This window comes from Rhinopithecus roxellana, chromosome 15, assembly GCF_007565055.1.
Source record: "Rhinopithecus roxellana isolate Shanxi Qingling chromosome 15, ASM756505v1, whole genome shotgun sequence".
NCBI lineage: Eukaryota > Metazoa > Chordata > Mammalia > Primates > Cercopithecidae > Rhinopithecus > Rhinopithecus roxellana.
In genome coordinates this window covers 73,801,625-74,089,982 of record NC_044563.1, presented here as the reverse complement: position 1 = coordinate 74,089,982, position 288,358 = coordinate 73,801,625, and the positions used below count along the sequence as shown (strand labels likewise).

At 43.3% G+C, this 288,358-nt stretch overlaps 4 protein-coding genes, 2 non-coding genes and 1 pseudogene across 12 annotated transcripts; 5 read left to right on the top strand and 2 right to left on the bottom strand.

Moving 5' to 3' along the window:
- Positions 1-34,619: 34,619 nt before the first annotated feature.
- On the bottom strand, positions 34,620-34,723 carry LOC115893787. The gene has a single exon (XR_004053840.1). It is a non-coding gene; the product is annotated as a small nucleolar RNA U13 (small nucleolar RNA).
- A 51,268-nt stretch (positions 34,724-85,991) lies between these two features.
- UBASH3B (ubiquitin associated and SH3 domain containing B) lies at positions 85,992-124,353 on the top strand. Its single transcript, XM_030918372.1, has 13 exons — positions 85,992-86,045; positions 86,798-86,984; positions 89,282-89,480; positions 92,834-93,003; positions 99,385-99,593; positions 105,353-105,485; positions 106,802-106,922; positions 107,556-107,678; positions 109,223-109,315; positions 111,146-111,290; positions 116,184-116,290; positions 117,853-117,962; positions 119,620-124,353. The coding sequence occupies exons 2-13, from the start codon at positions 86,982-86,984 to the stop codon at positions 119,755-119,757; spliced, it is 1,551 nt and encodes a 516-aa protein (XP_030774232.1). The 5' UTR covers positions 85,992-86,045; positions 86,798-86,981; the 3' UTR covers positions 119,758-124,353.
- Positions 124,354-140,360: 16,007 nt separating this feature from the next.
- CRTAM (cytotoxic and regulatory T cell molecule) lies at positions 140,361-176,339 on the top strand. 2 transcript variants are annotated; one of them, XM_010356460.2, is made up of 10 exons: positions 140,361-140,621; positions 152,400-152,546; positions 154,053-154,205; positions 156,334-156,477; positions 158,106-158,267; positions 165,667-165,747; positions 167,806-167,889; positions 170,674-170,820; positions 171,828-171,914; positions 174,957-176,339. In XM_010356460.2, exons 1-10 carry the CDS (start codon positions 140,576-140,578, stop codon positions 175,085-175,087), a joined length of 1,182 nt encoding a protein of 393 aa, XP_010354762.1. In that variant the 5' UTR covers positions 140,361-140,575; the 3' UTR covers positions 175,088-176,339. The 2 variants fall into 2 exon arrangements, with proteins under 2 accessions (XP_010354762.1, XP_030774802.1); XM_030918942.1 differs by lacking the exon at positions 140,361-140,621 and adding an exon at positions 140,665-140,736.
- Positions 176,340-183,126: 6,787 nt separating this feature from the next.
- On the top strand, positions 183,127-255,573 carry JHY (junctional cadherin complex regulator). 6 transcript variants are annotated; one of them, XM_010356457.2, is made up of 9 exons: positions 183,127-183,778; positions 186,576-187,004; positions 204,141-204,660; positions 225,113-225,226; positions 234,488-235,146; positions 241,066-241,357; positions 251,984-252,064; positions 253,202-253,330; positions 255,099-255,573. In XM_010356457.2, the coding sequence occupies exons 2-9, from the start codon at positions 186,664-186,666 to the stop codon at positions 255,294-255,296; spliced, it is 2,334 nt and encodes a 777-aa protein (XP_010354759.2). In that variant the 5' UTR covers positions 183,127-183,778; positions 186,576-186,663; the 3' UTR covers positions 255,297-255,573. The 6 variants fall into 6 exon arrangements, with proteins under 6 accessions (XP_010354759.2, XP_010354760.2, XP_030774664.1 ...); XM_010356458.2 differs by having other exon boundaries at positions 183,127-184,115; XM_030918802.1 differs by lacking the exon at positions 183,127-183,778 and adding an exon at positions 184,353-184,371.
- Positions 227,054-227,193, top strand: LOC115893821. The gene has a single exon (XR_004053859.1). It is a non-coding gene; the product is annotated as a U4 spliceosomal RNA (small nuclear RNA).
- Positions 255,574-256,079: 506 nt separating the features above from the next.
- Positions 256,080-257,531, top strand: LOC104656774 (annotated as a pseudogene).
- A 17,746-nt stretch (positions 257,532-275,277) lies between these two features.
- On the bottom strand, positions 275,278-279,687 carry BSX (brain specific homeobox). Its single transcript, XM_010356456.2, has 3 exons — positions 279,263-279,687; positions 276,987-277,183; positions 275,278-275,637 (listed from the first exon to the last, which is right to left on the bottom strand). Exons 1-3 carry the CDS (start codon positions 279,522-279,524, stop codon positions 275,398-275,400), a joined length of 699 nt encoding a protein of 232 aa, XP_010354758.1. The 5' UTR covers positions 279,525-279,687; the 3' UTR covers positions 275,278-275,397.
- Positions 279,688-288,358: the final 8,671 nt, after the last annotated feature.

Sequence of the window (288,358 nt, the reverse complement as noted above, 5' to 3'; positions counted from 1 at the left end):
GGAGGGAGGTCAGACAGTAAAAGCTCAGAGTCCAAGCCAGAGTGATAGTTAAGAACACGAGCTGGCCCGGCACGGTCGCTCAAGCCTGTAATCCCAGCACTTTGGGAGGCTGAGACGGGCGGATCACGAGGACTAAAAAATACAAAAAAATTAGCCGGGCGAGGTAGCGGGCGCCTGTAGTCCCAGCTACTCGGGAGGCTGAGGCAGGAGAATGGCGGGAACCCGGGAGGCGGAGCTTGCAGTGAGCTGAGATCTGGCCACAGCACTCCAGCCGGGGCGGCAGAGCGAGACTCCATCTCAAAAAACAAACAAACAAACAAACAAACAAACAAGAACACTGGAGCTTTTCAGGCCTCGTTCCATGTGCTGGCTCTGCCACTTACAGAACCTTGGACAAGTGATTTAATCTCCCTAAGCCCAGATTCCCTCACTTGGAAACTGGCATCAGTAGAAGTACCTACCTCACAAGATGGGGATAATTAAATGAGATAATGTTGACAGACTGCCTGGCAGATAGTAGGTACTCCATTTAAGTCAGCAATAAATTTAATATTTTTATGGTTATACTGACCTCAACTCCAGGGACTTTTGGGATTGCTGAGAGGAGAAAGATGAATATTTTCTTACTAAACATTAGTAAAATATTTTCTTACTAAACATTCATTCTTTTCTTCAGACAGTATTTAATATCTTTTGATTATCCACTATAAGATGCCAGCCACTCTCTAAACCTTGGGGACACAAAAACAAGAAGCTCATAATTTACTGAATTATAGCAGCCTAGAAACAAAGAATCGCACAGATGTGGGATACACCCTACAGTAAAGGTGATATTCAGGGGCTATGGTGGGAACAGAGAGGAAGGAATGCACCCTTGGCTTGGAGAATGGGTCCCGCGAAGCTTCTCAGCAGGAATGTGGAAGAGTTTGCATACTGTCGAGAGCACTCTGGTCAAAGACACAGTATGTGGGCCGGGTGTGGGGGCGCACGCCTGTAATCCCAGCACTTTGGGAGGCCGAGGTGGGCAGATCATGAGGTCAGGAGATTGAGACCATCCTGGCTAAGACGGTGAAACCCCATCTCTACTAAAAAAAAAAAAATACAAAAAATTAGCCGGGCGTGGTGGCAGGCGCCGGTAGAGGCAGGAGAATGGCGTGAACCCAGGAAGGGGAGCTTGCAGTGAGCCAAGATCACGCCACTGCACTCCAGCCTGGGTGACAGAGTGAGATCCTGTCTCAAAACAAACAAACAAACAAACAAAACACAAAGACACAGTATATGCTAAAACTCAGAGAAGAGAAAGACAGGGTTTGTCTCATACGATCAGAGAATATGGGGAAATAGCCAGAGATGCTTTCATTCCACACGTCTCTATGGAGTGTCAACTAATGCCGGGTACTGACAACGGAAATGGAAGACACATCATTCCTCCCCTCAAGGAGTTTAGAGAGTGGGAGGAAGAGAAAGGACAAGTGCATTTGTGATTATAGTGTGATACGTGTGTGGTGGGCACACGGAGAAGAATGTCTATTCTCCACCCAGAGTGGTAAGGAGAAACCATCAAGGGAAGATCATATACCCTAAGGCTTGGAGATTTTAGAGTTGACCAGTTGGAGGAAAAGTCAAGCATGCCCTGAAACGCACAGGATGGACAAAGTCACGGAGGGATGAGTGGGCATGGGTCATGGGAGGAAAAATAAGCCTATAGATGAGGCTGAAATAGAGAAATAGAGAATGATGGCCGAGCATGATGGCTCATGCCTATAATCCCAGCACTTTGGGAGGCTGAGGCGGGCAGATCACTTGAGGTCAGGAGTTCTAGACCAGCCTGCCCAACATGGTGAAACCCGTCTCTACTAAAAATACAGAAATTAGCCAGGCGTGATGGTGCATGCCTGTAATCCTGACTGCTAAGGAGGCTGAGGCAGGAGAATCACTTGAATCTGGGAGGTGGAGGTTGCAGTGAGCCAAGATCACGCCACTGCACTCCAGCCTGGGCAACACAGTGAGACTCTGTCTCAGAATAAAATAGAATAGAATAGAATAGAATAGAATAGAATAGAATAGAATAGAATAGAATAGAATAAAATAATAAAATAATAAAATGCTGGGTTCAGTGGCTCATGCCTGTAATCCCAACACTTTGGGAGGCCGAGACGGGCAGATCATGAGGTCAGGAGATCGAGACCATCCTGGCTAACCCGGTGAAACCCCATCTCTACTAAAAATACAAAAAACTAGCTGGGCGTGGTGGTGGGCGCCTGTAGTCCCAGCTACTCAGGAGCCTGAGGCAGGAGAATGGCGTGAACCCGGGAGGCGGAGCTTGCAGTGAGCCAAGATCACGCCACTGCACTCCAGCCTGGGCGACAGAGCGAGATTCCATCTCAAAAAAAAAAAAAAATAATAATAATACATAAATAAATAAATAAAAAATAAATAAAAAAGAAAGAAAGATAGAATGATGAGGCTAAGCGATGCATCCATTCATTCAGTCATTCACGCAATTGTGTTGTGTGCCTATAATTTTCCTATGTGACATTCGAAGCTCTGGGGATGCAATGATGGAGGCCCAATCGTAAGGTTGGCTAGGGAGCGCAGACGGTATCAGCTGGCCCATGCAGCCTGATTTGGGTGATATGTAGATGTGATATTAAGAAATGATGAATCACATAGTGAACAATTTTTCTTTTTACAATTCTAATTACAAACAGTGAGGGGCTCAGTTCAGAGCCTATTATCTTTAAAACCTCTCTAGTACTTGTTAATCTCTTTTTTATGAGAGCTATAGGTCTTAGGTTCAGGACACTAGCAGGGAGGGGATGTAACGAGAATTTAGTAAGATTCCTTTGTTTCCTTTTTTGTTTTGTTTTTTAATGGCAAATGGTACTAGTTTTCTGTTTATGGTAGAAATAACATTTTCTTCAAAAGGTATTTGAATAAAAGTAGATGAATTATTTTAATGAAACTTACTTAGGCCAGCATGGTGGCACATGTCTGTAGTCCCAGCTACTCAGGAAGCTGGGGTGGGAGGTTTGCTTGAGCCTGAGAGTTGTAGGCTGCAGTGTGCCATGATTGTACGTGTGAATAGGCACTGCAGTCCAGTCTGGGCAATATAGCAAGACCCTGTCTCTAAAAACACTTGGAAGGAAGGAAGGAAGGAAGGGTGGCGGGGGAGGAAGGGGTGGAAGGAGAGAAGGAAGGAAGGAAGGAAGGAAGGAAGGAAGGAAGGAAGGAAGGAAGGAAGGAAGGAAGGAAGGAAGCAAGCTACTTAAATATAGTACAGTATAGATACTGATATAGAAAAATTAATGAATTGATGATGGAAATGGCTGAAGTCTTGGAAATGCTGTCACTGATGATGGGAAGCCAGTGGAGGGAGTTTTAAATTTTAAGAGTTCTAAGCATAGGGAAGAGCTCCTAAAATAAGACTTGTTTGGACTGTGGGTTCCTTGAGTGTCAAGATTTAGTATGCCACATTGGATTTGAAAACCCTAGCTCTTCGCATAGAACATTTAGTCTGTGCTTAATTTGAAGTATGCCAGGGTATGCCATTCACCACTGATCTTTGTTTTTAATTTATTTTATTTCTTCTTTCTTTCTTTCCCTCCCTCCCTCCTTCTTTTCTTTTCTTTTCTTTCTTCTTTCTTTCTTTTTATTGAGGTGGAGTCTCCCTCTTTCCCCTAGGCTGGAGTGCAGTGGCATGATACCAGCTCACCACAACCTCTGCCTCCCTGGTTCAAGCGATTCCCCTGTCTCAGCCTCCCTAGTAGCTGGGATTACAGACACCTGCTACCATGCCTAGCTAATTTTTGCATTTTTATTAGACACAGGGTTTTACCATGTTGGTCAGGCTGGTCTTGAACTCCCTACCTCAAGTGATCCACCCGTCTTGGCCTCCCAAAGTGCTGGGGGATTACAAGCATGAGCCACCGCGCCCGGCCCACTGATCTGCTTTAAAATTCAAAACCTTGCATTTATTTCTTCTATCCACTCCTGTCATCACTCAGTCGCATGGGTGCTTGGAAGGAGCTCGAAGCTCTGGCATGATCTGATCAGAGCCTGCGGATAGGTAGGAGTTTCCAGTACTCATGCCAGCAGGCTGGTGAGCATATGCATCCGGCTCCTCCTCTGCAAACATGCTGAGTCCTCCCAACCTTGATAACGCTTCAACCCCTTCTGGGAAGGTCTCCTGGGGTGGTGAATGCTAATAAGTGTCTGATGCTGTTGCCATTTCAGTAGCTCTTAGGAGACTCTGGTTTTCTTTCCTTTTCTTTCTTTTCTTTTTTACTTTTTTCCCATTATCCATTAGCATTTATGCACATCGTGTTTTATGCATTGTGATCCTCTTAGTGCCTTGGCTATGTTGTTTGGACCTTCAGTTACACTGTGCCTCACCCCTGGAGGTTTAATGATGCTCAGGAAAGACAGAGAAAAGAACTGCCTTGCAGCATTTTTGCATCAACACATTGATTCCTGCATCCCAGCCATGCCCAGAGTGGTTTTAAAAATGAAGTTTTCATTTCGGGCTCCGAATGGCAGTTTAGAACTGTTGGGAAGTTACTAAATAGACACATTGAGCTTATGTTTCCACTCGGCCTGATAACCAAATAGTTTTTTTGTTTATTTTTTCTTTATTTTTATTTTTTGAGACAGAGTCTCACTCTCTTGCCCAGGCTGGAGTGTAGTGGTGTGATCTCAGCTCACTGCAGCTTCTGTCTCCCAGGTTCAAGCGAATCTCCTGCCTCAGCCACCTGAGTAGCTGGGATTATGGGTGCCCACCACCATGCCTGGATAATTTTTGTATTTTTAGTACAGATGGAGTTTCATAATGTTGGCCAGGCTGGTCTTGAACTCCTGACCTCAGGTGATTTGCCCACCTTGGCCTCCCAAAGCGCTGGGATTACAGGCATGAGCTACTGCACCCGGCCCCAAATAGTTTTTAGTTTCTCAGTAATAAGCTGGCAGAATTTTAACCTTAATGAGGATTTCTTCAGGGCCCTACGTTTCTTTTTCTTTTTCTTTTTGTTTGTAAGATGAAGACTCATTCTGTCACCCAGGCTGGAGTGCAATGGCGCGGTCTCAGCTCACTGCAACCTCTGCCTCCCGGGTTCAAGAGATTCTCCTGCCTCAGCCTCCCGAGTAGCTGAGATTATAGGCACACGCCACCATGCCCAGCTAATTTTTGTATTTTTAGTCGAGACAGGGTTTTACCATGTTGGCCCGGATAGTCTCAAATGCCTGACCTCTGGTGATCCATCTGCGTCGGCCTCCCAAAGTGCCAGGATTACAGGAGTGAGCCACCGCACCCAACCAGTAGTACATTTCTAAATCTATATTTTCAAAGACTTTAGCTAAAGACTAGAATGTGTTAGCTGCATGTGTGTCCGAGCTGTGCCCACCCTTTCCTGGGCCGTGTTTAGTACACAGCCACATCAGAGCAGAATTGCAGGTGGCTAATGGCCCCTGCCTTCCCATCTGTACAGAATACACAGAGAGCAGCCCACTTCTAGGGTAGGCCAGAGTCTGTTGACAGACATTTATCCTTATCTTGTTTTCACATCAGCTGCAGCCACGATTTCTGTTCAGAGCAAGCGTGGGTGGGGGTTCCTCCCGCCCTGCCCTGTGCTAGCTGTTAAAATAGGAGGGTGGTTTACCAGTGTTGTTTTTCAAGTAAAGATCAGGCCACCAGGAGTTGGTGACTCCATTGGGTCACTAGCATTATTTTTTCATAGCAAAGAAAAGTCAGCCTAGCTCTTTTGGGGATACATGGGTAATCTACATAGCAGCCATTTGATTTTGAAGATTAGGGTTTGGGGGAAGTTTGAAGTTTGTTTGACTGCTAAGAGGAATTAGATAGCTCTTAAAACATTTTTCTTTTTTTTTTTTTTTTGAGACGGAGTCTCGCTCTGTCGCCCAGGCTGGAGTGCAGTGACCGGATCTCAGCTCACTGCAAGCTCCGCCTCCCAGGTTCACGCCATTCTCCTGCCTCAGCCTCCCGAGTAGCTGGGACTACAGGCGCCCGCCACCTCTCCTGGCTAGTTTTTTGTATTTTTTAGTAGAGACGGGGTTTCACCGTGTTAGCCAGGATGGTCTTGATCTCCTGACCTCGTGATCCGCCCGTCTCGGCCTCCCAAAGTGCTGGGATTACAGGCGTGAGCCACCGCGCCTGGCCTCAAAACATTTTTCAAGCCCAAGTAATTGAACTCTCCAAACAACAGGAATGGTGGCATAACAGACCCTAACATTTCAATTGCGCTTTCCAGTCAACAAAGTACTTTTACATATGTGATTATTCCCTTTATTACAGAAGAAAAAACTGAAGCTCAGAAATCCAAAGTCATATGTCTTATATCTAGTGACTGAAGATGCTAGAATTCGAATCCAGATCCACTGCCTCCCACTTCTGGATCCTTTTTCCTCCACCATCCTCCCTCACACTTGTTTCCATCTTCTTGTCCAACTTGAATTGTTTATTTGCTGCTTCAGCATACAGCACCTCAGTGCCTTGATAGTCAAGACTTAGGGAGGGCAGGATAGCCACATTAAATAACCGCGGATTGAGTCAGTGCGTTGCACCAGAGACATAGGCTTACAGCAACTTAGAATAAAGAGGAAGCAGCTGCTGTGCTGGGAGCTTCATAGACCTGACACTGTCCAAGGGGGAATATATTTATATACCTCCTCATTTAACTCTCAAACAGCCTCCGGAAACACATTTTCTCATTTTCGCCTGACAGTTAAGAGCACTGGGGCGTGGCAATGTAAGGAAACTTGCCGAAAGTTGCATAACAAGTCATTGGTGGAGCCTGCATTTGAACCTAGATTTGCCTCATTCCAAAGCCAGCCCAGTCCAACCTGCACATTCTCTCAGTGAGGAAACCAGGGTGGTGGAATGACTGCTCTGGCAAATTAAGGGCGGAGCTGGGCTCAGCCATGTAGTCTCGGTGTTCTTGCCAGTATACCTGGCAACTCTCTTAGAGTTGGAATTGTCCTCTGTCCTATTAGATGAAAAATTGTCAGCATTGCAGATGACTTCCTCTCCCCCTACCTATACCCCCATAGTCATGCCAAATTTTTGTTGCAATTCACACCAGGCATGGATTTCTACCTTCTGTTGCTCCCTACCTTCCAAAATCTTCCATGCCCCTCATCTAGGCTCTGGCAAAAATTGTTCCCAAGTAACACTATGTGACCATGTGAATTTTACATTTTCTCCCTACCTTGCAACAAGGCAGGAGAGAATGGCTTTGGGGCTACAGAAAATAAGGATGGCATAAGGCTGAGGAAGAGCAAGAAGATGGATGCATTATGTAATGAAAACTGCACTCGCAGTATGGGAGAGCCTGGGGCATATGTTTGGTAAGGCAGGTGCCAGCTGTGAGGATACTAGAAACCAGGTGTGGGAGCACCCTGGGTGCCGTGTATGGAGGCTCACTGAGTTGCTACAATGATCAGAACCTAAAGCTAGTCCCCTAACTGCCAATGATCCCACAAGCCCCCACATTCCATCCGCCTGACACCCAGCACTCCCCAGGCCTCTGGAAATCTGTTTGCTTCAGTACGGTCATTAGTGTTCACTTTAATCTGAAGTTGTGGGTATAAATGTGTAGTGTGTGCAGAACATACACTGGGATTTTATTTATTTATTTATTTATTTATTTGTTATTTGAGACGGAGTTTCGCTCTTGTAGCCCATGCTGGAGTGCAATGGTGAGATCTCAGCTCATCGCAACCTCTGCCTACAAGTTCAAGTGATTATCGTGCCTCAGCCCCCTGAGTAGCTGGGACTGCAGGTGCCCAGCACCACGCCCAGCTAATTTTTGTATTTTTAGTAGAGATGGGGTTTCTCCATGTTGGTCAGCTGGTTTCGAACTCCTGACCTCAGGTGATCCACCTGCCACAGCCTCCCGAAGTGCTGGCTGGGATTCCAGGCATGAGCCAGCACACCCGGCCTGGGATTATTTTTTAAATCTTTTGGTCCCTGATGGAGGAGGGGCATGGGAGGGAACTGGTATCTATTAGGTGCCTGCTGTATCTAGGTTATTTTATTTAATCCTCATGGCAACACTCAATGTCTTACAGATGGAAAAATGTGACTTTTCATCTTAGAGAACTCACAACTCAGAGGAGTGTGGCACATGGAGTCACAGAACTGAGTTTGAATCTTAGGAAGCTGCTATGTGTTCTTGGCATTTCCTGCAACCTCCATGCTATCTCTTCTTCTGTGAAATACCTGTGGATAATATTATCCACCTTCCAAAATTATTGTGAGAAACACATCAGATGACTGATTTTTCTTTTTTTAATCCTTCCTTCCCCTCCCTTCCTTCCTTCCTTCCTTCCTTCCTTCCTTCCTTCCTTCCTTCCTTCCTTCCTTCCTTCCTTCCTTCCTTCCTTCCTTCCTTCCTTTCTTCCTTTTTTGAAACAGGGTCTCCCTCTGTCACCCAGGCTGTAGTGCAGTGGTGCAATCTCTGGTCACTGCAACCTCCATCTCCAGGGCTCAAGCAATCCTCCCACCTCAGCCTCCTGAGTAGTTAGGACTACAGGCAAACGCCATGACAGCCAGATAATTTTTGTATTTTTTTGTAGAGACATGATTTCGCCATGCTGCCCCGGCTGCTCTTGAACTCCTGAGCTCAAGTAATCCACCTGCCTTGGCCTCCCAAAGTGCTGGGACTACAGGCATGAGTCACCATGCCCACCCCAGATGACTGATTATTTGATGTCTTGTAGTCTATTAAGCTTTATGTAAATCTTATTGTTTAGCTTTGACAATGGTACCCAGAGCTCAGCAGTGAAACCAGCGGCAGTGTTGTTATTGGTGCTTTATTCACTTGGCCCCATTCAGTGGGTAGGTGTGCAGCATGAGGCATCATGTGTGGGTACTAGGGGAGACCCGGCGTGCTGCACATCTGAGAGGCCAAGAGAAACTGAGGTAACCATCATTCCCCCGGGAACAGCCTTGCTGCTGGAGTGAGGAAGAGGTCAGTCTCTTATGATTAGGTAGAGATCCAATTCCTCAACACTTTAAACTAGCACAAAGTCACAAAGTCCCCGGTGCTGAATGAGATGGGCTGACATCGTACGCTTTGTCTCCTCCTTTGTTTAGGCCCTGACCAGAGTTACATATGGTGAGTGCAGTTTTTAAATTCGTTTCCCAAGTTTGGGATTTGTTTAGTGGATAAAGTTAACATTTCTTTCCCAAACACCATTACATCTTTTTTCCATATTTTTCAATGTAAATGTTCATATGTTCATCTTACTCACTCTCATAGTTTACTTCTGATCTTTTTTTTTTTTTTTCAGATGGAGTCTTGCTCTGTCACCTAGTCTGGAATGCAGTGGTATGATCTTGGCTCACTGCACCCTCCACCTCCCAGGTTCAAACAATTCTCCTGCCTCAGCCTCCCGAGTAGCTGGGATTACAGGTGCCCACCACCACACCCAGCTAACTTTTGTATTTTTACTAGAGACGGGGTTTCACCATGTTGGTCAGGCTGGTCTTGAACTCCTGGCCTCAGGTGATCTACCCTCCTTGGCCTCCCAAAGCACTGGAATTAATAGGCGTGAGCCGCTGCACCTGGCCCACTTCTGATCTTGGTGTTAACAGTAGGGGATGCAATTTGTAGAGGAAGTGTGTTTCTGACAGGTGAGAGACCACTTCACGTAGGGTGAACAGGAAACTGTCCCAGACAGGGATGTGCTATGTGGACGAGCACTGGGAAGCCTGTGTTTTCTCAGAGCTCCTGAAGACACCCTGCTCCACATTAAACCAGAATCATCATGTTTCATCACAAAAAGAACATTAGTGTTATGGGATATATTTTCTGTTTCATATTAAAAATTCCCAACCCCTGGCATTCTGACCCTGTCAAGCCCATGGGCTGCTACTAATTTGCATGGTTGTGTGATTTGTGTGATTCTGCTCCATCTGCTTTGAATTTCTTGGCTTCTTTGTCCGAGACGTTAATAAACCTAGTCATTTCTTGTGAGGATTTAAAGACGCTATGGATTGATTTTGGATTACAAAGAAACAGAAAGACAGTGGGAGATGTTCTAATTGGGTCTTCTTATTGTGCACTGTAGCCTGAATCCCCCAGGCTAATTAATATGTAGTGCAAAAAGTTGAATGTTCCAGTCTAAAAGGCAGTGGGAGAAATTACATAGCATGGAAATAATAAAATTATTAATGAGAACAAGGCTCTTGCAGTGGCAGGTTCTGCTGGTCACCCAGTGGGGATGGGAGCCTTTCAAGCTTCTTTTTGGGCAATACTCACAGTTTCCAACATCTGTGTACTTTTCAGAATGAGCTTGTTCTTCCTTCTAACACTCATCTCAAAGCTCCACGGTGACGCAGAGGTCTGCTGAAGGTCACAGGGTCCTCGCTTGCAATGGCATACGGTCCTGTGGCATCACTTGCTAGTCCACTGCTGCTTGGAAGAACTAAGGGTATTCAGGGATAGAGAGCTGAAAATAGGATTAATTCTTTCCTTTGGACTCTCCCCTCAAGATGTCCTTGCTTTGGTCTGAAAACCTGTCCTGACAACTTCTTCCCAAAGCAAACCATCTGCCTTTTCTGAACTCTGAGTGAATATATTAGCGTCTTCCCCTCTGAGCCCTTGTACTGCCATGTTTGTTTGTTTCCAATAAACTGTGTCTTGCTCTGTCACCCAGACTGGCGTGTAGTGGCACAGTCATGCTCACCGCAGCCTCAAACTCCTGGGCTTACATGATCCTCCTGCCTCGGCCTCCCAAAATGCTGGGATTACAAGCAGGAACCATCATGCCCAGCTGTAATGCCACGTTTCAACCTTCATTCCCAGTGAAGATGACAGTTTCTTTGACAACAGATGCTGTGTTCTTTACTTCTCTATGTCTCCCTTAGTTTTAACGTGTGGCTTCCAAGTAATGTAGCATATGCTCAACCAAGAGGGATGGTCAGCAAACAAACAGCCCCTGAGGCAAAGTAGCATTTGTTCCCTAGGATAACCGAATTATTTGCTTTAGTAATGAATCCAAGTCCAACATAGTTACATGCAAGGAAACATTTCATCCAGAATACTAATGACATCCACATGGAGAGAGGAGTCTAAAATAAAGATCTTTTCCAAGTACTTAAAGGAGGGCAGAGAGGACCCTACCCCTACAAAGCATGGAGATCCCTTGCCTTCATCATTCAAGGTCAGATTAGAGATTTCAGAGAACCCTAGGTTGCAAGAAATGTGTTTGGGATTTCAGGGAACAGATAAAACAGTAGGCAGTAGGAAAAAAAAAAATCACAGGATTTTCTTTTTTTTTTTGTTTTTTTTTTTTTTTGAGATGGAGTTTCACTCTTGTCTCCCAGGCTGGAGTGCAATGGCGCGATCTCAGCTCACTGCAACCTTTGCCTCCCAAGTTCAAGCGATTCTCCTGCTTCAGCCTCCCAAGGAGCTGGGATTACAGGAGCATGCTACCACACCTGGCAAATTTTTGTATTTTTAGTAGAGACAGGGTTTCACCATGTTAGCCAGGCTGGTCTCTTAACTCCTGATGTCAGGTGATCCACCCACCTGGGCCTCCCAAAGTGCTGGGATTACAGGCGTGAGCCACCGTGCCTGGTCAGATATTTAACTCAGGAAAAATGTACATTCTCCTCAATCATCTTTGAATTATACTAATACCATTAAATGAAGGAGCGGAATTGCTATAAAACTTACTACTAATCGTGATTCTGCATTCACTCATCATTTGTTTTCTCATATATTCACTCATTCTATAAACAAATCGGACACTCCCTGAAATCAGTGCTGTATCTGGTTCCTTTTGGAGTGTCCTCTTTCCTCTTTCCCCCAAGCCTCGCCCACAGCAGGTACTTAGTAGATGTTTTTTGAACTGGGTTGGTTGCAGACATGCCACATACTTCCTTGAAAAATTTTTTTTTGACCAGGCACAGTGGCTCATGCCTGTAAATCCCAGCACTTTGGGAGGCCGAGGCGGGCGGATCACGAGGTCAGGAGATTGAGACCATCCTGGCTAACACCGTGAAACCCCATCTCTACTAAAAATACAAAAAATTAGCTGGGCGTGGTGGCGGGCACCTGTAGTCCCAGCTACTCTGGAGGCTGAGGCAGGAGAATGGCGTGAACCCGGGAGGCGGAGCTTGCAGTGAGCCGAGATCGCACCACTGCACTCCAGCCTGGGTGACAGAGCAAAACTCTGTCTCAAAAAAAAAAAGAAAAAAAAGAAAGAAAGAAAAGAAAAGAAAAAAAAGAAATATATTGTTTCTTGTTTCTTCCCCCCTGGCCCTTTTCAAAATAAATAGTGTCAAATGATGCTTATTCCCTTGGAAATATGGGGAAACATGCCTGCAAGTCATAGATTAGGTTTAGAAACTTAGGCAGTTTATTGATTTGAAAAAGAAGTTTAGATCACATCTGAAATAGAAACTTCTAGACATGGTGAATAAGTGGGATTGTCTGAGACTCAAGGGTTAAACACAAAGTTCTTGGCATAAATATAATGTATTGTTTTATTGTACTTAAAGCTCCTTGTTTTTTGAAGACAAGCATCTCACGTCCCATGACACAAGAAATGACTGGATTCTAAAAGCAAGAGAACATGGCGCTCTGGTGTTAGTTCAGTGGTTAGTGGAAAGAGGCATTTCTCTAGGGTAGAAGAGAGACGAGCATTTTTCTAGGGTAGAAGAGAGACTAGTGATGGCATAAGCCCAGGGATATACACTCTAGGGACCTGGAATTCTTGGAATGGGACCTGCAGGCATTGGACGGGCTGCCCTTCCCCATCTTGGTGGACAAGATCTCTTAACTTGGAGGACACTGTCTCCAATGTGCTAATAGCCAAGGCCTCAAAGATGACTCACTTGGACTCGGAAACCAACCTAACTTACTCAGGGTGCCTGCGGCTGTGGGGCTTTTGTAGACCAAAGCCAAGTGTTGCCAAAGGCAGCAAGTGCTTTGTAAGCTGAGTGGGGAACTTACAGGAACGAAAGCTGAGTGACCTTTTATTTATGGGCTGAGTCCTTCGCTTGAAACCTGCCAGTTGAACAGTCTAACTTGGTGTCATATGGAGTGTCTGAATCACAACCTCTTCGGTCTTCCTCTGAGAAGGTGGCTGAAAGAAGTTCACATTTCTCAGCATTGAAAACATGCTCTGCTCTTTCTGTTGAAGATGGCCTTACGAAAGGCTACACGGGTCAGCCGTGAGTAGGAGAGTAGTTTCCAGGGGCACCTGAGCATGGGGGAACCAAAGGGCTTCAATTGCAGAGAATTCCCTGAGTGTTGGGTTGGTGGCGTGTTAGAGAGGCCGCTTTCCTCAGAGAGGTTACAGATGGGTGTCTCTGGAAACATTTTTTTTTCTTTTTGTTTTTGAGACTGAGCCTCACTCTGTCGTCTAGGCTGGAGTGTGGTGGCCGATCTCAGCTCACTGCAACCTCCTCCTCCCAGGTTCAAGCGATTCTCCTGCCTCAGCCTCCTGAGTAGCTGGGACTATAGGCATGCACCACCACGCCTGGCTAATTTTTGTATTTTTAGTAGAGACAGGGTTTCACCACGTTGGCCAGGCCGCTCTCGAACTCCTGACCTCAAGTGATCTGCCTGCCTCGGCCTCCCAAACTGCTGGGATTACAGGCATGACCACCACGCCCCATCAACCATTTTTTTTTTTAATAGGAAACTTTATTATGGGGTTTCTTTAAGGGTTGCACTTTCTCGAAGTGGCATTGGGTGAAAATAGGCAACTGTCTTATATTTTCTTTATTTGGGGGGGTTAGAAGAAAAGAAGGTCACTCTGATAAAAAGACCTGTGGTTAAAGAAGGATTTGTTTTAAGGCTCTAAGCCTAGTTACTGTAACTGTGGGAGGGAGCAGGCAATAACCTGGCCAAAATACTGTGTTTGGGCCTTGGCTCTGCATGGAGAGAAACTATCCCCGTGGACAGTTTGCCCTCCTAGCTGCCAGCAAGACTCATGAGTCCTGGAGGGAAGTGGCTTCGAGGTTGCAGCTAAATCTAAAATCCCTGCTGGGCATGGTGACTCACGCCTGTAATCCCAGCACTTTGGGAGGCTGAGGCAGACGGATCATTTGAGGTGAGGAGTTCAAGACCAGTTTGGCCAACATGGTGAAAACCAACCATCTCTACTAAAAATGCAAAAATTAGCCAGGCGTGGTGGCACATGCCTGTAATCCCAGCTACTCAGGAGGCTGAGGCAGGAGAATCGCTTGAACCTGGGAGGCAGAGGTTGCAGTGAGTCGAGATCGCACCACTGCCCTCCAGCCTGGGCAACAGAGCCAGACTGTGTCTCAAAAAATAAAAATAAAAATGACGCCGGGCGCGGTGGCTCACTCCTGTAATCCCAGCACTTTGGGAGGCTGAGGCGGGTGGATCATGAGGTCAGGAGATCGAGACCATCCTGGCTAACACAGTGAAAACCCATCTCTATTAAAAATGCAAAAAATTAGCCGGGCGTGGCAGTGGGCATCTGTAGTCCCAGCTACTTGGGAAGCTGAGGCAGGAGAATGGCGTGAACCCAGGAGGCGGAGCTTGCAGTGAGCTGAGATCGCGCCACTGCACTCCAGCCTGGGCGACTCAGCGAGACTTGGTCTCAAAATAAATAAATAAATAAATTAATTAATTAAATAAATAAATGAAAAAAATAAAAAGAATCTAAAATCCCTCCATTACTGACAGTCAATCCAAGAGCCCACCACCCATTGCTTGAGGGCCAGCCTTCCCTTTACACACCATGACGGTGTCTCACAGAAATTGTTGAAGCAAGGCCTGGCCCCTAGCCCTAATGAAGGAGGACTATTTCCCCAGGAGCTACCGTCACAAATGTGCTTGTGGCTCCTGGGCTTCCTCACCAGGGACCTTAAATCTCACCAACTCATGGGGGCATCCATTGCCATCTACCACCTCATGTAGTTAACAGGGAGGCTGGGGGGCTTTGAGAGTAGAAAGAAAATGATTGCCAACGGATTCTTTCTGACCTCCCATCTTCGTTCAACTTTATCACAGGACTTCGTTCCACCCTTGCTCTGACTAACTCAATCTGCAGGGCCTGATGCCCTTCTTTTGTGAGGAAAGCCGTTGACCAGGCTCGACTCCTGTGATCACAGGTGTGGCGTCCACTCCACAAGTCACATGGAGGCACTGGGACACACGTGGGGGCTGCCTGGGTCCAGCTGTCAGGCCACCTCGTGCCCATTCTGAAGGGGTCAAAATGTTCATGAAGAGAGAAGCCAAAAACATTCCTTCTTTATTTGCCAAAGCTCTAATTGTTTTTTTCTTTTCTTTTTTTGAGACGGAATTTCATTCTTGAGTGCAGTGGCATGATCTCAGCTCACGGCAACCTCCGCCTCCCGGGTTCAAACAATTCTACTGCCTCAGCCTCCCAAGTAGCTGGGATTACAGGCATGTGCCACAGAACTCTAATTCTTAATGCCACCCCTGGATTCAGATCTAGGGCTTGGGACTTTAGAAAGTGTGTCTTATATGGAAGAATCCCTCTCCATTGCTATATACTTTTGCTGGCTTCTATAATCCGAGCTCTGAAAGGCCCTCAAAGGTCTTGTTTGCACATCTGGCCATCTGTGGGGAAGTTCCTCCCATAAAGGTCTGGAGAAATGGCTTTGTTACTAACAACTTGTGTTATTAAGCTAGAGAGTGTACATTCTGCATTTTACTCCAGTACGCTAGATACGAGATTCTTTTGGGAAGTTGCTGATTTTCTGAGTGTGTCTGTGGAAGGGCTCAAGGATAGCGTTTAGAATGATGAGTTTGAGGCTTGCTGATCTCCTGATGCTGGAATCTAACAAGGAGTGGACTTGTAGGCTTTTAGAGGAACTATGTAGATGGATAGTTATAGAAATCCTTGGCTGGGAGTACCAAGAAGTAACATATATGTATGCAATCACATATGGAAAAGGGAATATAAGATGGAGAATTTCAGCTGCACATTTCTGTAGATTATCATGTTTATATGGCAGAAGATTGCACCATTATAGGTAAAAGAAAAATTGTTTGTCTCTAAATCTATCTGGGTTAATGGGCTACATTCTTCTCAGTCCTGACTTTGGACCTAAATTCTGTCAATATTGTCATTAGTCCACAATGAAATGAGTCAAGTCGAAAAGAATGCCAGTGGAAATTGCTGGATGATCTTCCTTAGAAGGAAGTGTCTTTTATTCTGAGAGGGTACCCTTTCTACTTTTTTTGTATTAAAACGTCCTTACTTTTATGAACTGTTGGTGGTAATTGATGATGGGAATTTCAGATGCAGATTTTTGTTGGAGAAAATTGAACATTAAATCCACACGATCCACCCCCACCTACCTCATAGACCCCTGTTTTTCAAAGAACATTGGTCCATAAAATCCAAATATCTGGGACCAGCTGACCTACTTACTTTCTTGGAAGTCATTAGGCAAATGTCACTCTCCTGTCCCAGAAAAACAGGCTACAACCCTACTCTGCAGGCTTTTCCAGTATTTTCCTCTTGCTTCTGACGGGGAGTGGTAACCTTTTCCTAGTGTGTGCCTTCTCCACGTGGTGCCTCTTCTACTCCTTACAAGAGAACGAATTTGCCTCTCCCTCCTCTGGGCTGCCCAGGCACCTTGTTTGTACTTTGCTTAGCACTTGCCATGATAAAAGACAATTATTTGAATGAGGCTTTTTTTCTCACTAAGCTGTGAGGTTTCTGACAACTTACCTTTTTTTATTTTTTGTCATTACTAAGCACAGTGCCTGGTAAATATGTATTTGCTGAATGAATAAGCATCCTAAATGTCAGGTTAAAGGCTGTTGTCTCATTTGTCTCTTCCAGTAGCAATAAACAGCCAATCTTATGGGATTTTTTTTTTTTTTTTTTTTTTGAGACGGAGTCTTGCTCTGTTACCCAGGCTGGAGTGCAGTTGCGCAATCTCGGCTCACTGCAACCTCTGCCTCCTGGGTTCAAGCGATTCTTCTGCCACAGCCCCCTGAGTAGCCGGGATTACAGGTGCGCGCCACCACACCCGACTAATTTTTGTATTTTTGGTAGAGATGGGGTTTCACCAGATTGGCCAGGCTGGTCTCGAACTCTTGACCTCAGATGACCCATCTGCCTTGCACTCCCAAAGTGCTGGGATTGCAGGCATGAACGCACTGCACCTGGCCTCTAATGCATAATTTATGATGCCTGAATACTACGATAGAGTTCTTCTTTGGCCATCTCTTCTCCTGACATCATAATACTAGTAGAAAGACAGTGAGCCAGAAATCTGAAAACTGGGCTTTAGTTCCAAGCCACTTACTCTTTGGAGACTCAGTGTCCAAAGGAAAGGAATTAAGAGCAAGTTCTCACCATCTTGAACATCCTAGAGCAGAGAGGCTAGGAGGAATTGGTCCTCAGAGGTGAGATGCTGACTATTCTCCAAGAAGTTTTGCTAAGTCATTTTGGACTTTGTGGCCTTTTTTTTTTTTTTTTTTTTTTTTTTTTTTTTTTGAGACAGTTTCACTCTTGTCACCCAGGCTGGAGTGCAATGGTGCAGTCTTGACTCACTGCAACCTCTGCCTCCCGAGTTCAAGCGATTCTCCTGCCTCAGCCTCCCGGGTAGCTAGGATTACACGCGTGTACCACCACAGTCAGCTAATTTTTTTTTGTATTATTAGTAGAGATGGGGTTTCACCACGTTGGCCAGGCTAGTCTTGAACTCCTGACCTCAAGTGATCCGCCCACCTTGGCCTCCCAAAGTGCTGGGATTACAGGTGTGAGTCACTGTGCCCAGCCTTCTTGTTTGGACTTTTGGTGACTTATTTATTCATTCATTCTTCCAAAAAGTTTTATTGCCAAATAGCACCATTCACTTGTATCCCTCAGAAGGATTCATGCAGATTTTGGAGTCAGGCATCTCTAAGTTTGATGTTGGCATGAGTCTTGGCTCTGACTTCCAGGAGCCATGTAATATGGGGCAGGTTTCGATTTTAGGTTTCAATTTTTCTCACCAGCCAAAAGGGTATAATAATAATCCTCTGTCATAGTTATTGAGAAATGAGAACATGTATATAATGTATCTAGCCAGTGTTCAGTACATGGTCATTTCCCATCACCTCCCCTTAATGTAGAACCCAGTCAACTTAAACATGATAAACTCATTCACGGCCAGGTACGGTAGTGCATGCCTGTAGCCCTAGCACTTTGGGAGGCTGAGGCTGGCAGATGGCAGATGGCTTGAGCCCAGGAGTTTGAGACCAGCCTGGGCAACATGGTGAAACACTGTCTCTACAAAAAATGGAAAAATTAGCAGGGTGTGGTGGCACATGCCTGTGGTCCCAGCTATGCGGGAGACTGAGATGGGTGAATCACTTGAGCCTGGCAAGGCTGCAGTGAGCCATGATCACACCACTGCACTCCATCCTGGGTGACAGGGCGAGGCGAGACCCTGTCTCAAAACAAACTATGTTATTAGAGACTTAGAAGTCTTCATTTTCCCATCCCCAGCCCCACCTTCATGTCTACATTGTAAAAGAGGCTGCAGCAAGAGGGCAATACCAATATCTATTCTAGAGGAAGAATTTGGTGATGATGGGCTTTCAGGAATAAAGGTTTGGGGGAAAAGCTGAGATTTCATCACTTACAAGTGAGCCACTGTTGAAGCCAGTAAAGTGTATTGCGTGGTAAGCGAGCTTTGACTTTACTAAATCAGAAGGGGATGGGGAACATGTGTAGGTGTTGGAGTGATTAGAGATTCAGGGTGTTTGTGTCCTGCTGCTTTGATTCCCTTATTAAAGAGAATGAAAATAAACCCAGCAGCTGCTGGTTAACTCTTTCTGGGTATAGGCCTACAATCAGCAGAAATGTTCCAAGTCATCAAGCACTGCTGGCATCCTGGGTGGAATTATCTAATCTAAGGCTTTTGCAAGGGAGGAATTTGAGTCCCCACCTAGCCTTTCCTCCTAGAGATCTGGAAGAGATTATCACACAGTCTCAGAAACTAGAGCTCTAACCTGTTTTTAGTTTATGTGTGTGTTCATTTGTTAGTTCATTCATTTGCCTAGATCAAAAGAGCATTCTCGAGGCCGGGGGCTCTGGGTCACGCCTCTAATCCCAGCACTTCGGGAGGCTGAGGCAGGCAGACCACTTGAGGCCAGGGGTTCAAGACTGCCTGGCCAACATGGTGAAACCCGTCTCTACTAAAATTACAAAAATTAACCAGGCATGGTGGCGGGCACCTATAATCCTAGCTACTTGGAAGGCTGAGGCAGGAGAATTGCTTGAACCCAGGAGGCAGAGGCTGTAGTGAGCCGAGGTCACACCACTGCACTCCAGCCTGGGTGACAGAGTGAGACTCTGTCTCCAAAAAAAAAAAAAAAGCAGTTCTCAGTCATGGATTTAAGATAATCATAATAAACAACATGGTCTGGCTTCCAGGTTCTCACAGCAGAAGAAAGATAAGGCCAACAGAAGTAAAGTTAGAAGACAGAGGTAAATGCAGTTTAGGAAAAGCATTTAGGAGGAGGAGGAAGAGCAAGTCCCAGAGTGGGCTAGTGGTTGGAGAGATGGTGGGGCCACCAGTGTTGTGCACACTTATTACATGCCAGGCATTGTGCTGCCCTTTGCACACATCATCTCTGTATCATCACAACCACTCTGCAAGGCAGGTCCAGTCTCATCCCATTTTTTGAAAAGAAGGCTCAGGGACATTAAACACCAGACATGATCTCCTCCACCTGAAAAGTGGCAGAGCCAGAAGTCAAACATTCATCCATCTGGTCATGGTATCCTCAGCCTCTGCCTCCAGAAGCATGTGATCTTGTTAAATCATAGCTAATGCCAATATAGCCAAAAATGGGCACATAAAGGCATCAAAGTAGAAGGGTTTAGGGGGTGGAAGCTGCCCCAAAAGAGCCTGCTGGGGAGAATCGGGGAGGGGGACGGGGCACGTAGAATTGGTAGGCAATGGGAACACAGAAAGCCTATGCTGCATTCCACTTCCCTAGAACTTTTGCACTCTCGTTCCATAAGGTGAGGAACTCCAGGTGGGTAGGCTTTGGCCTAGAGACAGGGTGGTGGGGGTGGAGATGGTGGAGCAGTCATGGGAACATCGAGGCATATACCCTGGATTTTCAGGGATAATCATAATTTTCAAATCATCCCTTTCCATTGACAGGCCATAGATGAAACATTGGTCTTGACTCTTATTTCAGAAAATAAGGTCCCAGCAAAGTCAATGGGTGAGGAAGTATGGGTGCCCTGTTCTCTGAGGACTGTTGGAAACGAGATTCATGGAAGGAAGCCTGGGCTCTCCTGAGTTTGTGCTTCAGTGTCCAGGCAGATCGCCTCAGTTAATTCCCCAGAAGGGAGCCCCCACCCTTCCTCTTTCTACACTCTGGCAAAGGGAGCTCCCAATCTTGCAGTCCCAGGCTCCCAAAATCTCTGTAACAGATATTTTTGGGGCTCCCCCATCTCTTGTCCAACCCTTGGAATTCGTAGTCATTTTAGTGCTTAGGGAAAGAGAGGAGAGGTAATTAGATCACATCTCTTGCCTTCCATTTTTCTGTCCTCACTCTCCAGCAGGTGGGTCCCATCACAAGTCATCAAGAACAAGATGGTCACCCCTGAGGCCCAGGGAGGCTCACAAGACTCAGGCAGAGTGAAGCCGAGCACAGGGCAGGGTATGATAAGCAGGCCTGAATGGAGCCTAGGAAGGCCGGGCACTGGCAGCCTTTAAGTGCCTTGCAAGGACATGTGCCAGGAGTGCGTGTATGCCTCTGTGTCTCCTGAGCATGCCCCCGGGCACTTCAGCCTGGCCTTGGCCTCATTACTGCCTCATGCTGTGTAATGGGCACAGGTGCATGTGGAAGAAGAATCCAGGTTTTCTGATAGAACCAATTTCCTTTGCTGGAGTTTGCAAATAACCTGCTGTCCTTGGGCCTTCGTTTTTCCATCTCTAAAATGGGAATACTAATCCTGCCTTCGATGTCCCACTGACCACATATACCCCTCACAAGGATACTGTGAGGACAAGTGAGTAATAGCAAAGAATCTTAAAGCTGAAAGAACCCCAGGGTTCATTTTTTCTATCCCTTTACCTCCAGCCAAGTTCTCTACACAACAATACCCACACCAAACAAAGGAATGTGCCGGGCATAAAGACCATCTAGAAAGGACAGCCCGCAGCTTCCCCTTGGTTTGAAGCCAAGTTGGAAGTTGTCATGCCAGCTGCATTTTTTTTTTTTTTTTTAACTGCATTGCTGTTCATCATCAAGTAATTCAGGGCACTGGGGGGAAAAAACTTCTCTGAAAATGAGGGAGTGATTTGCAGCATCTGTTATTTCCTTTTTAATTGAATCTGTTCTTCTCAGATACCAGGAGCAAGTGCCAAAGTCAGCAGTAGAATTCAGCTGTGTACATTTTGAACGAGCTGGAAGATAAGTTTATGAGCACTATACGGATGCAGATTATACAGATACCAGATGGCCAGATTGTCCTCAAAGTCCTCTGGAGGGCGGTAGCTGACATGAAGCTCCAGCATGAGGAGGTGGGAGGTCTGCTGACTTTCCTAAGGAGCTGCTTGGGTAGATACATGCCCAGGGTGGACTTGGATGCTTCATTGATGGGGGACCCATGTCACATGAGAGGGGCTTTCTCAGCAGCTCAAATGGACCCAGGGGCTCTCATGCTTCCTTCCATCCAGGCCCTGAGTAATAGGCACAAGCCAGGGTCCCACTGGTACTCGCTCTTCTCCCCTCACATTCTGCATCCTTGTTGAGCACCAGGAGGGTCACCAAGGGAAGCTAGGGAATTTCTACCCCAGAAAGTACCTAACAGCCCTGACTAGCTGGGAGGCAAGAGAAGAACTCTATGGGTGTCACAGGTCCCTTCCTACCCATGGTGTTACAAAAACAAAAGGAAACACCCTGAACTATAAAGAAATTCACTACCAAGTGCACCTTCTTAGCAGCAGTTACGTTTGCCGGAGAAGTAGGGATTTTGCTCCTGGATGAGTGAGCAATAGTGGTACAGGGATATACATCTCTGAGCTGAGCCCCAGCAAGCTGACTGGACATTCATCTTTCTTCTCTGGTGTTTTTTTGTTTGTTTGTTTTTGAGATGGATCTCGCTCTGTCGCCCAGACTTCAGTGTAGTGGCACAATCTCAGCTCACTGCAACCTCAGCCCCCTGGGTTCAAGCGATTCTCCTGTCTCAGCCTCCCGAGTAGCTGGGATTATGGGCATGTGCCGCCAAGCCTGGCTAGAGATAAGGTTGCACCATGTTGGCCAGGATGGTCTCGAACTCCTGACCTTAAGGTCATCCGTCTGCCTCGGCCTCCCAAAGTGCCGAGGTATGAGCCACCGCAGCCGGCCTCATCTTTCTTCTCTGAAAGGCCTACTTTCTGAGCCTTCAGGACCACAACTTGGAGATTGACACGCCAATCTCTCAGCTTGTGTTTGTCTTTCTTATGTCCCGAGACTAGACAAAGTAACTTGGTGTTAGTGTCCTCATTTTCACACAGAGGAGTTGAGGCTCATCTGGGGTGAAGCTCTCTTTTTATATATATATATATATATATATATTTTTTTTTTTTTGAGACGGAGTCTCGCTCTGTCGCCCAGGCTGGAGTGCAGTGGCCAGATCTCAGCTCACGGCAAGCTCCGCCTCCCGGGTTTATGCCATTCTCCTGCCTCAGCCTCCCGAGTAGCTGGGACTACAGGCGCCTGCCACCACGCCCGGCTAGCTTTTTTTGTATTTTTTAGTAGAGATGGGGTTTCACCGTGTTAGCCAGGATGGTCTCGAACTCCTGACCTCGTGATCCGCCCGTCTCGGCCTCCCAAAGTGCTGGGATTACAGGCTTGAGCCACCGCGCCCGGCCAGGGGTGAAGCTCTCTTTAGGGATCATAGGAGGTACACTGTAGATCCCAGGAGCAGCTACACAATGAAGAGAGGCCTTGGTTTGGGAGGTAAAAAGCTGTGTAATCAACTGACTCTGCGGCATCAGACAAATGCACGTGAAATCATGGATCTCACCCACCAGAGGAAGGTGGGAAGTTACATCAGTTGTGATAATAGATCTGTAGATGCAAAAGCCCTTGGAAGGAATATCCTATGGAAATGGACGATATATCATAGCTTTAGCCTCTTAGGAGTGTACGTGATTTGTCCATAAAGATAAGCTTTATGTTAGCAATTATAAAGAAACTATAGGCATCTTGCATTTTTCTGAGAGCTGTGGCCAAATTCTTGGTAAGAGTTTTCTTGAAAATCATAGTATTTTATTTTGGGGGCCCTAAAGTTTATTTATCTCAGCCACTCCCAAATCTGGCCACATGTTAGTCATCTGAGGAGCTTTAAAGAATATGAATACTCAGGGTCACCCCTGAAAATTCTGATCCAGTAGGTCTTGGGGAACATGAGAATCTGTATTTTTACTGTACTGCACCAGTAATTCAGATATGCAGCTGGCTTTGTGACCTAATCCAGTCCAGCCTTCCATCGGATGTTTATATCCAGGTTAGAAACCACCTCTGGATAACTTAAGCAGGAAAGGAGTTTACGGTAGCTCGCAGAACTGATCAGGGTCCTAGATAGTCAGACTCTGGAAACAGGCAGGAGCCAAGGACACTGCTGCGGACACTTGCCATGACCCCTCCACTCTTGGTCACTTGAGGTTCCAAAGTCTTTAATGGGAGCAGTTGATTGCCTTCGTCTAAGTCATATACCTGGGCGTCATCTGTCAGGAAGCTGAGAGAACGTCTGCCCCATCACCCTCTTTAGCGGGGCTCCCCCTGAACTCATATTGGGATTTCCCTAAATAAGAAGAGTGCTTAAATACCAGGACAACCAAAACAACAATTGCTGTCTACAGTGTTGCCACAGTCATCAAGACTGTGCTTGAATTCCTCCATTCTTAGGGAGCCCACCACCTTATGAGGCCATCCAATTCTCTCTAAATCTGCCTTCCTGAAATTGCTACCTATTGGCCTTTAAGGTCTAACCTTTCCCAAAATCTCATATTTAGGGGACACTGAAGAAGAACACCTTCTGAATTTCCTCTTCTGCCTTCACTTTAAAACCTGAAGCAAGTGAGAGGAAGACCTCTTCTTCCAGGTATTTGGCCCCGAGGCAGCGGGGTAAAATGGAGAGAGTGAAGGATTGAACTCAGTCCTGGCTCTGACTCCTGGTTCTGCTGCTTAACAGTCGGGTGACTTTGGACAGATTGCTTCACAACTTGTGACCCTCAGTTTCCTCATCAGTAAAACTAAAGATACTGATGATGGTGACAATTAAGCCTGAACACTTTACCAATGTGCTTCCTCCTTCTGTCTTCGCACCGAGTGAAGCAATGTCAGCTGACGATGGGAAGGCAGGGTAGGATGGTGCTGAAGAACGGAGGTGTCTGGCAAGCCTGTGTCTGAGCCTGGGACATACTCATTATCTGCATAACCTTGTACAAAGTATTTACTTTCTCCTTTGCTCATCTGTAAAGCGAGTGTAATTATAGTACCTACATCATAGAGTTGTTCTGAAGACTAAATGAAATAAATTTGTTGTTGTTGTTGTTGTTGTTGTTGTTGTTTGAGACGGAGTCTCACTCTGTGGCCCAGGCTGGAGTGCGGTGGCGCAATCTCGGCTCGCTGCAAGCTCCACCTCCCAGGTTCACGCCATTCTCCTGCCTCAGCCTACAGGAGTAGTTGGGACTATAGGTGCCCGCCACTACACCTGGCTAATTCTTTTGTATTTTTAGTAGAGATGGGGTTTCACCGTGTTAGCCAGGATGGTCTCAATTTCCTGACCCTCGTGATCCACCCGCCTCGGCCTCCCAAAGTGCTGGGATTACAGGTGTGAGCCACCACACCTGGCCGAGATAAATGTTAAGTGCTGACACAGTGCCTAGCATTTAAATAACACTTAAGAAATGTCACGTCTTATCATTGATTGGTGGTTGAGGTGGGATTTCATGGTCTGGACAGACCTTGCATTGCTGCCGTCAAGGGGAAGTTGCCTTTTTCAAAACAGTTCTAGCACTGTGTCAGTGTCTGTTAAGAATGAAGTGGTGCATATGCTGCGGCAGAGACCATCCAGAAAGCTTCTGAATCGATAGAACCTCCATGGCTGCTGTAGCTTCGCCATAGCTATCATCTTTTAAGGCCATTTACCCGATCTGTCACCAAAGAGACACAGCAGAAACTGCTGGGGAAACACGGACCCGAAAGTCCAATAACGACGGCTCCTCTCCTCCTCTTTCCATTCTCTCCACCCATCTGTTCCCCTACTTCCTTCAAAGCACACATCGACACACACCCCTTTTTTCTCTCTCAAAACAGGGGATAATTAAAAAACCAAAATCCAAACATCCAGCAGAAGTTTATGCTTGAGTTTCAGAACACAACATATGGCTTCCCAGCCATTGCCAGGTTCTGTAAACCACAAAGAGAGAGGTCTCCAGCCTCCACTGTGGCCCCCTCGCTTTACCACTATTTGCTAAAGGAGGCAGCACCCCTCCCCCTAGGACTAGAGGGTCATGGTGTTCAACCCCTTGAATTGTAGTCAAAATTATATTTTCCTGTCATTTGAAAATGCTCCAGAAACAGAGGAGATTCAAATGCTTCCTTTCCTTCTTGTCCCCGTTTCAGCCCTCTCTTTCCAGTATTGGAGTAGAGTCTGTGGGGACTGTGGAGAGAGGACGAGGAGGTGGAATTTCCTGATCGTGATGTAGTGTCCCTCTGTGGGGGCAGAAAAACTGCATGGTAGTAGCAGCAAGCTGGGGCTGGTGAGAACCCCGAGAGGAAGGGGGATCTCAGCTGCAGAGGAGAGCTCTGAGACAGGGTCTCACTCTGTTACCCAGACTGGAGTGCAGTGGCTCATTCATGGCTCACTGCAGCCCCAGCCTCCTGAGCTCACATGGTCTTTCTGCCTCAGCCTCCCAGGTTGCTGGGACTACAGATATGTAGCACAATGCTCAGCTAATTTTTTGTGTTTTTAGTAGAGACGATGTTTCACCATGCTGCCCAGGCTGGGTTATTTTTTATTTCTATTTCCCAAGTCACATGGAGGAATTGTGTCAGATTGGAGTCGAAAGAGGATGATTCTACCTTATCCCTCCCTCCACAAAACACACACATGGGCCGTGAGTTAGCTTTTCATCTCTGCCCCTCTAATATCCTTTGTGGGGCCTCTTGCGTGGGGAATCGCTGTCCACCCAGAGGCGTGGAACATCAGGATGTCCTTTCACCTCCTGAGGAAAGGTTGCCTGTGGGAGACCTTGCTCAGAGCTTTCAGTCTGCACCACTCTGTAAGGAGGTTTGGGTTGCAGACATGTCCTCTCTCCACCTGAGGGCAGGTAATGCAACCACAATATCACCTACTTCTGTAAAACTCCTGTCTAAGGAGTCCAGTTCAGTTTTCTGAATCTTGAACACCAGACCAGGCTAAAGAGGGGAGCCCCCAGAAAGCTTTGCTGGAAGGAAGAGAGAGACAAAGTGCCTTGCCTTTCCTCCCGGTGGAAGCTGTTGGCCATGGCTCTTCTAGCCTCATAATTTGGAGATGGTAGATGGAATCATGGCGATTATAGCCTCATCTCCCCTTCTCCCATCCTGTCCAAGTAGTCACACAGATTGATGCCTTAATTTCCCATAGCACAGCTGAGGCCAAGGTGCAACAAACTGAACAAGACTTTACCAGCAGCTCAGGATCAGGACGAGGTTTAGGATCAGCCCATTCTCAGGGGGTTCCCTCAAAGCTACCACTGTATGACAGAGATCCCTGTCCTCTAGCTTCCAGAAAAGTCCTCAAGTTTTGCCAGACTCCCGGGAGTACTGTCATAAGAAAGCAAGGCCCAGAGACATGGAGATTGTCTCTTCTTATCCCACCTAAGGCCTCCCTTCCGAATCCTCATTGCCTGTCCTATGAACTACCACTTCCTGGACTAATTGATAGCGCAAGGGCCAGGTTCCCTCTCTGTCCCTGGGGAAGTGATCCTACCCCACAGTCCCAGGAGATAATCACATCAGAATACAGCAGACCTGCAGTAGTGTGAGAGATTTCCTGGCAGTAAGAAGGGGTAGGGAGGAAGGAGGGCGTCCTTGCCACACCCAGGCTGCCTGGATCCTGTGGCCTCCACCATATACATTAGGTGTGGCTGCGGCCACAGATCAGCAGAGGAAGAAACACTGCACGCGGTGTGGATACTTGTAAATGTCAGTTGCCCTCAGTGGCTATAATTAGTTTCTCTGGTACCCTGTGTTCAGCAAAGTGGGGAAACAGCCCTTAGAGAGTGTGTGTTTTCCACCGCTGTACCTCATGTGATATCACCACAGGTACCTTCTGGCGGACGCCAAGTTTCTCGTTGTTCTCCAGGAACTGCTGTGACTGTTGGTGGCAGTTCTGCAACTCTGAGAAGTCACAGGGGGCCTGGTCAACCACGAACAAATGACTTCCTCTTCCCTTCCCCTACTGTCCCCCAGCCCCCACGACACTAGGCCAGCCCTTGCCTGGTGAGAATGAATTCAACTGTATGTGGATTTCTCACCCAAGTTTTCTTTCTTTCTTTCTTTTTTCTTCCTTCCTTCCTTCCTTTCTCTTTCTTTTTTTCTTTCTTTTCTCTTTCCTTCCATTCTTTCCCCTCCCTCCCTCCCTCCCTCCCTCCCTCCCTCCTTCCTTCCTTCCTTCCTTCCCTCCCTTCCCCTGCCTCCTTCCCTCTCTCTCTCTCTCTTGCTCTCTTTCTCTCTTTCTTTCTTTCTTTCTTTAAGTCTCACTCTGTTACTAGCCTCACTCTGTCACCCAGACTGGAGTGCAGTGGTGCCATCTTGGCTCACTGTAACCTTCGCCTCCTGGGTTCATGCAATTTTCCTGCCTTAGCCTCCCAAGTAGCTGGGATTACAGGCACCCGCTACCACGTCTGGCTAATTTTTGTATTTTTAGTAGTCAGTTTCCTTCTCTAAGCTTCAGTTTCCTCATCAGATGATTGGTTTAGATACCCATGTCCACCAGTGCTCAAAATTTTACATCTGTGCTAAATTTAACCAGGAAATTTGGGGGTTATGTTAGTGATGTTTGCAATGGAAAAGAAATAGTTTAGGAAACTTAACATGGCCTGAAACTCTTTAAAAGTCTTCCTTACAATTTTTCTTGTCCCTTTCTTTTACTATTCTCTCCTTGTCTTTCCCCTTCATCCTCCTTAAAATAAGTCTCTGAGAGGGAAAAACCTGTGGTTCACACCATGAGTTCATCAGAACCAGGCATCCATGTATCCCATCACATAGGTCAATTAACCTCCCAGCAAAGGTAGTAATAATCAGCCTTGGTAGCTGGAAAGATCATTTCATCTATTTCTCTTCTTGCAAAACCTAATGTGTTAAATCAGATTCTTGAACAGGAACACTTCTCAAACAAGTTGTCTATACTGGCTGTTTCCACTTCCTGTCCTCCTTTTTTCTTTTAAACTTATTTCAATCAGACTTTTGTCATGCTGCCCACCAAAGCTGCTGTCATCAAGGTCACTAATGGCCACAGTATTGCCATATATTGTGAGCAACTCCATCCCCCATCAGCAGCATTGGATGCAGGCGATCAGTCCTCTCTCCATGCTTCCTTAAAGACTCCTGGCTTCTAGGAGTTTCTTCTCTCTTGGTCCTCCTACTGCAGTGCCTGCTTCTGCTCCATCTCCTTTGCTGGCTTCCTCATCTCCTCACCTCAGCTGTTGGAGAGCCCTCAGCTGAAAACCATGGACACCTTCTCTTCTTTGTCTAAACTCACTCCCACGGTAGTCTCCAAACTCCTGACTTTATGTACTATCCATGTGCTGACAACTGCACTTACATCCCCCGCCCAGTCTTCTTTCCCATTTTCCAGACTCCGTACTCAACATCTCCTATGGTTGTCAAATAGGCATCTCAAACATGGGTCCTCCCACAGTCTTGTCATCTGCAAGCAGGGTAACTCCTGCTTCCAGATGTTCATTCTAACCCCTTGAAGTCACCCTTAGCACCTCACTTTTTCCTTCATCCAGTCCATCAGTGAATCTGTCAGCCTCGCTGCTTCCACAGATCCAAATCCCTGGCATTCTCTCTTGCTTGTATTATTGCAACTGCTTCCAACCTGGTCTCCCTGTTTTGGCTTTTGCTTTCCTATAGTCTCTTCTCATCAGAATAGCTGGAGATCCTTTCAAAGTGTAAGGCAGATGGAATCACTCCACTGCTCAAAATGCCCCCAACGTTCTCTGTATCACAAAGTTAAATCTAAAGCCTTCATGTCTGTAGGTTGTTCCCTTGCTACCTCTCTGAATCTGTTTCCTAGCAGGCTCCTCCTTGCCCATTCAGCTGAAGCCACACGGTCTGTTCTTTGTTCCTTGAATACACTACACACTACACACACCACTGCCTCCGGCCTTTGTGCTTGCTCTTCCAGGAAGGCTCTTACACAGCGATCCACAGCGCTCTCCCTCCCTGACTCTTTCATTACCTTTATCTCATCTTTCCATGCAAAATAGGAATCCCTTCCCACCCTTCCCTGCCTTATTTTTTCCAAAACACTTACTATAAGGCCCATGTATTTACTTACTGTCTGCCCTCTACCGTAGAATATAAACTGCAGGAGGTCAAAAATCTTTGTATGTTTTTTCCTCTGCTGTCTCCCCAAGGCTAGACAAATGTCTGACACATAGTAGATGTTCACTTTATATTTGTTGAAAGAATGAATGACTCAGCCAGGTGCAGTGACTCACGCCTGTAATCCCAGCACTTTGGGAGGCTGAGGCGGGCAGATCACGAGGTCAGGAGATCGAGACCATTCTGGCTAACAGAGTGAAACTTCGTCTCTACCAAAAATACAAAAAATTAGTTGGGCATGGTGGCAGGTGCCTGTAGTCCCAGCTACTCAGAAGGCTGAGCCGGGAGAATCGCTTGAACCCGAGTGGCGGAACTTGCAGTGAGCCGAGATCGCGCCCAGACTCCAGTCTGGGCGACAGAGCAAGACTCTGTCTCAAAAAAAAAAAGAATGAGTGACTCTAGGTCAGTTTCTACAACAGATTCTGAATGACCAACCAAGCTCCTTATGGAATTCTGTTCACTTAGAGTAAGCAGATCTTCCACAATACTACGGGGGGTGGGAGTGAGAATGTGGTGGCTGGGAGGACCACTAAATCTTTTTTGCTCTATATTGCTTTTCCATATGATGATATTTACCATACCAAGATTTCAGCTCTAGCTCAAAGCTTGCTTAAGGATATTTGTCAGAGTGAGCTTGCCTGAGAGTTCAGTAATTCTCAAGACTGGTTTCCCTGAAAGAACCCTTGTTCAAACACCATCCCTTTGAAAGTCCTTAATCCAGACTGTCTGTTCTGCAGACATTCTCAGATGCATTATTTAAAGTTATTTCCAGTGGTGCGTGGGTGGGAGGTGGGAGCTACATTTGTTACTTAGTGGTTTCCAAAAGCCTTCCAGGATCTTTCCTTTTTACCCTAGTGAGGTTGCTCACTTTTAACCCTTCTTTTCCAAGTCTCCTAACATAACCTCTTAGGCTTAGTAGCTCATCGGAAAATCCGTTAATGCATTTCACTGCTATTGGGTGAAATTTAGAAACATGCTACTCTGTTCTTTGGGGATGCCTCTTAGGAGAGTGAGGCTTCTTTTTCTTGAGGAGTCAAAGAATGACATTCATAGAAGATACTGTTTATTGGATGAACCAGTTGTACGGACTTTTTAATTCTTGGGAGAATGTTCATATCTGTGGTATAATGCATTAGTCATCATACTTTCGTAGAATAAAGACATCACATGGTATTTGCCCTCTCCCAGGGCCCTGCAACCTTTTGCATCTGTTATTTTGTTTGAAGCTCACAAAGCTTCCTGCAGTAGACAAGTTGTATCACATTTTACAGATGAAGACAGAGGCACCGGGAGGGTAGTGACCAACTGAAGGCTACCCTTGATGGATGGCCCAGTGGGACCTAGAGCTCTGCCCTCACACTCTCTTGCTTCCTTGCTTTGCAAGACTTTCACTTATACATTTTGCCTCTCCTAATTCCCGATAGGTGTCCTGGTTCTCTTCTGTATTCCAGGAGCCCAAGTACTGGTCTCAAACACTTGATGATTGTCTTTTGCTGCAGGGGTCCATTTCTAACTTGCAACATCTTATTTCTGGTTCTCCTGCTTCTTCCAGCTACTGAGAGAGATGGGAAATGTCTGTGTGTCTCTGGATATTTTGAGACTGTTCTTTGTCTAGGAGAATGCTCAGTGGCAGAGGGAACCATCTAGATAATCCAAGGAGAAAACTGCCTTTCTTGAGTTCTTTGGTCTCTAAGCTCCAACTTGGTAGAGAATTGGGCTTCTTTTCTGAATATCCATAGCGAAATCACATTCCTTAGAAATTCTTCACATACAAGTCTGACAGCTCTAGGGTTACCCTTTAAGCATAATATTCAGACCTGGTATTTCTTTTACCACAGGGCTATAATATGGCCAGCCTTTGCACAGAGCTTTAGAGTTGTGGTTATGCTTCAGAAACTCCCAGAAAGTTTCAGAAAATACAGATTCCTGGGCTCCTCCTGGCGATTTTAATTCAGTAGGCTTAAGAGGATCAGAAATCTGTAATTTAAAAAAAAAAATCCTTTGGCAATTCTGACAATTAACCAGGCTTGGAAACCACTGTTTAGATTACAAAGTCCTTTTGTGTATAATATTTCATTTGTACATCACAACACATGAGGAAGCTGTTAACCTATTTTTTTGCAGATGTGACTCAAATATGGTAAATAACCTATTCTAAGCCTCTAAGTTAGTGAATGGTAGAGCCAAGTCTCCAGCCTAAAGCCTTTGTCTCCAAACCTGATTTCATTTCCACTGTGATCTCCGTTGGAGACGCATTCTACCATCTGTCCGTTGCCCCAGGGGTGTTGGTTTCTTCTCATACCCTGTTTTGCTAACCAGCAAAAGTCCAAATTCATCTGTTCTTCCCTGCTAGCAGCTCTAAGCAGATTTGGAGAAGGTGGTGGAAAGGCAGGCCCCAGGCAAGTGTCCCAAAGCATCCATCCTTGTCAGTTATCTGGGCTCATCAGACAACAGTGGCAGGCAGGCCCAAGAGACCTTTTAGCCCAGTTCCAAGAAAGAGTCCCGAAGAGCACAGGGTAGAAACCACGGGCCGCTGGCTTAGAGAGTTAGTGGTAAACCTTTCCTCTTTCCATGTGCATTGTGTTTTGGAGCTAGATCATCATGAAGACACCTCAAAAATCTCAAGTTTCGTTGTAATAGGAAAGAGGCAGGGTGGCCCTGGGGGTGACTATGGGAAGCTTTGAGTGGATTTTCTAGTGCTTCTGGGTGAGACTATGTCAGCGTGTAAAAATAACTTGAGAGCAGGGCTCTTTTGTCCTAGCTAGTTCTGTGTCATTGGGAGCTCCCAGGGTTGAAATGCTCATGTGGACTTTGGTGGGTGGTGCCCTCATCCCAGATTCCCAGTGTGGCAGCTATTCTCAGGATTTTAGAAACTGGAACCTGGAGGACCCTTTGCCTTAGGAATGGGAGTTTGATTTCTGGTTATTTCGTTCATTCATCTATTGATAGACACTATTACATAGGAGTTAAGGGCCTAAGCTCTGGAGGCAGACTTCCTGGATTCCGTATCTGGCTTTGCCACTTACTAGCTTTGTAATTGGTGTCACTGTGCCTCAGTGTACTCATCGGTAAGATCATGATGACACTGGTACCTCCTTCTGCAGGTTTTGGCGAGGAGCAGATGAATTATTAGGTGTGGAGTGCTTAGAATCAGGGTAGGCACATAGAAGTTGTGGCATAAGTGCTAGCTTCACTGTTGTTTAGCAAACATCACGTTCTGGGTCCACCACTGTGGCACAGAGGCAACCACCAGGGTCCACAGAGGCAACCACCAGGGTCCCACTTTGCAGGAGTTCACAGTTTACTGGGAGACAGGCATGGAAACAGACTACTGCCATGTACAGTTGCTGTTGACATGGGAAATGCTGTAATAGAGGAACAATCAGAGGACTGTGGGGACACAGAGGAGAGGCCAGCTGTGTGCCATGGATGGGCTGGGCCAGGCCTGAGCTGGCTTCTTAGAGGAGGTAGTAGCATTTGATCTTAAAATGTCATTAGCAATTCACCAGATGGGGGAAAGGGGAATGGCATTCCAGAGAAAGGCAACAGCACACACAGGGCCACAGAGGCATGACAACCCCAGCATGTGCAGGAAATGACAGAAAGTAGGGAATGTGCTGCATGAAAAGGAAGTGGGAGGTGAAGTGGAGAGTCCAGTGAGCGCCATCCTGAGATCCTAAGAATCATAAGCACCACGCCAAGGGATGTGGACTTTGCCCGGAGGAAAAGCACTTGAGACTCACTAGGAGTGTTTGAAGAACAGACTCAAATTTCTATTTTATTTTATTTATTTGTTTATTGATGAGACAGAGTCTCGCTCTTTCCCCCAGGCTGGAGTGCGATCTTGGCTCACTGTGACCTCCCACCATCCTCCCACCCCCACCCCCCACCCCCTCGTTCAATTGATTCTCCTGCCTCAGCCTCCCAAGTAGCTAGGATTACAGGCACCTGTCACCACACCAAGCTAATTTTTGTATTTTTAGTAGAGGCAGGGTTTCACCATGTTGGCCAGACTGGTCTCTCTGACCTCAGGTGATCCATCTACCTCAGCCTCCCAAAGTGCTGGGATTACAGGCGTGAGCCACCACACCCAGCCTCAAATTTGGATTTTAATAAAATCACTCTGGTTGCTGTGATGAGCATAGCACCATAAACAAAAAAAAAAAAAAAAGAAGAAAAGAAACAAACTCAGTGACTTGAGTACCTCACCCTTGTTAAATGTGAGTGTGAGGTATCTACCATTTCAGAGAGGGCCCAGCATCAACCATGGTCAGGAGGCAAGGGTTTGGAAACTGTGGTGCTGATTCTGCCTACGACGTTCAGGGTACCCTGGAGAAGAGCTCTTCCAGTGTCTGGTCTCCCCATTGTTCTGTAGGTACAGTAGCGATATCATGCTCCCTTGCTATAGCTCATCTTTAGACAGTGTTGGAGGAGCATGGTATACTGGATTCCCTGCAAACATAGCCTGCTCAGGAGGAAAAGTGGGGCTCCATTGCTTGTTTCATTTTTCTTTTTTTTTCTTTTTCTTTTTCTTTTTTCTTTTGAGACAGAGTCTCCCCCTGTCACCCAGGCTGGAGTGCAGTGACTCAATCTTGGCTCACTGCAACCTCCGCCTCCTGGGTTCAAGCGATTCTCCTGCCTCGGCCTCCTGAGTAGCTGGGATTATAGACGTGTGCCACCACGCCTGGCCAGTTTTTTGTATCTTTAGTAGAGGCAGGGTTTCACTACGTTGGCCAGGCTGGTTGCGAACTCCTGACCTCATGATCCGACCACCTCAGCCTCCCAAAGTGCTGAGATTACAGGCATGAGCCACTGCACCCGGCCCCTTGTTTCATTTTTCTATAGAATATATTTGTACTTAATTTTGTTATTTAATAGGAAACATGCTCATGGTTCAAATAACAAAATGATAGGAAGGTTTACACACAAGTTTGCCCTTCCCTCTGCGCTCATCCACCCTGTTGTCCCCACACCTGCCACAAGAAACCACTCTTATTTGTTTCTTGGGTATCCTTCCAGCATTTCTGTTTTCTCTTTTCATGTCAGATGGGTAATATAACGACATCGTAACAAGGTTCGAGGGTGGCACATCTCAACCACGCACGAGAACACCCAGTCATTACGCTTATGAACTATGAAAAGATCACCGTTCAGCATTTCTTTCCTTTTTTTTTTTTTTTTTTAAATACTGAGTTATTGCTGTATCGCTCAGGCTAGAGTGCAGTGGCACGATCTTGGCTCACTGCAGCCTCCAACTCCCGGATTCAAGTGATTCTCCTGCTTCAGCCTCCCGAGTAGCTGGGATTACAGGTGTCCGCTACCACGCCCGGCTGATTTTTGTAGAGATGGGGTTTCACATGTTGGCCAGGCTGGTCTCGAATTCCTGACCTCTAGTGATCTGCTCACCTCGTCCTCCGAAACTGCTGGTATTACAGGCGTGAGCCACTGTGCCCGGCACCAGCATTTCTTCATGCATCTGTGAGCAAATGAGATCATAGATTCTTACTGTTTTCCCCTTCACTTTTAGGTTGTATCAACAAGGTCTTTGAAAAATAAAAGTCATACTCGTTGAGGGATTTCTAGCTAGTCCAGTTATTCCTTCCACAGTGAAATAAAGGAAAGCAGAAGCTTTGCTGTGACTTTGTCTCCCTGCTCTGTAAGTGAGGGACAATATTGTCCACCCTGACTCCCATGTGGGAAAGTAATAAGTAATTTCACATTTATCAACCGTTTTGAGCTTTCTGGCAGAAGGGATGCTCAGAGTAGTGCTGTTTTGATGATTTCTCAGCAAAATACTTCCCTCTTGTCCACGGGTCCCAGGACTTATTTTTAAAAAAGGATTCGGATTGCTAATTGTTAACAAGTTGTTGGGTTTTTTCCTCCCCTCCAGCTCTTCCTCTCAAAACTTCTGAGCCTCAGTTGGCAGCCCCAGTCTCCGGCGGGGCCATGTGTGTCTGATTTTAAGCCGCGTCCTGCCGGGGACTCCTGCTGCACACATGTGCCTGCAAGTGCTCCCCCAGTTTCTGTTGCAGTATTCTTTCATTTTTTTTTTTTTCCCACCACATGTGCTGAGCCACACAGAAGCTTTAAGACTCCAAATCACAGCGCAGCAGTGAGCCAGTGTTGGCTGTAATTAGCTAGAATTGCAAACTCCTGGTCATAAAGACATCATGTCTTCGCTTACTGTGGTGAATTTCCTGCGTTCTCTAAGGGTCGCTGGAGAGGCTCAGAGGAAGGAAGTTGTCTATGAATTGAGGGAGGGGTGAGACTAGATGATCCCCAAGATGCCTTCATTTCTAAAATTACACAAAAATGACATCTTCTCCAGGGCCCGCCTGTCCCCACGTGGGGAGTGAACCACCAGGCCCAGCAAGGAGGAGGCCTCTGAGATGAGCACCAGGAGAGGACAGCGAGGCTATCGTCTCGAAACCACGGAACCTGCTTAGTGTTTTGAAAGGGATTTGGTTTTGTTTTGCTGGGACGCTTCCTGGAAGGCTTTTCTTGAGGCAGTGTATTTATCTGGTTTCTTAGGTAGAGCATAAGGCTGTTTTCTCTCAGATGTGGACTTGGCAATGCGGAACTCAGTTCTGGGCCGTGATTCAGAGCCTTGCCAGCTTTGTGAATTCAAGAAATCCTTGTTCCCACCCACAGACCCAAAGAGACTTTGAACAGTCATTTCACCCTCCCCGCACAGCTGGGCCAGGACAGCAACAGGGGCCCAGTCCCTGTCCTGAAGGCTCCTTACCTAGAGGAAACTCACCTCACTGGGGACCTTCTCCTGCCCTGTAGTTTTAGTCCGTCTTATTATTATTATTATTTTTTTAATTTTTATTTTTAGAGATGAGGTCTCCTGTGTTGCCCAGGCTGGTCTCAAACTACGGGGCTCAAGCAGTCTTCCTGCCTCAACTTCCCAAGGTGCTGGTATTGCAGACATGAGCTACCACACCCGGCCTTAGCCCATCTTGAGGTGAAACTATTTAGTTGTTTGGGGCGGATCTACATGCCTGTCTTCCATGAGGATGCAGAGTCATTGAGTTTACATGGGGAACATTTAGCTGTCCGTGTCGTTTCTGTGGGCTTCCCTAGGCTGACCCTGGAAAGGGCTCTGGATGCTACTTGGGAGATACTCCTCTTTGCAAATTGGTACAGACATCTTTCTGCCTTTTCTTTGTCCTAGGACCACTCTTTATGGTGTTGCTGTTGAAGCAGGTGGGGGGATTGGGAATTAAGTATAGCTGACAGGGTAGAATTTCAGGAGCAGGAAGCTCATAGATTTGGGCCATCAGCCCAATTTCTTTATCTTAGGTCTGAGCTGTTAAGACCCATAGCTACTTCTCTTATAATTATCAAACTTTTCTTCTCCATTGAACATCTCCCTATTTAAATATTAGGCTCTCCAGGGAGATCTTTGGGATCTCCAGCCTAACATGGTGTTTGGCTCACTACAGATGCTCAAGAATTGGTTGTTGGATTGGGTGCCCCATTCAGCAACATTTATTGAGTGCCCAGAATGTGCTTTGTGCCGTGCTAGAATCTGGTGATGAGAAAATCTGATAGAGCCCCTCCCTTAAGCAGTTTATCATCTAAGAAGAGAGACATCTGTATACTTCCAACATCTAGCACAGGGGCAGAAACAAAGTCATTTGGTGGCTTTTGAGCTTAGAGTCATAAAATGTCAGAGCTAGAGGGTCGTAGGGATTGTTAAGTCCCTCCCTCTTATTTTGGAAGTAAAGAAGCTGATTGGTCAGAGTCTTGCTCAAGGCCACCCGGTCAGACAGGGACAGACAGTGCTCAGCCTGCCGTCCCTGCTTTCGGCTCTTTCTATCACCCCATGCAGCTTGTCTTTGGCCTTTAACTAGAAAGATCAAATCATGAAAAGTAGAGGCAGTACCAGAGAGAGCAGGAACCCACTTTCATTGCAGGTCTACTGTGGCTCAGTGACCTAAATCCTGGGAGGACTGGGAGGCTCTGGACAGTGGCTCTCGGACTAGGACTGTGGAGTGAGTACTCTAACGCCACAGGGGCCAGCTCCCTGCAGTTCCCACTGAGACTTATTTCTCCAGAGGTCAGAAAGCCCAGAAGATGAAGGCTCGCCACTTTTGGTCTTGTGGCCCAGTTCAGCTGAGATGCCACGTGGTTCTTGTTGAGGGGAAGGCGTGTGAGAGGCCCTGGCGCCTGAGCCACACACTGGGGCTTTCCATCCTGCTGAAGTCAGGACCTTCATTGGCCCCGATTCAAACAAACTGATTGGAAAAAGACATTTTTGAGACCATCAGGGGAAAATGAATGTGAATTTGATATTAGTGATATTAAAGAATTATTATAAATGTTAGATATGATAAAGGCAACTGATTATGTTAAAGATAAAACAGTCCTTATCAGTTAGAGATGCATGTTAATGTCTAGGTTGTTTTAAAATACTCTAGGGAAAATAAATCTTTATGAGTATTTTGTAGTAAAATGATATAATATCTGGAATTTGCTTTAAAATGTTCTAGGCTGGGCATGGTGAGTCATGCCTGTAAACCTAACACTTTGGGAGGCCCAGGTGGGAGGGGATCGCTTGGGCCCAGGAGTTTGAAACCAGCCTGGCAACATAGCAAGACCCTATCTCTACCAAAAAAAAACTTAAGAAGTTACCCAGGCACTTAGCTTCGTACCTGAGGACCCAGCTTCTGGGGAGACTGAACCGGGAGGATCGGTTGGGCGTGGGAGTTCGAGGCTGCAGTGAGCCGTGATCATGCCTGCACTCCAGCCTGGGTGACAGAGTGAGAACCTATCTTTTTTTTTTTTTTTTTGAGACGGAGTCTCAGCTCTTTCTCCCGGGCTGGAGTGCAGTGGCCGGATCTCAGCTCACTGCAAGCTCCACCTCCCAGGTTCACGCCATTCTCCTGGCTCAGCCTCCCGAGTAGCTGGGACTACAGGCGCCCGCCACCTCGCCCGGCTAGTTTTTTGTATTTTTAGTAGAGACGGGGTTTCACCGTGTTAGCCAGGATGGTCTCGATCTCCTGACCTCGTCTCGGCCTCCCAAAGTGCTGGGATTACAGGCTTGAGCCACCGCGCCCGGCCGAGACCCTATCTTAAAAAAAAAAAAAAAGGCCAGGTGCGGTGGCTCACACCTATAATCCTAGCGCTTTGGAAGGCCAAGGCAGGTGGATCACTTGAAGTCAGGAGCTCAAGACCAGCCTGGCCAACATGGCAAAACCCCATGTCTACTGAAAATACAAAAATTAGCTGGGCGTGGTGGTGGGCGCCTGTAATCCCAGCCACTCGGGAGGCTGAGGCGGAAAAATCGCCTGAACCCAGGAGGCGGAGGTTGCAGTGAGCCGAGATGGCTTGGTGGCTGTGGAAGAAGTGGCTTCCACAGACATGACAGGGTGTGGGTGACATCACACAGGTCCTTGAACAATTGCACTCACTTTTCATGGACCACAGTTGACCACTGGTAACGGAACCCTTGGAAAGTGAAACCATGGATAAGGCAGGACTGCTCTACTAGTTTGTTTAAATGTTTACTCTCTTGTCGCACTCACTACTGAGGTTTTTGTGCGCAGACCTGTCCTAGCCTAGAGCACTCCATTCTGGTCTTCCCATGGCCACGTTCTTTAGTACAGAGTGAAGAGTTCTTAGTTCCAAGGAGACGCGCATACACTGGAGCTTATGTGTCTCCCACCCTGACGACACACACACACACACCATGCTCTGGATAGTCAGAACATAAATGACTAGGAACCTGCTTCTGGGGTCTCTCCCCCATCTCCAGTCTCCCAAAGGCAGACAGCTCTAGCCCTAAGGATGACAAAGCAGCTTCTGTTTGTGGGGGTGTGGACACAACTTTGACATCTTCTCGGGGTACCCATATGCATACGTATGAGGACCCTCCTGGTACCCACAGAAGCCAGGGTCTGAGCTAAAAGCAGGTGGAAGCAGACCACAGGAGAAGAGATCAGGGCCAGCTGGCTGCTGGCTCTTTCCGAGCTGCCATAGCCTGGCACACAATGACAAGAAATCTGAGCCTCTAACCAGGTTGTTATGAAGGTGTATTGGCCAAGGTAGGAGGCTAAGGCATATTTAGGAGTTGGTGGTCGCTGGATTTATTATTTGTAAACATTTAGACATTGGCGTATGTGGGCCTCTCTTTACACTCTTGCCCAGGCCCTGCACGTTGTAAGTATCTATTTCCTAATGGAGACATAGGAATTTTGCTCTGGGCTGGACTTCATCTTGCTTAAGGAAGACTTGTGTTCTTCCATGGTATTTCCTGCAACTTGTAAAATACAACTTGTAAAGTGCTATTGTAGCACTACGTATTTCCTGCATTTATAATGGAGATGAAATCATGGTTTGTCTTTCCACCACCCATCTTTCCACCCCTAACAACCCTCAATTACATAAACCAACAAGCTAATTAAAAATAGCCTTAAAGTAAGGACACTTGTGTAAACCAACAACTTTATCAGAAAAGGTTTTCCCTGGAATTTCCTGTCCTCATTCAAAGGGACAGGCAGTGTTCTGAATTCCAAACAATAGATTCTAATCAATAGCTCCTCCTGTTCAAACAGTGGCAGAATCCTACCTGCCTTCCTTCCCTCCGGTGAAATGTTGTTATCTCTCTTAATGAATCATTGAAATTCCTGGCTTGTTATGATGTACCCATCACTATACCTACATAATATCAAGCAGAAAGGTTTTGAAGGAGTTTTGGGATGGCAGAGCAAAGGTCTCCCCACCCAACTGGTCATGTAATTGGCTTTTCTCTCTTTAAAGACTCAAAGACTTTGTGCTAAACAGAAAATGCCAAAGGTCTTTGCATATGGGGAGTCGAGTGTAGAGGTGGGGTGTTGGCTTCATACACAGCAGAAAAGGTTTCCCTCCTTTGCTGTAGAAGACTAACCTTAGCAGCTTCCCACTCACTCCATCTCAAACCCAATTAAATTTTAATTCAGGTCATGACAAATACAAAGTGCTTTCTTCAATCCCCATTATTTCTGGAGTTCCTTGGTGTCCAGTTTAATAAATTCTTCAGGGAAAGATGTCTGGCAGTGATTGGATGAAGGTATTGACTTTGGAAAGAGGAGTCTTAACATCAACAAGTATGTCAACGATAAGTCACTAGAAACAAATCCCAGCCATCCAGTTTGCTTGTTTATGTGGTTCAAGCGCCTCGCGCCAAAACGTGGCCCAGATCCAAGTTTCACATCAGTAATTCCTGCCATTCAACATGTTTGGCTTTTGTTTCTTAATGGGTGTTGACAGACAAAATCTACTTCCCATAATCCTCCATTTGCAGCCGACTTCACTGACGTATTCATTCCACAAATGTGTTGAGTAGCCCTGGAGTCTTTGCCTTACAGACACCCGTGGATATGTCAACAGATTATTATTGTCATGATAAGAGTATATGATAATAGAGGTATATATAGCATTGCATGAACTCAGAAGAAATAGTGTCTTGTCTTATCAAAGAACTAGAATATCTTAGAGGATGACAGTTGACTTGTATCTTGAATGATGTACAAGATAATTCACAGGAGATTTGAGCAGTCAAAATTTAATGTCTCCTCTCTTTTTTTGTTTTGTTTTTGAGACAGAGTCTCACTCTGTCGCCCAGGCTAGAGTGCAATTGCATGATCTCAGTTCACCGTAACCTCTGCCTTCTGCGTCCAAACAATTCTCATGCCTCAGCCTTTTTAGTAGCTGAGACTACAGGTGTGCGCCACCACACCTGGATAATTTTTTGTGTTTGAAGTAGAGACGGGGTTTCGCCATGTTGGCCAGGCTGGTCTTGAACTCCTGACCTCAGGTGATCTGCCCGCTTCAGCCTCCAGAGTGCTGGGATTACAGGCTTGAGCCACCATGCTCAGCCGAAATTGAATGTCTCCTCTCTTAAGATTTATACTTCAAAAGCTTTTGGTTTTCTTGAGCACAGAAAAGGGGCTGGTAGCCTGGTGATCAACTGTGGGCCTTATCAACAGCTGCAGTGAAGAGAGAGACATTGAAAAGAGCTTGGCATGGCTGAGCCTGAGGACAGGACTTGGCCTGAGCAGATGGGGATTCCCAAGGAGAAAGGAAGAGGCTCAAGGTCTGAAGCCACTGTGCTCTGACCCCATGTCTTTGCTTGAATGGTGTTCATGATTTACTAGTTGTTGGTGGCCTCCAGTATGCCACTGGGGTGGGAACTGGCTGTCCAGAAAAGCCATCTGGGAGGGACACTTGTGAGCACACTGGCTTAGCTCAACATCCTGAAGATGTGGTGTGCTTCACAAGCAAGCCTCACTCCAACGACCGCCTTGGTTTACATCTTGAAATAAGTCCTCATCACTGGTTGAGTATTTTAAGATGCAGCTTTCATCAAGAAGGTTTCATTGAGGCAATTCCAGTAGAGTGAATAATCATTTTCCCCCTCATCAGATGTGCTTATCTTATAGAATTATGATGAGTTTAATCCTCACTTTTTAAGCTGTATCTTAAAAAAAAAGAAAAAGAAAAAACCCTTAGAGAAATGATCCTGCATCTGTGTCAAAACGTTTCCCTCTGCATTTTCAGATCCGTCTTTTCTAGGTCACCATTGCTCTTTACGGCTTTCCTTATCACAGTTTTTTCTAACTTCCTGTTTCCTAGCAAACTTTATATAAACTCATTTTATTTTTACTTAAGCCATTCAGCAGTGAACTTTTCCCCTTTTTGGAGGCCAGTACTTTTTCTGCACCTTATTATTATTGTACACATGAGGGTCAGAGTTATTTCAAATGTTTTGACAACCTTCAATTATTTGCACTTAAGAGGTTGAGTAGAGAAGAACTGCATAAATTCCGAGCAAAATGACATTAGAACAATCACATGGATAATACCCAATAGCATATATTTCTCGTTGGTTTATTTGCCCTTGGAATGTACTTAAAAGAGTATTTTTAGCACACTAAACTGCTTCATTTGCAATTCTTACACTAGATGAGCAAAGAAATTTACAGTCTCCAACATGTGGGTAACAGAAAGCTAGTGTAACAGAACTCCCTCCTAACAAGAAGAGCTTGTCATAAAGACAGGCTAAATACACACTTTTCTAGTTAAGGAAAGAAATGCAGTGCTAGATGAACAGGAAGGCCTGTTTCACCAACCCGATTCACAAAGACCTAGACCTCATTCTTTTAGTTATTAAACATTTGTTGAGCGCCTAATATGTGATAGAGGCGAGAGATTCAAAGAAGAAAAAGACATTACCCTGTCTTCTTTGGGTTCAGTAAAGGAATACACAGTGTGGGAAATGCCCAGAGAGATCTGAGAGTCCCTAGTAGCAACAGCTAATTCCACCATATTTCACAGAGAAATATTTGGTCTGGACATAGAAAAGTATGTAGAAGACATCTATCTACTTGCCGAAGTGGGGAAACCAAGTTCCAGGCAGAGGGCCCAGCACGTGCAAAGGCAAAGAAGAAAATGAGGTAGTGAGGGAGGGAGAGTTCAGAGTTGTGGGATGTAGGCGGCATGAGAGCAAAGTGACGGCTTGAGCCTAGAGAGATAGATTTGGGAACCATCATGGAGCACTTTGGACACCATCTGAAAAAGATTTTACCTGTAGGTAACAGAGAATCCCTGAAGGTTTAAGCAGAGGTAATATGGTTACATCTGAGCTCCAGAGGAACTGATAGCAATGTGGATGGTGTATAAAATGGGAGAAAAGACAGGAAACCAGAGTAGACTTGCCAGGTAAGAGACAAAGATATTCTGGCCCAAGACAGTGGAGGTTCAGAAAGGGGAAAGGAAGTGCAGTTCAGCCTCATTTAGGATGCTTTGGTACCTGACAGAGAAAGATGGAGAAGTCAAGAATGCTTCCTAGCTTCTTGTTATTTCAGCTTTATGCCAGTTCTCCAAGTGCACAGATAAAAACATCTACTGCTGGGCCAGGCGCGGTGGCTCAGGCCTATAATCCCAGCACTTTGGGAGGCTAAGGTGGGCGGATCACAAGGTCAGGAGATGGAGACCATCCTGGCTAACACAGTGAAACCCTGTCTCTACTAAAAATACAAAAAATTAGCTGGGCATGGTGGCGGGCGCCGGTAGTCCCAGCTGCTCAGGAGGCTGAGGCAGGAGAATGGCGTGAACCCGGGAGGCAGAGCTTGCAGTGAGCCAAGATCGCGCCACTGCACTCCAGCCTGGGCGACAGAGCCAGACTTCCCTACACTAATATCTCTGCCCAATTTAGATTGGCATCTTAATACATGTTCAGTAAATCTCAGCCATTATTATTCAATGGCATGAAATGAAGAAATGAAATAAGTATCAAGGAAAGCAACATAGAAGATTTAAGCTAAGACATGAGAGGTGGGCAGAGATATTAGTGTAGGGAAGGAGAAGAATGTTCCTGAAGAAAGAATGCATGCCCACTGCTCAGCTGTGACAAAATGTGGCACGTTCAAGCAACTGAAAGAAATCTAGTGTTGCTAGAAGAGGGTAGCCTAAAGTAAACCAGGGAAGGGCCAGAAAATAGAGCATGCAGGTAGGTGGCTTAGCCATGTTAAGGTTCTGGAACTTTACCCTAGAGGAAATAGGGAGCTACTGAGATGTTTTTGTCACACATCCTGTGTGAAGAGACCACCAAACAGGCTTTGTGTGAGCAACAAGGCAGTTTATTTCACCTGGGTGCAGGCGGGCTGAGTCCGAAAAGAGAGTCAGCAAAGGGTGGTGGGATTATCATTTGTTCTTACAGGTTTGGGGATAGGCGATGGAGTTAGGAGCAATGTTGCGGGCAGGGGGTGGATCTCACAAAGTACATTCTCAAGGGTGGGGAGAATTACAAAGAACCTTCTTAAGGGTGGGGGAGATTATAAAGTACATTGATCAGTTAGGGTGGTACAGAAACAAATGGTGGAATGTCATCAGTTAAGGCTATTTTCACTTCTTTTGTGGATCTTCAGTTGCTTCAGACCATCTGGATGTGCACATGCAGGTCACAGGGGCTTAGCTTGGGCTCAGAGGCCTGACAGTTTTAAGCAGAAGAGTGTATGATTATTGTTGTATATTTGGAGAATAAATTGGAAAGGGCAAAACTGGAAGCAGGAGATTTGTTAAAGCTGCTGGAGTACTCAAAGCAAGGGGTGATAAGGGCTTAGCACAGAGAGAAAACAAGGGATCAAAGAGAACCAATGTCTAAGAAATTTAGGAGGCACACATGGACAGGACTTAATGATGAATTAGATAGGAGAGGTGAGAGAAAGAGAGACGTCAAGGACGGATCTTAGGTTTCTAACTCGGGAAATTGCATGGATGCTGTGCCCTGAGCCAAGAGATTCTGGAGAGAAGCAAGACTGGAGGGGAAAAAGGCGAGTTCATTTTTTGAACACATGAGGTTTAGTGCAAGTAAGATATTCAAGTGAAGGTTTCTAGTAAGGAATAGATCAGGAAGCCAGAGGGCGGAGCAGGAGAAACTGCAGACTGGAGACTAAGGGCATCCTTAGCATGTAAAAGTCGGAGGTATAGCCCAGGGAATAGCTGAGATTACCTGGAGAGAATGAGTAGAATGTATGGAGAAAGACTGGACAGATTCTTGAGGAATACTAGCAATTAAAGTGCCTGTAGAGAAGTCAGAGTTTACAAAGGAAACCGAGAATAAGCCACTAGAGAAAAGGGTAAAAGACAAATCAAAGGGGCATAATCAGGAAAGTAAAAGTAGAGAACAAAGGGAGGGTTCGTAGTGGGAAACACCCCCACTACCGTTGAGAGGCCAAGAGACAAAAATCCCATTGAGTAGAGTGTGGTGACTCAGATTCTCACTGCTACTTACTCAGTGACCTTAGACCTGTTATTAATTTTACACTGAGCCTCATCCATAAGTTGGAACGATTGCATTGTATTTAGATTGGCATCTTAATACATGTTCAGTAAATCTCAGCCATTATTATTCAATGGCATGAATAACTATTAGGGACTTTGTTAGTGGGGAAGTGCCAAATTAGAGTGACTTTTAGCTGAAGGGGACAGTGCAATTGAGCACTTCAGAGAGGTTGTTTAAATGCAAAGAAGCAGTTCCAGGGAGGAAGAGATAGAAGATAGAGGAGAAGACAGGCTTTCAATGGGAATAAAGTAAAGCAACACAGAAGGACAGGCATGGCAAGAAGCCTGAGGCATGGGGCTACACAGCATGACAACAGATGTGGTCAAGTGCAATGGTCAAGAAGAGGCAGGAAGAGCTACTGTGGGAGTTGAGCCTGTAAAGAATGTTACATTCGTCCAGGCACAGTGGCTTACGCCTGTAATCCTAGCACTTTGGGAGGCCGAGGTGGGCGGATCACTTGCGGTCAGGAGTTTGAGACCAGCCTGACCAACATGGAGAAACCCCATCTCTACTAAAAATGCAAAATTAGCCAGGCGTGGTGGCGCATGCCTGTAATCCCAGCTACTTGGGAGGCTGAGGGAGCGGAATCGCTTGAACCCGGGAGGAGGAGGTTGCGGTGAGCCGAGATCGTACCATTGCACTCCAGCCTGGGCAACAAGAGTGAAACTCTGTCAATAAATAAATAAATAAAGCTTACATTTATGAATTGGAATGTTTGAATTTTGCTTTGTGGATATAAGGGAGCCATGGACAATTTTACAGAAGCTTACATTTATGCATTTGAATGTTTGAATTCTGCTTTGTGGATATAAGGGAGCCACGGACAATTTTACAGAAGCTTACATTTATGAATTTGAATGTTTGAATTCCGCTTTGTGGATATAAGGGAGCCACGGACAATTTTACAGAAGCTTACATTTATGAATTTGAATGTTTGAATTCTGCTTTGTGGATATAAGGGAGCCACGGACAATTTTACAGAAGCTTACATTTATGAATTTGAATGTTTGAATTCTGCTTTGTGGATATAAGGGAGCCACGGACAATTTTACAGAAGCTTACATTTATGAATTTGAATGTTTGAATTCTGCTTTGTGGATATAAGGGAGCCACGGACAATTTTACAGGAGTGGAAGGGTTTTGTTTTGTTTTGTTTCATTTTTGAGACAAGGTCCCACTCTGTTGCTCAGGCTGGAGTGTGGTGGCTTACTGCAGCCTCAAATTACAGGGCTCAACGTATCCTCCTGCCTCAGCCTCCTGAGTAGCTGAGACTACAGCACATGTCACCACACCCAGTTAATTTGTAAATTTTTTGTAGAGACAGGGTCTCACTACGATGCCCAGACTGAGGAGTGGAAGGTTTAACTCAACCTGTTTTAGAAAAAGTATTCCAACAGTAGAGAGAAGTATGGATTATAGAGGAGGAAGACTTAGATAAGAGCTGTCCACAGTGTGTGGCACGTGGAGGAATTTCAACAGAGAGCAAAAAAATCACTTGTAAGCATTTAACCTCGGCTAGGTCACTTAACCGCATCAAGACTCAGTTTCTCCACTAATAAAATGGGAATAATAAGATTTATCTCTGAGGTTCTTTTGGACATTGCATTTTCTGTCAAGTACCTACTATAGAGCTTGGCATACAGTATTATTCTCACGCTCTCTCCTCCTCCTGACAGCTCCATGCTCTCAGTGGGTGTTCATGGTCGGGTATCCGAATGTCTTGCTCTCCTCTGATTTTCAGGAGACATAAATTGGCTTCCTAACTTTGCAATACTGAAGGAAAACAACAGTCTTGTCTTCTGAAAAGTTTCCTTCCAAGTGTAGGTCTACATTTCTATCTCTGCTCACTCTCTGATTTGGCAAATTGACCTAGCTCATTTGCTATGTACCAAATTGTCTTGATGCAAGAGTTTTTGTGTTTGGGGCTGGGCAGTGGTTCAAAAGTATCACTTTCCCATTAAGCTTTAAGGGATTTACCTACAAGATGGATAACACATCCTTCGGACAGATGGCACAACCCTGAAGCCATTGCCCTAATTTCTTCTTCAGTGTTCTCCTTTTATCCTGTCTTCTATGATAGCTGATTTCCTCACATTCATGTCCACCCAGAAATAACTAGTTTCTGGAAAAGCCGTAATATGGATTGTATTTCTGTAAAGCCATATGTTCCATACATCCTGACATCCTCACAGATGCCATTTGATTCCATTTTTTCATATTCATTTAATAAATATTGAGTGTCTGCTTGGTGCCTGGCGTCTGCAGTGCAGAGAGGAATAATATTCAGTTCTGCATGCTGAAGGATACCATATTTTGTGGCAAAGCAAGATCTAAAGACATAATTTCAGTAGACTGTGGATAGGTTAATTTGGAGCTACTAACTGGCTATCATGTGGGTGGGGATTGGGAGGTCACAAGAAAGTTTCAGCAAATCTGTTATTTGAACTGCACCTTGAATTGTGAACTGGATCTTTCCAGGTGAAGAAAAGGGGATGGGCTTTCCTGACATGTTTCCTGATGAAAGAGCATGTACTTGAAAGAGAAGGGCTGGCTCTGAAAAGGGTGAACCGTGCATTGTCCCAGGATTAGGATGCCAGCAGCTGTTTACTGAAAGCACAATATGTGTTGTGTGCATGGTGCTAAGTACATAATATGTGTTGTGTGCATGGTGCTAAGTACATAATATGTGTTGTGTGCATGGTGCTAAGTACATAATATGTGTTGTGTGCATGGTGCTAAGTACGTAATATGTGTTGTGTGCATGGTGCTAAGTACGTAATATGTGTTGTGTGCATGGTGCTAAGTACGTAATATGTGTTGTGTGCATGGTGCTAAGTACGTAATATGTGTTGTGTGCATGGTGCTAAGTACGTAATATGTGTTGTGTGCATGGTGCTAAGTACGTAATATGTGTTGTGTGCATGGTGCTAAGTACGTAATATGTGTTGTGTGCATGGTGCTAAGTACGTAATATGTGTTGTGTGCATGGTGCTAAGTACGTAATATGTGTTGTGTGCATGGTGCTAAGTACGTAATATGTGTTGTGTGCATGGTGCTAAGTACGTAATATGTGTTGTGTGCATGGTGCTAAGTACGTAATATGTGTTGTGTGCATGGTGCTAAGTACGTAATATGTGTTGTGTGCATGGTGCTAAGTACGTAATATGTGTTGTGTGCATGGTGCTAAGTACGTAATATGTGTTGTGTGCATGGTGCTAAGTACATAATATGTGTTGTGTGCATGGTGCTAAGTACTTGTTTTATTTCACTTGATGCACATAGCAACCACATGAGGCAGGTCCTATTATTATTCCCATTATACATGGGATATCACTGATGCTTAGAGAGGTTGGATAACTTGCCCATAAAAGAATGACAAGGTATAATTTGAATATAAACCATCCTGTACAGTCCTGGGTCTGTACTTGCAAGCCACCCTGACTTACCAGATGTGTGCAGACCATTTGTGTGCATGTGTGTGGGGCGAGGGGCCAAGCTGAAGGCAGAAAGGTCAATGGAAGCCAGTTTTGAGATACTGAACACCAAGACAGAGGTTGTTGTGGACAAACATCTCCGCATGTTCATTTTTTATAAAAATTCACTATATTACTTTTTTTTTTTTTTTTTGAGACGGAGTCTCACTCTGTCCACCAGGCTGGAGTACAGTGGCGCGATCTCGGCTCACTGCAAGCTCCGCCTCCTGGGTTCACGCCATTCTCCTGCCTCAGCCTCCCTAGTAGCTGGGACTACAGGTGCCCGCCACCACGCCTGGCTAATTTTTTTTTTGTATTTTTAGTAGAGACGGGGTTTCACCGTGGTCTCGATCTCCTGACCTTGTGATCCGCCCGCCTCGGCCTCCCAAAGTGCTGGGATTACAGGTGTGAGCCACCACGCCCAGCCACACTATATTACTTTTTTTTTTTTTTTTTTTTTTTTGAGACGGAGTCTCGCTCTGTCGCCCAGGCTGGAGTGCAGTGGCCGGATCTCAGCTCACTGCAAGCTCCGCCTCCTGGGTTCACGCCATTCTCCTGCCTCAGCCTCCGGAGTAGCTGGGACTACAGGCGCCTGCCACCTCGCCCGGCTAGATTTTTGTATTTTTTTAGTAGAGACGGGGGTTTCACCGTGTTAGCCAGGATGGTCTCGATCTCCTGACCTCGTGATCCGCCCGTCTCGGCCTCCCAAAGTGCTGGGATTACAGGCTTGAGCCACCGCGCCCGGCCTATATTACTTTTAAAGTGAAACAGAACCCACAATTTAGACCATTTTTTAGCAAAGTCCTGCTTTAGTGGGACATAATGCTGTACATGAAATGGGGACTGAGGTTAGTAATCTAACTAAAAACAAATCGTTCTCAGGGATTTTGATTCCTTCTTACTTCAAAGTGCATATTGACATATAGATGAATTCTGTCCTCAAGGTAAGCCCCAGTTATGTGAAAGTACTTCCAGGTTATTAGCTCTTTTCACCTTAAAAATGACAAAGTTTATTTTTTTATTTAAAAATCGAGGAATTCAGAACTTAACCTCTCAGCTAGCTTGAGGACTAAAGCTGTGATGTGATTCAGATTTTATAAGGTCTTCACAGAATAAAATACTCAGTTTACTCTCAGTTCATAGAATATTTTCATGTTCGGCTCTTTTCCTTCACAATGAATTTTAAAAATTTTCAATTTGATCTTAAATGAGATGTAGCCACGTAGTGTTCAGCAGAAACAAACCCAAACCCACGAAGATGTAAATCAACAACAATAGCACTCTTTGTATTGGCTGTTTACCAATAAATGAACATTCAAGTTCATGTTAGAACTCAGTGAATAAGCAAAACCAGAGGTTGTGTTTGCTTCATTTCAAGCCCCTCCCTTTAAGATCTAAGTCAGTTCACATAGTGGTCAATGAACATCCCACTCCACAGGAACTGCGTGAGTGATCGAATACTCCAAGCCTGAAATCCTCGGGGTCTCCTGGTGGGAAGGCCAAGACATTTGCATTAGGAGGCCCCGTGATGCTTTGCTTGGGAGAGCACAGACTCTTGAGCAGCAAAGCGTCCAGCTGCTCCTCTTCCCTCCCATAAGGCCCTCACGACAGCCAGGCCCCAGAAACGTGAACTTTCTGAACTTGGGTGGCCAGAGCCTCTTCTGGAGTCAGCAACCCTCCTTTGCTGTTCCCCCTCCCTCCCATGGGTTCTGTTTCCCGGCCCCTTCTGCTGACCAAGGAAACCAGCCTTGAGCAATTCCTTAGTATTCCACTCAACCGAAGCAGTCCAACCCCCCAAGATGACTCCCCTCCCCTTTTGCCAGATCTCTTCTGGAACCTGGCTCACTCTCACTACTCATGAGATGAGATTTAGCCTCTCTGGTCTGATGGTGGAGCAGAATCCTGAGAACCCCTCCCTACCTCCCCTAGCTCAGCAGCAACGAAATCTGGAGTTGGACACGGTCCAGGATCATCTCAGGGATCCGCTTCCTCCAGGAAGATTCTTCCTCACTTGTCAGTCAGCGAGACTGCGTTGGTCGCAGTCTCTGACCTCAGGGATTATTCAAGCCTGGAAGGGGGAAGCTTTTTAGAAAAGGGTGGGACTTGGAGAAAAAGAGATTTGGACAGTACTGCAGACAGGAGAAGCAAACCGAGCCAAGAAGTGCAAGAAACCCTCCCAAGCACAGGAGTCTCTCGTTTCAGTGTTGAATATCTCCAGGAAAGGAAATTCCAGGGCTTCCCCTGAGTCTAACCCATCCTTTTTCCTGTGACCTCTGATGCTCCATTTTGTGGGTCCCAGCTGTTAAATATGTAAAACCTAAAAGGAAGAGGGCCAGGAAAAGGAGGCCATGGTCTGCCACAGAAGTGCTAGCCTGGCGGAAAAAGCCAGTCTGGACTTGTTTTGCGGTCCACTCTTGTCTCCTTTCAGCCACACGTGTGAGATCACTAGGCCTTCTCTTAGGCCAGTTTGGGAGGGCGGCCTGCCGACATCCCCACTCTCCCCCCAAGAACCCCCTTTGTCAGGAATGCAGCACAGGAATCAGCTGCCTGGCATTGAGGCCATCGTCCTCTGCGAGGTCACTACTGTGGGAAAATGTTTTAAATCACTTTTCTCAGAGAAAGGGAAAAAACTGAAGTTCTGGAGATGTCATTCACCCCCAGAAATGTCATACTATGACTTCCCCTTAATCTTTGTCTCTGTATGTTGTGGAAATCAGTTCCAAGCCACTCCAGCAATTCAAGTACGTAAATGGAGTGACCCCACCCCCTGAACACCGCCCGAGCTTGAGCCTGGCCAGCTAGAGTTTATTCGTGAGAGTGTGTGTGTGTGTGTATGTGGTGTGTGAGAGATGGGATAGAGTGAGTGCCTCCATGGCCCACCTGGCCCTGGGTGCCCCCTTCCTGTGGCAGCTCTCTCTTCCTTCTCTCTTTAGTCTTCTCTCCTTTCAGCACCCTTGTTGCCATCAGTTTTTGCTCTGGCTGTTCTGAGGTACCTTAAGAGCCAGAGTGGGAGATAGGAGTTATGACAGTCTTGAAAATGGAAAGTTGGGATCAGAAAGTCTACTTCTGGGACCCTGGAACAAATGACTTCATCTCTCTCTCTCTGTCTCTCTTTGAAGCAGGGTCTTGCTATGTTGCCCAGGCTGGAGTGCAGTGGCATGATCACAGCTCACTTCAACCTCCAACTCCTGGGCTCATGTGATCCTCCCACTCAGCCTCCCGAGTAGCTGGGACTACAGGCATGCACTACCATGCCTAGCTAATTTTTTTATTTCTTGTACAGATGGGGGTCTCGCTATGTTGCTCAAGTTAGTCTCAAACTCCTGGGCTCAAGTGGTACTCCTGTTTTGGCTTCCCAAATTTTGGGATTACAAGAATGAACCCATGCCTGGCTGACTTAATCTCTTTGCCTTCAGCTTCCGCATCTGTAAAATGGGTATACTATTGGCCTCATGAAGCTGCCTTGAGGATTGAAGGAGATGCTAATTATGAAAAAACTGTAAAACATAAAGTGCTGCAAGGATGCGAATATTCGAAAGCAGATCCCTGGTCTCTTTTACTTTGGAGTGGGGTTGGGGTAAGGCACAAAGCAGAATGTTTCCATTGCAAAGGAGCGTGATGGAGTAAGCAGCAGAAGGCCTGAGGGGCAAGGCAGCATGGCAGGCATGAGTAAGTCTGGAAGGGCTCTTGGAAGAAGCAGTTTCCAAAGGAGAGGGCCCCATATTGGCAGACAGGAAGGTGCAAGGTGCTCCCTTCTTCCTCACAGAAAACCCCTGGTGAGGAAGAGGTGTGATTTGATCAGCGTGGCTGCATCAGATGGGCGTTCAGTGCCTTCCCCGCCAGAGCTGGTGCTGCTCAGGAGCTGAGCCAAGTCAGGGCCTCCCTCGGGCAGCCCAGCTCTCCTGCCTGTGAGGGGGACCCAGGCGCCAGTGAGATGTCCCTTTTAAATCCAGCCCATGCACCTGGGCCCCTTTACAGTGGTTCTCACTTCACCAGCACCTCCCCTTCCCACGCAGGCTTCCTGTTTTGAAACCACCAATAGATGGAAAATGTGAGTACTGCCGCTTGAATGGCTCAGGCTGTGTGTCTGTCTGGGTGTATGAGGTGCTGTGTGAGTTTGTGCTGTGTGAGCCTGTGTGCGCACATAAATGTGTATGTGCAAATGTGAATTTGAGTGTGATAGTGTGAGTGTGTGAGCATGTGTTTGTGCATGTGGGTGAGCATGTGACTGAGTGGTTGAGTACATGGGCACGTGTTGTGTGCATTTGAGCATGTGTGTCTGTGTGTGGCTGTGTGAGTGCCTGTATAAGTATATGATCATGTGTGTGTTACTGTGTGTTGCCTGAGCATGTGTGTCTATCTGTGAGCTCGTGTTGTGACTGTGATCATGTCTGTGTGAGTGCCTGTGTGGGTGTGTGACCATGTGTGACTGTGTGTGAGGGTGTTTGTGTGCATGTGTTGTATAAGTGTGACCATGTGTGTGACAATGTGAGTGTATGATCAAATGTGTGTCACTGTGAGGGTGTGTTGTGGGTGTGATCAAATGTGTGTCACTGTGAGGGTGTGTTGTGGGTGTGATCACATGTGTAACTGTGTGACCTGATGTGAGTGTTTTGTATGTGGTCATGTGTGTGATTGTGTCAGTGTGTATTGTGAGTGATCACTTGTGTGTTGCATGAGTGATCATGTGTGTGACTGTGTGATTGTGTGTGATTATATATGTGTGTAACCAGGGGAGAATGTGTGTTGACTGTGATCACATGTGTGACTGTGTGTGTGTGTGCGCTCGTGCATGTGAGTGTGCCGCACAGCCCAGGGAAGGGCGACTGAGGCAGGGGACTTTTCCTTGCAGGGGACCAGTCTGGTCTGGGGAGAGGGAAGGGTGTTGAGGAGCAGTGGTCCTCCCAGGGAACCTGTCTGCCTGAGTGGCAAGAGCAAGGAGCAGGGTAACACTGGCATCTGCAAGCACGTCCTGGAAGCTGCCTGAGGCCTTCCATCCACGCTGAAAGACTCACCTCTCAGCTTGTATATTTTTTTTCCCTCAAGCTTTAAAACAAATAATTTCTTACCACTCCAAAAATGCCTTCCTGAGAAACTGGATCACGTAACAAACAGATCAGACTGTCAGCCTTCCTAGCTGGATGGGCAGGCAACACGTCTAGTCCATTTTCCTATTCCCAGTACCTAGCACAGTTCCTGGTAGCTGGCAGGGCCCGTACATTCATTCAGCAAGGATTTATGGGGTGCTTGTCACCATGTGGGAACACAGATCATAACAAAGTCTCTGATCTCAGGGAGTGTACAGCACTGGGGGGCATGATCACAGTCCCATTCATACATAGGTACATGTGACTTGTGCTGGAAATCTTGGATGAAAGAATGGATTCAGTTTCCAGCTCTTTCCATAGCTTTGTAGAAGAGACTCTTGGCCTTTTCTGGCTATTGGAAGAGGCAAGGCCATAATCAATATGCTTTTCTTCCTTTACAAAGATATTATTGACCCACAGGCTTTGAAAACAAAAATTGTCCCCTAGTGAGAAAATATACATGGATAAGCTTTGTCCCCCCTGCCATGCCCTCTCTCACTCCTGTGACCACCCTGTGGCTTCTTGGATCCCTTCCCCCGTTGCACCCGCTGTTCCGTTGCTCTTGTCTGGGTAGCAGAATTCCACTTATGTATCAAGGCCCAGCTCAAATCCTGTCCCTTCTGGGGCAGAGTTTCTTTATCTCCCACTACGTGAGCCACCTGCACGCTTTAAATGACTGGGGGAGCACGTATATCACAGCATTACGATGATTTGCTCCGTGTTTGTTTTTTGTCTCAACTGAGCTCCTTGAGGCCAGAGACTTTGTTTTGTCTATCACTGAAGTTCCCAGAGCCTGGCACGGGACCTCGTCCTTCTTAGATGTTCAACATGTGTGGGATGGATGAATGGATGGGTGCGTGGGCGGACGGATGGTTAGATGAAGGCTCAGTCGCCCGCCCTACAAAGATGGCAGCCCAGCACTGAGCTAAGGCCCAGGAACCATGTAAGGGATAGTGTTTCAACAGTGGCTGGCATTGAGTCAGGGCAGCTTTTACATTTTTATAAATAATCTGAAAAAGGAAGTTCAGACTGAAACTCACATGTCTATGGGTGACACAGAGCTCTTTCGGTAGGGAGGTTCCATGCCAAAAGGGTAGAGGAGGGGAGGATCCCCTAAGATATGAGTGGGCGGACAAGTGGAAGGTTGCTTCAGTGTGAACAAACTCAAACCATTGCATTGACGCGGAAGTTATCTGAGGTATAAGATGGTGCTTCTGGGTGATTAAGTTTGACAAGAAAGAGTCACTTCTTTCAATCAATAAATTAAATACCTACTATGTGCTGGGCTTTGTGTTCAGGCCTGTACTACCTCCTACCCCTGAAGATCTCAGAGTCTAATGGAGAAGAATGCTTCCAACGTAGTGGGAAAAATAGACATAGAAAGAAATAATTAGAGATAAGACTGGAAGGGCTAATAGAAGAGTGATAGAGAGTGCTATGAGACTTCTGAAGAGAGCTGCTTGGCTCTCCGTGGTGGGGAATTCGGGACGGTTTATTGATTCTGTACTTATTTCATGAATATTTCAGGGCATTTACTATGTCCTGAATTTTGAAGGCACAAAGTTAAGCAGATATGGAGTCTTATCTCCAAAGAGCTTACAGTCCATTGGGAGTGATGGATAGGTAAAGTGTGGGAGGGGCCGTGAGGGGGGATTTGTGATTCAGAAAGGATTTAGCTGAATGGTGAAATCTTGGCCTAAAGTCATCCTTTAAGAAAAGGGGGAATGTGGACAATCCCAGCAGATAAAGCAAAGTGGGCAAAGGTTCCACAGAGAGAACACCAGGTTGTGTTTTGGAAACTGCCGAGGCTCCCAGCTGAAGCAGAGGCTGTGGGGTGGGGGTGGCCACAGGAGAGGCAGCCGGGCTGACAGGGGCCAGCACAGGCATGGCCGAGGATATGGGGAGCCTCTGCAGGATATTAAGCACCAGAGTGATCTAGATTAGTATTTAAGAAAGATTATTCTAGTCTTGGTGGAGGTGGACTATAAATTGGAGAATGAAAGGGAGAGTGAAACCAGCAGCCAACAGGACCCCTAAAATCATCCTAGCAAGAGCTTATGCACTAAGAGAATGAATGAATAGACCCAGAACCGGTGGAGTGGAATTGTCCTGATGACACCAGCCAGTGAGTTTGGGGAAATGTCATTCTCTCACTGTGCATGTAAGGCACCCGGGGCGGCGAGGGGACAGTGGGGCGGTGGGGGCAGTGGTGAGCTTAGAACCTAGAGGCAGCATCAGATAGGAGGGAAGAAAAATACACCAGAGTCCTGGGGAGTCTGGGCTGGGCCACGGCTCTGTGTCCTTAGAGAGTTGTCAGACTTGTCTGAGCCCCCGTTGGGACTGCTGCGAGAATGAAGCGGGATAACATATTGTAAACAATAGCACCTGCAGCTGGAGTGATGTTGGGTGGTTTGGGTTCCTGCACATTTGGAGACAGAGTCAAGGCTAGGGAAGGTCTTTAAGCTTCTGAAAGCTTTCTTTATAGAGCCGCAATGAAAATTTTAGAGCTGTTCAATCTGGAAAGTACAAAGGGAGGATGCCAAAGTTTAGGTAAGCTATGAAGCACAGGCATGGAGAGGAACTCTAGTCAAACTGCCTGGGTTCAAATCCTGCCTCTACGACCTAAGATCCATATATTCCCTTGAGTAAGATATTTAACCTTTCGAAGCCTCTGTTTCCTCATTTGTGTAACAGGGATAATTATGAGCTGACAGTTGTAAGGGTTAAATGATACAATGCAGGCAAAGAGCAGAGTACATACACATGACACGTGATAAGCTCATAAGTAGCAGCAGCTATGAAATCATTAACTGGGACACTCAGTCCCCCAATCCTGCAAAAGGAGAGCAAGAACACCTCCCTTGTGCTGGAAGAAACACATTGTGGCAAACAAGAAGAGGTGGAGCGACTTCACATAGTGGTTTAAAACTGATGAAATCCACCATTTCAAAAAAATCAGTGTGGACAACTCCAAACCTTCATTCTGCCCTTCAGCTGTGGGTGGGAGTTGAGTAGCAGCTGCCGCCTTTCTTTCATTGTTTTAACTTTGTGGAAATTATCAAACATTCACAAAAGCAGAGAGGATGGTGGAATGAACCCCCATGTATCTTCATCCAGATTCAGTAACGATCAACATACCTCCAGTCTGGTTTCATCCCAGCTGCCCCATAGATGGGCGCGCACCATCCCAGCCCCCTGTGCAGTCAGAGAATTCTCTTCCTCACTTGCTTTTCCCTCAGTGCAAATGGAAAACAGCCAAATCTCAGTTTAACTTCCTTTACTTTGGGCTAAATAATTTACGTTTATGCAATTTATTATCACAAAACATTTCTTGACATTTTTATCTTCTCCTTGATTCTTTGAATACTTCCATTTCCTCCCTGCCCGCAGTAGACTGTGAACCCAGAACAAGACACCAGAGCTCTGTGAGGGTCCATCCAAGGGTTGCAGTGACGTGAGGCTAAATGCAAGGCCTGCTTCCCACCCAACTCGAAGTGCCTACCAGCCCCAAACTGTGGCACAGTCCCCGGGTCTCTTGCACACGTTTGTGCTTAATACTGATTTGCCACTTAAGTCCCTTGGATGTCAGCAAAAGAGTGAATACACAGAAGGAAAGAGAGCCGTTGTTTTTTTTTCTTTTTTTTTTTTTTTTTTAATTTTTGTTTTTTTTTTTTTTTTTTTTTTTTTTTTTTTTTTTTTTTTTGAGGCGGAGTCTCGCTCTGTCGCCCGGACTGGAGTGCAGTGGCCGGATCTCAGCTCACTGCAAGCTCCGCCTCCCGGGTTCACGCCATTCTCCTGCCTCAGCCTCCCGAGTAGCTGGGACTACAGGCGCCCGCCACCTCGCCCGGCTAGTTTTTGTATTTTTAGTAGAGACGGGGTTTCACTGTGTTAGCCAGGATGGTCTCGATCTCCTGACCTCGTGATCCGCCCGTCTCGGCCTCCCAAAGTGCTGGGATTACAGGCTTGAGCCACCGCGCCCGGCCTTAATTTTTGTTTTTTAAAGAACACATCACCTCTGCGAGAACCCTCAACTTTGGCTATGCCTACGTGGAGAATGTTTTCATGGCCAACACAGTCCCTGACGGCTGTATGTTCTCCTGGACCTGGAGAGGTCCCAGTACATTGTGCGCCTCATACTACACATGGCAGTATGTGCATCATCACTGCGAGAGGAAGAGCCTTCTGCTGACACATCAAAAGTACTCAGATCGGATCCCTTGTGGCTTTAGCTGTCATCAGAAGCCCTCCCCTGAGTTACAGCTGAATCATGTACTGCATGTCTTTAGTTGGTGTCTAATTTGTGGGGCTGGCAGCCTGGAATGTAGTTATTGCAAATGATACTAATCTCTGAGCTGCATTCCAGAGCGAAAGAAACTGCTTCTATGGATGCTATAATTAGCACAGACTTTATTATGCATTTACTGTATGCAAAGCACTTCATGTATTAGCAACACTTGCCAAAAGCCTAGAAAATAATCACAATTGTTTGCATTTGCATTGTGCTTTGCATCTTACATCTGTAATATGAACAAAGAAGGTTTGTTGGGTGCCAACTGTGCACCAGGCATTGAGTCGGTAAAAACCTCCAAACAACCCTCTCTGTATTGTTACCATTCTCTATTGTCAGATGAGAAGCTGAGGATTAGCTCTATTTAGTGAATTGCCCAAGGGCCTCACAACTAGTGAGCAATAGAACGTAATTCAAATCCAGGACTGTGCATCTCTTAAGTGCATGGGTCTGACCACTGCACCACACTGTCTTCTAACTCTAACAAAGTAATCGCTATTTGAGAGGTAATCCTTCTTTAGTTTAGTTTAGTTTAGTTTAGTTTAGTTTAAAGACGGAGTTTCGCTGTGTCTCCCAGGCTGGAATGCAGTGGTGCTTTCTCGGCTAATTGCAACCTCCGCCTTCTGGGCTCAAGCTATTCTCATGCCTCAGCTTCCCGAGTAGCTGGGACTACAGGCACGTGTCACCACGCCTGGCTAATTTTTGTATTTTTAGTAGAGATGGGCTTTTGCCATGTTGACCAGGCTGGTCTCGAACTCCTGGCCTCAAGTGATATGCCGGCTTCAGCCCCCCACAGTGCTGGGATTACAGGTGTGAACCACAGCTCCTGGCCAAGGTAATCATTCTTAAACCACTTTTATAGATGAAATACCAATGCCCAAAGAGATTTTCTTCAAATCCCACTAATAAATAGCAGAACCAAGGCTCAAAGTCAGATCCTGTGACCCCATATTCAGTGTTTATGAGGGCAACGCCTGTTCCTCAGGCCTATGCTGCTTGGGCCAGGGGAACAGCTCATCACCACTGGCCTCCCACTGTTGAGATGGGGCTCAGTGGCAGGGCCCCCACCTTTCTTCTTTACTTCTGGCATATTGCTCAGGCTGGTTGGGAGAGACAAGTTTAAAGAACACATTGGCGGGGCAGGACCGGGAGGGGCACACTCACAGTTACAATGTACCCTAAGTTACCGCCACAGAATGTTGTGATTTTGACCTAAACCCCCAAAGCTACAACAACTTCAACTTAACTTACTGGCACACTAGTATTATGTGTGTTGAGGGCAAGTGACTAATTACTGTATTCTCCATGAGGTAAGGAACCAAATCCCATCCATCCTGAAGAGAAAGGGAGAAAAAACTCTTTCCAAAGGATCCTTGTGAAATGAATCTGGAGAAACGAAGACTCCAGATGCTGCCTGCCTTGCACCTGATAGTGATTAATAGCCATTTTGCATCTCCAGAGTCCATTTTTCACAATGCATTGAAGGCTAACCTAGTAAGCTCAGAGTGACAATCCTGATTGCTTGCGTTTTAAGATCCTAGTCCAAGCTCTACTTCTGTCATGATAGGGAAGCTGGGGACAAGTCACTTGAACATAGAGCCCCCTCCTTCTCCACCAGGGAGACTCAAATGCTTGTCCCTCTTGTCAACTCTTAGGAAGGCTGGAGAAACAGGCAACCGTGTGAACATGCCTTGAGCTCCTTGACGGAAGGATACAGAAACTCCTTTTACTATCATTATCCCAAGAAAGGTGCATTGAACACTGATAGTGTGATCATTGAGATAGAGTTGAGCGAACATCAGCATTTCAGTGCCTGACAAGAGGGATTTACACCTGCAGGTAGGCAGAAAGAACCGTACCACGCGCCTGGGTTTTGGGCCATGTTGTTTACAATGCTTCCCGACCTCTCATGGTTTGGGAAAGTGCATAATATATTGCAGTGCTTTGGCCAACAACAAGGAGCTTTTAAGTTACACCTGGCAGCATTTGTCTTATCATAATGGAAAAATTAGATATTGTTTCACTATGTGGATGAGACAGTCGGGTCCCTAAAATGTGAAATTCCAATTCTCTTGCACTGAGGAATGTCTTCCCAGAAGCCTCTGGAATACTCCTTGGGAGAATACGGTCCACGCCCTAGGAGCTAAAGAAGCAGTGAGGTGTGTCACACTCCTCTGCCCTCCCAACTCTGTTGTCATCTATCCACTGGAGGCTCATTCCAGTCTGAAATTGGATGTGGCTTGTCAGGGAGATGCTGGCAGCCTGGCCAGCAGCTGGCTTCAGGGCCACCAACAGAGCCCACCTCCTGGCTCCAGCCTACCCTATAATTATGTATTTTAATTGTGTGCTCTGTTTATACTCGGTCAGAACTGTTGTGCTGGCTGAGGCCTCACACAGGCAATGCTGCCTGGCTGCAACCTGTTCTCCCCTGGGAAGATGGTGTTTATTATGAAGGGAATGGAGTCTACAGCCACACACCCAGGCCTTCTGCAGTGGACTGGGAGCCTGGCTTATTTTCCTGGAGAATCCTGGCTGATCATAGTGCTCCACTATTCATTAGAATGCTGATTTTAGGAAACTGTGCTCCACATCACATCCATCATCGTATCTCATGTTAGCTCCATCAGCCTTCTCCAGTGAGAGAAACCTCTAGATGAGTCATGGAGGTTTGATCTAGGGTGAGACCAATTGCTACAACCAAAAGGAGTCAGATCTCCAAAGAACAGCCACAAGTAACTAAAACTCTTTGTCCTTTTGACTGGGCTGGAATTATATAAACCTAAAGTGTAAAAAAAGGGAAAATTAATTATTATAACTTAATAAACACAAGGTATTTGAAACTTTTATACTAAAACAGGGTTTCTATTGAAGGAATAGTATAGTCCACCTGGATAAAACTAAACTATCTTTTCAAACCAAATTTTCTTCCTGTCTTGCCTTGCTGTCCCTATCAATCTGGCCCCATCTAACCCCAGGCCTTCAGGGTCAACCATCTGTCCCCATCCTTCCCCATCCCTTGGTACTCCTGAGATGCCAAGCTCTGCCTAAGCACACTCTCTTTGAGGGTTGTCTAGTGCTACTGAGGAGATAAGACACACAAAACAATCAGAGAACAAGACCACATGGGAGAACATGTTATAATGTGCAAGGTCCGGTGGGCATTAAGAATGACAGGGTTATAGGGGGCAAGAGTTAGAGACGGTGAACTCAAGGGACCAGGTACAATTTGCAGAGATAGAAGAAATAAAGGCATGGGTGGGGCCTGGGTCACACTTGCAAGAGGAATAAGGCTTCTTGCCTCAGGAAGCTCCTGCAAAATGAAACAGCAGCTTCCTAAGCAAACAGGGCACAATGCAGCAGCAAATACGAGAAGGAGTTTGGTCTTGATCTTACAGGCAGTAGGGATCCATTTTAGTCTTTGTAGCATTGGCACATGATCCTAGTGGTATTTTAGCAGAATTATTTTCTTGGAGGTATGCATGATGGATTGAAGTATGATCCCAAGGCAGGGAGAGCCGTTGAAAGAGGCCGCAAAAATATTCTCAAGGATTATGACAGTGGGACTCGAAAGCGACCTGAGGGCAAGGTCAATAACACAAACATCTGACTCTTGACAGTCTCCAGAGTGTGTTCCGTTATATTTTCATGTGATTCATACAAACAAACAACCCCTGAGGGTAGTATTATTACTCCCATTTCACTGACCGAAGAGACTGAGACTCAAAGGGGCTGATGGACCTCACCTGCCCTCCTGTTTGGAACCCGTGCTAGAACCTGGGTCTTTTCTTTCCCAATCCTCTGTTCCTCCCAATACATTCAGCTGCCTCTTCTCTTATTGTTGTTTTTCATATTCCTGGTAGCACTCAGCTTAGGAAAATACAAATGAATGCTGAAAAAACATCTTCAAGTATGAACACTAGGGAAAAAAAACGAGTTTCTTGCCAGGCGCTGTGGCTCACGCCTGTAACCCCAGCACTTTGGGAGGCCGAAGCGGGTGGATCATGAGGTCAGAAGATCGAGACCATCCTGGCCAACATGGTGAAACCCCATCTCTACTAAAATTACAAATATTAGATGGGTCTGGTTTCATGTGCTTGTACTCTCAGCTACTCGGGAGGCTGAGGCAGGAGAATGACTCGAACCCAGGAGGCAGAGGTTGCATTGAGCCGAGACTGCACCAGTGCACTCCAGCCTGGGCAATGGAGCAAGACTCTGTCTCAACAAGAGAAAAGAAAAAAAACCCTGAGTTTCTTTATTCTTTTTTTTTTTTTTTTTTTTTTTTTGAAACGGAGTTTCGCTCTTGTCGCCCAGACTAGAGTGCAATGGTATGATCTTGGCTCACCGCAACCTCCTCCTCCTGGGTTCAAGTGATTCTCCTGCCTCAGCCTCCCGAGCAGCTGGGATTACAGGCATGCACCACTACACCCGGCTAATTTTGTATTTTTAGTAGAGACGAGATTTCTCCATGTTGGTCAGGCTGGTCTCAAACTCCTGATCTTAGATGATCTGCCTGCCTCGGCCTCCCAAAGTGTCGGGATTACAGGCGTGAGCCACCGCACCCGGCCAACCCTGGGTTTCTTAAAAGAAACCTGCTTAAAAATTTTGAATGATTAACATGCCTTCACCAGGGAATACTATAGTATTCCCTGCCCTATCTAAACAGACTATCCATGAATTCAATAAATGCATTTGACAAATCAAGTGCCTTCCCTGTGAAACTCCTAGTGCAGCAAAGTCCAGCCGAATGTTCTGTGATGATGGGAAGGTTTCATATCTGCACTGTCTGACATGGCAGCCACTAGCACCTGAAACATGGCCAGTGTGATGCGGAACTGAATGTTCAGTTTTATTCAGCATGTGGCTAGTGGTTAGCATTTTGGCCAGTGCACGTCTAATGGAATGGTTTTACAGTCAATAGTGAGAACTCCAGAGGTTACCCTGAATTGCTAACAAAGACAAATTACAGGGGAAACGAGTCTTTTCCTAGGAAAAAGGGAGCCTGCCTTTCTGGCTTATCAATGCCACTCCAGAAGTGAAGACGGATATTTCGGGCTTCTCTGTCTTCTCCTCAAGGAAACTGTCTTCCTGATAGCTAAAATTGGTACCTCATTTCCTGAAGAATCATTCTTTTGAGGTCTTACTGGTGAACACAGAATAGTAATTGGAGGATCCCAACCTGTGTTGCATCTGGGAGGACATCTGGATCGTCAGTCCGTGCATGAGTGGCTTGGAGAGTGAGTGTCTGGTATCTTCTAGCTGGGATGAACAGCATTAGGCTTGAAGCTGCCACCTGGAAGGAAGTGCTAGAGTTTAGAATGGCTGCTCTATGTTGCATTGGGTATTGTGAGTGTGATTCCTGCTTTGGTATCTGGCCTTGGTTCCCACTGAGGATTCTCCATGAACCCCTCACTCCCTGAAGCCTGCTCTTCATCATCAGCCCACACCTCAGCCACGCATTGTGATCTAAGGTTAAGGAAACAGCCCAACTTCCTCCCTCTGGTGGAGAGAAAAAGAAGAGAACCCATAGCACACAAACTCAAAGGCTATCAGAGCTGGAAGGGGCCCTTGAGATCCATGTAAGCCCCTTTTCATTTTTTATGACCGCTGGAAGGTTGGAGGACTTGCCCAAGGTCATACTGCTAGTGACAGAGCAGGACTAGACCCCTGACTGTACCACCAGCTCGGTCCTCCCCCTAGAGCTGCACCATAGTCAGTCAAAAGGGGTGGAAAGAAGGCTCACGTTGGAGTGGTGGAATGGGCACTTGATAAGGACTTACAAATGTAAGTTCTGCACGAAGTCACTATGACCTTAAAGAAGCCGTTGTTCTCTCTCAGCCTTGGTTCCCTCCACCATGCAATGGAGAAGTCAGACTACATGGTTCTCCCTTTTCATGATTCAATGCATGAATAATCTCTGCGTGGGTTTCAATGACGCCCCAGACCTCTTAAGCATATTTAGTGAAAGCTAATACCCACTGTCATTCTCACATTGCACGTCACCAGGAGTTCAGTTTAATACATGAGCACAAGCACATGCAGCTCCACTCCCATCTCTGAGTCTTGGTTTCCCACCTTGTCCATGCAGAAGGCTCCGGTAACCCACAGAGCAGTTGGCCTTTTGGCTTATAGCCTTCTGGGGAAAGGACTTGAACATTTTCTTTTATTTTTTGGAAAGTGAGGATCAGGTAATTGCTTTGGCAAGCAGAGGGAACAACTGGGGCCGAAGGGTATGGCCACATGGAGTGCTGGTCTGGCACTGAGGAGCTTTGCCTGGCCAGGTTCAAAAAATCCTCCACCATGAATGAAAATGGCTCTGCAGAGAAAAGGCATGCTCTCTGATCCTGTGTTGTACCAAAGTGGCTCTTAGCCCTGAGCTGCTTATCTCCCGCTCCCACTCCGTGAGGGAGGCCATATCAGTAAGGAGGAAGCAAGGCAGGAAGAAGTGACTCATTTAGGATCCTCCTCTGAAATGGGGACAGAAGTCAAATTAGGCTTTGTCAACTCAGGCTGTGTCAACTCAGGCCTGAGGTCCTATAATTTTAAGATTGGGTATCTATTTAGATAAAAAAGAAGACTTATGGCTAAAGATAACCCTGGTATAAACATAGGTAATTAATTATAATCTGCTTTTTTCCCATACTCACTGATTAATTTGATTGTCTGTTTCCTGGGCTTAGAGCTAATTATAGGAGTCTTTTGTACCTAAACATTGCAGTGTTCCTCTCCCCATTACCACGGAGGGCACTGAACTCAGGAGTTCCTGGGCAATTCATGAGCTGGTTATGGAAGAGCGTCGATTAATTAGGACGGAAGGAATCCATCCCAATTTAGGCATAAGCACTAACACGTGTTGGCCTAACAGGAATCAAGGCTGACTGTATTCAGGGGCAGCATTTGAGTATGGCAATAAGAATGAACTATGAGGAAAATTCTCAAGAGCTGTTGGCCTTGAACACCGTGGAGACTTACCTAGAGCTGATTCGAGTCCTCTTTGTACTCCAGAAATGTGAAACTGACTAAGTCTCGATAATTAGAGCCAGTAACTAGATTGGATTCTTATGCTTGCACATTTGTAAGCTGAAGCCTAATACTGCCTCTTTCTTTAAGCCTCAGCTTCCTGGTCTTTAAAATTTGCCTTCAAGGCCTGCCTTGAGGATTAAATAAAATATTGCTACATGAGCAAATGTGCCTAGCACAGTGGAAGATACAGTCCTTCTTACACTGCCTTCTTTTCCTGCCTCAGCCCCTCTACACACCATTTATTTCCAGTGTCTGGTTCCTAAATGTCAGGGAAGGGACCATTTCAGCCTCTTTCACATTACTGATGATTCTAGCTTCTATCAAAGGCTGTGGTGCCCCATTGTGGAGGGCTGTGGTAGGGCCTGGGGACAGCCATTGTGGAGGAAGTCAAAGGAGGAAGTTAGACCCCAGGCAAGGAGGGCTAAGCTGTGAACAGGAACAACCCATCTCCCCTGCCATGACCATACTGCAGAGCCAAAGGCAAGCTGAGGGGTCATCTCTTAGGCTGCTCCCTATGAAGGGGATCCTCAAGCCTCTCAGCAAATTAACACTGGACTAGAGAGGTTGCACTCGATCCAACAGAAATTAAGAAGCACAGTCTAAGCGAAAAAGACAGAGACTCAGCATGGTAACGTGCAAAGAGCACAATTTGGGGAGTTATGAGACCTGGCTTCCTGTCCTCATCAAATCACTTGCCTCTGCGGGTCTTAGTTCCTCATCTGTAACATGAGAGGACTGAGGTAAGTGATCTTAGTCTCCAAGGCCTGAAATTCTGTGAGCAGCTTTTCCTAAATGTCGTATCTTAATATCTTAATATACATACTGTTATTCAATCCTAAAACCATAACCTAAGTATCTTTGCCTACAGGCACATACACTTACTGTCACACCCAGGGGTGCCCCAATGCAGTACTGAGCACGTTACTGTAGATGTTATGGACTTAACATTTGTGTTCCCCCCACAATTGGGTATTTTAAGATAGATACCCAATCTTAAAATTACAGGACCTCAGGCCTGAGTTGATCTGGGGATCATAGTTGGGCCAGCAGACACACGGCTGGCTAGAGTTTTGGACCCGTCTCACTTCCTGGCGTGTTTGATCAAGTCCCATTTATAATATGTAAAGTACTCCCATAAAAGGGGATGCAGTAAATCATTTGAGGAAATTGAGCGTAACCTTTCTTAGAAGCTTAGCAGTGGTGGAGCTCGGGGGGTAGAATTTCCTGGGATTTCAGCTGCAGAGTAAGTCTCCAGAGCATCCACCAAGAACTCCTGCCTCAGATTCCCTCCAGGAGCTTCCCAAACAGGCTTAGCCTGCTTAGAGTCAGGATAGCTGAAAAGGGCAGTCAGTGGTGGGGGCGGAGGGGGCACCCAGTGGCCGTAGAACACCGATCCTGTGCCAAACTCAGAGCTAAGCATGTCACATAGCCCTAACAAGCTGGTGTGAATCTCCTTTTGTTTACATATGTGGGGACTGAGATTAGATGGGTTAGGTCTGTGTGGTGGGTTTTTTTTTTTTTTTTTTTTTTTTTTTTTTTTTTTGAGACGGAGTCTCGCTCTGTTGCCCAGGCTGGAGCAGTGGCATGATCTCTGCTCACTGCAAGCTCCGCCTCCCGGGTTCACGCCATTCTCCTGCCTCAGCCTCCCGAGTTGCTGGGACTACAGGCGCCCGCCACCACGCCTGGCTAATTTTTTGTATTTTTAGTAGAGATGGGGTTTCACCGTGTTAGCCAGGATGGTCTCAATCTCCTGACCTTGTGATCCACCCGCCTCGGCCTCCCAAAGTGCTGGGATTACAGGCGTGAGCTACAGCGCCTGGCCAGGTCTGTGTGTTTCTAAAGTAGATGCACCTGCCACTCCACTCCACTCCACTCCACTCCCTCCCTTAAGTCGCCAAGCTTTGACTCTCAGCCTAGAAGAACTTAAATCAAATTTTAACTGATGGCAGGAATGAAATACAATGAATTCAGATCAGCAGTTTCCACCGGTTATGGGATTGGGATCTTCCATCTCCTGCATTAAATGCCTAGGTTACCCTTTAGTGCTGTTTAGTGCCGAGTTTGGTCATACCAGCTCATTTCAGCCAATGCTAGCTCTTCCTTTCCTATTTCCCTCTTCCTGAAAAGCTAGGTGTTTTCACTTTTTATGATGCAGCACTCTAACTTTAGTGGCTGAAAACACACATTTTCCCAATTTCTGTAGGTCAGGAGTCCAGGCATGGCTTGACTGGGTTCTCTGCTCAGTCTTACAAGGTTGCCATCAAGGTATTGGCCAGGCCGTGTTCTCACCAGAAAGCTTGACTAAGATCCACTTATAAGCTCACCCATATTGTTGACAGAAGTCATTTCCTTTTGGTTGTATGACTGAGGGCCCCAGCTTTTCATTGGATGTTGGCTACAAGCCATTCTCAGGTCCTAATGAGGCTGCCTGCAGTTCTTTGCCACGTGGCTGTCTTTTCATAGGCAGTCCACAACGTGCTGCTTCTCTTTGGCCAGCAGGAAAGCAAATCATTTAAAGCAGCAGCCCCCAATCTTTTTGGCACCAGGAACAAGTTTTGTGGAAGACAGTTTTTCCACTGACCAGGGTGGTGGTGTGATGGTTTGGGGATGATTCAAGTACATTACATTTATTGTGCACTTTATTTCTATTATTATTACATTGTAATATATCATGAAATAGTGATACGACCAACTCACCGTAATGTAGAATGAGTGGGAGCCCTGAGCTTGTTTTCCTGCAACTAGATGTCACCATCTAGTTGGAGACCCCTGACTTAGTTGGGACCATCTGTGGGTGATGGGAAACAATGACAGATCATCAGGCATTAGATTCTCATAAGGAGCCAGCAACCTAGATCCCTTGCATGTGCAGTTCACAGTAGGGTTCGTGCTCCTGGGAGAATCTGATGCTGCCACTGATCTGACAGGAGGCAGAGCTCAGGCAGTAATGCTCACTCGCCTGCCCACCACTCACCGCCTGTGTGCAGCCTGGTTCCTAACAGGCCACAGACCAGTACCCATCTGTGGCCCAGGGTTTGGAGACCCCTGACTTAGATTTGTCTTATGTGTGTCATAATGGAATTGCAGAAGTGATTCCATCACTTTTGCCATATAGAGGTAAGTGATAGGTCTCACCTACACTTGAGGGGAGGGAATTATACAGAGGAGTGAACACCAGAATTTAGGATTACTAAGGTGTCACCGAGGGTCTGTCTGCCACACTGATAATATATACCTTTAACATCTTGATGAAGTTCATATTTTAAAAATTCTAACACCTACTATGTGTCAGCTACTAGAGATGCAAAGAAAACAAGAAATGGTCTCTGCTTCAAGTAGCTCATGGTCCGTCGCAAAGACAGATCATTTAAATGTAATTTGGAAGGTGCTATGATACAACCGCCTGGCTGGTAAGGGTGCCTAGGTAGGGGCCACTTCCTGGAGGAAACGAAATGCAAGTGAGTGTTAAAGGTTAGGCAGGAGCTAGCCAGGTAACTGAGGGTGGAGTTAGCTTTGTAGGAAAAGGAACCAACAGAGAAAGGTTTTGTTTTTGTTTGTTTTTTTTTTTTTTGAGACAGAGTTTTGCTCTGTCGCCCAGGCTGGAGTGCAGTGGCGCTATCTCGGCTCACTGCAAGCTCCGCCTCCCGGGTTCACGCCATTCTCCTGCCTCAGCCTCCCAAGTAGCTGGGACTACAGGTGCCTGCCACCTCGCCCGGCTAATTTTTTGTATTTTTAGTAGAGATGGGGTTTCACCGTGTTAGCCAGGATGGCCTCGTCTCTATCTCCTGACTTCATGATCCACCCGCCTCGGCCTCCCAAAGTTCTGGGATTACAGACGTGAGCCACTGTGCCCGGCCGAAAGTTTTTTTTGTTATTGTTCTTTGAGAGGGAGTCTTGCTCTGTCGCCCAGGCTGGAGTTCAGTGACTCAGTCTCAGCTCACTGCAGCTCCGCCTCCCAGGTTCAAGCAATTCTTCTACCTCAGCTTCCCAAGTAGCTGGGATTACAGGCATGCACCACCACGCCTGGCTAATTTTTTGTATTTTTAGTAGAGATGGGGTTTCACCAGGTTGGCCAGGCTGGTCATGAACTCTGGACCTTGTGATCCACCTGCCTCAGCCTCCCAAAATGCTGGGATTGCAGGTGTGAGCCACCGCGCCTAGCCCCAGAGAAAGGTTTTAAGTGTGAGAGAAGAACCAGGGAGCAGAATGTTTGAGGATGTTTGAGGGTGAAGCTGAAGAAGGAGACAGGTGTGAGGCCATGGAGGGCTCAGCATGGTAAGGAGTCTACACGTGTTTTTGGAGATGAAGAGTTTAAAAAGTAGGATGGGATGCCTTATGTTGAATCCTGGATGGCAGCAGTGTCTACACTGGAAATCTCTTTGTGTCACACCATATTCCATACCTAACTATAGTGGCCGTCTCTTCATCCCATGAACCCCAAGACCATCCAGTTGTTTCTCTACCCTGGATTTCGGTCTCCCTGGATAACTCTTGAAATAATGACCAGCAGGGTGGGTTTGACTATGCAGGAGTTTTTGCCATGACAGTATTTCCTTTGGCAGAATCTGACCTATAGTCTGGTTTGGAGGAGTTTCAAATCTTTCTGACAGTGTCAGTCGACAGGGCTGAGGTGGCAGAGGAGGGTTTCTCTTTAGTGGCATCTCCCCACTCTCCTTGGAGGGTCTTCTCAAGAACCTCATGATACTAACCCACCCTCCTGGTAGAAAGACCTCAGCTTAGTTCTCCAAGTCTGTGATTTCTTTGTGTTTACTCACATATTCTTTACCCTCACCTCTACCAACAACCAAAAAAGAAAAAAAAAAAAAAAGCCTGGCATGATGGCACACACCTGTAGTCCTAGCTACTCAGGAGGCTGACCAGGGGGATCACTTGAGGCCAGGAGGTCGAGGCTTCAGTGAGCTATGATGATACTGTTGCACTTCAGCCTGGGTGACAGTGAGACACCAACTCCAAAAAATAAAACATAAATAAATGTTGCTAACAAATTACTCACCAAGAAGAGTTACAGAGAAGTGACAGTGGCTCTGTCTGGTCTGTGTACATTTTCTCTGACCCACCAAACCTGTGAGCCAGAGTCTCCTATGTAGCTTTGGGCTGAAACCATTTCAGAAGGACTAAAAATCACCCAAGGTTAAGTATTTTTAGCTGATTCTAGTGCTTTAGAGAGAAAAGGGGTGGAAATAGGAGAAAAAACAGTCTCTGTTGTCATCTGCAACTTGAAATGACTCTTCATTTTCATCTGTTTCTCCCAGATTTTTTTTGTTTTGTTTTGAGAGAGAGTCTCACTCTGTCACCCAGGCTGGAGTGCAGTGGCATGATCTCAGCTCACTGCAACCTCCACCTCCCAGGTTCAAGCGATTCTCCTGCCTCAGCTTCCCAAGTAGCTGGGACTACAGGCGCGCACCACCGCGCCCGGCTAATTATTTTTTGTATTTTTAATAGAGACGGGGTTTCACTGTGTTGGCCAAGCTGGTCTCGAACTCCTAACCCCAGCTGATTCGCCTGCCTCGGCCTCTCAAAGTGCTGGGATTATAGGCATGAGCCACCACACCCAGCCCAGATCCTTTTTTTTTTTTTTTTTTTTTTTGGGTGGGATGTGGTGGCGGCTGTTTCCTCTGCTTTAAATCCCACCAGCCAATTGCTGCAGCAGAGGTTCACTTCATCCCACCCTCGCCGCCCCTTTGCTCCCTGAGATCCAGTAGTACCTCAGAGCTCTGGACGAGAGAGCAGGAGTCACCCCTCTCCTACATTAATGACTGGGGATGAACAAATCTTTTAACCTGTCTGTTACCTCCTTTTCCTAATCTGTGAAATAAAAGTCATAATGATGTCCTACCCACTTTGTGGGCTATTATGAGGATTCATGAGAGTGATTATATGAGAGTCTTAAGAACAGCTTCAGCACTGCCGTGGCACTGGTGTTACACATCATTTTCATAAATAAGCTCCATTCTTTTCCTCCCTAGTAGCAGTCACTGCCTTTCCAGTTTTCTGTATCTTTCCCCAGAACCTTTCATACCTTTTACACACCTGGGAGCACTTCCCCATCATCTGCCAGCCTTGGTAGGAGTTTGGGGGTTCACTGTGGCTCAGTGTTAGCCTCCCAATTCCACAGCACCCCAGAGAGAAATAGCCCCTTTCACTCAATGGACACCATTAGCCCCGAACCAGCTGGGCTTTCCTCTGCAGGGATGCAAAGACTCCTGACACTAACCGGACACTGTCCCTCCCACATGCCTGATTTCCATGGTGCTCTGCAGAACCTGTAACCTAGAAACAGAATCTCCTAGACTGACAGCCAGAGACTGATGCCTTAAACATGAAATGGAACCGAGCGGCTAGAGAACTAACTCACATTCCACTCCACCCTCAGGTATCTCTCAGGGAAAGAATGTGTGGAAGCCTGCAGAAATGGTAAAGTCCTGGAGAGAAGTTAGTCATAAAAATATAACTCATGGCCATATTTATTGAGCACCTATTATGGGCAGGTGACTGCTAAGTGTTATTAGGTTGGTGCAGAATTAATTGCAGTTTTCACCATTACTTGTTTATTTGTTTGTTTGTTTGTTTTTGAGACAGAGGCTTACTCTGTCGCCGAGGCTGGAGTGCAGTAGCGCAATCTTGGCTCACTGCAACCTCCGCCTCCTGGGTTCCAGTGATTCTCCTGCTTCAACCTCCCAAGTACCTGGGATTACAGAGATGTACCACGACGCCCAGCTAATTTTTGTATTTTTATTAGAAACGGAGTTTCACCATGTTGGCCAGGCGGGTCTCAAACTCCGGACCTCAAGTGATCCGCCCACCTCCGCCTCCCAAAGTGTTGGGATTACAGGCGTGAGCCACTGTGCCCGGCCGGGTTTTGCCATTACCTTCAATGGCAAAAACCACAGTTACTTTTGCACCGATCTGGTAACATCTGTGATCTCATTCTGGAATCACCATGCCCCTGGCTTGCTGTTGTCCTTGGGTAAGACAGGCTTCTGATCCTGTTTCTCAGGAAATAATAATAGATCACCGCATACAATTGAGAGAGCTTTTGAAACTTACTCCCTCCAGAGATATTCAGGTGGGCAGAGTTACTACTCTGCCAACTGGAGAGTAAAGGCTTCAGGGATAGCGCTAATGACTGGATCTGAGGATCTGCAAGGAAGAAGGCAGCCCTGGCTAGCCTCTCCCCAGAGCCTGACTTTGGACACCAGCTCAGGGCTATCACTCTTCTGTTAGGGTACCTCTGCTGAGCAGAAACACACACCCTCCACTGACAGCCTAGATGATGACAGACAGTGGGAAATGTTGCTTTCTTTTTCTACACGCCTGCTGAGAGTTCTCAGTGACTCCCCACTTTCTTCCTGATCAAATCTAAACTCCCCTGCCTGGCTCCTAACAATCTGTGTCATGTGTCCTCTTCAGCAGACTCCTGCCACCATCACCTGTTCCCGGATGGTTTCTACCTCTGCACCTTCCCTTATGTTATCGCCTTACCTGAGGAGCTTTTCTCTCTCCCTGAATCCCATACATGCCTTAAGACCTTCCCAGATGGTTGTGGATTATTTTAGCAGAGAAAGAATCTGGGTCTTCTGGTCCCCGGTCTCGAAATATTTCTATTAGCCTGGAATTTACAGACATTTATTCCAGGAAAACTGCAAAGATTGATTAGATAATATGCACAGGCGTATATGCAAAGGTTATATCTGTTAAGTACCTAATATATGCCAAACATTGTGCTGAGCTCTTCAAATACATTATGTGATATTAATCATTATTCTACCCTGTAAGGCAGTTACTATCGCCATTTAAGAGATTGGGAAAGTGAGTTTTAGGATAATTAACTTGTCCACAGTCCCATCGCTAATGAGAGTTTTGTTCCTAAGAATGTGCTCCCACCTGTGCCTCTGTGCAAAAACTCATTGATCATGGGGAGCAGAAAGGCATTGTCTAGATGCTAGAGGGACACATAACAGAGGCAAAGAGAAAAATGTGTTTTATTATGTCACCACCCATGGTCTAATGGCTGGTTTCCCAATTACAAACTGCTGCCTCCCTACAGCAGAGGCCAGAGTTCCAGCCCCTTTTTAGCAAGAACAAAACAAGGCCTCCTATATGGGCTGCTGGGCCCTGCCACATAAAAACATCGGGAAACCTAAACAGCATTTTCCCTGCTAACCACCCCCTAAGGAGAGCTGCCTAACAGGCTCTTTATGGGTTGGAAAACAGAGTCTTGTTGATAGGAGAGAAAGGCCTCCCTCACAGGTTGGAGGCCTTCAGCTGGAAGACTTACTTAAGCCCCCAAATAGCTCAGGAAATTTTTTTCCCTTTCTCTGATTAGCTTTACAAAAAAAAAAAAAAACCCAGAGCCTTTTCCCATTGGCTGGCCTTGGTGGTAATGTCCCCAGCAGGCTTGCTATCCCATTGATTGTGGGATGTACAGCTCTGACACTGGACAACAGCTGAAAGCAGACGCCATTAACCCCAGCTAACCGAAAGGCTTCACCACCAGGAGACTGATTCTGAAATTGAGTCTTTGTGATCAATATATCTTTCTCCATTAGTTTCATTTCCTCTGAAGGAAATGGATAGAGACATTATGGTTGATATTTACTGACAGGCTTCTCTACTGCCCTCCCTCAGCCTCATGGGGAGGAGGCTAGGGGAGAGGGGGCAAGACTTCGGAGATGAGATTGTTCAACTGAACTGCCCAGGCTCTTTGCAAGCCTATTGTACTGGCCTTCGTGATAAAAAGTAGCTGGATTTCCTTGTATGAAAGTGATAGAATAATCTTATTATATAGGAGAGTGACCAACTCTACCGGGTACAGAAAAGGGTGGCATAAGTTTGAGTGTCATTGGAAGGAGTTTGGACACATGGAAAAACTTTCTGAGTGCAAGGGCCATTAAGCAACCAAGAGACATTGCTGGATCTCCTACTCTTAACATCTGTGAGAAGAGGAAAAAGTCCTTCAAAAGTCATGGATGGTCTAAAGTACAGTCTTATCTAGCCATAAGGAGAAATGGGTAGGATTGTCCTAAGATCCTTTGCAGCCAAGGAATCACTATCACTTACGGTTGCTTCTGAGGACCTCAAAACACTTTATAGACGTCACATCTTTCTCAGTCTCCCTGTGGGCTTGTAATCACCTCCTCTTTGAAAACGAAAAAACGAAAGCACAAAGAAATGACTTCCTTTGGGAAAAAGACACCTACCCATGTTCCAGCTCCTGCGAGAACTTGCTAGAGCAGCTGTATGTGGCCAGTCCCTGATTTTGCTTTAGCCTGGAAAGCTTAGCTGAAATACCACTGCTTCCACTCCTTGGCTTGCACAACTCTTGAGCTATTCCCCCAAGGCTTCCCAACACTTACTTGACCTCTGTTGATTGAAGGTGGGACTGAATTGCATGAATCTTATTGGCCACTGGTAGCTGAGTGACCATATCAGAAACTGAAGTCTCAACTAACAGACAGTGGTAGATGAGAGGTGCTGTAGTATGTGAATTCAGGGAATTTGGTTGGTTGCTCTGCCAGCATCTTCCATCCCTGGTCACTGGAGTGCCTGGAATCAGGCTGGCTCTGATTCTGCCCATCCTCATACCCAACTGCTCTGCACATGGAGTAGACTCCATTCCCGGAACCAGTGTAAGCCAACAGAATAGAAAAAGGAAGCACGCTGATTTTAGTGTGAGGTGGAACTGAACCTTTGCCAAAGCAAAAAGGTAGAATCCAAGAGGAATGGGTATTTAACAAAAGCCTAGAAGCAAGTCAATTCTGCTGCATAGAAAAAAAAAATGTAGGGGGAAGCTATCCTTTTTAGATTAACAGGATTTTTTGTTTTGTAGTCATAAAAGCCCTTTTTTTTTTCATGTCTAGACTTGCACCCACAGAGACTAGGTTCAGTTTTATTCATTTTTGTCTCTGGAAGATAAGAAGGAAAGCCTTTGATGATTTAGCTAAGGTAAATGTCAGGGGCACAGGCCCTAAGACTGATAGGCAGATACGGAAATTCTCAATATCCCCAACTTCCTCTAATGCCAAGAAGCCCCATTCCAGCCTGGAAGGCACCCAGGGTCTGGAGTAGAGCTCCATGATTATGCCTAAGGAGAAGTTTATTGGTCACTTCTCCCTGGGTTTCCAGGGAAGAGCGGGCACTTGTGACGCTTCCCAAGGCCCTGGGCTCAGTGTTTCGACACTGGTAGTGGGACTCTTGCTTTGACCTGAGACTCAAGGATTCCAGCTCATCCAAGTGACTTAGAGGGTGAAGGGGAAGAAAGAATTGCTCTGGCTGCTTGCTCAGACCCCTCCATGACAGGACATAGCAGGTACATCAGAAGAGGGTGACAACTTTTTCATAGGGTTGAGTTCCACCTCAGTGGAGGAAGAAGTTTAGCAGACTAGAAGTGGTTGATCATTAATTAACCACTCTGGCAACCACTGCCTGATGGATCTCTGGCTGTCAGCCCATTGGGTTACTGGATGCTTTGTGCCTAGCCCCTATCTCCAACATATGAGTCTTTTGGAAGCCTGATGCCTGGGAGCTCACATATGTTTAAGTCCTGGACCTGGTGCCCAGGCTGCTTCTGGGCTACGATTGTGGCTTCAGTGTCTTCACCCTGCCTTTACACAGCTTCATGTAACATAGTCTCACTCCCATGCCATTGCCTGTGGCCACTCTACCCATCATTTCCTGCTCAGCCTAAAATTGAAACAGGTTAGGCCTTACCTGAGGTAGGCAGTCTCCTGTATTAGTCACCCAGTGTGGCTGGTGCCCTGCAGAAAAGTGATGGTCTTTCACTAGGCTGTGAAAGCTGCCTGTCTTAAGGGAAGAAGCAAGAGGAGAGGGGCAGGACAGCAGCTGTGGATACCCAGGGTCCTTCTCAGCGGAATGAGTTGAGGGAGAAGCATCTCCAAGTGAAATGGAGGCCTCCATGAGTCAAGAGCTATCATGAACTGCCTATCTTATTCTGCCAGGAATATAGACGTAGTTTCCAATTAGGAGAAGCGACATGGTGATATAAAATAGGATATAGTGGCCGGGCACAGTGACTCACACCTGTAATCCCAGCACTTTGGGAGGCCGAGGCGGGCAGATCATGAGGTCAGGAGATCGAGACCATCCTGGCTAACACGGTGACACTTCAGTCTCTACTAAAAATACACACACACACGCAAATCAACTGGGCGTGGTGGCGGGCGCCTGTAGTCCCAGCTACTCGGGAGGCTGGGGCAGGAGAATGGCGTGAACCCGGGAGGCGGAGCTGGCAGTGAGCCAAGATCGTGCCACTGCACTCTAGCCTGGGTGACAGAGCGAGACTCCTTCTCAAAAAAATAAAAATAAAATAAAATAAAATAGGATTTAGTAACAAACATCTTTGTTTGGCTCTGGCATGCATTTGCATGGGCATATTTTGCCTACCTCTGGACTCAGTTGTGCTTCTAGTCTCCCTCCACCCACCCATGTCTCTAGCCCCTTCCCCGCAGTAGTCCTGCTGACAGAAGTCTGGGGGAGACTCAGCTGTGGGTATAGAAGAGCCCAGACTTCTATTAATAGCAATCTCTGAGCCGGGCGTGGTAGCTGACGCCTGTAATCCCAGCGCTTTGGGAGGCCGAGGCGAGCAGATCACGAGGTCACGAGATCGAGACCAGCCTGACCAACATGCTGAAACCCTGTCTCTACTAAAAATACAAAAATTGGCTGGGTGTGTGGTGCGCACCTGTAATCCCAGCTACTCGGGAGACTGAAACAGGAGAATTGCTTGAACCCGGGAAGCGGAGGTTGCAGTGACCCGAGATTATGCCACTGCACTCCAGCCTGGTGACAGAGCGAGACTCTGTCTCAAAAAAAAAAAAAGTAATCTCTGATAGTAAAGGTTTCTTTTTGCTTTGTTTTGTTTTTTGAGATGGAGTCTTGCTCTGTCGCCCAGGCTGGAGTGCAGTGGCGTGGTTTCGACTCACTCCAACTTCTGCCTCTCGGGTTCAAGCAATTCCCCTGCCTCAGCCTCCCACGTAGCTGGGACTACAGGCATGTGCCACCATGCCCAGCTAATTTCTGCGTTTTTTAGTAGAGACGAGGTTTCACCATGTTGGCAGGCTAGTCTCCATCTCTTGACCTCCTGATCCACCCGCCTCAGCCTCCCAAAGTGCTGGGATTACAGGCGTGAGCCACTGCACCTGATGTCTTATGCTCTTTTTGTATTTCAAGGGAATGCTATTGGTTAACTAAGGGACAAAACTTGACCACAGAGACGCAAGCTGACTTTTCCCAAGCCACACAGCACAGAGGACTAAGAATGAGATTTTCAAAGCTCTGACTACAGTCAGGTCTCATTGGGCAGCCTTCACAGAGGAGGAGAAGCAGCCAGGTGGGACAGGTACTGTGGAGACGGGCAGGGTGGGCAGGAACGTTGCTCTGGAGTCAGAAGCAACTGAGTTGACCTGGAGGCCTTCACATAGTGCACTCCTCAAGAGCAAGGCCAATGTCTTAATGATGTCTCTGTGTTTATTTGGACCTTAAACATGGACATCAGGTGCTGAATAAATGGCTCTTGACTTGTAACGGTTGACTTGCATGACTGTCGTGTGGCCTGAAACCTCAGTTTCCTCATCTGTAATAGGATAAAAATGACTGCTAGCCTGGGAGCCCTCCTGTAGTAGTTGGCTATATGGGATGATTTTCATGCATCCTTCTTGGGAGAGATTTTTCCCTCCACAAATCTCAAGCCTCCTTCAGTCCTGCTGCCACATTGCTTAACTGAGAAAGTACAGGGAACAGAGAAGTAGATATCCCAGACCTGATTGGCTCCATTTGGTGACTAGATACAGGCACAGTGTACTTCCCACCATCACGGCCAATGACTCTCCTGTCAAGAGGGCACTCTGTGGAGAAGTAGAAATGCTGTGTCCGTGAGGGCTGTCTGGATGGCACAAGGATTCAAATACCGTATTGCGGTCAGGAGTTTCGGGTACTGAATCATGTATTTACTCATATATATATATATGAAGTCTGAGTCTCACTTTATTGCCCAGACTGGAGTGCAGTGGCGCAATCACGGCTCGCTGCAACTTCTGCCACCCTGGTTCAAGTGATTCTCATGCCTCAGCCTCCTGAGTAGCTGGAATTACAGGTGCCTACCACCAGGCCCAGCTAATTTTTGTATTTTTGGTGGAGACAGGGTTTCACCATGTTGACCAGACTGGTCTCATCAAACTCCTGACCTCCAATGATCCACCCACCCTGGCTTCCCAAAGTGCTGGGATTACAGGCGTTAGCCACTGCGCCCAGCCTATTTACTCATATATTTACAAAACAAAGTTAAACATCTGACCTTCTCAAGATTGGCAACTACTCAGTACACTGATTTATGGACTTTTAATCACAACCTCTAGAACCAACCCCTGTTACAGGACAACCAGAGATGACTTGACTGTTGGTAAGTCAGGGCAGAGCCACCAGGTGCATGGAGGTTCCTAACAATACCAACTTCCTAAGTTTGTCATGAAGTAGCTTAGTCCATTTTTATTACTATAAAGGAATACCTGAGGCTGGGTATAAAGAAAAGAGGTTTATTTGGCTCACAGTTCTGCAGACTATACGAAAAGCATGACTCCAGCATCTGCTTCTGTCAAGAACCTCAAGAAACTTCCACTCATGACAGAAGGCAAGGGGAGGAGACATTATATGGAAAGAAGAAGGGAGAGAGAGAGGGGAGAAGCTGCCGGGCTCTTTTCAACAACCAGTTCCCGTGGAAATGAAGAGTGAGAACTCACTCCCAGGAGACTGACTCCAAGCCATTCAAGAGGAATCCACCTCCATGATCCAAACGCCCCTCACAAGGCCCCAACTCCAACATTGGGGATCAAATTTCAACATGAAACTTGGCAGGGTCAAGCAAACCATATCCAAACCATGCCATAAAGGTGTAAAGTCTGAAGTGCCTGGTACATAAAGGCCCTCGATCATGATTGACTCCCTTATCCTCATTTTTCTTCTACTAGAGAAACAAATAGATGGAGAATCACCTGTGTGCCTTCTGCTCTCAAGATGGCCGCCAGCCCCAGGCACTCTGTTGAGCAGCCTCAGAGCATCCTGTGAGGATATTCAGATCAGCAATTCATAGAGCACAGCAAAAGGCTCTGGTATTTCTACCTAAAACTACTTTATGAAAAAACTGTTGTTTTCCAAATATACCCAAAAAGAATACCTCCATCTTCCTTTGTGTCAACAATGACCACGGTATGGCTGGACTCTTTAACCAGGGAAAAGAGGAGTTGGGTTCTACCTCAGTTTTCCCATCCCCCAGTTCATTGCTGACTTTTAAGCTGATTTTGAGGGAGGAGAATGAGGCATCTGATTAATTAGGTCATCTTTTAATTGAATTCAAACTGTTAGGTGTGGAAAATTTAACAACTTGTATCCTGGAGGTTGAGAACATTTTTAAAAATATTACAGTTAGTATTAAATGTTTCCAAATTTAAGATCATCTTAGCTACATGAAGGAAAGATATAATTTAATTTTGGTTGCATAGGGAGTTTCCTCCACTTGAAGGATTACATGCTTGACCCTGTGCCTTCTCATTTCTTACGTGAACAAGTCCTTGGTGACAGAGAACCAATGCATGGAGCAGGTGTGGTGCCTGCCGCCACGCGTATGAGTCCACCAGCAATGCAAAGCCAAGGACAATACAGCTCCAAGTAACTGGAAAGCCCAACAAATTAGTTTGCTACTTACTTGGATCAAAGTCTTACTATTTTGAGGGAATATATTTCTCATTCCATTAGCGTATATCTTGTCTCTTGCTTTTTATGGCAGGTGTCAGATATTTGAGTTTTATCAAGTGACAATAAAATAGGGGAACTGTCCTCTGAAGGCATATGCTGAGCATCCCTAGAGAACCTGCTGGTCTGGACTAATCTATCCCTCTGAGTTGGGGATGTCTTAAGTGTTTTTTTGATCACAGCATTGAGTGATTTGGGAGCCGAAGGTATTCCTTAGACAGGAAATAGGACCTCAATGGTTGGCCCAAAAGAAATGTCTGGATTACAAACAGAAAGAGGCAAGAAAGTGCAGTCAAGCCAACAAAGCAAACGACACCTAACAACAAGACTGGGTGTGTCTCTTCAATGATACCTGGTTTCACTATTCTCCTGGAACAATACTAACCTCACTGTCACTATCACCCCCAGCCCCAACTTGTTTCTACTCCTGCATTTTCATTCAGGGGTGTCTCCACCATCCACATAAATATTCAAGCTGCAGTACCAGATCAGTCTCAGCTCTAATAAGTCAACCATCTAAACATCATTGCCAATATCCTCATTGTCACTACTTCAGTTCAACCTCTCAATGTGTTCTTCCCATCTATTGTCAAGGCCTTCTAGTCTCCCAGCATCCAGCTGTATGTACCCTTCAATGCAAGCAAATCTGATCATGCCTCTCTCTAGCTTAATTTGAGTCAGGTCCAAGCTTTAAAGAGGCGCATAAGGCCTTTGCAAGCGATCTCCTGCCTACGTTTTCAGGTATCTGCAGAGGCCTTTATCTTTACCCTCTTCCAGCTCTACAGTTTTGGCCCTAGCATTACCAAACTCGAATTTTCCTGCACATGCAGTGCTGTCTCTTGCTTTCATCTGTTTGCTGGTGCCATTCTCTCTACTTCACATGTCCTTCTTCTGATTTCCTCTTTCTCTAGTCAGCTCTCACTTTGCCTTTTTTTTTTTTTTTTTTTTTCCTTCTGAGATGGAATTTTGCTCTTGTTGCCCAGGCTGGAGTGCAGTGGTGCAACCTCGGCTCACTGCAACCTCTGCCTCCCGGGTTCAAGTGATTCTCCTGCCTCAGCCTCCCAAGTAGCTGGGATTACAGGCACCCACCACCACGCCACCACGCCCGGCTAATTTTTGTATTTTTAGTAGAGATGGGTTTTCACCATGTTGGTCAGGGTGGTCTCGATCTCCTCTCCTCAGATGATCCACCCGACTTGGCCTCCCAAAGTACTGGGATTCCAGGCATGAGCCACTGTGTCCAGCCTCTTTTAGCTTTTAAGGTCTAGATCAAGCATCATTTATTGTAGGAAAGAATCCTAAACTTTCTCAGCCCACAACCCCCTAGTGTCCAATAATTTTTACATAGAGCCTGTGGGCCAACATAAATACCAACAGTTCTGTTTATTTAGTAGTTAGATCTAAACACCTTAATAAGTATTTTTGTCCTGCCAACTTAAGAGCTGTGTCAACACACACAGACACACACACACACACACACACACACACAAATTGAAAGAAAAATCATATTTGTATTCTTAAGTAACCACAGCTACTTACTAACGGGATGTGTGTGTCTGTGGGGCACTGCACAACTGCCCAAGCCTTAGGATCAGATGGGGCACTGCCACTCTCATTACCTGTTCCACATTGATTTTCACTGGCTACTTGGTTTTTATTACGACAGTTGCTAAAACTGCAGCTTCACCAAGATGGGACCTCAAGAATGCAGCCCAGTCTGATACTGTGAACTCTAACTACCTCAAGCTAGAAGCTTATGTGGTGTTCAACAGATGAGTGTGCTATGTTTCCCTTATAACGTTGAAAACCTCCAGTGGCACCTCTTTGAGTCTGCTGTGGTGTTCTGACCCAGAGTAGCTTGGTGTACAATTTGAGAACCTCAGGCTTGGGAACTCCCCACTGCGGAGCTGGGCCCACCGTGAGCTCTCTTAGCACCATGCTCGTCTCTGTCATGGCGCTTGGCCTATTGCATTGTATGAAGCTGCTTTTGTATCTGACTCTCGAAGGCTGTGAGCTCTGTACCGGTAGGGACCATACTTTCCTCCTCTTTGTACATCCCGTGATAATTCAGGGGTTTTGTTTTTGCTTTTCATTTGGTTTCCTGGTAAGAGTTCCTTAGGAGGAGAAGAAAAAAGAGAGTAGAAGGAAAAGAAATCAGGGAGAGGAGGGAAGGAAAGAAGGAAGGAAGAAAGAGAGAGGGAAGGAGGAAGAGGAGGGAGGGAAGGCAGAAAGAAGGAAAGCTGCTTTGTCTCAGGCAAACTAATAGGAAAGCGATTTTTGCTTGCAAACCTCCTTCAAGGGAATGAGAGGTATTCTCTGTGACCCTGGGGCCAGACCAACCTTGAATTCAAAAATCCTCGGAGCTGACGGCAGAAAGTAGGAAGAATCCTGCCCTAGCGTTGCAAGGCCATTGGCGGGCGCTGCTGGTCCCTCCCCTGCGGGAAGGAGCACCACTCACCGGGTTTTTTTTGTTGTTGTTTTTTTTTCATTTGCCATTGTGTCTCTTTTCTTTGTGCTCTTCTTCTCCATCCTCAGTAAGCATGAGAGTTTTTGCACCATTTCTTTTTCATATTCTGCTACAAATGGGATAATCAGAAAGATTAGGGCAAGGATCAGAAGTCAAATTTAGGTTCACACATGACAAAACTTCAACAATTCACATTTCACCAGTTCTAACCAAGAAGGTTCCATTTAAATCACTGATTGCTGTCATTTGTTGCTGTCATCCAATGGGTGCATTTTAGTTTAAAGGGATATGCCTCCTTTGTCTGCTCGAGGTCTCAGACAGTGTCTGAGTAAACTCTCTGCCAACTCCTCAGTCACCCTGAGGATAGCAGATGCACAGGCTCAGGCTGGGGTTTAGGATCCACCCCGCATACTCCCACTTGGCCGTGGCATTGGCCCCATGGGTGGACCATGGAGGTGGTGGGTGCTCTATGGCAACAGTCTTTCTTCAGCAGAGTGGAGAGGGAGACACATGTTCTGCCGCACCCATGTTCAGTCTGTTCTGTGGGCAGAGTTTTGGGAACACACTTAGCCCAAATCGGTGCCAGCCTGGCAGTGGGTGAAGGGCCAGCAAGGTTTGTCTGTGGCTCATGACCTTAGGGAAAATGAGGTTTTACTCCTACAACCTCCTGCCTGGAGAATTACACTGTTTCAGATAGGTAACAGCTTTCTCGAAGCTTTCAAAAATAGAAATAAAAACTTTCACCTACATAGCTGCCAGAAAGTCCTTCCTGGAAGCTAACTTGGGCCCTTTGTGCTTATTTTATTTTGGCCAACCCTCCCCGGAGTGTGTGCACCAGATACGAAAACCTTCCAGCAAACCGGGACCTCTCAGATCTCGGCTTTTCAGAACGAAGAATCTGGATTTCCTTAACCTTTCATCATCATCTTATCACCCAAACCTTTCATTATCTTTTTCAATTTTTTCTTTGAACTCTTTCCAAAACTTGTCTTTTGAGTTACGGAGATCGTAACTTCATTAGATCTTTCCTTTCCAGAGGATACTCCTAGTGCCTCGGAAGAAATAAATTAAATTTCAGTCGGATGTATTTCATTGGGGGAAGGGTGCAGAAAAAAAAAAGAAATTGAATTCCTTATATAAATAGCACATTGTCTGGTGCCACAAATGCGTTTTCCTTTTCCCAGTTGTTTTTGGAACAATGGGTCCTTTTTTGGTGGCTTTAATTCCTCAGAGATTCTAACCTCTAAAAGGTCATGATTTGTGTTCTTTTGTGCATACACAACTTCTGTACTGAAAAAAAAGGCGAGATGTGTGGCCTCTGATTGTCTGGTAAGTCGTGAGGAAACAGACAAGGCTGCAGCCCAGCAGCAGTTAAGCACCTTGTCAAAGTCTGGGAATGAGCATGTGTGGGTCTCTGTGCTTCTAGCCTTTTCTGCACCAGATGTTCCAAGGGGAGCAGAGGGGTCTGTCTTGCTTCTCCGTAACTTCATCTCTCTGTAAGTAGGCTTGCGTTTTACAATGCTGTTCTCATGAGCTGTGCAAACTTTCTTATCCTGATCATTTGGTATCTGTGCACAGACTTTCATGGGGGAAGGGGACAGTCTTTAACTTGTCTTTCTGCTGTGGAGCAGAACAACAGAGGCTGGCCTTTGCTCAGCCATCACCCCAGCCAGGCTGCTTTAAGCGCATTTCATCACTTGTTTCCACTTGAGTTTTTCCTAGTGTCAAATGAAGAAGTTGGGTTCACAGATGACCTCTGAGGTCCCTTCCAGTCCAACCCTGTGACTCTCACAGCGTTCGTCATTCTAATTGCTCCATAGAAGGGTAGTACAAGGAAGGAGGGGGTGAGTTTAGCAGCCAGTTGGGGAAAGGATGCTTGCAGAGAGTGTCAGTGTAACTCGGATTCCCACTTATCTCTTCTCCCTCCCAAGGATCCTGAATCAACGTAGTGTGAAGGGACAGGAAAGAGCACCTATTGATCACCTGTGATGGGTCGGATACTGTCCAACACTCCTTCTGTACACTGGCTCATTTAATCGCTACCTCTCACTATGGAATAGATGTACCAGGTGTTTTCCACCGCAACAACCACCACGTGCCCCATCCACCCCACCCAGATGTGTCTACACCCTCAGATTTCACTTGAAATGTTCTCTCCTTAGTGTAGCCTTCCCCAGCCCCTCAGATCAGGTTAGATCTCCCTGTCCTATGTTCTTATGTCCCCTATGCTTTCCCTCCATTGCACTTAATGCCAGTGTAATTAAATCATTATCTGTATAATAATATTTACATGCCTACTCAACAGAAAACTACTTTAGGGCAGGGATCACATAAGTCTTGTTCATTACTGTATTCCTAGAGCCTAGCACAGTGCTGACAAAATAGTTGAAATTCAGTAGATGTTTGCTGAATAAATGTAAGCATGAATGCATGAATGAAAGCATGGATGAATAGCAAGGCTAGATACGAATCCAGAACTATCTGGCTCTTGGAGACCTGTGTATAATTTCAGAAGAGCTCTACTTCTAAGTTTGTACACAGGGCTTCACTGCTATAACTGGCCTATGGATACTTAGCCACAGTTAGTTATGCTGTGAGTCATTTCTCCAGAAGTGGGACTGATAGCTGCACTTCTGTGGCCATTCCTTTTAACCCAGTGATACTCGTCCGCAAAGATGTCTGTAAAATACTTGGAGATGATGGATCCAGCCTGGTGGTGGTTGGAAGTGGGTGGAGGGAGGCAATGAATTAATCCAAACCAATTGTCCTTGTAAGCATTTAGCCCTATGTCTTAATAATAATCAGCACCAGCCTGGGCAACATAATGAGATCCTGTCTCTGCAAAAATAAAACATTAGCCAAATAAGGTGGCATGCACCTGTAGTCCCAGCTACTTGGGAGGCTCAGGCGGGAGGATTGCTTGAGTGTGGGAGGTCGAGGCTGCAGTGAGCCATGATCATCACATCATTGCACTCCAGCCTGGGTGACAGAGTGAGACTCTGTCTCTAAAGATAAAGAAAAAGAAAAAGAAACCCATCAGCACCACTTCTAATACTTTCTACCAAACGGGCTGAAAACAAGAATCTGCTCTTTCGGGGATCTGGGTCAGTAAAAATGAGCGGGTGAAGAGGAAGGAGGAAAAAGCAAGACATGACAACCTTTAGAGAAGCAAAAATCAAACTCTAATGTGGAAACTGCTGAAAATAGACTGCCTGGGCTGTCAGACTGCATGCAAATCTGATGCTAATTACATGGAAATTAATTACAAGTCCTAACTTCCATATGTCTCGATATGACCCTTGGGGAAAAACCTGCTGCAGGTGTCTACTCCCCACCACAGAGTAGTGAGCGGAACACAGGCTATGATGTTGCCTCCTTCACACTCACTCTTGCCACTGCAGTGAGAAAAGCTGAGAGGAGGCTAAAAATACTAACAATAGAAATTTGATTTCTTCTTTCAGACAAAAAGCCTTGGCATCCACGGGAGGAAGAAGTGTTCAGGCAGCATGTGACTGGTTGGTATGAGATAAATAAATTGAGAAAATAGCATATAATTAACTCTAAGTGCATGTGGATGAGTGGGGAGGTGCAGACTTTCTCTAGTGGACCCTTGCAGAAGAGACAGGAGCCAGAACACTGTGGCAAGGGCATTTATCAAGTCAATTACCTCCTCTGCCCTGGCCCCAGGGTATATTTCTCCTTGGAGCTGTTTAAAGAAAATTCTAAGTAATTCCCAGATAGAGCCCCTCTCATAAGATCTGTCCCTGCTCCAGTCACTTAAAGATTCATTTTAGGGGTATGGATATTGGGCAAATCAATTTAGAGAAGTACCCTACTTACCTTCCAGGGTATCCCTACCCAGGGTGGATCCCACACGGTTACCTTTCTGGGAGCTTCCCTTGTCTTTGGAGGGACATGGGTTTAATTATAGGCTGACCTGAGGGACAGGCTGGGTTGGTCCTAGTGGATTGGGAAAGGATTTGGAGTTGATCCAAGAATGCTTCCTGGAGAGTGGTTTCAGGACTTTTTTAGGGAGTTGTAGGATGAGGAGGCAATATGACAAGAAGGAAGACAGAAGTTGCTGCATCTGAGAGTTGATTGTGAAGTGTGAGTTTCCAGAAGTAGGTTTTTAAATCATGAATGAAAACCCTTCCCTGCGCGCTATGCCGGGGATTTGGGGCACATAGAGGGTGGATCTGTCTCTCAGTTCTTTTTCTCCTTCCGTTATTCTCAAGCAATACCTCATTGGCTTACTTCTGTCTTACAGGTTATTCTCCCACGTCGGTGACCCCTTCCTGGATGACCCCCTGCCCCGGGAGTACGTCCTCTACCTCCGTCCCACTGGCCCCTTAGCACAGAAGCTTTCCGACTTTTGGCAGCAGTCGAAGCAGATCTGCGGGAAGAACAAGGCACACAACATCTTTCCCCACATCACACTCTGCCAGTTCTTTATGGTGAGCGGCAGCCCCCCCCCCACCCCTGGGAAGCCTGACTCCCAGGATCCCAGCCAACCCTTTGGGACCTGGAACAAAGGGGGAGCCTCGCAGGAAGATGGCAGGAATAGTCACGGGCTCTTAGAGCTGGAGGGACCTTCAAGGGATCAGTGAGGTCCACAATGAGCCCCTCACCGCAACGCTTCCTAGTTTTATCTGCTGAGGCCCAGGAGCACCCCCGGATGGGGTCAGCACCAGATTGTAACCCTCTGTGAGAGACACACTGGTCTGGCTGCTGGAATAGAATCACTGATCTAGCTTCACACTCGTTTGCTGTCTACCCTCTCCACTCTTACAACAAGCAAAGAGGAGAAACTAAGAGCAGGGAACAAAAAAGGTAGTCTATAGACAGGGAAAGGCATTTCCTGTCCATGGGTTTTTTTTTCCCCACTATATATTTCTAGAGAATGCAAAGGTATTTACTTGCCATTGTTACCTAGTCTATAATCCTAGCTGTCAGGAAGCTTATCTACTGACGAATTTTTTTTTTTTTTTTTAAGAGACAGAGTCTTGCTCTGTCATACAGGCTGGAGTGCAGTAGCATGATCTCGGCTCACTGCAACCTCCATCCCTCAAGTTCAAGCGATTCTCCTGCCTCAGCCTCCCAAGTAGCTGTGATTACAGGCATGCGCCACCATGCCTGGCTAATTTTTGTATTTTTAATAGAGACGGGATTTCACCATGTTGGCCAGGCTGGTCTTGAACTCTTCACCTCAAGTGATCCGCCCACCTTGGCCTCCCAAAGTACTGGGATTATAGGCGTGAGCCACCGCGCCTGGCCTCTACTGACCCAGTATCATCCCCCTCACTATCACACATGTAAATACATTTTGTGTACTTTAGCTCTCTGTGGTAATACAGAAGAGTTAATTTATCTCCATACATTCAAGACCAAACAAAGTGGTTGCATTTTAAAACATTTTTATAAAAAATATTTTGCTTTTTTCTCCAGATATATTCTCTCTCTTTTTCTCTCTCTGGTAATAATATGTTCCTAACACCTTCTCTTTTACCATTCACCCTGAAAATTAAAGTGACTATCATTTCCTCTTAGTCATCCCAGGATCTTTCTCAAAACCCTTCAGAGTTTGAGAGACATTCATTCTTTTTTCCAATGCTCTCAGGAAGGTAGGAGGATGACGTCACAGCTCTCTGGGACTCATTCTTCCCAACTCTCATGAGGGTGGATGTAGAGTCAACTTCTGATCATCTAAGAGGAAAAGAAAAGGTACAGATGATACAAAGTAGTAGAAAACGCGCAGCTTCTCCTGGGATGCTGCACTCTCTCCTGTCACATTCCTTCATTTTTTTTTTTCACAAGCAAAGAGAACTTTGATTTTTTTTTTTCTTTTTCTTTTTCTTTTTCTTTTTTTTTTTTTTTTAATATATCGTCTCTCTCTGTCACTCAGGCTGGAGTGCAGTGGCGTGATCTTGGCTCACTGCAACCTCCACTTCCCAGATTCAAGTGATTCTCCTGCCTCATCCTCCCACGTAGCTGGGATTATAGGCATCCGCCACCACGTCTGGCTAATTTTTGTATTTTTAGTAGAGATGGGGTTTCACTATGTTGGTCAGGCTGGTCTCGAACTCCAGTCCTCAAGTGATCCGCCCACCTCGGCCTCCCAAAGTGTTGGGATTACAGGCATGAGCCACTGCGCCCAGCCTGATTTTTTTCTAATTGATAAAAATTGTATACATTTATGGTGTATAACATGATGGTTGAATAAATGTGTGCATTGTGGAGTGCCTAAATCATGCTAATTGTATATGCATTACCTCGCATGCTTATCATGTATTTGTGGTGAGAGCAAAATCTACTCTTCGTAATTTTCAAGCATACAATACGTTATGATTAACTATAGACACTAATAGCATAATAGGAGGTCCCTTGAACTTATTTCTCCTGTCTAAGTGAAGTTTTGTGTCCTTTGACCAACATCTCCCCCGTCTCACTCCCCTTTCTTGCTTTCTGCTCAACCAGTCCTACAGCATTTTGGCTGGGTTCACAGGGGCCACTTCAGAGCAAGGGAAGGAGGGAAGAGGTTGCGTGTTCCCCAGATTAATCCACCAGTTGGGTAATCTGTGTCTGAATAATTGGAGGTCTGCAGTTCCTCTCTCTCCCCACAGACGGGGGTGGTGGTTAAGTAATTGCATTATCAGCCTCCTCCAGTCTCTGGGGAGAGGATGCCAATGTTAAGCAGCAGCAGACTTCCATCTCCCCTCGTCTCGAAGTGAAGACTGCCTGTTTTCCCTGCCAGTGCGAGGACAGCAAGGTGGATGCCCTGGGGGAAGCTCTGCAGACCACGGTCAGTCGCTGGAAATGTAAGTTCTCGGCCCCGCTGCCCCTGGAGCTCTATACGTCCTCCAACTTCATTGGCCTCTTCGTAAAGGAAGACAGTGCGGAGGTCCTCAAGAAGTTTGCTGCTGACTTTGCTGCAGAGGCTGCATCCAAAACCGGTAAGCAAACAGCTGCCAGGCCAGCCCTGGGCCCTGTCAATCAAAGAGTTGGAAAGGAAAAAGGATAGGAAATGGTGGTAGAGGAGCAGGATGGGGTCAGGAGGTGGAGGGCCCTGCAGGAATGGGCACGTGTGACAAAAAAGCAGCCTTTTCCTGCAGCACCCCACGCCTTTTTGCTCCCTTGTCAAAATGTTCAACTCCTTTTCTGCTAACCTGGAGAGACCATCTAAGGCTTATTCCCTAACCCCCAAGTTGAAGCGTCACAAATGGCTTCCATACGGAACTAGAAATGTATTTCTTTGTAGCACCACCATCTCCTCCTAATTCAGAATTAAAGAAACATCCTTTCTCCCTCCCAAGCTACCGCTCATGTAGGTGTTTATCTGGGTCTCATTGTTTACTCCATGACAATCCAGATCTTTTCTCAGTGGGTAGCAGAGGATAGAGAGAAGAGTGGAAGCACTTCGTATTATATCACAATAAAATCCACGGAGCCAATACCCTTCCACTTGCTGAAAACCATTAGACAGGACCCCAAGCCCCAAGAGTCTGTCTAAAAATGTAACCCCTTCCAGATGTCTCCTGCTCTTCTCATGGGAGCTTTTAGCTCAGGACACCTGAGATTTCCTGTCAAAGGAATTAGTTTAAAGCTCGAGGCAGGAGACACGATGGAGGTGACAAGAGGGAGAAGTTTTCAAAGCTCTTGTGTCTGGCTACAGGTGTGGACAAGCTCACTTAGCTCAGTGACAGCAGGGAAACAGACAGACAACCTGGTGCGGGGAGAGCCTCTTGGCTCGCTCCAGCATGAAATCACAATTGGCAGGTACTTACTGGTCACCTACTATGAGGATTCCTCCTACATGAGGAGTGCAACAGGGAAGAGAACAAGAAGTGGTTTCTCCTGGCCAGGCCCTGTGTGACATCAGCTCTGAAAAGAGAAAGGGGTGGTTCCACCTTCACAGAAGGAAGGAAACTTGCCCTGAGACTATGTTGATCAGGACAATGGAGGAAAGACCGACAGGCGGGCGGGTGGCAGGAGCACAGGCAGGCAGGCATGAGGAGGGTGTGAGCAGAGGACAGTGGGGAGGCTGCCCTGGCCAGAGTGGACGGTGCAGGATGCACAGTGGAAGCCAAGTGCTGAGTGCAAAGCTGGAGGAGACCTGGAACTCCCCTACCCATAATTTTATGGAGCAGCCAGAGAGGGGGAAGACCTGAGCAAAGCCCCACAGTTTGCTCCTTAGCCTTTTGGCCTATCCCGCACCTGCCATTGTTCCCTGCTGCTATTTTCATCACCATCTCAGGCCCTTTGGGGGCCTGAGATTCCTCTTTACCAGAAAAGCCCCACACAGGGCTTGGGACTTATGAGTGTGATCAGGGCTCAGCATCACTGCAGGATCACAGCGCTCTCGGAAGGAACACAAGGACCTTAAGACCCCTCTGTACCTGGGGAGGGGCCTCTTTAGACTCCGCAACCCCCACCCCCACCTCTTGCTCTCCCTCAGCGACGGGACTAGTCTCTGGGTCCTGACTTCAGTGAAACCTGACATTTCATAGGAGCTTAATATTTCAGAGAAAGAGCATAACAGAGAGGCAAATTATTTCCTGTTCTTATCCCTCAATCTCAAGGAAATGGCTTTCTCTCATCACACAGTAGTTATCATCAGAACCACTAAATCCCCACAAGGACCAAAACTAATGTCAAAGCCGCAAAACCCAAATCCTTCACAAATGAGAAAAGCAAGCCTCAGCCAGGGCCACAGCAGATTCTTGGAGTGCATACTGAGCGAGAAGCAGTCGAAGCCCCAGCTTTCCCCGTGGGAGGTGGGAAGAGCCAGTCCCTCTCCAAGATCCTGCTGTCATGAAGAACTTGGCCAGCTTCGTTTCTCTGCCGTTGTGTGGCCCCCTGGTGGGGATGTGGAGAACTGGATGACCCTGCACAGCTTAGCTGGTGCAGCTCCTTATTACCTAGCATGGAAAGCTGGCCACTATGTCTTTGCCCTGGAACTTGGTATTCTCCAGTTGTTGGCAGGCCCAGATATAATCAAGAAGATTTAGTGTCGTCCTCCATTCAAAGTGGTCAAAGGAGATTCATTCATGTGCATTTATTCATTCAACAAGTACTGAAAACCTGCATGATATGCTGAGTAAGGACACAGTGTAAGCAAGAGACAAAAACCTTGTCACATGGGACTTACACCAAAGAAAGGCAATGCAGTATAAAAGTACTTAAAACCGAAATGCTCAATTTCTGGTTCTATCTTGGGCCACTAATTTTCTGTGTGACTTGACCAAGCCCCTTAAATTCTCAAATTCCCTAATTTCTTCTAGTTGCAACTTCTTCATTATTCTAGCTTGTACAATAGATGATTCTCCCTCATTGAAAATACAAAAGAAGCCAGGCATGGTGGTTCACACCTGTAATCCCAGCTACTCAGGAAGCTGAGGTGGGAGCATCACCTGAGCCCAGGAGGTCGAGGCTGCAGTGAGCTGTGATCATGCCACTTAACTCTAGCCTGGGCAACAGAGCAAGACCTTGTCTCAAAAAAAAAAAGTACAAGAGAAAGGAAAAAAAAAGCCATTCCCTCATGTAGGTAGGGTTGTTTTGTTTTGTCTCTTGGGGTATCTTAGAATAAGTCTGTATACTTTAAATGAGTACGTCTCAACTAAGGGTGATTTTGCCTCCCAGGGTACATTTGGCAATGTCTGAGGTCATTTTCAGCTGTTACAGCTTGGAGAGTGCTGCTGACTTCTTGTGGGTAGAGGTCAGGGATGCTGTGAAACACCCTATAATGCACAGGACAGCCCCCCACAAAAAGTAATTATTCAACCCAAAATGCTGTTGAGAGAAACCCGGCATGAAACTTTGAAAATATCCATCTTTTTCCCCTCATTTCTCCATCAATCTCACCCAGAAGCTAAGAGACCTGGTTCCAAAATGAAGGGAATATAGCCTTGGGAGTCACGCAGTTACAAAACATGCTTTGTATTTCTACACAAATTATTTCATCACTGTAGGTCATAGTGCCCTTGTCTGAGTGGTGGGGCTGGTGACCAGACACTGGAATGGTTGTGAGAGGACTTAACTAAAAGGACTGCCCTCAGCCAACCCGTAGCTCCTAGAGGAAAGCCATACGGTGGCTCTTTATCTCTTGAACAGTGGCTGGATTCGGAATCTCTTGCCATCTCCTTACCCCCTTATTCTACTGCTGTGAAGGAGAGAAACGTCTTTTGTCTTCTTTGTTATATGGGAAGCAGAACATTTCTCAGGGTACCTTTCTAAGCCTTTCCTTAAGTCTTCACCATTGCTATGATCGCCACCTTTTAATTACTGACTTTTTTCTTCCTTTTTCCAGAAGTGCATGTGGAACCTCATAAGAAGCAGCTACATGTGACCCTGGCTTACCACTTCCAAGCCAGCCACCTACCCACCCTAGAGAAACTGGCCCAGAACATTGACGTCAAGCTAGGGTGTGACTGGGTGGCTACCATATTTTCTCGGGATATCCGATTTGCTAACCATGAGGTAATGTCTCACTGTGGTTCCAAAAGCTACCAGGTGCAGGGATGCAATCAGTCTGCAGCTCGCTGCTGCAGAGAGATGGGTACCTACAGGGGAGAAATGGAGCAAGCACCTAACGGAGAGTCCGTTGGCCCAGGATTGTGTCCAGCCTCTGCCTGGCTCCCTGGGAGGCTTCCAGCATGCCTCCCTCCTTTCTGGGTCACAAGTGGCTCATCTGGGTAACATAGTTCTGTCTCCCCTGCCAATCTTACCCCAGCGAAAAAGAAATGAAATGAGAGAGAATAAATAAAAAATATACTGGAAATTGTTTAATATTATATAAATTTATGGTGTTAATGGAAGACATCATTTTTACCTTAGGTGAGTTGAAGAACACACAAAGACAAGCAAAAACAAAAACCTTGCAAAGACATAATCAACAGATATTTGCTGTGTATCTGTGTCATGCAAAGTACCAGGTTGCATACTGGAATTTTTAAATGTGGTCCTGTCCTCAAGGAGCTTTGAGGACAGACACGCATGAAAAGAAAACTCAAGCCACCTGTTATGAGAATTTTTGCACATCCCAGTGGGAGGCCTGAGTGAGAAAACTGAAGAAAGATTGGTACAGCCCTACCATCCTTCCTTTGAGGGAATCAACATTGCCTTCTAGACAAGTATGTGACATCTTGGAAGCATAAATTGCCTTTTTTTTGGAAATGGAGTTTCACTTCTTGCTGCCCAGGCTGGAGTGCAATGGCACGATCTTGGCTCACTGCAATCTCCGCCTCCCGGGTTCAAGCGACTCCCCTGCCTTAGCCTCCCAAGTAGCTGGGATTACAGGCGCCCGCCACCACACTGGGCTCATTTTTTGTATTTTTAGTAGCACCGGGGTTTCACTGTGTTGGCCAGGCTGGTCTCGAACTCAGGTGATCTGCCCGCCTCGGTCTTCCAAAGTGCTGGGATTACAGGCATGAGCCACCGCACCTGGCCAATATTATCTTTTTCTATCCTGAAGGAGAAGCTGAGACACAAAAACATCAGTGTCTTAGTAACTTAAGGCCAGAGATGAAGCGAGAGCCCAAGTATTTTGACCAATAAAGAAGGGCAACCTGTCTGAAACAAAACTACATCCTAGCCAGGCATGGTGGCTGTCACCTATAATCCCAGCACTTTGGGAGGCTGAGGCAGAGGTATTGCTTGAGACCAGGAGTTCCATACCAGCCTGGGCAGCATAGTGAGACTGTATCTCTGCCCACCCACAAGAGACCTCATCGTGTGTTAAAAATGTGCCTTCCAACTTAACTACATGTATTAAGCAATACTTAACATTTATTTCCCAATTTTTCAAACAGCCAAAGAACTGGTATTTCTGTTAGTTTGCATAGCCTTTTAACATCTCTTTTAGGCTTCTTTAAAAAAAAAAAAAAAACCATGAGAAAACAGTTAGAACCCCAGGGCTGAGAGCAGGCAAGCTCATTGTTTTGGAAGTGGTAGAAGAGCCAACCCACGAATCAGAGGTTCAGGGCTCAGCGTGCGCCTGTGAGTGTCAGGGGCGTGCAGCGTTGTCCGACTCTGCTCATGGGAACGTGATGTCCTCCTTTTGAGTCATTTGATGCAGGTTTCTGTAAGATGCCTTGAGCAGACTGGGCCTGATCTTACTTAAGGATTCTGACATCTCAGGCCGGGCTTGGTGGCTCACGCCTGTAATCCCAGCACTTTGGGAGGCCGAGGCAGGCAGATCATGAGGTCAGGAGATTGAGATCATCTTGGCTAACATGGTGAAACCCCGTCTCTACTAAAAATACAAAAAAACTAGCCGGGCGAGGTGGTGGGCGCCTGTAGTCCCAGCTACTCGGGAGGCTGAGGCAGGAGAAAGGCATGAACCCAGGAGGCAGAGCTTGAAATGAGCCGAGATCGCACCACTGCACTCCTGCCTGGGCGACAGAGCGAGACTCTGTCTCAATAAAAAAAAAAAACAAAAAACAAAAAGAATTCGGACATCTCCTAGAGTCACTTAGAACTAGCCCTGAAGATAACAAAGGAGGTGTGGCTGGTTGGACTCCTTCTGAGGGCAAAGAAAAAAAAAAGTCAAGGGTTGCATGCAGATGACCTCTGAGAAGTCACCTAAGAGAAGGAAGGTGGCAGTGGAATTTTACAAGGAATATCCTCTAATCAACACTGCCCTCCAGTTAACTCAAAGGGTAATTGCTTTTCTGCCTGACCCACTTTCTGCTCAACTGGCATGGAAGGAAAAAGGCAGCAAGCGCCCACGTGAATTATTTTCTAAAAATAACTTGGCCTCTTTTATCTCTTATTTGTAAAAGCTCATTTATTACCGTTCGTTCTGATAAAGCTCTCCTTGGCGCCTTTGGACTGGACCTCTCCCGTGAGGTCTTTCGGTCCTACCTGAGCCGTCTGCACATGTAACCCTCTTCTTACCTGCCTTCTGCAACCTGCCCCCAGGAGGCAGTTTTGATTGACTGTTCCAGTGAAGGAACAGATGTCCAGAGAAGGAGAGTGGTTTAGGCAAGGACACTCTGGCAAGGTACCATGATGCTGAGGAAAACTCTAAGGCCTCATCCCTCTGCTGTTTAGATTCTCACTCGATTTGGACACGCAGATCCTCATTTGTATTTCACATAGGCTCTTTCATGTTAGTGATTACATTGGGCCATGCCAGTTTAATATACCAACCAATAGAAATCCAGAGGAAGTACAGGGTGATCCAAAAAGCATCAATTTTGGAGTCCAGCACACTTGGCTTCAAATCCTGGCTCCATCACTTTAGCAAGGGTTAAATTCACTTTGACAACTTGTATAGATCTCCAGTCCTTAGTTTTCTCATCTGTAAAATGGTGACAATGTTTTGCTAGATGGTTATGAAGACTAAATAAAGAAGATGTATGGAAAGGCTCTAATGTAATACCCAGCACAAGGTGGGTGCAACAGCAACAACAAATTGCTGCAGCTATTACTGTGAGTGAGAATAAAAAGGGCTCTAAAGACATTTCAGCTCCTGTATTCAGACAGGGCTGTGGCTGCCTTTCATTCAGCAAACTGAGTTTCCTCCCACTGTAGTAAGGGAGGAAAAATATACCTGAGGTGGATTCAAGAGTTCGTTTTGGTTTTTTTTAAATGGAGTCTTGCCAGGCCAGAGTGCAGTGGTGCAGTCTCGGCTCACTGCAACCTCCGCCTCCTGGGTTCACACCATTCTCCTGCCTCAGCATCCTGAGTAGCTGAGACTACGCCACCACGCCTGGCTAATTTTTTGTATTTTTAGTAGAGATGGGATTTCACCATGTTAGCCAGGATGGTCTTGATCTCCTGACCTCGTGATCCGCCCGCCTCAGCATTCCAAATGCTGGAATTACAAGCATGAGCCACGGCGCTGGTCCTGGATTCAAGGGTTCTTAAGAGTACAGGCCAGGCACAGTGGCTTACACCTGTAATCCCAGCACTTTGGGAGGCCGAGGCGGGCGCATCACCTGAGGTCAGGAGTTGGAAACCAGCCTAGCCAACACAGTAAAACCTTGTCTCTACTCAAAACACAAAAATTAACCAGGTTTGGTTGTACACACCTGTAGTCCCAGCTACTCTGGAGGCTGAGACAGGAGAATCGCTTGAGTCCGGGAGGCAGAGGTTGCAGTGAGCCAAGATCATGCCACTGCACTCCAGCCTGGGCAACAGAGCAAGACTCCATCTCACCAAAAAAGAAAAAAGAAAAAAAAAAGAAGAGTTCTTACAAGTAGATGGCAAACATAAAACAAAATAAGTAGAATGTAATATAAATTAGGCTTGTGTTCTCGTATCTCTCAAACTTAGGCTAAGGTTTTGCATCTGCTTTTAGTGAGTGAGAAAGGGCAGTGGGGACATGGGTCCCAGTTATAATTTTAGATTTGCTACAATGCCTTAATTCTTTTATTGTTCATGCAATAAATCAAAGCTACTTATTGTCCAGCTTCCCTATGCCTAGGACATATTGTCTCTACCTTTTGCTGTGCCTCAGTTTTCCTGGGGATAACCTAGAAACAGAATGAATACCCACCTCCCCTGTGTGATAGAACAAGTGAGGACTTCTCTGAAATCGCATTGAGTTTCTCAAGGGGAAAGGCACTACTGGGCCAAAGGCATTATTAGCTAAGACCATGCTGTGCTTGAACATTTAAGGAACACGAGTTTAGGCTTGTTTCCCTGTGACTCGGTGCCTTTCTCCACCTTGTCCCAGAAAAAAAAGAATGTTCCTTTTCACGGGACGTCACACATTTAGCTTTGCAGTTTATGAGATTTTGTGTGAATTTTTTTTTCCCTTTAAGCTGATTTAACAATCCCACAGAAAACCTTCCTGGCTTGTTTGGAGAGGTGGTTTAAGTGTGTATGAGGCAGAGGAACAGGAAGAATAAGGAAGGAATCGGAGCAGGAAGATCTAGAACTGAAAGATGCTGGAGTAAGAATTAGAGAAACAAACAGGCGCCCTACATAAAAGGAGAATCAGAAATACAGCAGTACAAACGAGTTCTCTGCACACTCACTCTCATCCTCTGAAAAGAATCAGACCTTAAAGGCTCCTTTCTTTACAGATTTCCAGAAGGAGATTCTCCCTTCATAACATGTTCTGGTGTATCACCTTGGCATCAACGAGCCAATTAGTTCACAGGCCTACCCAGTGCAGGGTCCAGGGATCAGGGTCGGCTGGAAGGAAGGATGTGACCTGGGAGATCAGGTGCTCTGGTTCTGTAGAAATAATTATACCCGGCTCACGCCTGTAATCCCAGCACTTTGGGAGGCTGAGGCGGGAGGATCACCTGAGGTCGGGAGTTCGAGACCAGCCTGACCAACATGAAGAAACCCTGTCTCTACTGAAAATACAAAATTAGCTGGGCGTAGTGGCTCATGCCTGTAATCCCAGCTACTCAGGAGGCTGAGGCAGGAGACTCACTTGAACCTGGGAGGCAGAGGTTGCGGTGAGCTGAGATCACGCCATCGCATTCAAGCCTGGGCAACAAGAGCGAAACTCCATCTCAAAAAATAAATAAATAAATAAAGCCTCTTCGGTGCACAAGGCTCTGTCCTAAGGTGTTCTCTTAGATTGTCTCATTTAACTTTATAGTCTTAAGGATTATTTTATAGATGAGAAAACTGAAGCCAAAGTTAGAAATATGCAAGTGGAGACCAGAATACTTAGCATCCAACTAATGGCTCTGAGACCCTAGGAAACAGTGAAAGCTATTATAGCTGTCTCCGTCTTTGTGTCCCTTGTAAAACAAATAAGATAGGAAATATTTTCCTTACTATTGAGGTCTCCCACTATTAGTAACAAAAAATACTAAAATAAATGTTTTCTACAGCACCTTCATGCCTGTATCTGTGATGTTAATACATCCCAGGGAAGGAAGGCAAAAAGAAGAATAAATAGCCAACTGGCATGGCCTGTTTTTGGCCTAGGAGCTGTTTTGGAGCCCAAAGTAAGAACGTTTTCTCCATCTAATGAAAGCTGGCTACATGCTGACACAGACACTGATGTCTAGACATTTTTCTTTCAGGATCTTTGTTAAAACTCTAGGTTTAAAGACATCTCCTTTAAGGCAAGAACCATGTCTGGTTTAAAGAGCTAAGTTGGCCAGGCGTGGTGACTCACACCTGTAATCTCAGCAGTTTGGGAGGCCGAGAGAGGGGGATCACCTGAGGTCAGGAGTTCGAGACCAGCCTGGCCAACGTGGTGAAACGCTGTCTCTGCTAAAAATACAAAAATCAGCCAGGTGTGGTGGTAGCTGCCTGAAATCCTTGCTACCAGGAAGGCTGAGGCTTCAAGAGAATCACTTGAACCCAGGAGGCGGAGGCTGCAGTGTGCTGAGATCGTACCATTGCACTCCAGTCTGGGTGACAAGAGTGAAACTCCATGTCAAAATAATAATAATAATTCATAAATAAAGAGCTAAGTTACATAGAAAGGGGTACTTCCTTCCCTGAGCCTTCCTATAGGAGAGACACTCCACCTGGCCCATCTGTAACCCCCATGTGGAAGACTGGCTTTCCGTGAGCTGGGTTTCAAGTGTCTATCATGGTGACTATCAGATGAAGCAAGGGAAACTAGGTCCAAGTCCATTTATATAGCAGTTGGCCAGCGAGCCTTCAGGATTTCAGGTCAGTTTCCAAAAACGATACTTGAATCCTGATGGGAAATCTAGACATGCCTGAAGAAAAGTATGGAACCATTTCTAGCACCAGGCATACACCTGCAGTACTCTGAAGAGAGACATGCTCTCTGATAGGAATTCACATCTACTCAGGGCACATCGCCCTCTGGAGGTGTGCAGTATTAATGCAGAACACACAGTCCTGCCCTAAAGGCACTCAGGAGAATGGTGAGGCCTGGGGCTGACTCACCCTCTCTTCCTTTTTCAGACATTACAGGTCATCTACCCCTATACCCCACAAAATGATGACGAGCTGGAGCTGGTCCCCGGGGACTTCATCTTCATGTCTCCAATGGAGCAGACCAGCACCAGCGAGGGTTGGATCTATGGCACGTCCTTAACCACCGGCTGCTCTGGGCTCCTGCCTGAGAATTACATTACCAAGGCTGATGAATGCAGCACCTGGATATTTCATGGGTAAGCAGACACAAAGACCTTTATGCCATTTGAAGAATGTTGCTAAGGCAGACTGGATCCTGGATACACAGGGCAGCAGTAAATGGAGCCCATGGGAAGAAGGCCCTGTGAGTTCCAAACTTCCAGGAAAGGAGCTGACTTGAGGCATGGGAAAAATGCGAAATGAATTGCTCTGCTTCCCTCTGCCTGCCCCATTTGCCATCGTTGTCTGCTTGAGTTCCTGATCGGAGACTAAACCGAGGCTGCATGGGGTCCATCTCTTCTGGCTGAAGGGTGGCATCATCCCAGTGCTGCGTCTTCACTGCTTTAGGGTTTCTGTCCACCTTGTCCTGGGTCATGACTCAGGGTGGTCTGACTCCCCGAAGCAGCTGGGCAGATTACTACCCTGCCAGCCAGACCAATAGAGAAGGAGGTTTCAAGAGGCAGGAGCCCTAACTGTATCCTTCATTTGCTAAGTGACCCTGAGCAAGTCCCTAGACACAGCCCGTGCATGCCCAGACAACAAAGACCGCGTCTAAGGGAACAGGCAACTGCCAGACTGAAAAGGGATCCATTTCCCCCCTCCCCTCTGCCAGTCTTCTTTAGGGTAATAACTTTCCTCCCATCCCTCATTACTATTTTGCCCCTATTCCATACTGGTCCCGTGTTCAGTGGCCAACTTTGTCCCAATAGAGAAAACAGAAACAAAAGGCATCTTCTCTTCTTAGTTGGAGCAGCTCAAAGCCAGCGCTTCCCTGGCACACTGGGGCATCTAGCCAGGGCCTGCATGCTGGTTTGTTTTCCTCCCTCTTGTGTTTGTCATGTGGCAACATGGCTGAGAGGCAGAAGCCCTGAGCACCAGCTGCTTGGTGGCTAACATTGTTATTATCACCATAAAGGAGAAGCAGAGAGAAATGATTTCATCAAGTCTTTTGCCTGGAAGGAGAAAATAAAGGTCCCCTACCCTAGTGAGCCACAAACAGACAAACCACAAACCCAAAGATGGGAAATAATATTTTCTTCCTCAATAACCCCACCCAGCAATCCCTTCCCCTCTCTTTCACTCCGCTCCCACCTCAGCCCAGCCTGTGAGCCTGCAGAACTGGATGGCACAAAATTAGAGGTCAAAGTTGTCTCATGTTCCCCAAACATTTGCTTTTTCAGAAGTGCTTTAGAAGATCAAAATATATAAGCTGGGTTTCCAAAGTCTCCATTTTAACCCCTATAACAACAAGTAAAGCAAAACTGCATGAGTAAACTGAGAACTAAAAGATTATTTGCCTGACAAAGCATAGTTCTCAGATCTATTATTTTTTATTTTACAGTTCTTGGAGTTGCTGTTTTATCAGATCTCTTTCTTAAAAGTGGGTGTATGGCCAGGTGCGGTGGTTCACGTCTGTAATCCCAGCACTTTAGGAGGCCAAGGTGGGTGGATCACTTGAGGTCAGGAGTTCAAGACCTGCCTGACCAACATGGTGAAACCCCGTCTCCACTAAAAATAAAAAAAAAAAAATCAGCTGGGCGTGGTGGCACATGCCTGTAGTCCCAGCTACTCAGGAGGCTGAGGCAGGAGAATCACTTGAACCTGGGAGGTGGAGGTTGCAGTGAGCCGAGATCACACCACTGTACTCCAGCCTGGGCAACAGAGCAAGACTTCTCAAAAAAAAAAAGACTCTCAAAAAAAAAAAAAAAAAGAAAAAGTGGATGTATGTGAGAAGCAGTGCTGATCTCTTAGAGTTCACTCCATCCAAGCCCACTCTTCCCTAAATTACAGCTCAGGCCGACGTATAGGTGAACCTGAGTGACTTCAGTCAATGCGTCCCAGGAAGGTCTTTGTGTCATCTTTTATTTCAGAGATTACTAATGATGTCATGTCTGTGAGAACAATGTCTGAAATTAAACTAACAGCTTCCACAGCCAACTCCGTTCAAAGCAGGGAAATAAGTTAGGCATTAGTTTATTGTAATTAAGAATTTGAGACTGGATTCCAGTTGTCTTGGATTTAAACGATAACTCTACCACTTACCAGCTGTGTGGCCTTGGCCAAGTTGCATTACCTCTCTGAGCCTCTGTTTGCTCATCTAGAAAATGGAACTAATCATTGCACTTACCTCACAAGGTTGTTATGAAGACTGCAATGCCGAGCTTAGCTTTACATGGTTCAGAGTCTGGTGTATAGCGGTGACTATAAAATCACCATTTGCATAATGATGACTTTTTTCTATCTTGTGTTTGCCAACCCTCACTGAGTGCTCATCAAAGGAAATGTGTCTTCCATAAAAGCAATCCTGTAGATGAACTGCACTTTCCTATTTAACCCCAGAGGTTAAATGACTCAAGGAGGCAGAGCCCAGCTTCCTTGTAAGACAGATCTTCTCTCATTCCTAACCCAGGATAGACATCAGGAGGTAGAGCCCCAGGGGAATGGCAAGCATGGCCTGGCCGGCATGGTGGGAGTTGCCCAGGGGATCCAGGCAACAAGTCATGATTGGGGGTCAATGAGTTTAACAACACTCCCTGCCAAGTGCTTCTCAGTTCTCTGAGTCCCTCCTAAGGAAATATGTTCTCTCCACACTAACTTGAGTGTCTTACTTGGTTCTAAGTAAGGCAAGTTGAAGCCTCCTTGTGTTCTCTGAAGCTGGGTGAGCTGCCTGGCCGCTCGGGCTTAGCACAGGCCTGGCATGTTGCAGGGAGAAGCCAGCTCTCCTGATGCTTGAGATGTTCTGGATATTAGACCCGGCTTCCTCCCTCCACTGTTCTGAGCAAGAAGCATCTGACTATTGTCTTACTGGAACTGGCAGCTCCACACTGTCTCAGAGTGAGTCAGGTCCTTTGATTATAATGACAGTTAAGAAGGGAAAGAGGCTGGCATTCGTCTTGCCATGGGAGCCGAAGGAGGGAGAGAAGGCATCCTATCAGTATTTTCACAGCTGCAATAAAGTAAAGAAACAGACATGTACACGCAAGATGTCAGCACGATTCTAGGTAGCCAGACGTTTTGCACCCTGAAGCTTTGATGAGTCAGACAATAAAACTGGATTTTCTTTTTTTTTTTCTTTTTTTTTTTTTCTGAGATGGAGTCTCACTCTGTCACCAGGCTGGAGTACAGTGGTGTGATGTCAGCTCACCGTAACCTCTGCCTCCTAGGTTCCAGTGATTCTCCTGCCTCAGCCTCCTGAGTAGCTGGGACTTCAGGTGTGTGCCACCATGCCCAGATAATTTTTGTATTTTTAATAGAGACGGGGTTTCACCATGTTGACCAGGCTGGTCTTGAACTCCTGACCCCAGGTGATCCAACTGCCTCGGCCTCCCAAAGTGCTGGAATTACAGACGTGAGCCACCATGCCCAGCCAAACTGGATTTTCTTGAACTGTGTGATGTTTGGAAGGGTCTCAGTTTAAAATAAAGTAGAATAGCTGGTCTCTTATACCGTGTGAATGGCACAAGATTTCCTTGGGCTACAGTTACTTAAATTTTACCATAACAGGTTTCACTTGGCAACATATTCAGATGGACTGATGCAGGTTTCCTGGGTCCCACCCCTGACCTACCGAATCACAGCCTGTGAGGAGCAGAACCCCAGCATGAGTGTTTTTTTTTTTAAAGTCCCCTGGTGATTCTGATATGCATAAGTATTCAAAATCAGTTTTTCAGGGCATGAGACTTCTGAGACCTTCGTTTGTAAGTAGATAGAACTGAGTCTATCACTTCTAGTGAAAAAGCAGCCACTTCTGAAAGTGAACAGCGTGCTAAGATAGTTAAAATCACATAATTTTTGGAACAAAAATTTACCAAGAACCAGTTAGCTGTATTATATTTGTGAATATAAAAAGTTATTTTCTTTTCTTTTTTTTTTTTTTTTTTTTTTGAGACGGAGTCTCGCTCTGTCGCCCGGACTGGAGTGCAGTGGCCAGATCTCAGCTCACTGCAAGCTCCGCCTCCCGGGTTTACGCCATTCTCCTGCCTCAGCCTCCCGAGTAGCTGGGACTACAGGCGCCCGCCACCTCGCCCGGCTAGTTTTTTTTTGTATTTTTAGTAGAGACGGGGTTTCACCGTGTTAGCCAGGATGGTCTCGATCTCCTGACCTCGTGATCCGCCCGTCTCAGCCTCCCAAAGTGCTGGGATTACAGGCTTGAGCCACCGCGCCCGGCAAAAAGTTATTTTCAAAAATAAAATTCTGGGCCAGGTGCGGTGGCTCACGCCTGTAATCTCAGGATGACTTTGGGAGGCCAAGTGGTCAGATCACCTGAGTTCAGGAGTTCGAGACCAGCCTGGCCAACATGGTGAAACCCCATCTCTACTAAAAAGACAAAAATTGCTGGGCATGGTGACGCATGCCTGTAATCCCAGCTATTCCAGAGGCTGAGGCAGGAAAATCGCTTGAACCTGCGGGGTGGAGGTTGCAGTGAGCTGACATCGTGTCATTGCACTTCAGCCTGGGTGACAAAAGTGACACTCCATCTCTAAAATAAAATTCTGATAATACAATGTTAAAAGTGAATAATCCAAAACAGGTGGTAGCCCAGACAGGTTGTTAGGTCATCAGATGCAAGCCAGGAGTATTTGGAGCAAACTGGGATACATAGCTACCCAAATTGTAAAGAAGCAAGAAATCTATAAAATGTAAATGTTTCCCCTGGACTCTGCTCAGTGATTTCCAAAGATGTTCACTGGATTTGCCTAACAACCACATTTAAATTGCAATGTTTATTAGATGAAGCTTTGTGGAAGTCTTATTATTGACAATAATTTAAGCTTGGCAGGTTTTGACTGTCTTCCTTTCAGCAAGACTTCTTTTTAGGCTTCTGTAGCTATAGTGTTACACTCAGAAATGAGAGTTCTTGGCTCACAGCTCTAAACATCTGGTGAGAATGGTCTTCTCTGAAATAATTCTATTTGTAATCATCTTGTTGGAGGTGTGATTGAGGGGAGATAGGGTTTGGAGACTGAAGAGGGTAGAATAGGGGACTTTGGCACAAAGTTTCCTTGACTGTTAGGAGCCACTGGCTAAGTGGTGAAGATGGTGAAAATACCCCCCTATCACTCTTCACTTCAGATGGAAATTACCACGGGAAATATTAAAGGCAACAGGGATCATAGATTTCTTCTGAACCAGAAAAATAGCTGCAAACAAATAATTGATACGTTGTTATTCTTGAACTTGTCTTTGGCGTGAACCATGCATGGCTCAAAATCACTAGGACCCATCCCTGCCCAAAGGAATGAATATATCTGTCCTCAGTGCAGAAATCCATCTACCTCTAATTTATGTATTTACTTATTTTTATTTTTATTTCTTTTTGAGGTGGAGTTTCACCCTATCACCCAGGCTGGAGTACAGTGGTGTGATCTTGGCTCACTGCAACCTCCACCTCCCAGGTTCAAGCGATTCTCATACCTCAGCCTCCCGAGTAGCTGGGACTACAGGCACACACGACCACGCCCAGCTGATTTTTTGTATTTTTAGTAGAGATGGGGTTATGCCATGTTGGCCAGGCTGGTCTCGAACTCCTGACTTCAAGTGATCCACCTGCCCCAGCGTCCCAAAGTGCAGGTGTGAGTCACCACGCCCGGCCTACCTCTAATTTATTAACTGCAAGTCTTCAGTATAAAAGAAGGTATTCTTCCTTTAGGAATGGGACCACTCCTGCTCAGCTTCCCTCATCATTGTGCTACCCACAGAGGGCGCTGAGTTAATTCCCACACTCCTGTTGAGCCCAGGAGGAAGTGCTGATGACTGCTGGCCAGAGCATTAACACCTTCCTTATCTTCCTCTGCAGTTCTTATTCAATCTTAAATACATCATCGTCCAACTCTCTCACATTTGGGGATGGAGTATTGGAGAGGCGGCCGTATGAGGACCAGGGGCTCGGGGAGACGACTCCTCTTACTATCATCTGCCAGCCCATGCAGGTAAGGCCGATTGTTAGGGTCACACCCCCAACTCTAACCAGGATTCACTAAGAACCTATTTATTAAGAATTAGGCATTGCCCTTGCTATCTCCAAAGGTTCCATGATCTCTTGGGAAGAAAGTACACCAAATTATAAAAGATATACAAAAATTCAAGGCTAGGAAGAGTCAGATAAACAGTACTGACAGTTACTTCCAACATTTGAACCTAGGCTCATAAGGAAGGTTGTTCCACAGACATAGGAGGAAATTTTCTCTCTAAAGTAGGAATAATGCCCATAATTGTATCTGTTTTGTAATTTGTTACAAAGATTAAAGAAAATAATAAAATAAGGCTGGCACAATAACTGGCATATAATGAATGCTCAGTATGTGTTAACTTTTTCAAGAAAGGTTGGAGATGGAAGGAGGCAGGAAGTTGTTGTTGAACAGTACAAATAGAGGCAAGCTGAAAGTTCAAGCATGTTGAGGATCAAGAGAGTAGACCATTGTGGCTAGAGCCCAGGATTTGAATTAAGGAACAACAGGAAAAGAGATGAGAAGGATCATGCCACCATTCCACATATTAGCCTTGTCAGGGCAACTAGAAGCAAATGTGAAGTGCTGGCCAGCACTAAGGAAACGGGAAAAGCTGACTATATCAGAAAGAAGGAATGTAGAAACATCTGTAAGGTTCCATGCAGCAGTTATAGAAGCCAAAGTCATTTGGACAGGCCTTTGACTCAGTTTGCCTGCGTCATCACCCAGAGGTTGCAGTTGTCTCATTTTGGGGATCACCAACATATATATAGTCAGACAGCAGAGCCCACGTTGTGATTAGAATAGGAAAACAGGGTCTCATTGCTGGAGTGGACCATGGGGACCACGTGGTCTGACCACACACTTTAGAGAAAAGGTAGACACATTTGTGATCACAGAAGCCCTCACTCCCTGAAGAAGTTGATGAATTGCCCCTTCTTGGGGGGGAAGATGTCCCACTAGATGGCTGTCTCTACATGAATGGCTAGTTTTACCTCTGAGCTGTAACTGAAAGTGTACGGCATGTTTTAGTAATGGCCAAATGCTACTCCTACAAAGGGCAGCTGTAGCAACAATAATGCCCTTTTCACAACCCTTCTCATTTTATAAAGACATGCAGTTTATCTTATTTGAGCCTCAAAATAACTTATGAGGTCTGTAGGATGAGTCTTACTGTCCTCACCTAGTCATACCTTGGCAGAACTTTGGTAGTAGAGCTCAGCTCACCTGGCACCTGGCTCCAAGACATGTCCACTTTGCCATGTGAGTCTTCACTAATATCCTTTCTTTCTCTATAGCCGCTGAGGGTCAACAGCCAGCCCGGCCCCCAGAAGCGATGCCTCTTTGTGTGTCGGCATGGTGAGAGGATGGATGTTGTGTTTGGGAAGTACTGGCTGTCCCAGTGCTTCGATGCCAAAGGTGAGTTGTTGGTGGGCCTGCTCAGCACTGCCATACCCATAGTGGCCTCTAGGGGGCACAGTCATGCTACAGTTATCCGGATGGAGTCATTTATAATTTTGTGTACTATAGAAAATGTCTGTTATCTTTAAGCCCCTCCTGATTGTCTTGAGCTTTAGGGAAGAAGTAAGTGTTCTTGTCCCCATTCTATAAACTTAGATACCAGGACCAAAGAAGACAGATGTCTTGCCCAAGGCCATATGGCAAAGTCAGCAGCAGCAACGTGCCCTAATCCCATGGCCAGAGCTCCTGCCATTAAACCTCCCTGGCTCGCTCGGTTCCATTTTCACTTGAGTGGCGTTTGAAGCTACGGAGGCTTACCTAACCAGGGAATCTCACCTGCCTTAGGATGCATGGTTATTACCTTCACTGAGAAACTACCTCATGTCACTTTTGTCAGTAGAATGGAAGAGTGAATTCCAAGTCACTTTATGAAACAAGGTATCAGCCTTGATATTTTCTATCAGCTCCAGAGAGCTCAATGTGATCTCTTTGGCCAAGAAGGAATGGGGGTGGAGAGTGTCAGGATCAGTAAGGGAGTCCCAAGTAAACAAGAAATGTATGTATCCCCTGTCTAACCTTTTTATTTTTCAGGCCGCTACATCCGGAGCAACCTGAACATGCCTCATAGTTTACCTCAGCGGAGTGGTGGTTTCAGAGATTACGAGAAAGATGCTCCCATCACTGTGTTTGGATGCATGCAAGCGAGACTAGTGGGTAAGTATCCTGGAGTGACTGTACTGCAGGCATTTCTTGCCTCCTCCTTCAAAACGCTGGTACCATGGATATGCGGGACCCTTCCTGGGGGCTTCTATAACTTTCCTACAAGTAATAAATTTCCTCAATTCAAAAGGAACTTACTACACAACCACTAAGTTTAGGACACTGTGCTCAGCCCTGGGTTGGTTGACCAAAGTGAATGAGGTGTGGTCCTTATTGAGGACCTTGTGATCCAGTAATGGCTTGGGTTACTGTGCTCACTGTTGGAGGAAGCAGACAGGTCAGCCTCTAGTTCAAGACAGCAGCATCTGCCAGCATGGCTGTGGAAGAGGACAAGAGTGAAGAAGACGGACCCTGGACTTGCTGAATTTATAAAGGCCAACTGATCCTTTGAAGATGCCCAGCGCTTTGCAAGCCCATTCCATTACTGCCACGGGGAGATAGTACTTTCCTGTTCAGTCACTTAGCAGATATGTAGTGCTCACTTACCTTGTGCAAGGTGTTGGACTAGGGGAACCCAAGTGTGAGTCAGGGAAACAAACTTATGTGTGGATAAATATCATACAATATGATATACATAGAGCTATGCGTGGTCACAGAATATTACGGGAACACGAAAAGACATCTAAGAGGTGAAGAGGTGAGCTGGGAGCTGAAGTGGAAGTTAGCTGGGCAAAGAAGGAGCAGGAGTGAGGAAATGGCATTCTCGGTGGGAGGGACCACATAAACTGTCTGAGGCTTGAGAAACAGCCTTAGGAATACAGGGGAAACCAAGTGCCTTGTGTCTAGAGTATAAATTGCAAGGCAAGGCAGAGATGAGGCTGGCAAGATGGATAAAGGCAAGTTCATGGAAGACCTTGATCACCGTATGAAGGTGCTCGGATTTAATCCAGTAGACAAAATAACTGGTTTCCAGGCCCGGCGTGGTGGCTCTCACCTACAATCTAGCACTTTGAGAGGCTGAGTCAGGAGGATTGCTTGAGACCTGGAGTTTGAGGCTGCAGCGAGGTATGATCGCACCCCTGCACTCCAGCCTGAGTGACAGAGCAAAACCGTATCTCTGAAAATTAAATTAAGAATAATAATAAATTTTTTTAAAGAAGTGGATTTTATGAGGATAGCATTAAAGTATGAGGTGTTGGGATTTATCTCTGGTGTCTAAGAATATGACATGTTGAGATTTTGGTTAGCACAGAAAATTAAAACAAGACCTAATATTCATAAAATAAATCCTCTTTCACAAACTCGAAGCCAAAGTATTGTCCTGTTTCTTAATATCTCCTAGCTAAAGGCTTTACCACTTGTTAGCACCAGAGGGAAGGGAAAGAAAAGACAAGAAGGGCTCTGTCACTTCCTCTCACAGGACACCGATGAGGGGTTTTGTTAGAAACTAACGAAGGCTGACACTACTGGCTCTATGTGAGCCCCAGTTAGGAAAGAAGGGTTTACAGGGGCGTACTGCTTGGCCCCCTCTCACGCTGCGAATCGAGGTGAGACTGAGTAAATCCATCAGACTGATTCTTCTGTGGTTTTCTTGGCAGGCGAAGCCTTATTAGAGAGCAGTACCATTATCGATCATGTCTACTGCTCCCCGTCCCTTCGCTGCGTTCAGACTGCTCACAATATCTTGAAAGGTAAGACTTGCAGGTTGACAAAAACAAGTAGTCCATCCCTCTGTTTCTAGGCAGCCCCACACATAAATTACTTAGAGTCATGGGACATTTGCCAGTTGAAAACTTCGAATTTGGAATGAAGCAAGGATTCTTTCAGAAGGCGATCTTTGCCCAAGTCACAAAAACATACTCTGGCAGCCTAAGTGAAATAAAAGGAAGTATACTAATCATGTTTTCTTTGAGAATTTAAAGCGCTCTTGGATGAATTATAGGCTTGCAAAATGTTCAGCGCTTATAGAGTGTGATCCTTTCTTTACACTTAATAGTCAAATAACTTTCCTGTTTTGATCTGTTGTTTGCCTCCTGTGGTGCTCCTAGGAGCCTCAAATCTTAATCATCATTTTTTCTTTACTTAATTGGAAAGACTTTAAAAGCACCATTGCTACCAAGATACTCAACTTTTACCCTAAAATCTGTGGAAGCATGAGTTACAGGTATCTCCATTCTCATTTCATGGGAAGGAAAACTAAAAGGAACAGGATTAGACTGTTTACTTCTACCAAAGAAATGAATGAGCCAGAAATAAAAGCCAACAAAGAACTTGACACTACATCTGAATCTTCTGTCCTTTAACCTTAAGTAAACCTTTTCACTACCAGAAGGCATTTATGTATTAAATTTGCACAGAACAACTGGACTACATGCAATATGACGATAACTAAGCAGGGACCATTTCTAGGAAGCCAGCTACACTACAGTAAAACAGAGGGCTTCTGCACTGCTGCTAGTAAATGTTCAGCATTCGATTTTCTGATAGAGAAAATGAATAATTTACATGATATTCAAACACGATGTTGGATACTCAGAAACTATCAGAATTTTCTTGGTAACACCATCATGGAATTTGCTTTAGAAAGAGGAATTATGGGGGCCAGGCGCCTCAGCCACCGAGGTGGGCAGTTCACGAGGTGAGGAGATCGAGACCATCCTAGCTCACACAGTGAAACCCTGTCTCTACTAAAAATACAAAAAAAAAAAAAAAGAAAGAAAGAGCTGGGCATGGTGGCAGGTGCCTGTAATCCCAGCTACTCGGGAGGCTGAGGCCAGAGAATCACTTGAACCCAGGAGGCAGAGATTGCAGTGAGCCAAGATTGGGCCACCGCACTCCAGCCTGGGTGACAGGGCGAGACTCCCTATCAAAAACAAAAAAACAAACCAAAAAAAAAAAAAAAACAGAAAAAAGAAAGAGGAATTATGGTAGTCACAGAATTGAATAAATTTTCTTTTTTTGAGATAGAATCTCACTGTGTCACCAAGCCTGGAGTGCAGTGGCACAATCTTGGCTCACTACGACTTTCGCCTCCAGGGTTCAAGTGATTCTCCTGCCTCAGCCTCCTGAGTGCTGGGACCACAAGTACATGCCACCACACCCTGCTAATTTTTGTGTTTTGGGTAGAGATGGGGTTTCACCATGTTGGCCAGCCTGGTCTCAACTCCTGACCTCAAGTGATCCACCCTTCTCAGCCTCCCAAAGTGTTGGGATTACAGGTGTGAGCTACCGAACCCAGCCTTGAATAAATTATATGGACAATAACTTGTGGCTTTTTTCCTTAAGTCAGATATGACTTAAAGCCAGCATACATCCTGGGAGTATGGCAGGAGTATTAAACTCATGTGTTAGTAATGCACAAAAATTAAAAACCTTGTCCAAATCCACATGCTTCCACTTCTGTTTAGCTATGTATAGCAGCCAGTAGGAAAGAGAATAACTGATTTATCAGAATTTTTATAACAATTTGGCCTGAGAATATAGAGGCACTTCCTTCATCTTCACTGTATTTTACCCCTAAGGTTTACAACAAGAAAATCACTTGAAGATCCGTGTAGAGCCCGGCTTATTTGAGTGGACAAAATGGGTTGCTGGGAGCACGTTACCTGCATGGATACCTCCATCGGAGTTAGCTGCAGCCAACCTGAGTGTTGATACAACCTACAGGTAAGCCTGGGAAACTGCTGCTTACTGAGGCCAGTGTGGAAGTGCTTTCTGCACTAGCACTAGGCCAGGTTCATGAAGGAGACAGGGCTGGACATCACCTACAGGCAGTTGTCCAGTAGTGGTGGAAATCGAGCTGTGATTTTAGAAATCAAAACTGGAGAAAAGCCAGCATTTTTTTCATATTTGACATTAGTGTGGATTAGATTCTCCAGCCTCACCCCCGTGTTGGATATTTCTGACTTTATTATACCTGCTTCAGTGTAATAAAACCATTTTGCATTCCAGCAATAAGCACCAGCTAATGATGATGCAGTTGAGAAGATTAGAGCAATAAGGAAGATGACGATGTCTTACAGTTTCTACATTTAATTTTTCAAAGCATTTTTAAATCTCTGTATTATCTTTGTTTATTATTGCTATATCCCCAGAATGTAGGTAAACCATTTTTATATATGAGAGAGTTCAAATAACTTGTCTAAAAGTATTTATACATTTAGTGACCACATATAACAATAATAACCTTTATTCATCATTTTCCACATGTCCAGCCCCATGCAATCTTCTGGGCAGTCATCCCATTCCTGTTCCTTTCCTTTTTCCATTAGACCCAACTGTGCTGGGATTTTTAAAAAGTGTTTGTAGATTGCTCACAGCTGAATAATCCGCATGTACACAATTAAGAATTAATAATAGGGGCCGGGCGCGGTGACTCACGCCTGTAATCCCAGCACTTTGGGAGGCCGGGCTGGGTGGATCACAAGGTCAAGAGATCGAGACCACCCTGGCCAACATGGTGAAACCCCATGTCTACTGAAAATATAAAAATTAGCTGGGTGTGGTGGTGCGTGCCTGTAGTCCCAGCTACTTGGGAGGACTGAGGCAGGAGAATCGCTTGAACCCAGGAGGCGGAGGTTTTGCAGTGAGCCGAGATCGTGCCACTGCACTCCAGCCTGGTGACAGAGTGAGACTCCGTCAAAAAAAAAAAAGAATTAAAAATAACAAGTGGTCAAGATAAGCAGAACTTTCTTATGTGATATCTGTTGACCTTTCATTTCAAATACCTACCCAAACCACAAATAAAGCAATGTGCATTTCTAGCTAAGGTAATAAAGAATATCTTCTTTTTCCATACTCATTTTTTCTGCTCAGCAAATAAGACCTCAGATGACCCCATTAACTAGTTATGTGCTGCTGCTTCTTGTCTGAAAGGAATTAGCATTGCTCAAAAATAAGATTAGATCGATCAACAGGATCCCCTACGAATACGCTTCACATTTTGTCCTATCCCCTTTCTGGCCACCGTTTTTCTGCTCTTTGCAGGCAATTAGCAATAAATTGTTGTCCCCATGCAACAGCCAGCATCCCTTTGACCTGGAAAGAGGGGGAGTTGCCACCAACATTGGTTAAGCGACTTTCATCATTCACCACCAGTCCCACCCAGACCAATTTGGGTCAACTATGTCTTTGATATTCCCTTTAGGTGTGTTCTGCCATTGCCTCCCAAGCTGCCTTACAAGGGTCTCCAGAATCATCCTACCTGAGCCTGTCAATGTACACTCAGATACACACCCCACCAGCAGTGTGAGCAGAAGGATGAATGCCAGGAACTTGGGGATCAGGACACAGTCCTTATCCCAGATTGCCTTTTCCTCTCCGGCAAATCAGAATTCAATTCAACCATTTTCTTTTTGGTGAGGGAATTGGGGGAGGAGATGAAGCCCCTAATTTGAAAAATCAGTTGAGAAAGCCAAATTGTAAGCATGTGAAAGGGACAGCCCTGGAGTTTAATTCCCTGTGAAATTAATGATGCCAAATGAACAAACCTTTAGAAGCAAGGAAGTGGTGCCCAAATGATTGAAGACACATGGTGACAGGCAGAAGGGCTAGCCCTGAGAGCCAGGGTAGTGTGAGTCAGGCAGGCTCTGCTGAAAGAGCCCTGTCACCTTGCAACAGGGGTAGGAAGAGAACAGGAGGGAGGTGGGACTGAAAGCCAAGTTAGGGAAGCTAACCAGGCTGGTGACTAATATCGAAGCATCATCCACAGGCAGGAAGACCAGCCTAGGGCCTGGGGGATTGAAAAGCAACCCTAGCCTTGAGGAGCTGGGCCAGAGGAGCAAGGCAGAAAAAACAAACTCCACACCAGCTGGGTGGGGCTTCAGAATGGGGCATGGGACTGGGGCAGGGGACTGGGGGAGGGCATGGATCTGGAGTGTTAGAGGGGAAACAAATCAAACTTTGGTGTGAGGCTCAAAGCACAGGCCTGTGCTTACAACCTGGACCACAGCAAGGTGGGGAGCAGAGAGTGTATGGGGGAGGATACTGTTTCGGGGATGCCACCTGACTTCCAGAGCACCGTATTCCAGGTTGAGTGGGTGGTGGGAAGGCCACCTGACTCTGAGGACAGTACAGGGCCTGCAGGTGTGGCTAGCAGCATGACATGACCTGCTGACGGGGTGAGGAAGCTCTGACTCAGGCCAAGCCCATCAGGGCTCCAGACACTGGAGTCATTCACAGGCTCCACTTAAAGGTGCTGGGAGAAGCCATAGGCAAGAACTGATCAGGAGGAACCAGATTCCAGTACGTCTCCCGCTCTTCACCTACATAAATCTCACACATTACATGGTCTCACCCTTGAAATGACTGCCTGGGCCATACAAAGTGGCCTTTTGTCACTGTGGGGAGGGGACAGGCCTGGGAGATCAGGTGACATAAATGGAGATGGAACTGGGTGAGAGGTGGGGATGGAGAGAGAAAAAGAGGAGGAAGAGCTTGCTCCAGAACAATGAGGTGCAGCCCCAACAAGTGGTGATTCAGATCTCTACCTATCCCCCAGGGTGTTGTGGGACTCAGAAGGCTGTTTCCTAGGAGAAACATGCATGCTGAGAGAATGCAAGCTTCCTTCAAGTGGAATGGCATCCTTCCTCTCTGGACAGTAAGCCTATGTGCACAGAAGGGCAGGCTTAACAAGGGCACTGTCAGAAGCTGTGTGTGGAGGATAGGCTCACAGGCCAGACCCCAGACTCAGGTTCAAATCCAGGTTCTAAGAGTCGCTAACGGTGTTAGCATAGGCAAGTCAGCTGCAGCCTTTCTGAACTTCTGTTTTGTCATCCATAAACAGTATTTACAAAAGCATTGCTGGGAGGATTAGACAGAAGGAATGCAAGTAGGATGCTTGCACAGAGCCTGACACATACAGGAACCTCAGTAAATATTTTCAGTGCTAATAGTAGCAGTAATAGTATATTCTGATCCAGAGGCCATGTGAATTCATTTTGAGAACTTACCACACCTCCACCAGGCACTAAACACCCAGCAGTGAAAGACAAAATATGAAAACTGACAAAGTAAGAAAATTGAAATGACATAGTTGTACCCAGAAAACAAGATAAACATCTTGTGGACCAGAAACTCTACATAGTTAAGCAGGGCGGAGGCAAGCAGAGGTGGGCCCCAAGGGCATTGGCGACTGGGTTTGAAGACATGCAGGGGCAGCAGGACAGGAAGCCTAGCTTTGATCATCCTCTTCCATGCTGTGTTAGTTCGTTTCACGCTGCTGACAAAGATATACCTGGGACTGGGCAATTTACAAAAGAAAGAGGTTTAATTGGACTTATACTTACACGTGGCTGGGGAAGCCTCACAATCATGCCGGAAGGCAAGGAGGAGCAAGTCACGTCTTACATGGATTGCAGCAGGCAAAGAGAGAGCTTGTGCAGGGACCTCCCCTTTTTAAAACCATCAGATCAGCAGGGTGCAGTGGCTCACGTCTGTAATCCCAGCACTTTGGGAGGCTGAGGTGGGTGGATCATCTGAGGTCAGGAGTTCAAGACCAGCCTGGCCAACATGGTGAAACCCTGTCTCTACTAAAAAAAAAACAAAATGAACTGGGCATGGTGGTGCATGCCTGTATTCACAACTACTCGGGAGGCTGAGGCAGGGGACTCGCTTGAACCCAGTGGGTGGAAGATGCAATGAGTCGAGATCAAGCCATTGCACTCCAGCCTGGGCAACAAGAGTGAAACTCCATCTCAAAAATAAAAAACAAACAAAAATAACAAAAAATAAAATAAAAGTAAAATAAAAAATAAAACCATCAGGTCTCGTGAGACTCACTATCACGAGAACAGCACAGGAAAGACCTGCCCCCATGATTCAGTTATCTCCCACCAAGTCCCTCCCACAACATGTGGAAATTCAAGATGAGATTTGGGTGGGGGACAGCCAGGCCCCCAGGCCGGTAGGGGACACACAGTATCACATGCCTTTGTAGATTGTATAGTAATTATCATTTACATCACTAGCCTCTTCACCCCCAACCACAGACAGAGAACTTCTCCAGCACAGAAATTGGGTTGTCTTCATCTTTATGCTCTGCACTTCTCCTTGTGCCAAGTGTGTGGTCTGTGTTCAAAATAAGAGAGAAATAAAAGGAAAAGACTGGTGAAGTTTTATAAACTCACCAAGAATCAGATGGACCGAATATCTGCTTTTAAAACCTATCCTTGCAGCTCTTGAAGAGAGGCCTGGGAAATCCCCGCTGATGTAAATAGGTTGAGGGTTCCCATCTCTGCTTTGCTTTGTATTAGCTATGTGACTGGGACCATCAATCAAGGGCTTATATGTTATCCTGTGAGTGAGACTTGCATTGAATGTCTCATTTTTCACCTGGTCACTGTGACGCCATACACGTAGCTGTTATTTCTGTACATTTCCACTCCATGTTCATACAGTGGAAATACCCTTCCCTATACCTTTCTCCTTTCTAGGGAAATGGATAAGCAAACAGATCTATGGGATCTTTAGAAAGCCCTTGAAATAAAAGTTTAGAGCGATATCATCCTTTGTCTCAAGATCAAAATGTTTTCATTTCCTTTGTTCATTTTTCTATTACAGACCTCACATTCCAGTCAGCAAATTAGTTGTTTCAGAATCCTATGATACTTATATCAGTAGAAGTTTCCAAGTAACAAAAGAAATAATAAGTGAATGTAAAAGTAAAGGTAAGTGGTTATTACTCTGAACTCCATCTTTACGTACGTGATTATTTCTCTATAATGGTTAATAGGCTATTCAAGATGTTTCAACTTGCTTTGGCTAACCAAAGAAATGTATTTCCAGATTTTCTTCCAGATACTTTTACATTAAATGTGTAATATTCTCTGAGTACCTAAAATGGTAGATATTCCAGGGGTTTATACCAGACTTAACTACTATTCTTAATAACTTAAATTCTGCATTATAGCTATTCTTCTTGCACCCTGTGAGATTCCCTCTGATAATTTCCAAAAGCTCTAGCATGCCACTGTTTTGCCTATAATTGATCCAGCAGCATGCACACCTACACACAACACACCTACACAGACACACACACCTTCCCTGCTATCACCAAGAGCAGTGTTCTGTAAGGCTCAAGTGTGTTTGCTATTGAATTTTCTAAACATTGAGCTCAAATATTTAATATGTAAGATTGTTCACTATAAATTTTTTAGTGAAAAAGACAGATTGCAAAAAAAGTCTGGACATTCTCTTCATCTCTTTTTTTTTTTTTTAAGTTAAAATACTTATATTCAAACAGTAGACAGCCATGAGCAACAGTATTATGGATGATGCCTACCTTCTAGTTTTCATTGATCAGCCACTCACTGGCATAAAGGTACACAACATGTTCTATCAACCAGAAAGTCTCAAGTGCTCACAGTTCTACAGTGGGAATGTTTAAAACTATATTAGAAGGAGTAACACAGAGAGCCCTATGGACCTACAGTAGTTCTGTATCTTGATTGTCATGGTATTACACAAAGCTACACATATGATAGAATTGCATGAACTGTATCATCACGTACACACAAACTACTGCTTACACGCCTGCTAAAATCTGAATACGCTGTGTGTATTGCACCAGCATCCATTTCCTGGGTCTGATACTGTACCAGAATTATGTAAGATGTTACCATTGGAGGGGGCTGGAAGGAAGGGTTCATGGGACCTTGCTGGTATATATGTATATGTATTGTATGTAACCCTCTCATAAGTCAATAATAATAATAATTATTATTATTACTGAGACAGGGTCTTGCTCCTGTCACTCAGGCTGGAGTGCAGTGATGCAATCATGACTCACTATAGCCTCAATCTCCTGGGCTCAAGTGATCCCCCCACATCAGCCTCCCAAGTAGCTGGAACTACAGTCATAGGTCACCACACCCAGCTAATTTTCTTTTAATTTTCTGTAGGGACAGGGTCTCACTATGTTTCTCAGGCTGCTCTCAAACTCCTGAGCTCGAGTGATCCTCCCTCCTCGTTCTCTCAAAGTACTGGAATTACAGGGATGAGCCACCACACCTGGCCTCATACATCTGTAACTATTTTAAGATAAAATGTTTTCTTTAAAAAAATTAGGCTGCCTTATCAATAACAAAGCACTTACAAAATATTGCTCAGGCAAATTGTCTTCTTCTTGAGTGTGTTTGCTCCCCTCCAGAGCATTTAGTTAGCTTCCAGTATTTGCAGTTTCCATGTCTTTATAGAAACAGTCTTCCCATTCCTTGCCATTTTCCCCCAGGAAATAACATCCTGATTGTGGCCCACGCATCTTCCCTTGAAGCTTGTACCTGCCAACTTCAGGGCCTGTCACCTCAGAACTCCAAGGACTTCGTACAAATGGTCCGAAAGGTAATTCATTCTTGCTCTTTGGGGTCCGTGATGGCTAGTAGTTTGAGGTCAGCACAGTGACTGGCTGATTACTAAGTTCTTTGAAGCATGTGTTTATGCTGAGCTGGGAATATTCATTTATTGATTCACTCAACCAAGACGTATTGAGTGATACTCTGTGCAGGGCACTTTATTAAGCCTTGTGTTAGAAAAACAATGTATTAGAGCTAGTTCTAGCTTCTAAGAGCTAAAATGTAGGAAGCAGCTAGGAATTATAAGCAAATTGTCTGGATTTCCCTGAGGGACCTTCTTTGAATTTCCCGGAGGGAATTTGGGTTGGATCAATAGAGGTCAGTCCAAAAGACAGCATCTGAAAGCTTAACTCAAACACAGGTCCTTGAAGGTAGGCTGAGGCATGCAGCAATTTAAAATGAGGGGGCTAAGAGGCAAAGCCAGGAACAAGACAGCAAGACAGAAAACCCATGAGGCTGACCCACACAGCTGGAGTCTTCCTTTCTGTGGGAGAGGTTTTCTGGTCAGCTGCCTCCCACACACTTCCCTTCAGGCGAATTACATATTTCCTTTCTCTGCCACCAGAGAAACTGGTTCAAACTCATTCGCAATTTTTTTTCGCATTTTTGAAAAGTTTATTTATGCATCTGTCCTCATTTGTAAGTGCTGGAAGACAGAGAATTTGTCTTGTTTGTAAATGCAGCTCTCTGGACACAGACAAAAATAAGTTTTAAAATTGCTGTGACAACTGAAGTGAGGGAGAGCACAGCTTCAGCTTTGAATGTTACAGAGACTGATAAGGAGGAAAAAAAAATGGGTGAAACAAATTTTTTAAAATTGGAGCATCTTTTCCATTGGGTCCAAATATAATTTCAGAAATGTTTGAGCTGCCTTTTTCTTTTCCTTTTTTTTTTTTTTTGTTTTAAGACAGAGTCTTTTTTTTTTTTTTTTTTTTTTTTTTTTTTTTTTTTTGAGACGGAGTCTCACTCTGTCGCCGGGGCTGGAGTGCAGTGGCCGGATCTCAGCTCACTGCAAGCTCCGCCTCCCGGGTTCACGCCATTCTCCTGCCTCAGCCTCCCGAGTAGCTGGGACTACAGGCGCCCGCCACCTCGCCCGGCTAGTTTTTTGTATTTTTTAGTAGAGACGGGGTTTCACCGTGTTAGCCAGGATGGTCTCGATCTCCTGACCTTGTGATCCGCCCGTCTCGGCCTCCCAAAGTGCTGGGATTACAGGCTTGAGCCACCGCGCCCGGCCGTAAGACAGAGTCTTGCTCTGTCAGCTGGAGCGCAGTGACACAATCTCGGCTCACTGTAACCTCTGCCTCCTGGGTTCAAGCGATTCTCCTGATTCAGCCTCTCAAGTAGCTGGGATTACAGGCACACGCCAACACGCCCAGCTGATTTTTTGTATTTTTAGTATAGACGAGGTTTGCCATGTTGGCCGGGCTGGTCTTGAACTCTTGACTTCAAGTGATCCGCCTGTCTCAGCCTCCCGAAGTACTGGGACTACAGGCGTGAGCCACTGTGCCTGGCCTTAAGCTGCCTTTTTAACTTGACTTGCAATTAGGAATTAACTCCTGACATTGTAGTCTTATGTATTTTGGTCCTCTTTTTCTGCGTTAAACCTATCTTCTAATATCCCCTTCCTTTACGACTCTTAACTTCAGATCCCATATCTGGGATTTTGTTCCTGTGAAGAATTAGGAGAAACTGGAATATGGCAGCTGACAGATCCACCAATCCTTCCTCTTACCCATGGACCAACTGGGGGCTTCAACTGGAGAGAGACCTTGCTTCAAGAATAAACCACACCAGTGAACAAGATGGAAAGGCCTTTTGGAAACGTGTCTTTGTGTGTGTTTAAAAATCCACACCACATTCTAAGTGGACAGCTCAGAATAATTTAGCATTTCCTTTCACACTTAAAGTTCTTAAGATGAGACTGTGTAAATGAGAGAAAGACTTGATTCAGAGGAAAAAAAAAATGTGTTCTCTCTGGACTCTTGCCTAGCTCACAAGGCTTTGGAGAATTGTCTCCCTAACTTGGGGCACCTGCTACAGAAGAGAATGTTTCGTTCCTTCCAGGTATGCACAGCTAAGGGGCCTCATTCCTCCCAGAGGGAGCTGCTGGCCCGCTCTAAGGGGTACAAGAGGAAGGAGTGTGCCCAGACCAGCTGGGGGAGCATTGAAAGGGCAGTTTGGGGATGGAATTTTTTTTTTTTTTGATCTCCATTTTCCAGTTAGGCAGAGCCAAGCTGAGGAATCCTTTTAAGATTATTAGAAAACATGCCCTGAAGAGAGTTGTTCTTAGGTTACACGTGAAATCCTACCCTCATAGCCCCCATACACCAGTGTTGCTGGCTGAAGACACCTGCTTAAGGATGCTAAGTTACCCTGGTACTGCCACATTCTCTCTACAGCAGCTGGCCCTTCTTGCTACAGCCCTTCCCACCCCCTTGCTTCTGTGAAATGGGGAGACAAAGCACTTTTGCTCTCCAAAGCACTTTTGGATACTCAGGAGGAAAGATAAGATACGTGTTTGAAGTATTCAATCATAGGAGCAAAGAACTTGCAAAATATGAAGTGACTTGGAATTACCCGTGTTGTAGCCTAATGTGCTACTGCATTTCTAAATCACCAATATTTGCTTGTCTTTGCCTAGGGGCAAAGCCTAGACTCTAGACTCATAGTCTAGCCTCTAGACTATGTTAACTAGTTAAGGATGTTACATTTTGAAAGGATGTATGTTAGATATATTACTTGCAGCAAGAAGTTCACTCTGTGCAATATGGACGTGTTTGCAAACCATACCAAGGGTCAGGTTGCTGTACACTTACAGTACATGTCAACCATAACAGAACATCCACAAATGCATCAGTTATACCAGGGATGTATAGTAAGTCAGGGAACTAATATAAATGATGACAGTCATGGCTGCACTGCTACTTGTGCTGTCGTTTTGTTTTTCTATGATAATTTAAAATATATAGGTAGGGCTACTTGAGGAAATTTGGAGAGCCACATTCTGTGGTTTCTCATTATACTTACTTCCTGCCTTTAGAGGGAGTTTATTTAAAAGAAAAATGAATGACAATCAAACCAAATCATCAGTTATCAATATCTGTTTAATTGTGTGACTATCTGACTGTTGATGGCCACAGACGATGGTCTCCTATGGTATAGTTCACTCTGTAGAAGATGTATGCAAAGTGAAATGCCAGCCCTTTAAAGAAACAGTAGTTAGTGTAAAATGAATGTTTGTATGTTGCAGTAACATTGGCTGTGTTTTAAAACTCAGATGCATAAAACGTGAGGTATATAAAAATAGATCTATGCCTGTATTTGAAACTACAACTTGATAACCCCTAGAAAGAAGAGGACATGAAAGGATACTGGCTATATATGTTAATCAGCAAAAGGATTATAGTTGTTTTGTTCTGTTTTTAGAGACAGGGTCTCACTATACTGCTTAGGCTAGTCTTGAACTCCTGGGCTCAAGCGATCCTCCTGCCTCTGTCTCCCAAAGTGCTAGGATTACAGGTGTGAGACACCACACCTGGCCCATAGTTGTATTTTTTTAGGTCACTTAGAAAAATATGTCATGCATTTTACATTTTGAGAAACAAATCATGGTTTCTTCTAGCATTGCACAAACATTGACCCAGCTTCTGGGTATGGAAATAACCCTGTGGTGACATGTTAATATAAAATGTTGGAGGGGAATATTCCCAGTAAAGGTCTTAAAAGAAAAGTCACATTACAGCTAATGTAATGGCCCTACCATTCATTCTTCTGGTATTTGTGATGAAGTGAATCCACTGTTTAATCAGATCCATAATCTTTAACAAATTCACCACAAATTTTTTGTGGGCGTTGAGTGCTTGAATGCCTCACCTTGAAACTGTAGCATTGTATTCTGGGCAGTATCTGTAATGTATGAAATAGAGTCTGGAATAGGTTATCCACTCTATCTCTCTAGGTTATCTTAGTCATATGATGACCTGATAAATCTGTCTGACTAGGCTACAATCCATTGTTCTTAGTCCAATATGGACACTGCCTTAGGCAATGGTCTATATAAACAAAAGGAGATAGAGATCTGAAATAATTTTCTGAATAATTTAGGTGGAAAACAAGAAAGAGTTTATTTCTCTGCTTTCAATTTCATTATTTCAAATTGCTTATCAAAATGGCCCAAAAGATCTGGATTCACATTAAGTTCTCCTTGCACACTTACCTACTTAAAAAACTAAACTTGCACTGCAACTGAGAAATTATTTGGAAATCATGTGGAATCTATGTATAATCAAAGAAACAGACAACTATATTACTCAATTTCATATACATCCAAAAAGTGTAGGCTAATATTGTACATAACCTGAGTTGCAGCTGGTTCTTTTTGATCTGAAGCTGATGCTTATTAGGACAAATGATGTCTGGGGAGAGGAGAAGGAAGGAAGGGCAAGGAAGGAATTGACAGATAAGAAGCAAATGGTTTCTTGTACAGAATTTTGTTTTAATGTAGAAAGTTATTTGAAATGAACTAGGTGAAATGAAATTAACTGAAGGTTTTAATCTGGGATTGAAAGCCTGAAACCGTTTCCTGCTTCTACAAGTGTGCCACATCAATCCGGTAATGCCCCAGTGGTAGTCACAGATAGAACTTTGTTTCCTGTGATTTTAAAATACCGCATCTGTTCCTCCATGGACGAGAGTAATTGGCACATTTTAATGCATAAGCTGGGGGTTTCATTTTCCCAGGCTCTCTTCACCATCACTGCATTGGTAGCTAGGAGCTTATTGCTTCACCCCAGTATGGAGTTCAGATTACAGTGTTTTCCATGACATTTAGATTCATAGAATCTGAATGGCTGATTAAATGGCCATCTGATGGCTGAAAGAGGGGGGTATTTTTCACTCTGTAGTGAAAGGCTTGGAGGAGTTTCTACTTTTTATTTTAATTATACTTTAACCAAAGAATTATTTTAAAGTAACCTTATATTTGAAAGATGATTTTGCAAAAAATAAAAAATAAAAAATAATGTCTCCTGGAGTGATGTCTGTTTGGTAAATCATTGTTGATAATTTCCTTGTTAGTGGTATTTGGAATGCATATAGATTGTCCTGTCATTGTGTGAGCACTACCATAAATGTATCTTTTCCACTCAACTAGCTGTATTCGTATTAAAATGAAGTCTGTTATTTCAGTTACCTAGTGTCCTTGGGAACTAATTGAACAGCTACAGTAAGAGAGGTTCCTATCTCATTGCCTTTGTGGAAAGGCTTCCCTATGTGGTAAAAGAAAGGCATTCCTCCGTAACCTAGGCACTCTGCAAGTCCAGTGTTTAATTTCAAAGCAGTGATGAATTGCTCTTTTGAAATTACTCTAAGTAATCCATGTGTTAGAATACAGATGAACCTCCGTTTGATTTCACAGGCTTCAGCACAGACAACTGTTACTGAGTCTGCACGAACTTAGATAATGAGGTGCAGGGTTATTTGCATTTAAATTGTAATCCAGCACACGTGTGAGAAAGAAGAGGCGCTAGTCTAAAAGGCTGCCTTGCAGGGAGAGATGAGACAGGCGGAGGAGGGTGGGGTAAGGAGCGATTTAACATCTATTTAGGTTAATGTTCACTTTACAAAGGTGATGGGGATATTTTGTTAGGTGATAGCAAATGCTTTTCATTTTTAAACATAGGATTAAAATTGGATTTGCTTCTCTTTAATACTTCAACATATTGAATTTTCCTAGGAAAGTGACTAGCTATAATGAAAATTCAAGGGAAAGGGGAAAAAATTGTCTGTAAATGCAGATGAAATAACTTCATTTTAAAATACAAATAATAGTAGGTTTGGTGTATGTAGGTTTAAAATTATAGTGATGAGTAGTCAAACTTAATATACAATCAGTTCTTACAAATATTTTACACTTAGCTGCCATTACACAACAAATTGGAATTTTGCAGCTGTTCAACTATCATGGACTCTGTACAGGATAGATGTGTATAATGGGAAATATGTACTGCTTCTTTCTTTGATTGCCACTCAAGATGGAAACACCATGCCAAGGCATTTTGGTTATACACAGATCATTCTAAACCTGTTATTTTGGAGAGGTATATTGGTTTCTTTCTCATTTATAAGGCTATTGTATTTTTTTTCTATGTGATTCAGGTGTATTTATTTGAAGAATATTTGTAATTATTGGAAAACCACACCTACCTGTATTGCCAAATTCTTTGTAAACTCTCCGTGGCATTTGTGCTTTCCTGGCTGAGAGCTCTCCCCTGTTGATACAGCTATGGCACCATTGTAATTACAGGTGCACCTTTCAGGTGCATCTCCATTAAATGGTTCATAGATGATTTAATAAAAAGAAACTTCTTAGTTGATGCAGAGCAATGTCATTTTAAATCTGAGTGGTCTCTTCCTATCATGTTTTCAGATGTTACTTTGTTCATTATTATTCATAACATGCATTCAGAGTGTGATTCTGTTTTCAAAAGATCAGAGGACACTTGCTGCTGATGGAAGGGGAGGATGCTCCAGCAGCACTGTGTGTCTCTGGACCCTTCTGACCAGGCATCAAGCCTCCATGCCATTCAGACTGGGGAGCTGGGCACCCACTGTGTGTGAAAAAAGCAAGATTCAAAATGCTTCCCCTGCCCTATGTGCAAACTAGGGAACAAAAAATATCTTTCCTTCTACCTATCCTAGGTTCATGGCTGAGGCCCCTATAACAAAAGATAGATTGACAAAAGAAAAAGCATATAAGTTTTTCATGTCTTGGGGCCAAGGGAAAGCTTCGCCTCTACCCTCTGAAGGTTCACTGAAAATAATTGACAGGAGGCAGATTAATGGAAAAAGCATATAAATGTATTAACTATGTGAGCATGTAGAGTGTCACAGAGTGAGTGCCCAATCTCCCAACGGGATACAGAGGCTTATATACCCCACATCGTAGGGGAAAGAGAATGGGGAAGTGTGGATGATTTTAGGCGGATAGTAAATGATTTTTAAAGAAATTCAGTGGACTTGAAGAACATACGATGGTCTGGGACAAAGTCGGTTGGACCCACAGAGTGGACAGTCATTTGGGACAAACGTCTGTCCAGGTTTGTTGTCAGACTTTAGTCTTCCTTCCCGTGATGTGAGTTCAGTCAATGAAAACTCCGAGAAGGGACCAGAAGTAATTGTTTCCTTCTTTGGTAGATATGAGAATAACCTCATCCTGTGCTTTGGGACAGGTAGAGGACTGAAAGACAGGGGACAGAGGAAGGAAAAGCAGTTCTCCTTGGTGGGTCTGTTCAGTCTTTATGTAGATAGGGGAAAGGTTTCTTCTAGCATCTGTTGATCTCTAAGGGCCTTTAATTCAAAATACTCAGCTAGGTGTTGTGGCTCACACCTGTGATCCCAGTACTCTTGGAGACCAGAGCCGGAGAACTGCTTGAGCCCAGGAGTTCGAGACCACCCTAAGCAACATAGCAAGACCCTGTCACTACAAAAAAAATACAAAAATTAGCCAGGTGTGGTGGTGTGCACTTGTGGTCCCAGCTAATCAGGAGGCTGAGGTGGGAGGATCGCTTGAGCCCAGAATGTGTAGGTGACAGCCATGATCATGTCACTGTACTCCAGCCTGGGCAACAAAGAGAGACTCAAACAGATAAAAACCCAAAATACTCATTATACCAGGGAGCCATATTTGGGGGGGAAGTTCCCTGTGTTCCTTTACATAACACAAAAGCCTTCATAAGGAAATGAAGATTTGAAGAAAACCAGTAAACCTGAATATTTCAATGCAAAATTTGATGAAGAGTAGACAGTCATGGAGAAAAATGATAGAGCTAAAAGTATGATCTGATGGTAATAAACTGGGAGGACTTGAGGCCTGTGTGTTCAGATTCCCCTGGGTGTCCCTCTGTCTTCAGAGATGAAGGTGCTCATTTTCTTTGGGTCTAGGGAAGACACCTTTCCTAGCATAACAGCTAGGAAACATAACCTCCTTAGGAAAGGTTAGAGTCCTTCCTAGGTTTTATCACCTGATTCAGGGGAGAAGGGTGGGAAGGGAGGAATGGTCAAAGTGACCTTCCTGTTCCTGTTGTTTTCTCACATTCCTTCATCTTAAACTATTCAAAATGCTGAGATGCAATATTTTCGGGTATTGTTCCCTGAACTCCATGTCACCTTCGTGGCTTACTACTACCCACCATCCACCTCAAGGAGCTGCACCAAGAATGATCCCTAGAGTGAGAATTTGGGTAAGAGAGAGGGCACATTCAGCTCAAACTAGGATCTGCACTTCTAAAAGTCATACACCATTTTTGTTTTGTTTTGTTTTGTTTTGTTTTTGTTTGTTTGTGTGTTTGTTTGAGATGGAATTTCACTCTTGTTGCCCAGGCTGGAGTACAATGGCGCGATCTCGGCTCACTGCAACCTCTGCCTCCCGGGTTCAAGCGATTCTCCTGCCTCAGCCTCCCAAGTAGTTGGGATTACAGGTGCCCGCCACCACTCCCAGCTAATTTTTTTTGTATTTTTAGTAGAGACAGAGTTTCACTATGTTGGCCAGGCTGGTCTTGAACTCCTGATCTCAGACAATCCACCCACTTTGGCCTCCCAAAGTGCTGGGATTACAGGCATGAGCCACCATACCCGGGCGACCCTATTTTTTGAAGTAATTATGTGTTAGGCTAATAAGATCTTAAAATAAGCCTTGAATGCAAATTTGTACCAAGGACATGAATACAGATTTTCATTAACACAACTATCTACTACCTTGGCAGGGTTTACTTCCTGAGGAAACATAACAGCTAATGTTCATATCTGACAAAAGACCAGGCTATATTTAGCCTTCTGGCTGGTTCTCAGCCGTTCTCTGCTTGACAGATTCCCAAACTCATTCTGCTCTTTTGTGATGTATGTAAAGGCTGCTTGCACATCCAGAGAAAACGAATAATGTACTTGGGATTTGTTTAAGTTAAATCAGCAAAGTGTCTGTTTTTGGTTTTTTGTTTTGGGGGGTTTATTGGAAAGTTGTTTGAGGACCAAAAACAATCTTCTTTCTGAAGAAAGAAAATACTTCACTGTGCCAGAAATAAGCATGTAAAGCTCAGATGGCTTGGTTCTGGCTATGTAAAGAGGTAGAGGCATGAAGGGGAATGTACCAAGGGAACTGGGTGGAAGATCAAAGGTGGTAAAAGGAAGGAAAGACAGAAATGGTAACTGGTAAAATAAATTTTAGACGAGCCAGTTTGGAAGTTTCCCAAAAAGGCCAATGAAGTTCTAGTTAGCAAAAAGGAAAAAGAAAAAAGAAAATGCCAGACACAGTGGTTCATGACTGCAATCCCAACACTTTGGGAGGCCAAGACAGGCGAATCAGTTGAGGTCAAGAGTTCAAGACCAGTCCGGCCAATATGGCAAACCCTATCTCTACTAAAAATACAAAAATTAGCCAGGTGTGGTGGTGCATGCCTGTAATCCCAGCTACTTGGGAGGCTTAGGCAGGAGAATCATTTGAACTAAGGAGGCAGAGGTTGCAGTGAGCTGAGATGGAACCACTGTGCTCCAGCCTGGGTGACAGACTAAGACTCTGCCAAAAAAAAAAAAAAAAGTGGGGGTGTGGGATAATTCAGCTGACTAAGAAGTTCTCATGGGAAAAACATCCCAACAAGAAGAGAAAAGCCTTAAATATATATATAGTCTGAATATCACCTTTTAATTAAGCTGACTTCTGAGAATAACACTCTTTTAAAATGTCTTTTAAGTATATTATTACCAGTTTTGGGCAAACAGCAAACATTCTCATTTCCTGGCTTTTCTTTCCCTGAAGTTTGCATTTTAAGAGGGATGGTTTCTTAGATAAGACAGGGGAATGAATTGACAGGTACAGAGAAATACTGGAAGTTTTTAGAGGTTCAGGGTAATTAATAATCAAATTTTTCCTTTTGAGTATAAAGTACCTTTTTAGCTCAAATGAGAAGGCAGAAAACAAACCAACAAAACAAAACAAAACAAAAATGTTTTTAACATGCTCTGAATATAAACCAAAATTTTAATCCAAAGGTATATTCAACAAGTGACTGAAGACTCAACTAATAAGCCCCTTTACGGCTTTAACCAAGGTGACCCTTCCAAGATCCAGACCATTCTCACAGGACAGCCAAAGAAAGGAAAGCTTAGCAAGCCACAAATGGATGTAAACCCACATTTTAGTTTGGCCATGTTCTTGAGGCTCTCAACTTTTTGTTTGGCTGCCTGCAGCAAAGAAAGGTGAGATAACCTACATGCCCCTGATAAATGGAGAATCAAAAAGAGAGAACAGTCAGTAAGACAAAACAGGAAAACAAAAGTTGTCTGTGGCAGTGAAACCACTTTTGCAAATATTATGACTGAGAAAATTATTACAGTGAAAGAGATCTGACCTAACCAATTTTGTCTGGCTTCTAACCTCTAAGCTGTCCTTGTTCATTTCTAGGTATAGGCCAAACTAACTTGGGGGAACTTAGTTTAGAGTTTAACTTTGAAACAAAGACCGTAACAGCCTTCTCCAAAAAACAAACCCCCTTCTTGTCGGGGGACTATACTGCCTTTGTAGGACTAACAAATTAGCCACAGGATTAGAAATTATGGCTTAGGAGTCATTGCTATAAAATCTGAGATCAGTGTTTGAGATATTTTGAAGACCCTACATTGATTGATACACCAGCTGACACCACCCAAACTGATAAACTGGCTCATCTGATTTTGTGTCATCCACCCAGGAACTGACAGCACAAGAGGACAGCTTCAAACCCCTGTGATTTCATCTTCGACCTGACCAGTCAACACTCCCTACTTTCTGACTCTCTACACACCAAATTATCCTTTAAAACTCCCATACCAAAATTTTGGGGGAGATTGATTTTAGTAATAACTTTGTCTCCTATGTGGCATGGCTGGCCTCACATCAATTAAACTTTTTCTTTACTGCAATGCCATGGTCTTTATTTGTGCAGTGGGCAGGAAGAACACATTGGGAAGTCCCAAATTTGAGGGCTCGTCCAGGATCACCCTTGTGACTCCTACTTGTGGCTTGGTAGCCCCCTCTCTGGCGATGGATCTAGAGGCCAGCCCAAGAGGCTGCCTAATTCTCTTGAACTGGAGGCTGTCTCTGGCATAGTTTCTACTGGCAGGGCACTGCCAATCCATGGTGCATGGATTTCATTGCAATGGAGAAAAAGTCCTATAACTGTAACACCATCATTAGGTGTCTGTCTGTGGTCCTATCATGGAGTGTCTGATTTGGTGCATATTCTAGGTGCTTCCAGCACCTCCTTTCTCCTCCTGATTGGTTTGGCTTCTTCTGGGGTCTTGGTTCAGCTCCTTTAAGGGGTTTGGCTGGCTCTCCCTAAATAGTAAGAAGAGTCTTGGTTCAGGAGATTTTTCCTTAATCAGGAAGATTTTGGGGAGATTTCTCAGGAAAAGGGTAGGTGGTTAGTTTGGGAAGAATACTTAGGAGTTTTGGTTAGGGATCTTGGTTTAGAAGGTCTTCTGTCTGTCTTGTCTTTGTTGTGTGTTTGTTTATATATGTGGAAGTGATCTCTGAAGGATTTTTTTTTTTTTTTTTTTTTTTTTGAGACGGAGTCTGGCTCTGTCGCCCAGGCTGGAGTGCGGTGGCCGGATCTCAGCTCACTGCAAGCTCCGGCTCCCAGGTTTACGCCATTCTCCTGCCTCCACCTCCCAAGTGGCTGGGACTACAGGTGCCCGCCTCGTCGCCCGGCTAGTTTTTTGTATTCTTTAGTAGAGACGGGGGTTTCACCATATTAGCCAGGATGGTCTCGATCTCCTGACCTTGTGATCCGCCCGTCTCGGCCTCCCAAAGTGCTGGGATTACAGGCTTGAGCCACCGCGCCCGGCCTAGGAATTGTTAATGGAAGTCAAGCAGGCCTAAGTTGGAGAACCCTCCTTATTTTTCTGGTCATATTAGGTAACCCCTGAAGCAATTGTTAGCAGAAGCTCCACAGGTCTGACACAGGGTGACCATCTGCTCTTCATCTTGCCCATAGTTCACCCACTGAATTCTGAGTTGAAGGTCATCTCTCCCCACTTTGAGTGGATCAAAGATGACAGGGATGAACAGGGGCAAATTTGAGAATTGCCAGGTCAATATCAGGTGCTGAGTAAGGTGACTAGTGTCTATTTTGTTATATGTAGTTTGCTTTGGCTGGGATGGAAAATGTTCATTTGTTCCACATGCAATCTGTTGGGCAGCATCTTGCAAAATTGAAAGGCTTTTGCCTATGGTTTTATGAAACAAAAAGAGGTGATTTTCCCTTGTGATGCTTCTTGGCTCACATGGTCATTGGAATAGAGGGGGAAAAAACAAATATTCAGTATTCTCACAGAGAGCTAATATATTCATGAGGTTTGCTAATTCAGTATGAAGCAGAACAGGAGTTAATGCATGGACTGAACTAATAGAAGACTGAAATTATATCTTATGACTTTTTGTTTAAAATATTTACTGATTCTTTATGTTTTCTTTTAGAGTCAAGAAAACTTTTTTTTTTCTTTTGAGCTATTTACAGCTTTTATCTATTGAGTAAAGTATACTCTGTGAGAAAACCTTGGAACATATTTCTTTCTATCTACCTAATTTCTCCAGAATTTGGAAACTATTTGTGAGTATTCTTAACTTATGGCAGTATAGTTATTTGACTACATGTAATAACAGTGTTTGGTTTTGTAACAGGACATTGCTGGAGACACTGATTATTTTACCAAGGCTTTGACTGCAATGGCATACTTTCATATACAAACAGACTGCTTTAAGGAATCAAAGTTGACTTATAGGGCCAATAAAAGCCCCTGGTAAAAACTGGCCTCAAACCTTTTTTTTTTTTTTTTTTTTTTTAAAGACGGAGTCTCGCTCTGTCACCCGGGCTGGAGTGCAGTGGCCGGATCTCAGCTCACTGCAAGTTCCGTCTCCTGGGTTCACGCCATTCTCCTGCCTCAGCCTCCTGAGTAGCTGGGACTACAGGCGGCCGCCACCTCGCCCGGCTAGTTTTTTGTATTTTTTAGTAGAGACGGGGTTTCACCATGTTAGCCAGGATGGTCTTGATCTCCTGACCTCGTGATCCGCCCGTCTCGGCCTCCCAAAGTGCTAGGATTACAGGCTTGAGCCACCGCGCCCGGCCTCAAACCTTTTTTTATGCAGTCCATGTCCAGGGTTCTCAATCTGTGGTAAGTAAAGAATGTCACTTTCTGACAAGCCCAGGAGCCCCCGGTTATCTTGGAACCTCAAGGAGAGGAATTCACCCAATTCATACTGATATTTGCAGGCACAGATAAATCCATGGCTGGGCTCAAGGCTTTGAAAAATCTAAGCTGAGATTCCTTATGGAATAAAGTTCCATTAAAGCCAATTTTCAAAAAGGCCTATATGGCAAATAATTATTCTTGCTGACTTTATGCAAATATTCATGCCAAGTATGATAAGACTAACACTTATTTTGCAAGCAAATTTGTTTTTAGTAAAAACAGGTACTGGAGAGAGACAAACTGTATTTCAGAGAAAGCTATAGTACCTCTGTTGTTAGATTCTAGTCTTGTCCACTGTTTTTGAGTTTTTATTATTTTCTGCAATTTAGACTGATTCCTGAATTCTTTCTGGGTTACAAGTCTCAAAATGAATGGTTTCAAATCTTTCTTTCATTATTCTGACTTGAACTCAATGAAATTGCTACTACATCTTCTCTGAGGCCCTGAAAGCTGAAGCTTATTCCTTATGGTACAAGCAAGAAAAATATGTCAGATTATCACTGCCTTCCTCCTCTATAACTAAAGATGCTTTGAGTCTAAAGTTTCAATAAATTATGCCCAACATTAACCTTTGTTTTTCTTCTGTTTCCACAGAAATGCCTCTTATTAAAAACTTGTTTGCTGTCATCATATATAAAGGCCTAGCCCATCTGCACTGCCACTTCTTGATATGGTAAACAGCTATTCAACTGAACTGATCTAGTCTCAGGACTAGGAACCCAACTAAAAATATATGGGTTGGTATATTTAAATTTGTTCTTTCCTGTCTATCCTAATCAGTCTTTCTAATAACCTCTGACCCAAATATCTCTCTACTAGAGACCCCATGTCTGATTGGTTCTCCAAGCTATTCACTTGGATCCCTCAGAGATTCAGATCAGTTCTACAAAGGCTCCTGAAGCTAGGTCTCTCACTCCTTACCCTAGAACTCATTATTTACTTTATAGCTTATTTAAATTCTATGCTAAAACGATAGAAGAGAATACTAATGCTTTTGTCATGCAAGCCTTGAAACCCCAGTTAGGCACCCTGAGTGTGTGCAGACAGCTACAAGGCAGTTCCACTCCTCTTACCTTGGAGTCAACTCCTACTCCCACCATGCCACCTGTCAGCAAGAAAAAGGTAGAGGGATCATTGCCCTTTTTCCATCTTCATAGCCCACATGTTAAGAATAAGGTGTTATAAAACCCAAAGAGAGAGATTGAAACTGCCTTTGCAAAAATTATTACTGAGAAAAGTATTACAGTGAAAGAGACCTGACCTAACTGAATCCATCTGGCTTCTAATCTCCAGACTTCCGTTGTTCATCCCTGGATGTAGGCTGAACTAACTTTGGGAGGAACTTAGTTTACGGTTTGACTTTGAAGCTAAGATGATGACAGCCTTTCCCAAAACAAACTCCCTTTTTGTCTGGAAACTAGATTGCCTTTGCATGACTAACAAATTAGCCACAGGATTAGAAATTATGGTTTAGGAGTCACTGTTGTAAAACTTGAAATCAGTAGTTGAGGTTTTTTTTCTGTTTTTTTGTTTGTTTGTTTGTTTGTTTGCACTCCCTGTATTCCAGTGCACCAGCTGATGCCACCAAGATTGATAAACTGGCTCATCTGATCTTGTGGCCTCCACCCAGGAGCTGACTCAGCACAAGAAAACAGTTTCAACTCCCTATGATTTCATCTCCAACCCAACCAATCAGCACTGCCTACCTTCTGACTCCCTACTCACCAAATCATTCTTTAAAACCCCAATCTCCAAATTTTGGAGGAGATTGATTTGAGTAGTAACTCCATCTCCCATGCCGGCATGGCTGGCCAGCCTGACATCAATTCAACTCTTTCTTTATTGCAATGCCGTGGTCTTTGTTTGTGGAGCGGGAAGAAGAACCCATCAGGCAATTACAGCAGGGGGAGGATCATTAAGGAACGTCCAGAGTCATACAAATAGCTTCCAAACCTCTAAACGTATTCCTTCTTCAATTGTGACTCAAAATCAGTAAGAATTTTTATGACTTAAAACCAGTAAATGTAAGAATTGAGTTTTATAGAGGATATATGCAGTCCCGCTCAAGATCTAAAGTCTCTTTCAAAGATAGCCTAAGACAGCAAAGATTCTCATTATTAATAAAACAACAAAGTTTGAGACAATTAAGACAAATTTTCTTGAGAGCTGGTACATTCAGATAAACAGACATTTTGGACTCCCAGCCAACTGGCTGCCTGCCTGGCATAAAGCTGGTAATTTATTCCCTTCGAGGTAGCACCTGAAAACAAATTCACTGATTACAAAGCCAAGTTTCTCAAGACATAAAAACAGGACAAAAAGATAATCTTATTATGGTTTTCCTCCTTATAACAAACCACACCAAATACAAAAACAAGAATAACAAAGACCATTTATAGGAGTTTGCAGATCAATAATCAATAAGCCTAAAATAAGTCTACAAGAGTCACAGATTCAAAGCACTAGTTTTAAAAAAATCTCCTATTATTTTATATTTGGAAAAGAAGAAGAGACAAGAGGTGACTCTTACTGTCTGCTCAACTGGATCCCATAAGTAAAGATTCACAGGACTGCCTGATAAGAATTTCTTAACCTTTTCCCAGCTTCATCAAGTCCTAGGTTCTCTCAGTTGTAGCTTCCAGAGGAGCAGAGCAGTTTTAGTATCCTGCCAGTTATGCCAAATCTGTAAAGCAAAGAGAAATTCCCACCTCCTCTGAAAGTGCAAGTCTGCTAAACAAATGGACAATACACAGATTAACAGGAGGAAAGGCATACAAATTAACTAACCTCAGACATAGGAGTTCCACAAATACACGACTCTAAGAAGGGCCAGGTTATTGAGGCTTAAATACTCCCTTTATAGGAAACAGAGAAATCAGTTTAGGCAATTTTGAGGGGTGGTAAGTGATTTTCAGGAGAATTAAATGAGCACAAAGAGCCAACAATAGTTTGTAAGTGATTCTCGTTTGAAACCAAATGGGAACAATAAGTTATGGAAAGGTGAAGGGCAGAATTGCACTGCAAACAAAGGCTGTCTTATTATGCAGATAAAGTCTCCTAGGTGATCTCTCAGAGCTGTCCTTAGAATAATAGATGAAAAGTCTGTCTGGGTGTGGTAACAATTTTTAGCCTCTTCTCTGGTGGTTAATCTTGCCTTGTTATTTGATGAGATACTTACAGAGGAGGTCTTTTATTATTATTATTATTTTGAAATGAAGTCTCACTGCAATGCCCAGGCTGGAGTACAGTGGCATGATCTCAGCTCACTACAACCTCTGCCTCCCAGGTTCAAGCAATTCTCCTGCCTCAGCCTCCTGAGTAGCTGGGATTACAGGCACCTGCCACCACGCCCAGCTAATTTTTGTATTTTTAGTAGAGATGTGGTTTCACCATATTGGCCAGGCTGGTCTCAAAGACATGAGCCACTGCACCCAGCCCAAAGGAGTCTTAAAACAAATTGCATTTCTTTTGAAGGCAACTTCCAGAGAGAGGCCCTCTCTGGACTTGGCGGAGAAAAGCAAGAGAAGGTTAGAAAACCCTTGGTGCTGAGGTAGCTTCTCAGACTTTCCCAGTTTCTTTAATTCAAAAGTGTTCAGCACCATATTTTGGAGTATTATTCTCTGAATAACAATAAGAATAGTAAAAATTGATGTGTTGGTTGAATTCTGTAGCTTGTCTAAGATGTTGCCTTAATGATTTACCACTTTCCTTTGTATAACTCTTTATAATTAAAAAAAAAAAAACACTTTCTCATTTGATCCTCATGACAATTTTACAAAGTAAGGACATCAGGTATTATCAACTCATTGAATGAAACTAAGATACTGAGCTTGTGGATTCATTCATCATTCTGTAATACTTATTGAACACTATGTTTCCAGCACAGCAGCAGGCTGGAGCTATAGTGGCAAATAAGAGTGCAAGGCCCCTGCTTCTCATGAAGTGGGAGAGAGAGAAGAATACATAGATAAACAAGATAATTACAGATTTTGATAAATGCTCTTTAGGAAATAAATTGGGTAATATGATAGAAAGTAACTTTGAAGGGATGTGAGGCAGGGATTACACTCTTAGATAGGGTATGGGGTCCCTGAACAGGTGATGATGAAACCAACAGTTAAAACTGAGCAGGAGCTGGTTGTGCTGAAGACCTAAATGAGGAGGGTATCAGGAAGCTATACATACAGAAGCCCTCACATGGGAAGAAACTAGCTGGGTTAGAACAGAAGAGGCTGGGGAGCTAAAGTGTAGTAAGCATGATAGAAAGTGGGGGGCACATCCAAAGACATGGGGTCTTATAGACCGGGGGTCAGCAAAGTATTGCTTATTGTGCAGAATCTCACTCATGAGCAGAATCTGGCCCACAACCTGTCTGTACAGCTGCAGGCTAAGAATGATTTTTAGCTTTTCAAATCTTTGGGGGAAAAAAAAGCAAGAAAAAAAAAAGAATTATATATGAAATTAGAGTTCCAGTATATATAAATAAAGTTTTATTGGAACACAGCCTCATTCATTTATTTATATATTGCCTATGGCTATTCCAGGATACAAGGGCAGAGTTGAGAAGTAAAACTATTTTAAATGTTTATACTTGGCCCCTTGCAGAAAAAGTGTGTTGATCTCATCATAGACCATGGTGAAACATTTGGATTTTATTCTAAATCTGCAGAATCCAGCACAAAAACTATTTTACCTGACATAACAATTCATAGATTGGTGGCATCCAGTGGCTGGCAAAGTAACAGCCAGCATTTGAGCACTTGTATTTTTTAGGCACTTTTCTAAGTACTTCACATGTGTAAGCTTTTTAAATCTTCTCACCAACTCTGTTCGGTAGAAACTATGATTCCCAATTTATGAAAGAGGAGGTTGAGTCTTAGAAAGATTCAATAATTCACACACAGTCACACGTCTCATGAGTGTTAGAGCTGAGACCAGGACCATGTCAGCCTGGTTCCAGAGCCTGGACTAATCATGGAAAATGTTTTTTGAAAGAAATTTCAATGAAAATATTGCAGAAGCCTGAGGCATCTTGGGGATGCTCGGGTTCTTCAGAATACAGTTTGGAAACCACAACTTTCATCTAATCTCATTTACAGATGAAGACACCAGGGCTGATCACTCATCTGGGCAGAGCTCCATGAGCTGGGGCCTGAAGCTGGCCCTTGCTATCCTGTGGTATATTCTCCAAAACCACAATTGCCTTCTGAAATCACCTCATGTTTGGGTTGTTTTCAGAATGATCTATTTCACTATACTAAATAAAGTTTCTACCCTCAAGAAAGCCCAGGTTCACAATGGCAGGTTTTTCAGGCAGAAGCCTTCAGAACAAAAGCTGAATGATCCCTTTTCTCCTCCCAGCACACCTAACCTACCACGGTTCCTGTGGGGATGAGATGCTGCTCCAGCCAGCTGAGGTCTGCAGATTTATGGAGGATGTTTTTTGTGCCAAGGTGCTAGGTACTCTGGGCATTATTATATATTTAATGTAACCCTCCATGAGTGCCACACAAAGAACGTGTGACCCCGGGTGAGCTGGTTCTCTTCCACTGAGAGCAAGTATAAAAATTTGAAGTCCCTCAAAGGAATCTCATAGACAAAGAAAAAGATATATGTGTGTGTGTGTCTGTGTGTATCACTGATTCACTGTGTCACTTCAGGCAAACTTCTTAATTCTTCTTTTTGTTTTTTTTTTTGAGACAGAATCTCACTCTGTTGCTCAGGCTGGAGTGCAGTGGCGCAATCTCCGCTCACTGCGCCATCCCCCCTCCAAGTTCAAGCAATTCTCCTGCCTCGGCCTCCCAAGTAGCTGGAACTACAGCTACTGTAGTCTGGCTAATTTTTCGTGTTTTAGTAGAGATGGGGTTTCACCGTGTTCCCCAGGGTGGTCGCGAACTCCTGAGCTCAGGCAATCCACCCATCTCGGCCTCCCAAAGTGCTGAGATTACAGGCATGAGCCACCATGCCTGGCCAATTCTTCATTTTTAAAAATGATACAATCCAACTTTCTCAGCTCGTGCCTTATGATTTCCGGACAGTCACCTCAGGCTATAATTATTCTTCCCATTTTACAGGTGAGGAAACTGATTCCAACAGGCAGGTAATGTGCTTAAGGCTACACAGCTGCTAGTGACAGGGCCTAGGGGCCAAGCCCGGGCCTGTCTGCTACTCACTCCCATGCTCATTCCACTAAGCTCCTACTACTCCTAGGAAACTTTTCTCTGAATCAATAATTAATTTCAAAGGCTGCTGCTCTGGCTTAGAAACCCCACAGTCACTTTGTGCAAGTTTTACAACAGTGCTCAGAAAACCTCAACATTGGGTGTGAATTATCTGAGGCATCTTCTGGGAGATGCAGGCAAGTCCACCTCTTACTCTGACTTGGGAAAGGCCACGACTCTTCACAGGAGCTGTGAAATGTCAAGAAGCAAGTGTAGGCCTCTTTTGTAAATGCAACAAAAAAACCCAGTGGCTTCTAGACATAGGGAAATCCCCTGTTTTCTGACCCCTTAAAACAGTTCATCTTTAGCCTATTTAATAAATGTCTTCTTTTTCATGTTTGCACCCTCCTCACCCCCAAAACTCATGTTGACAAGGGTGATGATGTAAAAGAGAGAGGATGTTTGTTTATTTCTCCAAAATATGTCCCCCTCTGCCATCCCACCAAATGTTACTTCCTATTAGTATTGAAACCAAATATGAAGATTTCATAAAACAGAGATCAAAATGACAAACTAGCTATCAGTTGTGAGGTCTCCCACATACAAGGTGGTCAGTAGACTCTTTTCCATTAGAAAAGAGGTAGACTACTTATTACCCTCCAATCTCATCTTTTTCTCCCAATTCACTGAGCGGCTATAATCTGCTGCCCTCTTCTGTTGAATACTCCATGAGCTACAGGCTGAAGTGGGTATAATGAGAACAGGGACCCTGGAAAGCACACATGTATGTCGTCCAACAGTTCGCCATGTAGCATTTCCCCCACCAACCATTCTTAATGTCCGAGTCCAGTGGACTACTGTGACATTTGTCAAGGTTTTCAAGCAGTTGAATAAGGCACCCGTGGATGAAAAGGATACACCTACCATTGTCCAAAGTGCAATTTAAAGTAAGCTCTTCTTTAATGCTCTGGGGAAATTGTAAGTCAAACATCTTTTTAGACTTCAGAGCAAAAAGAGTAGCATTTACATCTCAAATAAAGAGTCCATTTAGTCTTTCATTCACTCACTCGTTGACAACCTATGTCAAGTGTTGTTTTGGGTCAGGTTTTGGGGAAACAAATGCTGAGACAGAGATCTGTGTGCCGAAGTTTATAGACCAGTACTCTCGGTGACAAGAAGGAAGCAAGTTGGGGAATCAATAGAGGTTGGACTGAGGTGCAGTTACAACAAAGATCTCAGCAGATCCAGATCCCTTGGGGAGCTTCAGAGTTGCTCCACCTCAAGGCAAGGGAAAAGGACCTTCAGACCCCCTCATGGATGCCCTATGGAGGAAGTGTGACCCTGGGTAAACCGTTCTCTTCTACTGAGGACAAGTATAAAAATGAGAAGTTCCTGGGTGGAATGTTATGAGCAAAGGGGGAAAAATTTTTAAATGAAAAATTTGAAAGACAAAATATTTTTTGTTTGGAGGTTTTTTTCCTTTTTTTTTTAAGACAGGGTCTCACTTTGTCACCCAGATTGCGGTATGGTGGTATGATCATGTCTCACTGCAGCCTCAACCTCCTGGGTTCAAGCAGCCCTTCCACCTCAGCCTCCCAAGTATCTGGGGCTACAGGCATGCACCACCACGCTCAGCTAATTTTTGTATTTTTTGTAGAGATGGGGGTCTCACTATGTGGCCCAGGTTGGTCTTAAACTCCTGGCCTCAGATGATCCTCACACCTCAGCCTTCCAAAATGCTAGGATTACGGGCATGAGCCACTGTGCCCAGCCAACAAAATATTTGAAAGACATTTTTGATGAGTAAGACTTTTCCTACCCAAACTATCATCAAATTTATCAGAATATTAACACTAATTTCAATTAGAACCAGTAAGTAGTGTTTCCTTTAAATTTTCAAAGCATTTCAGACTGATCTCTGTTTTCTAAACATAAACCTACTAATATTTTGCTGTGCGCCCCGGAAAAACTAAATTACATCTATCTCAATTTGTCCAATTAATGAAAATTAACTACCAAAATTGTTCGTATGTACATTGTCTCCCCCACTAGATTATATTCTCCTAAAAAACAAGGAATTTATGTTTTTTATTTGAGCATGTCTCAAAGTAGTGCGTACTAGATGTTGTATAGGTGACAAGATGAATGGGTGGATAGAAAGAAGTTTGGATGGATGGATGGATGGATGGATGGATGGATGGATGGACATATGTACAGATAGATGGGTGGGTGAATGGATGAATGGGTGGGTGGAGAGATGGATGGGTGGTTGGGTGGATGGATGAGTATATGCATGTATAGATAGATGGTTGGCTGAAAAAATAGGTGATGGATGGATGGATGGATGGATGGATGGATGGATAGATGGATGGATAGATGGATGGATAGATGGATGGGTGAATGGATGGATGGGTGGATAAATGGATGGATGGATGGATGGATGGATGGATGGATGGATAAATGGATGGCTGGATGGATGGATGGATGGATGGAGAGCTGGATGGATGGATGGGGAATGAGTGGTCAGGTCATACATTAGTGAGTGGGTGGATGGATGGATAAATGGATTGGTGGATGGATGGGTGGATGAATAGATTTGTATTTGTGAGTGGGTGGATGAAAAGATGGGTGGATGGGTGGGTGGACAGATATATATATTTCAAAAATGAGTATATATATGAATGAATGAATTCATTCCCTGACAACAATTATAAATTGATGTCAGCATTAGAAATAAAATATTCCCAAAGGTTGAGCAAAAATTGTCTAATTGTATTTAATAAACTAGAAAAATAAAAATAAGGATGACATCACTACACAGGACATTTTACAGTATTTCTCTCACCCATCCTCCCTCTAAAAACCTTTGCAACTAGTTGATTTACCAGTACTACCCACTTGTGGTAAAACCATTTTTGTCACCAACACATCACTCACACTTCTCTACCATCAAGATAATACATGTGGTCCCCAAAATGTTCCACCAGGAGGTGTTTTGGGGGCAGTTAACTAAGAGGGGGCTTCCAGACAGATGGAGGAGTTGATATATATGAGGTCACAGATCTACTCCCTCTCCCCCTTCAAAAGAAACTACTCGGCTCCATTTGTCTCAGAATCTAGAGGAAGTTGACAAAGGTGCCACAGCAGCACAGCACAGTACAATATGTGGTGGGGAGTTTTCAGCTTGCTGGCTTGGTTCCCCTTACAAGGTAAGGACTTAGAGTCATTATTTTTGTTGTTGCTCAGCTGACCTAATGTTTTGCCAATCTACCTATCAGCCAGTCAACTGCATTTACAGAGGAGCTGCTGTAGAAGACAACCCAGGTAACTGCTCATACTTTCCAAGCCATGCTCAAATCATGCATCTGAGGGATGTTACTGCATTTATTTGATCTCTTGTTCAATGGCTAAAGAGTATAGAAAGGATCACTATAGTGTGTGTCTCTGTGGGTCCTATGTTATGGTAAGATGTAACAAGCTTATTAGGCTCTGTCTTTTAAGGGTATACCAGTTGAGAGAGCATCCACATTGAATTTTAAAATTTCCTTGCTGTATAAATCTTAATCAAATGATTTAATCTCTTTGAAACTCAGTTTCTACATCTTAAAATAAAAATGATAAAAACGTTCGATCCACCAAACTCCCTGGATTGTTAGAAGGATCAAATTTCAAACGTGAAAGCACTTTGAAAATGATAAAGTGCTGTACAACACTTATTTAGCTCAGAGGTAATAATGAGAGCAATGAAAACTTCGTGTTTATTTTTAAAGAGTAAGTTATACTTTACATTTTACTATAATTTTCAAATTTGGGTTTTAGTGCTTAATCCTAATGTAGCATTATGAAAATTAAGGATAGAAACAGTTACCTTTTGGAGCCGGTCAAATTATTTTCTACCACAAAGAGTGGGGGCAGGGGTGTAGGAAGGGACTCCTGTTGTCCTTCAGTCTCTGACTGCAGTCGTATCAGATTCATGCAAAGGACATCACTCATAAATCCACTCAAAAATTTTGCTTTTTGTGTGTTTGTTTCCAAATACTGAATCTGTAGTTCTGTTTCATGAGATGCACCTACCTTCCAAATCAACATTTAATCTAGAAATGCCATCTGAAGGATGCTACTTTAAAAACCTCGATTTCCTATTTTACATGGTACTTCAACTCCCTATTTCATATACTTCAATTAATGCCTTCTTTTTTTGGTCCCTGTACCCTGAGGCACTTAATAAGGATTCAATTTTGGTAATGAATAATACTTAGTTTCTTCAATAAGTGGCTTAAAGAATAGCTAATACATTCAGAAAGAGTATATTTAGACAGCTAAAATTAGGATGATTTCAATTTTTCCAGAGTTTAAAGCCTTTAACTGACCTCAACTTTTTTAGGCTTTGAGTTATTGCCTCATTAAAAAAAAACTCATAAAAATACATTTTTAAAAAAATAGCAAAAATTATGTTTCGAGGTAAACCTTAAATACTTAAATATTATTTATATAGAGAGGAAAAATATTTATTGTTTCACACACAGTGTTGAGTACTCTATGTTAATTACACTTAATCATAGCAGAAGTACTGAAGTAGGTACTAATATCCCTAATTTAAAGATGAGAAGTTAAAGTAACCTGCCCAAGTTTTCAAGCTAGAATATGACAACATAAATATCAGCCTATAAAGCACACAGTAAAAGTATTTATTTCATGAAACTTTTAATTAGTGTGTGTGTGTGTGTGTGTGTGTGTGTGTGTACTAGGTTGTGACAGAAAATGTGTTTATTAATGTGGATCAAAAGTTGGAAAACCACTGACTTTCACAATTTGGAGGATTCAATATTAAAAAGTCCTCATTTGAAAACTCGTTCAGGCCGGGCGCGGTGGCTCAAGCCTGTAATCCCAGCACTTTGGGAGGCCGAGACGGGCGGATCACGAGGTCAGGAGATCGAGACCATCCTGGCTAACATGGTGAAACCCCGTCTCTACTAAAAATACAAAAAACTAGCCGGGCGACGTGGCTGGCGCCTGTAGTCCCAGCTACTTGGGAGGCTGAGGCAGGAGAATGGCGTGAACCCGGGAGGCGGAGCTTGCAGTGAGCTGAGATCCAGTCACTGCACTCCAGCCTGGGCAACAGAGCGAGACTCCGTCTCAAAAAAAAAAAGAAAAGAAAACTCGTTCAACGAGCCACCCGAGGGTATCTAACTCAGTGGCATTTGAGCAGTGGCTGCCACTCTCATTCAACCTTGCTCAAGCCCATCCCAGATGTAATTAGGAGAGGAGTTGACCATATTGCTTTCTTGTCAGCAAAAAAGGCAGCAAATCATCAGTTTTGGCAAATCTATAAACTGTCAGCTGATTTTAGCAAATTAAATTATGGGAAGATCACTGTGACTGCTTCTACAGTGTAACTTCTATGGCTGCCAAAAATTTATGGGAAAAAAAGTCACATAGTTTCAGAGCCTGCCCTCTTTTCAAGGCTACTCCCAGAATACACAGTCTTAGGATTGGTAAAAACACCATAAAAATGAAGCATTTTTCAAAATTCATCCCATTAACTTACATTGTAGACAATGAAAATGTCAAATCCAAAGAATTTTGAACCCTCTATTTTCATTGTTTTGTGGAGGGTAGGATGCAGAAAACAAAGGAAAATTGCACATGAGTAGTTCTTTTCATGTTTTCTTTGCCCAGGAAAAAGTCACGTTACATGACATGTTGAGACAGCTTCTTTAAAATGTACTAAAAATAATTTGATTCTGACAAGTCTGATTTATTTTTATACCTGCAATTTTCTCTATTGATTCAATCTAAACATAATAAAAATCTTTTTTTGATGATCTGAATTAAAACACATTTTTGCTTAACACCTCATGGCAGTCATGTAACTAGGACTCTGATGTGAGAATTAATGCATTGCATGTCTCTAGCTTTAACTTAGCCCTAGTCTTTATTATTTGATATAACAGTTAAAGAGCAAAGTTAGCATCCTATTAAAATATTTATTCCTAATACATACATTTACTCTTTTTTTTTTTTTTTTTTGAGACGGAGTCTGAGTCTTGCTCTGTCACCCAGGCTGGAGTGCAGTGGTGCGATTTGGGCTCACCGCAAGCTCCGCCTCCTGGGTTCACACCATTCTCCTGCCTCAGTCTCCCGAGTAGCTGGGACTACAGTCACCCTGCCACCACTCCTGGCTAATTTTTTGTATTTTTAGTAAAGACAGGGTTTCACCATGTTAGCCAGGATAGTCTCGATCTCCTGATCTCATGATCTGCCTGCCTCAGCTTCCCAAAGTGCTGGGATTACAGGTGTGAGCCACCGAGCCCGGCCTATTTACTCATTTTTATCCACTAATTCAACCAATATCTAAAATTTTACATTATGCTAAAATGAATGAATGGTAAACATCTTTTCCATGGGGAGTTTGTAATCTATCTACAGAGAAATACCTGTAACCAAATAATTATAAAGTAATGTGCTAAGTGCTATAATAGAAGTATATCTCAAGCCTTTGGGAAACTAGGGGAAAGACATTATGGGGAAAAGGGAGGCTAAGGCCTGTTTTGGAAGTTTTGACAAAAGTTGTGTAATTTGAGTTGAGTAACTTTAAGTTGAGTCTTGAGTTGGGTCTTAATGTTGAGTCTTGAAGGAGATGAGAAAGGCATTAGAGGCCAAGAGAATATCATAGACAAAGGCAAACTATCTTCTGGAACCTGGAACTTTCTGGAAACAGCAAGTGGCCATATACAAGGACTATCTGAAAAGGAGTATCAGGACATGACAAAGGAGGAGAACACAGGAGTCAAGTCGGCTGGAATTTGGGCCTGATTCCTATAGGCAATGGAAGCCATAGCAAATATTTGAATGAAGGAAGAGACATAATCAAATTCATGGGTTATATGTTTGTTTGTTTGTTGAGTTGGAGTTTCATTCTTGTTGCCCTGGCTGGAGTGCAATGTCGCAATCTCGGCTCCCACAACCTCCACCTCCCAGGTTCAAGCAATTCACCTGCGTCAGCCTCCCAAGTAGCTGGGATTACAGGTGCCTGCCACCCTGCCCGGCTAATTTTTTTTTATTTTTAGTAGAGACAGGGTTTCATTATGTTGGCCAGGCTGGTCTCAAACTCCTGACCTCAGGTGATCCACCAGCCTCAACCTCCCAAAGTTCTGGGATTACAGGCGTGAGCCACTGTGCCTGACCTCAAATTCATGTTTTTAAAATGTAATCCTAGAACCAGAAGATGATGACGAATTACAGAGAAGAGAGACTAGAACTAAGTTATTACAATGGTCCAGGAAAGAAATGATGGAGTCCTTAAGTAAGGCAACAATAATAGTGACAAAAGAGGAATAAAATGATTAAAGAGATGTTTTGGAGAAAGAAGAGTTTGGAGTATCTCTCAAATATCTGGTGTGCAGTGGTTGGTGATGACATTAATTTATAGAAGCGAACTCTAGAATGGGGCAGGTGGTATATCTGTGTTAGACATGGGTGGAGCATGGGGACAGTAGAGATAATATATCTGTGTTAGACATGGGTGGAGCATAGGGACATGTAGAGTTTGGGGTCTTTGCAGGACAAACTTGCTCTGCTCTGATTTTAAATTTATGGCATGTAAAAACTAGGTTATTAAGGCAAGAAAAGGAAAGAATATTTTATTCTTTTCTCAGTCTACATGATAACCTATAGTAGAGGTAAAGATTACACATGTGAACTTCCAAAATCTTGGGAAAGACCGAAGAATCTTAAGAACTGCACTGGTTTTATCTATGTGTACTTTGGTAGGTGGCTGTTACTGCTGCTTGTCCTTTTGTTTGAGAGTAGATCACATGTGCTTGGGTGTAAAGTCATCCACTGATGGGACAATTAGTTCATGGGATTTGGGGTGGTGATGATGGTGAAGGTCACAGGTTCCATTTCCATGTATAAACCAGTCACAATCTATAGCCCCTGGATTGGCTAGCAATCTCATAACACATGGCCTTGCATGGATGGATGAATTCAGTCACGGAGATAATGACAAAGCCCAGAAGTCAATAATCCATTCCGTAAACATGACCTACCAGTAGGAAGTGGTGACCTCGCAGGAGAAACACCACAGTTATTCATTGTCAAGCTCTGTATGCTCAGCCTGTGGGGAGCCATGCAGGGCTAATTTGCAGATAAGAACTCTGAAGCTCAGATAGGACTAGGAAGTAGGTGTACAACACTCGGGGTCTAATAAGAAAGTTTAAAGGTGAATGGGGATGTACATGTCTCTAGAGCCTACAGAGGAGGAAGTGGTAAGCAAGGAAGATATCTCACACCCTATCCCTCTGACAACAAAGGTGAAAGTCTGACTCCAAACTTAGGTGAAAGAAAAGTCAAAAAAAGTTCCAATTTAGTTTCCAATGGCAATGAGGAGACCATGGGGAACTTGTCCTTGGAAAATGTGCCACCAAAACTTAGGCACAGCATCCTGCTCATCCTCCTTTAACAAAACTACAAACATTGAAACATATTTTTAAGCAATACAGTCTAAGCAAAGCTGGGTGGGTCTGTGGCTTCTCACTGGGGCTATTCTTCCCTTCTACAGTGATTTCCTGTTTCTAAATCAAACATGGGGTCTACATGATAATACTGCAAGATAAGCAGACCTGTAAAGCCAAAAGTGAGGCTTGGTGCAAAGAGTAAAGGAAACAACTAATATTCTATGCCTCAAACACAGCCCTTTCCATATGAAACTCAGGCATCCATGGTGTGGTCAATCTGGTTAGCAGGCTGATACTGAATTCTCAAGAAGTGCAAACATTAATCTTAAGACATACAGTACTTTAGCATGTAATAAAAAGCCAAACTATATTTCATCACAATTTTTAAAATGTTGTAAGAATTAAATTATACTATTTAATTCATAAGCATGCATCCTATGAAAGAGAAAAATGATACATACAACCTTAAAATGGGAGACATTTATTCCTAAACAGGCTGCATATAAATCTCACCATTCCCATCTTACCCAACACAGGCTTTCTGTTTAGACCATCATTTTACCAAAGGTAAGAACATTGGCAAAACTTCTGTCAATGTCTAGTCCCCAAGGATGAAATTAGGGCATGTTTCTTAACACTAGTCTTTATTCCATCATTGATTCAATGTGTAACTTTCTTCCAGTAACTTCCTTCCTGTTTCTCAGAATTTTTATTAACAACAGGAGAACAAAGATATCTGTCAATCACCTACATTATAGTGCCATCATGAAAAGTAGCATTAAGCCAGAACTTTTCAAGCTCACATTGTAATAGTTTCTGTAAAGAATGAATTTTAGAGAAATATAAAACATAGTCATTGTCCTCTAGAAACTTCAGTCTATTTATAGGAATCAAGACAGTGCACAAGAACTAGTGAGTGAATCAGGAAGCATCACAATGCTATGGAAGTTAGACAGTTCTAGATTCAAATCTTGGCTCAAAAGCTGCTTAACCTCTGAGCTTTGATGTCCTCGTCTGTGAAATGGGAATAACAACACCTTCTTTACAGAGTTATTGGTTTTGGGCCTGAGTAACTGGGCTATTTGCTGGTGGTGAAGTCTAAAATAACACATTTAGGGGGAAGAGAATCAAGAGTTTGTGTTGTGCTTGTTAGGCTTTCAGACTTGTAACTGATCATCAGAAAAGTGATGAGGCCAGATGAGATGACCCACAGAGTAAGTATAGAGAGAGTCTATCCAGGATCTGACCTCCGTTGTGTGGAGGGCAGATTGATGAGAAGAACCCAGAAATGGAGCTGAGGAGCAGCAGCAGCCAGTGAGTTAGGAGGGGAGTCAAAGAGACTGACATCTAGGGAACCAAGTAAAGACACTGATTTAAGGAGCAGAGAGTGATCATTTATGGCGAAGGCACACCATAGATTGAATAAGATAAGGTCTGAGAATGGAGCATTGGTTTGAGCAATATGAAGGTCTTTGGCAACCTTGACAAAGAGCTATTTCAACGAAGTAGTGGAGTTGAAAACCTGGTCAGAAAACAAAGAGCGAGATAAACAAGTATAGATAGTTCTTTAGAAAAATGTTTCAATAAAAGAGAGGGAAGGCAGGGCATGTGGCTCATGCCTGTAGTGCCAACACTTTGGGAGGCAGAGGCAGGTGGATCACTTTAGGACAGGAATTCAAGACCAGGACAACATGGTAAAATTCCGTCTCTATACTAAAAATACAAAAATTAGCCAGACGTGCTGGCAGATGCCTATAGTCCCAGGTACTCAGGAGGCTGAGGTAGGGGAATTGCTTGAACCCAGGAGGTGGAGGTTGCAGTGAGCTGAGATCATGTTACTGCACTGCAGCCTGGGTGACAGGACGAGAATCTGTCTCAAAAAAAAAAAAAAAAAAAAAAAGAGGGGCATAGGAGAGTATAGGGCAGCAGCTGGAAGGAACTGTGACATCATTTTATTTATGCATTTTAACATGGGAGAAATAGTACATATTTGATTTGTGTGCTGATGAGAATGACAGGTTTTTTTTTTCTTTCTTTTTTTCTTTTTCTTTTTTTTTTTCTTTTGAGACGGAGTCTCGCTCGTCACCCAGGCTGGAGTGCAGTGGCTGGATCTCGGCTCACTGCAAGCTCCGCCTCCCGGGTTTACGTCATTCTCCTGCCTCAGCCTCCCGAGTAGCTGGGACTACAGGAGCCCGCCACCTTGCCTGGCTAGTTTTTTGTATTTTTTAGTAGAGACGAGGTTTCACCGTGTTAGCCAGGATGGTCTCGATCTCCTGACCTCGTGATCCGCCCGTCTCGGCCTCCCAAAGTGCTGGGATTACAGGCGTGAGCCACCGCGCCCGGCCTTTTTTTTTTTTTTTTCTTAATGTTTTGTAGAGACAAAGTCTTGTTATGTTTCCCAGGCTGGTCTCAAACTCCTGGCCTCAAGTGATCCTCCCACCTTGGCCTCCCAAAGTGCTGGGATTATAGGCATAAGCCACCACATCCAGCCAGAGAAAAAAACAATTAGAGAAAAAAAAACAATGATGGTAGAATTATTTTTGTACCAAATCATCTTTTGAAAGATGGAGCAACACCGAAGGGAATTCCTAGAGTAAATAAATGGGATGGAACCTGGTGCCCAAGTGGAGATACCAGGTACCCACTCCATTCACAGTGATGGAGGGCAGGCCAAGTATGCAGGATCTAAAAGCAAGTAGATGTGACTTGGGGATGACATTGACAAACACATATGCAAATAAGTTAGTGTTTCAATAGCAAACAATTTATGTGATGAAGAGAGGAGAGAAGTGAGAAAACATGTTATTATTTAATTTAGTTTAATTTAATTTTGAGATGGAGTGCAACGGGCTGGAGTGCAATGGCACGAACTCGGCTCACTGCAACCTCCACCTCCCGGGTTCAAGTGATTCTCTTGCCCCAGCCTCCCGAGTAGCTGGGATTACAGGTGCCCGCCACCACGCCAGGCTAATTTTGCATTTTTAGTAGAGACAGTTTTCACCATGTTGGTCAGACTGGTCTCTAACTCCTGACCTCAGGTGATCTGCTCACTTCAGCCTCCCAAAGTACTGGGATTACAGGCCTGAGCCACCGCACCTAGCCAGAATTTTATTATTTCACAGAGTTCTAACGCCTCTGCCTGTCTGTCTGTCTCTCTCTGTCTTTTCATCAAATAATGATTGTGTACCACGAACTGAGTGGTATGATTAACTACACCCTTGGTTGGAATCTAAGGTCCAAAATAAAAAGACCTCATTATCACCATTTGCTCCTCAAAATCTTTAATCCTCCTGAACTGTTCCCATTTAGGTTTACTGTGACTGGAACTGCTTCTTCCTTAATGTCTACTAGGACCTTAGAATGTTTAATAATAAATAGTCCCATAACACTGGGGAAGGAGATCCCTAGTGAAGAGCTGCAGAGCTACAAGACTTTGTCTTTTGACGCTGACTCTTTCCACTTTTCTTTATAAAGCAAGAGTCAGCTCAGCTCTTCAAATAATTATTAGGCACTCCATACCGAGTATAAGCAGCATGTCATGCTTACCTTGGACTAAGTACTATACTAGATTCTTTACATTTTTTTTTTAATTTTCTCAATGACTCTATGAGATGAATACTATTGTTTTTCCTATTTTTATGGTAAGAAAACTCACACACATAAATTGCCCAAGTTTGTGCTCTTAGTAGTGGAAGAGCCAGGATTCCAACCCAGTCAATTTGGCTCGTGTGTGTGTATTACCATTGCATCCCATGCCACCCAGGTTAGGGACGCAGAGATGATTATAAACAGCTCCTGTCTGCAACAGGTTCAGATGGTACAAAGCCTAAGGGTCTATTGACAGATAAGACAATCAAGAGCAAGAATGTTCTCAGAAAACTTGAACCCTCACTCCAAACTTACCAAATAAGACTGATGAGGGAGAATATGAAATCTGAACTTTGGTTCCAAAATGAAATGCATCATCAACACAGGATAGGGAGACGTGATGTGACACAAATTCTCTGAAGAAGTTCTGGGTGTTTTGGGTGACTGCCTCAACAGGAGCCTAGTGAGATGTTACAGCTCAAGGGTGAAACTCTGGGCTTAATAGAACAAGGAAGTCCAGAGGGTGGGTGGCGATGCAAGTGAATGTCCCCCTATGCTTTCACCAGCTCTGATGACATGTGAGTCCCCTGTCCCATGCAAAGAGATATATTTTTGGAGGGACATTGACAAACTACAGTATATTCACATGTGGCTGTTGGGAAGTGGTGAAGAAATGCTAATGAAACTAAAGGCATGGTTTCTTTCATTAATTGACCATGCTATGGAAAAGACATTTATCTTCAGAAGACCCAGTCCGACTAAGGGCATAAGGGCTTGGACACAGTGGTACGGTAGAATGTCTTCTGGAAGTCTTTAAGAGTGAGATTGATACTCATCTTCCTGTTCCATGTGGTTTTTCAGCAGCAGAGAGTTGGTCCTAAGTATCTGAGGAGCAGCCACAGAGCTCTGGAAGTTTATTCATTACACTGCAAATGTGGGCTCTGGGAACAGGATGCTCTGAACACTTAGGCCTGGGGTCAGGAGAACTGATGTGTGGGCCCCACCAAGAATTCCGAGTTAATTAGTAGTGAATGAGGCCAGGACACAAACTCCCTCAGTGAGTCTAATGTACTGCCAAGGTGGAGGACCACTGGCTTTCCTACCTTCTTAATATGGATGTCATGAGGACACAAAATAGGGACTTAATGGTTTCTTAAACCTTTATTATCAGCAAAAATCCCTCAGAAGAAATTCTATTGTCATTCTCTATTAATATCCTTATTACTCAATTATGGATTGATGTCACAGAGGAGAGTATTTCCAAATGGCCAAACCTAAGCAGAATTCTGGCCTTATGCCCCAATGCTTTTTTTGGAAAGCACAGATCTCTTTTTATTGCCTCCTTGTTGTTCATTTTGGTATTGGTGGATGCTATGGGTGTTTTTCCATTAGAACTTCAGCAAACAGTTTCCCATGAAAGCTTACAGGAATACAATACAATAATTCTGGGTTATTTCTGCTAGAGGCTAGGTTCAAATTAATGACCTAGGAATGGAACAAACAAAAAAGTAGACACCAATTAATTCCCAGAGCTCTCCAAAGTACTTTTCCTAACACTTGAAATTTATCACAAGAAAATAAACTCTCCTGGTTTCTTTTTTGTTGTTGTTGTTAAGGGTTAAGATGATGCAGTAAAACTTGTTGCATTTGCTATTCATAATTTATAGCCCCATGGTATTCTTCTGTTTATAAAAGTGTTTTATACCTTCATTGATAAGAATTGCCTTTTCCTCAGGAAAAATAATTTCATTTATAATATGAAGAAATAATGAATGGCAATAAGCACGCCAAATCAGCAGGAAGGCCAGTTTATTTTTCCATCAATTTCTTTTTTGGGGAGATAAATGTGAGCTACTTAGAACCAATTGTTCATCATTCTCTGGGGGTTGTGATTCGGAGAAATTAGACTCATGTTTGTCTGCAGAAAGCTCGGCTGTGGAATACTGAAACGAATGAAATCTTAGAACATCCTCCCTCTGGTGTAGAAGCTCTGGGACAGGTGGGGCTTAGCTACTTGCCCTGAACTCTGCAGTTCACAAGAGCACCATGATTACAACATTCTTTCTTAGAATCCTAGACACACAACTTGAAGGTACTAGATGCTCTTTTATAAGCTGAGGCCAGAAAGGTTGCATTTTCTGGGGTCTTGTGGCTTAGATAGGCTGACGTAGTTACATAAGCATGGCCTTTGCCATCCACAGCCCTGGGTACAGATCCCAGCTCCATGACCTCTGTGACCTTGAGCCTCTATTCCCTGGTCTGTAAAAGTGAGCACAATTCTTCCTTTCTGGGGTTAGTTTGAAAATTAAATTCCAGCCGGGCGCAGTGGCTCACACCTGTAATCCCAGCACTTTGGGAGGCCGAGGTGGGCAGATCACTTGAGGTCAGGGGTTTGAGACCAGCCTGGCCAACATGGTAAAACCGTGTCTCTACTAAAAACACAAAAACTAGCCAGGCGTGGTGGTACGTGTCTGTAATCCCAGCTACTCAGGAGGCTGAGGCACGAGAATCGCTTGAACCCAGGAGGCGGAGGAGGTAGTGAGCCAAGATCACACCACTGTACTCTAGCCTGGGCAACAGAGCAAGACTCTGTCTCAAAAAAAATTAAATTCAATACAGGTAAATGGCGTGGTATAGTTCCTGGCATATGGCAGAGCAAGTGCCCAACACCAGTTGAACTGGAGTTCGACCTTCCCTTTCTTCCGTCAAAATCCTACCCCTTCCTTCAGACCTGGTTCCAGGGTCCCTTTCTTCAAGAAATATCATTACTGCTCCTGCTCTCAGTTCTTCCCTCTTCCCTCCCATTTTGTTTGTATTTGCTTATTTTTTTGGTTTCTAGAAGAAATAGATAATACATGATTGAACGAATGAACGAGACAAAATCCCTGAGACAGTGTGGCCACCCCGGGCCTGACCATCCCCATTTTTCTTCCTCCACAGAGGCCTCTCTGACTAACCACACAGAAACCATCACCGTGGAGGAAGGCCAGACGCTCACTCTAAAGTGTGTCACTTCTCTAAGGAAGACCTCCTCCCTCCAGTGGCTGACCCCCTCAGGGTTCACCATTTTTTTAAATGAGTATCCTGGTAAGTGAAAGAAAGAAAGAAAAATGCCACCAGACCTCAACCTGAGGGATTTTCCAGCCGGACAGGTTGGTGGGACAGAAAGCCTGCATGAGTCACCCAAGGGGTGAGCTCAGTCCACCTACTGTTACACGTGAATCACGCCTCCAAAGCCTGTTATTATAGACGCGGTGGCTTGCTGGGGGCAGGAACTGTGAAATGGAAACCCCACCAGAATTGTTGTTAAAGGGGGTTCAAATTACAAAGCACATTTCCATGTCCTCACTCCACACTCACATCACTTTTTCACTCTCAGTAACCATCCCACAACCACAGTACAATGACAGACAGGCAGCCAACTGACTGGGAGCTTGGTCCTCATGCAGCCACCACCACCACCCCACATAGGAAGCCAGCTGCTTCGTTTTCCATCTGAGCAATCCAAAGGCACATTACAAAGCTCCCTTCCAGATAGCTCTTCTTCTCCTATTGATCTTAACACAAAATCAAGATTTTTAAGCAATAGAAACAGACAGGATGTATTCATGTGGAAATGAGGACAGTCATTTCTCTCTTCACAAACACACATGAAGAAAGTACAAGATGTCTTGAGATGGAAAAAGACTCTTAAAAGTCTCTTGGGTTCATCTCTTTGACATTAGGCAGGGTTTTACTAAAGCCTAGATCATTTTATATCTCCATTTAATATTGCTAACTCCCAAATACTTGGAAAAGTCTAAAACACATTTCAATCTTATTTACAAAGCAGAGCCACTTAAAACATATCATGCTGGCTGGGCGTGGTGGCTCATGCCTGTAATCCCAGCACTTTGGGAGACCGAGGCGGGCAGATCATTTTGAGGTCAGGAGTTCAAGACCAGCCTGGCCAACAAGGTGAAACCCTGTCTCTACCAAAAATACAAAAAAATTAGCTGGACGTGGTGGAGCACTCCTGTAATCCCAGCTACTGGGGGAGGCTGAGGCAGGAGAATCACTTGAACCCAGGAGATGACAGTTGCAGTGAGCCGAGATAGTGCCACTGCACTCCAGTCTGGGCAACAGAGCAGGACTCTGTCTCTACAAAAAGAAAAAAAAAAAAAATTGTTATGCTTTAAAAGCATTATTAGATACTGATATGTTAACATAAAGAAATATGTTATTTCAAGCTAAATCAACTAGTAATACTAGATTCCAGTAGAAATAAATACTAATTGTTAAAAGTTCTGAGAGAAAAACATTTTAAATAGAGATAATTCTGTTACATAATGCTTTTTGCTGTTTAGTTTCTGGTTTCGGTAAACTAGGAGAGGAGGGACACTCTCGGATTTCTGCAGCAGAATGGCTTGATCTAGCTCAGTGGTTCCCCACCTGGAATGATCTTGCCTTCCAGTGGACATTGGACAATGTCTGGAGATAGTTTTGATTGTGCCAAATGTAGAAAGTGGGTGGTGCTTCTGGTATCTAGTGGGTAGAGACCAAGGATCCATCAGATACCTTTCCTCATAACAGCTCTATTTCCCTCTTGTACAGCTTTTAAAAATTCCAGATACCAGCTTCTCCATCACTCGGCCAATCAGCTCTCCATCAGCGTGTCTAACGTAACCCTGCGAGATGAAGGCGTGTACAAGTGCTTACATTACAGCGACTCTGTGAGCACAAAGGAAGTGAAAGTGATTGTGCTGGGTAGGTACCTGCAAGTAAACCCAGTAGGGGAGCAATATGGACAGGAACACGATACGTCATTTTTAAACTGAACCTTTTAGTTTCAAAATGTTGCCTAGAGCAAGGCATTGCCTGGGACACCTCTGCCATCTTGTATTGAAAGGAAACAGAAGAGAGCATTTTGAGAAGCAAGCCCTAGATTGAACTGTAAACTTGTGAAATTTGTCTTTGACAGCAACTAAATTTTCTGTCCGGGGAACTAAAAGAAAAGAAAATTAATATCTGATGAGCTGCAACTATGTGCCAGGCACCATGTGAGGCTCTAGGGAACCAAAGATGAATTAGGCACGATCTCTGCCCATAAGGAGTTTGCGCGCCAGCTCGGGAAGCAAAACATGTATGCAAATGAAGTGGAACCTCGTGACAGCAAATCCTAAGATAGAATGAATTCAGATGTAGCTGCACTGCTTGATCTGCTCAAATCCTCTCTGCCAAACAATTCCTCTTTTCTGTAGGAGGGTGGGATTAGGAGGTGCAGATAAGAAGTGACAGCCTCCTAATTGCCTAGGACTTAGTTCTACAGATGATCAACTGTGTCCAGTATGTGTCTTACTATCCTTACTCGTTTTGTCTTTTGTGGCAGAACAGATTGATTAAAAACATTGCTTTTTATTGATCTCTGAGTAACATCATCCCACGTATCACACAAATGAATGTCTTAGACTTCTCTTATGGAATGACTGCAGTGTGGTGCCTGCCATTCGGTAAAAGCATGATGGGAGAGTAGCTGGGAAGGAGTGGCTGTCAAGGGGGTTTTGAGAACCACTGTGACTCAGCTCAATGTTGTCTTTTTGTAAGGGAGCACACATCCTGGCTCGGCTGCCTGTGTGTCCTTCTAGGCTCTCATAACACCCCATGCATACTCTGTCATTGCCCTCAACACATAATCTTTTCATTAACAATTTAGGGGCTGAAGCTACCACCAGGCTATTAGCTCCTTGAATCATATCTTTTTCATCTTCGTATTGCCAACAAGTAACACATCTAATGTATATTTGAGGCTAAGAAGGGCCTTTACAAGGCCTTGATGGCAGATGGGTGGGTGAGTTAAGTAAACGGGGAAGAGTTCAGTTCTGGACCGAAGTGGAAGTAGAATGGGAAAGAGGAAGAAGCAAGCCTAACTAAAAAGTATTTCCAAGACAGAGGTATAAAGAAAAAGGACGAATGTGCCCTTTATAAGATAAACGCATCTTTTTTTTTTTTTTTTTTTTGAGATGGAGTCTCTCTCTGTTGCCCGGGCTAGAGTACAGTGGTGCGATCTCGGCTCACTGCAACCTCCCCTTCCCAGGTTCAAGCAATTCTCCTGCCTCAGCCTCCCGAGTAGCTGGGACTACAGGCGCCCGCCACCTCGCCCGGCTAGTTTTTTGTATTTTTTAGTAGAGACGGGGTTTCACAGTGTTAGCCAGGATGGTCTCGATCTCCTGACCTCGTGATCCGCCTGCCTCGGCCTCCCAAAGTGCTGGATTACAGGCGTGAGTCAACTCGCCCGGCCTCATATATCACATTTTAAGAATTGTTGCTACATTGCTTGTTTGGGAATTTTCAGAGACTAACAACACACTGAGTAATACACATTCTGGCTTCAGCCAATGTTGCTTTGCAAGCACATAAAAGCCCTTTAACATGACTGTACTCTGGAACAGATTAAGTTAAAAACATGGGCCGGACACAGTGGCTTACGCTTGTAATCCCAGCACTTTGGGAGGTGGAGGTGGGCAGATCACTTGAGGTCCGGAGCTCGAGACCAGCTCGGCCAACATGGAGAAATCCTGTCTCTACAAAAAATACAAAAATTAGCTGGGTGTGGTGGTAGGCGCCTGTAATCTCAGCTACTCAGGAGGCTGAGGCAGGAGAATTGCAGTGAACTTGGGAGGTGGGGGTTGCAGTGAGCTGAGATTGTGCGTGGGGACGTGCGTGGGGACGCACTCCAGCGTGGGCAACAGAGGGAGACTCTGTCTAAAAAAAAAAAAAAGGCCCATTAATTAGAGTATACCCTACAACAATCACCTACAGATTATTAGGCTCTGTACTACGTTGAGATATGCAGACTCATATCTAATTAAACACAGAAAAATCCATTTTCTTCTAGCAACTCCTTTCAAGCCAATCCTGGAAGCTTCAGTTATCAGAAAGCAAAACGGAGAAGAACATGTTGTACTCATGTGCTCCGCCATGAGAAGCAAGCCCCCTCCACAGATAACCTGGCTACTTGGGAATGGCGTGGAGGTCTCTGGTAAGTGGAGAAATGGTTCTCTTCTTTGTCTTCCTTCCTGCTCAAATTTCCAGGGGATTTTTAAATGTTTTGGCACCCTCTAGTGGCAGAAGATGCCAGAAGACCCCATTTAATATTCTATTAGTTCTTTTCCAGACAAATTATTCTTACAACCAATCAGTGTTGTGCCTTAATCTTGAAAGCCTAATCACAGATAATGCAAATGTTTTTGTTTAAGACAGGTAAAAATCTAAAGTGAACTATAATGACTTCTTCAAATTTCACAAAAATTTCTAAAATAAGTAAATACAGAAGTATAGTATCTCAGGCTGGGTGCAGTGGCTCACACCTGTAATCCCAGCACTTTGGGAGGCCGAGGTGGGCGGATCACCTGAGGTCAGGAGTTCGAGACCAGCCTGACCAACATGGAGAAACCTCGTCTCTACTAAAAATACATAATTAGCTGGGTGTGGTGGCGCATGCCTGTACTCAGGAGGCTGAGGCAAGAGAATTGCTTGAACCAAGGAGGCGGAGGTTGTGGGGTGAGCAAAAAATCACACCATTGCACTCCAGCCTGGGCAACAAGAGCAAAATTCCGTCAAAAGAAAAAAAAAAAAGAAGAAGAAGAAGAAGTATAATAGCTCTGAGCATGAACTTTTTCCCAGATATAAAATTGAAAATACATTTAACATAGTACGTAAAATTGAAACAGATATGATCTTCCCTATATTGTATAGTACTATTTTGTGTCATACCCGCAAGGACAGATTAAAAATATCCTTGTAATACAGCATCTAAAGGTTGAGCCTTTGAAACAGAATAATTAATCATGATGCCTGGGTACTGTTTATAGTTTGCTTACATTTCAACGGACATTACCTTTGATATCTATGTAATGAACAATTTTTTTTTTTTTCTTGAGATGGAGTCTCACTCTGTCTCCCAGGCTGGAGTGCCGTGGCGCGATCCCGGCGCACTGTAACCTCTGCCTCCTGGGTTGAAACGATTCTCCTACCTCAGCTTCTGGAGTAGCTGGGATTACAGGTGCCTGCCACAAAACCCAGCTAATTTTTGTAGTTTTAGTAGAGGCGGGGTTTCACCATGTTGGCCAGGCTGGTCTTGAATCCCTGATCTCAGGTGTTCCACGGCCTCCAAGAGTGCTGGGATTACAGGTGTGAGCCACTACACCTGGCCTGTAATCAACATTCTTAGAGTTGCAATGGACCCTTTACAATTGAGAATACTGAGGGTCAAATGGAGTTCTAGAGAGAAAAGACCTAAACCTAGATCTGATTCCCAGTGCAGTGCCAATTCTGCTTCGTTATAAGACTTCCCCTTTAATTCGCTTTATTCGTATGACCGGAATAAGGTCTTGGATCTTTGTGTTTCATAACAACATCAAGCTATCCTTCTTAAGCTTTGAATTTTTTTTATTTCCAGTAGTGAAAACTTTGTAGAAAACCGTCATCTACTCTCATTCATCTGTTTGCCTTTGTGACCAGAGCCAAGCCTATACAAGGTAACTGGCTGAGGTTAGAATGAGGTTAGAAATCTAATGTTTGCCATGAAGTCAAGGCCATTGGCCTCTAGTAGAACCAACCTCATCCAATAGCATTAAATAGCCATAACCTCTTTAAATTGCTACGCAGGTGGAACCCACCATGAATTTGAAACTGATGGGAAGAAATGTAATACTACCAGCACTCTCATAATCCACACTTACGGCAAAAATTCAACAGTGGACTGCATTATCCGGCACAGAGGCCTGCAAGGGAGAAAACTAGTAGCACCCTTCCGGTTTGAAGATTTGGGTAAGAAGAACTAATGATTCTCTTTAATAATTTTTGATTTACTTTAATATTACACTATCAAACAAAATTAAATGCAGTGGGCAAAGTCCTTCAGAGTGAGATTACTGCCAACAAAGCTCTTCCTAATAGCAAATTCCTGTACTGATTGAAATTTCTCCAGGTGAGTGACGGAATTTCAACTATTCCAATGTTCAAAAGAACCCCAGTTAAGCAGAAAGCCTAGCAGAGCGCCACATGCAAATAGTGTTATGCTTGCTTTTTGATAATGACTTTAAATAGTTCTATTGCCGTTGTGTTTTTGGAGCAATCATATGAATCATACTACATCTTTGTACTCGACCCAGAAGGAGATATTAGCTGAAATAAACCGAAATTGTCAATATCATTTTATGTGATATTGATACACACGGTTACATGAAGACATAATTCCTGTTTAGATTTATTTTATTCTTTTTTTTTTTTTTTTTTTTTTTGAGACGGAGTCTCGCTCTGTCGCCCGGGCTGGAGTGCAGTGGCCGGATCTCAGCTCACTGCAAGCTCCGCCTCCCGGGTTTTTTTACGCCATTCTCCTGCCTCAGCCTCCCAAGTAGCTGGGACTACAGGCGCCAGCCACCTTGCCCAGCTAGATTTTTGTATTTTTTAGTAGAGACGGGGTTTCACCGTGTTAGCCAGGATGGTCTCGTTCTCCTGACCTCGTGATCCGCCCGTCTCGGCCTCCCAAAGTGCTGGGATTACAGGCTTGAGCCACCGCGCCCGGCCTAGATTTATTTTATTCTTATAATTGCTTTGAAGATTTTAGTTTAACCATGTTAATATTCTGAGTTGAACACCATTTTAAATATCCAATATTAAATGTGAAGAGGAGTTGCCCCCATTCTCAGAACCTCTATTCTATGATTCTTTCCCCAAAAGTCCAAGAAATAATTTTAAAACTGTCCACAACTCTTTGAGCCAAGAGGTATCCTTTAAGATGCATGAGTCCTGGCCGGGCGCGGTGGCTCAAGCCTGTAATCCCAGCACTTTGGGAGGCCGAGACGGGCGGATCACGAGGTCAGGAGATCGAGACCATCCTGGCGAACACGGCGAAACCCCATCTCTACTAAAAAATACAAAGAAAACTAGCGCCTGTAGTCCCAGCTACTTGGGAAACTGAGGCACGAGAATGGCGTAAACCCCGGAGGCGGAGCTTACAGTGAGCTGAGATCCGGCCACTGCACTCCAGCCTGGGTGACAGAGCGAGACTCCGTCTCAAAAAAAAAAAAAAACAAAACAAAAACCAAAAAGGATGCATAAGTCCTGTAAGAAGTTTGCAATTAGTAGGACTCTGAGTTTCATTGTTTTACAAGGTACTTCGTGTAATCAATTCCTGAAGTATAAGGATTTACTCACATTAGTGAAAGAGGAAACTGTTGCATGACAATGCATTTATTGAAAAACTCTTTTATCAAGCTGATGCTGAAAGTCAAGCTTGCTTAGGAGAACCTCGCTGTGGGAAAGCTGCCATACTGCCCTATGGGGGCTGTGGCTGCGGTTAACAGGCCCCCTCTGACTACCACATACTTTCCACGGGTCACTTTCTCACCAAGCCAAAAGTAGTCATTGCAGAAGCTGCACTGTAAGAGCCATGGACTCACAGACTGAGCTGCACAGTAACCTTACACAACCACCCCCGCCCCGCTGTGAGTCATCCCCACCCCACGCCCCCACCTCCAGCAGCAGAACTGAAGCACGGGGCCTGTGGGGGATGAGGCTATATCTAAAAGCTTCCTAAAGACATTCAGATTCTTCAATAGGAGAACCAACAATGTTGGAAAAAAAGGCATTCTTAATTTTCAGCAATTGTTCAAGCCATCTACAAAAATTACCATGAAGGGGGAAATGGCAGTTCTCCTCCCTTATGGCTATAGCTCTACATGACTCAAAATTATAGCTAAAGATGTTTTTAATAATAGGCAAAGGCCAGGCATGATGGCTCACGCCTGTAATCCCAGCACTTTGGGAGGCTGAGTCGGGTGGATCACCTGAGGTCAGGAGTTCGAGACCAGCCTGGCCAACATGGCGAAACCCCATCTCTACTAAAAATAAAAAAATTAGCCGGGGATGGTTGTGGGCGCCTGTAATCCCAGCTACTTGGGAGGCTGAGGCACAAGAATCGCTTGAATCTGGAAGGCGGAGTTTACAGTGAGCTAAGATCACACCACTGCACTCCAGCCTGGGCAACAGAGCGAGACTCTGTCTCATAATAATAATAATAATAATAATAATAATAGGCTAAGACTTAATTTTTATTTGTGATCTATCTATTTGCTGTACTCACTGCCAGATCTCCAAATAGTACTTGAAGAGAAACGCCAGCATCAGCTATTGATGGCTTCCATTAGTTCACTGTTTTTTCCATTTGGCTAGCTGCTACTATATTGACATACAGATGCTACAAACATTTTGTTCACCCAATTAGGAAAAAAATATTACTAGCTGAGGATGCTTTAAAACACATTTACACATAAGAGTTCTGACCCCTTTCATTCCTATGCTCTGCACGGAAGGACCTGGGGAAAGTGAGGGTCATGCCAGCACCAGGACTAGAGTGGTCCTGAGGAAAGAAGTGCCTTCCTCTGAAAAAGCCACAGTGTGAAGCTTGGAGAAAGAGAGCAGAGAAACAGGAATAGATTTTTGAACAGGCTATCTTTGGTTTTTTGTTTTGTTTTGTTTTTTGAGACAGGGTCTCACTCTATCACTTAAGCTGGAGTGCAGTGGTGTGATGATGGCTCACTGCAGCCTCAACCTTCCTGGTTCACAATCAGCCCTCCCACCTCAGCTCCCCAAGTTGCTAGGACTACAGGCATGCACCACTACATCTGGCTAATTTTTAATTTTTTGTTGAGACAGGGTCTCCCTATGTTGCTCAGGTTGGTCTCAAAACTCCTGGTCTCAAGCAATTCTCCCTCCTTGGCCTCCCAAAGTGCTGGAACTACAGGCATGAGCCACCTCACCCAGATTTCAGAATTATCATTTATTTATTTCTTTTTTGAGACGGTCTCACTCTGTTGCTCAGGCTGGAAGGCAGTGACACAATCTTGGCTTGTTGTAAACTCTGCCTCCCAGGCTCAAGTTGATCCTCCTGCCTCAGCCTCCAGAGTGGCTGGGAGCACAGGCATGAGCCACCACGCCCATGCCCTGCTAATTTGCATATTTTTTGTATATGGGGTTTCGCCATGTTACTCAGGCTGGTCTTGAATTGCCGAGCTCAAGCGATCCCCCAACCTCTGCCTCCTTCCCAAAGTGTTGGGATTACAAGCATGAACCACACCTGGCTCTTTTTTCTTTTCTTTTCTTTTTCTTTCTTTCTTTCTTTCTTTCTTTCTTTCTTTCTTTCTTTCTTTCTTTCTTTCTTTCTTTCTTTCTTTCTTTCTTTCTTTCTTTCTTTCTTTCTTTCTCTTTCTTTCTTTCTTTCCCTTTCTTTCTTTCTTTTTTTTTTTTTTTTTTTTTTTGAGACAAGGTCTCCTTCTGTAGCCCAGGCTGTAGTGCAGTGGTGCAATCACAGCTCACTGCAGCCTCTACCTCCCGAGCTTAAGTGATCCTCCCACCTCAGTCTCCTGAGTAGCTGGGACTACAGGTGCACACACCACACCTGGTTAATTTTAAAGTTTTTTATAGAGACAGAATCTCATTATGGTGTCCAGGCTGGTCTGAGCTCCTGGGCTTAAGCTATCCTCCCTCCTCGGCCACCCAAAGCACTGGGATTAGAGGCATGAGCTACTGCACCTGATTTATTTCATCTTGTTAGTATTTAAAATGAGGAATCTTGGTTTTCTATTACTTAACTGGGGATAGGATTTTGTAAATATTTGAAAAACAGTTCTCAAACTTTTGGATTTCAGGACATCTCTACACTCTTAAAAATAATTGAGAACCCCAAAGAACTTTTACTTATGTAGGTGATGTCTGTCAATATTTACCTATTAGAAATTCAAGCTGAGAAATTTAAAAAATATGTATCTGTAAATTTATTTTAAATTAATAAATCCACTACATGTTAACAGAAATGGCATATTTGTTTTATTTTATTTTTTGAGATGGAGTGAACTTATTTTTTGAGATAAGTGCAGTGGCCGGATCTCAGCTCACTGCAACTTTCGCCTCCTGGGTTCCAGTGATTCTCCTGCCTCAGCCTCCTGAGTAGCTGGCATTGCAGTCACCTGCTACCACACCTGGCTAATTTTTCTGGATTTTTAGTAGAGATGGGGTTTGCCGTATTGACCAGGCTGATCTTGTACTCCTGACCTCAGGTGATCCACCTGCCTTGGCCTCCCAAAGTGCTGGGATTACAGGCGTGAGCCACTGCACCTGGCCTAGAAATGACATATTTTAATGAAAAAAAAAAAGGTATATTTTGTAAACTGAAAAGATTAGTGTGAAAAATGTCATTTTTTTTTACATTTTGAAAATCTCTTTAATGTCTGGCTTAACGGAAAACAATTAGGTTCTTGTAACTTTTGCATTCAATCTCTTCCAAAATGTTATTTTGCTTTAAATAAAGACATAAAAATTTAATCTCATGTAAATTTATAATTGGAAAAGGGTAGAGTATTTTAATAGCTGGTTCAGATAATTGTGGATGTTCCTTTTTGATGTTACACCAAAACTCAACAAGTAGTAGTTTCTTAAAGATTAGTCGCTGGGCCCATGTCAATGAACTTTCCATACTGTTGTATTAAAATCCACTGAACTGTCTTGCACTTTGAATAGAACTTTTACCCAGGCATGATTTTTCTAACATTATGTGTTAGTCATTTGGAAAATACTGATTCACTAAGATCTACAGAACTTTCAAATGTTGACATATTTCAGCATCAGAATCACATTCATTAATATCATCATTGATCTCATCAGAAGTCTTTAAGCATTTGGAGGTGTCAGGCTCACACTGGTGGATACAAGTTGCCCCAAATTCGAACTTTAAGTGTGACTATTGCAACTGAGGAAGTAATTTTTTTTTTTTTTTTTTTTGAGATGGAGTCTTGCTCTTGTCGCTCAGACTGGAGTGCAAAGGTGCTATCTCAGCTCACTGCAATCTTCGCTTCCCATCTCAGCTCACTGCATCCTCCACCTCCCAGGTTCAAGCAATACTCCCACCTCAGTCTCCCGAGTAGCTGGGATTATAGGCGCCCACCACCATGCCCAGCTAATTTTTGTGTTTTAGTAGAGTCAGGTTTCACCATATTGGCCACGCTGGTCTCGAACTCCTGGCCTCAGGTGATCTGCCTGCCTTCGCCTCCCAAAGTGCTAGGATTACAGGTGTGAGCCACTGTGCCTGGCCTAAATTTTGAATGTGTTTTCATTTTAATTAATTTTAATTTAAATAGTCATTGGAGCTAGTGCATACCGTATTGGATAGCAGAGGTCTACAATATTCTGACCAACTAGGAAGGTAGATCATTATGTGCCACTATCCACCTAATCAAAACAACGTTCAGTCTAAACGCAATAGTTTGCTAGCTCGTTAATTAACAGGATAAATCAAAGTAAGTGCAGAACCTAGTTTTAAATACGTGTAGATAAAACTTGTTTTGTACATAAACATAATTTTCTGAATTCACATAGTATATACTATGTTAGAAGATTTTAATCACAATTGATAAATTTTATTCTATACATCCCCAGTGATGTTCTTCTTTTTTAAAATTTTGAGACACGGTCTCACTCTGTCACCCAGGCTGGAGTGCAATGGTGTGATCACGTCTCATTGCAGCCTTGACCTCTCTGGGCTCAGATGATCCTCTTGAGTAGCTGGAACTACAGGGGTGCACCACCATGCCCAGCTAATTTTTTGTAGAGATGGAGTCTTGCCATGTTGCCCAGGTTGGTCTCAAACTCCCGGGCTTAAGCAATCTGCCTGTCTCGGCCTCCCACAGTACTGGGATTACAGGCATGAGCCACTGTGCCCGGCCCCATATTCTTCTTGTTCCCAGTACTTCTATTTGACTAGTGTTCCAGCTTTTCCCTCTTTTCATTGCCAGCAGCTCTCCTCTTTCTTCAATTTTCTCTGGCACCTGTGTGGTCAGAGTTCAATTTAGCCTTATAGTCTATACTACTAACTCTATAACGTTTCCTTAGTAATTCTTTCTTTCTTTCCTCAGAGCCGTTACACACAATTCAGGTATTTTTATATTTTTCATACATTTTAAATGTTTGATCAACCAGATATATTTTCAAAACCATGGAAAATTATTTGATTAAATAAACACCAGGAAGCACTCACAAATTTTATAAAAAAATGAACCACCTGTGACATGAGCGTATATATATATACACACACACACACACATACGTATACATGTGTGTGTATGTGTGTATATATATATTATATATTATTATTTTTTTTTTGAGAGGGAGTCTCCTTGCTCTGTCACCCAGGCTGGAGTGCAGTGGTGCGATCTCAGCTCACTGCAACCTCTGCCTCCCAGGTTCAAGCAATTCTCTTGCCTCAGCCTCCCAAGTAGCTGGGATTACAAACACACACACACCACCATGCCTGGCTAGTTTTTTGTATTTTTAGTAGAGATGGGGTTTCACCATGTTGACCAGGCTGGTCTTGAACTCCTGATTTCAGGCGATCTACCCGCCTCAGCCTACCAAAGTGCTGAGATTACAGGTGTGAGCCACTGCGCCTGGCCCGACATGTCAGTATTAGTATTTGTAAAATGACAGGCATAGTTGTTACATGCTTCCCGGATGTGGGTCTGTTCAATGACTGGTAAAACCTATACTAAGCTGACCCTTTGGAAACATTCTTAAGCATTGATTAATATTATACAATAACATGTAGCATTGTGCTTAATACATAGCTAGGCATTGTACTAAACATGTTATATAAATGAACTTACTAATTCTCACGAAACACTCAAAGAGGTAAATGCTGTCAGTATCTCCATTTTACAGATAAGAAAAAAAAAAAAGTGTTAGAGAGATCTGGTATCTTGTCCAGCTCGTTCAGGAGGAAGTAAATAGCAGCACTGGAATTCAGCCCAGTCTGAGGCTGATTCCAAAGCCATCTAACTAATAGATAGATAGATAGGTGGATGGGTAGATAAACAGAGGGATTGATCGATGGATAGAAGGACACAGATAAAAATAGTGAATACCCTTTGCCTAGCACTGCCACCACACAGAGGTCCAGCATGCTGTGCTTTAAACCAGGCAGGTGAGCAGATGGACACTCAGTGGGATACAGATTCAAAAACCAGAGCAGGAGCCGCAGAACACACAGTTCTGGGGTTTCTGCACAACCTCTACAAGCAGGTAGCCGCCAAATATATTCTCCAATCTCTTTTACTGAGCACAATGTGGGTAAAACTGCTCTCCATAGTAGCAGAATTTTGTTTTTCCCCTTTCCTAGTTACTGATGAAGAGACAGCTTCAGATGCTCTGGAGAGAAACTCTGTATCCTCTCAAGACCCACAGCAGCCCACCAGTACTGGTAAGTGTCAAAATCATAAAAACTTGTTTTAAAAAATCGTGCCTCCTTGGGAAGGTCATTTTTCTCATTCTAAGTTTTAAGAATACTTTTTATTTTAATTTTTACTAAGACCATACAGGCCCCCTCCAGCTGGCTTCAGCTTTGTAGCATCCTAGAGTAGAACCACATCAGGCATTGGAATACTTAGTGGGATGGGCTTCAGGGTGACATAAAGCCTTGCAAGTTCAGTTCTAGTTTGCTTGAGATAGAGATGTACACATATACACACACACATTCACGACTGTGACATTTGAATTTCCTCTGCAGTAAAGGACAAGGTTGAATTCATTTATATGGAGACTCATTTCTTTGTTTTCCCATCTAAAGCACACCAAACACAAAACACAGACTTGGTATCAACAAAGAGAAAAGAAACAGAAGCTAGAGATTTGGTGTTGTCATTGAATAACAAAATCACCTTTGAAGGCACATCAATTACTTGATTGTCAATAACTCAGGTCATTTTTGATTATGGGATTGAACTACAAATGCAGAATACTTTAGAATGCCTGGATTATAATTCCAGTTTTTTAGACAGTGAACTCACTAGAAGTTAACTCAGAGCAACGATCATATATCTGATTTAACTTTGTAGTTTACCTAGCATAGTATCCAGCAATAGCAGCTGCTCAGAAAATGAATTACAAATGAAAAGGAAGGAAGGAAGGAAGGAAGGAAGGAAGGAAGGAAGGAAGGAAGGAAGGAAGGAAGGAAGGAAGGAAGGAAGGAAGAAAATGGTGGTTATGGTGCTTTGAGCAAGACTATTAGCCTCATCCAGAAAGGCATAAATTCCTACATATTCTCTTTCCATTTCATGTAGTGTGTCAATAAGAATTTCATTTGGTGGAATAAAGGCTTTCAGATCATTATCATGTTCATAGTTCTGAGTATCAGATCACATTTTTAAAAAAAGTGTATCCTAAATAATATTTAAAAGTAAATGTTTGGGACTTCTAAACACTGATAAATACAACATGTACCATACAATTTTTTGAAGGACAATGGAAATTGAAAATATTATGAAGTGAAACAGCCACATCACTTGCTTTAATAATCCAATATTTGTAAACGTGTTTAGAATCTAGTTACTTTTAATGGCTTGCATCATTACTGAACAATTCAATTTTCTGCTCTCTTTTTCATATATAAGACTTTAAAAATATGGTTGCTAAAATTCCTTTCAGCTTTCCATTTCTACAATTTTATTTTAATACCCATTTTCAATAGAATGGGAGGTTTCATTTCCCTCAGGGTCCACATAGTGGCGCTGTGCAATGGACTAAAAGGCAAGAAACTGCAGAGGGAAAAAAGGAAATTGGAAACATAAGCAGTAAGATCTGAAAAAAACAAAAACGAAAACAAAAACCCCACAGTGTCTTATTTTTTATAATTTATCTTACCTAAAAAAAAGCACAGTACATCTCACTTCCAATGGGGAGGCAAGCAGAGGTTTGAATGATAACTGAAGCTATATTTCAACATAAAAATCATTGCTTTCTGCATTTCAGGCAGTAGGTTTTTTATAATTAAAGCTTGGAATGCCATTCCTCAGTGTTGAGTTGTTATCTTGAAGCATCCTAAAGACCTTCTCCCTAATAGGCCTGATTCAGGATGGAAGTATGAAATAATGGTTTAAATGCTGGGTTCTAGAGTTAGGTAAAACAGAGTTTATGTATTGGCTTTGCCACTTACTTGCTACAGGACTTTAGGTACTTTACATAACTGCTCTAAATCTCTGTTTTCTCAGACCTGTGGTGAGAAATAATATATACCAAGTGCTCAGTTCAAGGCCGGGCACAGAGTAAGTGTTCAAAACATTTACCTTAAAAAAACAAGGCAAAGTGAGCCCAGTCATTTGCAGATATGTTTACAAGAAATCCATAGTTCAAAAATGATCTCAGTGCTGTTTTTTAATTTGACTTTCCAAGCTGCTCTGGGAAGACTTATGTAACTACAGTTGTATATAGTCACATGCATATAATGTATGCATAGCTCATGTTTTATTTTCTTTCACTTTAGTGTCGGTAATGGAAGATTCTAGTACATTGGAAATTGATAAAGAAGAGAAAGAACAAACCACTCAAGATCCTGACTTGACCACCGGTAAGTATCACCCACTGCATTTAGAATAAACACTCGACATTTTAACCTCTTAATCAGTAAATTCAATGGCCTTTGTCAGTCCTCCTTTTTCTTGACCTTTCTGCCCTTTAGGACATGACTGGTTAATCACTCCCTTGTCCGTCCTTGATTTAGTTACCTCTTGAGTTCTTGAAATACTTTTCCTGGTTTTGTTATCTGTTGCTAACCACTGCTTCCCTGGATCCATCAATTAACTTATCTTCCTCTCTGACTTCTTAAATGTGTATATACTTCTGATTTTACTTCTCCATCTTTTGTTCTTCCTGGTTTTTTTCTTTTTTCTTTCTTTTTTTTTTTTGAGACTGAGTTTCGCTCTTGTTGCCCAAGCTGGAGTGCAGTGGCATGATCTCGGCTCCGGCAACCTCCACCTCCCAGGTTCAAGTGATTCTCCTGCCTTAGCCTCCTGAGTAGCTGGGATTACAGGTGTGCGCCACCACTCCAGCTGATTTTGTATTTTTAGTAGAGATGGGATTTCTCCATGTTGGCCAGGCTGGTCTTGAACTCCCGACCTCAGGTGATCCCCCCGCCTCGGCCTCCCAAAGTGCTGGGATTACAGGTGTGAGCCACCGCTCCTGGTTGTTCTTTACTTATTTCTTAAAGAGTTTACTCATTCCCAAGATGGTTCCTGTTGCCACTAGGCAAAAGATTTCTCTCTTTTTCTTTTCTGGTTTTGTTTTGTTTTTAGAGACAGGGTCTCTCTCTGTCGCCCAGGCCAGGATGCAGGGGCACGATCATGCTCCCTGCAGCCTTGAACTCCTGGGCTCAAGAGATCTCCTACCTTCACCTCCCAAGTAGCTGGGATTACAGGTATGAGCCACTGTGCCCGGCCAGCAAAATATTTCTATACCTATATTTTCAGAACATCCTCCTCAGCGTTAGTCCCAATTTCTTTCCATTTTCTATATATCTGTAGCTGAATTTTCTGCGATTTCCTCAAACTCAACATTGCTAAATACCAAACAACACCTTCTCCCACAAAATCAGCTTGTCCAAAGCATCACACAGGCCCCAAACCTTAGTGTCATCTATCACTCCTGTGCATGTGTACAAATATATGTGTATATGTATATGTATATGTATATGTGTATATGTGTATGTGTATATGTATATGTGTATGTGTATATGTATATGTATATGTATATGTGTATATGTATATGTATATGTATGCACACACGTGTATAAAATTGGTCAATTTCCAAGAACTTTTGAGTCTTCTCTTTCAGGTATTCTGTCCATTGTCACTGTTAACGTCCCAATCCAGGCTCTCATCATCTTCTGCGTGGAGTATTATAACTTCAGTTTCTCCTCCTCTGGTTCACTTTTAGCACCCTACCATCAAAATATCTCTTTACACTCTGCATACCTGTGTTCTAAAACCCTGTATGGCTTCCTGAAGTCTACAACACAGAGCATGAGTCCCAAACACCTCATTAGGTGTCATCTAGTACCTACTTCTGCAGTCTCATATCTACAGAGTCCCTACGAGATACATATTTTTCTCTGAAAACATCATCCCTTTCCAATCGCCCTGCTCTTGTTTATCCTCCCTGCCCCTGGTGGAAGAGGAGACCTCCTGTCACCTCTCCTTACTCCCCCTTCAAGGCCAATATCTTCACTGAAAACTTTTTTGACCAACTCACTCCTCAGAGACCATTCTTGCCTCTGAACCCTGAACACACTATGATATAAATACATATGGATCCAGAATTTGACATATCTTACTTTTGTTTGTTTTTACTAATTTGTTTATGTAGAGAGAAGTAATCCCCAAAGCATATGAACTGTGCCTTCTGCAGGTCCAAGCACAATGTTCTACAGATAGCTGGCACTCCTTAATTATTTGTTGGTTGAGATAAGGTGACCAGGACATTTAGCAAAGCTATATCCTATAGAATCAGAATTCTAGGTTTAGAAAGCTTTTTTTTTTTTTTTTTTTTTTTTTTTTTTAAGAGACAAGTCTCACTCTGTCTCCCAGGTTGGAGTGCAGTTTCACAGTCATAGTTCACTGTAACCTTAAACTTCTGGACTCAAGTGATCCTCTGCCTCAGTCTCCCAAGTGGCTAGGACTACAGGTGTGCACCACGGCTCCTGGCAAATTTTTATTATTATTATTATTATTATTATTTTAGTAGAGACTAAGTCTCGCTATGTTGCCCAGGCTGGTCTCAAACTCCTGGCCTCAAGCAACCCTCCCATCTCAGCCTCCCAAAGTGCTGGGATTACAGGCATAAGCCACTGCACCTGGCTAGAAATATTTTTAAGAGCTCATCTGATTTAGCCCAAATGCCTTCCTGTAGGGCCACATTTAACCTAAGGAAGATAAATAAATTTTCATTTTATTTGGATAGTTTTTTAAACTCCTTAACAATCCCTCTTGCTACTTAACTATATTTTGCTAAAAATCATTCCTACAACTAACTTGAATCCTCTGAGTATAATTTAAGTTGATTTTCTCATATGCTTTCTCTAGAAATAAAAAATAACTAGCCCAATAGCTATGTAACTTAAAAAATCTTTTCAAATCATCACACATAATTGCCTTGCTTATTGTATGCCTGTTTGCTTGTTCTCAGAGAATGAACAGTGTAAGTCTCCTTACCTTCAGGGGTAAGCTCTTTCTCATCTCTTCATCTGAGCTGTTTATTAGCTTATATCACATTGTAGAAGTATTGTTACGTATTCTCCAGTGACAAAAAAAAAAACAAAACCCAAAGTATATAAACTCCTTTTTCATTTTCCTTATAGACGCAAATCCTCAGTATTTAGGATTGGCAAGGAAGAAAAGTGGCATCCTGCTGCTCACGCTGGTGTCCTTCCTCATCTTCATACTCTTCATCATAGTCCAGCTCTTCATCATGAAGCTGCGGAAAGCACATGTCATATGGAAGAAAGGTCAGTGGGCAGGGAACCTGCCGGAGGCTGTAAGACACCAGAACAAATGGCTAAAAAAAGGGAAATTCTGTCTATTAAAGCTTTCTGTCAGACACTACGTAATCTATTTGATAAGTGCTGTCACTCACATAAGCAATTGTTTGTTTTCTAGTAAACTCTGGTGCGAATCTCCAGGGACTATAGTCTAAGAGTGCATAACCAATAGAAACTAGCATAGCTCCAGAAATTGGCATTCAATGATAGACACTTCTATTCACAGAAGGATACAAATCCCAAGACTGCCTAGCACAGTGCCTACAGGAATCAAAACAACTATGTGTTGAATTAATGAGGGTATGAGTTATGGGAGGGGCATGGTAAGTTACTATTACCATTACAGTTACTATTACTATTACAATACTTACTATTACTATTACAATACTTACTATTACTATTACAGTTACTATTACTATTACAGTTACTATTACTATTACAATACTTACTATTACTATTACAGTTACTATTACCATTACAGTTACTATTACTATTACAATACTTACTATTACTATTACAGTTACTATTACTATTACAGTTACTATTACTATTACAATACTATTACTATTACAATACTTACTATTACAGTTACTATTACCATTACAGTTACTATTACCATTACAGTTACTATTACTATTACAATACTTACTATTACTATTACAGTTACTATTACTATTACAGTTACTATTACTATTACAGTTACTATTACCGTTACAATAGTTACTATTATTATTACAGTTACTATTACTATTACAATAGTTACTATTACTATTACAGTTACTATTACTATTACAGTTACTATTACCATTACAGTTACTATTACTATTACAATACTTACTATTACTATTACAGTTACTATTACTGTGCAAAAGTTACTACTATTGCACAGTAACAGAGGTATTATCTTATTCAAACATACATTTCTACATGTCCGTGGCATCAGAAATTAGTCACTTGATTTTCTTTTCTTGTAGAAAACGAAGTTTCAGAACACACACTGGAAAGTTACAGATCAAGGTCAAATAATGAAGAAACATCATCTCAAGAGAAAAATGGCCGATGTAAGTCAACTGTATGACCTGAGATCTGAACAATGAGGTTCATTAATGTATTAGTCAGAGTTCTCCATATATATACATATGTGTATATGTATATATATGGGGGGGATTTATTAGGGGAATTGGCTCATGAGATTATGGAGTCTGACAAGTCCCTGGACATGAGGTCTGCAAACTGGAGATCCTGGGATGCTGGTAGCCTGGCTCAGTCCAAGTTCAAAGACCCGAGAACTCAGGGGACCACTGGCGTAAGTCCTAAAATCCAAAGGCCAGGGAGTCTAGAGTTCTGCTGCCAGGAGAGGAGGGAGTGTATTCCAGCTCCAGCAGACAGATCAACACATTTGCCTTCTTTCTGATTTTGTTCTTTCCGGGCCCCCAGTGGATTGGATGGTGCCCACCCAAATCAATGGCAAATCTCGATGCCCACCTACTCCACTCAGACTCACACACTAATCTCCTCTAGAAACAACCTCATAGACAAACCCAAAAATAATGCTTTACCAGATTTGAGGTATTTCTTAATCCACCCAACTTAACACTTAAAATTAACCATCACCATTAATTAGTCACCATTAAAAAGGAGAAGAATAAAATTTGACTTTTTTAGCCCCAGAAAGTCTCCTAAATCATCTTATAGAACTTAAGGAAACTCATCTGCAAAAAATAAATAGTAGCAGTCAAGTTCATGTAGCAGAAGGTGACTTCCTTTTGGGAAGCCATCCTTGACTCTGACATCACACACAGGGATACCCCAAGACCGCCAGAGGATCCTATGACACCTTTGTCATAGAAGCACTTCTTCCTGCATATTGTAATTTTTGGTGTTTTTATATAGCTACAATACTCCTTTAGGTGGTAAGTAATCAGATTTACTCTGTATCCTCAGATTCTAGCATAGGGTAGTTGATACATTTGTATTAAATGAGTGACTATAGTCTTAATTAATTCAAGAAGGCATATTTCAGGTCCTTTGGATGACTTCATTGCAATTCCCCAGACAAAATATGTAAAGAAAATGAAGAGAATCGGGATGGGAAGGAGATTGTGTATGGGAAGTGGAGGTTGGGGGTTGTATTCTTGATAAAGATCTGGAAGGCAGAAGCTAGGACAATAGAAAAGCAAGAATATTCCGCCTTCCAACCATTTTATTTCCCCCATGCAAACTAACTTATTCTATCTGCCAGGAGCTGCAAGAAAATACAGCGAGCTTTGCCGCTCTATTCTACTGGTTTTACTGAGGTTTTTGTAGGAGGCTCGTCTTTTATAACACCTCTGCCTCTTCAGGTGTTGACCTACTAGAGTGTGAACTGCAAAGACCGAATAATAGACGTACTAGCTGGGGGAGGAACACAAGCGAATTGACTGTGTGAACACTGGGGGTGGGAGGGGAAAATGTGTGTAAACAACATCCAAGTCAATTGTGTTGCGACACCTGTTTCTAAATACCAGTCATCACATACTCACCTGGCGGACAGGAAAATGACGTTAATATCACGTGTGAGTTGGCTTGCTCCCTGTGCTGTTTTTCCTAGGCAAGAGGAACCAAAACAGTGGGAGTAGAATTATGTCTATTAGCTGGAAAAATGGAAGCCCTTCCAGTTCAACTTTTAAAACAATTTATTTGTTTGTTTTTGTGTTTTTGGTTTTTTTTGAGATGGAGTCTCGCTCTGTCGCCCAGGCTGGAGTGCAGCGGCCGGATCTCAGCTCACTGCAAGCTCCGCCTCCCGGGTTCACGCCATTCTCCTGCCTCAGCCTCCCGAGTAGCTGGGACAACAGGCGCCCGCCACCTCGCCCGGCTAGTTTTTGTTCGTATTTTTTTAGTAGAGACGGGGCTTCACCGTGTTAGCCAGGATGGTCTCGATCTCCTGACCTCGTGATCTGCCCATCTCGGCCTCCCAAAGTGCTCACTCTGTTGCCCAGGCTGGAGCGCCGCGGCGCCATCATAGGTCACTGCAGCCTTGACCTTTCGGGCTCAATCAGTCCTCCTACCTCAGCCTCCCTAGTAGCTGAGCTACAGGCACACACCACCACGCCCTGTTAATTTTTGCAATTTTAGTCGAGACGGGGTTTCACCATGTTGCCCAGGCTGGTCTTGAACTCCTGGACTCAAGTGATCCACCCACTTTGGCCTCCCAAAGTGCTAGGATTACAGGCATGAGCCACCACGCCCAGCCAACTTTAAGAAAATTGAAAATGAGTACCTGCACTACTCACGGGCTTCCTCCCCAGAAAAGTACATCTCGGGGGTTTCACTTTCTCCTGAGCGCAAGTCTTCACTTTCATCCTCCTTGCCTTAGCACCCTCAAATCCAGCATTTTAATTGTGTTGTTTTGCACATGTTAAAAATATTATCCGGGGCTGTCTCTAGTCTGTTTGTACAGAGTTGCATAGGCTTTGAGTGATCTGCCCCGATCCTGTTTTTGCAGTAAACCCTGTTATTTTTAGTGTACAGTTTTGCTAAGGCAATGTGTTGTGTTCAGCAACAGATTATTTTACAGCAGAAATATCTGTATATTTTCTTTCAGTTTTACCAGTATATTGTGTATATAGTAAGACTTCTTAAAAAATTATAGTATAGGCAGGTGCCGTGGCTCATGCCTACACTTCCAGGATTTTGGGAGGCTGAGGCGGGTGGATCACTTGAGCCCAGGTGTTTGAGACCAGCCTAGGCAATATAGTGAAACCCTGTCTCTACAAACAATTTAAAAATTAACTGGGCATGGTGGCGTGTGCCTGTAGTTCCAGCTACTCAAGAGGCTGAGGTTAGAGGATGACTTAAGCCCTGGAGGCTGAGGCTGCAGTGCGCCATGATCACACCACTGCACCAGCCTGGGCAACAAAGTGAGATCCTATCTCCAAAAAAAAGCCAAAAAACAAAAAAGAGTATAATAATGCCTTCAGACCATTTATATGCATCAGTAAGTTTTAGGTTTTTATAAAGCACTTCATGAACCTAAAAATATGATATCCAATCAAAGTGTTTCAAGTAAATGGGTGCAATGTTATTCAAAATAAATATTCACCTTCAACATGTTTTTCTTTCAGCTTCCCACCCTGTGCGTTGCATGAACTACATCACAAAGTTGTACTCAGAAGCAAAAACAAAGAGGAAGGAAAATGTACAGCATTCAAAATTAAACGAAAAGCACACCCAAGTGCCAGAGAGTATCGTGTAGTGCTCTCTGCAACAGAACATGTGATTTCAGGGTTGCCGCAGTGTCACCTCAGTGGACCAGCCTGGGGGAAGGAGCTTAATTGCTGAGACGTTAGCAATGACCTCGCAGTGCAATGCAAGACGGTGTCCTTGGATAATGATCCGCCCCAGAGCTAGGGCAGCAACGTGAGGACCAAACCATGCACATAAAGCTTGTAGTTTAAAAAAGAAAAGAAAAAAAAAAAATTATGTCTGACACTACTTCAGAGCAGGAGGATTCTACGAAGCCTTGGGGATCAGGGTCAATGTGACCAGCTAACATCTTACCTCAAATGGAACAGGATTTTTCAGATGCTTTGCTCTAATGGAACTGCTTTAAAAAAATTTTTTTTTTGTTTAATATTTTCTTCTGGTCACAAAATAAAGAAATTTGGGATGCAAAGTACCTAAAGATCTCTGATCCTAAGAAGTTACTTCTGGCCGGGCGTGGTGGCTCACGCCTGTAATCCCAGCAGTTTGGGAGGCTGAGGTAGGCGGATCACTTGAGGTCAGGAGTTCGAGACCAGACTGGCCAACATGGTGAAACCCTGTCTCTATTAAAAATGCAAAAATTAGCCAGGTGTAGTGGTGTGCACCTGTAGTCTCAGATACTCGGGAGACTGAGGCTGGGAAATCACTTGAACCTGGGAGGTGGAGATTGCAGTAAGTCGAGATTGCACCACCACACTCCAGCCTGGGCGGCTGAGGGAGATTCTGTCTCAAAAAAAAAAAAAAAAAAAAAAAGAAGTTACTTCTAAGACAGACTTTAAAGATGTAACCAGCACAAACCAATGTCAGGGAGGAGTGATGCATGACAATAAATGAGTCAGATGGGCATGAAGGTCCTAGAACCCATGCCCCAAGGCACAAAGAAGAGCTCAAGGTAGGCCCAAAGATTCGAATTTCTTAGATTACTAAACCACCTGAGCTGACCTTGTCTGTCAGACAAGATTTTTACCTGGAGATTCCATGACAAATACATGTGCAAAAGAAAATGATGGGTTTAATTTACTGATTATTGACCTAATGGATGGCTTTTTAAAATTTTTTAATAAAAAGCAGACTATATGTTTTTCTAGTGGCTATACCAAGTTATACTTCCTGTTTTCATATGTGAAAGTAACTGGGACATGCCTTTCTTTTTCAATCAGTTTATTTAAGCTATACAGCAAACTCTGGCATTTATGTGGAGCATTTCTCATTGTTGGAATCTGAATAAACCGATTACAAAATAATACATGTGCACATTCTAAGTCTGTAATTTGTGACAGGAGCCAGATCCAACCATGCTGATTTTTTGTTCTCTTGACAAAAATGTTTTGGACAATCACAACGTTACAGAAAAGTGTAAAGATAGAACAAAGTACTTTTCCCCCTGGAATCATTTGAGAGTAAGTTGACACAATACCCATCACCCCCCAAATCCTTATGTGTGTGCTTCCTACAAATAAGAACACTCTCCTTTAAAAACACAATGCAACCATCAAAAGTGGGAAATTAGCACTGTTCTGCTTCCACGAACAGTCCTCAGACTCCATTCAGGTTTCTCCAATTGTCCCAAAGGATCCAGTTCATTTTAGTCTCATTCAGTTTGGAACAGTTCTTCAGTCTTGGCTTGACTTTCATGACCAGGAATATTAATAGCAATTTTATTTATAATAGTCAAAGGTGAAAACAACCCAAATTGCCATCAAATGATGAATAAGTTGTGGTATATTCATAAAGTGAGATGACGTGCGGTGGCTCAAGCCTGTAATCCCAGCACTTTGGGAGGCCAAGGCGGGCGGATCACCTGAGGTCAGAGTTCAAGACTAGCCAGACCAACATGGAGAAACCCTGTCTCTACTAAAAATACGAAATACAAAATTAGCCGGGCGTGGTGGCATATGCCTGTAATCCCATTTACTTGGGAGGCTGAGGCAGGAGAATCGGTTGAACCCCGGAGGCGGAGGTTGTGGTGAGCCTAGATCACGCCATTGCACTCCAGCCTGGGCAACAAGAGCAAAACTCCATCTCAAAAAAAAAAAAAAAAAAAAAAAGTGAAATATTATTTGGCAATAAAAAGAAATAGAGTACTGATACATGCTGTAACATGAACTTTGAAAACATTATGCTAAGTGAGAAAAGCCAGACACACACTCACAAAACAGATATTGTATGATGCTGTTTATATGAAATGTTCAGAATACGCCAGTCCAAAGAGACAAAAAAGAGATAAGTGGTTGCCAAGGACTGAGGGAAGTGGGGAATGAGGGGTGACTGCTAATGGATACGGGGGTTCCTTTGGGGAGAAAGTCTGGAATTAGCTGGTCGTGATGATTGAGAAAACTCTGAATATTCTAAAAATTATTCAGTTGTGCATTTTAAGAGGGTGAATTGTGTGGTATGTGAATTATACCTCAATAAAGCTGTTATTTTCTTTTGAGACTGAGTTTTACTCACTATGTCACCCAGGCTGGAGTGCAGTGGCACAATCTCGGCTCACTGCAACCTCCTCCTCCTAGGGTTCAGGAGATTCTCCTGTCTCAGCCTCCCGAATAGCAGGATTACAGGCACGCGCTACCATGCTCAGCTAATTTTTGTATTTTTAGTAGAGACGGGGTTTCACCATGTTGGCCAGGCTGGTCCTGAACTCTTGGACTCAAGTGATCCACCCACATTGGCCTCCCAAAGTTCTGGGGTTACAGGTGTGAGCCACTGTGCCCAGTCGAGCTGTTAGCTTTTAAAAATCACTTTGTAGAACTTGTTTGGATCCTGATTTAAACCAACCAATTATAAAGACACGTAGGAGACAGTCTGGGAAGTCTGAACGCTGAGGATTAGATGACATTAAGAAGTTATTACTAATTTTGTTTTAGATGTGATTGTGGTGTCATGGTTATTTAAAAATGATCTCTTAGGACACATCATAAGTACTTACAGATTAAACCATGTGATAGCTGAGATTTGCTTCTAAATGATTTAGTCAGGGAGGAGCCCAGTATGTGTAGAAACAAGGTTGGCCACATACTGATCTTTGTTAAAGATGGGTGAGAACAATGTGCCCGTTCATTATATTTTTCTCTCTACTGTTGAATATGGTTTCAAATTTTCATAATGAAATGTTTTAAAATTATTTTTAAGAAAGAAAACCAAGGACACAAACAAGGAGAAAAAAGGCTGTTATTAATAATCTGTTCAGGCCGGGCGCAGTGGCTCATGCCTGTAATCCCAGCACTTTGGGAGGCCAAGGCGGGTAGATCATGAGGACAGGAGATTGAGACCATCCTGGCTAACATGGTGAAACCCTGTCTCTACTAAAAAAAAAAAAAATACAAAAAATTAGCCGGGTGTGGTGGCGGGCGCCTGTAGTCCCAGCTACTCAGGAGGCTGATGCAGGAGAATGGCGTGAACCTGGGAGGCGGAGCTTGCAGTGAGCCTAGATTGCGCCACTGCACTCCAGCCTGGGCAACAGAGCAAGACTCTGTCTCAAAATAATCATCATCATCATCATCATCATCATCATCATCATCTGTTCATTTGCATTCCTAAGAGCCATCCTTCCAGATCATCTATTTCCCAAAGTTGATCCCAACCAGGCTGAATTCTCTTCCTCTGGGCTTTGCCAGCACGTGGCTCGTTCTTCTAGAAGGGTGTCAAAGTTACTCATATTTCTGTCTGTTGAGTTTCATTTTCTGTTTAAACATATATTTATTACCATTTCGGTCCTCTAAAATTCTCAGGGCTGACTCATTCTAAGTAAATTCTTTTCTTTTGGATAACTGAGGTTTATCTCTTGACATGTTAAATGTTTCAATATTTTGGATGAAAGTCTTTGTAAAATAGGCTACATGACTTTTATCTTTCGAGTCAATATTTATTAAAGTTTCCAAAAGTTAATCATTATGAAAATAAATCTTGCCATAATACTGTGATTCTCACACCGGATATTCAGGGATAAGGCTGTTCCTTACACCAAATGAACCCAGGTTGCTTTGTTTGTTTGAACGTCTCTTGTTTTTGTGATATATCTGTGACTTCTCTTGCTGATACTGTCCCTTCTTTCTGCCATGAGAGTGCCTTCCTCGACCCGTTTGCTGCTCCTGATTCATTCTACATGCGAAGAAACCAGACAATTAAACTTATTACAGTTATATGTAGAATGACTACACTCCCTGGCTACCCAGAACAATTTCAGTGTGTACCTATTGTCTCAGTGTAATTAATGAATAGCATCCTTTTAAAAAATCTTGAATGTATCCTAGTTGGCTTTTTTTTTTCTTTTTTTCTTTTCTTTTCTTCTTCTTTTTTTTTTAGTGGCAGAGTCTCACTCTGTTGCCCACACCGCAGTGCAGTGGTACAATCATAGCTCACTACAGCCTTGAACTCGGGTTCAAATGATCCTCCTGTCTCAGCCTTCTGAGTAGCTGGGCCTACAGACATGTGCCACCACACCTGGCTATCCAGTATTTTAATAAAGTATCTGATCATCCTTGTTATATGCCAAATATGAGTATATCCTTGTTACAAGGTTTGACTGGCCACTCTTACCAGTTCTATTAAAGGGACTGACTACTTATCTACTCCCCAATCAGGTGCCAAAGTCTAAGGATATTGTGGGGTTTTTTTCAACATTTACTGAGCATTTATTAGGTGCCATTCACTACGTTTGTCCTTGTTCTCTGATTCTCTGGGAGCTTATAGTTTAATAAGGAGATGACATAAATATGAACATGTAATTCCAATGCAATGTTGTACAAGCATATGTATAAAGCTAGAGGCATGCAGTTGGGTGCTTTGAGACCACAGACCAAGGGCCACTAGCCTAGCACAGAGTTTGTCAACCTCAGCATTATTAACATTTTGGATCACATAATTTTGGCAGGGGGGTGGGGGGACCATCCTGTGCATTTTAGGATGTTTAGTAGCATCCCTGGCCTCTGTTCATTAGACGCCAGTAGTACTCCCTTAAGTCATAACAATAAAAAATGTCTCCAGATATTGTCAACTGTCCCTGAAGGATAAAACTGCTCCAGGTTGAGGAGCACCCTAGTCCAAGAAGCATCAGACAATGTGGGGAACTGTCCCAAAATTCCTGCTGGAGGAGATGTTGCTGAGCTAGGCATAGGTCTGGTGAACTCAGGAGGTGTAAGACCAAAAAGGGAAATGGAGTAGAGGAAGGATTTCACGAACAGAGCACGAGTGATGTGTAGGAGAGGGAAACAGAAAGAAGGGAGTTGCATGAATGGGTGGCATGGGGTGGAAAAGGAGTAAACTCAGTTCTGTATTATTAACCTATGTATTTAAGTGTTTTTTGACTTGCTTTTCCTATTCTGTGTATTTTGGTTAGTTTGGGGTCACGTTGACAGCTGAATTCTAGAAGATAATATATGCAAAAGCACTTTGCAGACCCTGTGAAGTGCTATTCATATGTAAATTATCAACGTTATTACCGTAACAGCAGATGAAAACAATGCATTTTATGGTTTTATTTTGTTTGTATGCACTCTATAATCCTTAAGAATTCTGAAAAGCAGAGCATTACTGTGCCGCTTGTTAAAACATTGTCTCTCAGCTTCACTCTCATATACTGTGATCATAATGCTGGGGCAACACCTACAAGCCTCATTTTTCTTTGCCAGCCAGCTCCTTGTGGGACTCTGCCAGGAGGGGACAGTAGAGGGAAACCCCAAGCCTGGAGACTGGAAAGGGACTGCTCCTTCCTTTTCCTCTCAAGGTCACCTTGACAACGTCTCTTCACTCCAGCAGCTCAGTTGGTTTCAGTAGCAGTAGTTGATTCCAGTTTTCCCAGCACTCTCAGAACCAGCTTCTTGATTCCTTTTCAAAGACGCCAGCACCTACTAGCTTGGGATTGCACCCTCCTGAGAGGCCTGGGTCCCGGCTCTGAGTGTTAATAATTTCAGTGTTAATCCTTCTAAGTGTAAATAATTCTTTCCTGTGATCCCCCAGCCACAGAGGTGGAAGCTGCTTCCCACACTTACTACCCCTATGACACGTGTTCCCTTTTCAACTTTTCAGTTAATAAATCTTCATATTAATTATTTCCATTATAGTAACTGGCATGGTTTCTGTCTCCTTACTGACCCTGACTACTACTCGTGTTGATTATTCCATCCTTTAGTCACTCCAAATGCTCAGGACAGCCATTACAAGGGGAGAAGGAGGAAGATCAAGCCCAGAGTGTCCCACGCTCTATGTGTGACTCTGCAAGTAGCTGCTGGATTGACAGACTCCTCAATCACGTAGGCACCACTGATTTTCAGAAAAGCCAGTTAAAATCTCTTCTGGATAGTGCAGAAAACATTGGAAGAGTCTAAAGAACCACAGCATCCAAAGTGGACAAGTGTGAATGACTCAGCATTGATTCTATAACATATTCTGGAAGCCACTATTAGGACTAAATCCCTTTGCTTGAAATTTGCTTTCATGTTTGCAGTTGCTATAATTATACCTTGTATAATATACTGGGCAGACTAACACTAACGGTTTCAGCTACCTTGTTTTATTTCTTCTGCAGACATTGAGGTCCTACTGTGCACTCATAAGACAAGGTGCCTGTTGCCAAAAAAGTTAAAAAACAACAACAACAAAAAAAAAAAAAACAAAAAAAACGAACTCAAATAAAAAACAGAATAAAAAGTGCGAAAGCTGGGTAGTAAGGACATTTTCCAATTTCCTATGTTTCCTATCATTAATGAGGCAACTGGTATTGAAGCATTCTTTTTTTATTTTTATTTTTATTTTTGAAACGGAGTCTCACTCTGTCACCCAGGCTGGAGTGCAGTGGCACATCCTGGCTCACTGCAACCTCTGCCTCCCCGGTTCAAGCAATTCTTCTGTATCAGCCTCCCATATAGCTGGGACTACAGGCGCACGCCACCATGCCCAGCTAATTTTTGTATTTTTAGTAGAGACAGGGTTTCGCCATGTTGACCCAGGCCGGTCTCGAACTCCCAACCTCAGGTGATCCACCCGCCTCGGCCTCCCAAAGTGCTGGGATTACAGGCATGAGCCACTGTGCCTGGTCGAAGCATTCTCTTTTTTTTTTTTTTTTTTTTTTTTTTTTTGAGACAAGGTCTCACTCTCACCCAGGCTGGAGTGCAATGGCACGATATTGGCTGACATCACCCTCAACCTCCTGGGCTCAGGTGATCCTCCCACCTCAGCCTTCCAGGTAGCTGCGACTACAGGTGCGCACCACCACGCTCAACTAATTTTTAACATTTTTTGTAGAGACAGGGTTTTGCCATGTTCCCAGGCTGGTCTTGAACTCTCGGGCTCAAGCAATCCTCCGACTCGGTTTCCCAAAATGCTGGGATTACAGGGTGAACCACCGCACCTGGCCTCAAACCAATCTTTGAAGATAGTTATTCAAATCTACTTGTTGTTTTAATGTGAAGATAATTCCTAATGCTTCCTTTCTTTATGTTTTTTTGAAACCTTTTTTGATAGTGAAATATTCTACCCATACATAAATGTACAGCTTAAGGAATTTTTACAAGATGAACATCTATATAGCCACCATTAAGGTCAGGAAATACAATCTCAAAAACATTCTTCTCCCTACCTGCCAGAACCGACCACAATCCTCCAAACTTTATGGAAATCACTAAGTGGGTAGTGATTCCCAAACAATTGCTTTTTTGCTTTTTTTCATAGTTTCCTCCACTAAGTATGGAGCCATAATCATTGTAGAATGTAATTTAGACTGTCTTTAATTTATATACAAAAATCATACAGTATGTATTTTTTCTGGGTTTTTGTTGTTCAAAATTGTGTTTTTAGTATGCCTCCATATTGTTACATGTAGTTGTATTTCATTCATTTACACTGCTGCGTAGTAGGCCAGTATAGGGAATACCATAATCTAATTAACCATTCTATTGTTGATGGATAGTTCAGTTATTTCCAGTTTGCATGCACAGGAGCACTCACTTCTTAGGGTAAATACCTAAAAGTGAAATTGCTGGATCCCAAGGTATACATATCCTGGCTAATGTCAAACCATTTTCCAAAATGGTTGGTTGCATCGGTTCTCACGTTCGCCCGCAGGTGAGGCTTCTTTACACTACATCCTCCCTAGCACCTGACGCTGCCAGACGTTTCAGCTTTGGACTTTTCGACTCAACTTACGGTGAGTGTGGTATTATCCGCTGTGGTTTTAACTGGCCATCTTCTGATTATTAATGAATTAAAGCACCATTTCAATAAACAGATATGTATCGGCCATTTAGATTTCTCGTGTGTTTGTGAAATACCTTTCCATTTAACCATTCTTTAATTGGGTTCCTTTTCTTCCTGATTTGTAGTAGTTCCTCGCGTATCCTAGTAGGTTTACTTGTGGCAAAGATCTCCTCCCCCGGGCGGCCTCTGCCCCCCGCCGCTGGAAGTCCGGGCGGCGAGGCAGCCTCTCCCGGGGCGCTAGGGCTCCTCCAGCTCTGCCCCGATGTCGTTATTACGGCCGTTTGCAGCCTCCGTGCCAGGGCCAGGGGTGCGGTTCGGGACGCGGGATCCTAGGTCGGGTCCTGCTCCGCCCAAGTAGAGGCCGGCGTCTGTGTTGTCTGCGGTCTCCAGGGCAGCGCCGGGGCGGGCGGGAGCCCGGGCGGCGGCGGCGGCGGCGGCGCGGGAGGACGCCGGGCCGCCCGGGTCTTGGCCGCGGACGAGCGCCGGGCAGGTGACGGGCGGTGGCGCCCCGGATCCGGGGTGGGCGGCGCGCCCGGGGAGGGAAACGGGAAGGGCTGACTGGGGATAGGGACTGCAGGAAACCACCCGAGCAAGCTGGGGAGGAGCCTGCGCCGGAGCCTTCGGGACGGAGTGGGGAGCGACAAGGGGGCGAGGCCGCACCAAGGGGCTGGGGGGCCGTGATCCGAGGCTTCGGCGCCCGGGCACCCAGAGCAGCCCTGTTCCGGGTCAATTAGGACCGGTCCCGGGCACCAGGCCCGCCGACTCGTCACTTCCTGGACCTCCAAACGCCCCTTGTGACGGGTCTTGTTCCTCAGGAACAAGCAAAGGTAAAAAACAAACGGAACGCCTCTACTGGGCAGCTTCCGGCCTGTTTCAAAGCAGGGTTCGTTCCTTTTTCTTTACGATTCATCTTGGTGAGCCCAAGCAGGGTTCCTTTTCCCCTCCAGGAGAAAGTTGGTTTGTCCCATGCTAGTGGACTAGACCCACTGCAGGGATCCCTGGGGAGCTGGCCGCTTCTTAGTCCCTAGGTGCCATGGGATCTATCCCTGTCTTGTTTATTCAGGAGACTGGTCACCTCTCTTGGTAAGAAATTTCAGCGGCACAACCTTTTTTTTTTTCACTGGACGGGAGGAAGGAGCCACATTCATTAAATTGAAACGCCCACTTTCTAACTTACTCAAGCTGTCAGCTGTTCCTTCTTCAACCCCATGTTTCCGTTAAGATCAGGCCTCCACATAAAACCCAGCTTTTGTGGCATTTGGCTTTGCTCTTCGCATACTTTAGCAAACTTCAGGAATGTGCTAACATCAACAAAATTATCTTCTGTGGTTACTGTTTTATTATTTATTAATTCCAAGAAAGCTTAGCGTGTTTCACTTAAGAAGCGAAGTTCAAGGGACTGAATTATTTTAAGAGTAATTCTAAGTTGCACTATAGCGCCTAAGCTTGCCTGTCAGGATCTCGAATTCAGTGACCTTAGCTCTTCCAGTAAAACTGATGTGAAACTCTTTTAGTTAAAATGTGTTAGTATTTGATAGATTTGCTGCTTTCTTGGCACATCCTAAAAAAGCAACAATTAAAATAATAAGGCAGAATGCAGTATGTGTTTTAAAAATAAGAGACAAAATAATACAACAAACCAGTCTGTAAAAGGAGAGAATAATATGTCGTTAGTCTACCAACAGGGCGGACTTCAAGTTCAATAGAAAACTCACTGCATATGTATTTACATATGAATGTTCCCTTTTGCCTGTTGTTTGTTAAGGTGCCTTCCTCCAAGGATTTGATGATGTTCCTTGGAAACATTAGCAACAAGGTCAACATTAGAAGCAATCCTAGGAATAGTAATAAGGTTGTGTCATTTAATTAAAGTTAGGATTTGCCAAAAGAACAAGAGCAAGCCATTAAGACGAATTTTACAGTAATTTCTATTGGTAAAGGTTTCTGTTACCTGACTCACAAAAAAAAAAAAAAAAAAAAAGAGTATAAAGGCAGTGCGATAGAAAATAGACCAAAATAGAAATGCTAGGTAGAGATGAAAGGAAGCACAATCCAAAAACATCATGTCCGTTCGGTCCTATATGAACTCTAAACACTCTTTCCATGGGTCTTTATAATGTCCCTTAGAGACAGTGAAGATTCACTTGAAATACTCATAAGTGAGTTGGAAGGGACTCCAGCTAACTCCTAGCTGTAATTCAGGCCAATCTCCCACCCACTCAACTTTCCCCAGGATAGCATCCCATTCCGTAATGTAGACCTCCAGGCTCTACTTTGAATCGCTCAGTGGCAGAATTCACAAGGCCACTAAATCTTTTGTTGAACAGTTTTATTTATTTTTTTCTGATAGGGTCTCCCTCTGTTACCCAGGCTGGAGTGCAGTGGTACAGTCTTGGCTCGCTGCAGCCTCTGCCTGCCTGGCTCAAGTGACCCTCCCACCACAGTCTCCTGAGTAGTTGTGACTACAGGCCCATCCCACCATGCCCACTAATTTTTTGTATTTTTTTTTTTTTTTTTTTTTTTGTGGAGACGGGGCTTTACCATGTTGCCCGAGCTGGTCTTGAACTCCTGGACTTAAACGATCTGCCCACCTCAGCCTCCCAAAGTGCTGTTATTACAGGCATGATTGTTGAACAATTTTAATCATTATTATGGGTTTTAAAAAATACTGGATGAGGTTGATCTCCATTTATGTCCACCTAAATTATATGTTCCTATCTAGTCACAACCTGGCTATCAGAAAGTCTTTTCCAAATGATGTTGCCAGCCCAGATAAGTCTAGGAACAAAACAACTTCCCTATTTACAGTTCCAATTATGGAAAACCACACTCTTCTTCTTACTTTACTTTCCAAAAGATAGCCCCTGAACCTGGTTTACTCTATCCATGAATAACTATGGACCATATTTATATTGTTGCCCTGGGCATTTGAAATAAGGCTATCCAAGTACTGTCCATAATTAACCATTTGTCTTAGTCAAGGTTTGTCTGTAACAAGCCTTTTCTAACTTTATTGGAAGTTAGAAATAGAATCCACTTCCAAGCAGCCATTTATTTCATCAATAAAACTGCATTCGATTACCCAGGCTGCTTATGAGCGCTACATCAGATGTGTTTCTGTAGAGAGAAAAACAATTGTCTTCTAATAGACCTTTCTTATACACACAAAAGGGTGCATGCAAAAGCCTGCAGATAATAGAACAAGGTTTTCTTACTCATTTAAATATTTGATTGACATTACTGAGATTTCAGTAGTTGCAGAGTAACATAAATATAATTTTTTTCAGGTAACGCCTTTGTGAACCCAACTTTAAATATCAGCCAGCTGCTCCTATCAACAAGAGTATCCCCTGTTAATTTTTTGCATTTTTCAAGATGAGTAAAAGTAAACTAATTCCCAAGCTCTCTATTCAGTCTCCGGTCCGTCATACCAACTTAAATGTCCAGTCCACACACCCACCTTTGAAGAAAGAAGACTTACATCGGATTTCAAAAGACTCCTTGGAATCTGATTCAGAAAGCCTCACTCAAGAGATTATGTCCCATTCTGAGTTTGATGATCGAATCCAGGACATCGATATGGAGCGCGACAGCTTAGACGAGGAAAGCCCTCGACGGGGAAGCCTGCATGAGACAGAAGAGGAAGCAAGTGGAAAAGCAGCTCAGATGGCTCGTGAGCAAAACCACCATACCTGGGACCAGGGTGCCAATAACAGGTAAGGAATTGGCTTGTATAAGATAATAATGGGCTCTAAAAATGTACTATTAAATAATTACTGGTGTCATTCCAAATGAGAGTAAGGGCACACTGCCCTAATGAGCGCCATGTGTGTGAGATGGGTCTCCAAGCAACCAAGGATAGCTGGGCACCATCTTTTTTCCATATCCAGATATTTTTAAATTAAAAAGTGCAATGGGTATTAATCAGGGCATTTGCATTTCTCATACCATTTATTTTCTGTCCATATTCCAAGTGTCTCCACACTAGGACCTCACCCGGGAGAAATTCCAGAAAGCCTGGTATAGAAAAGGATGTGGAGTCAGGTGGACTCAATTTGGTCCAGGCATTACTGTTTAGTGTATAATCTGGAATAAATCACTTAACTGTTTTTTTGTTTTTTTAAAAAATTTTATATAGTATTAAATATTTATAATAGAGATGGGATCTCACTATGTTGGCCAGATTGGTCTTGAACTCCTAGCCTCAAGCAGTCCTTCCACTTCAGCCTCCCAAAGTGCTAGGATTACAGGCATGAACCACCATGCCTGACCCAATTAATTCTTTTTTTGGCTCACTTTTTCTCATCTGTCAAACAACCTGACTTGCCTATCTCACAGGATTGCTATGAATGTCAGTAAAGTACAGATAATTGGGGATAGAATCTTACTTGGCCCATTCAGAGCTAGTAGAGGTCTACCTCCCAGGGCTTGTATGATCATATAAAGGTTTAATCTAATAACCAGAATTTAAGGGATTTAACCTTGTGCTATGAGCTACCAAAAAAAGTAAGGGGATATAAAATAATGTGGTGATACCACTCTGTTACAACCGAGGCACTGAGGATATGATAGAGTAGAGAAGAAGGTAAAAGCTATTGATTAGGAGGTTTTAGTGTGGTGGTGAAGTGCATGGTGTCTGAGGCAGACCATTTGGGTTCCAATAGTGGCTCTGCCACTTACTAGCTGTATAACCTTGGCCAAGTCCAATTAATGTTTCTGTGTCTCAGTTTCTTCATCAGTAAAAATGGGATAATAATAATAGTTAACCAGTTATCATAAGGCTAAAATAAATATATCTAAATTGTTTAGAATAGTGACTGACTCCTTATAAATTATATTGTATTAGTTTTTTTTTTTTTTTTTTTGTGGTAGGGGAGGAGTCTCGCTCTGTCATCAGGCTGGAGTGCAGTGGCGCGATCTCAGCTCACTGCAACCTCTGCCTCCCGGGTTCAAGCGATTCTCCTGCCTCAGCCTCCTGAGTAGCTGGGACTACAGGCTTGTGCCACCACACCCAGCTAATTTTTATATTTTTAGTAGAGATAGGGTTTCACCATGTTGGCCAGGATGGTTTCTATCTCTTGACCTTGTGATCCATCTGCCTCGGCCTCCCAAAGTGCTGGGATTACAGGTGTGAGCCACTGTGCCTGGCTGATTTTTTTTTTGTTTTTTTTTTTTAATTCAGGCTGAAATATATTTATTGGAAGGCCTGGAACTTGGGTAGGGTCTTGAAAACAAGCTAAGATCTGGATAATAGAACAGAATGGGAGTGACATGTTGCGGCATGTTAGGAGCCCAGCTGGATTGCGGAGGATTTGAGTGTAGGGAAAATGGACTGAGTAGGAGTCTGATTATAAGGGGGTCTTAAAAATGTGCTTATAGTATTGGAAGATAAATTTTCAGGTCATGAAGTGTAACCATCCTACCACAGATGAGGATATTGAGTCTTACAGAACTCACATGACTTTTCCTCAGGATACAGTCACTGCAAGGGCTCGTGTGGGAGCCAGAAGTAGAGCCCAGTCCTGAGTCTTTTCTTTCTTTCTTATCTTTCTTTTTCTTCTTTCCTTTCATCTTCCCCTCCCTTTTTTTCACTGGGGATATCTAGTTGAATCAATCTCATAAGTGTCTTAGTGATATGTCATAGTAAAAGTGATAAGAGCTGTCACCCAGGTGCTAGAGGCGGAAGAGGCGTCCAGACAGCTTCAGAGAGACAGACACCCTTGATTGGACTGGGCTGGGAAAGCCAGGCAGAGAGAATACAGGTTCTTGGGGAGGGCAGTGAGATGCAGCAGCGTTTAAGGAAGATTATTATGCAAGCTGGTGCATTTTAAATTAGAGACTAAACACACAATGGACAGAGAGACTGTTGGATGGCTATGACAACAATAACAACAACATCACTTTTTAAAAGCCTATCTTAGTTTCACTCAATTCTCCATCACAATCCTGTAGGGAAGGCGTTGCTTTTCCTATTTTACAGATAATGAAAATGACGCTAACAGAGATGAAGAAACTTGTCTAAGGTTATCGTGCTTGGAGGATGTCCTTGTTTTGTTACTGGTGCTGTTTTTTTTTTTTTAAATCGTGCAAAAATTCTAACCTATAAAAAAATACAGAGAAAAATACAGTAGAACCCTTACTGCCATATTTGTTTCAGACATATTTTTAAAATTCATACTATATTACAGATAAAGTTTCCATGTACCCCTTCTCAAACTCATTCCCCTTTCTTCCCCCTCAGAGATAATCAATATATACTCTTACATGAGAGTGCATCCTTCTCACCAATCTTCCATTCATTTATTTCATGGGTAATCTATAATTAGTAGATAAATATGTATCTATATACAGATGTATGATGCCCATTTTGCTCAGTCAATATTATGTTTTTGGGATTTTACAATCATGCTTTTGAACTAAGACATGGTCTTGGTTGAATATTGACGCATATTTAGGTTTTTTCCAGTTTTCATTATTTCAGACAATGCCCTGTGCCCGTCCTCGTATGCCTCCTTGGGTATGCATGCAAGAGTTTCCTTAGGGTATAAGTCCCCAGGAGTGGAACTCTGGTTCATGGGCAGATGGACATCTTCAACTTTACCCACAAGTGCCTACAAGTTACCAGTCCTTAGAATTACTGTCTTTTTAACTTCTGCCATTCTGATGGGTTATAAAATCCTGTCCTATTATAGATTTAAATTACTTTTCTCTGATAACTTGTGAGCCTGAGAATCTTTTTACATGGTTTTAACCAAATGAGATCGATTTAGACATCCTCTTTGGCAACTGGTTATTTTCATTTAACAAAATACCTATGTGTATCTTGGGTCTCTTTACGGCCTTCCGTATCCATGGCTTTCACATCTGTGGATCCAACCAACCACAGATCAAAAATATTTGGGGAATAAATGGATGGTTGAATCTGTACCAAACATGTACACAGACTTTTTTTCTTGGCTTTATTCCAGAACAATATAGTATAACAACTATTTACATAGTATTTACATTGTATTAGGTATTATAAATAATCTGGAGATAATTTAAAATATATAGGAGGACGTGCATAGGCTATATACAAATACTACTCCAATTTATAAAAGGGACTTGCCCATCTCTGGATTTTAATATCGGCAGGGAGTCCTGGAACCACTCCCTCCCAGATAGCTGAGCAATGATTATATTTATATGTTCATAGTACATATGGACATGGTACATAGTATTCTAGTATCTGGAGGTGCCATGATATATTTATTCGGTCACCCAAGGGTGGACTTTGGGATGTTCCCAGTTTGTTTGTTTGTTTGTTTTGGAGACAGTCTTGCTCTGTCGCCCAGGCTAGGATGAAGTGGCACGATCTTGGCTCACTGCAACCTGCACCTTCCGTGTTCAAACGATTCTCATGCCTCAGCCTCCCGAGTAGCGTGCGCCACAATGCCTGGCTAATTTTTTCCACTTTTAGTGGAGAATGCATCTTATCATGTTGCCCAGGCTGGCCTCGAACTCCTGAGCTCAGGCAATCCGTGTACTTCAGCCTCCCAAAGTGCTAGCATTACAGGCGTGAGCCACCCCTCCCGGCCCCAGTTTGTTTTTTTGTTTTTTTTTTCAAACAAAACTAACTGAAATTTTATATATATAAATGAAATAATTGATAGGGTTGGGTGACAGATTAGATATGAGGACTGAAGGAATAAGAGAAGCCAAAGATTAAGGGTTCCTATAACAACAGCTAGCATTTATAGAATGCATATCATGAGCCCATTTGTGCTAAACACTTTACATGTATTATCTCATTTAATCTTTATTGCAGCTGTGGTAGATGCTATCATGATCCCATTTTGAAGATTGCAAATGAGGCTTTAAAAGTTTATATTATACCCATTTGTTGCATCTAGTGAGTGGTGGAGCAGAAAACTCAGGCAGTCTGACTCCACGGCTCCAAACCCTGTTTTTATGCTGGCTCTAAGAGATTTATAGTCTCCTAGGTAATAAATGGGAGTAGTTTTAGTTATAGAAATGGGGCCACTGGAAAGGAAAAATCTTTTGCAATGGATAGGTATTTTTGTCTGTGTTTTTAAGATGAAGAAACCAAGGTAAGGATCTATTAAGTGACCTCATTTCCCCAGTTGTTGAGTTTTTCTTCCTTTTGTCCAGTGCTCGGGGACCTAAGTTTAACCCTTGTTCTTACGAAAGTACAGTTTAAATACCATCTAATATAGTTCAAAGTAAGAATAATGCTTATAAAAATCAAAATTATGGTTAGATTCTTGGTTCTGATTCGGAGATCCTCAGATAATGCTATTTTCCCCAGATTGATTTGCCTTGGACTTTTTTAATGATGAACTATAAACCCTTGGGTTAGAATAGGTTATAGCCCTAGTCATTGTTTGGCTATATAGTGCTTCATACACTGAACATTATAGGATAACCAGTTTTCCAGTAAAAAGGAAAACAGAATGGAAGCATTTAGACAAATAATGCCTCGAAAATATTATTCAGGTGAGCATTTCATTATTGGTCCCTTTCCCTGCCTCATGTTAGTCTTCGAAGCCCTCCTAGGCATACTCTTGCTTGGATCTGAGTAGTTTATGAGCCATGAAAGAGACAAGGAAATTGATCTCAGACTCTCAATATGAAATTCAAGTAGGCTTTTATTTCTATAAAGTAGATGGCATTCTGGGAATTGTAGTTCAAAACACACACACACACACACACACACACACACACACACACACACACACACACAGTCAAAGCTTGCCTTAAAACCAAGGAAAATTTCTTTCTTCTTGCTTTTATAATCAATAATTTTAAAAGCTGCCTGACAAATCACTTGAGTCCTACACTTGTGTTTTGATGTTACTAGAACCTCCTCAAAGCAATTATTCCCTTGTATCTGACCAAAGTCAAGCCATAGTTCAATGTATATGGATGAGAGAAAACCTTTTACTTAATGGAATTTGGAGCCGCATTGACTGTAGCGAATAAATGAAGAGTGGAGAGGGGATCTTCACGTGATAATCCTTAAACCCCACTCCAGAACTGGCCTTATGACACTCAGCACTCACGAAGAAAGAGATCTGTGTAATTCCTAGAGCATTAGAAACAACCTCTTCAGTCCTGGGGACTTCTGAAACCTTGTATATTAAAAAAAAAAATCAGAGAGCAGCCATACAGTATTTTATATGTGTGTTTAATAAGGTCTTATTAACAGGAATATTTATATAATTAGCTACCATTTGTAAAACTCTTTGCTTTATATATACAATCTCATTTATCCTTACAAGAGCCTCTTGGATAGGCTAAATTATTATCCCCATTTTGCAGATAAGGAACTGAGGATCTGAGAGCTGTATAGGTATATGTAGTTACTAGATAGTAGAAACGGAAATTAAATTGACCTCTCTCCAAACGCCAAAGTCTGAGCCACTAATTACACGTATCTAGATAGGTAATCAAGGATTGAGCTGATAAAGGATTCTATTTCACTATCTTAAAACTATGACAATTTCAATACAGATTAAACTGAGGCCAGAGTAAATATGCATGTAAAATGATAAACTTTAGGAAAGTAATAAACATTTTTAGAGGATATTGTGTCCTTAGAGTAGATAGACATTAATTATATTTTCCTTTGGGCTGGGAGTTCATGGTAGCCATATTCTTCCGCACTTGTCCTGGGAAACATGTTTTCATGCAGTGAGGTCTGCAGTGCTTTCCTCTCTGATCACCTCAGACCATAACCTCCACAAAAGGGCCCATATTCTGTCTAAGAAACCACCTTGTATTAGAAATTAATAGGAGGGAGATAGGCACATGAGGAATTACTAAACTGAGTATTCAGAATTGTCTGAAAGTGAAAAAAAGGGACTCCTAATAATCTGCATTTTTTTTTTTTTTTTTTTTTGAGATGGAGTCTTGCACTGTCGCCCAGGCTGAAGTGCAATGGGGCGATCTTGGCTCACTGCAACCTCCACCTCCCGGGTTCAAGCAATTCTCCTGCCTCAGCCTCCCAAGTAACTGGGGCTACAGGCGCATGCCACCATGCCTGGCTAATTTTTTGTATTTTTAGTAGAGACAGGATTTCACCGTGTTAGCCGGGATGGTCTTGATCTCCTGACCTCGTGATCTGCCCACCTCGGCCACCCAAAGTGCTGGGGTTACAGGCATGAGCCACCGTGCCCAGACAATAATCTGCATTTTTATTGTTGTATATAATTGTTAATCTCAGATGCTTTCATGTGTGTTGTTTCTGATTAATAATACGAAAGTCAGGTGAAGTATTGAATGATGACTTCTAGGGCTTGAAGAGTGGCACTGGATAACCAAAAGAGACCACAGGTAGAGAAAGACTTAGGGAAGACCAAAACTCAGGATTTTCATTTCCTCCAAATTTCCCAGGCTGTTTTGTAGAATGCATTGGGAATATTTAGGCTGAGACTAGACTACTGTCTCTCCATAGGTGGTGTAGAGATGTTTTTCGTACTGGGTAGGAGATTAAAGAAGCATCTGAAGTTGGGTCTAATATGCTAGGACTATTGAGAACATTCTAGGAGCTTTCAGCAGTCAACTTTCATTCCCATTGATTTCTAGCAACATTCATCCACGTTATTTTCTGTTGCTTTTTATTAGATTTTCAATTTAAGGCCATTGTTTTGCCAGCCTCTTCCAATACATTACTCTACCTGCCATGTTCTAGAAGTTTCCATGCAGTACTCTGGGAGTAGCTACTAGCACTTATTTGTTTCTGATCACATGGGAATAGTTATATCAGAGGAGTGACTTTTTGTTAGGTATTAGTCATTTCTGTTTTCTGTTCATTCATTTAGTCACAAACTATGCTTTAGTTAAACCCCGACACGCTCCTCAGAGCAGGCATGGTGCCATCGTAACAGATGAGCAGTCATAGAGGGAAGTAAAGGGTGTGCACGGGCATGAATTGTGGCTATTAAAGGCTGAGTCCCCGCCAGAAATGCTAACGCCATAGTGACTCCTGAGGCTTGTTGCCCCGGAGAGAACCACTAGTTCCTTTCTAGGTTATTTCAAAACTAGGATGCATTATTGTGTTAAAATAAGTACATACATAGTGAGTTCAAAACCTCACAGAGTGTGATTTATTCAAATTTAAATGATGTACAACGCTGTGAGTTTATCAAGAGGATCAAGAAGATTGTAACAAAATTACTAAAGGGATGCTTTAATTCATAACCTTTGCCTTTTTATTTATTTCTACTCCCTGACAAGTTTGAAAATATAGAAAACTTTAATGTAATTTTTTTAATATATGGAATTAAAAATAAATGATTTTCCCAACACTTCCATATATTTCTAGGTTTTGCCTGATAGGCCCAATCCAACTAATAAAGTAATGGATTATTAGAATTGTTAGGGCTCATAAAGGTCAGCCAATTCCCTTTATTTATTGTACGGAGAAGGAACCCAAGAACTAGAGTGGTGGAAAGACTTGACCAAGCTCACATGACGGGTTAGTGGCAAAACTTGGACTAGAACCCAGGTGTCAAGACCACTCCATTGCCTTATGATATCACAGCTGCCTTGCAATTTTAATGCTGCTAAATCTGGCATTTAAAATATAAGAAACTTGGCTGGGCATGGTGGCTTACGTTTATAATCCCAGCACTTTGGGAGGCTGAGGCAGGTGGATCGTTTGAGGTCAGGAGTTCGAGACCAGCCTGGCCAATATAGTGAAACCCCGTCTCTACTAAAAATACAAAAATTAGCCGGGCCTGTAATCCCAGCTATTCAGGGGGCTTAGGCACAGGAATCGCTTGAACCCAGGAGGCAGAAGTTGCAGTAAGCCAAGATGGCGCCATTGCACTCCAGCCTGGGGACAGAGCAAGACTTCATCTCAAAAAGCCAACAAAAAACAAAACAAAACAAAACAAAAACATAAAAAGAAGAAGAAGAAGAAACTCTACCTAAAGAAAGTGTAAGAACCTGCACATTTTATAAATCTAGGTCTCTGTCTCTTAGCTATTATTTTGGAGAATGAAAAAAAACACTCGAGCCTTCCTTAGAAAATGTCTGGCATGAGCACTGTAAACTCTCATTGAATGAGAGGAATTATGTTTCTAAATACTGTGTCATACAGCATTTCCCTTGTGAAGATGCAGCCTTGGTTTCACATGACATAATCTTAATAGAAGTGAGGTACTAGAATTCTACATTGCAATTACAAACATGTCTTCTTTAGATAATTTTCATTTAACTCACAGATTGTTCTTGAATCAAGACTGGTACTATTAAGAACCCAGGAGAAATATCTGGTGTTTTGCAGTCACAAATCTGTTATCAAAGAGAAAAAAAAGGACTTCGGTTGGAATTATCCAAATTGTGTATTTTTATAAATAAAATTCACTAAATAACAATCCAGCCCCTTTAGTGTGTTTCTATAGACAGTATTTGACCTTCATTTCATTAAATCATCCTTTTTTCTATTCAAACGCTTAAATTCTTAGCAAAATAAATGCCTGCATTGAATAAAATTTTCTGGATTGCAAATAACCTTCACAAAGCATTTCAGTATATTTGTGGAACTGTTTTATTTCGTATTTACAAAAGTGAATTTTTAATCTTTCGGATTTATTTCATTTTATTTACTTAAAAGCTGTTGATAAGAAGATTAAGGCGAGCATAGAATTCAGAAATCCTTGGAAGCAATGATCAGTTTTATAGTTCCTTAAAGAAGCATTAAAAACTTTACACTTAAACAAAAATTGAATTTGCTGTTTGTATGCATAAAAGATTTAATGGCATATAAATTGGGAATAATTATTCTGTTTAAAAGGATTAAATTAAACCTAAATCAATAATAACGTGCAGTTTCAATTTAACTGCCTACTTAAAATGAAGTGACAAATAAATAACAGCTAAATGATTAATAGCAATGCTTTTATTCACCTCCTCAACAGGCAAAATGGCCAGTTATTGAATATTTTATTGTGAGTGCAAAGGATGTTAATTGTACTAGAAACATGCTCTAATTTTAGTAATTTTTTGATTGAATACAATGTTGAATATGAAGCTCTTCATTAAATGGAGATTTGATTTTATTTTGTTTGAAGTTATCACAGTAAGTACTCAAATATGGTCCATTAAAGCCAGCAAATATCATGGCATATGCATGTGAAACCGTCCCCCACTCCCTTCCTCGCTGCCTGCATTTCTAACCTAGGAATCTGAAGAGCAGACCCTGCATCTGCTGTCTGAACAGTAACAAAAGAGTTGTGTACTCATTTTCTGTGTAACCTTTCTATCAAATGGGGAGGAAAAGAGGTGCATGTTTTGTGTGCAGATGATTACTGATGAAAGGGCACTTCACACTCATTTTGTCCCAGTGTGTTGACCTGGACCACAAACACAATGGAACTTCCAAGCACACAAGCTCAGTACAATGGGGTTCTTCAGTATCATGTTCTATTTTGACCATTAGATTTGTTTCTGTGAAGTATTACAGCTTTCCAGGTTCATGATTTTGCAAAACATAACCACCTATTTGTCTTCACATATGGTTTCCATCCAGAAAGGGGAGAAAGGGGATGTTGTAAGATAGTCTTTTCAGGTGTAAATGGTGCAACATAATTAAAACTCTTATAAGAGCCACATCTTCAGGCTTTACCCTTATATATACACATTCTTAGAGTTTCTCTGATTCAAAAACACTTTTCTCAGCCAGAGCAACTCATTTCCTCTAGTGTGTTTCTAAATCCTTTGTACTTTCTAGGTTCCACTTAAAACATCCGTCTTTTCTTTAGTGGGTGATATTGCTTCTACAGCCATTTAAGAATGGAAATTTGGCTTGAACCCAAGTGGCTGAGGTTGCAGTGAGCCAAGATCGCACCACTGCACTCCAACCTGGGCAACAGAGTGAGACTCTGTCTCAGAAAAAAGGAAATTTGCTGAGGCTAGAAATTACAGCTTTTTCAGAAGGTCTAAAATAATTTAATTCTCTGAGTTTTACCTGATTCATCATCTTTCAGCAATTGTTCAAATGTTTCATCATGTGAAAGTACTGACGTTTCTTAATCCCATTCCCTAAACTGTGGTTTGGCCATTCTCCACTGTGCCTAAATCGTGATTAAACAATTTTAAAAGTGGAGTTTTAAAGAGAAAAATCCCTTGAGAGCCATCACCAGAAGCATAATACACAACAACGGTGTTATGTCACAGGGACTGAATGTGATGCACAGCAAGCAAGGCTAGTGCTGGAGCTGTCTGACACGTGCTTCTACAGCCAGTCCTCATGGAATCCTTACTGTGTGCCAGGGACACAGTTCCATGCATTTAGATTTCTATTTTTTTATTTTTTATTTATTTTTATTATTATTTTTTAGACAGTCTCATTCTGTCGCCCAGGCTGGAGTGCAATGGCACAATCTTGGCACACTGCACCCTCCGCCTCCCGGGTTCAAGCAATTCTTCTGCCTCAGCCTCCTGAGTAGCTGGGATTACAGAAACGCGCCACCATGCCCGGCTAATTTTTGTATTTTTAGTGGAGACGGGGTTTCACCATGTTGATCAGGCTGATCTCAAACTCCTGACCTTGTGATCCACCCACCTCGGCCTCTCAAAGTGCTGGCATTACAGGCATGAGCCACCATGCCTGGCTGCATTTAGATGTATTAATTTGCATAATCCTCTCAATAACACTGTGAGGTAGGTACTGTTATTTTTTTTTAATTTATTTATTTTTATTGAGACAGGGTGTCGCTGTGTTGCCTAAGCTGGAGTGCAGTGGCACAGTCATGGCTCACTGAAGGTTCGACCTCCTGGGCTAAACCATCCTCCTGCCCCAGCCCCCCGAGTAGCTGGGACTACAGGCGCATGCCACAGTACCTGGCTAATTGTTTTTTTTTTTTTTTTTTTTTTTTTTACAGAGACGGGGGTCTCTGTTGCTCAGGCTGGTCTCAAACTCTTGGCCTCAAGTGATCCCTTTGCCTGGACCTCTCAAATTTCTGGGACTACAGACATGAGCCACCACACCTGGCCAGTACTATTATCCCCATTTTATTGATGAGGAAACTGAGGCACAGAAGTTAAATAACTTGCCCACATTCACATAATCTTGTGGCACCAGGAAATCAATGCAGGTAGTCTAGGACCCTTGTTCTTAGATGCTCTGCTGTACCATTTCTCAGAACCAAAATAATCCATATTATCATACAGAGAAACAAAGCACCACAATATTACATATGATGGAAGGAGGCCTATAGTCATGACTGTGGAAACTATGCCCTTATCAGCTGACGCTGGTTAAATACCATGACCAGTAGGAGTGCATAACTGCAGAGATGGAAACCAGGAAATCTATTTCCTTGAACTGAAGACTACCTAATTTTTAAAAACAGTGGCCATTACTCATTTATTTTTTCATGAGTCTATCATAGGATCATAGAACAATGGAGTTGGAATGGACTTTGCAATATCATCTAGCAACTGAATGTGGAAATAAGAGGCTAAAATACTTTTGTGATAAGTCACATCCTCCTGTTTTAAATACCCATAACGTCCTGTATCTCTTTACGCATCTAATTCATTAGTTGATTTCTGTATTACAGTTGGTGCATAAAGCCTGTCCTCCTCATTGAAGAGTAAGATCCAGCAGCCTGCTTCTGTTTTCCTTGCTGCTGTACCTTCTGTGCCTAAGATTCTGCCTGTATGTAGGGAGGTGCTCCGTGCATATCTGTTGACTGGCTGATCCATTCGTTGATTCACATAAGGCAGACACCGCAACCCACTTTCTTCACTGTCACCTATGGGAATAGCAGCAGGATACAATGCAACATGATGTGCAGGAGCCCGATTCAGAGCAGACTGCCAGGCTCTGTGACCTTGGGAGAGGTACATAAGCCCTCTAAGCCTCAGTTTCCTCATCTGTTAAATGGGCGTAATAATAGTACTTCCCTCAACATTGTTCCAAGGAAATAAACCTGAAGACTCAGGACAAACATTCCCTAGATCATCAAACAGTAACGTGCTCTCTTTCCACATCTCACTCCTGAGTGAGTAACAGAACAGTGATCCCCAGTGTTGTCACCTGTGAAAGGTGGCCAGCCCTGCTCTAAACAGTACGAAGTAGAGGATTACCTGTTCTAAGCTTTCCAAAAAGGACTTCATAGCCTCTGTAGATAATCCCTTCCAGAAACTCCTCACTTTGGCTGTCCAAATGTATTTACATCTTACTAAAATCTTTGCTTTCTAATTAACTCTCTGGTTAATTTTGTTAAGCCCAAGGTGCTTCAGGAGTTTGCAACGTCCCTCGAGATCTGACCTTTGCTTAGCCTTGAGCTGTGCTCCTCGACCTGCCCTCGTCTCACCCTCCATTTTGTCCACACAGAATTTGTTCTATGAAAGCACCACATTGTCTCTGCCTCCACTCCTTTCTACATGCTGTTCCCTCAGGCTAGCATAGGCTTCCTGCCCTTCTTAGCCTTAGCTCTGAGCTACGCTGGCACTTCCTCCAGAAGGCTTTCCCTGACCTCCCAAGATAGGACTGGATGTCCCTCTGTGTCCTGGTGGCCCGGTGCTCCTCATCAGAGCGCACATCACTCCAAAGTGTCAATTACTGTTTCCTGGTCTGTATCCCCCACTAGGCTGTGCGCCCGCCGCTTCACCATCTACCACTATTCCTGTAGCTTCATAAGGGCTCAATAAATAAGTACCTGCTGAATCAATGAATGAGCAAATGAATTAAGAAAGTTAAATTCAGTTTTTTTCTTTCAGCACAGCATAAATATGGGAAAATAGCACCTTTCTTTACAAAAAAATCTGTATTTACTTGAAGATAATAATTGAGCTTTCTTCCCCACCTAAACAACCACAGTTGAAACTTATGTTTAATTCAGTACAATTCATATCCCTGCCCTATGATGCTTAAGGGTCAAGTGAAAGGCAGGGACAGGAAACACCGTGAGTTCCTAGGACAGTACATCACTTGGGAGAAACCTCCCCGTCAAAGCCCCAGAGGCAGGTGACCCTGCAGGGCAGGGAGGGGTTGGGCGTCCCATTTTCTAACAAATGTGGACCATTCCCATTTTGCTGAAGGAGAAGAGCGTGTCTCTTCTCTTGTTGGAAAAGGAGGAGCCACTTATTTCAAGAAGTTCCTCATCACAATATGTGACCTAAAAAATTCAAAGTGACAATTCAGCAAGGCGTGACAGTTTTGGCTTTTTGCTCCAGTTTTTGCTTTACATCAAATCAAAGAAACCCGGGTCCACATTAAGAAAAGTAAATTAACATTAGGGGGGACCATTAGTTTGTTTACCCAGCATACAATTATGTCCTCTGTAAACGGGAATATCAAATAGCATAAAAAGCCTAGGTGATTTACATTTTCTTTTTGATTAGAGGGTTGCATCTACTGTACTCAAGGACGGAAAATCTCTCCCATTTAGCTTTTTGAAGATCAAAGACGCCATTAAATATGACATATTACCAGCTTATTATTTTTTGTTGTTGTTGTTAAGACTGGGGGTGCTGTACAAATTGAGATTGTCATGGGGAAAAGGGAGACTTTATTTTGGGTCACATGAACTGATTATAGGCTAGTTCGTTTTTCTCAGGCAGGACCGTCTGCTTAACCTTTTCTTCAGATAGGCCCCTCCTGCAGTGTCCAGTGCATTCTGACTGTCGACTGAGCTACGTGTGCATAGCTGACAGCCAAGAGGCTATGAACCTTTCAGTGAGCTGTGATCTGGTCTGATTTGAAGCGTCGGGGATCTTTCTGTAGTACATTAGATACACTCTACAAAGGCAAAATGAAGTGAAAAGCAAAATCACTGAAAAGAAGAATGAACCTATATAGGTATTCAGTCAAGATAAAGCCTTGCTTTCCCCCAAAAAGGAGCAGTCCAAAGCAAATGTTGTCTAGGCAACAATTCACAGTTCTCTTTCTAAATAGCCAGATGTCTATACAGTGATGCATTGCCTGATGACAGGGGTACGGTCTGAGAAATTTGTGGTTAGGTGGTTTCAGCATTGTGGGAACATCATAGTGTACTTATACAAACCTAGATAGTACAGCCTACTACACATAATTTGTACAATGTGTTACTGTACTAAACACTGTATGGAATTGTAATACAGTGGTATTTGTGCATCTAAACATAGAAAAGGTACAGTAAATATACAGCATAAAAGTTTTTTAAATGGTACACCTATATAGGCACTCACCATGAATGGAGGTTGTAGGACTGTACGTTTCTCTAGGTGAGGCAGTGCGTGAGCGGGGAGCAAATTTCAAGGCCTAGGACATTACTGTAAGCTACTGTGGACTTCAGAAATACTGAACACTTAAACTCCTCTAAATTTATTTTAAAAAATATTTCTTCATTAATACATTGACCTTAGCTACTGTAACTTTTTTACTTTAGGCACTTTTAATTTTTTTTTGACTTTTTCACTCTTTTGTAATAACACAGCTTAAAACACAAATACATTGTACAGCTGTATAAAACTTCTTTATATCCTTATCTGTAAGCTTTTTTCTTTTTTTTTTTTTTTACTTTTTAAACTTTTTTGTTAAAAACTGAGATACCAACACACATATTAGTCTAGGCCCACACAGGGTTAGGATCATCAATACCACTGTCCTGCCTGTCCATACCCTGTCTCACTGGAAAGTCTTCAGGGACAGTAACACACATGGAGCTATCATCTCCTAGGATAACAAGGTCTTCTTCTGCAATCCCTCCTGAAGGACCTGCCTGAGGCTGTTTCACAGTTAACTGTTTAAAAAATAAGTAAGACTGCACTCTAAAATAATGATAAAAAATATAGTGTAGGGACGGGGCACAGTGACTCACGCCTGTAATCCCAAAACTTTGGGAGTCTGAGGCGGGTGGATCACAGGAGGCTAGGAGGTCAAGACCAGCCTGGCCAACATGGCAAAACCCTGTCTCTACTAAAAATTTAAAAAATACAAAAATTAGCCAGGCATGTTAACATACACTTGTAATCCCAGGTACTCTGGAGGCTGAGGCACGAGCATCACTTGAACCCGGGAGGCAGAGGTTGCAGCCAGCCAAGATCACACCACTGCACTCCAGCCTGAGCGACAGAGCAAGACTTGTCTCAAAAAAAAAAGATAGTATAGTGTATTAGCCTGTTCTTGCATTGCTACAAAGAAATACCTGAGTGAGACTGGGTAATTTATTTTAAAAACGAAGTTTAGGCCAGGCGCAGTGGCTCAAGCCTGTAATCGCAGCACTTTGGGAGGCCGAGACGGGCGGATCATGAGGTCAGGAGATCGAGACCATCCTGGCTAACACGGTGAAACCCCGTCTCTACTAAAAAATACAAAAAACTAGCCGGGCGAGGTGGCGGGCGCCTGTAGTCCCAGCTACTCGGGAGGCTGAGGCAGGAGAATGGCGTAAACCCGGGAGGCGGAGCTTGCAGTGAGCCGAGATCCGGCCACTGCACTCCAGCCCGGCCACTGCACTCCAGCCCGGGCTAGAGCGAGACTCCGTCTCAAAAAAAAAAAAAACCAAGTTTAACTGACTCACAGTTCCGCAGGCTCTACAGGAAGTAGGATTCTGGCATCCGCTTGGCTTCTAAGGAAACCTCAGGAAACTTACAATCATGGCAAAGGCAAAGGGGGAGCAGGCCTCTTATAGCAGAGCAGGACCGAGAGAGGGTGGGAAGTTGTTATACACTCTTAACCAACCAGATCTCACCATAACTCCCTCACTACTCAGTACCAAGGGTGGATGGTGCTAAGCCATTCATGAGAACTCTGTCCCCATGATCTAATCACCTCCTACCAGGCTCTACCTCCAACGTTGGGGATTACAGTTTGACATGAGATTTGGGTGGAGACACAGATCCAAACCATATCATATAGTAAATACAAAAGCCAGTAACATAGTTGTTGATTATCAAGGATTATGTGCTGTATATAATTGTATGTGCTATACTTTTATAGGACTGGCAGTGCAGTAGGTTTGTTTATACCAGCAGCACCACAAACATAATGAGCAACACGTTGTACTATGATATTCCACGGACTACAGCGTCACTAGATGACAGGAATTTTTCAACTTTATTACAGTATCATAGGACCTCAGTCATACATGTGGCTTGTCCTTGACCAGAACATTGTTAGTCAGTGTATGGAATGTATTACCAGCCAAAGTGTGAAACACAGTTTTATCTTCACCAGCTAAAATACTGAGTCATTGTTCTTGTGCATAAGTAATTGCATTCATTGAACCACAGTGATTATTGGTTTCACATTATAGACATTTGTATTTCAGTTGTTTTCTGACACTTAAAAATTAATTATCCTCCATTTTTATTCCATGTTTCAATGAACTTGGACAATTAAGGCCTTGCGCCCTTATGTGTAGTGTGTGGGTCTAATTGAGGCCTGGGATCTGTCTTTATGTTTATTAATTAATTTATTTATTTTAAGAGACAGGGTCTCACGCTGTCTCCCAGGCTGGAGTGCAGTGTCATGATTATAGCTCACTGTAGCCGCTAACTCCTTAGCTCAAGCAGTCCTCCCTCCTCAGCCTCCTGAGTAGCTGGGACTACAGGTACTATACCATACCCAGCTAATTTTTTTAAAAAGTTTGTTGCAAAGATGGAGTCTCAGTGTGTTGCCCAGGCTGGCTTTGAACTCCTTGCTTCAAGCGATCCTCCTGCCTCGGCTTCCCAAAGTGTTGGGATTACAGGTATGAGCCACTGCACCCTGCTGTGATTTGTGTTTAACATACAGATAATAAAAGGAAAACTATAGGAGAAAGACTGAGGTTGATTTCAAATAAAATGATCAACTGACTATAAGGAGTGAATTTATTTTAATTAAGGACTTGACATTTCTCTTCTGCCTTGGGCAGGCAACAACCAATAGAAGACAAATATTCAGACCTCCGCTATGACCCGAACTGGAAGAGTAAGAAGGAGGAAGGTCAGCTGCTGTCTGTGGAAGCATTGCCAGAGTCCCCGGACAGCTCTTTAGAAAATCTGCCTTTGGCTCCCCTCTACCCTTCCCAAGAGACGTCAGTGGAACTCTCCGGGGGAAAAGGCGAGCAGAAAGAGAGTCCACAGAGTGCAGCTTCTTTGCTTGGTAGTGAATTTTTAAGCCCAAACTATGAGCATGGTGGCCGTCGCAGCAAGCCGTTTTCAGAGCTGAGCGACAGTGACCTGGAGGAGAAGTCGAGCAGCCTTTCTCAGTACGGGAAGAGCTCAAGTTCACATAACCAGGTTTTCCTGCCGGGATCACATGGCCCTCGGCGAAGGAAGTCCAAACAACATTTTGTGGAAAAAAACAAGCTCACTTTGGGATTACCCACCCCTAAAATGGACTCTTATCTTCAACTTCACAATAAAAAAAGAGGGGAATCTTATCCAGAACAGGTACGTAGTGGCTACTTTAAGATATCTTCTGGAACATTAAACTAGCAGTTGCGTTTGTTTGAAATGTCTACATACCACTTCCTTTAGGATGACGATAGCAGCCACCTAGCTGGGTAAAACAAATGCTTCCACAGCATACCCTGTATGTTTATGTTTATGTTTATGTTTATTCCACAAATTCTTATGACCAAAACAAAAGCCACCAATGGTTTACAGTGTAATTGCTACAAGTCAATTATTGCTATGTCAATTATTATATCCAAAATTGCTGTAATTACTATAAGTAATTATAAGTCCATTACTATGTCAGTTATTATATCCAAAATTCTCCATTCAAAGAAATCTAGAACTTTTTAAAACTGCGTTTTCCAAATGACAAAATATAGAACTTAAGCATTTGATTCCCTGTGTTGATTACCTTTGTTACCACCGCAGCAGAGGTCTTCAACCCTGTTAAATGCCCCAGCACATTCTGGTTAACGTGGAACACACCCCGGCTCACATACAGAAGCGATTCTCAACTCAAATTGTGTATACATATTGGGTGGTCGGGGAGAGGGTAGGGTACAACATAAGGTGGGGTTGTTTTTTTTTTCAATCTTCAGATGTTTCTATAAACCCCATTGAAAATCACATCATTTGTTATTGTCCTGTGTAAATGATATGATATAATTAAACATTAGTCGCTTTATTTATAAAATTGGGACAGTAATAAATGCCTTCTCTTCCTCATCAGGTCATTTTGAGAGTAAATTCTCTCCCACATGATGGATTCAAAACCTTTTGGAGCCAGTAAACTTAGTTCTATTTCACAGGTGCACGTAAAGATCTTATCCGCCCACCCCCTATGGGTATGTCCAGGGATACAGGACAAGAATGGGGTTAGAAAGGTAGAGTCCACCACTCTTACTGGAAAAAGAGCTTGATATTTATCACCTGCTAACGTGAGGTCATTTTTCAAATACAAAGGAGAGGTTATTATGTTAAATGTGGTTGCCCTTAGACCTATTCCAAATCCCAATTGGTATTTTTTTTTTTTAACATACTCTAACCTGTTCTAACCTCTAAGCATTTTCTAACAGAACAAAGTAGATGAAGTAGATGAACATTTGTGGTTTTTATTCAGAGACTCCCTTTTTTGTTTTAAAGAATTATGTCTGGTGGGGTGTTGGCTCATGCCTCTAATCCCAGTACTTTGGGAGGTCGAGGTGGGAGGATCACTTGAGGCCAGGAGTTCAAGACCAGCCTGGCCGACATGGTGAAACCCATTTATACCAAAAATACAAAAATTAGCCAGGTGTGGTGATGCATACCTGTAATCCCAGCTACTCGGGAGGCTGAGGCACAAGAATCACTTGAACCGGGGAGGCGGAGCTTGCAGTGAGCTGAGATGGCACCACTGCACTCCAGCCTGGGTCATAGAGTGAGACTCTATCTCAAAATAAATAAATAAATAAAAATAAAGAATGACGTCTGGTGAGATGTGGGCTTAAAAATACTTTAATTAAAAAATAAAAATAAAATTCAAAAAAAGAATTATGTCACATCTTTGCCATTGTACTAATAATTAAATGAAATAGGTGTAGTATATCTAGCTGAAATAGTTTAAAAACTAGGTGAATTCAAGCAATTTTTAGTATTTTTACCCAATTTTAGATGTTAATATACTCTTGTTCCATAACACTTACATGAAATTTTGAATTTTGCTTGATTGCTCATTTAAAAATGTAAATAAATTCAACAGTCCAATATCTTTGAAAAAAAATTTCTATTGAGACAGGGTCTGGCCTTTCACCCAAGCTGGAGTGCAATGGCACGATCATAGCTCACTATAACCTCAACCTCCTGGGCTCAAGCAATCCTCCTGCCTCAGCCTCGGCAAGTAGCTGGGAACACAGGCGTGCACCACCACATCTAGCTAAATTTGTTTTTAAATGTCTTTGTAGAGATGGGGATTTCATCATGTTGCCCAGGCTGACCTCAAACTCCTGGGCTCAAATGATCTTCTTACCTTGGCTCCCAGAGTGTTGGGATTACAGGTATGAGCCACCATGCCTGGCCTGAAAAATGTTTATAGCCAGTAATTTATCTCAAACTAGGACAATATTTTTCATTACTAAAAAGTGTTCTCAAAAGAAGCTGATCTGGAAGGAGAACATTTGGGGTTTTTCTTCATTTAGAAACTCTCTTTCTCGTCTGAGGTCAAAAGAAATAGTTCTATTTCCAATAATAAAAGGGAGAAATATTTATTGTGAACTCTTTAATTGTTGATTTATTAATCGCTAGTTTTGTTAGTAGTTATAAGTTAATTTACTAAACAATATTAGGGAGTATTAATTGTCAGTGATTCCGCAGCTTAATTTTCTTTTCTTTGTGCCGTGGAGGAAAGTTTCTTTAAGTTCTTATATTACTCTCTGAAGGGGCCATTGACTTTTCCCAACACTTTCTCCAAGTTCAGATATCTAAAGGCTAATTGTATTTAAAATTGTCCCTTTACCATTTTCCAACATATATGTACTTCTTGCTCCTATTATTATATATATATATATTTTTTTTTGAGATGGAGTCTCGCTTTATCACCCAGGCTGGAGTGCAGTGGTGCAATCTGGCTCACTGCAAGCTCCGCCTCCCGGGTTCACACCATTCTCCTGCCTCAGCCTCCCCAGTAGCTGGGACTACAGGCACCCGCCACCGCACCCGGCTAATTTTTTGTATTTTTGGTAGAGACGGGGTTTCACCGTGTTACCCAGGATGGTCTCAATCTCCTGACCTTGAGATCTGCCCGCCTCGGCCTCCCAATGTGCTGGGATTACAGGTGTGAGCCACTGTGTCTGGCCGCTCCTATTATTTTTTAAAGAGATTACTCCTATTATTTTTTTGAGACGGGGTCTTGCTATATTGCTGGAGTGTAGTTGCTATGCAAGATTCGATCCTCACACCCTGGAGCCTTGAACTCCTGGGCTAAAGTGATCCTCCTGCCTCAGACACCTGAGTGGCTGGGACTATAGGTGTGCATCACTGACCTGGCTTCCTATTATTTTAAAAGAATAGAAATGAATTTGACCTAACAGTGACATAATGATATGTGTGATTTAGTGAATTCTAGTCAGTAGCATAAAATGATGGGGGTTTTTTTGTTGTTGTTTTTGAACCATTATTCATATGTAGACGTGTGTATGTCTCTCCTCCCGATACAGATTATATGTTCCCTATGGGCAGGAGCCAGGGTTTGTGCTCATTTTTAATCTTCATAGTCACCAGCCTAATACACTGAAAAGGCTGAGTAAACATAAGGGAAATTAAAAATGTATCTCTTCCATCACCTCCAAACTGTCTACTCTTTACTATAACTTGAAGTTTATATGGGGGGAATGGCATTTCTAGAGCAGTAGTTTGCAAACCTGGCTGGATATCAGAATCACCTGAGAATTTTTTAAAGTGATTTGTTTTGGCCAGGTGCCGTGGCTCATGCCTGTAATCCCAGCACTTTGGGAGGCCGAGGTGGACAGATCACCTGAAGTCAGGATTTCGAGACCAGCCTGACCAACATGGAGAAATCCCATCTCTACTAAAAATACAAAATTAGCCTGGTTTAGTGGAGCATGCCTGTAATCCCAGCTACTCGGGAGGCTGAGGCAGGAGAATCACTTGAACCCGGGGAGGCGGAGGTTGCAGTGAGCCAAGATCACGCCATTGCACTCTAGCCTGGGCAACAAGAGGACCTCCGTCTCAAAAAAAAAAAAAAAGTCATTTTTTTGGCCTCACTCAGACCAATTTAAATCTCTGAGAACCTGAGCATCAGTTTTTCTCTTTTGTTTTTCATAAAGCTCCTTGAGTATTTCTAATGTGAAGCCAGGTTTGAGAAGCATTGTTCCAGACTAGAGCAGTAGTTCTCAGCCTTGGTTTCACACTGGAATCACCTGGAGAATTTAAAAAATATTGATTCCCTGGATGAACCACTGAAATTGCAATTCAGCTCATCTGGGCTGCACTCTATGGGGAGTCCGCCACACTCCCCAGGTGATTCCAATATTTAGCCAAGATTGAGAATCACCGATCTAGAGCAGTGGTTCCCAAACATTAGCGTGCACCACCAGAATCATCTGGAAGGCTTATTTTAAAATCTTGCTGGACCTCATCCCCCACATTTCTGATTCAGCAGGTGTAGGGTGGGACCCAGGGATCTGAAGTTTCTGCATGGCCCCAGGTGATACTGCTGCTCCTAGCAGGCCTACACTTTGAGAACCACTGATCTTTTGCTTCTCACAATTTAAAATGCTTATGAACCACTTTAGCCTCTTGTTAAAATACAGATTGTGATCCAGTAGGTCTGGGGTGAGATGCAGAGTGTGCATTTCTAACAAGTTCCCAGGAGATGCAAGGCTGCTGGTCCATGGACCACCCTCTGATGAGCAAGGGGCTAGAACAGAGAACACAAAGGTTTTATCAAAATCTAAAAGTCAAAGTTGTGTAAGTCATTATCTACAGAGCATTGATGTTTCCCATGGCTAAGAGGATTATTCAGTTGATTTGTGGGTAGGAGGCGGGAAACTCGGGTACCAAGTGTGGAGGCTCTTGGTTTGTTTTGTTTTGTTTTTGGTTTGAGACAGGGTCTCACTCTGTTGCCCAGGCTGAAGTGCAGTGGCGCGATCTCAGCTCACTGCAGGCTCCGCCTCCCAGGTCCAAGCGATTCTCCTGCCTCAGCCTCCAGAGCAGCTGGGATTACAGGCACCTGCCACCACGCCTGGCTAATTTTTGTGTTTTTTGGTAGAGATTTCAGGAAATCCTAGAAATCAGTAAGAAAAAGACCAAATTCCAAGGAAAAATATACAAAAAGTATAAATGAACAATCTGTCAATAAGCAAGGATAATAAAGAAAGCTCTGGAAATTAAGAGCAATGAGAGGAACAATCTGTGAATTGTTCATTTATACTTTTTGTGTATTTTTCTTCGTTAATGAAAGTTAACAAAGAAAAGTTAATATATATGGTTATTACACATATAAGAGGTTACCCAGTCTCAGCCTATTAGAGAAATGCAAATTAATACTATAATGGGATTCCATTTTTCAACTGTAATTAAACTATCAAAATTCTGTAAATTTAATGACCCTGTGGGCAAAAAAGTACAGTCAAGCTGGTGAGAGAATAAATTAGTATAACCAGTATGGAGGACAATTTGTTAATGTCTACTTAAAACACAAATATACTCCTTGAGAAAGTAAAACATAATGACTAAGAGTATGGACTCTGGAGCCAGGTTGGTTGGCACTGCCACCTTCTAGCTGTCTGACCCTCTGCAAGTTACTAAACCTCTCTGTGCCTCAGTTTCCTCACCTTTAAAGTGAGGACAATAATAGGACTTTCTCATGGGCTTATTAAGAAGATTAAATAAATGAGTTAGGCTGCACACAGTCACTCATGCCTGTAAACCCAGCACTTTGGGAGGCCAAAGCGGGCAGATCATTTGAGGTCGGGAGTTTGTGACCAGCCTGACCAACATCGTGAAACCCGTCTACACTAAAAATACAAAAATTAGCCGTGCATGGTGATGTGTGCCTGTAATCCCAGCTACTTGGGAGGCCGAGGCAGGAGAATCGCTTGAACCCGGGAGGCAGAGGTTGCAGTGAGCCGAGATTGCACCACTGCACTCCAGACTGGGTGACAGAGCAAGACTCCGTCTCAAATAAATAAATAAATAAATAAATAAATAAATAAAATAAAACAAACCAATAAATAAATGTATAGAGAGTGCTAAGATCAGTGACTGGCCCATAGCAAATATATAGGTATACATGTAAGTATAAAAGTGTTCGAAATTATTATTTTTATTTGACCCAACACATTTTGCTCCAGGAATTTATCCTAGATATTTGTGTGCAATTTTGAAATCACATCTGTACAAAATTGTTCATTTCAGCCTTATTTGTAATAGCAAAAGATTGGAAACCACCCCAATATCTGTCATTTGGGGAGTAAATAAGTTATGGTACATCCATACAGTAGAGTACACAGCAGCTGTTAAAAAAAAAAAAGGACACTCTCCATGAACTATAAGGGATAACTTACCAGGATTTCTTATTAAGAAAGAAATTCAAGGTGTAGTATGTGAAAAGTGGAGAGGGGCCAGGCATGGTGGCTCATGCCTGTAATCCCAGCACTTTGGGAGGCCGAGGTAGGAGGATCACTTGAGGTCAGCAGTTTGAGACCAGCCTCGCCAACATGGTGAAACACTGTCTCTACTAAAACATACAACAATTAGCCAGGTGTCATGGTGGGTGCCTGTAATCCCAGCTACTCAGGAGGCCCATGAGAATTGCCTGAGCTCAGGAGGCAGGGTTGCCCGTGAGCCGAGATGGCAGCACTGCACTGCAGCCTGGGCAACAGAGTGAGACTCTTGTCTCCAAAAAAAACAAAAACAAAAAAATGCAGAGGAATAAAAATATATATTACATTTGCATGGCATGCATAAGAAATTGTGGAAGGCTACAAAAGTAGTTAATTGTAAGGGGTGGAGGGGAAATGGGCGGGAGCACAATTTTTTACTGTGTACCTTTTCAAATCTATTAATTTTGAACCATGCTTATGTATTACCTTTTAAAAATTAAAATGGCAAATCGCAACAAAAATAGGAGGAGACATTTATAATATAAATTTTGCAGTAACCCATATAATTTCACACCCCTGATTGCTCACCCTCCTAAATTGCATTTTATGCTTGTAATTAATGCTTAGGGTAGAACTGTTGATTTTTAAAGTCAATTGTTCTGCAATCTTTTGCCATTTTGCATAGATCTGCTGATTGTACATTAAAATACATTGGAAAAATCACCTTTGAATACATGACAAAATCTTAATCACATGATGTGTGAAGCGAGGAACCGATATAAAAACCAACACACACTAGAGGGCACCTAAGTATCACGGTCAGGCAGGAACTTCGCTGGTGAATAATCAGTTCTTACTTTTATTCATGATTTGTTCACTAGCCTAAAGTATTTGTCCGAAACTCATTCCACTTTGAGTCCATTTGTAATCCACGGTTAAAGAAAACTGTGTTTTGAAAAATGAACTACCTTTCTATCTTGATTCTAATGTTACTTTAAAGACTGATGAAGATGAAATTTAGTATGGGTTTAGAAAAGAGTTAGAAATGCTTTATACGTGTTATTCAACTCTTGTAATTTCTTGGAAAGAAATTAGACATCATTTACAAATGTGATATGGTTATTGAATGGCCTATAGTCAAGATAATATAAAGTCACAAACAATTCACAGTCCTACCTTCGATTAACACATCTTTGTGGCTGTTGCTGAGACAGCAGGTCAGTCAGCCAACAGATATTTATTGAGCACCAAATATGTATTAAATATTAGGTACTCTTCTCAATGCTGGGATATTAACAGAAAACAAGACAGGCAGAGCTCCTATCTTGAAGGAGTTTATATTCCAGTCATACGGCAAAGATTAGAACCATGTAACAAAATAATTTCAGATACTGATAATACCTCAAAAGAGATTGAATAAACTGTATTTAAGAAAGTAATGTGGCTCACACCTGTAATCCTAGCACTTTGGGAGGCCGAGGCAGGCAGATCACCTGAGGTCAGGAGTTCGAGACCAGCCTGACCAACATGGAGAAACCCCATCTCTACTAAAAATACAAAATTAGCCAAGCGTGGTGATGCATGGCTGTAATCCCAGTTACTCAGGAGGCTGAGGCAGGAGATTCACTTGAACCCGGGAGGCAGAGGTTGTGGTGAGCCAAGATTTCACCATTGCCCTCCAGCCTGGGCAAGAACAGCAAAACTCCATCTCAAACAAACAAACAAACAAACAAACAAAAAAAAAAAAAAAAAAAAAAAAAAAAAGAAAAGTAATGAAAGGGAATAAAGTCCTTTATTTAATAAAGTGATGACTTTAATAAATAAACTGGGGATCAGGTGCAGTGGCTCACGCCTGTAATCCCAGCACTTTGGGAGGCTTGGGTGGGCAGATCACCTGAGGTCAGGAGTTAGAGACCAGCCTGGCCAACATGGTGAAACCCCATCTGTACTAAAAATACAAAACTTACCTGGGCCTCATGGTGTGCACCTGTAATCCCACCTACTCAGGAGGCTGAGGCAGGAGAATTGCTTGAACCTGGGAGGTGGAGGTTGCAGTGAGCCGAGGTCTTGCGACTGCACTCCAGCCTGGGTGACAGAGAGAGACTCCATATAAAACAAAAACAAAAAAAAGTAAACTGGGATGTCTAGCCAGGTGCTTGGGGAAGGTCTCTCTGAGGACATATCATTCAAGTGGAGGTGCGAATGGATGAGAAGGAGAAAAGTATGCAAGATCTAGAGGAAGAGCTTTGATTGGCCCCATCCCTGGTAGCAGCGTTTTTGCTAGGGAACAACGAAATATTGTGGGAGAAAAACTAAAACCAAAACAAAATACTGATTTAAGAGTCAATCTTGGATTCAATCCTGGCTCTTCAGCATAGCCCATATCAGCTCAACCTCATCTCCACCAAAAAAATGCAAAAGTTAGCTGGCCACAATGGGGTACGCCTGTATTCCCAGCTACTCCAGAGGCTGAGACAGAAGGATCGCTTGAGCCGGGAGGGCAAGGCTGCAGTGAGTGGATCTCACTACTGCACTCCATCCTGGATAACAGAGTAAGACCCTGTCTCAAAAAAAGGAGAAAATAATTAAAATTAAGAATAAATAAAAATAAACCTCCCTTCACCTTCCTCATCTATATATGGAGGAAGCAAACAAGGAATATATGATATGCTTTGGAGGGCTATTTGAAGAATGTATACAAAGCTACCGACTCGGGGCAGACACTCATTACCATTAGGCACTCCTTACACCACAGGAGAAGATGCCACTCAGGGAAGAGGCCCTTCCGACCAACTTTCTCCTTTTTTAAGGCTACATTGCCTCAAAATGAAAGAGATATAACTTCAGACAGAGTAAGAACAAAGTGCAGGCAAAACAATAACGTCCACATGCCCTAGGAGGCCATTCGATGGTAAGACTCTCAAAAGACTGCCTACCTAGGCGGCCTATCCAGGCACACGGCACACTCACCATGCTATCTCTTGAGGGTCCCCCGTCAATCAAACACTGTCCTAGGGATTACAGAACCCTACAATCTTGTATGCAACTAGTTGACAGTATTTAACAGTTGCATGTGGTCTCAGATACCGTTTCAAATATTTACACTTTACAATAAGGAATTTATTAATAACCCTGGATCATATATTTGGTACTTTAGTTTTGAAGGACAATTTCATAGGGCAATTGTTTCAACATTGCTTAATGTGACACCGTGTTACCTTCAAGATAAAATTCAAACTCTCAGAGTGGTACGAAAGGCCCCTCCTGACCTGGCTCCTTTCTGCTCCTGTAGCCTCATCTTGCATCACTCCCTACTTGTGTCTCACGCCTGGCCATACTCCAGGAACTTACGGAGCCCAGACCCAGCATTTCCTTTAGCCCCTTCTTTGTTCATGCTGATGGGCTACTCTTGCCTTGGCTTGTTTGCTTAGGAAAACCTTATTCTCCTTTTGAGATTCAGCTCATATGTCTCTGCCTTTGTAAAGGCTCTTTGAAGATCCTCCTTCCATCACCTCCCTCATTCCTGAACATCTCCTGCAGAACCCATAACTCCGCAGTGCTCTGTCTTCATCATGTACAGATGACTGCTTCTTAAGATCATGGGCTTGTTCATCTTTGAATTCCCAGATCCTGGCGTACAGCAAGCACTAGCTAAATATTTGATGAAGAAATGTAAGTTTTAAATAGTTTTTCTTTGGTACAAAATTTCATTGTTTTCCAAATGAAAAAAGAAAAAAAAAAAGCAGAGGCGGGGATTAACAAGAACTTGTGCAGTTAAACACCAGAATTTGAAGTCAAAAGACCTGATTTGAGTCCCATTTGGAGCCATGGCAAATCACAAACTCTTATTGAGTCTTATTCTTCCTCATTAAAATTACAAATGTTTGCCTTTTACCACAGACTGAGGAGTGTTGAGATAATCAAATGAGATATGCTATGTGAAAGCTTTTTATAATCTTACAGCCCTATATAAATATAAGTTATATTTATTATTGAATGTTTGGTTTAAATTTACAGTCAGTCTCCTAATGTGGAAGGTTACCACCTAAAGGATATATTGCTCTTTCTCATAGTTTTAAATTTAGTGAAACTTTTGGTTGTTTATAAGATTAAGCTTTACCTTTATTTAAGTTATGGTCATCTTTTTGTAATTATATTTGGTTAGAAACATAGAATTCTTTTCTTATAGGATTCTTCCAGGTTGGTGGTGTTTTGAGTCCCACCTATCCTATTATACTTATAAAAATTATTCTTCTACAGAATAGGAACTCTACAGATGTTCATCGATTGATAAATTTTCTTATTTTGCCCTCTGCTATTACTACAAGAGCACTTACTTATGACAGCATAATTTCAATTGAACTTTATGATTTTTTTCAATACAAGCCATTTTTAAGGCCTCTTTCTTGTGTGCACTGTTCAGCACTTGGCTGCTTAAACTACCAATTTGTATGATCTATAGAGTGACACTTCATTAATTTGGCATTATTGAAGAGGGATCCATAAGAAAGAAAATTTCCGGCCAGGCGCGGTGGCTCACGCCTGTAATCCCAGCACTTCAGGAGGCCGAGGCGGGTGGATCATGAGGTCAGGAGATCGAGACCATACTGGCTAACGCAGTGAAACCCCGTCTCTACTAAATATACAAAAAATTAGCCGGGCGTGGTGGCGGGTGCTTGTAGTCCCAGCTACTCGGGAGGCTGAGGCAGGAGAATGGCGGGAACCCGGGAGGCGGAGCTTGCAGTGATCCGAGATCGCGCCACTGCACTCCAGCCTGGGCGACAGAGTGAGACTCCGTCTCAAAAGGAAAAAATAAAATAAAATAAAAAAATCTACATAACTAAAGCATGCCCCTTTGAAAACCAGAAATTTAACATAAATTTCTATCATTTTCATCATTTTTAAGGATAGTTTTCAAAATGTACCTAGCGTACCTAATAATTCTATGCTTCCTTACACGGGTCATATTGCACCATTCTGTAGCAAAGTAAGAAGCTATGGCAATGTGATCGCTTCTTTGCCTCTTTGTTGAATGACCCAGACTGCTATGAGTCTGCGGTAATTTTCTGCTGCTGTCTGTATCTGCTCTTAAGGAGCTTATGGCCGAATTGGAAGCAGACATGTAAACAGTCAATGCCAAGTGAAAATTGCTGTGCTAGTATCAGATAAGGTCCCAAAGAACCTGGAAGAAAAGGTGCCTGACTGTCCAGGGAAGTCAGAGAGGGCTTCACACAAAAGGCAATCATGGAACTGATTCTTTAAAACGAAGAAGGGTATTGTTTTGTTTGTATTTTTGTTTGTATTTCTTGAGACAGGGTCTTGCTGTGTCACCCAGGCTGGAGTGCAGTGGCACGATCTCGGCTCACTGTTGGCAACCTCTGCCTCCCGGGTTCAAGGGATTCTCCGGCCTCAGCCTCCCAAGTAGCTGGGATTACAGGTTCCTGCCACCACGCCTGGCTAATTTTTGTAGTTTTAGTAGAGCCCGGGGTTTCACCATGTTGGCCTGGCTGGTCTTGAACTCTTGACCTCAAGTGATCCACCCACCTCAGCCTCCCAAGTGCTGGGATTACAGGCATGAGCCACAGCACCCAGCCCTAAAAAGTAGAAGTTAACAGGTGGAAGTGGGTAGTAAGGGCACTGCAGGCAAAGGGGGCAGGGTCAATGGCATGAAGTTGTGAAAGAACACTGTTTCAGTAGAAAGCTGTCAGTACAGAAGAAACCTCCATACTGCTGGTCAGGAACTGATAGTTTGTCAATTAAATCAAAGTTTTCACAGAGGTAAAAGGTAGAATGATAGTTACCAGAGGCTGGGAAGGGTCTCAGGGGTAGGGAAGATGAAGAGAGGTTGATGAATTGGTGCAAACATACAATTAGATAGAACAAATAAATTCTAATGTTCCATAACAAAGTTAGGGTGACTGTAGTTAGTAAAAATGTGTTGTATATTTCAAAGTAGCTAGCAGAGAGCATTTGAGATGTTCCCGACACCAAGAAATGGTAAATATTGGAGGTGATGAATACCCCAAATATCTTGTTCATTACACATTCTGTATATGTAACAAAATATCACATATACCCCGTAAATATGTATGAACATTATATATTAATAAAATTGTTTTTAAATTGGTTAAAGCAGATATGAAAAATGGTAACTATATACCATAAGTACTTGAGTTTCACTTAAACTATATAAATACACACTGATTCACCAGTTTTTTTTTTTTTTTACTGAGGGGCCAAGGTCTTTTCTACCAGTGCAGATTCTACTAACTGGAGTGTCATTGTTTCTCTTGCATCAGTTTGAGAGCATCTATGATTTGCAGTTTTGATTTCTTGAGAGCAGAGTACAAACTTAAAAAACCTTAAGAAACAATTTAAGAACATAATTTCTAGGGGTGTGTGTGGTTTTTTGTTTTTTTTTTTTTTTTTTTTTTTGGTTTTTGAGATGTAGTCTCCCTCTGTCAACCAGGCTGGAGTGCAGTAGCACGATCTTGGCTCACTACAGCCTCCGCCTCCCGGGTTCAAGTAATTCTCATGCCTCAGCCACTGAATAGCTGGGATTACAGGCACCTGCCACGATGTCCAGCTAATTTTTGTATTTTTAGTAGTGACAGGGTTTCACCCAGCTGCTCTCAAACTCCTGGCCTCAAGGGATGCTCCCACCTCAGCCTCCCAAAGAGCTGAGATTACAGGCATGAGCTACTGCACCTGGCCATAATCGCTAGGTTTTTGTGGTGAATGTTTCCCCTAATTTTTTACAGTTCCCCCCGCCCGCCCCCAACATGTTATTTTGTCATTTGCTTTTATTGGGTCATTCTAAATCATTTAACTAAGTTTTCATGAATATAACGCCTCTCTATTCATGCTCAGATTTCTTCAGATTATCTAATCTTTAAATAAATTTCATAATTTTAACAACAGGTACAGTAGGAATAAACAGGTTTGGGAACAAATGGAAAAGACTCTTGGTAAACATACAACTCAACAAGTGGAAGTAGAAGTCGCAAGGTGTACTAGAGAGAGCCTAGCAGCCGTAAGCATTTAGCTATGGCCTCAGGATATCTTCAAGACTAGAAAATGTCACTTCATCCAGTGAGTTAGTTAAGGAGAAGGTGGATAGTGCTGTAGTTGTATGTGGCTAGATTGTGAGGATGAGAATATGGATATTTAGGTTAGAGAAATTGGCAGACGTCTTTCATGTAGGCCTTGTATGTCATTTTAAAGCAGAAGCTCTCATATTGTGTTCCTCGGACCAGGAGCATCAGCAGCACTTGGGAACTTAATACAAGTGGAGATTTTTGGGCCCCATCCCAAAATCCTGAGTCTGAAACTCTGGGGTGAGGTCCAGCAATCTGTGTTTTAACAAGCCTTCCAAGTGATTTTGATACATGCTGAAATTTTAAAACCACTGTGCTAAAATGTTAGGCCTTTCCTCTCAGTCGTATGAATTCATTGAAGAATTTTAGTAATGGAGTAATTTCAGTGCAATGTGTGAGCTTTGTAAATTTTTTTTTTTAATCTCTAATGCGTCCATTCAGAGGTCACCCTTACATAATATTCTTAGTTTGTTAGGGAGAGTTCAGATTGCTGGATAATCAACCTTTCTCTAAGTTATATGAGATATTCCTAAAAATCTCTTTCACATTCTTGAAAAAGGCTATTATTCATTTAGTATGTATTTATTTATTTTATTTTACTTATTTACTTATTTTGGAGGCACAGTCTCACTCTGTCACCCAGGTTGGAATACAGTGGCGCCATCTCAGCTCACTGCAACCTCTGCCTCCTGGGTCCAAATGACTCTCATGCCTCTGTCTCCCAAGTAGCTGGGATTACAGGCATGAGCCACCTACACCCAGCTAATTTTTGTATTTTTAGTAGAGACAAGGTTTTGCCATATTGGCCAGGCTGGTCTCAAACTCCTGGTTTCAAGTGAGCCGCCTGCCTCAGCCTCCCAAAGTGCTGGGATTACAGGTGTGAGCCACTGCGTCCAGCCTAGCATATATTTATTAAGAGATGATTATGTGTCAGACATTGTCATAGGTGCTTGGGATACATCCCTGAACAAAAACAGACAAAAATCCCAGGCCTCCTGAGGTAGGAGATGGACAACAGACAAAACAGATAAATTAGTGCATTGGTGCATGATAAGTTCTATATTTTAAGGAGGTAAAGACAGATATAAAGCTGGGCAGAACTGCTAAGGATTGCTGAGGTGGTGGGAAATCACAACTTTAAATGGACTATGAGGCAGAGTCTCCCTGAGAAAGATATGAAGGAGGTGAGCGGGCCCGCCATGCGAATATTTGAAGAAGATTTCTGGAAGAGGGAGTAGCAAATGCAAATTTCAGGGACTGAAACTGGGAACAAGGGAGAGTGGAATGGAAGATAAAAGTTCTAGTTTCCACCTTATTTTGTCAACAGCTGGCTACCTGACTTTAAAATAAACCACACATCCTACCAGATAAACAAGTAGATTATGTGTATTCTGATATAAATGCAAGTTCAGTGAGCAACCCAGATTGATCTTTTCATGTCGTTGTATTTATTGACCATCTAGATGCCAGGCACATTCAGAGCATAGCACAGATGAGTAGTATCCCTAGAGCCATACAGCAAGACAGCCCTGCACATGGTCCCTCCTTTTTCCTGCCTGACTGGAATTTACAGTGCATAGGGAGAAAAAAAAAAAACAATTACCAGGGTGATACTTGTTACAAAAGAAAAGTACAGAGTACTAAGGCCATGAGCTCAGATGCAACTATTGTAGCTCCCTCTGGGGTGGCAGGGAAGGCTTTCTGGAAAAAGTTACATTTCAGCCAAGGCTGAACGGTGGATGGGATGGGTCAGAATAAGTGAAGTGGGCCCGGCACAGTGGGTCACGCCTGTAATCCCAGTACTTTGGGAGGCTCAGGTGGTGGATCACTTGAGGTCAGGAGTTCAGGACCAGCGTGGCTAACATGGTGAAACCCCATCTCTACTAAAATTACAAAAATTAGCCAGGCATGGTGGTGCACGCCTGTAATCCCAGCTACTTGGGAGACTGAGGCAGGAGAATCACTTGAACCTGAGAGGCGGAGGTTGTAGTGAGTCAAGATTATGCCACTGCATTCCAGCCTGGGCAACAAAGAAAGACTCTGTCTCAAAAAAAAAAAAAAAAAAAAAAAAGAGTAAGTGAAGTGAAAGGGCAAAGAAATTCCCTAAATAACTGAATTTCCAGGCAAAGAATGGCCTATGCAAAGACCCAGAGACAATAGTGCCCCTGGCGCATCAGCAAAGCCGAAAGGTACAGCAGGAAGAGAGCAAGGGGCCACGGCTGAAGAAGTAGACAGGAACCCAAGGCCACAGGGCCTTGTAAGTCTTTGAAGACTGAGGGTAATGGAAAGCTATTGAAGGGTTTTTAAGTAGGCGACTGACCATTAGCTTGGGGCTTTTTAAAGTTCAAGTATCTGATGCTGAAAATGAATGTAGAAAAAAATATATTCAAAGGTTTCATGGCCAGGCATGGTGGCTCACGCCTATAATCCCAGCACTTTGGGAGGCTGAGGTGGGCGGATCACCTGAGGTCAGGAGTTCAAGACCAGTCTGGCTAACATGGTGAAACCCCGTCTATACTAAAAATACGAAAAAAAAAAAAAAGGGGGTTTCAGAGTCATCCAGTTCTCACTGAACATGTGCATGCTAAATACATTATGAGGCAATCTATAGGAATGGAGACTATGGCCAACAGCAGAGCCAAAATATTTCATGTCCTTTGCCTCTAAACAGCTGAATAATACGAACCTTTGGATAATTGAAACAGCTGTGCTAAATATCAGGGTTGCAACCTCACAATGGCAGACTGGCAGACAATTTCTATCATTGTGTCTCCGCCTCTTTTGCTGGCTGTGTATAAACACAGGTGGCAGCAGTGCTGCCGTGAGCAGGTGTGAATCGACACACAGCAAGGTATATTAGAAATAGGGTAGAGAAATAAATACTTCAGCTCACTCCTTAGCCAAGTTAATCGAGAAATGCTCACTGAATCCAGTATTATGCCTGGAAGCAGGGAATTGAATAATAGGTGTTGGAATGATGGTAAGCTAACACTACTTAAAAAATCAACTCTATTTAATTAGGATATGTGCTAGTTGTCAATACTGTCAAAGAATGAGAGTAACAAAGAACCCAATAAATTAATGTGGGCCCCCCCACAACATCTGAACATAAGGTCAGTAGTAAAAACAATATAAAGGAAAAAAGGCAAAACCTCCAGTGATTGCAGAACTTAATGGTAACGTCCTTATTTAAACATGTTTCAGTGTGTCTACGCGGATTCGACTCACATACAGCTCTTGGTAAAGCATCAACTTTTTTTGTAGTGCTGTCTGATTCTCTAAGAACCTGATGAGTTTCTTTGAGCAAGAAGTAGCAGCCCAATCTAGCTCAGCTGTACTCAATCTGAGTTGCTTTCCTACCTACAAACCCTCACTTCAAAGCAAGGAACATAATGTACAATTTTTTAATGGCTCTAGACCCAGGCACTCAGCCGCTCTGCTCTGCGCCTTACCTCAGTGTAAACACCTCATCAAGATTGCCTGCGCTTCAACAATAGCAGCCAAATGCAATTCGAGAACCACAAGCCTTTGAAGTCCTCCCTGCAAAGGCCGGTTTTCTAGTCTGGGATAATGACAAGCCATGATTGCTGTCTTTGTTGTATCTTTTCAGTAGAGAAGCAATTATAGGCCCCAATTTAACAGAATAGACATTACACAGCTTATGATGCTCAAAATGCAATTTCATTTGATCATTTTCTCGATTTGATTGGTATTAATAGAATGGTTCACAAAAAAAAAAAAAAAAATAGCTGGCAGAGGTTGTGTCCCATTCCACTTTGAAAGAGATAATGTAAAAGTATGCTTTACTTGCCCAGGGATCTTACCGGGGTGATTCAGCCGCTGTGTTCTACCAAAACAGCCTGTGGAGGGAAATATTGTATATCCTACATTTTCTGGAAGAGGAAGCGTGGGACACTGTATTTTTCATTTGTAAACTTTTCACCAGTGCTATATAAGAGATTCCATCATTGTCAATCAAACAGTATCAACAGTAATAACCTGAATTAACTAAACTAAGTCCCCTTTATTTCTTAGACACTTAGCTTGGTCAGAGAATCAGCATCCTCATGGCAGATCTATGAAAGAGTTCAACTTCCTTTTTTCCCAGGCTCCAGACGACAGTTTCTCTGAGTCATCTCCACTTTGAGGTTTGAAAAGGATGATTTCCTTGCCTGCTAAGTCAGCTTAGTTAGGTTTTTTACTCTTGACCTTCATTTCTCCTCCAAGATAGAGTCAATTTTTCTTTTAAATGAGTCGTGTTTCTGTTGAACATCATGGTCACATGGGATTGAAACCTTTGCCATAACGTTGAGAAAAGTTGTGAAATCTAATACTTTTATAATGATCTAGTGTTTCATCTTGAACTAGCACTGTGAGAGGGACTGAGATAGAAATATGATAAATAGCCGGCTTTGGTGGCTCACACCTATAATCCCAGCACTTTAGGAGGCAGGCCGATCACTTGAGTCCATTAGTCTGAGATCAACCTGGGCAACATGGTGAAACCCTGTCTCTACTAAAAATACAAAAATTAGGTGGGCGTGGTAGCATATGCCTGTAGTCCAAGCAACTTGGAAGGCTGAGGCAGGAGAATCCCTTGAGCCCAGGAGGCGGAGGTTGTAAGCCAAGATTGTGCCACTGCACTCCAGCCTGGACCACAGAGCAAGATCTGGGGGGCGGGGGGGGGGGGTAAAGAAAGAGAGACAGAGAGAAAGAAGAGAAATAGCTCATTTATAGTTCTAAGCTTTTCATTTCAGCACCAGTTGAACTTTTTCATGATGTGAAGTTTTCCATTTGCCATGTAGGTTAATCATTCAAAACCTGGTGATTAGTTCCATTTGTAATCAGAATTCCACGATCAAATAGTCTGTTTTTGTTTTGTGTTTTAGGAATGAAAATTCAAGCACAAAAATGTTAAAAAGTTTTTACATTTTCCCCACTTTCAGATTAACCTTAAGTATTCAAACGCTCACACTGTCTATCTGGCCTATCTCTCTATATATATAAGTACAGTAATTGTGATAGTTACTTTAGCAAAGTTAATAGAGACAGCTCCGGTAGAAGCAAGGTTACACCTGAAATAAAAGAAACAACATGTTGTGTTTTGTACAGGGAAGCCACACTGAGTGGTCAGGAATGAGGGTGTCTTCATTGTCAAATATTTACTTATCACTTAATATTTAACAAATATTTTACCTCTTTCTGTATTGAATACAAGTCTGAAGTCAAAGTAAACAGCAGACAGAAGATCTGAACACAAACAGGACAGATCCCAAAACCCAAGTTCTTTCTAGTCATACACCTTGCTGCTTCTCCACTACACAGCCCGCCAGAGGAAATGTAACAAAATGCATGTCAAGTCCTAAATCTAAATTTTAAAACTAATTACATCAGTTCTGAGGGGAGAGACTTAACAGCATTTCTAGGCAGTGGAACAGAGAGTGGGCAGAGGAGGCTGACCTGAGTACTGCCGCACAGGGGAATGAGACAGTCCGTCCTCTAAATAAGAGCAGGCTCACAGGAGACCAGGGTCAGCTTCTACCCGCGCAGAACTGTTGTCTGAAGAAGGGGTTAGTCTGGTCTGTGTTATTCCAGAGGGCAGAGGCATAGAAAATACAGAGACATATATCTGCGCATATAAGGAAGAACTTTCTGGCATTCAGTTTGTGCTCAGTTAGGGAGCAATATGTTCATCATGCATGAAACAGATTTCTCCTCCTCAACCCATAGAAGATCTTTAAACATACTAATACTGACAAACAGGTAAGTCTTGCCAGGACATGGGGCATGAATTTAGGCGGACAGTGAGTAAACATCTACCAGGGATGGTGTGGATGTACTGGAGAACTGGATTGTCTCCGGAATCTTTTCCAGCATTAAGATTGCATAGCTTTACGTTTGCTTCCTGCAGCACATCCTGAGGGCTAGAATGTCACATAGCACAGACACTATTTTCTTGATTTAAAACAGGTAACTAATGGAGGCAATGAAGGGCCCTTAAATAACTTAGGGACCTAATCCTGTGTAGCTGCCTTCATTCATGTTTCCCAAACCTGGATGCAGATTAGACCCACCTGGGGAGCTTTTTAATATTTATTTATTTATTTATTTAGAGATAGAGGCTCACTCTGTCACCCAGGCTGGAGTGCAGTGGCATGAGCTCAGCTCATAGCAACCCCCACCTCCCAGGTTTAAGCAGTTCTCTGCCTCAGCCTCCTGAGTAGCTGGGATTACAGGCACTGGCCCCCACGCCTGGCTAATTTTTGTGTTTTTAGTAGAGATGGAGATTTCACCATCTTGGCCAGGCTGGTCTTGAACTCCTGCCCTCGTGATCCACCTGCCTCAGCCTCCCAAAGTGCTTTGATTATAGACATGAGCCACCGCGTCTGGACTTAAAATTTTTTTTAAATAGTAGATAGGGAACTTTTAAAATATATTGATATCTGGGGCCACTCCCAGAGCTTATGATTTAATGGGTTTGAGGTGGGATCAGGGCATTAGTATTTTTTTTTAATTTCCTCGGTTTTTCTAATATCTAACTAAAGTTGAGAACCACCGACTTTACATTATTCAAATTCTCTGAGTACCAAAACTACTAATCGTGCAGGTCTAGGATATTTCTAATAAGTGAGTTAGCAACACTGTTGCATGTGCAGGCTCCAGAGAAAGACCACCCAGCTCTTCTACTTACTAGCTGTTGATCCTGGGCAAATTACTTAACCTCTCTGTACCTTTGTTTCCTCATTTGCAAAAAGGGAGTAGTAACATATGCATACCTAATAAGGTGGTTGTGAGGATTACCTGAGAACGTTGTATGCTAAGGGCCTAGGACAGATGCTGGCACACCACGAGCATTCCACGTGTAAAAACATTGTTATTTCTGTTGTCGTCATCATCTCAGCGTGTAGTGTTATTTCATGGTGTTTCTATTGGCATGATCAAACGTTACTTGCTGCATCCAGTTCAGATAACTGTTCTAAAATTGGGTCTCCTGAGTATGTATTGAGCATGTAAAGTAAGTAATAGTTTGACCTTAAGGCACCAGTTTTCTCTTCGTGTCTGCAAGATAAAACATTGTTTATTCCCATTTTCCTTGGGAACAGTCAGGTCCCTGATGAATCCTTGAAATTAACTGAAAATAAAACCTAGCCCAGCAGGACCGTTTTCTAGAGTGCACTGACTTGAGTCCCATGGCTCTAAGACTAAAATGAATCCAGTTAACATGCTGTATGTGTTTTACCTACCTAGATCTCCTACCCTGTCAGAGTAACAGACAAGACGTCTATTCAGAATGCCAAGGAAATTGAAAATGCTGCCATCGATCCTGAAGACAAATGGCATCAAAGAGCACAACAGCTAAAGGTTACCTGCTAGATTGCATTTTAAGTGTGTTTCAAGCAATACTGCTGAATATAAGTAATGATCGTGGCTGAGTTCTTATCACTTAAGGGTTTATTTTTATGCTTGAGAATAATTACCCACTTTCCTACGGGTAAGACCGGCTTCTGCTCAGAGGAGCCATTGCCTGCTCAGCCAGCCAACCCTACCTGTTTTTCCAAGGGTTCTGTTTGCTGGAAGAAAACAGTCATTTCACACTTTCAACATACTGAGTTAGAATCCCACACAGAAAGAAGGCATGGAAAGACATGCAGGAAAAATCACAGTTCCAAAGAATTGTCCAATTCTGTGCTGCTCCCAAGTCTGATTCCTTTTGTAGTTGGCAGTTACTTATTATTCCTAGACAATGGGGACACTATTCCTGAAAACTGGATGGGAACTCCCAGAGCCTCACCAAACCCTCATTTTCAAAATATAAAAACTTACCAACTGATCATTTAGCATGATGACATCCTTTTTGGCCATGGGTGTACTACTTTGAAATCATAAATGTGATTTCAGGAAGATTTTTCTGAAATTCTCCACACTGTTTTTCTAGAAGAAACAGAAAAAGGCTGGGCACAGTGGCTCACACCTGTAATCCCAGCACTTTGGGAGGCTAAGACGGGTGGATCACCTGAGGTCAGTCAGGAGTTCGAGACCAGCTTGGCCAACATGGTGAAACCCTATCTCTACTAAAAATACAAAGATTAGGCCAGGCCCGGTGGCTTACGCCTATAATCCTAGCACTTTAGGAGGCCAAGGTGGGTGAATCACAAGATCAGGAGTTCGAGACCAGCCTGGCCAATGTGGTGAAACCCCGACTCTACTAAAAATACAAAAATTAGCTGGGCATGGTGGCACACACCTGTAGTTCCAGCTACTCAGGAGGCTGAGGTAGGAGAATTGCTCGAACCTGGGAGGCGAAGGTTGCAGTGAGCCAAGGTCATGCCACTGCACTCCAGCCTGGGCGACAGAGCAAGACTCCATCTCAAAAAAAAAAAAAAAAAAAAAAAAAGGAAAAGACAGAAAAAGCACCAGAAGCTCAGGTTTTTCTTGACCCGTGTATGTGGAGCCACCCTTGGACCAGGTTTTATCCCTGCCTAAGAAGAGATGAGTCCTTTGAAATTACTGAACCTGTAGAGCCTGTTGACATCAGTTAAAACTATGTACGGTGATAAACATAGTAAAAAAATAATAATAAGTTTTATCCCAGTTTCAGAGAGGTTAGAAAGAAGGGACAGCCCGAATCATCTCTTTTCCTCCCCAGTGGCCTCCAGGCCGCTCTTAAGAGTTGCAAAAAAAGAAATAAAAATTCATTCACCCAGAGCTTCCTGAAAGTTGATGCCAGTGAGGCCACACCTAGAAGTTAAGATGATGGGGACTGAAGTGTCTCATGACTGTGGGATGTAGAGGACAGGATCCACTACCAGACCTGATAGAGAGCCAGGGGAGCTTGGTCAACAGGAACTGGGGACAAAGGAAATACCTTAAGGTTTGCCATGCATTATGGAAAATGGGCTGGGTCACAAGAGATGAATTTCTGGGCCTCAACCTGCTATTTACTTGATGCATGACTGGGCAAATCTCAATATTTTCAAAGCCTTAAGTTTCTTCTTTATTAAATGAAGGATTCAAGGTCTATCACAGCTGCAAAATGCTAGAATTCTGTGACCATGTATGTCTAATTATTTAAATTATTATAGAAAATACATTTGAAGCATGTAAGATTATTGCAACCTGTAGCTTTCATAATTGTCACTAAGGAAACCCATAGGATTCTCAGCTAATGATAAAAAGATCAAGGTAAAAAGCTTTGCCCAGTGGTAATATCATAACCAGTGAGATTTATACAAGGTGCAATTATTGCTAACTGAAAACTTTTCCTAATATCTGCCGTGACGACTTGAAATATAGCCAGCATTGGCAATTTTGGATAGTCTCTATGAAGACCGAAAAAAAATGATAATAACCAAGGTAAAATCACAGTGCTTGATTGATGGCATGATCTTTGACAGAGGCAGTAAAACTTTTGTACAGAAGAAAATCAGAAGAAAGCCAAAAGAATGCTTTTTATTCTTTGCGTATACTGTAATTAATGTGCTTATAACCCATTCCTGAATGAAGACATGGAGCAAAACATCTAAAAAGTGTTAGACCTAAAATGACAATAACAACGAATGGCCTAAGGGATGTTTCCCATTCTTTAGGTGGAAAGGATTTGTGGACTGCCCACTGCATGCTACACACCGGCCCAGCACTCTGGGACACAGACACTTCAGGCTGCCTTTCTTTTTCCTCTTCAACTACCCAAGCCCAGTGCCTTCTTTTCAGTGCCTCCTCAAGGGCCACCTCTGCATGGAGATTTCCAGCCTCTCTCACCCTGCTCCTCTGCCTTCAGCTCCTGCTGTGTCTATAGTCTGGACCACTGGCTCAGGGCCTGCCATATTTGACCATGTCTCATTAGCTGCTGCCTTTGTTTCTTTTTTTTTTTTTTTTTTGAGACGGAGTTTTGCTCTTGTTGCCCAGGCTGGAGTGCAGTGGTAGGATCTAGGCTCACTGCAACCTCAACCTCCCAGGTTCAAGCAATTCTCCTGTCTCAGCCTCCTGAGTAGCTGGGATTACAGGTGCCCACCACCACTCCCAGCTAATTTTTGAATTTTTAATAGAGACGGGGTTTCTCCATGTTGGCCAGGCTGGTCTTGAACTCCTGACCTCAGATGATCCACCCACCTGGGCCTCCCAAAGTACTGGGATTACAGGCCTGAGCCACTGCGCCTGTGTTTCTTTTGTACCCACTATACTACGAGATCTTTAAAGGTACTGATTGTATTTTTCTCTACATCCCCTACCACAATGCTTTGCCCAATACTGATGCTCAATAAATATTTACTGACTGATTAAAGATACATTTAAAGATCATGGGCCAGGCACAGTGGCTCATGCCTATAATCCTATTGCTTTTTAGGAGGCCAAGGAGGAGGATTGCTAGAGGCCAGGAATTCGATGTTACAGATGCCACTGTACTCCAGCCTGGGCAATAGAGCAAGACTCTGTCTCTAAAAAATACAAAATACAAAATACAGATAAAAAGATTGTTTAGTGTATCTCCAAGGGAAAATGGGCCTCATTTGAAATTTTTTTCTTGAAAAATGATTTTCAAAGTTTCATAAGCCTACCCTAACAACAATAACCCTCACTAATGTGAAATATCTTTATGCAAAATCAAAATATTTAACACAACAAAATATTTATTGACTATCTACTGTATTCCAGGCACTGTGGATTAGGTGCCTGGCCCAAAAGATATGAAAACAACAACAACAACAACAAAAATTCTTTAAAACAATAAATAAAACTTGAAGAAAGTTTGTTTTTTGTTTGTTTGTTTTTGAGATAGAGTTTCACTCTTCTTGCCCAGGCTGGAGTGTAATGGCACGATCTCAGCTCACCACAACCTCCACCTCCCAGGTTCAAGCAATTCTCCTGCCTCAGCCTCCTGAGTAGCTGGGATTACAGGCAGGCGCCACCATGCCCAGCTAATTTTGTATTTTCAGTAGAGACGGGGTTTCTTCATGTTGGTCAGGCTGGTCTCGAACTCCCGACCTCAGGTGATCTGCCCACCTTGGCCTCCCAAAGTGCTGGAATTACGGGCAAGAGCCACAGTGCCCAGCCAAGGTTATCTTTTTTTAAAGCAGTACCTCCCCTCTAGGAGTTCAATACTTTAGTGGGAACATGGTTATGTAATCATTATAATGCAGCAATATGGACGTGGGTACAAAATGCAGTGGAACTAAAAGAGCACCTAATTCTGCCCTAAGAAGACAGAGAAATACCCCCCATAGGAGTCAGTATCTCCGCTCCCTGTGGAAGGACAAATGCGGGCAAAGGTATGAAAGTGGGAGGAGGAACAAGGAACCATGACAGCCCTGGCTGCTGTTTCTGTGGTCTAGGGAGGGAAAAGTTGACATAGTTGGTAAGGGCTGCTGTCTGCCTAATGCATCCCAGGACTCAGACTGAAGAAGACATTGTTCACAATCTAAGCAGGTATGCAGCAGTGAGGTGCCGTGCAAGGGGCATTACACATGTAACTCATATGTAAGGAAGGCTCCATGGCTTGGAAAAGCTAAATACCAAAAATGCAAGCAATAATAATTACATATCTGTATATAGATGTATATTTGTGTGTTTATGTGTGGAGTGACAGAGAAAACAATGAAATGTGACCAAATGTTTAAAATTGTTCAATCTGGATAAGAATCTTTTAGAGTTGTCTGTACTAGCAATTTTTCTGTAAGTTTGAAATAACTTGAAAATGAAAAGTTCAAGAAAAAAGTGCCCACAGGATTTGGTGACTAAAAGTTTATTGATGTCCTGAACAGAGCAGTTTCAGCGGGATGGGGAGAAGGAACGCTCTATGGCAGGGGACAGAGGTCAGCATGAGAGATGGGGAGCAGAGACCAGTGCAGTCTACACCATCAAGATGCCCAGCTGTGAATTGAGAAAGAGATAGATTTTTCTTTGCTTTTGTTTTTTGAGACAGGATCTTGCTCTGTCACCCAGGCTGGAGTACAGTGTCATGACTTTGGCTCACTGCAACCTCTGCCTCCCAAGTTCAAGTGAGTCTCCTGCCCCAGTCTCCTGAGTAGCTGGGATTACAGGTGCACGCCACCATGCCCGGCTAATTTTTGTATTTTTAGTAGAGATGGGGTTTCACCATGTTTGTCAAGCTGGTCTCAAACTCCTGACCTCAAGTGATCCACCCGCCTTGACCTCCCAAAGTGCTGGGATTACAGGTGTGAGCCACTGTGCCTGGCCAAGACAGAGATAGGATTTAACCAGAGAATGGCATCAAGTGAATGTTTCTTTCCTTCTTTTCACAGGAGAGACTTAAATACATTTACATGCTAGAAAGAATGAGAAACCAGAGAGAGGGCGAGGAAAGAGAGAAGATATGCCTGAGACCATTTCAGCCTATGTATTTTTACTTTTAAAATACTGAGAATGATGGTCATGATCATATTCTATGTAAGAGTCTTATCCACGCCTAGAGTCTTCACTTGAAGCCAAGTCATCATCATATTCTATTTAAGAGTCTTGGCCGGGCGTGGTGGCTCACGCCTGTAATCCCAGCACTTTGGGAGGCTGAGGCGGATGGATCATGAGGTCAGGAGATCAAGACCCATCCTGGCTAACACGGTGAAACCCCGTCTCTACTAAAATTACAAAAAAGAAAAAAAAAAAGAGTCTTATCCATGCCTAGAGCCTTCACTTGAAGCCAAGTAATCTCTCTTCATTTAACCTTGACACATAGGCCTTAGTGTCCTGAATCGCTTCGTGCTTGCCTGTGAATCTTCACGAGTTTTCCGAATCCCGCTCAGGTTGTGTGTGTGCCCAGACTGAATGCAGTATGTATAAGGCTCAGGACTCTTGCTGGGCAATGTGACGGGCACATTCCCACTGGTTAAGATCTTAACCAGGTATCTTAGTCTGTTTGTGCTGCTATAACAAAATGCCATAGATCAGGTGGCTTGGAAACAACAGGGATTAATTTTTTTCACAGTTTTGGAAGCTGGAAGTCCAAGGGCAGGACACTGGCAGTTTCCATGTCTGGTGAGGATCTGCTTCCTGGTTCATTGGTGCCGCCTTCTCACTGTGTCCTCACACTATGGAAGGGGTGAATGAGCTTCCTCGAGCCTATTTTATAAGGACATCAATCCCATGCAGGAGGGCTCTGCCCTCCGGACCTAGTCATCTTGAAAAGGCCCCACCTTTAAATAGCATTACCTTGGGGGTTAGGATTTAACGTCCGAGTTTAGGGAGGACACAAACGTTCAAACCATGGCACCAGGCAAGAAACATGTCAGTAGAAAAATACAAGAGGTTCCCCAAGTAAGTAATGTTTCAAAAGGATAAATAGGATGTTTTCTTTCTTACCCCTCTAAAATAACTCTTAGCTTTCCAGGCAAAGAAAGATAATGATAGTATTAGAGATATGTAGGATCTTTTACGAATTAATATGAAAGCCCTTGCAATCAAATCCTGATTAACCTTTCCAAAAAGCTTTTAATTTGGTTTTGCCTCCAACACTGTCAATAGATCTGTGCTGCTTCTATTCATCTGAACACAGAGTTCTTCCTTACCCACAGAGAAAATTAGAGCCAATTAATATTTTTGCTTGAGATTCTCTTAATATTGTCAGATGGAATTTGTATCTCAGGCTTAAAGTACTCATGTCTTATTGTTCATAAACACAGCAGAAAAGCGGAACACAATGGAGATTTCTCCACTTTAGAGCTGATCTCGGAGCCCAGGCACAACTCTCGGGACTCCGTGGTTGAGTCAGGTTAACTAAGAGCAGGAGTGGCTTTTGTGTTGAAGCAGATGAACTTTTTGGTTGCGATCAGAGCGGGCATTGTCCCGTCTGCTTATGACATGTGAAAGGAAAAGTCATAAAAGAGAAACAACCAGGTGCTGCCTTTCACAGGGTTGGGGACAAAGTTCTCTTGGGTGGCACAGTATGAATGAGCATTACTTAATAACTGAGGATGAGTCCTACTAAGAAATGATCATCCCAGCATTAGGCATCAGGATCCCCCCATGCTAACACTCCACGTGTGACGCAAAAACCTACTGCCATTAAGCAGTTATTCTAAGTGCATGGAGTATGTACTGATTGCGAGTGTTAGTAACAAAAGAACCCCAGTGACAGCAGGATGGAATAGAGGATTTCAGTGCTGATGGAGATTAAATCGTCTGAGAATGGCTTTGTATATTAACTTCAGGGAACTCAGGTCTTGCCACCTAAAGAGTGACACCTGATGCCCCAATTATAGGGTAATAAATCTTTAGTAAACCACAGATCTCAAGTAGGCTGCTTGGAAGGTGAGAAAAATCGTATTGAGCCCATAAATGGCTTCCTTTCTGGGGACTGAAATGCCATCTCTGGGCACTTATATTTATGTGAATGGAAGATTTAACACTTGAGACAATTGAAGTTTCGTAAAATGATGAGTCCTTGGCCTTGTTGTCAAAGCACCCTGTGAAGTGTGCTATTGTGATCTGGATTGTCAGCAGCAAAGGTAATAACGTGATTAGGATCAAGTGGTAACCCAGGATTTCAGATCTAGTACCCAAGAAATTTCTGAGAAGTTAGTATTTTCTTTTTTGGTGAAAATTAAGAGAGAAAACTAGGGAAAGTACATTTAGATGGCAGCATCCTGGTTACTTCTCTAGTGAGTTAAAGGCTGAACAAATATTGAAAAGAATGACATTATCAGCATCAATTAATATTTTTAGGTCACAGTCAAGGGGGGCATTTTTGACCTTCACGAACAGCACTGCCAGTCATAAAAAGAGCTGCTATGTTCCATGACCACACCTATAACATTGTAAAATAGCAATTATTTTCTGGATCCATTGCAAGAAAGGATTTTCTTGGCGTTATGTATTTGCAGAATCTTCCTGCCCACATTTCCACAAGTAACTCAATTTACTGCATGAAAGGAATACCTGGAATTTACCTGGAATACAGAAAATAAGTTTTCCCTTTTTTTGGAGCACCACAAGTAAAAATTTAAAGTATGTAGGAGCTAATCAGAGCCTGGCCAATCCCCTAGAAAGCTCAAATTCTCAAAAGAACAGCTTCTAAATTTCAAATTAGAAGTCATTATGTCTTAAAAATATGATATAATAAGTAACATTGTATATTGCTATTTTAAATTTAACAATCAACATTATTATAACGTGATTTCACTAGAAATAGAACACTGCTTAATATTATACAGGAATAAGATGAGTCTTAGTGGTTGTATCAGAATGTATCAGAAACGAGAAATCAAAGCTGAACTTTTTTTTTTTTTTTTTTTTTTTTTTTTTGAGACGGAGTCTCGCTCTGTCGCCCAGGCTGGAGCACAGTGGCCGGATCTCAGCTCACTGCAAGCTCTGCCTCCTGGGTTTACTCCATTCTCCTGCCTCAGTCTCCCGAGTAGCTGGGACTACAGGTGTCCGCCACCTCACCCAGCTAGTTTTTTGTATTTTTTTTTAGTTGAGACGGGGTTTCACCGTGTTAACCAGGATGGTCTCGATCTCCTGACCTCGTGATCCGCCCGTCTCGGCCTCCCAAAGTGCTGGGATTACAGGCTTGAGCCACCGCGCCCGGCCCAAAGCTGAACTCTTATCACAGTAATTTGATCATTCTTTCTAGCAAACTAAAATAATCATTCATCCAACTGCTGCATTTTTCAGTTAATGTTTTATAGATAAAAGCTAAAGAGATTTTTTAAATATATGTGTTCAGAAAGGAAGAAATATATTGCAGTTTTATAACACACTGATGCATATGGTCATCCTACTGTTTTCAGTAAGCATTTAATCATTCTTTGCAAAGGCCTCTTAACTCAGCCAGTTTTTCACAAAGTAATGAGTGCTTTATTCCTTGGAAAATATTTCTAAATGGCAATAGCACAATATAGTTACATAGTGTATCTATTATACCAGGAGTACATTTTGTTGTTAGGAGACTTTGAAAAGCATAAAGACTGTTCTGAAATTGAAATATTTCCCCCAGATGTTTGATTGCCTAAGCGCAGGCTATATTGAGGAACAGAAGCAAAACAACCCTCACAGATGTCCTATCACAGCACAGACTCTTTTATAATCCTCTGAATAAAATCTAATTTGTTTCATCTGGTGAAGAGGTCATTTCTAGCTTCTGACCAGCATGGGTAAAAAGATCTGATCATCTGAATTGTATTTAATATTAGATTTGTACTTGGTTTATAAAGCAAATTATTAGTGTTTTCTGGTTAAGATTTTTAAAAATATTCATGTTACTTAAAATAAGCGTATATATTGTGATGTAGATTCACGTTTGTACTTTCTCCGTATCTCTCGAAGTAAAGCTTCCCCACCCCATCCCCCAAGTTGGCGACACTTTTAAGTCGAAGACTTAACTTTTAAAACTTAAACTTTTAAGCCAAAGACTTGTCCTTAATATAAAGCCCGTTCTAAGCTTTCTATTTCTTTCTAGGCTTATAATCCTAAATTTCCAGGAGGAATCACTCAGTTATGAACTCTCCAATGCCCTGAAATTAGGAAAAAAAAAAAAACACCCCCTCTACTTTTTCTGTATCTGCTTTCGGTTCTATAGTCAGCTTCCCAGTCCCCAATTTGAAAAACACTAATTTAAAATTTGTGAAGAGTGCCAGTCTTCTGATTTTACATTAACCAAAAATATCTCTCTAGAATTACCAGGAACACTGGTCTCAATATGAAAGCACAAAATCAAGCAGTGTACCAAGAGGGCAGCCTTCTGAAACAGTGAATGACCATCAGCCTTCCAGAAGACCAGCCAAGCCCAAGATTCGAAAACAGCATGAACACCAAAATGGCCTGAAGTCTTTCACAATGGAAGAGGTGACTGCCAGTCCGGAGAACCAGAATAACCCTCCCAGGCAGCAACAGAACCAAAATAAGCCTCTTGATACTTCACCAAAGCCTGAATTGATTGTGATTATGCATGCCTCTAACAATGATGTACAAGCTTCAAGGGCACCTAGGAGCCAGAATCTCAAAGAAACCTCCAATACATTTGCTCCACCAAAACAGGCTTTTGACAAGGTCTTATATAAAAACTCTACTGGATATGACTCTGGACTGAATGTTAATAAAGAAAGAGGACACAAAGACCAAGAAGAGAAAAGATTTTCATACCAGCAGCTACACACCCTTTCTGACACGGATTTGAACAACCTTAATGAACTTTCCTTTAAGAGACACGTGCTCTTGAGCCAGAAAGGCTCTCAGTTGGTTTATCACAGAGATGTTCATGGATCAACTGAAAATAAGAAACAACCCAAACAGCCTTACACAGAGACAAAATACAAGAACTTAGAAATGTTATGGTAAGAATTCCCTTTTCTCAAGTGGTTTTTTAGAGGAGAAAGCAGAGACTGCTGCAGAAAAACTGGAGAGGGAGAAGGGCAAGGGGAATTCATAAGGATGGCTAGGTGAGAAGAAGAGTTCACCTAACAACTTCCTTAGCTCTGATTCCTGCCTCAAAGAGTCCATTTTTTTTTTAGACAGAATCTTGCTCTGTTGCCCAGGCTGGAGTACAGTGGTGTAATCTTGGCTCATCACAACCTCCGCCTCCCGGGTTCAAGCAATTCTCCTGCCTCAACCTCCCAAGTAGCTGGGATTACAGGCGTTCACCACCATACTGGGCTAATTTTTGTATTTTTAGTAGAGATGGGGTTTCACCATGTTGGCCAGGCTGGTCTCGAACACCTGACCTCAAGTGATCCACCCGCCTTGGCCTCCCAAAGTGCTGAGATTACAGGTGTGAGCCACAGCACCCAGCCAAGAGTCTACTTTTGATGGATTTCTTTTCCTCTTCCCTGTCTCCTCTGTTTTTCCCCTGTAGTTAAACTAGAAGTTGGAGGGAGACAAGGACAGAGGGACCCAGTCAAAAAACATCAGTGTTTTTTTGAGGGCTGCAAGTAATGTTTGGAGGAAACAAATGATCTCCAACATTATCTTGGCCTATCCTGAGAAAATAATCTAAAATACAGAAAAATATGCACATACAAAAAAAAAAAAATCATCATTTATAGAAGTGACCTAAAAATCCAACAATAGGGAATGTTTAGGTAAATTATGATATTTAGTATCATGGAACCACTAAAAATTATGGTTATGAGGAAATGCTTCTATAGGAAGAAAATAGTAAGGTACAAAATTACACCTTGGGTTGAATGACACTGGTGGAAAAAAAATTATATCTAGGGAGTATGAGCTCTACTGTGTTAAAATATGCACAGAAGAAGAAAAATTCACCAGAACATCAATACTAGTTATCTCTAGCAAGAGAGATTGGGATTTTAAAATTTTATTCTCTATATTTTCAGAACAGTTCAAGTTCCCTACAATGTAGATGTATAACTTCTATAAACAGGAGAATAAAAGTTATTTTAAAAATTACTTCAGGCACCATTTCTTGGTGTACTTCAATTAACCATCCTTTCTACATCCCTAACATGCTGAATATAATGCTACAGTGCTAAATGCTATACAAGGTACAAAAGAAGTATGGTGTGTGAGTCCCCTTCAAGGAACTTACTTTCAAAGTAGGAAGACAATTACTCCCTTGTGAGGTGATCAAAGAACATTTAAGTGCTACACTTGGTGGTATGGAATGTAGATTCAATAAGGCTTAAAGTTAGCTTCCTAGAAGAGATCGTGATAAATAGCAGACATCTTTGTCTTTTTTTCTTGATTTTAGAAAGATTGTTTCTAACACTTTTACCATTAAAAATAATATTTAGTTTTTGGTAGATAGATAGATGATAGATAGGAAATTTCCTCCTATTCCTCTTTGCAAATAACTTTCAACATAAATGGGTATTTGATTTTATCAAATACTTTTTCTGCACTTATTGAAACATTTCTCCATTAATCCTTTAATGTACGGAAATATGTTACCAGATTTTCTGATGACGCACTATCCTTTTATTCCTAGGGTTAACCCAATTTGTCATACTGCATTTTTAATAAGTTGCTTGATTTGATGTGTTAACACTTTGTTTAAGATTTAACATTTTCATATACATGAAGTGAGATTGGCTTATAATTTTCCTATCTGCCAGTGGCCTTGACTGGGTGGATTATCAAGAAAATACCAGCCTTATAAAATGAGTTGAGGACTGTTTCCTCTTTTTGCATCCTCTGGACACTTTATATACAATTGGCCTTATCTGTTACTTGAAGGTTTGATAGGATTTTCCTCTAAAACTATTGGGCCATAAGTGGGTTTCGTTTGGCTTTTTGTTGTTGTTTGTGAGCAGATTTTAAACTCCTGATGCATTTACTATAATCATTATAAGACTGCAGTCTTTTCATTTTCACTTTAGTCAGTTTAATAAATTATATTTTTCTAGGAAATATTTTTCTTTGATGCTAAGCTTTAAAATGTACTGTCATAAAACTTTTTGTAGTATTTAAATAACTTTAATATTATTCCACCTTTATTATATCTATAATCATGTCCCTCTTTTCATTTCCTTTTTTTTTTTTTTAATCTTTTTGGCAACCTCAACCTCCTGGGCTTCTTTTGCTTAATTTTCTCTGTACATATAGTTAATTGATCCTACACTTTTGAGTAGCCTCTTAGTGTAAGTTTCCATAAGGACAACCACATCTGGCAATTTCTCAATTCTTGTCTCTTTCTCGGAGCTCGACTTTCTAGACTACTTTCTTTCTCTTTCTAGACTTGCTACTCAGCTGTTCTGCTGAGGATTCCCTTTGCCTTTCTTCTGATAGGATTCTCTTTTCAGTATCTCACATTTTCCTTAGTTTGTTTGAGCACCCCTTTCGGTGATTTTTTTCAGATTGAAAATGTAGTCTAAGGACAGGGGACAGGGTGATGGTCAGTTCTCAGCGTGCCAGTGTCTTGTGCCACACTTGTTTTCTGACTGCATTCCGCTGTTGTTGTGCTCCTATTATCCTTGAGAATCTCCATGTCCTCATGGAGACTCTCTTCACTCTTCTCCTTCCTGTTTTTTTACATCCCCGTTCTCTTTCTTAGTTTCCTGTTTGATTTTGGTAGAGAAAATCCTCCACTGCTTGAGAAGTAAGTGTTTTGAGATCTTGCTGAAATTATCTTTCTTCTGCCCTCGCCCCTGATTGGTAGCTTGGCAGAGGATTGTAGAATTCTTGATTGAAAATTGGCTGGGCACGGTGGCTTACGCCTGTAATCACAGCACTTTGGGAGGCTGAGGCGGGTGGATCACAAGGTCAGGAGTTTGAGACCAGCCTGGCCAAAATAGTGAAACCCTGTCTCTACTAAAAATACAAAAAATTAACCGGCCATGTGGCAAGCACCTGTAATCCCAGTTACTCGGGAGGCTGAGACAGGAGAATGGCATGAACCCGGGAGGTGGAGGTTGTGATGACCCAAGATTGTGATGTCGCCCACTCCAGCCTGGGTGACAGAGCAAGACTCCGTCTCAAAAAAAAAAAAAAAGAAAAGAAAGAAAGAAAGAAAATCATTGTCCCTCAGAATTGCCTTCTTGCATCCAGTGTTGCTGTTGAGAAATCTGAAGCCACCTTATTCTTGATCCTTTATATATAACTTGTTTTGTTTTGTGGAAGCTTTAGGATCTTTTCTTTTTCTCTACTGAAGTGAAATTTCATAATAATGTGCCTTCGTATAGGTCTATTTTCATAGATTGAGCTGGGGCTTTTAAACCTGAAAACACGTGACCTTCAGTTCTGGGGAAATTTCTTGAGTCATTTTATGGGTAGTTCCATTCAACCATTTTCTGTTTGCTCTTTCTAGAAACTCCTATGATTCAGATGTGTTTTTCCAGGACTGTTATTATGATTTTGTTTTCTCTTTCCTTCTCCATTTCTTTGTAATTTTGTTCTACTGTCTGGGAGGGTTTCTCAGTCCTAGCTTCCAGGCTTTCTACTGCTATCATGTTTGCTAATTTCTGACAGGATTTTTTTGTTGTTGTTTCTGTTATTGGTTTCTGAATGTTCCTCTTTTTATAGCCTCATGTTTTTGTTCGTGGATGCAACATCCTTTTTTCTCAACATCTTCTTAGATTTTCAACAAGGCAAAATAAGCTGTAAGGGCCCTTGTGACTGAATTTTTAAGTGTTTTTAATTCCCTCCTTTGTTTCTCTTTCCTCTAGGTCTTTGTCAGTGATGTTTGTTTCTCTTCTCCTATTTTGCTGCCTTCCACCTTATGGCTTGTGTCAGATGTCCGGCAATGCTTGATTGTCTTCCCATGATCAAGTATGAGGGACTGGAAAGCTTATTGGAAGCTCTGAGTGACAGTGCTTGTTGACTTTGAGTACCTATAGAATGATCTGTGGGGGCCATCTGATAGGAAGCCCTCCTGTAAGTTTTAGGTCTTTTATCTTGGTGGTCAGATTTATTATCTGTGCTTGGTGCTTCACAGGCAGGAGACTCATTGGCTTCTTCAGAATGAAAACCTCCAGTGAGCTGTGGAGAGAGGGAAGGGACAGTTGCCTAGGTGCACAAAATGGAGATGGTGATCTGGAGATCTGACTGGTTCTTCTTTTTTTTTTCCGAGACAAGAGTCTCACTCTGTCGCCAGGCTGGAGTGCAATGGCGTGATCTCAGCTCACTGCAACCTCCGCCTACTGGGTTCAAACGATTCTCCTGCCTCAGCCTCCCGAGTAGCTGGGACTACAGGCACGCACCACCACGCCAAGCTAGTTTTTGTGTTTTTAGTAGAGACTGGGTTTCATCATGTTGGCCAGGATGGTCTCGATCTCTTGACCTCATGATCCGCCCGCCTCAGCCTCCCAAAGTGCTGGAATTACAGGCGTGAGCCACCATACCCGGCCCCCTTTGAATATTATGTGTCTCAAATGTACTCTGTTTTCTCCTGTAGGAACCCCAAATAGCTGTATATTAGATTGTCTATTCTAGACTTCATGCCTTTTAAACTGTTTTTATTTTACATTTTTTATATCTCAGTGTTTCTTTCTGAAAAATTTATTCAAATAAATTTTCCAGCATAATAAATCTCTCTTTACCTGTGTCCAAGATATGCTCTTTAATGTATCCATTGAATTTTAAATTTCAATGATGATATTTTCCATGTCTAGAATTTCTATTTGGTTCTGATTAAACCTCTCTGTTCTTTTTCTAAAATACAGGATTTTAAAATATGTTTCTTGGGTTCTTAACTTCTTTTCTCGTGTCTTTACTCATCTTAAATGACCTTATGAATGTTATCTAGGATCTCTCTATCTGAAGCTCTTGGAAGTCTGCTATTGCTATTTGGATGTGTGTGCATGTGTATCTGCTGACTCTCATACTTGATAGATTATTTCCTCTTATGGGCAAGGACCTTAGATTGTGAACTCACATGTAGCCACCTTTCCTGTGGAAACCTAGGCAGGCTTGGGTGGGAGTGTATTTCTCCAGAGAAGTTTTATATTTGCTTCTGCCAGATGCTACAGAAGTATCCCTCATCCAAGATCATTTTTATGTTAGTTTCTTCGTGCTGGATTTCCATGATTATTTGGGTAAGGTAAATTTGAAATCCAAATATTGTCCTATAGATATTCACAAGAGCTTGTCGTTGCTGTTGGCTTTTTGTGGGGAGTGGGGGTTGTTCTGCTTTTCTATTCAGAGCCCAGAGACCAAGACAGACAGACTTGCTTATTGTTTCTCACGGCTGGTGAATGGGTTTTTAATGAATGTAGCTTTTAACTGAGGATGAGGATGTAGCACCTCAAGTTATAGTCTTCTTACAACGATCTTAGTTCTGATTCCCTGCCTCACACAGCACAAGATCTTGCATGTCCTATACCGGCGTTAACTATTAAAACTGACACCTGTAGACCCAAAACTCTTGTAAAGAAAGCTATAACTTCAGCTAATCTAAAATCTGCTTTGGTTTTTATTCTTTTTGTTCATTTTGGTCTTTGGAGATTTCTATTTATGTTACCAATTCAACTATGTATTTAAAGGATGTTTAATGTAATGCAACATTTCTAGGTATTTTGCAGTGGGAAGGTCTTTGATTTTTCAAAATGGTGTTTTTCTATTCTGAATGCACTAAACAAAAGTTCTAAATAAAATGTAGACCGTCCTAAAGGAAAAAGAGGAGCAGTTTAAGATAAATAAGAAATTAATGTATTCATGAAAAGATTAAGCTAAATGCCATTAATGTGATTTGGGAGTGATAAATGCATCAAGTTACTGGTTCATAAAGACTTTTATGCTAGAGGTCTTATGTATCCAGATTTTATTAATAGATTTGTGCTTTTTTTTTTTTCATTAAGGAAATTCCATTCTTCTGACAGCCAGCCCGTTAGAGCTTCTCCAGATTCATGGCTCACCCAGATAATGGAGCAGCATCAGCAAGCCTTGGTGCAGCTGACTGACGTGCAGCCCAGTGAAGGGGCCTTATCCAGCGTCACGCTTCCACCTATACTGTCAAGGGTAGAAAGTGAATCCCAACTCAGTTCAGAGAGAAGCCAAAGAAACCAAGTGAAAATTAGCCGTAGCAATTCTGAAGGCTATCTGTTTCAACTGGAAAAGGGAAAAAAGCATAAGAAAAGAAGCAGCAGTAAGGTAATAAAAGCACCATTTTACCAAGTAACCCTTCAATTTTGAGAATACAGATGGACCTTTATTTAATTATAGCCCTGGAACAGGGATGGTCATTACTGAGTTGCTGCCACACTGGGTGGCCCAGAGTCCTAAGGAGTTTCTTGCTCCTGCGCCTGCTACTCCCTGGGGTTTCCCTCCCCTTCTTTCTAGAAGTTGTTGCTGCCAGGGATGCCCATTTCTCCTTCCTATTCAAGTCATCTTGGCGAGAGGTCTCCATTTGCAGAGTGGCAAAACTCCTTTCATCCCCAGCTGAAACATCCCTTCCTCCGAAAAGCTTCCATACTCCACCCCAAACCCCGTGCTAACCTGAGTCTTCACGGTTATTAAATCATTTCTTCCCAGCTCACTCTCATATCTTAAAAAGCAGAGAAAGTGGGGTTGAGTGAGTGAAAGCGCTTGTTGCCATTGCATTTTTCCCACCATCCGCCACCATGAGAACTCATCTTGGCCCTAATCTCACCCCAACTTCTGCAGTAAAATGCCTGGGCTGGCCAGTGATTGAACTTTCCTCTCAAACGTTAGCTGACCTTTACTGAGTTCTTTGTCTCAAATAAATTCACCATTACTAGCATCTTGGTGCACTTAAATCTTTTCTCTTAGGGCCTACATGATTTAACAAGTAAAATTGGAGGCCCAAAGTAGAATGTTTTCAGTAAGAAATGAAGGAGCATAGGAAGGAGACTTTTTATGTCCTGTGTATTTCTCTTCTGTCACTGGCAATAAAAAGCCCTCAGGAAAGGTCACTTGCTTCCAGTGTCAAATAATAAGGAAAAAGCTAGAAAATGCATTCTGTTTTACAGGCAACAGGGAAAGGCCTGGTTGAAAGCAATAAGCCTGTGGTGAGTTGGGTTTTCAGGGAACAGACTGAAATGGAGATGTGCATGCAGGAGGTCTATAGTGGAGCAACCTTGGGAACCTCCCCTTTAAGGGGGTGAGGGGGGGCCGGGCGCGGTGGCTCAAGCCTGTAATCCCAGCACTTTGGGAGGCCGAGATGGGCGGATCACGAGGTCAGGAGATCGAGACCATCCTGGCTAATACGGTGAAACCCTGTCTCTACTTAAAAATACAAAAAACTAGCCGGGCGACGAGACGGGCGCCTGTAGTCCCAGCTACTCGGGAGGCTGAGGCAGGAGAATGGCGTAAAAAAACCCGGGAGGCGGAGCTTGCAGTGAGCTGAGATCTGGCCACTGCACTCCAGCCTGGGTGGCAGAGCAAGACTCCGTCTCAAAAAAAATAAAAATAAAAATAAGGGGGTGAGGGAAGCGGGGCTGGGCAGAAATGGGCTGTGATGCAGACACAGCAGTAGCCTTGGCCACGGTTCTGAGGGTTCTAAAGTTGGGATGGCCCTTCAAAGGCAAGGGGCCCAGGCTTTTGTTCTCCCATGCCAGCCTGCCATTGGATAGTGACTGCCCCTGGGGAAGGGTGGTGACTTTGGGCACAGCAGCTCCGCGTGACTGAGGCAGTGTTTAGGGAGGAACTCAGCTGTGAGCCCTCAGCAGACAATACTCCTGGCATCTGGGGAAATGGGTGCCTCAGTCCAGAAGGGCCTCCACTCTGAGACAACCTGAGAGGAATTAAGCAAATGATTTCTAAGTTGAATTCAGTTTGTTATTAAATAATTTCTAGGCTGGGTGCGGTGGCTCACGCCTGTAATCCCAGCACTTTGGGAGGCCGAGGTGGGTGGATCACCTGAGGTCAGGAGTTCGAGACCAGCTTGGACAACATGGTGAAACTCCGTCTCTACTAAAATACAAAAATTAGCCAGGCATGGTAGTGGGCACCTGTAATCTCAGCTACTGGGGAGGCTGAGGCAGGAGAATCACTTGAACCCGGGAGAGGGAGGTTGCAGTGAGCCGAGATTGCAGCATTTCACTCCAGTCTGGGTAACAAGAGTGAAACTCTGTCTCGATAATAATAATAATGATGATTTCTACATGCCTATGTTGGGAAGGCAGATATGTAAGTGCTTATTATGTTGCAGTATAATGTTGTAAGCAAAAAACAAATAATGATATTAATTAATAATAAAAGTGATAATAACAATGTAGGCATGCATGGGGAGCACAGAGGAACATAAAGGAAAACTGATATCCTGACCTGGGGTTCAGGCAAAGCTTCAGAAGATAATTCAGAACTAAGTCTTAGAGGGTGGTGAAGAATTGGCAAAGAAGACTGCAAGAGCAGACCGGGCGCGGTGGCTTATGCCTGTAATCCCAGCACTTTGGGAGGCTGAGGCAGGTAGATCACAAGGTCAGGAGTTCGAGACCAGCCTCACCAATATGGTGAAACCTCATCCCTACTAAAAATACAAAAATTAACCGGGTGTGGTGGCAGGCGCCTGTAGTCCCAGCTACTTGGGAGGCTGAGGCAGGAGAATTGCTTGAACCCGGGAGGCGGAGGTTGCAGTGAGCCAAGATCATGCCACTGCACTCCAGCCTGGGCGACAGAGCAAGACTCCACCTCAAAAATAAACAAACAAACAAACAAACAAAAAAAACTGCAAGAGCAATTCAGGCGGGAGTATCAGCACGAACAGAGGTGCTGAAGCTGTAACATGGTGCATGCTGGGGATGAGAGCATTTCAGGTCCTTGTGACTAAACCTGGGAGGCAAGGAGTGTTGAAAGATGGGAGCAGAGTGGTGAATAGGGGCCAGGTCTTAGAGGATCTCGTTTTCCATTCAAAGAAGTACTTTTTCTGTAGGCCAGGGGGGATCATGGAGGACTTTTAAACATGGTTGGATTTGTATTTTAGAAAGGCAGCTCTGGCTATGGTGTGCAGGGCAGATGTAAGACATCCCAGAAGGTGATGAGATTAGGAAGTCTGTGGATCCTCAAGTGGGGCCTTTAGAGAAAAAGATAAGGGGTGGCCTCAAAGAGAAGGGGAAGCTGGCTTGGAACAGGCAGCGAGAGGTACTAACGAGAAGAAAAGGAGGATGTCTTGGGGCTAAGATATGACCCCAGCCCAATCCTGCAGCTCCCATCTTGAGCCCATCTGTGTACCGCAGGTCTTCAGCTCACAATCCTAGAGTTCTTACCCCAGCTCCTTCACATACCCACTCCTGGAGGCTCTTTGAACTTCATTCCAACTTCACCCTCTCATGTCTTCCCATCTACTGGGGACAGGACCCCATCCGTGCCCACACTGTGAAATCCACAACTAGTGACTTGGAGCTGGGAGAATCCCCAGTTCTGCTGTAAATAAGGAGAAGGGTGTTTCTTTTTTCTTTTCTTTTTTTGATATAGAATCTCGTTTCGTCACCCAGGCTGGAATGCAGTGAAGCAATCTCGGCTCACTGCAACCTCCACCTCCTGAGTTCAAGTGATTCTCCTGCTTCAGCCTCCTGAGTAGCTGGGATTACAGGCACGCACCACCACGCCCGGCTGATTTTTGTATTTTTAGTAGAGATGGGGTTTCACCATGTTGGCCAGGCTGGTCTCGAACTCCTGACCTCAGATGATCCACCTGCCTTGGCCTCCCAAATTGCTGGAATTATAGGTGTGAGCCACTGCGCCCAGTCACAAATGTGTTTTTTTTAATCACAGGTAACTTCTTTTTCCACAGAAACATCATTATATGGTAGTTAGGCTGTAAGGTATTATTAGTACTGTTTTCAAGAGTTTTGTGACTAAGGTAGGTTTTGAAGACTTGACTAGGAAGCTGCACATCATCTGTATTATTTCTACAGGGATATGTATTCAGAACACATTTTCGAGGTGAGGACAGCCTGTTCACTGCAGTACATATAGATTACCAGGGCCTAAATTTAGCTCAAACACACTAGCTCACAAGGGAATCTTCTAGGTTAGGGTTCTTGCCAATGATGGGTTGTTGCTGAAAATGCAAGCTTTTGAACTCAATTCTCACTCGGCAAGATTTAGAGGAAGCCATGGACCCATTCATTCCTAGGTTCTCATCTCTGTTCCCAGTATCTCTTATGACTTGGACAAGTTATTAATGCACCTGAGCCGTCTTTTCTTCATCTGCAGAATTATTCTTTCTTTTTGTAGATTTGGTGTGATATTAAGTGAAATAATGTATTAAAACCATAGCTTAGTCCCTAGCAAAGAAGAGACATCAACTAAATGTCAGTTTCCTTTCCCTTTCCCCTTCTTTTAGTTGATTGAATTTATGTTTCACGGAGAAAAATAGAGGAAAGTACTCTGACAACAGTGTGTGTCACCAGAAATCTAAGCGCTTGGGAGGTCAGGGGAGAGGAAGGAAAATTTGCAGTTGCTGCCTTCCCAGCCATCTTTCCAACTGGGAACATCCCCCTTCCTGCTTTCTATCAGGAATGTTACAATCTATATATCCATTTTCTCAATCCAGCACCTTCAGCTTACATCTGACAAATTCACAGAAGTGCTCTTTGTCCTTTAAGATATTCCAGAAGCTAAAATGACTTAGAAATGAGCTATTTGTATAGGACAGCAGGTAGTCAAGGCACCAGACAGAGGGGATCATTATCCAGGTCATGGCCATTTGCTGGTCACATCAAATCTTTTGGTTTCCAAGGGAATTGCCCTGAATCACATTAAAACTTTGAGGATTTGTAAAGAGAATAGGCCCAAGCACCCTTCCTCTTCTCCTGACAGTTCTGTTGTAACTGAGTTCTGAATGCCAGGCATTGTCCATGCCATGAAATCAAGACATCAGGCAGTCAGGGATCAACGGATGACAAACGGCATAAAAATATCTGTCGCAACCCACTACGAAATGACTGCTTCAGGAGTTTGCTGACAGCTAACTCTGCTGAGCTGAAGTAATTAACTCATGTGTTGGTGTCACAGACAATCTGGGCATTGCTGCTTGACTGCTTCTAAGAAGGGGTTTATTTGGATTAAGTTTAGCAACTGCAGAGCAAATTTCCTTCACTTGCTGTTCCACAGTATTTGAGGCATTGTTTTTTGTCGTGTTTTTCAGTAACTTTCTCACACTTACACATCTGAGGAATTTTCTGGAGAATAGCTCTGCAGTGGCCCCCCAGCAGGGTACCACCTTTCAGAGTTGAAACAGGTCCTGACAGAACAGTCAATGTCATTTCCAATCAGGGCACACTGTGTCCCAAGTTTGCAATTAAAAACTCTGCTGTCTTGAGAAGAACTGTGGTTAATTCCTGGTACAAACCTTGCATCAGGAAAGTCCTATGCCATCGTCTACTAAAGCAATCAAGTGTGAACACCAGTGCAGAGGGGCTGGTCTGGCCTTAACAATCCTCGGATGGTGCCAGACTCGGTCGATGCCAGCTCGTGTGTGTCTTATGCAAAGACCAGCAGCAAATCTCATCAGGGATTGGTTGAGAGCATGCCTGCATTTTCCGATTTGTTCCCCTTGTGTTTGGAGACTTAACAAGACTATCATTGTTGATTTACTTTTTTTTTTTTAATATTGTGCTACTATGACCTTTTAGTCTTGTAACAGCCATGGAGAGATAAATCAAAGTGAATTCTGGGGGATTATTTTTACTATAAAAGACTTTTGAGGAGCCAGAAAGTAGATTAGTGGTTGCCTAGGGCTGGAGGTGGAGGGGGCAAAGGGAGTGACTGCTAATGGGGACAGGATTTCTTTTCAGGGTGATGAAAGTGTTCTAACATTGGAATGTGGTGATGTTTACACAACTTGGTGAATGTGCTGAAAACCATTGTATTGTACAACTTCAAGTGGGTAAATTTTGTGGTATGTGAATTATATCTCTATAAGCTGCTAAAAAGACTTTTGATGGAGAGAGATCAAACAAAACTGCACCTCTGAGAACAAATCAAGATTACTTGCGCCAACCTTAAGTAAATCCAATATTTTTCGTTGCCAGTCACCCAGAACAAACTCCGTTAGGAGCCATCACCATCCCTTGAGAAAAGTCCCTTTGCTATAAGGACTTCATCCATCCTGTAAAGGGATCAGCAGCACTTGGAGATCACCCTTTGGGCCACACTCTGTCCCTTCATATGGAGGTGTAGTACTAGACCCTGGCTCTGTTTTTCTGTGATAGCCAACATGTTTATTGTAGGTGATAGTAAGAACTGTGGCTGAAGAGCACTGGGCAATTATTCATGCTTCACAATGTGTCTTTTGTAAGCCAGTGGAATGATTAGAAGTTAAGCTGCTTCAGACTTAGGATGTGATTTGTGAGCACTGATCATTTCTTTCTCATCACCTTTGGATAAATTGGATTTACGACTTGGACATGAGCAGGCGTTTTTTCCTTCCTTTTAATTATTGGTTTACTTTGGCAAATAGATAGTAATTCAGTGACTGCAAAACAGCCATACAGATGGCATATGTGAGAGAAAGAACAAATTTTCAATTGTGAAATATAAGTTGTCTGAGTTCATTCACCCACTGAAAATTGGTAAAGGTTTTAAAATGTGATAATACCCAGTTTAATCAAGGTTTGGACGAAAAGAGCGATCTTATGGCTCCATTGCTAATTAATTGATGGCCTTAAACATATTCATTTTATTTCAATAATTCTACTGCTATTAACTTATCTCAAAGAAATAATCAAGTAGTCCAGAAAAACAATGCTTAACCTAGGACAGCTTAAATGTTCAACATTTAGAGGAATAAACAGTCCCACAAAACTAGATGATAGAATGTTATGCATAAAACTCACATTAAAAAATATATATACTGACAGAAAAAGGTACTGCAGTACTAAAATGCTTAGAAAAAATAAGAATTTAGGCTGGGCGTGGTGGCTCACCCCTGAATCCCAGTACTTTGGGAGGCCCAGGCTGGCGGATCACCTGAGGTCAGGAGTTCGAGACCAGCCTGGCCAACATGGTGAAACCCTGCCTCTACTAAAAATACAAAAATTAGCCAGACGTGGTGGTGGGCGCCTGTAATCCCAACTACTTGGGAGGCTGAGGCAGGAGAATCGCTTGAAACCGGGAGGTGGAGGTTGCAGTGAGCCGAGATCGCACCATTGTACTCTAGCCTGGATGACAGAGTGAGACTCCATCTCAAAAAAAAAAAAAAGAAAGAAAGAAGGAAAGAAAAAGAAAATGAAATGAAAAAACTAAGACTTCATAGTGAATGGACAATCGTATGAAAGTGTGAACAGGCAGATGTAATGGAGAGGCGGCGGCCCTCGTGGTTGTGCTGAGTGGTGACTTCCGTTTTCTTAAAGGAGATGTATGACTTTGATCGTATGAAAGTGTGAACAGGCAGATGTAATGGAGAGGCGGCGGCTCTCGTGGTTGTGCTGAGTGGTGACTTCCGTTTTCTTAAAGGAGATGTATGACTTTGATCGTATAAAAGTGTGAACAGACATAATGGAGAGGCGGCGGCCCTCGTGGTTGTGCTGAGTGGTGACTTCCGTTTTCTTAAAGGAGATGTATGACTTTGATCGTATAAAAGTGTGAACAGACATAATGGAGAGGCGGCGGCCCTCGTGGTTGTGCTGAGTGGTGACTTCCGTTTTCTTAAAGGAGATGTATGACTTTGATCGTATAAAAGTGTGAACAGACATAATGGAGAGGCGGCGGCCCTCGTGGTTGTGCTGAGTGGTGACTTCCGTTTTCTTAAAGGAGATGTATGACTTTGATCGTATAAAAGTGTGAACAGACATAATGGAGAGGCGGCGGCCCTCGTGGTTGTGCTGAGTGGTGACTTCCGTTTTCTTAAAGGAGATGTATGACTTTGATCGTATAAAAGTGTGAACAGACATAATGGAGAGGCAGCGGCCCTCGTGGTTGTGCTGAGTGGTGACTTCCGTTTTCTTAAAGGAGATGTATGACTTTGAATACCCTTCAATGAACAATGCGTCTTCTGCATACTTTAATGTTACTAATTTTTTAATGATTTTAGTCCAAAGCCTTCCTTAAGAATCTTGTTCCACTTTTTAGAATTAGAATTAGAGTACTGACCATAAATGTTTAACATTCTAATGGGGCAAATTCTATTTACAAAACTTGGAATCCTTGCAGTGTAGAAGTGTTGCCCATATAGCGTGTCATTTTGGCCCTTTTAAATTATTAATGCAACATGAAAGTGCTGAGATGTTAGGAATATTGCCTTCAGTGGGCAAGTAACACAATTACCATTTACAGTGCTTTCTGAAATATGAGTTCATTCTTCTTACATACAATTAATCCACAAGTAAGTGATTGCTAGCACTGGTGGTTCCACAGCTCAGAACATCAGAACCAGTATTGTTGTGATTCTCTTTTTTCCCTGGCTACAAAATTGCTGCTGCAGCTCCAGCTCCAGGAATCACATCCTTATTTGAGCCAAGAAAAAAGGAAGGGGAAGGGGCTACCACAGCCTTAAAGCTTTCCAAAATATACACTGTACCCAACAAACTTTTGCTTAGACTTCATGGGCAAGAGCTCAGTGCTGAGGAGTCAGTGCTGGAGAATGTTTGCCTTTTGAACATCGACAGTGGGAAGTGGCAGTGGAGAAGTGAATTGGGATGACCCTGGGTACTCAGTAGACCACCGTGAGCAGGACATGTTCTTGTAGTGGTTGATCAGTGTGTTTATACAAGTTCATTTTTAAGATTGGAGAGTTATATGCAATAATTATATCTAATATGAGAAAATGTCCTATATGAAGTCTCTGGACTATCTCTGCTAAGTTTTGTCTTAGAAAAGGGCGAGTTAGATGTATATCTTAGGGCTTAATAATTAACAGGAGTGCAGCTGGTCGCGGTGGCTCAGACCTGTAATCCCAGCACTTTGGGAGGCCGAGGTGGCTGGATCACTTGAGGCCAGGAGTTTGAAACCAGCTTGGCCAACGTGGTGAAACCCCATCTCTACCAAAAGTACAAAAATTAGACAGTCTCATAACCTGGCCTCAAACTAAATAAATAGGTAAAATTTTAAAAATGGAATAATTAACAGGAGATTTCAAAATTGATAAAAATCCTGTGCTTTGTCATTAACATATAGACAGGGACTAACATCCAGAGTTAGGTACACGACAGCTGCTTCTTCAATGTGGCGAATTTTTCTCCATTTTAAGCAGTAACTTACATGTGCCTTAAGAAACTACTGTCATCCAACCACCTCTTTTATATTGTCTTTCCCATCCTTCCCAAAAAGGAAGCCAAATTAATTAACAAACTGAAATTTCAAAAGGATGTGAGTTCCCTGTAAGGGGAAGTAGCGAGTCTAAACTTCAGGGGATTTTGTGTGTGTGTGTGTGTGTTTTTTTCTTGAAACAGAGTCTTGCTCTGTCAACCTAGGCTGGAGTGCAGTGGTGCGATCTTGGCTCACTGCAACCTCCGCCTCCCGGGTTCAAGCGATTCTCCTGCCTCAGCCCCCCGAGTAGCTGGGATTACAGGTGCCTGCCACCAGGCCTGCCTAATTTTTGTATTTTTAGTAGGGACAGGGTTTCACCCTGGCCAGGCTGGTCTCGAACTTCTAACCTCAGGTGATCTGCTCACTTCAGCCTCCCAAAGTGCTGGGATTACAGGCGTGAGTCACCATGCCCAGCCTAAACTTCAGTTTTAATTCTGAAAGCAGTGGTTTGGGGAATATCTTAATCTATCAGGGGACAGACAGGCAGTAGAATATTAGGGTTTTTTCCTGGCTATTATTGTGCTCAGGTGCCATGATCTAATCAGTCAGTTGCTTCACTTTCTTGCTGTCCATCCTTTTAAATAGGCAATACTAACAAGAGTTGTCATATTAAATTCTGTGTACCCTTCAACATATCTGAAATCACACTGACTGAACAAAAGGAGTTTCTTAGTGAGTCTTGCCAAGACTCTCAAACGCTTACTTTTCTTTTGAATATTATAAATGGATTATAATTGTTTTTCCCTTAAAATGATCTTTTTCCCCCAAAACTCAATAGCAAAACTTGAAAGGTTGGTCCTTCTTGTCTTCTGTAGTGTCTCTAACAGATAATGCTGTTGATAAACAGGAGCGCACCGCGACCAGCTGCGCTCCTGTTAATCATTAAGTCCTAAGATATACATCTAACTCGCCCTTTATGATAATGATGTCACTGGACGGGGTATTCTCTTTTTGAAGCACTGTGTTTATCTGATGCGTTTAGATGCTTTCTTCCAGGGAAGTTATTTGGCTCAGCAAACTCTCTAAGACTGGACAAAATGGTAATAGGAGCAGTGGCAAAGTAATAACATATATGTTGTGTTAAAAACGTTAATAGCAAGGGCCAGGTGAAGTGGCTCACATCTGTAATCCCAGCGACTCAAGAGGCTGAGGTGGGAGGATCACTTAAGCTCAGGAGTTCAAGCCCAGGAGTTCAAGACCAGCCTGGGCAACATAGCAAAATCAGGTATCTCCAAAAAAGTTAAAAGAAAAAAACTCATAAGAAAACAGGACATCACTAGCTTGAAAACTTTTATTTGTAATTTCAGAATTTCAAGTTTCTTTATTGCAGAAGTGGAAAAGTGAAAACACGTTAGCTAACCAGCTACAAATTACCAAAGAGACTGTTACCAATAACTACCACTAAAATGGAAGAATTGTCAGGAAATGCAGCCATTCTCTGACAGTGCACACAGGCTTTCATTATTTTCCTTCTTACTTTATGTGGCTATGACACCTTTCGGAGTGGTAGGAGTAGGGGGACGCATAAGTCCTTAAAAGAAACTGTTTCTGTGGTTGTATTTTTAGAACACCAAGCTGAAAGGTTATCAGAAAAGAGACGTGAAGCTTGGAGGCCTCGGACCTGACTTTGAGTCCATCAGAGACAAAGTGAGTGAGATGCACATACAGTGTTTCCAGACCTGACTCAGCCCATCTGTCTGTTAGGAAACTGTACGAAGACGCCCTCCAGAATTAAGCCCTAATTCAAATGTGTCACTCGGAATAGAGACCCTTCTAAAATAACATTGGTATAGAGACCCGGACACGCCTCTTGCGTTAAAATAAAAATATTTAGCCCATGTTGTTATATGTATCTGTCTTTTGGTTAGTTTTGAAGGCCTGCATGGCAAAGTGGGACCCGTGCACATGAAAATAAATGTGTATGTTACGTGGTCGTTGGTCTTTCCCACTAGAGTTATCTTGATAATCGTGAAGAGTGGCTACAGAGAAGACACTTAGAGGAAGAGTTTCCCAACCCCTGAAAAGTGCATCCACTTTATTCTCTTTCCTCTAGTGAGAGGAGATCTTCATTTAATGTGTTTTAACTGCAGTTGCACTCAAGGCGTAAAAAGAGAGTATAGGCCGGGCGCGGTGGCTCAAGCCTGTAATCCCAGCACTTTGGGAGGCCGAGACGGGTGGATCACGAGGTCTGGAGATCGAGACCATCCTGGCTAACACGGTGAAACCCCGTCTCTACTAAAAAATACATAAAAAAAACTAGCCGGGCGAGGTGGCGGGCGCCTGTAGTCCCAGCTACTCGGGAGGCTGAGGCAGGAGAATGGCGTGAATCCGGGAGGCGGAGCTTGCAGTGAGCTGAGATCCGGCCACTGCACTCCAGCTTGGGTGACAGAGCGAGACTCCGTCTCAAAAAAAAAAAAAAAAAAAAAAAAAAAAAAAAAAAAAAAAAAAAAAAAAAAAAAAAAGAGAGTATAGTTCAAAGTTGGAAGCAAAAATGAAAATAAATTGGGTAAATGCAACAAAGAAGGTTCTGAATGTGATTTAGCCCCTGTTAAGGGCATACTGGGCGTGCTATTGCAGTGATGTGCCTCCTCACAGAGAGACTATTTCAAGGAGAAACAATTAACTTAACCATTTCACTGCTGCCACCTTACTCTAGGTGATCCCATTTCTCCTGTACAGCTGATAAGATATGCCCAGTATACCGAAACCAGGGCATCACTTTAAATAGAGAGCAGAGAGAAGTAGCAGCACCTGGATTCATCATAACTTTGTTTCTCTGAACAGACGCAAAAATTAATACACCGAAAGGAATATGCAAAACAAGTCAAGGAGTACAACATGAAGACACTATCCGTTCTATCAAAACCACAAACAGAAAAACCACAGAATAAACCTGCTATCCCTCGGCAGAAGGTAAGAAATTCTCAACAAGGCATTTATTTTTTCAATCAGAATTAAAAGGAAACTTTTATTACCGCTCTTTTTTTTTTTTTTTTTTTTTTTTTTTTTAGAAACAGGGTCTTGCTGTCTTGCCCAGGATGGTCATAAACTCCTGGGCTCAAGCTATCCTCCCAACTAAGCCCAAAGTGCTGGGATTACAGGCAGAGCCAACACACCCAACCTGTTTTCTTGTGACTTAAGAAAAACCTGCCCATGTTTTTTGGAACACAGGAGATATTTTAACTACTTCCATTCCTGTAGCTACCCATCATTCACAAATAGCAATGCAATAGTGACACACACACACACACACACACATATACACAATGCTGTAAAGTTAACCTTTATTTTTCTGGAAGTGATTGTCTCCACGTCTTTTCTTCCAAGAACAGTATTTTAAATTTGTCACACATAAAAATTAAATAATCATGTGATTTCTTAAATGAGCAAGCTTCATCATCAATTTTATTTTGTATCATTAAATAAACTTTAAGGCAGTTGTTGTCTTCTTGCTGCTTATATGTCAAAGAAAAGACATATAATTCATTGTTTCTCTCAACTTCATTCCCCTACACTTTCCGTAAGGATTGTAATATATAGGTTCCTCGATTGAAGAAAAATTATTTCATGGAATACAGAATGTTCTGCCTCTCAGATGGCATCAACCATCAGTTGTGATGTGAATGAAATATGTACACAGAGCTTTGCAGTACAAGTCTCTGCCTCAATTGATCTATCCAGTCCCTGTAAGGACACGGGACCCTTTGCACAAGGAACAAGAGATCCTTTGGTGCCTGCAGGAATTTGTACTTCATGTTCTCTTTCACAGACCATCATAGTTTCTATTTATTGCCTTTCTTCCTCAGACCTTGAAGACCTCAGTCCACTTGATTGAGTTTCTACGGTGCTACTTTTTCTTTTTTCTCTAATCCCTTATTTTTTCATGAAGTGTTTCAAGGCAACAAACCTATAATTAGAAATATGTGTAACTTTCACCTACATGCACTGAGAAGTCTAGACTTTTCCTTTCTACATTTTAGAGGTTTTTTTCCTTCTTGCAGGACTGAAAGCGTACAATCCATTTGTATTTCAGCTATCAACAATCTCTTGCTAAAATGCAAAACTGTTATAAAGGCAGGTTTAGAAATCATATTTAGTGATCTCATTTTTATTGTAATGCCTTTCAGAACTGACATCACTGAGAAAAAGACTGCGTTTTTCAGCATCTAGATTGCTATAGAAAGAAAAAAAATTCAACCTCAAATACTTTTTAGATCCTAGGAACAAGAATAGCTGGTATAATGATGGGAGCTCAAGTGTATGTAAACTACAGTGATGTCTTTGGTCTCAAGCTGTGACAAGTCTTCTTTGGATAGAAAGGTCTATTAATATCTCCTTAATAGAAGTTTGGTTTTACTAAGACTTCCAGAAACTAAGTAGACCAAACACATAAGAAGGAACACTTGAAGGAAACTCAGTTTTATGACAAAAGCATCCAAAGGACACAACTGTATGTATTATTCTTCAACTCCTTTTTTTCCACAATATATTGTTTTGGGGCCAATATATTTTGTTTAAACTGTGTGTTATATTGCATTATTTGATCTCCATTTCCACCAATGTCTTAGTAAGTTATAGTGATAGTCTCCATTTATATTATAAACAAACATTTCCTAGATTTAATTTAAGGAATCCAGGCTCACTTCGCATTTCAAATAAAATTTCATCTTTATGCGTTTAGGCTTTGGAATACGCTAAGACCATCCCCAAACCCAAACCATCAAATCTGACTCATCAAGCATCAAAGGAACAAAAAAACCCAACCTATGCTGGGAAAGAAGAAAGTTTACCTGAAATCTCACTGCTGGAAATACTGCAGAACAGACACGAAAGGGAAAAACAGGCTGTGGCTGCTTTCAAAGTCCTTCACATCGTATAGACAACATTTGATAGGAAGGAGACCAAAAATGGTCCAGGAATGGACGCGGAGAAAAGAAACGCCAACCACCTTCTCTGCGTTGAGAGTGATGGCTTATTATTATCATCTATCTGCAGTCCGTGCTTGCTTTCTGCAGGATTTAAAATATGAGGCCCAATTGGATTATGGTGCCATATTTTACTTTCTAGGAAGAAAATTTTTTAATTATTTATTTTCAAATCAGTTAGAATTGGAACTGAATAATAACTAGAGAATAAAGCTTTTGGTTTTACATTGATCTTTTGACTTCTTAATCTCTACCCCATTCCTTAGCATAATGGAAACCTTAAAGTTACCCAGAAATAAATGTAGCTGTGTTTCTCTCTTACCTTCCTAGTAAGAAAAACAAGTATAAACACTTCAGTTTCTCCTAAAATGAACTCAGTCATCCATAAATTTTGTGATAACATTTCAAAATGTTACTAAAATCTCCAAGTTTGGCAAAGGGCTTATATATATATATAAAGTTGAGGCCGGGCACGGTGGCTCACGCCTGTAATCCCAGCACTTTGAGAAGCTGAGGCAGGTGAATTGCTTGAGGCCAGGAGTTTGAGACCAGCCTGGGCAACATGTTGAAACCCCATCTCTACTAAAAATACAAAAATTAGCTAGGCGTAGTGGTGCATGTCTATAGTCCCAGGTACTCAGAAGGCTGAGGCACAAGAATCTCTTGAACCCAGGAGGCAGAGGTCACAGTGAGCCAAGATTGTGCCACTCCACTCCAGCCTGGGCAACAGAGCAAGACTCTGTCTCAACAACAGCAACAAAAGGTTACTGCCCTGACACATTGTCTGGTCGGGGTCTCAGGGATGTTAAGACAGCTGGCTGCCTGTGTCTTCGCTGACCATGCTGTCCTGGGTGGCACTTTCTGCCACTGCCACACTGGCCCCCTCTCTGTAGAATGCAGTTTTCCTAGGTCCAGGAGTTTTGCAGGCAACAAGGACCTTTCACACAGGGCAGCGACTCCTTGCCCCTCTACCCCCTCTTCCTTCCTTTTCCTATAGAGGAAAAGTTCATTTTGGGCTGATCCCTGAGGAATTCTTCCAATTTCTTTATCCTAAAAGCAGTATAACAGGACACTATGTGCTCCAAAATGGGCTTATCTTGTATGCTTTATCCAAAGAAATACACATGATTACCACAGAGATCTTCTCTACTATATCAATAGTGGATTACTTTTTTTTTTTTTTTTTTTTTGAGACGGAGTCTGGCTGTGTCGCCCAGGCTGGAGTGCAGTGGCGCGATCTCAGCTCACTGCAAGCTCCGCCTCCCAGGTTCCCGCCGTTCTCCCGCCTCGGCCTCCGAGTAGCTGGGACTACAGGCGCCCGCCACCTCGCCCGGCTAGTTTTTTGTGTTTTTAGTAGAGACGGGGTTTCACCGTGTTAGCCAGGAGGGTCTTGATCTCCTGACCTCGTGATCCACCCGCCTCGGCCTCCCGAAGTGCTGGGATTACAGGCTTGAGCCACCGCGCCCGGCCAGGATTACTTTATGTAATTTAAAAATATGGTGCCTCTATTGGAGAATCTGCTTATAAACTCAATGAGCCAGACACTGCCCAAACTAGAAGAGGTGAAGCAGGCTTCCGTCAAACAAATCCAGGATGCAATTGATTGGAGAAGTCGCAGCGCTCACTGGTTCAGAAGCGCCATTACCTTTTTGATGTGCAGAGGAATAACATTGCTATGGCTTTGGAGGTTACTTACTGGGAATGACTGCATAGAGTGTATAAGGAAGTAGAGAATGCCTGGACTATCATATATCTGTGCAGAACATGATACGTTGAAAGGAACAAGAGCACATGATAAATTGGGTGGAGAACCACGTGGTGCAGAGCATCTCTGCACAGCAGGAAAAGGAGACAATTGCCAAGTGCATTTGGGACCTAAAGCTGTTGGCAAAGAAGGTTCATGCACAGCCAGTTATGTAAATGTATCTATCCCAATTGAGACAGCCAGAAACAGTTGACTGACTAAATGGAAACTAGTCTATGTGGCAAAATCTTTCTGTATTGCCCTCTACTGAAGTAGATAGTTTCTATCTCCTAAAAATGAAACATTTATTCACTATACTGAGAGAACTCAATCTGTTGGCCAGTCAGATGTTTCCCATCTTTCTTACTCGGCATTTGAGTTGTTCCATGATCACTTTTTTTATTGTTTTTTGTTGTTGTTGTTGTTGTTGTTGTTTTTAGATGGACTCCCGCTCTGTCGCCCAGGCTGGAGTGCAGTGGCACAATCTCAGCTCACTGCAAACTCCGCCTCCTGGATTCAAGCGATTCTCCTGTCTCAGCCTCCCGAATAGCTGGGATTGCAGGCGTGCACTACCACGCCTGGCTAATTTTTATACTTTTGGTAGAGACAGTGTTTCACCATGTTGATCAGGCTGGTCTCGAGCTCCTGATCTCAGGTGATCCACCCACCTTGGCCTTCCAAAGTGCTGGGATTACAGGCATTAGCTACTACACCTGGCCCTATGATAGCTTTTGAGTAAGTGGTTTGCCTTTATTAAATCTTGGTGCCTGACTCAAGATTACCAGGTTATAGTTTAAATGTGTAATTAATTCTACCATCTTGCAATAAAGTGACAATTGAATGAAACACAAATAAATAAAGAAATAAAGTTGAAAAAAATGAAGGTACATCTGGCTGTGCCTGCTCAGATAGAACAAATCCGAATGTTCTAAGAGAGCATCAAGACATTAGTTAGAAACCCTCCAACAAGTCCAGAAACACCTGATGCAGGCAGCTCTGAGAGACACACTTTATCAAAGCTCCTTACTCCAAGTACATAAATTTGCTGGCCATCTTACCATCACAAATATCTTAAAATATTGTCAAATGTGTGTTTTCACACACACACACAAATAGATAAGACAAAAGCATTCCATAGTTTACTACTGAATACAAATGTTAATAAATATTTTTTAGTTTTTTTAATCTTTTTTAATATTGCAAGAATTCCCAGACTTAAAATAATTACTGGAGGGTTTAATTTTTTTACTTTCTTCCTTATATTAGATGGACATTACATTTTTAGATAGGCATATCCAGAAGTGGATATTTTGAACATCAATTTGGGGCAAATCTGTTTATCAATACATGTAAGGACTAGCTTTGGACATTTACTCCTATGTTGTATATATTTTACATGCACTGGAATGTAGCATAAAAGGTGCCCATACGAAACCTTCTCTTAAAACTGAAAGCAGTTAGAATTGAGAGTCTGCAAAGTAACAAGTATCTGAAGATAAACAGAAAACTGGTGAATCATGTTTCAGTGAGATTTGGAAAATGTAATATATGAGGCATTAGACTCAGAAAAATCACAGGCCAAAATGCTCCTAAAATGTATTTGTAAGAGAAGAGGCCCCTTCTGGGTGCAGGAAGACATTTCTAGAAATATGAAGTAGAATGAGTAACCTTCATTAATTGTTTCCGAAATGGCCTTAAATTCTAACTTAATCTGGAAGAGGAAAAGAATGCATATAGAGACATTCATATTTAAAGGGACAGGGTAAAAATTTTTAAATATTCCATTTGTATTAGAATATCTTAAAAGAATTTAGAGCTTGGAAAGAGTTTATCACATTCAACTGCCAGTTTTTCAGAAGAGGAAATGGAGGTGAAGAGAAAGGCTACATGACTCAGGAGTCCATCAGTCCTACTGAGAGTAATGGGAGGGTAGCCAGGTCTGAATCTCCCATCCTTCAACACCAGGAATATACTGTTTATTTGTCTATGGAAGGAGGTTGTCCTTGTTTCTCTGTGTGGAGAAGCAACATATAGTTGCTATGAATTTCTATTTTGGACCTGAATTTCCACCAAGTTCAGTTTTTAGAAATATGCATTACTATGTACCTAATACTTTTTTAGCATGTACAATCTGCCAACTCTTTACTACACTGATAAAATTAGAATACACATATAAAGCAACTCAAACTTAGAAAATGACCAATAAAAGAGACACTATTTATTTTCTTTTTTTTTCCAGAACATTTCAAAAACTTCCCATACTGTTTTTCTCTTAGCTTAATCATTGTTAAATCCTTCACTTTCACACCTACTGTCAAGAACCCAAACTTAGCTGAAGCAGCTTAAGTGATTCAGTTCCCGTCAAACAACATTTCACAGGATTCTTACCTCCCAGGCAACTCTTTACTATCCAGTACATAAGACTTGAGGACAAGAAAATTCTTTATATAGTGCCATGTGGCATCTAAAATAACTTTGGCTATGAAACAAAACATATTTGCTGAAAGTTTGGGGTTGAAATCAAAGAATGAATCAAAGTGGCCCTTCATTTGGCTCCACGTCATCTCACAATAGGGAAACATAGCAGAATGTCACTGAACTATCATAATACTAAGGGGAGACATTTCGCAAAAACAGGGAATGACAAACACGTTTTTTGCTCCTGTTTTAAAGTAAATTGTACTAATGACAACAATAGTGATCTTTTATAGGCCCAAATTGGATCAGTGATCGATTTTGTAGCATTTCTGTTTCAAATATTCAAAAATAAAAAATAATCGAATTAGAAAACAAAAAACTTCAAACTTAAGTGATGTAATGATGGCGCCCCTGTATTTGACTAGATGTTATACACATGCCATTGAAAGACACAGTACCCAATCTGCCTAATGTCTATCAACTAGTGCAAATAAAGGACATTTAAACCATGTCTTCTCTCTTATTAAAGCCTCCTTTTAATTGTGTTTTTCCATCTTGAGTTTCCAACAAGAGCATCCTCTTAAAGGGAGCTTTTTTTTTTTTTTTTTACAAGTAGCTGAATTTAATGACAGCTGTCTTCCTGATATTGTTTTGTATAGTAAGGAGTCTCTTGGGAGTTATCCAGAAACCAAGTCAAGAAAAGACAATGTTGAGGAACAAAATAAAAGGTAAGCCTAGCAGAGGCACTGATGCCTAATGGTTCCAATTGGGGCCTTATTATTGGCTAATGAATCATTGTCAAAACATCACAGCAAGCATGAACGTGCACAGTCTAGTCTATAGTGAGAAAATGACTCTTCATCCCAACAGTTATTAACTGGGAGTTGTTTGAAAACACGTCCGGTAATTATAACAACACTGGAGCTAATTGAGAACTTTGAGTTGATAGCAAATGGCCCACAATAGCAGACTAGATAACTCAGGGGGGATTCTTCTTTAATTACTTATTGAAAAATAGCAGAAAATGAATTGGATGTGGATGATAGTCTGCAGATATCAAGACAAGTTTTGCTAATTCTAGTCCTAAGATGTGCTTCAAAATGTATCTGTTGCCATTATATTAGAAGTAGCATTTGAAAATGTGAAGTTCCTAAGTAAAAATCAGGGTTGCTTTCCTAAATATGCCTTTTTTAAGATTACCTTTTCCTAGTCGGGCGCAGTGGCTCACTCCTGTAATCCCAGCACTTTGGGAAACTGAGGCGAGTGGATCACGAGGTCAGGAGATCGAGACCATTCTGGCTAACACAGTGAAACCTCGTCTCTACCAAAAGTACAAAAAAACTAGCCGGGTGTGGTGGCAGCACCTGTAGTACCAGCTACTTGGGAGGCTGAGGCAAGAGAATGGTGTGAACCCGGGAGGTGGAGCTTGCAGTGAGCCGAGATGGCGCCACTGCACTCCAGCCTGGGCGACAAAGCGAGACTCCGTCTCAAGAAAAAAAAAAAAAAAGATTACCTTTTCCTATTAGAGTAAGAATCAGACTTGAATAATATGCATTTCATTCTAAGAGTCAAGTATTCGTAGGATGACTGTAGGAATTCTCCTCCCTAATGCTAACTGTGTTTCCACAATTTCTATTCCTAATAGGTAAAAACAAGGAGACACAAAGATACAGAATGCTCCATTTGCCTCTTTAGTTGTTTTCCCAGTCAGGAAAGGATTTAAAACTGTAGCAGGAAGTGAAATTTTTGAATGACTGTGGATTTTGTTTATCCATTGTGCTTGTTCTCCCTACGTCAGTGATGATAAGATATTGTCAAAATAATATTATTCCCATACTATAAAGGCAAAATACGTATGTTCTAATAAAAATTTATATTTAGATGTTTATTCCACTTTTTGAAATATATTGAAGCAGGGTCCCCGAAGCTGAAAATCTGATGCTCAGCACTGTCCCCCCACCCTACTGCCTCCGGACTAAGTGCAGTGTTTTTTTCTACACACCCTGTAACTTCATTAAGCAAAACCACACATCTGTCTCACAATGAGACAGAGGAAAGAAACATAAAATAACCCAATTTCCTAAGCAAACATCTGGCTAATGGAAAGCAAAAGGCTTCAGATGGAAGACTTCATTCATTCATTCATTCACTCATTCATCAAACTCTCTAAATTACTCTCTAGTGTGAAACACTCCCACTTTTCATGTTTGGTTATTTCCTTTTGGCTCAGTAAAATAACTGGAAAGTTGACACTTTTCCAAAATGTTAGACAACACATTGCAAGATACAATAAGATACAAAATGAATAATATTTTCAGCTCTTTCCACCTCTCAATATAGGGGCTCTGGAAAATATGAAGAAAGGAAAAAAGAATTTGGGGAACTAGGATTTATCTCCCTTGCTGCCTCTCCATTGTCCTTTTCATTTCCCCCTTGCAAACCGGGGTAATGTAAGTAATTAATTTTCAATAAGCTGAATAAATGGTCTTCCGCTATTAAATAGCTCGAACAGGTTGAGAGGTTTACAATGATGTGAGCATTCCAGGCAAATGTATTTAGTGGAGACTTGGAAATATCTGATAAGATTTCGTAAATCCCCTTTGCTGAACTGGCAGCTTGTAGAGACCAGCACTGATACTGGGGCTGCTAAACAGGCTACTCAGGGCACCCTCTGTCACTAGGGTCTCGAGCTTTTGCAAGAGAGGTTTTAGTGCTAAGTATCCCTATGGTTCAAATTTCATAGTAGGGGAAATAACTGCCCAAAATTTAAAACCCAGAAAATATGATCGGCCATTCTTTGGGAAGCTGTCTAAACAGAGGAAGGAAGCCAAGAACACACTGAATAAAACCAGTTCAGATCTCTATGTTTTACTCTTTCCTCTGTGGCAAAATCATCTCCCCAATTAATCTTACACTTTATTTTTTGACCATCCAGACAACTATCAAAATCATGATCATGAAGCCTGGTTGGCCCTGCCTCATACCATATCTCCACCCTGTCACCTGGCAGTGATGCCTTTTCCCATTTCCCCTGCTTCCACACAATGGTGACACTTTGAAGCAGTGCTGATGAGGTTCCTAAATCTGTTGTTTCTGCTTAAAATTGATAATCTCCTATGATACAAACCTCAAGCATCTATTTTTAATGAAACCTTTAGATGAATATCAAAGAACTATTTAGCCATGCCTAATATTTTAATTAGATTATATTCTCAATTTAACCCATTAAACCTCCTTTGATGATCCCAATATTTAGTGTTTAGCCTCAGATGCATGAGGTAATGAATACTGGACCTTTTGATTTAATGAGAATTTCAGCTCTTCCAGCCTGCGCCTCTTTGTATACCTTTTATTTTGCTGGCTATAGAATTCAGTTAATTGAAGGAGTCTCTTACCATCACACATTAAGGAGTATAAATTAGCATCCCTATTCTGATTGGAAAATGCAAACAGACAGTTTTGCTTTGATCTGAGGAGTGAGCTGCAGAAGCCAGCAGCCCTCTGAAAATGAGCTGATGGCCCTTGTTCCCAGGGCAAAATGCAGATGCATCCATGTGTCACAAAACACTTAATGTCTTAATTGATCACCTCCCAATTCTTCCTGTCCTGTGTGCGTCATTCTCTTTAGAGACTTGTATATGCGTGTGTCTGTATGTGTCTATTTGTGTATCTGTATCTTTGTCTTGCTTTCTCGGTTCATCCTTTCTGTTTCTCCCCTCTCCTCAGGCAGCTAGGGACCTAGGTTTTAAATTAATCTGAGACAAAGAAAATGAAATAATATAAATTCCCTCACCTTGAAATTTATAAGACTATCTGGTAGAGCTATTCAGAACCTTCCACAGACAAAGATTCTTAAGAACTAACTCTAACTTCCAATTTTCTCAACCAGGCAGATCCAAGCCGTTGGTACTGCATCACTTAATGTGAAGTAGGCAGGCTATTCTGTGTTTTGGCAAGGAAATCAGCCTTCTAATCTGTTCCAGTGATAATGCAATTCTCCTGTACCTCAACAATTCAGTTACATAAAAGAAATGTTAAGATAAAAGATCAACACCTCCATTACTCACTGTAAATGCCAAAATAAAATAACAGAAAATTCAAAATATGGTATACTAAACACACACACACACACTCTCATACACACACGCACATCTATTTCAGTCCCTTGACAAGTCCTACTAAAATAATAGTAAAGGTTTTTAAATTGCATAAATACATAAAAACAAGGAGAACAGGAGGAGGGACAATAGTAACATTTTGAAAACTGAAAAGCAGATGAATGAGTTGTTTTAAAAACTTAGCAGACCCAAAAAACACTAAATTCTTTTTACATTTTCATAGAATATCAGATTTCTCAAAAATACTAAATTCTAAGCTAGCAATAGGAAAGCCAAGAATCAACCTGACTTATACTCTAGAATACCCAAAATGCTCAGGAATTAATGGTGTCAGTTACCTCTCAAAGTAGGAATGAATGGAGATGTGGGGCCGGGGGAGCTAAGGAAGGGTGACTGCATGAAAGTCAGTTTAAGAGCAGTTACACCTGTGAATCCTTTCCTCAGTTCCCACGCAGCCAAGCACAGTTCCTCCACTGACCCAGTAAAACACACTGCCCTAGTATCTTTGGAGTCAGGGACAACTGGTTCTGTTGAAGATACACAGTAAGTACTGAAAAAAGAGTCAATAGTGACCATGTGTACTGTAAACACAGAAACCTCTGGTCTTCTTCCATTTGGCTCCCAGAACGTTGGGACTTTATCCTACAAGCAGGAATTTGGAAAGTTCTTCTCTGGAAAATCTGACCAGCCTAAAAGAAAAGACTTAAAAATCCTGATTTCAGAGGTTCGCCAACTAAAGACCCCAACTTTGTTATCCTGCAGTTAAACCTCACAATCCACAAGTCCCACTCATGTACTCATAGTTTCCTATCAGCCTTCTAGCCTCTCACTTAAATATGAGCAGACAACCAAGAATTTCCAGACATCTGAGGATATGACACAGGACTATTTTTAAAAGGAGGTGGACAAGAAAATTAAAAGAGATCTTGGGAATTACAATTAGAGTCAAAAAATTACCAACACAAAAATAAGGTTAGAAGACAACATTGAGGAATTTTTCCAAAAATTAGAGAAAAAAGGCAAAGAGGTACAAAATAGGAGATAAGAGATTAGGAATTTAGAGAATAAACCCAGGGGGTAAAAATCCAAATAACAGATATATAGAAATCATTAAATAATTCAAGAGTACTTCCATAACTGAAAAAAAAAAAAGACATTTTCAGACTTAAAGAATTTATTGAATATCTGAAACAATGGATGAAAATAAACCTGAAGCAAGGCATATAATTGTAAAATTTCAGTATACTGGCTACAAAGAAAGTATCCTACAAGCTTCCAAAAAGGAAAATAAATGAATAAATAAAACAGGACACACATAAAAAATCAAGAATTGAAGTCATTTTAGACTTCACGATAGCAATTGGAAGCTAAAAGTCAGTGGAGTGATGAATTCAAAAGTATTCAAAAATGATTTCCAACTTAGAATGCTATACTTAGCCACATTACTAATAAAGCATGAAATTAGGATAAAGAGATTTTTAGATAAGGATGATCTCCAAACATTTACCTCTCACATACCAATTGTCAAGAAACTACAGTAGACTGTGCTCCACCAAAATGAGAGAGTAAACTAAGAAACAAAAAGATATGGGAAACAAGAGTAAAATACAGTGGGCCCGGAGCGGCGGCTCACGCCTGTAATCCCAGCACTTTGGGAGGCCGAGGTGGGCGGATCACGAGGTCCCGAGATCGAGACCATCCTGGCTAACACGGTGAAACCCCGTCTCTACTAAAAATACAAAAAAAATCAGCCGGGCGTGGTGGCGGGCGCCTGTAGTCCCAGCTACTCGGGAGGCTGAGGCAGGAGAATGGCGTGAACCGGGGAGGCAGAGCTTGCAGTGAGCCGAGACCGTGCCACTGCACTCCAGCCTGGGCGACAGAGCGAGACTCCATCTCAAAAAAAAAAAAAAAAAAAAAAAATACAGTGAAATTAAAGGAACCCCCAAGATGATTGGGAAGGGAGAGCCATTTACCTAGAATCCAGAATGGAGCAGATCAGAAAGCTCTGGGAGAGGTTTGTTCAGGAAAATGAAATGTTAGGAATCTGTGAATATCTTGAGAGTGTGATATAGACAAATGGCAAAGAATTTGGGAATAAATTAGTCATAAGTACATTAAAATTAAGAATAATAAAATAAGTATTAATTGCAAGGAAAACAAAATTCTCACAGAAAAGTCATTGATTTCCTGGCTTAGCTGAGAATTGCATGTACACATGGTAACAACCGTCTAGGCTGGGCGCGGTGCTTCACTCCTGTAATCCCAGCAATTTGGGAGGCGAAGGCGGGCGGATCACTTGAGGTTGGAAGTTCGAGATCAGCCTGGCAAACACGGTGAAACCCCATCTCTACTAAAAATACAAAAATTACCCGGGTGTGGTGGTGCATGCCTGTAATCCCAGCTTCTCTGGAGGCTGAGGCAAGAGGATCACCTGAACCTGGAAGGCAGAGGTTGCAGTGAGTGAAGATCGTGCCACTGCACCGCAGCCTGCGTGACAGAGCAAGACTCTGTCTCAAAATAAACAAATAAATAATAATTTTAAAAATGGTCTAACCAAAATTATGCTAGAAGGACAGAAAGGGTGCACACATATGTGCTGGGAATAGGGGAGAAATAGAAATAGGGAATAGCAACAAAATGAAAGTTTCACTTTTTATAGTGTGAAGTACTAGATAATTTCCAAAATATAAATTTCAAACAAACAAACAAACAAAAACCAGCAATTCAGTGACAATTTAGAAACGTGGAGATAAATACCAAAATTATCAGCTAAAAATTGAAAGTGGTTGCCTCTGTAGTGAAGAAAGCAAGAAACGGGGCACGGGACTGCTCTCTTTAAAAATAATCCTCGGGCCGGGCGCAGTAGTTCACGCCTGTAATCCCAGCACTTTGGGAGGCCGAGGCGGGCAGATCACAAGGTCAGGAGATCGAGACCATCCTGGCTAACATGGTGAAACCCCGTCTTACTAAAAATACAAAAAAATTAACCGGGCGCGGTGGCGGGCGCCTGTGGTCCCAGCTACTCGGGAGGCTGAGGCAGGAGAATGGCGTGAACCCGGGAGGCGGAGCTTGCAGTGAGCCTAGATGGCGCCTGGACGACTGAGCGAGATTCCGTCTTAAAAACAACAACAACAAAAACAACAACAACAAAAAACCTAATAAAACTCATAGAACGATTTGACTCTTTAAACAATGTGCATGGTGATAAAAGCCTAATATTTAAAATTAAAAATGAAGAACTTAGGATGGGAAGGAGAAAAAAATAGATGGAAAAAGAGCAGAGCAAGCATACAGTATTCGTTTTTTGCTCATAGCATGTAAATTATTCTCATTTGAAACTCAGGATAAAGAGCCACCCTTTTATCCTATACCCTATTGTTTTCCATAGCCTATTTCCAATCCCAAGTTAAGCACTGTGGAAAAATAAAAACTATTTAGCCATTCTTTAATTTCCGGCTAGAATTTGGCAACTACACTTAATAACTCCATCATCTATAGCCATGGAGACTAGGGTGACAAAAGGTGTTAGAAATGTTCAGCTAAGGGCGGGCGTGGTGGCTCACGCCTGTAATCCCAGCACTTTGGGAGGCCAAAGCAGGTGGATCACGAGATCAGGGGATGGAGACCATCCTGGGTAACACAGTGAAACCCCGTCTCTGCTAAAAATACAAAAAATTAGCCAGGCATGGTGGCACGCACCTGTAGTCCCAGCTACTTGGGAGGCTGAGGCAGGAGAATCACTTGAACCCGGGAGTGGAGGTTACAGTGAGCCAAGATGGTGCCACTGCACTCCAGCCTGGGCGACAGAGCAAGACTCTGTTCTGGAAAAAAAAAAGAAGAAGAAGAAGAAATGTTCAGCTAATTTCCAAAGTTTCTATTTGTCAATATTTTTAAACAACTTGTTCTTGTCATAAAGAGATATCTATCATGGGGTTTTTTTTGTCTTTTCTTTTCTTTTCTTTTCTTTTCTTTTCTTTTCTTTTCTTTTTTGAGACAGTCTTGCTCTGTTGCTCAGGCTGGAGTGCAGTGGTGAGATCTTAGCTCACTGCAACCTCCACTTCCCAGGTTCAAGCGATTCTCCCTCCTCAGCCTCCCAAGTAGTTGGAATTACAGGCGTGCGCCACCACTCCCGGCTAATTTTTGTGTTTTTAGTAGAGACAGGGTTTCACCATGTTGGCCAGACTGGTCTTGAACTCCTGACCTCAAGTGATCCACCCACCTCAGCCTCCCAAAGTGCTAGAATTACAGGCGTGTGCCACCGCGCCCGGCTCATCATGTCTTTTTTTTTTTTTTTTTTGAGATGGAGTCTCGCTCTGTCTCCCAGGCTGGAGTGCAGTGGCATTATCTCGGCTCACTGCAAGCTCCCCCTCCTGGGTTCACCCCATTCTCCTGCCTCAGCCTCCCGAGTTGCTGGGACCACAAGCACCCGCGACCACTCCTGGCTAATTTTTTTGTATTTTTAGTAGAGATGGCGTTTCACCGTGTTAGCCAGGATGGTCTTGATCTCCTGACCTCATGATCTGCCCACCTTGGCCTCCCAAAGAGCTGGGATTACAGGTGTGAGCCACCGTGCCAGGCCCATCATGTCTTTTTTTAAGCTAAAAAGTTCTACAAAAACTTCAGAAGAAATGGTGTCTTTTCCTGATAGATTCCATACTGGAATCATAGGCAAGTCTTTATCACTTAAGAGGGTTCCCACGAATTTGAATTCTAACTTCCCTCCCCACATAGCCTTATGTCTGTCACCAAATAGGATAACAGAAACCCTGGGGCTGGGTGAGTATTGGATAAGTAATGGTGGGGAAAAGGACACTTCTAACAGAAACATCCTTCATAAAGGCTCTGAATCCTATTTCATTCAGGGCTTACACATCCTCTCTCAGCCCAAGAGGTAGAACAATGACAGACAAAGAGAAAATAAGATGAAGTTACTTTAAAAGATAAAATTTCTTTGAAAGAGACATAACTCCTTTGTAATGATGTGATTAGGTCCAAGACTAATACCTTTTAGTTAACCAGGTTGTAACAGTTGTAGTCCTATGGCGTTTGCAACATATCACATTTATCACTGATAAGTTCAGATCTACATTGTAAGTCATTATCTTCCTCTAGCTCTTTTCATCCAAGATCCCACAGCAGGTACTTTCATAGTTCTTATCCCTCAACAAGTTTAAACTGATTCATAGGGCACTTACCTCATTTTTCGGATAACAAGTTAGAGAAATAACGTTATCATTGATAGAAGTAAAATTAGAATTTAAGCATCGGCCTGGCACGGTGGCTCACGCCTATAATCCTAGCACTTTGGGAGGAAGAGGCAGACAGAACACATGAGGCTAAGGGTTAGAGACCAGCCTGGACAACATGTTGAAACCCCGTCTCTATCAAAAATACAAAAATTAGGGCCAGGCAGGGTGGCTCACACCTCTAATCCCAATGCTTTGGGAGGCTGAGATGGGTGGATCACCTGAGGTCAGGAGTTTGAGACCAACCTGGCCAACATGGTGAAACCCAGTCTCTACCATATATATATATATACAAAAATTAGCCAGGCATAGTGTTGTGTGCCTGTAATGCCAGCTATCCTGGAGGCTGAGGCATGAGAATCACTTGACCCTGGGAAGCAGAGGTTGCAGCGAGCCTGGCTTACAGAGTAAGACTTTGTCTCTAAAAAAATAACATAGGCTGGGCATGGTGGCACACACCTGTAATCCCAGCTACTTGGGAGGCTGAGGCAGAAGAATTGCCAGAACCCAGGAGGCAGAGGTTGCAGTGAGTTGAGATTGTGCCCTGCACTCTAGTCTGGGTGGCAGAGTAAGACTCTGTCAGGGAAAAAAAATATATATATAGAATTTAAGCCTCTAGGTCAAGCCATTCACCATGCTAAATCTGATGTGGTTACTCAATATTATAAAGAGAGTAAAGGCCGGGTGCGGTGGCTCTAGCCTGTAATCCCAGCACTTTGGGAGGCTGAGGCCGGCAGATCACGAGGTCAGGAGATCGAGACCATTCTGGCTAACACAGTGAAACCCCATCTCTACTAAAAGTACAAAAAAAAAAAAAAAAAAATAGCTGGGTGTGGTAGTGGGCGCCTGTAGTCCCAGCTACTCTGGAGGCTGAGGCAAGAGAATGGTGTGAACCCGGGAGGCAGAGCTTGCAGTAAGCCGAGATCATGCCACTGCACTCCAGCCTGGGCGACAGAGCAAGACTTCGTCTAAAAAAAAAAAGGCCCGGCACGGTGGCTCAAGCCTGTAATCCCAGCACTTTGGGAGGCCGAGATGGGCAGATCACGAGGTCAGGAGATCGAGACCATCCTGGCTAACACTGTGAAACCCCGTCTCTACTAAAAAATACAAAAAACTAGCCGGGCGAGGTGGCGGGCGCCTGTAGTCCCAGCTACTTGGGAGGCTGAGGCAGGAGAATGGCGTGAACCCGGGAGGCAGAGCTTGCAGTGAGCTGAGATCCGGCCACTGCACTCCAGCCTGGGCGACAGAGTGAGACTCCGTCTCAAAAAAAAAAAAAAAAAAAAAAAAAAAAAAAAAAGAGGTAATAGGAGAAGGCGGAGAAGGCTCATGGAATTCTTATCAATGAAATCATGGAGGAAAGGTTATCAGTGTACACACTGGGAATTCTCAGAGAACAATCATAAATAAAATGGAAAAGAAATGTGTCATTGTGAGGGGGTTACAACCAGAAAATACAATAGGAGAGAAAATAGGAGAACCATTCTGAATTTTCATCTCACTCCTAAGTATTATTGGAATTATCTCTGACTGTTAGATGTATTAATGTCGTAACTTCCCTGATAACAGGCTGTCTGACTTCAGACAAGTCAGTGTCTCTGACTGTCAGTTGCTTCATCTGTAATTAAAAGAGATCAGGTCAAAATTTTTATAGTAGAGAAATGTAGAAATTTAAGATAGCGAAGAAATCATCTAGCTCATCCTATTGGATATAGGACTACTTTCTAAATAGGCTTCAAGGAAAACGGGGCTCAGGAATTTAGTACCTTCAGGAAAGCTCATTCCACTTTCAGATGGCTCTTAATCAGAAGTTTTTCCAAAAGTTGACCTAAGATTTTACTGGATAATTTCTACCTGCATTGTTAAAAACTTATATCCAAAATTGCTATGAAAATCTTCTCCTCCACTTGCTACAATGACAATAGTTCCACAATCACTTTTATCACAACATGAGTTACTTGTTAGGTATGACAATTAACATTGGCTTCTAGTCTTAATTCCGCCACTGTGTTTGTGACATTGGCAAAGCACTCACCACTATATCTGGGCCTTAATTTCTCCAATTTATAAAATGAAGGGCTTAGATTTTGTCAAATGTCTCTTCTAACACTGACAATTTCTTCCGGACTATATCTTTGTCCTTGACTTAGTTCTCGCTGTGTTCTTGCTGACCTTCTAGAATGAGGTGTTGGAACTTCTTTAATAAATAAAGAAATATCCTTTTCCTGTCTTTGTTGTTTCCCTTGAAACTTCTAATTGTTGTGGATATATGTGTTTAAATTAAAGTCTAGAAACTGAAATCTTTGTGAGATAAAAAAATTTAATAACTTGGGACTTGCAGTCCCTTTCCTACAAAAAAAGAGATAGATTAGGATCTTAACAGTTAGAAAGAACCGTACAGGATATCTAGCCCAATCTCCCACTAATGGAGAAATCTGTAATAGAGAAGCCCTTATGTTTTGTCTTCCAGCCTCTGGGATTTCTAGTGAAAAGGTACTCAATGTTTTGTGGACTTACCCTGTTCTGTTGATGTACGGCACAGTGCCTATCCTCGAATGTTGTTCCAGAGTCTGCTTCCCTGGAATCAGCCATTGATTCTGGTTCTATCATCTGTTAGCATGGCAGAATAGATATACCTCTTCATGCTTAGTAGCCCCATAACCATTCAGATTCAACTACCATAGCTGAACCTCCTTGCCCACTTATCCCCCAAAGCTTTGCTCCTCCAAGCTAAAGCTCACTCTTCTTTATTTGTGGTTTTCCACACCCTTTACTATCCAGTTTCCTGCATACTGGATGAGTTTTAGCTTGTCTATATTCTCTTTAAAATGTGATGCCAAAAATATAAATATATAAAATACATCAATTAACTTGTTATTTTTCACATATATTGAACCCAATTCAGGAAGACCAGGGAGTCACTGCTTAAACTAAGTATGTTTATTGCACAATTCTCTTAGCACCAGAAAGCATTCTGCTTGCTCTGTGCCTTCACATCTCTCTCTAATTATCAAACACATCGATGAAAGCCAACCCTCTATCTTTTGAAGTGGTGTCATAGACTCCAGCTCAGCATTTCTTAGGGCTACCATCAGCTAAAACTGAGCTGTATGGTATGTTGTCCATTTCTTACGTTCTCACATCATGTGAGCAGAAATATTATCAGGAATCCCTCTCTGAGAATCTATGAAATGAAGTCCATCAGAAACAGAGCATTCAAACAAGTACAGAACAAATTATTTATGACACATGGGATTAGATCTAAAATGACTTCCCTACATTGGCTATTTTGTGATATTTTTGATTCTTCAGAATTAGACCTCTGAATGTCTTTCTTTAATATATCATAATAAACATAGTTTTGTCAGATCTTTACCACAAGTGAAACTGAGTTGAGGCAAAAGCCTGGATTATTCAGACAAAATACTTTTTCAGCCTATGGAAGCTTCGATCAGTATTGAAAGCCAAAACCAAAAAGTACTGTCATATTACATTAAATCGAGACTAAATTGTGCCTATCCTCTACTACTATCACTAACTCATTATATAAAAATAAAAATAAATAAAACTAGGAGAACTTTGCTATTGGATTGTTTGCCATCAATTTCAGGGAATTTTTTGATGAGAAAACTGTGCCATAGTTGGTGTGGCTGATGCCACAGTTCTCACCTCTTCCCTTGCTACCTAATCCGCCAAGAAACCACCACAGGGGAGGACAAGGGTAAGGAGGAATGAGTATCTTCCCAAGTTTAATGTTCATGAATTATAGACCTAAATAGTCCCTGGGCTTCAGGACTCATCCTGCCTCCAATCAGGCAGAGCTGTGCATATACTAACAGCTTTCCTATTTATCTGCTTTTCCAAGCAGATTCCTATTGTCTGCTTTTCCAAGACAAAAAGGTCATGAAATACACCCAATCCACTCTTGTTAGACTCAGAACAAGCCCTTGACAAGTTGTTGTGAAAGCAGAAGACAGAAATGCCTGGTGCTTTTGAGTTTGGGTTCACCATCTAATTTACACATACACACACACACACACACACACACTTTTGCCCAAATACAGTTTTTATACTCACTTTAAAGATTCTTTCAAAATCCTATTTAGTAGTTGTTCTTCCTGGGATTAGAAGAATTCGATTTTTCCCTTGGCTCCATAATCTTGTGTAATAGTATCACCATACACAAGGGATACACACTTTCCCTTCCAGGTTACCAAGAACATTCTCAGTCACAAATCACTTTTTCTTCCACCAAGTCTTTTGTCTTACTGTAAAACATTTGCCAAAAACTTCTGCCTTAACAAAACAGTACTGTCATTATCTTAACAAGGGAGGGAGGAGAGAAATCTGAGCATAGATTTGCTTTTAATAGCCACAATCTTTAGGCTGTGTAATCTAAAGAAATGAGAGAGGTGTTCTTATAAAGTGATAGAGACAAAATGCCAATCAATGCATTGTTACCAAGAAAAATGAATAAATAAACTGCACTGAGAAAAGAAGTTAACAAGGAGTCAGAGACATTTTTTAATCCTTCCTTGGCTGTCAGCTAGTCCTGATTTCATGAGTAAATCCTTCAATCTTGCTAAGCCTCAATTTCCTCATCTATGAAAGGGGAAAATACCCATGTCATCTGAGACCCACAAGATCATTGATTGATTACGGAGCACTTTGGAAAATCCAAAAGGCTGTACAATGCTTATGTTTTAAAACCAATAATTTTGCCTCCTACATGATGCACCTGGATAAGCTGTCACTCTGACACTTATCTTTACCTGGGATAATGTTTCTCCAACAAGCCTATTGCAGAAAAATGAAAAGGCCTCCTGCTATATTCACATAAGTATAGAACTTAGACCTAAAATGATCTTTAGGATTCATCCCCATATTGGAGAAATACGAAAACAAAAAGATTAACCCACGCTCACATCCACTATTGTTTATATAATTATTATTAATCATTAGAACCCGAGGGTCAGGATTCCACTCAGTCCTACTCATTCTTTTCCAGCCTTCCCGGACTCACTTACCTAAAGACACAACCAGAAGCCAAAGAATCAGAAGGTGAGAGTGCCTCTGGTGCAGCTGCTATGTTTCATACGCGTACTGAGTGTGTAGGGTCATCACACAATTCGGTAGTATAATTTCAAACTCCAAATATCAGTACATCTCTGTCTCTTCAGCATTTCAGAGCCACAAAATACCAGAGCCACTTTTCCACGTAAGTGGAACTCAAGACCATTAATCAAACGATTAGAAACAGAAAAATTGGAGTGAGAGGGAGGGGATCTGTTAATGAAAGGTTATTCGCAAGTTCGTTTCTACAGGGACTAGGAAACTGCCTAGGGCCGAGGGGAGGGGGCGTACGCGTGGGAGAACGCGGTAGCAAACCATTCCTGGAAACGCGTGATCATTCCCAGTTTTGCCTGGCGAGCCTTTCATTATCTAAGAGACTACAGACCCGGTAAAAGAATAAGAGACCTCCCAGGGAAAAGAAGAGGGGTAAAGCGCAAAGTCAATGAGACCCCCGCCCCATCTAAGTCCCCACAGGTGCACGCCCGGAACACCTTTAGCCTTAACCCTTTGGCCTGCATCTTGATTTCCTAAAATGCACTGAGAATGAGTATTTCCACACACAACCCGAGGAACTCTCCGTTTTAAAATATCAGAAGCCCGTGGAACGTGGAAGCGTTGCGGAACAGGAGCGCAACAAGTTCGGGAAGCAGAAATTGCTATAAGGGTTTTCTGTGCCCAAGTTTCCCGCCGCGCGCTGGCGCCGCGCAGTACGCGGGACACAGGGCGTAAGGGGCGTCTGCGCCTGGGGGCCACAAGCTGAGGAAGGGTGCCAGGATGCAGAACCGCGAGCTCTAGCGGAGAACAGGGACGAGAGAGGATGGAAGCGCCGCCCAGAGAAGAAGGGAGTCGCCTTCGTATTTGAGTCAGAGATGAGACCCGGGGCATGGGGGATGGGAGCGAGCAGGAGGTTAGTGACGAGCAGTGCATGAGTCTGTCCTGACACTAGACGTTTTAAAGATCAGATTGCGGTTCTATCTGGATCCCCGTGGAGCGGAGGCCCCAGAGACCTGGTCCCTTTGCAGCCAAACGGACTGCCCAAGAAAGGGCAAGGAGTTGGCGTGGTGAGCAAAGAACAGAGCTAGGGGCAAGTTGCTGAGAGGCGAGGGAGAAAGAGGTCTCTAATCGGAGAAAACAGAGAGCCGAAAGTCGAATTTCCAGTCTAGGACGCGGTACTGGGCTGGTCCCCGACCCCAAGGACGACGGACGCAGGAAAATGCGCGCCCGGGCGCACACTCTCCAGTGGCTGGGACCGGAAGGGCGAGAGGGGAAGCGGGAGGCCAGGCCGCGGGCCGCACTGGCTCCGCACTGGCCTGGAGGACAGGTGGGTTTTGTTTGTCTTCCAGGAGCGAATCTCCAAGGCCCGCCACGAGACTGGAATCTGAGTCTTCCCGTCCGGGAGGGAATGGCGCTCGGCCCCGCAGTCTCTTCCCCTGCCTACCACCCTCCCCAGCCTGGCGACTCAGAGCACGTGTGGCCCTGAGCCCAGCTCCCCCTCGTCTCCAATGTCCACCTCGTCCTCTGGTTCGGTCAGCACGAAGGGGCCGGCGGGCAGGCTCAGCCGAGCCTCGGCGGCTGCGGCCTCTGAACCGCGGGGGCTGCCCTCGGGGCTTTCTGGCCCGTCTGGTGCTTTGGGTTCGTCTTGGCTTTTCCGCAGTTGCTTTTTATGCTTCATCCGCCGGTTCTGGAACCATGTTTTCACCTGATTTCAGAGAGATAAAAATAAAATCATGTCATTCCTCCAAATCTGAGCGATTGCTGCTGGGGTTTAGGAAAATGGGCGGCAGTCCGTTGATGAAGTATCCAAGAGCGGTGATAGCCTCAACTGCTCATAAGTTATCGCCTTAAGCCGAATGAGAATCGAACAGTCTGAGGCTTTCAGGGATAACTGTCCCAAAATAATGATAAGGATTAACACGGGTGGTTAGCAGTTATGCATATTGTTATTAATTAGAACTACTAATAAATAGTAAGTGCTGCGTGGGCAATCTTTTTAGGCTCAGCTGATGTTCCTCTGATTGAGACATCTAACCACCTGATCCACAAGACTCCTGGACAGGAAGATGACAATTGAACCTCCTGGTTCTCATCCGAGAGAAAATCAGACCCAGGCCTGGCAGAGCTAATGATTTCACAGCAAGAGGCGTTCTGGGTAGAGACTATGAGAAATGGGGAAGAGAGGACGGGGTTTGAGGTTGCAGGTGAATAGCGCTTGGAGGAAGATAAAAACCGTTCTTCCACTCAGGACAGGGGAACAGGGAGGGGACTTAAACCACAGTGTGTGTGTTGGGGTTGGAGCGGAGGTGCATGTGAACATTGGCCGCTGTGAGAGAGACTAAAGAAAGAAGGGGGAAGAAATCTCCGTGTGTGGACTTCTCTCAGGACAAGAACTCGCCTAAACGCTTACCATTTACCTCTGACCCGGGTTCCTAACCTGGTCGGAGAGACTCCTCTCTCTGACGAGTATTCATGCGAATAATAGTTCTTAACCCGGAGGTGGTCGTCAGAATTACCTGAGGAGTGTTTCCTTCCTGTCCAGAGTCCCGCTCGAGAAATGTGAGGTTGGGGTCTCGGTACTTTTTTTTCTTTTTCTTTCTTTCTTTCTTTCTTTTTTTTTTTAGATGGAGTCTGGCTCTGTCACCCAGGCTGGAGTACAGCGGGGCGATCTCGGCTCACTGCAACCTCCCCCTCCCGGGTTCAAGCGATTCTTCTGCCTCAGCCTCCCCAGTAGCTGGGATTACAGGCGCGCGCCACCACACCCGACTAATTTTTGTATTTTTAGTAGAGATGGGGCTTCACCATGTTGGCCAGGCTGGTCTCGAACTCCTAACCTCGTGATCCGCCCGTCTCGGCCTTCCAAAGTGCTGGGATTACAGGCGTGAGCCACCACGCCCGGCCTGGTATGGGTAATTTTACGAAAGCTCTTAGGAAAGGCCTAGAACAAGCGTCAGCGGGGGGTCCATTCCTACTCCACAAGGTCCCGAAGGTATTAAGAGCTGAAGGGAGAGAAGAACGAAGAAGAGATCAGGGCCTCCCTCTCCTCCCGCCCACCTGCGTCTCGGACAGGCTGAGGGCCGTGGCCAGTTCCACTCGCTCTGGCGTGGACAGGTAGCGCTGGATCTCGAACCTCTTCTCCAAGCCCGAGAGCTGCGAGTCAGAGAAAACAGTGCGGGCTTTGCGGCGGCGGCAGTGCTTCCCCGGCAGCTCCGCGTGCTGGGGGTGCTGGAACAGCGCTGGGACGGGCATCCCTGCAGAAAGAAGAGCAACCAAGTGGGCAGAGCCTGGGTCTCCGCAGAGCAACTTCCGCACCGCTCCCCTCCCTTCCCCTAGCCCCCAGTGCCTCCCTCCGCCCCTTGCCTCCACCAGTCTGCTAGCCCCAAAGCCCCTCAAGCCTTTCTCTCAGGAATCCAGGGCAGAGAAACAGGGAAAAAAAAAAAAAAAAAAAAAGAAAAAGAAAAAAAAAAAGGCCTCAGAAATAGCGCTTGGAGATCTTTATCTGGAGAGTCATCTAGAAATACAAACAACAAACAGTAAATAAAACAGAAAAGAAAATCGGAAAATAGATCCGGAGGCCGTTTAAAAATGTCTTCTTGGAGAGACTTCCGTAGGGTAGGCCAGAGCCGTCTTCAGCAGCGCCTGGCGAAGTTTTTTTGCAACTGTCAAATGGCCCAGGAGCAGTGCTGTCCCCAGCCCCCACCGTATCCTCCTAGACCCCTGATGACGCTCAGTACTGTTCTGGGGCTAGCAGATGCATGGACATAATCTTGCCTCTAAACCTCACTGAAAAACACCTTTCTGTTTCCCAAGCCACTCCTATCCCACCGCAGCCAAAGGGAGCCGAGCAAAACTGCCTTATCCGGAGAAGCCCCGGAGCGGGAACAGAGGAGCATTTCCCGCCTCTCACGTCTCCTCGTCCGTTTCTGGGTCGCGCTGGGGACCCGGCTATCTAATCTGGTCCTCATTCTTTTTCTTATTCTTTCCCTCTCCAAGGCCAGCGAAGCAGAAGGGTTTGAGGCGCTTTTCCGTGGCCGGGTCCGGGAAAACTTGTCTTTCCTGACCCTCGCAAGATTGACTCTGTCTGAGACGCACCAAGCGGACAGAAGCTACCACAAGCAACGTCGACCAATCCCAGGGAAAATAAACAAACATAACAACAATAGTGCGGGTACCGCGGGCTTTGGCCACTGCTGTATGGGTGAACCACTGGCGCCACTGAGAATAGACTGTCACCAGCGGGTGGTGAAGCCAGTGCAGAGATGTGGACCTGGATGCAGCCTTTATTTTATCACTGCCCCTCCAACCGACTGCTGCGGAGTCTGGATTTTTTTTACCACCTTACAAACACTTTTAGCTTTGTTCTGGATTCCAGCGCCCACAAACTACCTCCTGTCTTGCTCCCAGCCCCTGCACCGACCATGGTTGTTGCCACCTCCAAGCTATGAGTCTGGACTCAACGAATTATTCTATTCTGGCTGGATTGAAAACGCCAGAGAAAAAACCATGGATGTGGCCTTTCAGAGGGAGACAGAAAAAAAAAAATCTGGGTATTTCCCCACATCCTCCTGTCCTAAACAGACTTTGCTAGTCCCTGCTTTTTGTCAGACCAGAGAAATCAAAATACTTTAGCACCCGCCTCCAGCAATGATGGCAGCTGGGGCAGAGGAGGGTAGCCCAGACTAAGATTGTGAGTTAAATGTTAGATATTGAAGGTGAGGAGGGTTAAAGAGCTGCATCTCCCCCAACCCCCCCTTTTTTTTCTCACGCTTTCTCTCTTATTCAGGCTAGCCCAAACCTTCCCTTCTCAGAGAAGCCCAAATCTTCATTCACTTCTATGCCCCCAGCAGTATCTGCAAATGCTCAGTGCCTGGAAAAAACAGAACTGCCCTGGACAGAGTGTTGTGAGTTTCTGTGCAGGAAAAGTTCTGTCCACGGGGTGGGATGGTCAAAGGTCTCCCTCCGAGTGGGCAGAGGCGGAGAATCAGGATTGAGAGATGAACCAAAGTGGCCAGGAAGATCACAAGCAGGGAGACTGAGCACTGCCCACCAAGAGTATTGTCAAACCCTATATGCTGCCTCTTGACCAGGCACCTATCCTCTGCTATGAAGAGTGCGGGGGGGATCACGAATTATCCCCGTGAGTTGGTATGCCTCCAGGGAGCTCCGCATGGCGTCAGCCATGTCCCCAGACTCCCACTGTCACTTAGGGAAGGAGGCCACCAAGCCAGGCAGAGCCAGTCTGGCCTTTCCTTGGCTCCATCACAGGTTTAGGGTCTGTGCTAGAAGCCCTGCTCTCTCACTGCCCATACCTTGAGGCTCCTATTACTTACCCGAGGTGGTGAGGAAATAAGGATGGTGGTGGTCTCCCTTATGCAGAGGGTGATGGGCGTGAGGAGCCAAGAGGGTGGGTGTGGGCATGAGGGGGTAGCCATAGTCTAGCAGAGGCACCCGAGAGGCCAGAGAGCTGGCGAAATGGTCTGGGGCCACCTCCCTCAGCGGCTTGGGCTTGTGCAACAGGATGTCCTCGATGAAGAAGGATGTGGGCCTCTGAGAAGACGCCGGGTGTAGAGGAGAGGTGAAGTTGAGATTCATCTTGAGCGGAGCACCTGCCACAGGACAAGGGCCGGGACGAAGTGGAAGACGCAGGCAGAGTCTTCAAGCCTGCTCGAAAGCCGGCAACTACCCTCCGAGGCTCGAATCTCCTCTGCTCTCTCCCGGGCCTGGGCTACCCCGGGCGCTGGAGAGGCAAGAAGACAAGCTCCTGGGTAGGTTGGGTCTCTGTGTTGGAGAATTGGCAGCTTGGAGAGGGGAGCGGGGAGAGCCAATGACGAGGCTGCCAGAGGCAGAGGGGAGGGTGCGGGAGGCTCGGGGCGGGGCGGGGAGCTGTCCGCGGTGCTGAACACCACCGGCCAAGCCTGGGAACAACAGAGCCCGCAGGGTTCTTGTTCCTACCAGGTTTCTTGACCTCAATTTCTGCCCCGTCACTGCAGGGGCTGCTTTGTTTCCAGTCGTTTTTAAAAGAAAGCTAAAAGGAAAAAGTCTCTGTTGTCCGGCAAACTCCTCTTTACAGAGGAGAAGGCACTAAAAGGGCACCAAAGCAATAGGGATAAAGCACTTATTCAGGCATTTAGGCCTGGGTTTTAAGAGTTTCCATAATTTTGGTGGCAAAAAAAGAAGGGAGGAAGTGAGGAGAAAGGGCACCTGATACTTCAAATTGCTAGATTCTACTTAAGTTTATGGCTGAGGGATGACTGGATTATTAAGGTAAAGAAAGAAAATGATGATGGTCATCATAACAGTCTTTACCTCAGTTATAGGCAGTGGGCAGGAGGAGGGTTATGTCTACATTAGTCAAGTTATTTGGTCTGTGTAAATATGTCCAGAGTCATCTCTTAGTGCCATCCTCCATGTCCCCTCAAATATTTACTTTCTCCTCATTTCACTCACGCAGTTTGCTATTTCTGCTGTTAGTTTTTCAACCCTAGCCCACTGAAATAATTGTACTACGTTTTTGTTTCCCACTCCTCTTTCCCAGCCTCTTTCATTTCTGTCCCTACCAATCTTTTGGGGGTTTTTTTTCTGTTTGTTTTTTTCTAATCTGTCACATTTATTTCCCTGGAGTCAATTTGCTAAAATTAGGGTGATCATCTACAACACAGTAGGGGTAATTTCAGCTCACATCTCCAAAAATTGCTCTAATTATTGATGTTAAACTCAGGGAAATTAAAAGAAGCCACTTCTCTCCCATCTCCCCATTTTTAAGCTCTAATTTGTTGAAATCTAGTCGTCATCACAATTCCAATCACTACTGCTAATAGTAAAAGTGTTTTAAGAGAGACAGAGTCCTCACAACCCATGCTATTAGATAATTAGAGGAGGTGTTAGAAAGCCAAGTGCTAATCCTGGGGCGCATGGGTAGGATTTCCATCTGATCTAGCAGGTAGAACAAATTAATTACCAGAATCAATTAGGCCCCAAACTACAGTGCACTAGGAAGTGGCAGCATTCTATTCCATAAGGATGAACTGGTAAATGGTAAGTAGATGAAGAGCTTGAGAGGAAGGAGGAAGGGATGTGAGGGAGACTTTAAAATAAGATCTTGGCAAGTAGGCATCTAAATGAAATCAGAATGCTTTGATCTGAAGTCTAAAATGTGATTTAAAAAAAAAACTCTAATAGTAGTAAGAAGAGAAGAGGCCCAGTGTGGTGGCTCACGCCTGTAATCCTAGCACTTTTGGAGGTTGAGGGGGGAGGATTGCTTAAGCCCAGAAGTTCAAAACCACCCTGGGAAATATAGTGAGGTCCCAGCTCAGAAAAAAGAAAGAAGGAAAGAAAGAAAAAGAAGGAAGGAAGGAAGGAAGGAAGGAAGGAAAGAAAGAAAGAAAGAAAGAAAGAAAGAAAGAAAGAAAGAAAGAAAGAAGAAAAGAGAAGAGAGAGAGAAAGAAGAGGAAGGAAGGAAGGAAGGAAGGAATGAGGAAGGAAGGATGAATGAAAGAAGAAGAAGAAGAAAGAAAGAAAGAAAGAAAGAAAGAAAGAAAGAAAGAAAGAAAGAAAGAAAGAAAGAAAGAAAGAAAGAAAGAAAGAAAGAAAGAACCTGAAGACCTGAAAGCAGGTGGCCATGGAAGTCCTTTCCTAGCGCTAAGCCCTGGCCCATCGTCTCAGCAGGGCTGGAGGCAGAAGGAGGAGACAGGTGAGGAGGGGCCGGGGGTGACCGTCTACATTTTACAGACGTTCACATTCACCCCCGCTTCCATTGTGAGCTTGCAGCATCGGCAGAGTAGAAATCAAGCCATTCTGTCTCCCCACCCTATAGGCCGAGTAGCTCTTGAGGGCTGGACGGGTGTACAACCAGAGTGTGGCCCGTGCCTGAGGGCGCCCTACACTCCAGCCCCACACAGAGCACAGATTTGCACCCAGCTTTGGGGGCGGGATTTCGGCTTCATTCTGGGGAGGGGACCAACTTCTGTCGCAGAAGCAGAGGTGATTATTGAATGTCCCTTTGAGAGCTGGGGCAGTAAAAACGTCTTCAAGTGACAGTTACCTTTGAGCCAAGGCACTGCAACCGCCCCCCCCCCCCCCCCGTCAGAACTTACACACGTCTCACAGTGTTTGCGGGATCGGAAAGGGAGTGGGGGGCGATGTAGACCGCCTCCTCCGTCCTTATCTTTCCCTTGTTTCGTAAGCCCCGGACTCAGCGTCCTGCTTTCCCCCAAAGCTAAGGCAATCTCCGCAGGCCCTGCAATCAGGCGGAGAAGCCGGGGGCGATGAGGGGCGGGACGGCTCCTGGCGCCCTCTTTTCCAGCCCCGCTCCCGCGCTGCCTGCCCGAAGCCCGCGCTGCAGCTAGAGAGAGACTCGGGGCCCAGCCACCCCGCCTCTGCCGGGGCCCCAGGAGGAACCTAAGAAAGGAGAGATGGAGGGAGGACATGGCATCTCTTCAGGAAGGGGCAGGACCTCCAGGACCGAAGTCGTTTTCTTTCTCTTTCCCTTTCAGCGACACTGGGAAACAAAGCTCCGCGGCTGAGAGAACACCACGGGCTGCCAGGACCCGTGCAGGGCCCTGGGGCGCTGAGGGCGGGGAAAATAGGGCATCCGAGTGCAGGGGATTCCTCAGGGCCGCCTCCTTCTCCCGGGGTGCCCAGAGGAACGGCGGCGGGGACTCGCTGCAGGCAGACTGCGGGTCCTGGTGCCAGCAGCGCGCATGGGCGGGCTGTGCGGACGCGTCTGGTGCTCCAAACGTTTCAGATCCCGTCCTGGCCCCGCAGCCCCTTAAAGCTGTGTCCCAAAGCCTAGGGGAGATAGCGAGGCTGGAGAAGCCGGGAAGTTTCTCTGTCGTGTGGGGCTCCTGAGCAGAAACGTGCGGGGGGATTGCCAGGGTTGCAGAAACTTTTGGCTCGAGGCGGTGGCTGGCCCGCCTTACTTCCGTGGTGGGGTTAGGGAGGCCCCTTTGAGATTCAATCTTGGTATTGAATCCGGTATCTTCCTGTGGCAGGCAACGCGTACCAAAGGCAGCTGCATCACCTTCCTGCCTGCTAGAGCCCTAAACCTCACCCCACCCACCGGCCGCAGACGCCCAGGGAAGGAGAACATTTTTAGACAGCTTGTAAAGGTAGGCTGTGGCAGGGGACGGGGACAGGGAAACTATTTTCTCTTTAAAAGCAGAGATGTTACATCGCCTGGTTTATCTCTAAAGTGTATACCAGTGCTGTCCAATAAAAATACAATGCAAGCCACTCAGGTAATTTTAAATTTTCTATTAGTTACATTTTTTAAAAAGCAGAAAGTCACATTTAAAAAGTAGGAGAAAACGGGTGAAATATTAATGTGTTTCACTGAACCCCAACATATCAAAAATATTATTTAACATGTAATCAATATAAATATTATTAATGAGATTTTTGCATTCCTTTTTCATACTAAACCTTCTAAATCCAGTGTGTATTTTACACTTTCTACAAATCTCAGATTAGTCCTATTTCAGGTGCTCAATAGCCACGTAGGGCTAGTGGCTACTGTGTTGCACAGCACCTTTAGTCAATTGCCATAGTCCCTATTACCTTCTCAAATATCCATAGATACACACGGAAAATGGAAATCAGTTGCTGAAACCAGCCTGGCACATTCTCCAGGCTTGCCCTTCATCCATTCATTATATTCGATTATTCTGAGTATTCACTGAGCACCTACTATATGCCAGGCTCCTTGCCACACACCTTCCCAAGTCTTAGATTAAGTAAATGCACCTAAATTACACTTACTTTTGATTCTTACTTGACTAGAATCTGTCACCCAGGGCCAGCAGGCTGTGTCTCTCTGCAAAGCTGACACATAGAGCCCAGATCCTACACAGTGCCCAGAGTAAAGAAATAAAGATCAAATGAAGCCACCTCCCCAAAAGTACTCTGTTTGTGGTTTCAGCTGAAGAATTATTAAAGAAAGAAAAAAACATGTCTTTCAGAGAGCTAATAATTAAACAGTCCCTCTCTCTTTCATGTCAGCCTCAGCTAAAATGGTCATCTGAGCTGGGACTTAGTTTCCCGAAAAGATAACTCTATTGATGATCAAAGGAAGAGACTGGTTCCATTAGCCAAGTTGCCTATACCGTGGCCTTCAAAATAAAGGAAGAAATGTATTTCAGAAGTATCTGAGTAACACACTTTACTCATAATATTGCTTGTTGTCTGTTGCAACTTACCTTCCATCTGAGTACTTTATTTTAAGCACTACCAAAGTGGATGACATGTCTACAAAAATAAAGGGAGTTGCTGGCTGCTTCTGACAAATGCATCTTCAAAAATAATGTGTTTGCAGTGGAAATTAGGGTGTGAACCCACATGAGAACAACACGCTTAAGGATGTGGCATTCAAATCACAGTGTATTTGTAATACAAGGAGGACGAAATCCATCCAGTTTGCTCCTTCAGGTTGGGTCAGTCTACAGGGTCAAAAACTCATTTCATTTATCTTGAAGTTCTCTATACTGCCTTTGATATCTCAATTCAAAGCATATTTCATGAAGTGATAAAGAGAAAAGAAGACCTTTGAAGCATGAGAAAACTTATACCTTTTTTTAATCCTGCAAAAGATGCATGGTGGAATAAGAATGCTCTTTCATCAGTCTTTTGCTAGTATTCCACCAGTTTCTCCATTGTATCCCAAGGAGTAGCCAAATATGTTACTAGGGGAAAAAACCCAATAAGGTAACAAACATACCTTTGGAATGTTCTTTTCTTCCATTCTAAGCCATTCAAATGATATGATCAGATTTAAAATAAAGTTTGACACAACAAACTTCAAACAGTTACACCAAATTAATATGCTTACTTTTGAAAATAAAAGGACATGAGAGTTATTACCATTATATGTTGAGAGTATTTGGTGTTAGAGATCATAAGACCTTATCAAATTGTATCATGAGGTATGGAGATGAGCCTGTAAACATTTCTCAAAAGGACTTCTTGTGTAGAGTTAAATATTAGGTATATGTTTGTTAAAGTGCTGTTTTGTTTGAAGATACTTTTCATGAAGCCAATTGATTTTTATCTTCTAACTCCTGTTGATAATGCAATCAAATTATGAACAAAAAAATGGAAGGTGCAAATGTTGTCACTCTAAAGGAATTTGTCTTACAATGATAAATAATCTTAAAAGGAAACAGAAGGAAAAATATTGAAAAAATACTTTTAAACAAATTAAAACAGGAAAGACCATTCTGTGTATAAAATAAAAGTTTAGAAGTCATAAAAGAAAACATTGATAAAATTAACTATGTTAATTTTTTAAAATTCTGTAAGGCAAAAATTATTTTAAGCAAAATAGATAAAAGAAACAACAAACTGGGAGAAAGTATTTGCAGTTCATAACAAACAGGGGTAATTTGTTATATATAAAAAGTTTCTACAAATCAACAAGATAAAAAAGGAAGGGCATTATTTTAAAATAGGCAAAGGATAAAAAGAAACAGCTCACATAAAAGAAATTATAAGTGACTCTTAAAAATTTGAAAAGGTGCAAATATAAGACTAACACAAATTTAACTTCACTGAGACAACATCTTTCATTTATAGAATGAAAAGACCAAAAAATCTAATTACCCACTCTGTTGGTAAATCTGTCGGGGAAGAATAACTTTCATCTATTGATGCGAAGAATATAAATTTATACAACCTCTATGGAGAACAATTTGATAATGTCTATCAAAATTACAAATGTACATTGAAATGTATCCAACATATACACTTTGCACATCACAGCTAAATTATACACACTCAAAAAAGGAGCTCTAAGATATATTGTTAAGCAAAAAAAGCAAAGTACAGAGAGGTAATACTTCTGACGAGGGAGAAAACGATACATATTTGATTGTCTATGCATACCTCTGGAAAGATACATAAGAAACTCACAACATTAGTTGCTTCTAGAGACTGAAGTACTGGGCACTTGACAAGAAGGAGATTTTTTTTCTCTGTTTAGCCTTTTGTACCTTTTGAGTACAAATCATGTAAATGTAATATTTATTTATAATAAATATAATAAATAAATAAATAAATATAATAAATAAATATTTATAAATAAATTTTCAAACTTTGAAACACAAAGGGGAAAAGAATGATTTTGCTTCAACACAAAAAATGTCCAAATCAAATTCACTAAATTTTAAAATTATAACTTTTAGCTTTTCTGCATAAGTTACTGAGCCCAAATTGCACATAGTTCTGTTTGACATTTGCCTATAAGGGATATCAAACCTTTACTTCTCAGTAAAGATTATGCAACTGTTTACTTTTTTTTTTCTTTTTCTTTTTCTTTTTTTGTCCAAGTCTCTCTCTGTCGCCCAGGCTGGAATGTAGTGGCACGATGGCAGCTCACTGCAACCTCCGCCTCCCGGGTTCAAGCGATTCTTGTGTCTCAACCTCCTGAGTAGCTGGGATTACAGGCAAGCGCCACCACACACGACTAATTTTTGTATTTTTAGTAGAGACGGGATTTCTCCATGTTGGCCAGGCTGGTCTTGAACTCCTGACTTTAGGTGATCCGCCCACCTCGGCCTCCCAAAGTGCTGGGATTACAGGAGTAATCCCAGGCCACCACACCTGTCCTCACAAACTGTTTACTTTCATACAAATTATATGTGGTTTCAAAAAGTTAACACCTAATCCCCATCAAGAAATTATGGATAATATCTATTAATTACCTAAACAAAAGTCTTTAAAGAATGCTTTTCACTATTATGATGAAGCTTTTTAAATGAGGTAGATTTCTTGCATTTATATTATATATCAAATATTTTGCTTTACCTTCTTATTTGAGTATCATCACTTTTCTATTTTTACAGATAAAGGAAGCAGGGGAGTCACTTGGGTAGAGTTGTGAGCTTCAGATTACACAGTTTGTATGCCAGGATTTGAACTCAGGTTCATCTGACCTCAGAGTCCGTACTTTGTTCGCACCTGTAGTCTCAGTTACTCGGGAGGCTGAGTTAGGAGAATCACTTGAACCCGGGAGGCAGAGGTTGCAATGAGCCAAGATCACACCACTGCACTCCAGCCTGGGGACACAGCGAGACTCTGTCGCAAGGAAAAAAAAAAAAAGAAAAGAAAATACTTGAAGATCAACGCTAAGTCTGGTTTCTTTTAGGTATGTGGGAGACAGGAAACTAATCAGGCAAAGACCACTTATTGATTGTCGACCATGTACTAAGCTCTGTGTGAAGTAGCTTGGAGAGATAAGGTGGAAAAGTACAGGGAACAAGGAAACATAGGAAAAGTAGAAGCCTTCCATTACCTCTGAATACATACCCACACAAGCCTAAATACATGCAGCCAGAAAGGCAAAACAAAGAAATAAAAAACAAGGGCTTCTCTGTGCATTTAACTCAATCAGTAAAATAATTTATCATTAATGTGATACAGACTCAGTTGTCTTTGTAATTCAGATAAGAAATAATAGTGGGAAATGAGGAATCCAAGAGCTCTATGGTTTATGCACTCATATCTGTAAACACTTATTAAACATGCACCTTTTGGCCGGGCGCGGTGGCTCAAGCCTGTAATCCCAGCACTTTGGGAGGCCGAGACGGGTGGATCACGAGGTCAGGAGATCGAAACCATCCTGGCTAACACGGTGAAACTCCATCTCTACTAAAAATACAAAAAAACTAGCCAGGCGAGGTGGCGGGCGCCTGTAGTCCCAGCCACTCCGGAGGCTGAGGCAGGAGAATGGCGTAAACCCGGGAGGCGGAGCTTGCAGTGAGCTGAGATCCGGCCACTGAACTCCAGCCCGGGCGACAGAGCAAGACTCCGTCTCAAAAAAAAAAAAAAAAAAAAAATGTACCTTTTGTAAAAAAAAAAAAAAAAAGTAAGTATGCATTTGGAGGTTTTTTTCTCACAAGTGTATATATTTTGCTCCCACATTTAGGTCAAGGGTTTAATTTTATCTACTGTTTTAATATTTTCCAATACACAATATTGAACTCTCTCAAAATTGACACACAAATACATCTATGATTGACTGCAGTGGTATTTGACAGTCCCAGGTGCAAGAATAATTTAGTGTGGGTTACCAGATCTTTCTCTGTTGGCTGGAAAGTGAGCAGCTCCTGGGGATGGTGTGGCAATACCCTATGTTGCTATTGTTTTTTAATACCATGTGGTTTTATGGAGTAAAGAAGAAACAATGGGCTGGCAAATTTGGGAAAAGCTCTTCAAAACTGAACTAAAACACTTCAATTTTGTATTCTGGAGTCTTAACCTTTCAAACCCCAATTTTTACAAGTTGCTTTCAAATGTCTTCTTCCTAGAAATATCTTCGCTATCACCTCTCCTTCTACATAGATAACTTCTGTCCAAATCTAGGTCCACTGTATTCCCTTCTTCCTCAGAAAATGACTCCTGCCCACAGTACTTAATCATCATATTATTAGCAAATG

Excerpts from the sequence above, each read along its gene's own strand:
- UBASH3B (XM_030918372.1), top strand. Across the intron at positions 99,594-105,352 it reads AGCACCTGGATATTTCATGG|TTCTTATTCAATCTTAAATA; the intron begins GTAAGCAGACAC and ends CTTCCTCTGCAG. Across the intron at positions 105,486-106,801 it reads TCATCTGCCAGCCCATGCAG|CCGCTGAGGGTCAACAGCCA; the intron begins GTAAGGCCGATT and ends CTTTCTCTATAG.
- CRTAM (XM_030918942.1), top strand. The coding sequence starts at position 140,667 with ATGTTTTGCCAATCTACCTATCAGCCAGTCAACTGCATTTACAGAGGA. Across the intron at positions 158,268-165,666 it reads CTTCCGGTTTGAAGATTTGG|TTACTGATGAAGAGACAGCT; the intron begins GTAAGAAGAACT and ends CCCCTTTCCTAG. Across the intron at positions 165,748-167,805 it reads ACAGCAGCCCACCAGTACTG|TGTCGGTAATGGAAGATTCT; the intron begins GTAAGTGTCAAA and ends CTTTCACTTTAG.
- JHY (XM_010356457.2), top strand. The coding sequence starts at position 186,664 with ATGAGTAAAAGTAAACTAATTCCCAAGCTCTCTATTCAGTCTCCGGTC. Across the intron at positions 204,661-225,112 it reads GGGAATCTTATCCAGAACAG|ATCTCCTACCCTGTCAGAGT; the intron begins GTACGTAGTGGC and ends TTACCTACCTAG. Across the intron at positions 252,065-253,201 it reads TTGAGTCCATCAGAGACAAA|ACGCAAAAATTAATACACCG; the intron begins GTGAGTGAGATG and ends TTCTCTGAACAG.
- BSX (XM_010356456.2), bottom strand. The coding sequence starts at position 279,524 with ATGAATCTCAACTTCACCTCTCCTCTACACCCGGCGTCTTCTCAGAGG. Across the intron at positions 277,184-279,262 it reads TTATTTCCTCACCACCTCGG|GGATGCCCGTCCCAGCGCTG; the intron begins GTAAGTAATAGG and ends TTCTTTCTGCAG. Across the intron at positions 275,638-276,986 it reads TCAGCCTGTCCGAGACGCAG|GTGAAAACATGGTTCCAGAA; the intron begins GTGGGCGGGAGG and ends CTCTGAAATCAG.